The sequence below is a fragment of the Malus domestica genome, chromosome 07, assembly GCF_042453785.1.
Source record: "Malus domestica chromosome 07, GDT2T_hap1".
Classification (NCBI taxonomy): Eukaryota; Viridiplantae; Streptophyta; class Magnoliopsida; order Rosales; family Rosaceae; genus Malus; species Malus domestica.
In genome coordinates, this window is record NC_091667.1 from 36,552,977 (window position 1) to 36,826,379 (window position 273,403).

The 273,403-nt window shown below is 39.3% G+C and overlaps 39 protein-coding genes, 2 long non-coding RNA genes and 1 pseudogene across 86 annotated transcripts in view; 19 read left to right on the plus strand and 23 right to left on the minus strand.

Moving 5' to 3' along the window:
- Positions 1–5,475: 5,475 nt before the first annotated feature.
- Positions 5,476–7,360, minus strand: LOC139197896 (uncharacterized). Of its 2 annotated transcripts, none has more exons than XR_011583274.1 (4): positions 7,055–7,360; positions 6,861–6,953; positions 6,529–6,610; positions 5,476–5,691 (listed from the first exon to the last, which is right to left on the minus strand). It is a non-coding gene; the product is annotated as an uncharacterized lncRNA (long non-coding RNA). The 2 variants fall into 2 exon arrangements; XR_011583275.1 differs by having other exon boundaries at positions 6,861–6,971.
- Positions 7,361–14,317: 6,957 nt separating this feature from the next.
- On the minus strand, positions 14,318–17,126 carry LOC103420801 (uncharacterized). 4 transcript variants are annotated; one of them, XM_008358840.4, is made up of 7 exons: positions 16,744–17,126; positions 16,156–16,246; positions 15,893–16,008; positions 15,643–15,702; positions 15,499–15,564; positions 14,644–14,837; positions 14,318–14,551 (listed from the first exon to the last, which is right to left on the minus strand). In XM_008358840.4, exons 1-6 carry the CDS (start codon positions 16,798–16,800, stop codon positions 14,646–14,648), a joined length of 582 nt encoding a protein of 193 aa, XP_008357062.1. In that variant the 5' UTR covers positions 16,801–17,126; the 3' UTR covers positions 14,318–14,551; positions 14,644–14,645. The 4 variants fall into 4 exon arrangements, with proteins under 4 accessions (XP_008357062.1, XP_008357061.1, XP_017183699.1 ...); XM_008358839.4 differs by having other exon boundaries at positions 14,638–14,837; XM_017328210.3 differs by having other exon boundaries at positions 14,638–14,837; positions 16,748–17,124.
- Positions 17,127–18,596: 1,470 nt separating this feature from the next.
- On the plus strand, positions 18,597–20,729 carry LOC103420802 (anthocyanidin 3-O-glucosyltransferase 2). The gene is made up of 2 exons (XM_008358841.4): positions 18,597–19,464; positions 19,691–20,729. Exons 1-2 carry the CDS (start codon positions 18,918–18,920, stop codon positions 20,593–20,595), a joined length of 1,452 nt encoding a protein of 483 aa, XP_008357063.1. The 5' UTR covers positions 18,597–18,917; the 3' UTR covers positions 20,596–20,729.
- Positions 20,730–20,983: 254 nt separating this feature from the next.
- Positions 20,984–32,585, minus strand: LOC103420803 (protein EXPORTIN 1A). Its single transcript, XM_008358842.4, has 32 exons — positions 31,994–32,585; positions 31,160–31,276; positions 30,654–30,746; positions 30,483–30,554; positions 30,165–30,272; positions 29,988–30,070; positions 29,688–29,826; positions 29,534–29,602; positions 29,327–29,404; positions 28,638–28,700; positions 28,510–28,554; positions 28,277–28,384; positions 28,078–28,176; positions 27,696–27,899; positions 27,227–27,286; positions 26,833–26,943; positions 26,572–26,669; positions 26,331–26,439; positions 26,041–26,106; positions 25,855–25,953; positions 24,871–24,951; positions 24,695–24,784; positions 24,174–24,259; positions 23,994–24,074; positions 23,732–23,914; positions 23,471–23,537; positions 22,667–22,777; positions 22,467–22,574; positions 22,253–22,390; positions 22,031–22,168; positions 21,849–21,953; positions 20,984–21,636 (listed from the first exon to the last, which is right to left on the minus strand). The coding sequence occupies exons 1-32, from the start codon at positions 32,090–32,092 to the stop codon at positions 21,514–21,516; spliced, it is 3,231 nt and encodes a 1,076-aa protein (XP_008357064.1). The 5' UTR covers positions 32,093–32,585; the 3' UTR covers positions 20,984–21,513.
- A 1,629-nt stretch (positions 32,586–34,214) lies between these two features.
- On the plus strand, positions 34,215–36,682 carry LOC103420804 (ER lumen protein-retaining receptor-like). The gene is made up of 6 exons (XM_008358843.4): positions 34,215–34,554; positions 35,245–35,510; positions 35,616–35,731; positions 35,837–35,910; positions 36,009–36,072; positions 36,306–36,682. Exons 1-6 carry the CDS (start codon positions 34,464–34,466, stop codon positions 36,340–36,342), a joined length of 648 nt encoding a protein of 215 aa, XP_008357065.2. The 5' UTR covers positions 34,215–34,463; the 3' UTR covers positions 36,343–36,682.
- Positions 36,683–39,014: 2,332 nt separating this feature from the next.
- Positions 39,015–39,694, plus strand: LOC103420848 (wall-associated receptor kinase 17-like). The gene is made up of 2 exons (XM_008358890.3): positions 39,015–39,348; positions 39,483–39,694. The coding sequence occupies exons 1-2, from the start codon at positions 39,015–39,017 to the stop codon at positions 39,692–39,694; spliced, it is 546 nt and encodes a 181-aa protein (XP_008357112.3).
- Positions 39,695–40,040: 346 nt separating this feature from the next.
- Positions 40,041–43,096, minus strand: LOC103410343 (laccase-15-like). The gene is made up of 5 exons (XM_070825550.1): positions 42,875–43,096; positions 42,356–42,507; positions 42,018–42,262; positions 40,676–41,746; positions 40,041–40,496 (listed from the first exon to the last, which is right to left on the minus strand). Exons 1-5 carry the CDS (start codon positions 42,971–42,973, stop codon positions 40,366–40,368), a joined length of 1,698 nt encoding a protein of 565 aa, XP_070681651.1. The 5' UTR covers positions 42,974–43,096; the 3' UTR covers positions 40,041–40,365.
- Positions 43,097–44,156: 1,060 nt separating this feature from the next.
- On the minus strand, positions 44,157–66,799 carry LOC114825927 (ERAD-associated E3 ubiquitin-protein ligase HRD1A-like). Its single transcript, XM_029104982.2, has 7 exons — positions 66,594–66,799; positions 66,162–66,311; positions 66,010–66,076; positions 45,515–45,653; positions 45,065–45,200; positions 44,609–44,876; positions 44,157–44,519 (listed from the first exon to the last, which is right to left on the minus strand). The coding sequence occupies exons 1-7, from the start codon at positions 66,785–66,787 to the stop codon at positions 44,388–44,390; spliced, it is 1,086 nt and encodes a 361-aa protein (XP_028960815.2). The 5' UTR covers positions 66,788–66,799; the 3' UTR covers positions 44,157–44,387.
- On the minus strand, positions 50,768–65,760 carry LOC114826193 (uncharacterized). The gene is made up of 3 exons (XM_070825551.1): positions 65,603–65,760; positions 51,146–52,003; positions 50,768–51,035 (listed from the first exon to the last, which is right to left on the minus strand). Exons 1-3 carry the CDS (start codon positions 65,610–65,612, stop codon positions 51,004–51,006), a joined length of 900 nt encoding a protein of 299 aa, XP_070681652.1. The 5' UTR covers positions 65,613–65,760; the 3' UTR covers positions 50,768–51,003.
- LOC139197629 (uncharacterized) lies at positions 56,841–58,102 on the plus strand. Its single transcript, XR_011583195.1, has 5 exons — positions 56,841–56,979; positions 57,063–57,160; positions 57,244–57,341; positions 57,449–57,522; positions 57,698–58,102. It is a non-coding gene; the product is annotated as an uncharacterized lncRNA (long non-coding RNA).
- Positions 66,800–66,816: 17 nt separating the features above from the next.
- Positions 66,817–68,269, plus strand: LOC103410404 (ER lumen protein-retaining receptor-like; annotated as a pseudogene).
- A 4,556-nt stretch (positions 68,270–72,825) lies between these two features.
- LOC108173675 (wall-associated receptor kinase 17-like) lies at positions 72,826–75,910 on the plus strand. 2 transcript variants are annotated; one of them, XM_070825548.1, is made up of 3 exons: positions 73,654–73,779; positions 73,856–74,055; positions 74,979–75,910. In XM_070825548.1, the coding sequence occupies exons 1-3, from the start codon at positions 73,766–73,768 to the stop codon at positions 75,770–75,772; spliced, it is 1,008 nt and encodes a 335-aa protein (XP_070681649.1). In that variant the 5' UTR covers positions 73,654–73,765; the 3' UTR covers positions 75,773–75,910. The 2 variants fall into 2 exon arrangements, with proteins under 2 accessions (XP_017188687.3, XP_070681649.1); XM_017333198.3 differs by having other exon boundaries at positions 72,826–74,055.
- A 1,405-nt stretch (positions 75,911–77,315) lies between these two features.
- Positions 77,316–81,438, minus strand: LOC103420805 (laccase-15-like). The gene is made up of 5 exons (XM_070825549.1): positions 81,214–81,438; positions 79,551–79,702; positions 79,213–79,457; positions 77,860–78,930; positions 77,316–77,689 (listed from the first exon to the last, which is right to left on the minus strand). The coding sequence occupies exons 1-5, from the start codon at positions 81,310–81,312 to the stop codon at positions 77,559–77,561; spliced, it is 1,698 nt and encodes a 565-aa protein (XP_070681650.1). The 5' UTR covers positions 81,313–81,438; the 3' UTR covers positions 77,316–77,558.
- Positions 81,439–83,462: 2,024 nt separating this feature from the next.
- On the minus strand, positions 83,463–87,029 carry LOC103420806 (ERAD-associated E3 ubiquitin-protein ligase HRD1B-like). The gene is made up of 8 exons (XM_070825552.1): positions 86,888–87,029; positions 86,074–86,721; positions 85,519–85,695; positions 85,082–85,231; positions 84,790–84,995; positions 84,337–84,475; positions 83,881–84,148; positions 83,463–83,791 (listed from the first exon to the last, which is right to left on the minus strand). Exons 2-8 carry the CDS (start codon positions 86,604–86,606, stop codon positions 83,633–83,635), a joined length of 1,632 nt encoding a protein of 543 aa, XP_070681653.1. The 5' UTR covers positions 86,607–86,721; positions 86,888–87,029; the 3' UTR covers positions 83,463–83,632.
- On the plus strand, positions 86,986–89,438 carry LOC103420807 (probable NADH dehydrogenase [ubiquinone] 1 alpha subcomplex subunit 12). The gene is made up of 5 exons (XM_008358847.4): positions 86,986–87,336; positions 87,976–88,002; positions 88,269–88,357; positions 88,896–89,005; positions 89,098–89,438. Exons 1-5 carry the CDS (start codon positions 87,248–87,250, stop codon positions 89,254–89,256), a joined length of 474 nt encoding a protein of 157 aa, XP_008357069.1. The 5' UTR covers positions 86,986–87,247; the 3' UTR covers positions 89,257–89,438.
- Positions 89,439–91,763: 2,325 nt separating this feature from the next.
- LOC103440015 (D-xylose-proton symporter-like 2) lies at positions 91,764–95,795 on the plus strand. The gene is made up of 14 exons (XM_008378689.4): positions 91,764–92,139; positions 92,822–92,919; positions 93,027–93,105; positions 93,188–93,247; positions 93,380–93,446; positions 93,546–93,670; positions 93,766–93,867; positions 94,011–94,379; positions 94,455–94,502; positions 94,614–94,676; positions 94,829–94,909; positions 95,033–95,131; positions 95,225–95,362; positions 95,483–95,795. The coding sequence occupies exons 1-14, from the start codon at positions 92,095–92,097 to the stop codon at positions 95,612–95,614; spliced, it is 1,506 nt and encodes a 501-aa protein (XP_008376911.1). The 5' UTR covers positions 91,764–92,094; the 3' UTR covers positions 95,615–95,795.
- LOC103440014 (uncharacterized) lies at positions 95,485–97,508 on the plus strand. Its single transcript, XM_008378688.4, has 4 exons — positions 95,485–96,676; positions 96,835–96,907; positions 97,077–97,166; positions 97,271–97,508. Exons 1-4 carry the CDS (start codon positions 96,515–96,517, stop codon positions 97,345–97,347), a joined length of 402 nt encoding a protein of 133 aa, XP_008376910.1. The 5' UTR covers positions 95,485–96,514; the 3' UTR covers positions 97,348–97,508.
- Positions 97,509–97,580: 72 nt separating this feature from the next.
- Positions 97,581–100,320, minus strand: LOC103440013 (uncharacterized). Its single transcript, XM_008378686.4, has 8 exons — positions 99,953–100,320; positions 99,744–99,852; positions 99,492–99,607; positions 99,230–99,352; positions 99,043–99,132; positions 98,401–98,546; positions 98,052–98,319; positions 97,581–97,958 (listed from the first exon to the last, which is right to left on the minus strand). The coding sequence occupies exons 1-8, from the start codon at positions 100,178–100,180 to the stop codon at positions 97,806–97,808; spliced, it is 1,233 nt and encodes a 410-aa protein (XP_008376908.1). The 5' UTR covers positions 100,181–100,320; the 3' UTR covers positions 97,581–97,805.
- Positions 100,321–102,889: 2,569 nt separating this feature from the next.
- Positions 102,890–107,254, plus strand: LOC103440012 (transcription factor-like protein DPB). 4 transcript variants are annotated; one of them, XM_070825553.1, is made up of 10 exons: positions 102,890–102,976; positions 103,054–103,521; positions 103,978–104,057; positions 104,241–104,284; positions 105,127–105,189; positions 105,285–105,434; positions 105,547–105,615; positions 105,740–105,838; positions 106,369–106,439; positions 106,653–107,254. In XM_070825553.1, the coding sequence occupies exons 2-10, from the start codon at positions 103,304–103,306 to the stop codon at positions 106,900–106,902; spliced, it is 1,044 nt and encodes a 347-aa protein (XP_070681654.1). In that variant the 5' UTR covers positions 102,890–102,976; positions 103,054–103,303; the 3' UTR covers positions 106,903–107,254. The 4 variants fall into 4 exon arrangements, with proteins under 4 accessions (XP_070681654.1, XP_070681655.1, XP_070681656.1 ...); XM_070825554.1 differs by having other exon boundaries at positions 102,897–103,001; positions 103,273–103,521; XM_070825555.1 differs by having other exon boundaries at positions 102,902–102,976; positions 105,288–105,434.
- Positions 107,255–108,136: 882 nt separating this feature from the next.
- Positions 108,137–111,785, minus strand: LOC103440165 (probable LRR receptor-like serine/threonine-protein kinase At3g47570). The gene is made up of 2 exons (XM_008378828.4): positions 109,080–111,785; positions 108,137–108,882 (listed from the first exon to the last, which is right to left on the minus strand). Exons 1-2 carry the CDS (start codon positions 111,736–111,738, stop codon positions 108,398–108,400), a joined length of 3,144 nt encoding a protein of 1,047 aa, XP_008377050.4. The 5' UTR covers positions 111,739–111,785; the 3' UTR covers positions 108,137–108,397.
- A 2,525-nt stretch (positions 111,786–114,310) lies between these two features.
- LOC103440011 (uncharacterized) lies at positions 114,311–118,586 on the minus strand. The gene is made up of 8 exons (XM_008378683.4): positions 117,964–118,586; positions 117,516–117,611; positions 117,281–117,391; positions 116,875–117,184; positions 116,597–116,687; positions 115,819–116,149; positions 115,291–115,439; positions 114,311–115,152 (listed from the first exon to the last, which is right to left on the minus strand). Exons 1-8 carry the CDS (start codon positions 118,321–118,323, stop codon positions 114,636–114,638), a joined length of 1,965 nt encoding a protein of 654 aa, XP_008376905.1. The 5' UTR covers positions 118,324–118,586; the 3' UTR covers positions 114,311–114,635.
- Positions 118,587–119,205: 619 nt separating this feature from the next.
- On the minus strand, positions 119,206–124,702 carry LOC103440010 (4-coumarate--CoA ligase 2). The gene is made up of 6 exons (XM_070825556.1): positions 123,050–124,702; positions 120,766–120,964; positions 120,495–120,640; positions 119,849–119,916; positions 119,625–119,727; positions 119,206–119,517 (listed from the first exon to the last, which is right to left on the minus strand). The coding sequence occupies exons 1-6, from the start codon at positions 124,223–124,225 to the stop codon at positions 119,392–119,394; spliced, it is 1,818 nt and encodes a 605-aa protein (XP_070681657.1). The 5' UTR covers positions 124,226–124,702; the 3' UTR covers positions 119,206–119,391.
- Positions 124,703–127,535: 2,833 nt separating this feature from the next.
- On the plus strand, positions 127,536–133,454 carry LOC103440027 (protein TORMOZ EMBRYO DEFECTIVE). Its single transcript, XM_008378706.4, has 14 exons — positions 127,536–127,974; positions 128,095–128,277; positions 128,407–128,556; positions 129,032–129,246; positions 129,397–129,682; positions 130,223–130,357; positions 130,536–130,654; positions 130,853–131,009; positions 131,157–131,403; positions 131,489–131,565; positions 131,955–132,074; positions 132,402–132,532; positions 132,627–132,801; positions 132,915–133,454. Exons 1-14 carry the CDS (start codon positions 127,678–127,680, stop codon positions 133,236–133,238), a joined length of 2,616 nt encoding a protein of 871 aa, XP_008376928.1. The 5' UTR covers positions 127,536–127,677; the 3' UTR covers positions 133,239–133,454.
- A 393-nt stretch (positions 133,455–133,847) lies between these two features.
- On the minus strand, positions 133,848–139,215 carry LOC103440025 (cellulose synthase-like protein D3). 3 transcript variants are annotated; one of them, XM_017333196.3, is made up of 5 exons: positions 138,626–138,955; positions 138,345–138,534; positions 137,339–138,247; positions 135,971–136,778; positions 133,848–135,839 (listed from the first exon to the last, which is right to left on the minus strand). In XM_017333196.3, exons 3-5 carry the CDS (start codon positions 138,211–138,213, stop codon positions 134,097–134,099), a joined length of 3,426 nt encoding a protein of 1,141 aa, XP_017188685.3. In that variant the 5' UTR covers positions 138,214–138,247; positions 138,345–138,534; positions 138,626–138,955; the 3' UTR covers positions 133,848–134,096. The 3 variants fall into 3 exon arrangements, with proteins under 3 accessions (XP_017188685.3, XP_008376925.3, XP_008376927.3); XM_008378703.4 differs by lacking the exon at positions 138,345–138,534 and having other exon boundaries at positions 138,626–139,215; XM_008378705.4 differs by lacking the exon at positions 138,345–138,534 and having other exon boundaries at positions 137,339–138,278; positions 138,626–139,013.
- A 3,335-nt stretch (positions 139,216–142,550) lies between these two features.
- On the minus strand, positions 142,551–146,165 carry LOC103440024 (probable arabinosyltransferase ARAD1). 2 transcript variants are annotated; one of them, XM_070825057.1, is made up of 10 exons: positions 146,087–146,165; positions 145,204–145,709; positions 144,927–145,100; positions 144,532–144,689; positions 144,288–144,435; positions 143,824–143,939; positions 143,600–143,738; positions 143,357–143,467; positions 143,152–143,220; positions 142,551–143,032 (listed from the first exon to the last, which is right to left on the minus strand). In XM_070825057.1, exons 2-10 carry the CDS (start codon positions 145,675–145,677, stop codon positions 142,907–142,909), a joined length of 1,515 nt encoding a protein of 504 aa, XP_070681158.1. In that variant the 5' UTR covers positions 145,678–145,709; positions 146,087–146,165; the 3' UTR covers positions 142,551–142,906. The 2 variants fall into 2 exon arrangements, with proteins under 2 accessions (XP_070681158.1, XP_028962104.1); XM_029106271.2 differs by lacking the exon at positions 146,087–146,165 and having other exon boundaries at positions 145,204–145,741.
- A 2,222-nt stretch (positions 146,166–148,387) lies between these two features.
- On the minus strand, positions 148,388–151,813 carry LOC103440023 (TOM1-like protein 1). 6 transcript variants are annotated; one of them, XM_070825557.1, is made up of 5 exons: positions 151,622–151,771; positions 151,192–151,266; positions 150,347–150,912; positions 149,590–149,835; positions 148,388–149,044 (listed from the first exon to the last, which is right to left on the minus strand). In XM_070825557.1, exons 3-5 carry the CDS (start codon positions 150,863–150,865, stop codon positions 148,619–148,621), a joined length of 1,191 nt encoding a protein of 396 aa, XP_070681658.1. In that variant the 5' UTR covers positions 150,866–150,912; positions 151,192–151,266; positions 151,622–151,771; the 3' UTR covers positions 148,388–148,618. The 6 variants fall into 6 exon arrangements, with proteins under 6 accessions (XP_070681658.1, XP_008376921.1, XP_008376920.1 ...); XM_008378699.4 differs by having other exon boundaries at positions 148,388–149,047; positions 151,622–151,749; XM_008378698.4 differs by lacking the exon at positions 151,192–151,266 and having other exon boundaries at positions 148,388–149,047; positions 151,622–151,813.
- Positions 151,814–155,389: 3,576 nt separating this feature from the next.
- LOC103440022 (binding partner of ACD11 1) lies at positions 155,390–157,856 on the minus strand. The gene is made up of 5 exons (XM_008378697.4): positions 157,457–157,856; positions 156,729–156,832; positions 156,553–156,628; positions 156,255–156,341; positions 155,390–156,170 (listed from the first exon to the last, which is right to left on the minus strand). Exons 1-5 carry the CDS (start codon positions 157,463–157,465, stop codon positions 155,679–155,681), a joined length of 768 nt encoding a protein of 255 aa, XP_008376919.1. The 5' UTR covers positions 157,466–157,856; the 3' UTR covers positions 155,390–155,678.
- On the plus strand, positions 157,761–160,617 carry LOC103440021 (syntaxin-22). Its single transcript, XM_008378695.4, has 7 exons — positions 157,761–158,338; positions 158,533–158,626; positions 158,714–158,853; positions 159,023–159,097; positions 159,571–159,728; positions 159,843–159,943; positions 160,167–160,617. The coding sequence occupies exons 1-7, from the start codon at positions 158,091–158,093 to the stop codon at positions 160,230–160,232; spliced, it is 882 nt and encodes a 293-aa protein (XP_008376917.1). The 5' UTR covers positions 157,761–158,090; the 3' UTR covers positions 160,233–160,617.
- Positions 160,618–161,101: 484 nt separating this feature from the next.
- On the plus strand, positions 161,102–164,805 carry LOC103440020 (histone acetyltransferase MCC1). 3 transcript variants are annotated; one of them, XM_008378694.4, is made up of 7 exons: positions 161,152–161,375; positions 161,956–162,009; positions 162,612–162,832; positions 162,922–163,066; positions 163,318–163,417; positions 163,499–163,727; positions 164,307–164,805. In XM_008378694.4, the coding sequence occupies exons 3-7, from the start codon at positions 162,645–162,647 to the stop codon at positions 164,494–164,496; spliced, it is 852 nt and encodes a 283-aa protein (XP_008376916.2). In that variant the 5' UTR covers positions 161,152–161,375; positions 161,956–162,009; positions 162,612–162,644; the 3' UTR covers positions 164,497–164,805. The 3 variants fall into 3 exon arrangements, with proteins under 3 accessions (XP_008376915.2, XP_008376916.2, XP_070681660.1); XM_008378693.4 differs by lacking the exon at positions 161,956–162,009 and having other exon boundaries at positions 161,102–161,375; XM_070825559.1 differs by lacking the exons at positions 161,152–161,375; positions 161,956–162,009 and adding an exon at positions 162,264–162,482.
- A 5,081-nt stretch (positions 164,806–169,886) lies between these two features.
- Positions 169,887–170,321, plus strand: LOC139197845 (uncharacterized). The gene has a single exon (XM_070825841.1). It carries the CDS (start codon positions 169,887–169,889, stop codon positions 170,319–170,321), a length of 435 nt encoding a protein of 144 aa, XP_070681942.1.
- Positions 170,322–172,420: 2,099 nt separating this feature from the next.
- On the minus strand, positions 172,421–173,536 carry LOC103420816 (inositol-tetrakisphosphate 1-kinase 2-like). Its single transcript, XM_008358862.3, has one exon. The coding sequence runs from the start codon at positions 173,534–173,536 to the stop codon at positions 172,421–172,423; it is 1,116 nt and encodes a 371-aa protein (XP_008357084.1).
- A 1,137-nt stretch (positions 173,537–174,673) lies between these two features.
- Positions 174,674–177,856, minus strand: LOC103420815 (protein FAR1-RELATED SEQUENCE 4-like). Of its 3 annotated transcripts, none has more exons than XR_011583196.1 (3): positions 175,331–177,856; positions 175,127–175,242; positions 174,674–174,773 (listed from the first exon to the last, which is right to left on the minus strand). XR_011583196.1 is itself a non-coding variant. In XM_070825561.1 (3 exons), exons 1-3 carry the CDS (start codon positions 177,482–177,484, stop codon positions 174,729–174,731), a joined length of 2,253 nt encoding a protein of 750 aa, XP_070681662.1. In that variant the 5' UTR covers positions 177,485–177,856; the 3' UTR covers positions 174,674–174,728. The 3 variants fall into 3 exon arrangements, 2 of the variants coding, with proteins under 2 accessions (XP_070681662.1, XP_070681661.1); XM_070825561.1 differs by having other exon boundaries at positions 175,127–175,176; positions 175,327–177,856; XM_070825560.1 differs by having other exon boundaries at positions 174,725–175,001; positions 175,127–175,176; positions 175,327–177,856.
- Positions 177,857–177,936: 80 nt separating this feature from the next.
- On the plus strand, positions 177,937–181,487 carry LOC103420813 (uncharacterized). Of its 2 annotated transcripts, none has more exons than XM_070825562.1 (10): positions 177,937–178,333; positions 178,456–178,626; positions 178,692–178,810; positions 178,902–179,107; positions 179,245–179,433; positions 179,705–179,896; positions 180,187–180,340; positions 180,502–180,565; positions 180,837–180,902; positions 180,997–181,487. In XM_070825562.1, exons 1-10 carry the CDS (start codon positions 178,249–178,251, stop codon positions 181,071–181,073), a joined length of 1,323 nt encoding a protein of 440 aa, XP_070681663.1. In that variant the 5' UTR covers positions 177,937–178,248; the 3' UTR covers positions 181,074–181,487. The 2 variants fall into 2 exon arrangements, with proteins under 2 accessions (XP_070681663.1, XP_070681664.1); XM_070825563.1 differs by having other exon boundaries at positions 177,967–178,329.
- Positions 181,488–181,620: 133 nt separating this feature from the next.
- LOC103420810 (cinnamoyl-CoA reductase-like SNL6) lies at positions 181,621–184,181 on the plus strand. Of its 4 annotated transcripts, none has more exons than XM_008358851.4 (5): positions 181,621–182,170; positions 182,839–182,987; positions 183,080–183,280; positions 183,461–183,822; positions 183,935–184,181. In XM_008358851.4, the coding sequence occupies exons 1-5, from the start codon at positions 181,990–181,992 to the stop codon at positions 184,038–184,040; spliced, it is 999 nt and encodes a 332-aa protein (XP_008357073.1). In that variant the 5' UTR covers positions 181,621–181,989; the 3' UTR covers positions 184,041–184,181. The 4 variants fall into 4 exon arrangements, with proteins under 4 accessions (XP_008357073.1, XP_017183702.1, XP_017183701.1 ...); XM_017328213.3 differs by having other exon boundaries at positions 181,794–182,170; positions 182,788–182,987; positions 183,916–184,181; XM_017328212.3 differs by having other exon boundaries at positions 181,794–182,170; positions 182,788–182,987.
- Positions 184,182–184,241: 60 nt separating this feature from the next.
- Positions 184,242–187,265, minus strand: LOC103420811 (uncharacterized). The gene is made up of 6 exons (XM_008358854.4): positions 186,766–187,265; positions 186,477–186,594; positions 185,999–186,114; positions 185,423–185,611; positions 184,901–185,043; positions 184,242–184,735 (listed from the first exon to the last, which is right to left on the minus strand). The coding sequence occupies exons 1-6, from the start codon at positions 186,993–186,995 to the stop codon at positions 184,554–184,556; spliced, it is 978 nt and encodes a 325-aa protein (XP_008357076.1). The 5' UTR covers positions 186,996–187,265; the 3' UTR covers positions 184,242–184,553.
- A 1,223-nt stretch (positions 187,266–188,488) lies between these two features.
- LOC103420809 (V-type proton ATPase subunit H-like) lies at positions 188,489–192,402 on the minus strand. 2 transcript variants are annotated; one of them, XM_029106274.2, is made up of 12 exons: positions 192,192–192,402; positions 191,958–192,036; positions 191,680–191,805; positions 191,349–191,451; positions 191,195–191,267; positions 191,034–191,099; positions 190,820–190,931; positions 190,464–190,625; positions 190,253–190,378; positions 189,981–190,106; positions 189,595–189,774; positions 188,489–189,032 (listed from the first exon to the last, which is right to left on the minus strand). In XM_029106274.2, the coding sequence occupies exons 2-12, from the start codon at positions 191,985–191,987 to the stop codon at positions 188,784–188,786; spliced, it is 1,353 nt and encodes a 450-aa protein (XP_028962107.1). In that variant the 5' UTR covers positions 191,988–192,036; positions 192,192–192,402; the 3' UTR covers positions 188,489–188,783. The 2 variants fall into 2 exon arrangements, with proteins under 2 accessions (XP_028962107.1, XP_008357071.1); XM_008358849.4 differs by having other exon boundaries at positions 190,820–190,937.
- Positions 192,403–192,478: 76 nt separating this feature from the next.
- LOC103420808 (uncharacterized) lies at positions 192,479–195,689 on the plus strand. Its single transcript, XM_008358848.4, has 5 exons — positions 192,479–193,127; positions 193,660–193,922; positions 194,177–194,294; positions 194,453–194,661; positions 195,119–195,689. Exons 1-5 carry the CDS (start codon positions 192,666–192,668, stop codon positions 195,570–195,572), a joined length of 1,506 nt encoding a protein of 501 aa, XP_008357070.2. The 5' UTR covers positions 192,479–192,665; the 3' UTR covers positions 195,573–195,689.
- Positions 195,690–211,308: 15,619 nt separating this feature from the next.
- Positions 211,309–212,263, plus strand: LOC103440030 (putative gamma-glutamylcyclotransferase At3g02910). Its single transcript, XM_017333302.3, has 2 exons — positions 211,309–211,410; positions 211,517–212,263. The coding sequence occupies exon 2, from the start codon at positions 211,543–211,545 to the stop codon at positions 212,131–212,133; it is 591 nt and encodes a 196-aa protein (XP_017188791.1). The 5' UTR covers positions 211,309–211,410; positions 211,517–211,542; the 3' UTR covers positions 212,134–212,263.
- A 12,178-nt stretch (positions 212,264–224,441) lies between these two features.
- LOC103440031 (uncharacterized) lies at positions 224,442–226,976 on the minus strand. Its single transcript, XM_008378711.4, has 5 exons — positions 226,488–226,976; positions 226,214–226,355; positions 226,010–226,109; positions 224,958–225,038; positions 224,442–224,815 (listed from the first exon to the last, which is right to left on the minus strand). The coding sequence occupies exons 1-5, from the start codon at positions 226,525–226,527 to the stop codon at positions 224,678–224,680; spliced, it is 501 nt and encodes a 166-aa protein (XP_008376933.1). The 5' UTR covers positions 226,528–226,976; the 3' UTR covers positions 224,442–224,677.
- A 233-nt stretch (positions 226,977–227,209) lies between these two features.
- Positions 227,210–234,129, plus strand: LOC139197494 (protein ANTAGONIST OF LIKE HETEROCHROMATIN PROTEIN 1-like). Of its 2 annotated transcripts, XM_070825058.1 has the most exons (5): positions 227,210–227,523; positions 230,909–230,957; positions 231,181–231,692; positions 231,787–232,012; positions 232,108–232,715. In XM_070825058.1, exons 3-5 carry the CDS (start codon positions 231,183–231,185, stop codon positions 232,563–232,565), a joined length of 1,194 nt encoding a protein of 397 aa, XP_070681159.1. In that variant the 5' UTR covers positions 227,210–227,523; positions 230,909–230,957; positions 231,181–231,182; the 3' UTR covers positions 232,566–232,715. The 2 variants fall into 2 exon arrangements, with proteins under 2 accessions (XP_070681159.1, XP_070681160.1); XM_070825059.1 differs by lacking the exons at positions 231,181–231,692; positions 231,787–232,012; positions 232,108–232,715 and adding exons at positions 232,924–233,282; positions 233,380–234,129.
- Positions 234,130–235,973: 1,844 nt separating this feature from the next.
- On the minus strand, positions 235,974–244,999 carry LOC103440032 (ASI1-immunoprecipitated protein 2). 11 transcript variants are annotated; one of them, XM_070825566.1, is made up of 14 exons: positions 244,711–244,985; positions 244,259–244,444; positions 243,788–243,859; positions 242,780–243,325; positions 242,402–242,683; positions 241,632–241,717; positions 241,429–241,523; positions 241,042–241,332; positions 240,360–240,866; positions 239,458–240,187; positions 239,072–239,302; positions 238,845–238,969; positions 238,039–238,433; positions 235,974–237,326 (listed from the first exon to the last, which is right to left on the minus strand). In XM_070825566.1, the coding sequence occupies exons 4-14, from the start codon at positions 243,191–243,193 to the stop codon at positions 236,310–236,312; spliced, it is 4,173 nt and encodes a 1,390-aa protein (XP_070681667.1). In that variant the 5' UTR covers positions 243,194–243,325; positions 243,788–243,859; positions 244,259–244,444; positions 244,711–244,985; the 3' UTR covers positions 235,974–236,309. The 11 variants fall into 11 exon arrangements, with proteins under 11 accessions (XP_070681667.1, XP_017188858.2, XP_017188855.2 ...); XM_017333369.3 differs by having other exon boundaries at positions 242,780–243,328; positions 244,711–244,955; XM_017333366.3 differs by having other exon boundaries at positions 244,274–244,444; positions 244,711–244,933.
- Positions 245,000–270,459: 25,460 nt separating this feature from the next.
- The window catches only part of LOC103440033 (GPCR-type G protein 1), a 5,595-nt gene continuing 2,651 nt past the window's right edge, over positions 270,460–273,403 (minus strand). The window contains exons 7-13 of one of the 10 annotated variants that reach the window (XR_003775117.2): positions 273,254–273,280; positions 273,049–273,135; positions 272,625–272,696; positions 272,058–272,188; positions 271,099–271,254; positions 270,692–270,773; positions 270,460–270,602 (exon numbers count right to left, since the gene is read on the minus strand). Coding sequence is in view for 5 of the 10 variants with exons in the window: in XM_008378717.4 (XP_008376939.2) it covers positions 271,101–271,254; positions 272,058–272,188; positions 272,625–272,696; positions 273,049–273,135; positions 273,254–273,280 (471 nt within the window). In the remaining 5 variants the exon portion in view is untranslated. Of the gene's footprint in view, positions 270,803–271,094; positions 271,255–272,057; positions 272,189–272,624; positions 272,697–273,048; positions 273,136–273,253; positions 273,281–273,403 lie in introns of all 10 variants that reach the window. The other 9 variants (XR_003775116.2, XR_001790507.3, XR_530057.4 and 6 more) reach the window with 9 other exon arrangements.

Below are 273,403 nucleotides of genomic sequence, written 5' to 3' on the forward strand. Positions count from 1 at the left end.
AATATTCAATTTAAAATAGATTTATGGCTCAATAAAGTAAAACAGATTTCAATTGCCTTATAAAGTTACTCTTAATCAGGACATAAAATACTCATGATTTTTAATCGTTTTGCAAATTTGTAGATAAATCATCATTCAAACTATTTATTTTCACTCTCGCCTCACTGTGAAGTTTTGAAAATTAAAGTAAGACTTTCCGTTGATATTCTTGAGGGTCGAACCCTATTTGAACAATGTTTTGTGTCACATCCCGGCCCGGGCCCTCACCACATCCCGGGCTCGACTCCACCGTAGCACGATATTGTCCGCTTTGGGCCCCGACCACTCCCTCACGGTTTTGTTTATGGGAACTCACACGAGAACTTCCCAGTGGGTCACCCATCCTGGGAATGCTCTCGCGCGAACTCGCTTAACTTCGGAGTTCCGATGGAACCCGAAGCCAGTGAGCTCCCAAAAGGTTTCGTGCTAAGTAAAGATGGGAGTATACATATAAGGCTTATATGATTCATTCCCCTAGACGATGTGGGATGTTACATTTTGAGTCTCACTACTATATTTTTCACTTATTTTTTTAGTTGTCGGCTTAAATATTCTACTAAATATACATTTTTTGCTCAATAAATCATGAAACCACTTTCAAATGGCTTATAAAGTTTTCCTTAATGCTCACGGAAAATATTTTGCAAAAATAAAAAAAAATTGCATTTTTGACAAATAAACGTGGGTTAACACTCACAATTTTTAGTCGGTTTTGCAAATTTGTACATAAATTATCATTGATACTATTTATTTTCACCTTTGCCTCATCGTGAAGTTTTGAAAATTAAAGTAAGACTCTCTGTTGATATTCTTGAGGGTGGAACCCTATTTAACTATGTTTTGGACCTCACTACTATATTTTCACTTATTTTTTTTAGTTTTTGGCTTAAATATTCTACTAAATGTACATTTGTGGCTCAGTAAATCGTAAATCTGCTTCCAAATGCCTTAGAAAGTTTTCCTTAATGCTTAAGGGAAATATTTCGCGGAAATAAAAAATTTGCATTTTTCACAAAAAACGTGTGTTAACACTCACAGTTTTTAATCGGTTTTGCAAATTTGTACATGAATCGTCATTCAATCTATTTATTTTCACATTCGCTTCACCGTGAAGTTTTGAAAATGAAAGTAAGACTTCGTTGATATTCTTGAGAGTGGAACCCCATTTTACCAATGTTTTGGACCTCACTAGTATATATTTCACTTATTTTATTTAATATTCTACTAAATATACATTTGTTGCTCAATAAATCGTAAATGCGCTTCCACATGTTTTTTTAAAGTTTTCATTGATGCTTATGGAAAATATTTCGTGAAAATAAAAAATTTGCATCTTTGACCAAAAAAACGTGAGCTAACACTCACGGTTTTTAGTTGGTTTTGTAAATTCGTACATAAATCATCGTTCAATTTATTTATTTTCACATTCGTCTCACATTGAAGTTTTGAAAATTAAAGTAAGATTTTCCGTTGATATTTCTGATGGTGGAATCCCATTTTAACAAAGTTTGGAGCTCCCTAGTATATTTTTCACTTATTTTTTAGTTTTCGGCTTAAATATTCTACCAAATATATATTTGTTGCTCAATAAATCGTACATTTATTACTCAATAAACTGTAAAACCGCTTCAAATGCCTTATAAATTTTCCCCTAGTGCTCATGGAAAATATTTCGTCAAAATAAAAAAATTGAATTTTTAACCATAAAAATGGGTGTTAGGCAGGTTTAACGCGCAAGCGAGGCGAGATCCGTCACTCAAATTGAGGATGGCTCAGCACACGAAAAATGCGGCACGCAAAATAGGGTGAGCCGTCACACAAAAAACAAGGCACACAAAACAAGGCGGCCCGACACATATAAAAATAGGACATAAATCTAAATCTAAAGGTATTTGACTCCAAATAAAATTAACGTAGGAAGAAAAAAAACTTCAATGAAAAAAGGAAAAACAAGAAAATAAAAAATGATATGATTGGTACTTTTCTACCGATAGTCGGTAAGAGTTGACGCTAGTAAGATAGCGACTACTCTCTTATTTAATCGCTAGTTTTAATCGCTAGCATCGTACCAATCCCCTATTTTCAAATTTTTTTTGCTAATGTTTTTTTTTTTTTTTTTTATATATCTATACTAAAGAGGAGGGTTGCTCTATACTAAAAGGGAGGGGGATGCGCTTAGCCTCATAATAGGCTAACAATAATATGGTTCAAATTCGCCCTTGGTAAGAATTGAACCTAAGACCTCCTACTTACAAGTGTAGAGGAATATCACTAGACCGTAGTACTAAGTGGTGCTAATGTTTCTTTTATTTCTCTTATCACACCAACAAACTATCATATTCATGTTCTTCAAAATATATTTTTCCGTACAAAATTTATTATAATTCATGTTTAAACACTTGTAATAAACGATTTAAAACTTAAATTTAAGGATATTTGAATTTAATAGTGGTTACTCAAATAAAGTGACGTATGAAGAAAAAACTCAAAGGAAAAAACAAAAAAGCATAAAATAAATAAATTAGAATAAGGAAATATTGATACCACGTTACTGATCCTTGCCCAATCGTACTTAAATCATCGTTCAATCTATTTATTTTCACCTTCGCCTCACCGTGAAATTTTGAAAATTAAAGTAAGACTTTCCGTTAAGATTCTTAAGGTAGAACCCATTTGACAATGCTTTGGGCCTCACTATTATATCTTATTTTTTTAGTTTTCGTCTTAAATATTCTACTAAATATACATTTGTTCCTCAATAAATCATAAATCCGCTTCCAAATGCCTTATAAAGTTTTCCTTAATGCGCACAAAATATATTTTGAGAAAATAAAAAATTTGCATTTTTGACAAAAAAAACGTGGGTTAACACTTACGGTTTTTAGTCAATTTTGCAAATTCATACATAAATCATCATTCAATATATTTATTTTCACATTCGCCTTACAGTGAAGATTTGAAAATTAAGGTAAGACTTTTCATTAATATTCTTGAGGGTGGAACCCCATTTTAACAATGTTTTGGGCCTCACTAGTATATTGGCTTCACTTATTTTTTTAGTTTTCAGCTTAAATATTCTACTAAATATACATTTGTTGCTCAATAAATCATACAACCGCTCCCAAATGTCTTATAAAGTTTTTCTTAATGGTTAGGGAAATTATTTCACGAAAATAAAAAATTTACATTTTTCACAAAAAACATGGGTTAACACTCATGGGTTTTAGTAGGTTTTGCAAATTCGTACATAAATCATCGTTTTAATTATTTATTTTCACCTTCGTCTCACCGTGAAGTTTTGAAAATTAAAGTAAGACTTTATGTTGATATTTTTGAGGGTGTAACCCCATTTTAACAATGTTTTGGGCCTCACTACTATATTTTCAACTTATTTTCGTAGCATTCGGCTTAAATATTATACTAAATATACATTTATTCTTCAATAAATAGTAAAACTGCTTCCAAATGCCTTGTAAAGTTTTTTCTAATACTCACGGAAAATATTTTGGGAAAATAAAAAATTTGCATTTTTTCCCAAAAAACATGGGTAACTCACAGTTTTTAGTTGGTTTTTCAAATTCATACATAAATCATCGTTCAAATTATTTATTTTCACCATTGCCTCACTGTGAAGCTTTGAAAATTAAAGTAAGAGTTTCCTGTGATATTCTTTAGTGTTTAACCCCATTTTAACAATGTTTTGGGCCTCACCAGGATATTTTTCACTTATTTTTTTAGTTTTCGGATTAAATACTCTACTAAATATACATTTATTGCACAATAAAATCATACAACTGCTTCCAAATGCCTTATAAGTTTTCCTTAATGGTTAGGGAAATTATTTAGCGAAAATAAAAAATTTAGATTTTTCACAAAACATGTGGGTTAACACACTCACGGGTTTAGTAGGTTTTGCAAATTCATACATAAATCATCGTTTAAATTATATATTTTCACCTTCGCTGTAACATCCCACATCGACCAACGGAGAGGGGGTGATGTGCCTTATATGTACATGCCCACCTTCTATAGCACGAGGCCTTTTGGGAGCTCACTGGCTTCGGATTCCGTCGGAACTCCAAAATTAAGCGAGTGCGCTTGAGAGCATTCCCATGATGGGTGATCCACTGGGAAGTTCTCGTGTGAGTTCCCAGAAACAAAACCATGTGGGAGTGGTCGGGGCCCAAAGCGGACAATATCGTGCTACGGTGGAGTCGAGCCCAGGATGTGGTGGGGGCCCGGGCCGGGATGTGACATTCGCCTCATCGTGAAGTTTTGAAAATTAAAATAAAACTTTCAGTTGATATTTTTGAGGGTGTAACCCCATTTTAACAATGTTTTGGGCCTCACTACTATATTTTTCACTTATTTGCGTTGCTTTAGGCTTAAATATTATACTAAATATACATTTATTCTTCAATAAACCGTAAAACCACATCCAAATGCCTTGTAAAGTTTTTCCTAATGCTCATGAAAATTATTTCGCGAAAATAAAAAATTTGCATTTTTCTCAAAAAAAACGTGGACTTTTTAGTAGGTTTTGCAAATTCATACATAAATCATCGTTCAAATTATTTAAATTTATCTCCGCCTCACAGTGAAGTTTTAAATATTAAAGTAAGACTTTCCGTTGATATTTTTGAGGGTGTAACCCCATTTTAACAATGTTTTGGGCCTCACCAATATATTTTTCACTTACTTTTTTAGTTTTCGGCTTAAATATTCTACTAAATATACATTTGTTACTTAGTAAATCATACAACCGCTTCCAAATGCCTTATAAAGTTTTCCTTAATGGTTAGGGAAATTATTTCACGAAAATAAAAAATTTGCATTTTTCACAAAAAATGTGGGTTAACAACACTCACGGGTTTTAGTAGGTTTTGCAAATTCGTACATAAATCATCATTCAAATATTTTATTTTCACCTTCGCCTAACTGTGAAGTTTTGAAAATTATAGTAAGACTTTCCGTTGATATTTTTGATGGTGTAACCCTATTTTAACAATATTTTGGGCCTCACTTCTATAATTTTCACTTATTTTCGTAGCTTTTAGCTTTAATATTATACTAAATCTACATTTATTCTTGAATAAACCATAAAACCACTTCCAAATGCATTGTAAAGTTTTCCCTAATGCTCACGAAAATTATTTCGCAAAAATAAAAAATTTGCATTTTTCCCAAAAAATGTGGGTTAACATTCACCGTTTTTAGTTGGTTTTGCAAATTTGTACATAAATTATCGTTCAAATTATTTATTTTCACCTTCGCCTCACCGTGAAGTTTTGAAAATTTAAGTAAGAGTTTCCGTTGATATTCTTGACGGTGTATGACACACCCCGACCGAGATCGATGCATGCTGGGCGTCACTTGAGAGTGACGTAACCATGTGCACAGTGCGGAAGCGATAAGGATAAGAAATATACGAATAAATAAAAAAAATGAAAGTTATTAATGTGCACTAATAAGCAGAAAGTGCTATGAGTGAGATACAAGAGTAAATACTCCTAATCAGAGCATAGAAAGTCTATGTGCAGTCCAGTAGGACAAATACTAGTTATACAATACCAGAAGATATCCTACGAATATTTTATTCTGTCAGAACCGCCGAGATCCTCGAACGCCACCAATAGCAAGTCTACCTAAAACCTGGAGAAGCGTAAAAAAGAAAACGTGAGTGGACAAAAACAAAGCTTTTCAAAATCATTTCATTTATCAAATGCTCTAACCCCTCGCCGTAAAACATGTATACTTTTTCCCAGAAATAGAATATAAACATATATATATATATATATATATATATATATATATATATATCAATTCAAATCATGCTACACATATTCATAATCATAAGTATGCCATGCCAAGATATAAACAAGATAAGTAACTCAGGTGAAAATAACACATTAGCCGGAACCCCTGCAGAAGTCTGTACGGCTGAATTCATAGCTCATTAGTCAATCTAGCCGGAGTCACTACAAGTGACCTATACGACACTACACTGCACACGAGCCGGAACCACTGAAAGAGTCTGTACGACAAGACTGAGTGTAATATAATTATGCTCAATACAACGCTCTCATGATATATGTGCGATAAATCGCTAGTCACCCCTACGAGTCGGAACCACCTATAATGGTCGGTACGACAAGATTGTACACTTAAATTGGATCCAATGTGAGCATATGGTGCAGGAGGTGACATTATATACAGGCCTATGTCATATCTCTAGCTAATCACTAACACCGGGGTGCAGGTGTATGAGCTCTATGCTTCTCAATTAATCACAACCGTTATTCACATTCACAATTCATAAACTCAACTGGGTTTACCTGAGCGTCTACAGCACCACAATTATATATAATGCATCATATACTGAACATAAATTTATATGCATGGCATTTCAAGGCATACTTCTATTTAAACGCATTTTCTGGGAAAATATCAAGTATATAAGTATTTACTGAAAACCAAAAGCCCACTCACTGGTATATCGAAGGGTCGTAGCCCCCGAGTCGCCCTTGACTACGCTCGTCCTCGGGATAAGTCTCCCCTATATGCGAAACAACTATAAAAACGTTAATTTAAAGCACATAACCAATACTAGCTAATAACTTCTCATACATTGCTCAAATGGGATGTTTGAATATACCAACGTGATCTAAACAACCTCACGAACATCCTTATATTTTTAGAAAATTTTTCTGATGTCCCACGCGCCGGCAAGGGCACGGCAACACGTGCAGGGACCCTAACGGAATCCCCTAACCCCGTTAGGAATATTCCGTTAAAAAAGCAACATAAACCGTTAATTCTACCTGACGGCGTCAGAATATTCCGTCAACTCTGACGGAATATTCTATCTTCTTCTCCGATTAACCTCGCCGGTCGCCGTCGCCGTTCATTGGAAACTGGAAAATCACGAAAACCTTTATATCTCGTTCAATTCTCATCCAAATTCCACGAAACTTGAACCAAATTGAAGCTTAGGACAAGTAGAACAAAACCTTACCTTTCAAAAGTCCTAAAATCGACGGAACTCGCCGAAAATTCCTTCGATATTCCGGCTAAACCTGCAACTCCTTATTCCCGAGCTTCCCAACGTGCAAATCACTTCATTTTTCTTCTCTGAGCCTCGTGAAGACGATCTAAAGCTCCCTATAACTTCAAAACTCTCAGAAAACTACACATTTACGTGTGCATGAACAATACCTCAAATTGGAGGTTATGGTTTCTCGGGTTTTCGAGGGTTTCAAGTTCTAAAAATGGTACGAATGGACTCAGGAGCTTGTAGGGAACAAGAACATCACTTTTTAAACGTCGATCCGCGACTGGTTGAAGGAGTTTGAGGTTGACCATACGGTTTGTATGGAAATGGAAGGAAATCCGAGAGGGAAGGGAGAGAGAGAGAGTCAACGGAAGAGAGAGAAAAGTATGGGTGCTTGTGGGTGGTCCTAGTTGGTCACAACCAACAAAACTAAGTCCTAAGTGTTCCAAAAACTGAGGAAAATCTTTGAATTGGTCCAAATAAAACTTCACCCACATGACCACACAAAACGTCCAAGGGTAAATAAGTAATCTCACGCCGTCGAAAATAAATATTTCGGAACGGGCTGTGACAGTGTAACCCCATTTTTACAATGTTTTGGGCCTCACCAGGATATTTTCACTTACTTTTTTAGTTTTCGGCTTAAATATTCTACTAAATATACATTTGTTACTCAATAAATCATACAATCGCTTCCAAATGCCTTATAAAGTTTTTCTTAATGGTTAGGGAAATTATTTCACGAAAATAAAAAATTTGCATTTTTCACAGAAAACGTGGGTTAAGACTCACGGGTTTTAGTAGGTTTTGCAAATTCGTACATAAATCATCGTTCAAACTGTTTATTTTCACCTTCGCCTGACCATGAAGTTTTGAAAATTATAGTAAGACTTTCCGTTGATATTTTTGATGGTGTAACCCCATTTTAACAATATTTGGGTCTCACTACTATATTTTTCACTTATTTTCGTAGCTTTTATCTTTAATATTATACTAAATATACATTTATTCTTGAATAAACCATAAAACCGCTTCCAAATGCATTGTAAAGTTTTCCCTAATGCTCACGAAAATTATTTCGTAAAAATAAAAAATTTGCAGCTTTTACAAAAAATGTGGGTTAACATTAACGGTTTTTAGTTGGTTTTGCAAATTCGTACATAAATTATCGTTCATATTATTTATTTTCACCTTCGCCTCACCGTGAAGTTTTGAAAATTTAAGTAAGAGTTTCCGTTGATATTCTTGACGGTGTAACCCCATTTTAACAATGTTTTGGGCCTCACCAGGATATTTTCACTTACTTTTTTAGTTTTCGGCTTAAATATTCTACTAAATATACATTTGTTACTCAATAAATCATACAACCGCTTCCAAATGCCTTATAAGTTTTTTCTTAATGGTTAGGGAAATTATTTCACGAAAATAAAAAATTTGCATTTTTCACAGAAAACGTGGGTTAAGACTCACGGGTTTTAGTAGGTTTTGCAAATTCGTACAAAAATCATCGTTCAAATTGTTTATTTTCACCTTCGCCTGACCATGAAGTTTTGAAAATTATAGTAAGACTTTCCGTTGATATTTTTGACAGTGTAACCCCATTTTAACAATATTTTATGCCTCACTACTATATTTTTCACTTATTTTCGTAGCTTTTAGCTTTAATATTATACTAAATATACATTTATTCTTGAATAAACCGTAAAACCACTTCCAAATGCATTGTAAAGTTTTCCCTAATGCTCACGAAAATTATTTCGTAAAAATAAAAAAATTGCATTTTTCCCAAAAAATGTGGGTTAACATTCACGGTTTTTAGTTGGTTTTGCAAATTCGTACATAAATTATCGTTCAAATTATTTATTTTCACCTTCGCCTCACCGTGAAGTTTTGAAAATTTAAGTAAGAGTTTCCATTGATATTGTTGACGGTGTAACCCCATTTTTACAATGTTTTGGGCCTCACAAGGATATTTTCACTTACTTTTTTAGTTTTCGGCTTAAATATTCTACTAAATATACATTTGTTACTCAATAAATCATACAACTGCTTCCAAATGCCTTACAAAGTTTTTCTTAATGGTTAGGGAAATTATTTCACGAAAATAAAAAATTTGCATTTTTCACAGAAAACGTGGGTTAACACTCACGAGTTTTAGTAGGTTTTGCAAATTCGTACAAAAATCATCGTTCAAATTGTTTATTTTCACCTTCGCCTGACCATGAAGTTTTGAAAATTATAGTAAGACTTTCAGTTGATATTTTTGACGGTGTAACCCTATTTTAACAATATTTGGGCCTCACTACTATATTTTTCACTTATTTTCATAGCTTTTAGCTTTAATATTATACTAAATATACATTTATTCTTCAATAAACCGTAAAACCACTTCCAAATGCATTGTAAAGTTTTCCCTAATGCTCACGAAAATTATTTCTCAAAAATAAAAAATTTGCATTTTCCCAAAAAATGTGGGTTAAACTAACATTCACGGTTTTTAGATGGTTTTGCAAATTCATACATAAATTATCGTTCATATTATTTATTTTCACCTTCACCTCACCGTGAAGTTTTGAAAATTTAAGTAAGAGTTTCCGTTGATATTCTTGACGGTGTAACCCCATTTTTACAATGTTTTGGGCGTCACCATGATATTTTCACTTACTTTTTTAGTTTTCGGCTTAAATATTCTACTAAATATACATTTGTTACTCAATAAATCATACAACCACTTCCAAATGCCTTATAAATTTTTTCTTAATGGTTAGGGAAATTATTTCAAGAAAATAAAAAATTTGAATTTTTCACAGAAAATGTGGGTTAACACTCATGGGTTTTAGTAGGTTTTGCAAATTCCTACATAAATCATTCGTTCAAATTGTTTATTTTCACCTTCGCCTGACCGTGAAGTTTTGAAAATTATAATAAGACTTTCCGTTGATATTTTTGACGGTGTAACCCTATTTTAACAATATTTTGGGTCTCACTACTATATTTTTCACTTATTTTCGTAGCTTTTATCTTTAATATTATACTAAATATACATTTATACTTCAATAAACCGTAAAACCACTTCCAAATGCGTTGTAAAGTTTTCCCTAATGCTCACGAAAATGATTTCGCAAAAATAAAAAATTTGCATTTATCCCAAAAAATGTGGGTTAACATTCACAGTTTTTAGTTGGTTTTGCAAATTCGTACATAAATTATCGTTCAAATTATTTATTTTCACCTTCGCCTCACCGTGAAGTTTTGAAAATTTAAGTAAGAGTTTCTGTTGATATTCTTGATGGTGTAACCCCATTTTTACAATGTTTTGGGCCTCACCAGGATATTTTCACTTACTTTTTTAGTTTTCGGCTTAAATATTCTACTAAATATACATTTGTTACTCAATAAATCATACAACCGCTTCCAAATGCCTTATAAAGTTTTTCTTAATAGTTAGGGAAATTATTTCACGAAAATAAAAAATTTGCATTTTTCACATAAAACGTGGGTTAACACTCACGGGTTTTAGTAGGTTTTGCAAATTTGTACATAAATCATCGTTCAAATTGTTTATTTTCACCTTCGCCTAACCGTGAAGTTTTGAAAATTATAGTACGACTTTCCGTTGATATTTTTGACGGTGTAACCCCATTTTAACAATATTTTAGGCCTCACTACTATATTTTTTTACTTATTTTCGTAGCTTTTAGCTTTAATATTATACCAAATATACATTTATTCTTCAATAAACCATAAAACCGCTTCCAAATGCATTGTAAAGTTTTCCCTAATGCTCACGAAAATTATTTCCCAAAAATAAAAAATTTGCAGTTTTTACAAAAAAAACATGGGTTAACACTTACGGTTTTTTGTAGGTTTACAGAAATCATCATTCAAATTATTTATTTTCACCTTCTCCTCACTATGAAGTTTTGAAAATTAAAGTAAGACTTTCCGTTGATATTTTTTAGGGTGTAACCCCATTTTAACAATATTTTGGCCCTCACTACTATATTTTTCACTTATTTTCGTAGCTTTCGACTTAAATATTATACTAAGTATACAATTATTCTTCAATAAACTGTAAAACGGCTTCCAAATGTCTTGTAAAGTTTTCCCTACTGCTCACAAAAAATATTTTGCGAAATTAAAAAATTTGCAATTTTCACAAAAACATGGGTTAACACTCACAATTTTTAGTATGTTTTGCAAATTCGTACATAAATCATCATTCAAATTATTTAAATTCACATTCTCTTCGCTGTGAAGTTTTGAAAATTAAAGGAAGACTTTATGTTGATATTTTAGGGTGTAACCCCATTTTAACAATGTTTTGGGCCTCACAACTATATTTTTCACTTATTTTCGTAGATTTCGGCTCAAATAATATACTAAATACACATTTATTCTTCAATAAACCCTAAAACCGCTTCTAAATGCCTTGTAAAGTTTTTCCTAATGCTCACGGAAATTATTTCAAGAAAATAAAAAATTGCATTTTTTTGCAAAAAACGTGGTATACCACTTACGGTTTTTAGTCGGTTTCATCGTTCAAATTATTTATTTTCACATTCACCTCCCCATGAAGTTTTGAAAATTAAAGTAAGAGTTTTTGTTGATATTCTTGAGTGTGTAACCCCATTTTAACAATGTTTTGGGCCTCACTAGGATATTTTTCACCTATTTTTTTAGTTTTCTGCTTAAATATTCTATTAAATATACATTTGTTACTCAATAAATCATACAACTGCTTCCCAATGCCTAATAATGTTTTCCCTTATGGTAAGGAAAATTATTTCTCAAAAATAAAAAATTTGCATTTTTCACAAAAAACGTGGGTTAACAGTCACGGGTTTTAGTAGGTTTTGCAAATTCGTACATATCTCATCGTTAAAATTATTTATTTTCACTTTTGCCTCACCGTGAAGTTTTGAAAATTAAAGTAAGACTTTCCGTTGATATTTTTGAGGGTGTAAGTAACCCCATTTTAACAATGTTTTGGGCCTCACTACTATATTTTTCACTCATTTTCATAGCTTTCGGCTTAAATATTATACCAAATATACATTTATTCTTCAATAAACCATAAAACCGCTTCCAAATGCCTTGTAAAGTTTTCCCTAATGCTCACGGAAATTATTTCATGAAAATAAAAATTTTGCATTTTTCACAAAAAACGTGGGTTATCACTCATGGTTTTTAGTAGGTTTTGCAAATTCGTACATAAATAATCGTTCAAATTATTTATTTTCACCTTCGCCTGACCGTGAAGTTTTGAAAATTAAAGTAAGACTTTCCGTTGATATTTTTGAGGGTGTAACCCCATTTTAACAATGTTTTGGACCTCACTACTATATTTTTCACTTATTTTCGTAGCATTCGGCTTGAATATTATACTAAAAATACATTTATTCTTCAATAAACCATAAAACTGCTTCCAAATGCCTTGTAAAGTTTTCTCTAATGCTCACGAAAATAAAAAATTTGCAATTTTCACAAAAAATGTGGGTTAACACTCACGGTTTTTAGTAGGTTTTGCAAATTCGTACATAAATCATCATTCAAATTATTTAAATTCACCTTCACCTCACCGTGAAGTTTTGAAAATTAAATTACGACTTTTCGTTGATATTTTTTAGGGTGTAACCCCATTTTAACCATTTTGGGCCTCACTACTATATTTTTCACTTATTTTCGTAGCTTTCGGCTTAAATATTATACTAAATATACATTTATTCTTCAATAAACTGTAAAACCGCTTCCAAATGCCTTGTAAAGTTTTTCCTAATGCTCACGGAAAATATTTCACCAAAATAAAAAAATTGCATTTTTCATTAAAAAATATTTCCCTAATTCTTTATTTTCACGTTCGCCTCACCGTGAAGTTTTGAGTATTAAAGTAAGAGTTTCCATTGATATTCTTGTAGGTGTAACCCCATTTTAACATTGTTTTGGGCGTCACTACTATATTTTTTAGCTTTAAGCTTAAATATACATTTGTTGCTCACTAAGTCATAAAACCACTTCCAAATGCTTTATAAAACTTTCCTTAATGGTTAGGGAAATTATTTCGCGAAAATAAAAAAATTTGTATTTTTCACAAAAAACGTGTGTTAACACTCACGATTTTTAGTAGGTTCTGCAAATTCGTAAATAAATCATTGTTCAAATTATTTATTTTCACCTTCGTCTCACCATGAAGTTTTGAAAATTAAAGTAGGACTTTCCGTTGATATTTTTTCAGGTGTAACCCCTTTTTAACAATGTTTTTGGCCTCACTACTATATTTTTCACTTAAGCATTCGGCTTAAATATTATACTAAATATATATTTATTCTTCAATAAACCGAAAACCGCTTCCAAATGGCTTGTAAAGTTTTCCCTATTGCTCATGTAAAATTTTCGCCAAAATAAAAAAGTTGTATTTTTCTCATCACGGTTTATAGTTGGATTTGATTGTACAAAATCTATTTACTTTCACCTTCACCTCACAATGAGGTTTTGAAAAACCATGTAAGACTTACAGTTAATATTCTTGTAGATAGAGTCCCGTTTCGACAATGTTTTAGACCGCACTATAATATTTGTCTATTTATTATTTAATTTTTGATTTAAATATTCTATTAAAAATATATTTGTAGCTCAATAAACCGCTTTCAATTACCTTTTACTATTACCCTTAATCATTATGGAAAATATTTAAGAAAGAAAAATTCTGTTGAAGGAGACAAGTGACCATTGCATTACATGATTCCATAGCCGCTAAAATGATCTCTCTTCCGATTCTTTCGGACATTGACACGTGGAATTACATACTTGCTGCATATATTTTTAGAAACTTTAATAAAAAAACTCCCGATACTGTTCACTTTAACGAAAAACCACATTTGTACTCTAAAAAATCAATCCTGATACTATTCACTTATAACACCTTTTTGTCATTTTCATTAAAACTCAAAATTTTCAAACCATTTTCATTAATTTTCCTTATATTTTTCCTTTCTCAAAGTGCAGTAGTTTTCTCACTTTTTATTACCTTTAAAGAGTTGTTGAAAAATAATTTGATTTGAGCTGTTTATTTACAGGTGATGTTAGCTTTAGTAAGCATATAAATATTGTACTCACTCCATTACAAGAAGGTAGGAGAAATTATACGCATTAATCTGTTTATTTACTAGTGTAGTGTGCGTCTTGGACAGACGGACAACGCAACACGAGCAATTATACCCATTAATCTGTCAAAAAGTAGGCAACGATACTTTTGAAGGGGCAAACTCCAAATCAGACATAATAATATCAGCAAATACTCATCGATTGCACAACCTGGCGATTTTGAATATACATTGGAAATGGTTTACATGTCTGAATGCCAAAGCAAGTCCAGGAGCCCAGGAACTTTGGATGCACAGATGACCAACTCTTCAGCTCGTCGTCAATTTGAATTGACCAGCCCCAAGAATCCTAATAAACCTGCAGAAACACAAAGAATAAACATTTACTTGAGGACTTGCCTTGCCAACTAAGCGGGTAAAACATCAAAATGTACAAGTATAGACCTCAACTATTAGAATGACGAGGTGCCCACTGAAGAGTATCCAGCAGCTCTCATCTCTTTCAGCGTGCTAGCTAACCAATCCAAGCCCTCGTAAAGGCCATCGCCTCGAAGGGCACAAGTCCCTTGTATGTGCCATTTTCTGTTCTTGAGATCAAATAGGCCTAGTCCTTCACACACTTCCATTGGCGACATAGCTCCTTTCTGGATAGGAAACGACAAATAAATAAATCGCAAAAAGTTAACAAGGAACCAGCGTTTCAAAACCATGTGTATGCTGGCTGAATGGCATGAATAAAACTTGCCCACAAGAAATAAGGACATGTGCACTGACGGGATCAGTCAGTAAATTACTTTTGTTATTGTTGGTATGTAGGATGAATTACAAAAGTGAAGTGTTATTGCCTATGAGCCTTGGCTCAAATTGAACGAGTGACATGGAATGAAGGGGTAGGTCTTGGGTTCAGTTCCCCTTGTAACCAAAAGTTTGGCCATCCCTAAAAAGCAATGAAAAGGACTCGACAGTACTTAGAACGGATGTAAATACTGAAAATAGACAGCAATCAGCAGCCCAGTACCGCAACATCTGACATCTAACTATGACCGTTTAGTAAATTGTAATTTTAACACTCTGATTTGAGACCTAATTACTTGAGAGTAACATCCCATGCAGCAAATAACTGTTGAAATAGAATACTGAAAAAAGACAATAATACCCTGTGCCATCCTCTAACTTGGGGATCAGTAACTCACACACCCCTAGAGATTATGTGGGCAATCAACTTGCACATTCTTATGTTGGTTGAAATCATGAACTTTACATTATCATGCAATACACAGATCAGAAACTAATACTACGACATACCATATCCTGTTTATTAGCAAACACCAAGATGACACTGCTGAGCATAAAAGGATCACTGATGATGGCCTGAAAATAATAAAGATAGATAAGTGAGAAACAACTACGCACTTGTATTTAAACTGTATGCATTGCTGAGCATACAACCTGAAATTCCTCCTTCGCTCTTCTAATTCTCTCTCTGTCCAAGGAATCAACAACGTAAATCTGCAGATGGAAAATAAAACATGTTAAGGGTAACTAGAAGCTTCTATTTATTGACCTATTACAAAGCTGAGAAAGGTGAGCTGGGAAGTGAGACAAGTACTAGTAACCTGAAAAGAAAGGGACAACTGACTAGCAATATTCAAGAACCATCAATATCCAGAAGAAAAAGACCAGAGAAAGTTTCAATTACCAGCCCGTCCGTGTTATTAAAGTAATGCCTCCAGAGTGGCCTTAGTTTCTCTTGTCCACCGACATCCCAAACAGTGAACATCACATTCTTATACTGAATTTTCTCCACATTGAAACCTGTTAATACAAAGAAAGAAATGCCTTAACGGAACATCTAAACAACCTGTATCACAATCGTTGACATACATCACATAGACAAGAACTCCCCAACATCAAAACCCCCATGTATCAAGATGCCTGATTCTAGTGATCAGAGACACCCACCTATTGTAGGGACAGTTGACAAAACTTCACCAATGTGCAGCTTGTAAAGGATGGTTGTTTTACCAGCTGCGTCGAGGCCAAGCATTACAACCTATGCCACCGCGGAAATATGAAAAGCGGGTCAGTGTAATGTCAATCGCCAACTAAACATATCATGCTCTTGAATTAGATGGAGGCAATGGAAATCTAACCGGAAGTCGATCATTTAGCATACAACGAATGCACGCTTACAAAAGCCGTTATGCATACACTTTATAGGAATACAAACATGTACAATTAATTGGGCGAATATTATCTAAGCATGGATTATTTAGAGAAATATAAAGCCAAATAATTTCCTAAATGATTAAGTTTAACTAATTAATGACGGCATCAACCCACCGATCGAAGAATTGAACCAGTATAGGTAAAAACAACACACACACACGCACAAAAACCATTACGGTATGAACCCTAGATATCCCTGCACAGATATAATAATCAAAGTACCCAAAAAAAGAGTAGGAAAATAGAACAAAAAAGCTGCAAAATTCTCCCGAAATACAAAAGAACATAGAAAATGAAAAGAGAGAGAGAGAGAGAGAGTACTCGCATCTCAGTGTTGCCGAAGAAGGTGTCGAAGAGCTTCCGAAAAGCTTGACCCATGGCGACGAAACAATACTGGGAGAAAGAGAAAAGGGAAAGCTAGATCTCTCTCTTCGTCTTTCTCTCTCTATCTCTCTCTTCGTCTGTGTGGGTGTTTGTATGAAGTTGACCGGGAGGTCGTCGTCGACTATAGAGAGAGAGAGAAATCAGTAGGGAAGGGTTCGATCGAGATAGAGAGAAACAGCAGCCGCGTGAGTCTGCTGCCTGGGGAAGAAAATTGCTGAAATAGAAGAAAAATAAAACAGAAAACAAAACAAGGTAGCCTTGTCTTTATTTTTTGCTTTCTCATCCTGGATGCGGATGGATGCAAAGAACCAAAGAAAACTAATTGGAAATGTTTGAAAAGTTTGAGTTTTAACAAAATAAATGGTAAAGTAAATAGTATTAGGGTTGACTTTTTAGCGTAAAAATGTAGCTTTTCGTTAAAGTTCCCAAGAAAAAAAGATTGCATCCAACATTTTACATTTATTTAAAAAATCTCATTCTACACTTCTCACAAGTGTATTTTTCTTTCCTAGTATAGAAAATTTGAAGTGTAAAATGAGATTTTTAGAATGCTAATAATAATTCTCTTATTTAATTATTAATTATTAATTTTATGTTGAAACAAAAATGGAAATAAAATGATGGTAAATTAGAATATTCTTTCCATTTCTCATCCTTAGGCGGCCCATATTCCATGCTCTGAAATTGGGCTTACAGACTGAAGACTAAGTGGGCTTCATGACATGCAGTCCAATTTCTTTACCGCCAATGACCAGAATCGTCCCACTGCAAGGCGCAAGACCAAAATACAATGACTCACTCCTACTTATCAGCGCATTTCGCAATTGCCTGCGGATCTGGACAATTCTATTAATCTAACGTGTTACGTGACATGTCAAATTTTAAATTTCGACACCTACCACTAGATTAATTTCAACTAAACACTCATAAATCTGTAAAAATAAAATAAATGAAATGCTGCAAATGTAGAGACTCGACATTCTTCACACTAGGAGGTTAATATAATTTTTTAAATTAAACCAGTAAAATTAGAATATTTTTTTTTCCTTTTGTCACATTCCATACCTTTATCATATATTCATGAGATAGGACCATACGGTTCAATTCAAGACAATGGCGACAACCGCAACACTTAAATTCGACTGCTCTTCCCTCCCACTTCTAGGTTCGATTCTCTGTAATGGCAAATTTGAATCACTTTGGCTTTTTCCAACAGGTTTTTTTGCTTCATTTTCTGTTGTTCTCCAACAGACCAACACCTTTCCATCTTGGACGGTTAATTTATTCTCAAGAATGAACCTGTTTTGTTCTATCTTTCTGTTATACTCTTATATGTCATTACACATTTCAAAATAAACATAATATTTCTCCTCAAAAACTTCAATTTTCTGCCATAAAACCTATTGTCTATTGCATAAAACAAGAAATCTAAGCAGAAATGTCATGACTTATATAAACAAATTAACATAATTCATTATGATGTCATATAAATTAGGTTACTAATTTGTTTATGTATTTCTTTGTTGATGGTTTCTACTTTCGCCAATTTTCCACCTTGCCAAGTAGGTTTTTTGTGAAGACTCACTATGATCAATTTCCTTTTTACAATTTTTGTTTTATGTTAATTTCTATTAATTTATGTAATTAAAATGTCATGTCTTATTGAAAAAATTGTCAGTGTTGATGACGCGCAACATTGCGTGGGCAACACTCAAATTCATTGCAAATAAAAAAGTCTTGGTGGTCTTCCCTCCCCACCTAATAAATTGGGAGTGCCGCAGCCCGTGATCGGGTCATGTGGTGGCACGTATTGCCACCCCAGTCAAGTAATAATCCGGTGGGCCCTCTGGGGGTTATAAACTGCATTGGGTTAATACCTATAGCGACCGGTCAGTCACGGCCTATCGTGGACATAACCAATACCTTACGAAGAAGAAGAAGAGTAAGGGGAAACCAGCGATGAATGAATGGTAGGCAAGGCAAGCAGTCCTCCTAGTAAGCCTGCTTGCTAACTGCTGTTCAAGTATTGGAGGTGGCGAGTAGCGCATGCATTTCTTGTTAACGACTATATAAAGTCCAGTCCCATCCAAACGCATGCATTGTGAGTTGTAATGGCACCGCCGCCGCCCACCAAAATCGAGCCACAAACAACTAATGGTCAGCCCCATCTCGCCGACGCCTACGACCGTCACGTGGTAGCCGCAGCCTTCCCTTTTGCCACCCATGCAAGTCCCATGCTTGACATCGTTCGCCGCCTAGCTGCCGCCCTTCCAAACACTCTCTTCTCGTTCTTCAGCACTTCGAAATCCAACAGCTCTCTCTTTTCCAACAACAGCAATAATAACATGCCGCCTAACATAAGGGTGTACGATGTGGCTGACGGGGTGCCCGAGGGGTATGTTTTTGTTGGTAAGCCCCAGGAGGACATAGAGCTCTTCATGAAAGCGGCACCGGAAAACTTACGGAGGAGCTTAGACGCCTCCGTGGCGGACACCGGGAAGCATATCAGCTGCTTGATCACCGACGCCTTCCTTTGGTTTGGAGTCCACTTGGCTGACGATTTGGGAGCGCTTTGGGTCCCTTTCTGGCTCTCCGGGCTTAACTCCCTCTCTGTTCACGTGCATACCGATCTCATCCGGGACACTATCGGAACTCAAGGTGCGTACGTTTATACTTATCCTGTCTTTAAAGGTGAAACTTTAAAAATATAATTAATAAATGAGATGATTAAATGTAGTAGGGACTAAAATTAGATTTTTAATCGTACAAGGTTATAATCTAAAACTCATCTGTTTTAAGGATTAAAATGAAATTTTCTGTACTTCTATTAGAAAAAGTAAGAAATTTAATTTTATGTTCTAAGCATTAAAGTTTGGTCATGCAGGTATTACAGGCCGTGAAAACGAGCTCATCGTCGACAAAAATGTGAACATCCAAGGACTGTCCAAGGTGCGGATCAAAGACTTACAAGAAGGAGTCATTTTCGGAAACTTGGACTCGGTATTTTCCCGCATGCTACTTCAAATGGGTCGGCTCCTCCCCCGCGCCACCGCAGTTTTTATGAACTGCTTCGAAGAACTCGACCTCCCCGTAACAAACGACCTAAAGTTCAAATTCAACAAACTCCTCAACGTAGGACCTTCCAACGTAGCATCCCGGCTGCCACCGCTGCCGCCATCAGACGCTTTGATCTTGTCGTGGCTTGACAAGCAAGACGCTCCATCCTCCGTCGTGTACGTCAGTTTCGGGTCGGTGGCGACCCCGCCGGAGAAGGAGCTGCTAGCAATAGCGGAGGCCCTGGAAGCCACAGGGGCTCCCTTCTTGTGGTCGCTCAAGGACAACTTCAAGACACCGTTGCTGAACGAGTTCTTGACAAAAATATTGTCAAAGGTGAACGGGATGGTGGTGCCGTGGGCTCCTCAGCCGCATGTCCTGGCCCACGCTTCGGTCGGAGCTTTCGTGTCACATTGCGGCTGGAACTCGCTGCTGGAGACTATAGCCGGAGGGGTGCCCATGATTTGTAGGCCATTTTTTGGAGACCACAGGCTTAATGCAAGGATGGTGGAGGACGAGTTGGAGATAGGGGTAAATGTGGAGGGAGGAGTTTTTACCACGGAGGGGCTGGTAAAAAGTTTGGAAGTGGTTTTGTTGGCAGAAAGTGGGAGGAAATTCAGAGACAATATAAAGAAGGTCAAACAACTCGCAGTAGAGGCGGTTGGACCACAAGGGAGCTCCACTCGGAACTTCAAATCGTTGTTGGATGTTATATCAGGATCCAATAAAGCGTAGTGCGAGGGCAGTAAATGCAGCACCATAAATAACAACCTTATAATACCTGTATCTTGCTCAATGATTATGCACCATCTACGGGCGGACATATTTATTTATTTGGAATGATCTCTCGCGGATCAATGTTACTCTTCTCTGCGTCATTGTCATTTACTAAAACCTTGATCTTATTATTGTTCTGCTTTCTCGGTCTGAAAAGTGCATTGTTGGAATTGAATTGGAACGACAAGTAGCTTTAGATTATGGAGTTATTGCTAGAGCCGAACATGAGGGAAAGGTCATTTATACCGATACTGAGAAGGTCAATTCCTACAGTTAGTAAAGCAACCAAGCAGAAAAGAGACATCACATACATAACTGATGAACCCAACAAAGACTTGGGAGAGGATTTCTAAATGAAATAGAAACATATATTAAGCACAATCAAATTACAGAATTCACACAACTCTTGACAGGAAACAAAAAAATCTGCACCCTAAACCTCATGAAATCAACGGGACAACCACGTTCTATTGAGAACCGAAACAAAACAAATATAATATGAGGTACTTGTGCGCAACCAAGCGTGGGTAGTATATATTACACCTATGACAAATAACATAAATGTTACCCCGCCTGGCGAGTTCAAACTACACATGATTAATTTTGATCCAGCAAAACACTCCTCATTATCTCCCTCCCTAAATCAGCACCAAAAATACTCTACAGCCATCCCAATAGACTTAAAAGGCAACAGAGTGCAAACACCACTCTACGGGCGCCTTCGTGATCTAAACTAATTTTGAACTAAGAAACAAAATGGAAACTAATTAGGGGAAAAAAAATGCCGTACTTGCATTTGAAAGATTCCGAGGATTGAATCCATTTGCATCTCCATCTATTGTCCATGAAATTAGCTTCATCATTAAAATCAGCCGCCTAGGAATCAACCATTTCGTCCTGTATCTCATTGGGGGCAATAAGCCCAGGAATAGAAAGCATTCGTTGCCGGTCTCTCTCTCTCTGAGCAGCAGCCTCCTCTGCATAAAGATCTTTGTTGTCCTGCACAATCACAACATACCGTTTAACATCCATATTAGCCTCATCCCAGCAAAAGACTACGAGAATGGAAGATGCAACATTTAACATCAACATTAAAAACTAGTCAACGTAGATGAATATCTAATCTTCCTTGACTGAATGGGAAACTAATAATAAAATGCACATCTCTGTTAATTTGGGAGTCCAAACAACTGATGCTTCTGGTATCCTACCTGTGCTGAAAATTCTTTGGATTGCACTAGGAAGTCTCGGATGTGATTTTTAAAAGTGGGTATGTCAGCCGTTGATTCAAATAGTCCATTCACAAATTGAGCAACCTGTAAAAAAACCTTCAGGTAAGTGATATACCTAGAAAAAAAGAGACATAAACATAATAGTATTCATAGTTATATACCTCCGCCCCAGTCATATTCGGGAATGAAGTACTCAAAAGCTTTATTGTATATTCACGAACAAACATTCCATTATTAGGATATTGATAAGGAACAGCTGCAACATCCCATAAAGGCTCCTTCAACAGATTACTTCCCACCTGTAAACAGTAAATATGTAACTTTTAATTTATGTAAGCTTATGAATCAAGGAAAGAACTTGAAGGTATGACAAGATACATTACCAGGCTAAACAAATGTTGGAGAACCAAGACATGCAACTTGAACCCAGGCTTATGAAATGTATCAGTCAAGACAGCAAATATTTCTTGCTCAATTGTCAGAAAGTATGTACGGTAAAACTGATTGCAGAACTCTGAATTCTGTCAAATCAACCAAGACAGTGTGAGCTTAAATGGCATTACAACATGGCTAATGAAAAAATGCACGATATCACACCTGAAAGTTTCTCAGCATTTCCAACAACAGGTTCAGCCCAGTTTCAGCAATATTTCTTTCAGTGTGCCGAAACGCCCATATAATTGAATCCATGACAAGCTTCAGTTGCTGAAGTATACAAAAAATTTAATTATAACAGAAGCCAATCCTTCATAACCAGCTGACATAGACAGTAATGGCAGACAGACAAGTGCACATACCGGACTCGATAATCGAATCAATGCAGCAAAGCAGTGTGCAGCAATGGCACGAAGCAAAGAAAAGAACTTCAATCGATGCTCTGGGTAATCTTCAAAATTTTTGGTGATCATCTGCAAGGGCACAGAATAAAGATATGTAAGAAAACAACTAAGGTACAAATCGAATTTTCAAAATTTTAGCTGTCACTCCAGAGGTTCTTTGGCATCAGACCTCAGAGGATGCAACATAGACATAACACCAACACCAAGATGCTAAAATCCCTCTTCAGCAATGCATTATGGAGAAGGGGATGCCGAAAAAGGACTTGGTAAGAATACTAACATGTTTAGCCAAATCATATTTAATGAATTTAAGATTTAGCCATCACTCCAAACGCTATTTGGTATCAGAGGATATGCAAATAAACATATCACCAACAGATCTATCCTCTTCACCAATGCTTATGGAGAAAGGGATATCGAAAAAGAACTTGGATATATAGTAAAATGTTCAGCCAGAAATGTAGTGCGACTGTTATGGAAGTAGAAACCAAATTAACTGATTTATGCTACTTGATGATCACATCAACTCCAAAAAATGAACACATAATTTGATACGCTACTTCTAAAATTTTATACAGGATGGCACATGACCAGACTTTCAAATGTTTTGGCAAAAATACATACATACATTCATACAACATGTATATAGGGAGTAGACGCGTGTGGCATCTAAATGTGTGGCAGTATTATTGATATTGCTTCGAATATTAATAAAAAAATCACAATTGTTCAGGACCATTGCTGAATGGGCCACATTCTTACCTCCAATGTGCACTGGAAAACAGCTTCAAATATTCTTGGCACATCATCTATCATTGCACCCTTGTACCTAAAGGCAAGGGGTACAAATATAAGGCACTGGAAGACACTAAAGAAAACAAATAGCAAATTCTTTAGCCAGAAGAAAAATGCAGGCAGCAGCTTACTGGTCCTTTTAGTTGGCTGTGGTTTTTAGCAAGATACTATCATATCTAGTTGTAATCAAAGCAAAAAAGACAAGATAATGAAAGAAAGATAACATACTTATTTATGATAGTGGCAAAAAGTGACAAAACCTCCGACTCTCTAGCATCAGGCAAATTCCTGGCATAGTCACCTAGGACCGGATCCAACATGGGAGGCACAATTTGTTTTCCTATGTGTGGTTGGTCTTCTGCCTTGTCCAAGAATGTCTCAATCAACTTGAGAGTCTCCCTCTTCACCGACCTGTTGGAGGACTAAATCAAAACATGGTATTTGAGGTTTAATTGTTAAACTGAAAAGAAATTTGTACAAAAGGTCCCACCGAAGAAGTTTCACATAGGATGTTTTGGAAGCATAGGGACCCCCTTCTGCAATGTTACTAGATACAAGCTCACTGTACATCCTGTACAAAATAAATAGTGCCATGCATAACTATATTAGTTAAAAAGAAACCAAATTAAACATCCGAAAATCTTTCGACGCCTGAAAACATTGGTCATACCTGTACACATTAAGCATGTCCAGAAATATCATTGAGATCTGAGACAGGAAAAACGTTCCAAGGGAGCTCGCAACGCTAGTATTTGTCTGCAAATCAACAACAGAATCACACCCGGTACTCACAATCCTTTCAAAAGCAAAACAACAGACTAAAATATAATCAAAAGTGGCTACAGCCACAAGAACAATCACATTTTATATTGATATGACACAAAAGGATGAACAATCCTTGCAAAATAGAAGTAAAGGATTCACCAAGTACGTAAAGGAAAGAATAAAAGGTCGACATATATAAGGGGCCACTTTGGATGCAGTAAAGTTCACAGAAAGATGCTGCTACAAAAACAACAGCTCACCTAACAGAAACTGCACAATCTAACATAAACAAGTTCAACTGACAACAGAACAGTAAGAAAAAGAACAGAGAAAACAAGATACAATAAAGCTACATCAATAATATCTCCATGATCCATGATATGGTCGACTACAGAATACCTAAGTAACAAAATTTGAAAATCATACCTGTAATATATTAAGCACAGTCCGAATTACCTCCTGATCCTTCAGGAAATCAACACTTAGGCGTGCTTGCCCTATAATCTCGGCCCATTTCTGGTGAACAAGCTAATATAATAAGCAACAAGCTATTTTGAGCACTTGCAAGTAGTCATGCACATTGCACATATATCGAAATATACCTGATTTGGGAGACCCATCAATCTCTGTAGATATTCTTCTCTCTTCTTGGGATCAGACTCTGCTTGAATCATATGACCAACCTAAGATAACCAAAAGGCAATTGTTTATAACAAATTTTTATGTATAAGACCAACTCAAATGGTTGGGTTAAAACTCAAAATTTAGGTTTTAAACTTGCCCAAAGCTTCTCCAATCATTGGGCTAAAAAGGTTTTGGGTTGAAACTTATTTTTGGGCCAAATTGAGCCCAGAAAATGAACCAAGGTTAGTGGCTGGACTCAGCGCTGGGACCCAGATGTTGTCGGCTTGCGGAAAGACCAACTCCTATTTTTTTTTATGGGACAGCCCACGTGGTTGGACCATTGGTTCAATTTAAAAAAAATAAAAAATTCAAATCTATAAATACATTAAATCTAACTGTTGAAATCGAATATGAGCAAATCTATCGGTAAAAAGAAGATCAACCAACCCAAATTTTGGCTAAAACAATTAAAAGAAATTATTTAAATCAAAATTCATCCAAAGACTCTATAAGTATATGTATTTGTTCAAACATCGACACAAAATTCACTTTCGTCATACAGTTCTTCCTTTTTTTCTTTCTACCCACCTATGTGTTTGTGTTTAAGAATGGACTAGGTTGTGGTTTTCCATGTTCTTTCATGTGGTGCATATGTGTAAGAATGAGGTAGGTTTAGTGTTTTTTCATTATTTATCGGAATTTAAATATTTTAAGGTTAAAATGTTCAAAAAAACAAATTAGGAAAATCTACATATATTTTATTTTTAAAAAAGTTACCAAAAATAAATTAGCCTAAAATCATTCTTTAATAATTTCAGGCTAAAATTTTAAGACAAAACCACTGAAGGAGAAAAACTATTTTGGATTAGAACCTAAATTGTCTGGGCTAAATATTTAGGTTTTAACCCCAACCATTGGCATTGGTCTAACTATGTAGAAAAAGGAACATAAGAAAGACATACAGCTTCATAGAAAGTATGAATCTGGTGAGGTTGAAGATCGCCAACAGTACTCGGCAGGCTTGTCAGGAGTTCAGAAACAAATGGTTCATTTTCTCCAACCTAAAAATCACAGAAGCAGTCAATTAGAAAACAATCTCAACATCTATGACAAGGACGATTCTAATGCCAACTTATAAGAGAAAACACCTGTACAATAACAAATTTACGCTTGCACTTTTGAACAATTTTCAAGAATGTGTCGCAGGCCATGTCCTGAAACAAATGCAACAACAGTTATAGAAGACTGATATTAATAAAACATGTGCATATAACTGAACACCCAGGACCAAACCAGACCACCCCAATAAAAAAGATAGTCCCAGATTATCATAAATACTTAAATAACACTAGCAATAAAAAACTTTGCAACAGTTAACATGTACATTTTAAGTTTAAAATTTTAAAAGCAACCTTAAACATGATTATAAAAAAATCACCTGAACTCCAGGATGCGTTTCATGCATAAACTCAAACAACTTATTCACAACAGTCTTTAAGAACTTCCAATGAGCTCTTAAGAACCTTGGGTACTGTCCGACAACATACCTGAAAACCAAGCAAAGCTTCACTTTATTATACTATAAAAATACAGGTCATTGAAACCTATTGGTAACACATTTAGGCAAGTGAAACCTTTAGCTTAAGCTGAAAAAAACTGGTAGGACCACAAATACTTACATGATGTTGCTTGCAATAACTGCTTTATTATCTTTCCCCTTTATGATTTCACACAAGTTCAGCAGGTCGCGAATGACCATCACCAAAAATCTATTTTCCTGCGAAGAGCAAAGGGTAAGAAGCATCAAACCACATTTTGAGACAATAACGGTATAAAAAGCCTAAGACATAATGAAATCATCATAAAAAAAAAAATTTTAAATTTAAAAAATCCTTCAGTCAATTCTTCAAATAATAAAAATGATTAAAGACAAAGCATACCTGTTCTTCCATCATGGAACCAGATATAGACCCTATTGCCCAGCATAATGTGTTTAAGTTGTTCCATGCCCAATCCTCACCAGTCAGTTGTTTGTTTAATTTCTTTAGCATCTGTTTCCAAATGTCAGTGGAAAGAGAAATATTAGATAGAAATACAAAATAGGAAAAATTAGTCCCCACAACAGAGATTATACTAAAAGGAATATTCTCGGTGCATGATGAGTTATAGATCACATATGAAAGATGATTATTTCAAATTATATGAAAAATTATCTAGGCAAGATAACATAATGCTAAAAGCATCATCTTGCAGGGTTATGCGTCAAAGGAATCAGCAAGTAGAATGAAGCATGGTTATTGTTTAATTTTACTTCAAAGAAAAACTACCCTTTACCTGCTTCTCGGTGTCGTCGTGGTCAAGGTGTGACAAATATATCAGTGTCTCCCTCATGATCTGCAAGATCATGAACAATAACAATATCAGAACAAAATATGAAAAAACTGAAGGGAGAAAACCATAAATAATTCAATAATTTTCTATTATTCAGACAAAGAAGCATATCATAGAAACTGAGTTTGTGCCAAAATCAAATCATATCAAATACACTAAGCTAAAACGCCCACTATATCACACCGACTCAAAATGACAGGAACACCCCTACAATGTTTTGACAATGACACCTCCAATTCTTTAGAATCCCCCACCTTGTCAACAAATTTTATATTATTTCTTCATATACAGAAATGCCAAATAAACTTCATCTAGAAGAGACTAGCACCCATATTTTCATTACAAGAAAAGATTAACATGAACTTGATAGCTTAGAAAGTTATAAATATATCAGCTATACAAGATTTATCACCTTATATTGAACTAGAACATCATTGTCCTTCAAGGTCTCACGAACAATGTTCCCGTTCTCATCTTCAACAATGAGAACCTCTTCTGGCTTAGCCATACGACAGATCATGAGCAACCTCAACTTTGACATAATACCAACATATATTTGCCGCCTTTGCAAAAGTTGTGAGCCAAGGCCATCAACCATACTAGGAAGCAAATTCATCTGCATATCGATGTATGACACAGGTTATTCTTGCAATGGAATTAAAAGGAAATCTACAAAGTACAACATAAAAAATAAAAAAAAGGACAAATTTGCAAGTGAACTAGAATACACTAATGTAGGTATAAAACGGAAACTCAAAGCAACAAATAGTATACATATGGAAGTATTCGAATACCTGCAACCCCATCATATTGGCAGATACTGCAGGGTTATCCAGATTATGATTTGCCTCAAACAGTTCCAAAACCAAGGCATTCCAATAGTCTAAGCAAACCTGATTGAAACAACGAAGTCCAAGTCAAATCTTAAAATCATCTGTTCAAGGAGGGGGGAGAGAGAGAGAGAGAGAGAGAACAAGTCACAATTAATCATACCTTAAAAACTTCGGTGTCATCCACATAGGAGATGTTTACAAGATATTCAAGACCCATCAGCAATGCAGCTATAGTCTCTGGTGTGGTTTCAAGAACACGAATATGCGACTGCAAAAATATAAGTAGACAATCAGCAATGTCTTCACTCCTCAACAGATGCTTAAGGATTAATATAAAGCTCGTGAAGGCAAGGCAGTACATCAACATATTCATCTGAAAGAGAAGAAACTTGCCTTGTAAAACGAAGTGAGAAACAGTGCCAAGTTCTGAATGAATGCCTAACAAAACAACACCATAAGAAACTAGTTCAATACACAAACACGAACAATAGGGAAGCCCACAATCATTAGATAAATTGTACCTGTTCCTCGCCAGATCCATTTGCATAAGCTTCAGGGATGTTTGTGGTGGATGGGAGAATAGTCTAATTGTTTCATTAAAAAAATTCAAAAGCATTAAGGAAAGAATAAGAAAATGATGAAAGTCAAATTATATTGCAAGAGTAAACGAATCAGAAAATTTGCCCAAGGATATGTCCATTAAAATTATGCACAATTTATGTGAGTAAACATACTCCAGCAATCCTTATGCCTTTATAGTTTTCAATTATTGGTCCTTTTCTTCAAAACATTAGAAATCTAATAAAAAGGGAACTATTATTGGCACCCCAAAAATCCAATTGTGCACTCCCCATAAGAGTATTTTTCTTTCTAAACATAGAAAGTTTGGAGTCCAAAATTAGATTTTGGGAGTGCCAATAACAATTCCCTATAAAATGATTAAAAATTGAATGCTTCTTTAAGTACTTTAAACCCATAAACTAGATACTAAATTATAAATCAGCAAACCAAGTTAATAAACTTGCCACTTTCATATTTGGCTGAAACTTTAACCATTTTTTTTACAATAAACTTATCAAATTAGACGTGTGTTTCTTAAATGTATTTTTCTCATTCCATGTATTCATAACTACACATTAAACACTGAATGTGGAGCTAAAACTAGGTGTAAGAACTAAGAATACAAAAGAAAACTGATATATTTTCACACCTGTAACTGCACCATGAATATATTGTACATCTTAACATATTGTGCATTATAGAATTCACCGAAACTAAGTGCTGCAACCTGAAAACCAAAATAGCAGATATAAATACTAAATAATTGGAAGCAGCAATATCACACGATCTCCTCGTTGCTTTTTGCATACGTGCAACAAACACATAATTGCTTAATAGAAATGGAACAACAATGTACCTCCGTTAGACATTGAAGGGCAAGATTCCGATATAAAGGCATGGGAAAAAACTTCAGAAGGGTTTCAAGCTGTAAAATACAGACACAATATAGAAAGATAAGGATAAATCATTTGGAAGGGTAATCAAGAACCACACAACAGTGTTATACGCACCAAAGGGGACTCGAAAATATATCCCAGGGGAATCCATGAAAGGAAAGCATGCAGTGTGGATAATGTTGCACGTATCAGCTCGGTTCGTTGAGAGGCTGATAGTACATATAAGCACAACTCATGAATGAGTTGAAACTCACTGCAAAAATGAAAAAAGAATATCAAACACAATAGAGAGTAAATAAACACATTAAACACACCCAATAAATCGACAAGTAAAAGTATGGCATGTCAGAAACAGAATAAATTGACACCCCCACCCAATTAAGAACAAAGATACCAAATTGAGCAGCCAATTACCTGTTCAATGATTGTTTAAGCTCTTTAATCTTTAACTGTGTCATTTCCCCCCTTGAGAAATCAAAAACCTCTTCACTTAGGAGCTGAACGTAACACATTTAAGCAATTAGTACCGACCCAATGAAGCCATAATCAATTGGATTTCAATCTTTAACATTCAACATTAAAAACACTTACCTTCAATATGGCCATACAATTCTCGCAAATGGTTTCACTAGTTTTAGCTGCTGATACAAGATCTGGAATAAAGCTTCGCCATTTAGTGGGCCAATCATGCTTCAAAATCTGTAAATGGAGTAATGTCGATATATTACATCACAAACATATCCAAAGCAAGCAATTACAGATTTGAATATAACAAGTAAATTTCAGAAACTATCAAATAGAAAAAGACAACAGACAAACGGGAAAGAAAACAAAGTGCTTGATACAACAAACTAACCAAAAAAAATCAACAAATGCAATAATCCTAATGGGAGAGAAACAAGGAAATACCTGAACGAGTATAATATTGAGTTTGCTGACATAAAGTCTTTCCATTCGAAAAGAGGCCTCATTACTTGATAGCTTCACAATAGGAACCAAAGGTAAGAAAGGAAATTTACTACATGACTATCTAAACAAGCAAAACTTGCAATCCTCATATATTTACTGCCTGATTCATACCTGTACAATGACATCAGAAATATAATTTTTCATTCCGTCTCGCTGTTCAACAGGCAATGCATTCCACCTATACTTGATAACCCCTTCTAGGACCTGAATGTGGATGCAAAGAAAACCCTCATAATATCAGCACCTTAAAATACGAACAGAAAGATTTATACAGGTTGTAATGAAAACCTGTATAGAATTTTTTCCAAAGCACCAAACCATGAGAAAGCTAATGAACATGCAACAAGATTAGATGGTATAAGCATTATGTAGACTTTATCTGATGCCTTGTTTAACAAAAAAAAAACAAAATCTACACCTAAGCAGTCAACTTGATTATTATTGTTGTTGTTGTACCCACATAAAGGCATTCTATTTTTGGCTATTTTTGAAAGGCCCGTCTGAAGCCTGCTTCAGCCTTGCTGCCCTACTGCAAGGACCATCTGGGCATCTGACAGTGGCCTTGTTAGACAAAAAGTAAATGCACTGGTCATAGATTGTTATGCAACACAACTGACCTGCAGGGCAAAGAACTTGGTGTTTAGGTTCTTTGCGCTCTGTAAAATGTGCACAACTTGGAGCCACATATCGGGATTGTTTTGCAAGTCCCTCAATATCTGGTCTGCAGCTGTCCTCTGTATTGTCAACACATGGAGCAAAATTACTCTTAGAACATAAAATACTTGGAGAACTAAGGGCCACAAAATTACAAGTTAAGCATATAATTTACCAACACCTCCGTTATTCAAATACCATATGAATACTAATAATGAGGCTACAAGTGAATCCATAAAGCATTACTCATTTTATTTGTTAATCGTTTTGGTAAGGGAAGCTGAAATGTTTTCGTAAACCTAGTTCGTCTAAACAAAGAGAAATCCTGGTATTAAGTATTCAATAAACATTGCAATGCATTCATATTTTTTCGAACAGAAAATGTACTGCAGTCACAAAATAACCAGTTCACCATCATTACTCAATCACGGTATGTTTAGTTCCGGAAGTGTTGAGGATGAAAGATTGATTATTCCAAATTTTACACTGAAACCGATTACCAATGCAACCATTAAAATATCTCTCTTCCAAACCCACGGAACCAAACAACCCAAAAATAGGCAGATAGCTAATGTCCAGTAATCCATCAAACGCTCAAACGTAAAAACTCCGCCAAATGAAGGTTTTCAAGTGTTAAACCCTAGGGCTGAGAGCTTCAATTTCCCCTCAACCTCTAAGAACCCAAACAGAAAGCTTAAACCCTCGGGCACAAAAACCCCGATTGCAGTAGCAAATTGGGCACACTTGGTCGGAAAACAAACAGAAAGTAAAGAGAGAAAGAAGCAGCAATCGCTCACCTCCTCCTTAGATCCGGTGCCGTAGAAGGCGACGACGGTGGCATCGAGCAAGCCAACGTCAATCGGCTGGCTCAAGTCCCTTAGCTTCTCAGCCGCCATAGCCACTGAGTGAGCAAGAGAGAAAGATAGGAAGGACGATCGTAGAGACCCAAACCGATAAACCCTAGAGGGCGATAGCTGGTGTGGAGACGACGAAACACAGACACCTGAAACCACCCAAACCCTAGGAGAGAGAAGGAAAGAGAATAGTGCCGAGGAAGCAGCGAAAGGGTGTGTGGGTATTTATTTATAAATTAATTAGAGGAAAGAGGATATAGAGAGAGAGAGAGAGAGAGAGAGAGAGAAGGGGGAGGGAAATAAAGACAGCTTGAAAATGAAGCAGTAGAGAGAGAAGTAGAATGACGAGGAGCGTACGAGAGCGAGAGAGCGAGAGAGCGGGCGACTGATCGAGCGAGTAGCGAGTTGGATTGCGTTTGTAATTGTAGAGTAGAATAGGGTGGGGGGTTTTGAATTTTGGGTTTCTCTTCTTGTTTTTTTGGGTTTTGTTTGTGTGTGCGCGGGTGTATAAATGTTGTTGGTGCGTGCGTGACCAAAAGTAAAAGTTCGTTTGAGGGGGCCTAAGAATATGGTGAATATAACAAATTCTTGTGATTGGCTTTCGTTTCAGGTTATTCGTCCGCTCACGACTCACAAAAAACGAACCTCTGATATTTGATATTGGAATCCAACAAAATGGATTTGAATTTTTAATACAGTTGCTTTTTTTAGGATAGCTCTCAAAAAGAGAATGATAAACGTTAAGTCGTGTAGAATAAGATCAAATACAAGAGTCTTCATACTTTTTAAAAAATGTTTTACGGTTAACGTGATCAAGATTTTCTTACTTAAGTTTTTCTCATGAAAAAATGGGGATATGACACCTAAATGTATGTGTGTTAGCAGACAAGTGACGTGTCACATAAGTTTCTACCCATAACGAGAAAAAGAAGATGGAGCCAAATACAGGTATAGATTTATATATACTAAGGGTTGATTTGGTATTACTGTGCTTTGAAAAAAAACTGTTTCTGCTGTGCTGTGAGAATAAGCGGCTGTGAAATAAAGCTGTAGAATGTTTAGTAAATTTTTTTGTAAAAATGCTTTTGAAAAAAAAAACAGTATTATAGTGTTTGGTAAACTTTTATATAAAACAGATGTGAAAAAAACTGATTTTTCAAAGTTGGGTTTTGCAGCTTCTTGTTTTTTGCTTTTTTCACCCAAAATTGTGAAAAAAATTGAAGCTGAATGTTTACCAAACACAAAAAAACTCCCAACTTTTGTTTATACTATCTTTTTTCAGAATCACTTTAATACCAAACCAGGCCTAAGCGCGTCACTGTGTTTGTAACTGATAACATAACACATAATCATGTAAGAAATTATACATAACGATGTAATATTGTAATTTTTTGTTCGCTTATTTATCAAATAATATTTTTATTATAGCGGATGAATTTAAAAATACAATAAAAAGTAAAGGGTGGGGCCGGTGTGCGTGACCGTGACGCTATAGTTGAAGCTGCCCGTGTTGTCACTCTGTGATCGGCCCACTCATTTTTTAATTGGGTTTGAACTTCTTTTTACAGGGTGGAAAGAAGGAATTTTCTTTTTGTTTTTTTCTTTTTACAATTTCTGTTTGAAGGTTGGAAGGGATATCTGATCTGGGTTAAGCCTCGAGAATCTGCTCGAATATTATTAGATCCGAGTTGGCACCGATTGCCGGCACTTTAACTCGGGCTGACACTTTTGGGCTTTTGAAAGTAGTGATTTATTACTTGGGCTTCATGAGATTTTAGCCCGATTGTCAGCTACGACTTGTGTTCTTAAAATTACGGGCCTGTTTGAGATTGGAGTGAATCGCTTTCTACTTCTACCAGTGAACATGATTTTCTAGCCACGTCGAAAACTTGAAGATGCCTATGACTTGTACAAGCACTATTTATATAAGCACTTATTAACATGTTTAAACACGTTTATAATACCATCTTACAAAACCAGCGTGTTCGATTCAAACTTCAACCTCAGAACGTTGTCAAACTGAACTGTGTCTGTACTTAAAAAGAATAAACGAAATGAGAAAATATTGTGCCGAATTTGGGGCCCAAACCCAAATACGTGTGCATGTAATGCACTTCCCTACCAGCCCTTCTCACAATAAGTAGTTAAGGGAAGAATGACAGTTAAAGGGAGGAAGATCAGACGAAGTATACGGTATGTGTTTTTGTCTTTTTTGGCCATTTTCAAAGACCTGGGGGAAAAGTCAATGGCCAATCTTAGACAAACAGGGGAAAAAATTCTTACATTGTTGGTATTGAAAGTCCGATAACATTTCTGCTCTGCTGAAGGAAAACGAAACCCAACAAGGAAAGGAGCAAGAAAGAAGCAACGAAATCCGAAACGAAACGGAGAGTTTCGAGTTAGAGAAGAAGCCATGAATCTGTTTAGGTTGGCTGGAGACGTAACCCACTTGTTCAGCATATTGGTCCTGTTCCTTAAGATCCGCTCCACCAAATCTTGTGCAGGTATCAAAATGTTCAAATGTATATTTTAGCTGAGAGTTAGTGATTGGCATTTAGCATGCATTGTGTTGTGTGTCTTGTCCGCTGTGAATGAAGTAATGAAACTTGGACTAAAGATATGTACTGCTGAAACTTGTAATCCCCAATTGATCGATTCTCGTTTCTTAAACATTTGTGCTTTCAGAATTAGAAGGGTGACTCGCTACTTCGTTACTCATTTGAAATGTTCAATTCTCTTTGTGATTGTTTTAATTAGTGCTAATTTGCAAATGTTTTGATTAATTAATTTTTAACATCGTTCATTCATGATGCTTATTCAGTTGCAATGGAGGATCCGTTAGCTTGAAAGTTTGAACTTCTTCATATGCTGATGGACATATAGCTTTTCAATACTAATTTGATAGAGGAAAGAAGGTTTATCAGTTTCAAACACTCTTGGAACATTGATGTCAAAACTCAACTTTCTTAATTTTCTGAATTCCTTTGTAATCCTTTAAGTTATCACAAGCGGCCTCGGTCTTAGTTGGAGTAGGGTTAGGATATTTAAACTCTTCTTTCTTTCTCTAGGCGATGTGGGATTTCAACAGATTATAGGTCGTTTGCAGAGCTAATTATTCCCATGCCTCTATAGAAATGGAATGTTCGATCTGTTCCATGCCTCTCTTAAGTCTAATACTAGTTCACTTGCACCAGGAATTTCACTCAAAACTCAAGAACTCTATGCGTTGGTCTTTCTTACTCGATACCTTGACTTGATCGTCAAGTATTACTCAGTGTATAACACTCTGGGGAAGCTCATATTTATCGGAACTTCTTTTGCCACGGTCTGGCACATGAGGTACCATAAAGTAGTGAAGCAAACCTACAACAAGGATCAAGATACTTTCAGACATTACTATCTCATACTTTTATCCTTGGGGCTGGCTCTTCTGATTCCGCGCGCTTTTACTGCAATTGATGTACATTGCATTTATTTTGCCCTTTCTTTTGCCTTAAGTTACCAGTTTTGTACGATGATGCTCCTTTTTACACCCGTCTGATTAGAGCTTGATCTATTGTAATAGGTTCTGTGGGCATTTTCAATATATCTTGAAGCTGTGGCAATCTTACCACAGTTGGTATTACTGCAGAGGTCAAGAAACATTGACAACTTAACTGGAAATTACGTTTTCCTTCTCGGGTATGTTCCAACTCCGCCGAGTCATCAATGCATTTGCTCATTATTCTTGGATTTCTGCTCATGTGATTATCTGTGGTGTTATTTTTGTTTGGTAACATTGTGCAGTGCTTATCGTTCTTTATATCTTGTCAACTGGATTTACCGTTTCTTCACAGACCTCCACAGAGTTCGCTGGATACGTAAGTTCTCTTTGTATATAGCTTGCACTTAATAATCATTTAGTGCATTTTCAGCCACAGTGATATAACTAATTTGTTGTAAAATGCCCAACGCACAGCTTGGATTTCAGGCCTAGTTCAGACTGCTCTTTATGCTGATTTTTTCTACTACTATATCAAGAGGTAACTTTACTCAACTCTCACGTCTCCCCATAAGAGTAGTTTGTATCATACTGTGCGTCGAAACAAGAAATATGAATACGGAGCAATGGCTTTGGTCTTGTAACATATTTCCATACGCTGTGGTGTAACAAATTATGACACTAATTCGATGTTGACACAAATTATGATACCGAATCATCAACTTTGGTAGATGTTGTTGTATCCTAATAACAAGCTGGTCTGCTTTTCTTCAGCTGGAAGGAACACGAGGAGCTTAAGCTTCCCGCTTGACGTGGATCATGCTGCATGTGTAGTTTCCACCCCACCGGAAGGCAACAGAAGAGGAATGTATTATGCATACGTACTTGAGGACATACAGAGCCGAAAGTTAACCATTGCTGTCACTGTTGGGGGATTTTCTCCACATTAATGGATTAGATTCTGATAAGATCTTGTTAATTATTTACTAATTTAACGAACCACTCTCACCTTATCGTAAATAAGGTAGATTTTTATTTGGTTGTCAATTTTGGAATGTGTATTATATTTCTCAGTATATATGTATAATATAACAATGTTGAAACATATACGTCAGTTACGATATATCAGATCTCTATCAACATATTATATACCTCCATATTTCAAGCAAGAAACCAAGAGGGAACAAGTGTATTCTGGTCACTCTAAACCATTGACCTCCGAATTAAAAAACCAGCGATTCAAATTCAATGCCGCGTTAAAGGAAGGAGCGCAGAAGGAGGGCAGGTTGATTTTGTTAAACACATGAGATTGATGTTCCCTCAAAGTTGTTCTATAAACCAAAATTTTAGGTAGGAGCTGATCAGAATTGGGAATGAGCTAATCCCAAGTCAAGTTATAAGTCTTACAAATTACAACCACGTTGCTGTTGAGAATAAGTTGAGGAAGGGAAGATAATTAAGATGGAAGGGATGCGCAAACTCTGTTGGTTTACTTTAGCTTTCCCTTCATTGTTTTTGTTGGCAGCATTATCAGAAGCCGACGCCAAGCCCGTTTCCAGAAAGGAAAAGTATCATGTTCTGTGGTCGAATACTGGTCTGCGAGTTCCCAAGGATCATGTTCTTTTATCCTACCATATCCAAGACGATTCTCAGTGGGAAAAAGTGAACTTGAGGTATGTGTAAACAACGAAGTTTCTACTAATAGCTGCAACACCACTAAAACTGGAGCAGCACTATTTATGTTGCGCTTTGGTCCTGCCACCCACAACACTACCTCTGAGACCGAGTACTTGACTGCCACACCGCATGCAATCTCCGACACTGCAAACAAGTTCACAATCATACGCATGGGTTGTTGCAATTCTTCCACTCCCAAAGGGGAGGGCAATGTTAAGTCTCTGGTGCCTGAGGCAGTGAGTACTGGAAACATAACTGTTGCGGCTACTTTTATTTTCTGGTTTGTTACGGGATTGGGTGCCACAGCATCCAAGTCCAGGCTGATCTGTCCTCCGTTGACAGTAACAAACATCACCAGCACGCGACAGAACGTGTACTTCCAATACACGCTCCCGTACATGGATGCATCTGATGAGAGTATCAATGTCATGTCGGAAAAAGAAGGGATTTTGCATATACTTATAAGTAGTTGGGTTACTTCTAATATTGTCAAGTGGTTTTATGACGGAACTTCAACTTTTTTTATAGTAGCAGAGCAGGTTGTCCCGCGTTTGAAGTCCAGTGGGCACACGTGCTCTATGTCACCCAATTTAGGTTGTTTACTTGCTAAGCTTAAAAATACGTCACACATAAGAAGGCGTGTTGAGAGTATGTTGCCTGACTTGTGTTGTCCATATGTTAGCCTTCAAAAGAGTATCGGTAAGAGTAACAGTCGCTCATGGTTTGAAATCTCAACTACAACCAATACTCTGTACAAAGTCGAAGATTTAAGTGGCTTTTCATTGTCAACCAAAACCCAGGAATATATTTGCCATAGGAAAACTGGTACAGGTTACATCCCAGTTCCACACATCAGTGTCTTTCCGATAAAGCTCACTTTAGGTACGTAATCCTCTCTACTCTTTAGTGTTTATTACTTGATAATTGCTATGCTCCCTGTAAATTAAATGTAAACCTTTATGGATTGTTTGATATTTTACTTGAATAAAAACTTTTGTACTTAAAAACATTTTTTGAGTTTTGCAATTTGAACGATTATTTGGTATGACTGTTTTGAAAAATTGAATTCAAAATTAACTTAAAAATTAGCATACTTCCAAAAACATTAAAAAAAATGCTACACTTACTATATATATATCATCTCTCTAATAGAAATGAGACCCACATGTGTTGTGGGCTCTTATTCTATTATAGAGATAGTACAAATATGTGATAAGTGCAGCATTATGACTTATTTGGAAATTATTTCAAAATGACTAAAAACATTTTTAGACGAAACTTTGTTGGGTTTCATAAGCACTTGAAGTGTAATTCTTCTAGGAAGCACTTCAAGTGTTTTTCTATAATTTATTTGTATTTTTACCAAAGATTAGTTCCAAAAATATTTTCACCAAAAACGTTTTTAGTCATTTTAAAAGCATTTACAACCTCTTGTTGTTTTTAAACTTCAAACCTATTATTTTCTCTCTCCTCCTCTTCTCCCGGTCTTTCTTTGGTGGCTCTCTTTTTCTATGGTATCTTTTTATCTCCTCTCCTCATATGGTCCTCTCTCTCATTTCTTTCGATATCTCTCTTGATTTGATCATTTCTCTACTTTCTTTCTCGCCCCTCCTCTCTGAATCTCTCTCCTCTTTTTTTTTTCTCTCCTACCTTCCTCCTTCCCTCCGAATATTTCTCCTCTTTGTCTCCCATTTCTCTTTTGATCTTTATGTCTGTTCAATTGAACTTAGTAGTAATTCCTGAGCCGTGAGGAGTTGCCCCTCCTCTCTGAAGCTCTTGGGCTACTGTTTAGAGACTGAAGCACCCATGTTGGTCTATGTACTCGCCCGCAACGGGACCTTGTTCGACTACATTCATCATGTTAATGGGAAAAAAGCATTGTCTTGGCATATTCTTTTAAAGATAGCCTCAGAATCTGCAGCTGCTCTTGCTTATCTGCATTCTGCAGCAGAGACATCAAAACCAATGATCATTCATGGAAATGTCAACTCTTCCAACATATTATTAAGCGATTGTTTTGTGGCCAAGGTCTTCGGTTTCGGATCTTCAAGGTTGGTCCGGGTCCCTAGTAATGAATCCCAGATGAACACATTGGTACAGCAGACGGTTGGTTATCTAGACCCCGAATATCTCCAAACAGGCCAGTTGACAGATAGAGTGATGTCTATAGCTTTGGAGTCGTCTTGTTATAACTTTTGACGGGAGAGATGCCATTGTCCTTCAACAGACCAGAAAATCGAAGAATCATAACATCCCATTTCGTTTCTTCTGTAGAACAAAACGACATATTTCAGATCGTTGTGCCACAACTAGTAAACGAGGGTAACAGAGAGCAACTCAGAGCTGTTGCGGAGCTTGCAAAGAGTTGCCTCAAGTTGAGTAGTGCCGAAAGGCCTGCGATGGAAGAAGTGGCAAGGGAATTGAGGAGGTTGTGTGGCAGGGCAGCACACATTCTTCCTAAGCTAGTTCACGCCGACAACTATTGAAAGTATATGTTTTGGCCAACGATCTAATGGTTAAAACTTCAGAGTATAGAATGAGCTTACTACTAGAGTTGTTTTCGATAATCCATTGCGTATGGGCTGTGGCTGTCAGCTTTGTTTTTTTTTTTCATGAACCATGTATATATTTGAAAGTTGAACCAATCTTTGAAAATAAGGCTTTAGTGCTAATATAATGCGCATTATCGTCATTTCTTGGATGGAAAATTTTCATCTTGTTCTTGAGTCGTCGACGGCCACCAAGTTGGTGACAAGACAAAACCAGGTAAATTTTTATGACATTTATATCCTGGCCACGGCCACTGCCAGTCAGAGTTCCTAGTACAAAATGGTATTGAAAGGACCGACTACATGTAGTCCAATTTTATTGCCATTAACAAGTTCAACAATAGAGTACTACAAACCAACGGAAGATAAACTATGAACACTATTTTATTAAACAGAAAACAAATAATTAAGGTTGCCGAGATGGCTACAAACTGAAGCCACCTATATAAACATTAATATATATATATATATAGTGAAAACTAAAGCAAACTCAAGCCTTAACAGGTAAGAAACTATAATATCCTTAACCCACAAGAAATCATAAATAATAATAATTTTTAATAATTAAATTTCCAACAGAATCCAACTCGAAAGCTTTATAACAGTTGTTAACATGGAGGCATTCCTTGTGGCGGAGGTAACATTTGCGCTCCTGGGCCCTTTCCATTTTTCACTATGAACGTCATGTCCATACCCCATGACATATGTCGATCCAGATGACAGTGCATAAACCAAACGCCTACACACAACAAGAAGAAGAACAACAATTTACACGATCTAATTATCATTCATTAATATATAACGAATTAGGGGCTGTTAACTAAAACTGGAAACTGGAAATTGATATGGTTATTATCAAATGGCCCCTTATGATAATATATGCACTAAAGATGATGAACGTCTTCATTAATTACGTACCAGGATTGTCTGCCTTGAATCTAATGGTAGTCCAACCATTTATAGGGACAGCGACGGTGTTTTGAAGAGGAGGATCAACAAGATTATACGTCAAAGGGTCCTTGTCCTTGTCAAAATTCCCAAGCCCCCGTCCCACAACGTAGAAACTGAATCCGTGGAGATGCATCGGATGGTCATCTCCTCCCACCAAATTTGTCCCCTGAAACACAATTTCCACAGTTGAGTTGTACTCCAGTATCTTCACCTCCGTCGCTTGCTTCGGCGTCTGTAGGTACAACGGCAAGTCCTGAGCTGTAAAATTAAACAGCAAGGGCGGGGAATTTGGAAAGCGAGTTCCAAATGCCCCATTGACATGGAAATAGTAAGCTTGCAATATGTCAATGGTAGGGTCAACAAAGCTAATGTTGTTGATACTGGTGGCAAAACGTGTCCCATTAGGCCCAGTACATGAATTACTCGGGCAGGGTAGTGTGTTGATGGATAGTGTAAAAAACAAATGAGTTGTTATCTTGTGTGGCACGTCAACAGGGTGGTTTTTATCAGCCAAGCTTTTGAGTTTACTGGTAAAGTGAACTGATGCGTTGGTGTCGTTATGGGAAGGAAGATTAGGCAACGAAGTAGGGGTTGAACTAGAATTTCTGTTGTATCGGAGTAATGCGGTGGTGGTTGTGTTGTCGTAGGGAATTCCAGCCGAGGCAACATAGGCTTTAGCAGCAATGTAGTAGTTGTTGGGGCTTTGGTCGGCATTTAACAAGAGATCAATAGTTTGCCCGGGAGATATGGTTACATAATCTGTTGAAAATGGCTTGGTGTAGCTAGCATCTGAGCCTACAACCGTGACGTTGTGATTGGCAATGGCGAAAAACATCATCTCCTGCACGGCAGAGTTGATTAGTCTGAGCAGGTAGGTTTTGCCGTAATCAACTATGAGCTTGAATGTGTCTGGTTTTGAGCAAGGATAGAGATCGCCGGGTTGACCATTGATGAGGTAAGCATTTGAATTATTAGGGTCCCCTCCACTTTGAATCGTTTCATCGTAAAGTTGTCCAATATCTTCCTTCCACCACTCTCCTACAATTTTCAAATATAACGATTTGCAGAAAAATAAGGATCGTAAGTTGGAAATGTTTATATAGAAATCACTTATATTCATAAGCTCTTTTACGAGAAATTCTTTCATTAGAACACATCGAAATTTTTAATTAATAAAAATACAAGTAAAAAATTCCCAAAAAAAAACCTTTTTAACTTTAGCAACCAACGTTGTCACAAGCGTTTTTAGTTATTTAAAAGCGTTAGCTATCCTATAAGCGGTTTTGGAAGATTGAATTGATTTGCATACCCAAGATGATTGGTAATTCTGCGTGAGGCTTAGTAAAAGGGTAAGTGGCTCCCTTCTTGGGGTATATGACTATAGCACCGTGGACGGTGGCTCGATCCCACTCACTGTGAGCATGCCACCATAGGGTCCCTTCCTCTGAGGAAAATATAATGGTTTGGGTAAACCTAGCTCCTGGTTGAATAGGACATTGCGTGATGTAATCAGGACCGTCCGACCATGGGTTCCTCGGTTGCTTAACTCCATGCCTGAAATATAGATGGATCAGAACTGTACTGGTGTCATGAAAGTAACTAAAAGCCGCATGAGATTACATGCACAGTATAAAGTTGATGAATTACCAATGGAGGGTAATGTTACGATTGCCCTTGTTATAGACATCCACTATGACAGTATCTCCAGCACGAGCATACAATGTTGGTCCCGGAAACTGGCCGTTTACAGTCAAGATATTCTTTGTGCTACACAGTCGTTTGTATGAAGTTTCTTCGACCTACAATTAATTTTTGCAGACAAACAGAAGATATCATCAATTCATTAATATTTTTGAAATCAGCATCCATGATGCATGAATGCAAAATATATGTATAATTATAGCCATGCATGCATGCAATTCATAAATATGCATCAGAATTTAAAGCTGAACTGCAAACAAACACAAGATATGAGTTCATTAATATTTTTGAAATCAGCATACATGCATGAGCATCGTTTATAAAGTGTATATACATATATATCACACACACAGAGATATATATAACCATAGGCATGCATGCATGATGCATGCAATTCATACATATGCATCAAAATTTAGAACTGAACTGCATCGAAATTAAGGAAATAATGAGCTAGGTAATTACCACAAAAGTGTACCGAGGAGACAAAGCTTGGCAATGGAAGATGCCAACAGTAGACAATAGCAAGCCGACTGCAAGTTGCAAGCTAGTTAAAATATTCATGTTGATCGACGACGATATTGATGATTGCTTTCCAATCGATCGTCTTTATAGCTGTATCTGTTACAACTACTAGTGATGATCACGGATTCACAGGAGTTGTGTAACTATTATTTGGTCTCTATATTTCTGTTACTGATGCAGTTCGCAGGAGTTGAGGACGGATATATATAGAGACAGAGAGAGCTAAATAAAGCCCAGGTGGCGATTATACGTAATAAAATTAAAAATTAATTAATTAATTAACTGGTGAAGGTTAGTCAAGCTATGCTAAGTAACAATTAGTATGCTTCATGAAACACGTGCGCTTAATATCTTCACTATACAATGTTCTCTCATGTTTTTTCATTCCATGCAATCACAAATGTTTTTACTGTTTATTATGTTGATCAATTAAACTTGGATTATATTTCTAGATTAGTTCGAAGCTTATGTCAGCACGCCATATATTTCAACTTGTTGAGATTGAGAAGTCAGATCAAGGTTGATTTGGACAAGCATGATAACGAGAAATACCATTTTTCACACCGAAATTTTTTCTCCATATATAGTGTTTCATACCTAACAAATTTGTTAGGAAAACATCATCAATTTAGTTAACATTCAATGAAGAAGAAGAAGACGAATATGACTATTCAAATTAAACATGATAACGAGATTTGAGCAATTAATACAAATTGCAAATTGCAGCATGCCAAGCCAAACAGTTATTGGCCTCCACGGCATTGACTGTACTAGGTTCATTCGTCTTTTTCTTTCGAGTTAATTGTAATATGAACCTTGGGATCAATCGAAAACAAGAATAAAAAACAAGGGAAGGTCAATTGTTGCGGGCATGGGTTTGGGTTAGGTCACGAATCAGCAAAACACAATACCAACCTTCTACGCCAATGATTACTAGAGATCAAAGATCAATAAGGTCAAGGAACACTCACGACATTCTGATGTGGAGGAGAAATTCTCTTTTGCAACTATTTTATAGTTTTAGTAACATCACCTGTCTAGCTAATAAATATTTGTCACTTTTTCAAGAAGTGTACATATCAAAATTTCCAATGAAAAAACTCCCGCATGGTCAAATGGTTGAAAGAGAGACTCTGCGCGTGGAGGTGGCGATGACTGGCTATTGCATCTTATACGATTTTGATTAGTTTTTTTTCGTGGAAGATCTAGAGGGCGTTACGGATGGAGCAAGCTACTATTTTACTATTTTACGGTATTGGTAAATGTTATAAGTACAAAACGATAAGAAAATTATTTTTCAACAAGAGGAAAAGAGCGTAACTTGTACAATAATATGCTCAAACTCCAGTTATTCACTCATCCCTAACCTATTTTTCTCATCCCTTGTTATCCACATATATTGTGTCTTACAATATACCTAAAGTTATGCCATGTCTACGAATCGACCCGATCTTCATGACGTCCACAGTCCGAAACAGATGAAGAAGCTGCGATACTCTTTCCTTTGCCATGCCATTGTTGGGCCCATGTCCTCACTTTCCTTTGGTTTTGGTTTCTGTAAAACTTGGAGCTGATTCTGCAGGATCTGTACAAGAAAAGCAGTTACTAAGCAGGAGAAATTGGGGGTAACGACCGCGAGGTCACAACAAAAGTTATACATCTTCTCTTTAATACCTCAATCCGGTGCTGAAGAAGCTTTTTCTGGGCCTCCAGCGGAGAAGCTGTCAGATTTGGATCGCTGCCCAACCTCTCCCCATAGGCCAAGTTGGCTCCGGGGACAAACATGTAAGGTGGAAACTGAGAGAAGGACAAGTTTGCAGCTCCACCTTGGGCTGCAAGTTGTGGCTGTGATTGTCCAATAGAAGATTCTCCACCAGATTCAGTATTAGAGGAGTCAGCCGTATGTCTTTGAACCTGAGGAATCACCGTATATCCAGGAGACCTGCATACAAGAGGACATAGTTTGTAAGGCTCTGGCATGCAGCATTCTATGCAGTGCAACATATCCAAAGTTTATGTATCAAGCACACTCTCACAAGCAACCTAGAAATAAATTAAAATACAATGGACACATATGATCACTCCACCAATAAAAATGTAAACCTTAACTTAGGATACAGGTGTCATTACCATACTAGTCTGTTTGCAGAAGGATATACATAAGACTTCTCATATATTGATGCAGCAGCAGCAGCTCGGAGCCTGGCTTCATGTTGGCTCACATTATCACCCGCAACTCCACCACCCTGAGCCGTTGTGCCTGTCCCTGTTCCCAATTAAAATCATCAGTCAACTCGCCACAATTTTATACTGAACAAAAGATCAGAGTCTCAAATGATCAAAATATATTACATAAACAAAGAGCATGAAATCCAACTGGCATTTTATTGGTGCCTTCGTTTTTCTTTACCCTCAATAATTATCTTACATAAAGGAAAAGGAAATGTAAGTTTAAAAACTACAAAGTTCAGCAATTAAAAACTACAAAGTTCTTTTCCTTTAATAACCAAATATCGGACCTTATGGTTGTCACACAGAAACTAAAAGATACAACACAAATTGCACTGCTCAGAAGTTTACCCTGTTGATGAACATCTGACTGTGAACCCCTATGTCCAGCTGTACCTGTCCCACTGTCAGGAGGTACAACTAGGGCTCTGCAAGTAGGGCAGGTATGCTGTCGCTCTAACCATGATCGTAGGCAAGCGACATGAAAAAGGTGTGTAAGAATAACCCAAGAACTTAACAGCATGGTATTAAGATTACTGGAAAACCAATATGCAGACTAAACCTGCATATGCATACTGCATGGCGTTAAAGATATGCATGCATACTAATGTCAGATACTTACCTGTCGCCATTATGCTTCTGGTGCAGGGATGAAGCAATCTTCTACTTCCAATACCTCCTTTATGAATTCTACTAACGAAATAGGTCTGTAGTGTTGTAATTCGAACAGTATGGAAGCAGGGACTGCTTCTTGGTTTTATACCTAGGGTTTCTATCGATTCCCCCCTATTAACGGAAAGGATATCCACCCTGATATTCTCTAATCAATCAGAGTCCCATCATGACTCTTATTATTTATATTCTCTTAATAAAAGACCCCGAAACTGATTGCAAACAATCAGGACTCCAAATATATTCATTCCTTTAAGGTTTCCGAGAATAAAGATTTCATTTGACTTGATTACCAAGTCAACTACTTTCTCAAAGATTTTCGGCACAATTCATTGTCCATTCACAAATGTTTTACATTCTCCCACTTGAATGGCAATGAGAACCCCTTAACGAAATAAATATATATGGTGATCACTAGAGTCCTTTCAGGCTTGCAACCATGTCCTTTTAAAGCAACCTGTCACTCTTGAAATTAAATGCAGAACCAAGGAAATAAAAATACAAGTGAAACTGTATTTTTCCTCCATGATCACATACACACTTAACTTAAGAGCACTGTGTTACTAAAGAGATCATGATGTATAGAACTGGCAGTCAAAAGTCCAATTCCTCACAACACAAACTGAATCATTTATCAGTACAAAATTATATGTCAAAGAAACTTCAAATATTAATTCTCAATACAATAGCCAAATAACAATCCAAAATAAATCTGAAAGAAACGGTTATCAATTAATCGAGTGCTTACTCCCACTCATTAACTGAATCAAAAGTCTCTCTAACGCCCATGTTGTAGACATGCCGCTTAAAGACTCCCACTGATAAAGCCTTTGTCATAGGATCAGCTATCATCAACTCAGTGTTGATATGTTGAATGTCCACCGTCCCCTTTCTCACTTCATCTCTAACCTTTAGATACTTTATATCCATCAGTCTGCAAGCCAACGACCTTTTGTTGTTCTTTGAGAAGAACACTGAAGCCTTGTTGTCACAATATATTCTTAATGGTTTCTCAATGTTGTCAACAACCCTCAGTTCTTTCACCATATTTCTTAACCAAATAGCTTGTTTGGTTGTTGCATAACATCCAATAAACTCAGCTTCCATAGTGAAGGACGCAATAGAGCCTTGCTTCGCGCTTTTCCATGAGACAGCTCCACCCGCGAGTAAGAAAATATAACCATTGGTTGATTTTCTGTCATCCACGCATCCAGCTAAGTCCAAATCTGTGTATGCCACCAGCTGCAGGTTATCAACATAGCTATAAGTCAGCATATAATCCCTTGTCCTCTTCAAATACCTAAGAACCTTCTTGGCTGCAATCCAATGAGATGTGCCAGGATTTGATTGAAATCTTCCTAGTACACTCACTGCAAATGCTAAGTCGAGCCTAGTGCATACTTGAGCATACATTAAACTGCCAACTAAAGACGCATAGGGCTTGTCCTTCATGCTTTCCTTTTCCAACTCATTTTTGGGACTTTGTTCAGTACTCATTTTATCCCCTTTCCCAATAGGTAATTCTCCACTAGAGCACTTCTCCATGTTGTATCTTTTGATGACTCTATCAATGTATTGTTTCTGAGAAAGACCAAGAACCCTTTTGCTATGATCTCGTATTATCTCAATACCAAGCACAAACTGAGCTTCTCCCAAATCTTTCATATCAAAGCTTTCTGTTAACAGTTTCTTGGTTGCATGTAACAATGATATATCCGAGCTTGCCAATAGTATATCATCGACATATAAGACCAAGAATATGAACTTAGAATCACTGACCTTTAAATACACACATTCATCCATCTTGTTCTGTTGAAAACCTGCTGCCATTATAACTTGATCAAACTTCTTGTTCCACTGTCTTGAAGCCTGTTTTAGCCCATAAATGGACTTGTTCAATTTGCAGACCAATGATTCCTTCCCCCTTTCAACAAATCCTGGTGGTTGTGCCATGCAAAGAATTAAATATCGATATTATCGGCGAAATATCGCCGATAATATCGTTTTTTTCCAACAGCGATATTTTCAGAGTATTCCAATTGATTATCGTGATAATATCACGATATTATCGATAATATCGATAATATCGCGATATTATCAATAATATCGATAATATCGCTCTCTCTATCCGTCGTCGGAACGGCAGCCGAGCTCCGTCGTCGCAGCTGCCAAGATCTGCGCCTCTCACAGGTGGTGATGGTGCTCGCCGGAGTGTGCGCCACAGTGGAGGTCACGGTGTCATCTGCCATTATCGCAGAGGCTGGAGAGAGAAGACTGATGATGTGTGATGATGGTGGTGTCGTCCTCGAGCTGCTCGAGTCGAGCAGATGGTGCTGCTGCTGTGTGTGTGTGTGGTCACGGCAAGAGAGGGAGAGAGGTAAGAGGATTTTGAGAGAGAGAGAGAGAGACAGTGCAGAGAAGAGAGAGAGAGAGTCGAAGTGAGTGAGAGAAGGAAATGGCTTGGTCCCTGGTGTGGATTTGCACTTTGAAGTGTGTCTGTGCGTGTGTGTGTGTGTGTGTAGAAGTGTGTGTTTGTGCGTGTGTGTGTGTTATCCGAGAGAAATCCACACTTTGAAGTGTGTGTCTGTGCGTGTGTGTGTGTGGAAAGGAAAGAAATAATAGAAAATGAGGGAGTGGGGTGTGTCTGTGTGTGTGTGAGTGTGTGTGTGTGTGTGTGTGGAAAGGAAAGAAATAATAGAAAATGAGGGAGGTACTACATCCCACGTGAAGAAGGAAGAAAGGTAGTAAAGAAATGATGGGTGCGGCAGTATGTCAGAATTAGGGTAGATTTAAAAACTAAAATATGAGTTTTACTTGAAAGTTGTAGTAAATCATTATATATAAATAATTATGGTGTGTTTAATTTTTTTTTCATTAATTACTATATATTTTATTCACTCACAGTGTTTGCCAGCTCGCTGTATAATCAACTTAAATCAGTTAAATCCATCATGTAATGCATTTTCTTCCAATTTTTTGTGATAAACTAATAGATAATTGACTAAATAAATATCCTGCAAAGTTTCAATAAAAATTTCCAAGTTTTTCTTACAATTTCCGTGGTTTCCATGTAATTTTTATCGATATCGATATTATCCCGATATTTCCATCGATATTTCCGTGTTTTCGGACTACCGATATTTCCGATATTACCGATATTTTCTTCCTTGGTGCCATGTATATGTCTTCCTCCAAGTCTCCATTGAGGAAAGCAGTCTTGACATCCATCTGATGAAGCTCAAGATCAAAGTGTGCAGTGAGAGCTAAAAGAACTCGCATGGAATCCTTGGTAGATACAGGAGATAAGGTTTCATTGTAATCGAATCCTTCTCTCTGCGTAAACCTTTTAGCCACCAGTCTTGCTTTATGTTTGTCAACTTGTCCATGAGAATCCCTTTTTGTTTTGTAGACCCATTTGCAGCCTATCACTTTAGTAACTTGCTGATCATTGGGGACTAAGGTCCATACATCATTCTTGTGCATTGAATGCAGCTCTTCTTCCATAGCTGCATACCATAGTTTGGACCGAGCACTCGAAACTGCTTGATTGAAAGAGATAGGATCATCATCATCTCCTACATTATGCTCAGCCTCATTGAGGTATACAAAGTCTGAGGAAATGTTTGCCTTTCTTGTTCTTTGAGAGCGCCTTATATGTTGTGCATCTTGTTGAACCTCATTTGGTACCAGGACGGATACATCTGCTGCCTCATTGATGACAATAGAAGGCGATACCATAGTATTCTCAGTTGGTGGCATCACGTTTTCATCATTGTGATCTGGAAGCACTGTCTCAGCCTCTTGAAAATTGTGTGTGTCACTTTGGAGCAACAGTGGTTGTGGTATCTCAGTGACGTCGACAGTGTCGTTTGGCAGATCAAGTAATGAAGGACTTATGGTTTCTTCAAATTCAGATGTTGGTCGAGCTGATGTACAAATGGAACCCTCTTCAACAAATTTTGCATTATTAGTTTCCATAATGCGTGTGCTAGAATTGGGACAGTAAAATCTGAATCCTTTGGACTTATCTGGATAACCAATAAACCAACAGCTAGTTGTTCTTGGATCCAACTTCTTCTCATTTGGGTTATAGAACCTGGCCTCAGCTTTACACCCCCACACATGGAAATGATTAAAGCTAGGTTTCCTCCCTGTCCAACATTCAAAAGGTACTAACTTCACTGACTTGCTTGGAACACGGTTTAGGATATAATTAGCAGTTTTCAAAGCTTATCCCCAAAGAAAAATCGGCAATTGTGAGTGTGCAAGCATTGATCGAACCATATCCTTGAGAGTCCTGTTCTTTCTTTCTGCTACTCCATTTTGATGTGGAGTGCCAGGGGTTGTATATTGGGCAACAATGCCATTTTGTTCAAGGTAAGTTGCAAAAAGTCCCTTGTGCTGTCCAGTTTCAGTATACCTGCCAAAATACTCACCACCTCTATCGGATCTCACAATCTTAATTCGTTTTTCAAGTTGTTTTTCAACCTCCAAATGAAAATTTTTAAAACAGTCAAGTGCCAAAGACTTATCAGAAATAAAAAACACATGAAAACCTTGAAAAATCATCAATAAAAGTTATGTAATAACTGTTCCCACAAATTGTTTTATTCGGAAATGGTCCACAAATATCAGTGTGAATTATTTCTAGCAAGTTTTGACTTCTATTCGAACCCATCTTTCTGGTATTCGTGAGCTTTCCCTTAAAACAGTCAATACAATCCTTAAAATCACTGAAATCTAGCTGTGGCAACAAAAGCTGTTGTGAAAGTGCTAACATTCTTTCTTTTGAAATATGGCCCAGCCTTTTATGCCAAAGTATTGATGATTTTTCAGAAGTTATGTTGCTTTTAGAACTATTTAGTGACACATTAAAACACTCATTGTAGTAGCTACAATCCATTTGCCACATATCAGTTTTGAGAAAAGCACTTCCAAGCAAGGTGTTCATATTATTCGAATGGAAAAATTTTACACTTTCATTGTCTCCAACAAAAGTGATTCCTGACTCAACTAACTTTGATGCTGAAATTAAACTCATTCGCATTGAAGGTACAAATAAAACTGGACTCAAAGACAAAACAAAACTCGATGCTAAAACTAATTTAACACTGCCCACAGACTCCACAGCCACCTTGCTCCCATTTCCCACAAAAACGTTGTAGACCTCATTGTTTATTTCCCTTGTTTTTGAGAACCCCTGCAAATAATTGGTTATGTGGATGGAACATCCAGTGTCAAACCACCAGCTTTGAGGAGGAATGATAATTAAATTCGATTCAACACAGACAAAAACATTAATAATTTTACCTTTCCTAACCAGCCAGTTTTTGAAACCAATGCAATTCTTCCTCATGTGGCCTGTTTCTTTGCAGAAATAACACTCCTTATCTTTATCATTTTCAGTGTTTATAGGTTTAAGTTTGTGAGATCCTTTAAAAGTGTTAGTATTCTTAATTGAAGGGTAAGAGTTGACCTTCTTTTTCTTCTTGTTGGCAGTATTCATAGGACTAGTACTTGGAACTCTATTGCCTTTTTCAGTTTGAACAAAATGCACTTCTGCATTCTTATCAGTTTTCAGCCTGTCTTCTTCTTGAGCACACATTGAAATTAATTCATCAATACCCCACTTGTCTTTCGAAGTGTTATAAGACACCTTGAGTTGACCATATTTCGCAGGGAGCGAATTCAGTGCCATATGCACCAGAAACTGATCAGTCACAACCACTTCAAGATCTTTGAGCTTTAGAGCAAGGTCTGCCATTTTTAGAATGTGCTCACGCACACTCCCAACTCCATCGAACTTTATGGAAGTGAGTTGAGTGAGAAAAGTCCCAGTCTCAGCCTTCCCAGATTCTATGTATTTTTCCCCAATGGCAGCAAGAAAAGCCTTGGCATTGGTGTGCTTTGGAATTCCTCCTTTCACCGACTGAGCCATGGCCTTCTTCATGATCATTATTGATATTCTATTGGCTCTCTCCCATTTTTCAGACTTAATCCTTTGATCTGTAGTGCTTTCAGTAGTGATTACTGCAGCCTGATATTCTCTTAAGGCCAGATCCAGATCCATCAGTCCCAACACTATCTCAATATCCTCTTTCCATTTTTTAAAATTCGAACCAGTCAATGTTTCAATGTTAGTAAAATTGAGTGACGTGGTTTGAGTAGCTGCATTCAGCAAACAAACAATTTATTAACATTTCATACAAAAGTTTATAACAGATATAAAGAAGAAGCTTATGACAAGTTTCTTCATCCTCTCAATAGCATATAAACACAACAACATCTTTGGACTGAAGTTGCTTATATTAGTTTTGCATAATCCAAACATAGAACACAAGGGTAATATATATATATATATATATATATATATCCAACACTTTTGAGCAGATGGATTACACAATCTTGTCAGTTCCATGTTCCATTATACACTAACTCATTCGAATTTCAACAATAGTAATTAAACACCTTTAGGCAGATTAATAATTTTTACATATATCAAATGAGTCAGATCCAATCACTTGGACAATAATCAACCAAAGCACACTAAACACTTTTGAGCAGATTAACGTTTATGAGTCTTGAAATTATATTCATTAGTATAACTTTGATGAATAAATGTTCTTGTAGTCAGGTTATGACCCACGTACATTGTCTCTCTGTTTCCTACCTGAACCTGTCGAGGATTACGCAGCAACAATATATATATATATATATATATATATATATATATATATATATATTCAAATTTATCATTTATACATGTCAGGAATTATCAGTGCAGCGGAAGTTTATTATCACATGAATTTTATTGTCTATGGATCATATCTGTAAGTCCTTATATTGAATCCTAACCATACTGTGTGGCTCTGATACCACATGTAAGAATAACCCAAGAACTTAACAGCATGGTATTAAGATTACTGGAAAACCAATATGCAGACTAAACCTGCATATGCATACTGTATGGCGTTAAAGATATGCATGCATACTGTTGATGCACAAAATCTGCGAAGACTTTGGTACAACAGAAAGTGTCAGGTTTTGTGACCTTCGCTTGGTTGCTTGGTTGCTTCAGTCACTAGTGAGGATAAGTACGTAAATGAATAGAGACAGAGAAGCAAACACAGGATGTACGTGGTTCACCCAGATTGGCTACGTCCACGGAGTAGAGGAGTTCTTATTAGTAGTGAAGGGCTTACACAAGTACAAAGGATCAAGCTCTCAATTTAGTGAGTTCTTGTGAATGATTTAACACAAAATGGCATTAGGCAATATTGTGGGGGAATGACCCCTATTTATAGAAAAACTTGTAGCTTTGTCACATTGACATGTGTCATGTTATGATTGGTTCTTGATGTTGACACGTGCTGCGCTCTGATTGGCTTCTAATCTTGACACGTGTCGAGTAGTGATTGGCCTCCTGGTCGGAGGGGAACTCTTCTGGGTCCTTGACAGTATAGCGTTGGCCGGTGCTCGGTAGTTTCGGGATTGGTCAAGTATGGTACAAACAGTGCTCCCCTAAGTTCCCGAGTGAGGGAAACTCCTCGGTTGGGGACTTGCAAGATCCAATCCCTTGAGTAATCACGAAACTTCTAAGTACCGAAGTGTGGTCTGATCTTCATCTGCCCTTCTCTGGAAGTACCTTTCCTCCATCCGGGAATGGTGTACTTAGCTGATGTTGACGCACAAGGTAATGTATCAATTTCACTTGAAGCTTAGTTGTAGTTTCGGGCTTAGTCAAGTGTGATACAAACCCTATAGTAGGAGTCCCCCAAGTCGCCGAGCTAGGAGATCTGCCGAAAGAGGTGACAGACAAGGTAAGCAGTCAAACTTCCAAGTAAGCAACCCAGGATCAGAGGTTTGACGTCGGCTTCCGGTTGATTGTTCTCATTCTCCTTGTCTCTCATTCAACTGCCAGGATAAGGAGAAGCAAATGGATAAGAGATGATATGAGATACTTTTGCTTTTGAAGAAGTAACTTTCCACAGGCTTATTCTTGAACTGTGCTGGAGGGTTTTCTGGTGCCCTTCAGAGTATAAGGCCGACTCAAAAATTTGAGGGTCAAAACAAGTCCATCAAATCTAGAGTACGTTCGACCTTGATGATATGGGATACTTTTGCTGTTGACGGAATAATGAATGTGGTATGGAAAGGTGTCGTGCTGTAGTGATCTGTTTCAGCTCACCGTTGAACCTTCTGCTTCAATCTTTTGCATGGCAGAAGTGGTGTGCAACCTTTGCATTTAAATGGTCCTTCAGAACATTCCTTCATAGTGACTCATCCACGCTTGGCAGCTTCAGTGTAAAGAGCCAATATCTGATCAACTGTCATGAGGTATTTGCCGGTGGAATTCGTGACCTTGACAGCAGTTGAGGATGAGTACTCGAGAGCAATGCTAAGTAAGCAACCAGGCAAAGGCTCCAGGCAGTCAGTTCCAAATTGGAGGTTTGATTTCAGGTTCCGACTGACTGCTCTCTTTCTCCTTGTCCTGCAGGTGTGGACAAGGACAAAGACAAAGACAGGGAGAAAGCATGATATGGGATACTCTTGCTTTCGACCCTGATGATATGAGATACTCTTGTTCTTGGTGTGGCTTATTTGCTGAGGTATTATCGGGGGGAAATAAAGCTGAGTATTTCGAGAGGTTATGTTGAGGGTGCCTTTTCGAATGTGAGAAAGGGTTGAGCATTTTTGCAGGTTTGCCTGTCCGTTGAGGAGGGAGGTCAATGTATATAGGGATTTCCCAATAACAAGTAGTAATGCTATTCCTTTACCCTTCTTGGTCACAGCAATGTAGTGGGAGCTGCCAGCTTCACGTGTTTTAATTTTGTCAGAGCACTTTGAAAAAGTGGTATGTGGTATCTGGAAAGCTGATATTACGTGTGGAGATTACAGACAAGCTTTATCTAAGGAAATCTGGCTCTCGAAGTTCTGAGAGTTGTGCCTCTTCGGTTTTCGAACAAGCAATCCCGTCGAGGATCTGACTCTCGAGATTCGGAAAGCGGTGCTACTCCGGTTTTTGAGAAAGTAATTATGTTGGGAGTCTTTTCTCGAATGTGAGTAAAGGTTGGTCGTTATTGCCAACCTGTCTTGCCACAAAACACGGAGGTCGACACACATAGGGACTTTCCAGTTGTCAAGCAGTGGTGCTGTTCTTTTACCCTTATGGGTAATAGTAGGGTAGCTGGCACTTCGAAATTCTCGTGCCTAAACTTTGTCAGAGATCTTTGACAAAGTTATATGTGGTACCCGAGGAGTTGATGGTGCATATGGAGAGCGGTGATTGATCAGTAAGATTCACGTGCTTTCTACTTCACCAGAAATCTTCGACAGATTGCCCGTAATTTCCGCAAAGCTGATTGTGCATGTGACAGGTGCTGACGAGGCTGCAAAAGCAGGTGCTTCTTCGATTTCTGAGATCGGCCCTCGTGGTCTCTGAGCAGCCCAGCTTTTGAGAAAGCATTCGCCTCTTCGATTTCTGAGATCGGCCCTCGTGGTCTCTGAGCAGCCCAGCTTTTGAGAAAGCAAACGCCTCTTCGATTTCTGAAGCTCCGTCGAGTACAGATTTTTATAGAGGCTGACATTAAGTTCCACAGCACACTTGAATCTCTACCAGTAGAAGCTCATTTCTTGCACTTCTAAGATCTTGATTTGTCTGACCTCTTCCTTCTTCAACACATTTGAAAATGTCTGGACCCTCCGACCGTCGTTTTGACTTGAACCTTGGAGAAGAGACAGCCACGCCTTCTCCAGACAACATATGGCGCCCATCCTTCATATCCCCTACTGGTCCTCTTACCGTTGGGGATTCTGTGATGAAGAATGATATGACCGCTGCAGTGGTGGCCAGGAACCTTCTCACTCCCAAAGATAACAGACTACTTTCCAAACGGTCTGATGAGTTGGCTGTTAAGGACTCTCTGGCTCTTAGTGTTCAGTGTGCAGGTTCTGTGTCTAATATGGCCCAACGCCTATTTGCTAGAACCCGCCAAGTTGAATCATTGGCTGCTGAAGTGATGAGTCTCAAACAGGAGATTAGAGGGCTCAAGCATGAGAATAAGCAGTTGCACCGGCTCGCCCATGACTATGCTACAAACATGAAGAGGAAGCTTGACCAGATGAAGGAATCTGATGGTAAGGTTTTACTTGATCATCAGCGGTTTGTGGGTTTGTTCCAAAGGCATTTATTGCCTTCGTCCTCTGGGGCTGTACCTGGTAATGAAGCTTCAAATGATGAACCTCCAATGCCTCCTCCTTCTGGGGTTTTGTCAAGTACTGAGGCTTCGGATAACCACCCTCCGGTGCTTTCTCTTTCTGGGGCTCTACCGACTGCTGAGACTTCCCCTAAGCAACCTTTGTGAAGGCTCCCTTTTGTTTGTTTATTTTGACTCATGTATATGTACATATTTGTGGCTTATCGAAAATATTAATAAATAAGCTTTGCTTCATTTCAACATATTGTGTTAAATACACCAAAGCCTTCTTCATAAAGTTCTTTGAATTTTTGCTTTTGTTGAAACCTGTATTGTTGAAGCTTTGTGAGTGAAGCATGTAATTTGAGGTAGTGTTCCCTTAATTTCCCGAGTGAGGAAAACTTCTCGGTTGGAGACTTGAAAAATCCAAGTCACTGAGTAGTCACGAACTTTTGAGTACCAAGGCGTAGTAGCATATGGTGGGAGTCCCCCAAGTCTCTAGTCGAGGGAGTTGACGAATGAGGTGTCTTGCTAATAGTCCATGTCGTAAGTACCAAAACTTCATTCTTTTGTTTTCTAAGTGGTAGCCCCGGACTTTTTCTTCATAGATTTTGTTGATGAAGGTTGCTAGGCCCGAATAAGTGGAATTGCAGAAGGTGTAACCGTTGGTGCATTAACATCATAATGGAAGCATCACAATGATGGAAGCATCACAATGATGAAAGCATCATAATGATGAAAACACCATAATGATGAAACATCATAATGATGTTTCTTTGGTGGAATTGTTTTTCATTTCCCCTAACAACCGGAATTGTTTTTCAACATAACACCATCATCTGTAGGTTGAATCACAAAGTTGTCTTCATGAAAGTTGTTCGTTAATTCCTTAACTACAACATATCCAAATTGGAGAGCCATCGGAGCAGTACAACTCCAGAAATCCAGGTATGATGAGTGACTGTTTATCATTTGTCTGTCAACCCGTCAGATTTGTTGTGAGCTTTGAAACTCTATTTTCTCTTGCTCAGATCAGCATGCTTTCTTCATTGAAGTTGTTCCTCAGCTTGTGAACTACAACATATCCAAATTTGAGATCCCTCGGAGCTGTATAACTCAAGAAACTCAGGTATGATGAATGACTGGTTATTATTTTTCTGTCAACCCGTCAGATTTGTTGTGAGCTTCGAAACTCCATTTTCTCTTGTTCAGATCGGTATGCTTTCTTCATTGAAGTTGTTCCTCAGCTTGTGAACTACAACATATCCAAATTTGAGATCCCTCGGAGCTGTATAACTCAAGAAACTCAGGTATGATGAATGACTGGTTATTATTTTTCTGTCAACCCGTCAGATTTGTTGTGAGCTTCGAAACTCCATTTTCTCTTGTTCAGATCGGTATGCTTTCCTCATTGAAGTTGTTCCTCAGCTTGTGAACTACAACATATCCAAATTTGAGATCCCTCGGAGCTGTATAACTCAAGAAATTCAGGTATGATGAATGACTGGTTATTATTTGTCTGTCAACCCGTCAGATTTGTTGTGAGCTTCGAAACTCCATTTTCTCTTGTTCAGATCGGTATGCTTTCTTCATTGAAGTTGTTCCTCATCGACTCTTTCATAACATATCAAAAATTCAGGATGAACTAACGGTTAAATATTTCCAGATCTTCGAAACATCACAACAGCTTCGAAATCTGCAAGAAGCCGACTATCATGTTTGGAGCTTCAACACTTTAATTTCCGTCGCTCAAACAGAAATGGTTCCTTCTTGAAAGTTGTTCATATGCTCAAGAACTATAGGGTGTCCAAAATTCAGCTCCATTGGAGAAGAGCAGAGGTTGCAGAAATTTGATAGATGAAAGGAGGCGGAAGAGGGAGAGAGAGAAAAAGTCTCTTGGGTTGGATTTCTATTTTGGGGCAGATTCCAATTTTTGTAGCACCTTCATTATTGATGAATTGCTTGTACTTTTGTCCATTATGAAATTTGGGACTTTGGCTTGTTGTTGGATCTATTATAATATGTTTGGGAACATATATAAGTGAATAAATAAGAAGGAAAATTTTGGGCCCTTGTGGGTGTAAAACAAAAAATGTTTATGTTTACCCAAGTGTTTTTGTACAAGTTCAAGGGCATCTTGGGTTTTGTGAACAAAATTTGTTTATTTGGAGCAAGGTTTTGTGTTGAAGCTTTGTAGGTGAAGCTTTGGTGTTGAAGCTTTGTGGGTGAAGCTTTGGAGGTGAAGCTTTTTGGGTGAAGCTTGTTGGGTGAAGCTTTTTAGGTGAAGCTTTGTGGGTGAAGCTTTTTAGGTGAAGCTTTTCGGGTGAAGCTTTTTGGGTGAAGCTTTTTTAGGTGAAGCTTTGATGGTGAAGCTTTTTGGGTGAAGCTTTTTAGGTGAAGCTTTTTGGGTGAAGCTTTTTAGGTGAAGCTTTGATGGTGAAGCTTTTTGGGTGAAGCTTTTTAGGTGAAGCTTTTTGGGTGAAGCTTTTTTAGGTGAAGCTTTGATGGTGAAGCTTTTTGGGTGAAGCTTTTTAGGTGAAGCTTTTTGGGTGAAGCTTTTTAGGTGAAGCTTTGATGGTGAAGCTTTTTGGGTGAAGCTTTTTAGGTGAAGCTTTGTGGGTGAAGCTTTGGAGGTGAAGCTTTTCGGGTGAAGCTTTTTGGATGAAGTTTTTTTTTTTTTTTTTTTTTTTTTTTTTTTTTGGCGCTTGACACGGTCTTCATTTGCTTGTTTTGTAGTGACTGTGGAAGACAGATTGCTTTCTGATTGAGAAGGGTTCCGGCATCGCTTGCTATGAATGTAAAAGAGTGAGGGCTGAGTTGGCTAAATTACCTCTTTATTGAATTCATTGCCAAATGGCCTTCATTACATAGGATGCCGAACGGCTATAGCTCAACACTTGTACATCGTGAGTCTATTTGTAGTAGTACTTCAAGTGATCAGCGTTCCATGGATGGCCAAGGGTCTTGCCATCGGAGCTTCTAAGTGTGTAAGAGCCAGGGCGACTGATGCCAATGACTTCATACGGTCCATCCCAGTTTGGACTAAGTGTGCCTTCACTCGGGACTCTATCGCAGAGTAATCTTTTCTTTAAGACCCAGTCTCCTATTTTGAAAGAACGAGGCTTGACCCTAGAGTCATAATAGTTGGAGATGCGCTGCTTGTAGGCGACATTCCTCAAGTGAGCTTGGTTTCTGTGTTCCTCGACTAAATCCAAGTTGAGGGTGAGTTGTTTGTCATTTTCACTTTGAATGTAGTTCTGGACTCGGAATGTTGCTTGCTCGAGCTCAACAGGGACAACCGCCTCTGTGCCAAAGGCAAGTGAGAATGGAGTTTCTCCTGTTGAAGTCCGATATGAAGTGCGATATGACCAAAGAACTTGGGGTACAAATTCTGGCCAACAGCCTTTAGCTTTGTCCAAGCTGGTTTTCAAAGTGCGCTTGATTATTTTGTTGATGGCCTCAACTTGTCCATTAGACTGGGGATGAGCTGGAGAGGCAAAGCATAAGTTGATGTTGAACTTAGAGCAGAACAACCTGAACTTCTTGTTGTCAAACTGTCGCCCATTGTCAGTGACTATCGCATTGGGAATGCCGAATCTACAAAGGATGTTCTTCCACACGAAGTCTTCTATCTTTGCCTCAGTAATGGTTGCCAAGGGTTCTACTTCGGCCCACTTTGTGAAGTAGTCCACTGCAACGACTGCGTAACAGACTTTGCCCTTCCCTGCCGGCATTGGGCCGATCAAATCAAGTCCCCACTGGGCGAAGGGCCAAGGGCTGATCATAGGAGTAAGAGGCTCTGGAGGGGAATGAGGAATAGCCGCATATCGTTGACATTTGTCACATGAGCGGGATACTTTGATGGCATCCTGGTGGAGTGTTGGCCAGTAATATCCTTGGCGAAAAGTCTTGTGTGCTAGGGACCGAGATCCAGCATGATCTCCACAGACTCCCTCATGTATTTCCCGAAGGACGATTTCCGCCTCGGCAGGCGTAAGACACCTTAAGTATGGCAGGCTAAAACCTCGCTTATAGAGTTGATCATTGATGATCAGGTAGCGGGTAGACTTGTATCGAATTTGCTTAGCCTGGACTTTATCATTTGGGAGGGTGCCATGAGCAAGGAAATTATAGATCGGGGTGATCCAACTATCCCCCCGTTGTAAGTTGCATACTTCTGCGGCCATGGTGCTTGGTGTTGCCAACAGTTCGACATGAATTTTTCTTCCAATCTTGTCTTCCACAGCTGAGGCGAGGCGAGCCAGGGCGTCTGCATGACTGTTTGCCGCTCGAGGAACTTGGGTGATCTGGTAGTGGAAGTGCTTGAGCAAAAGTTGTGTTTGCGCAAGATATGCTGCCATGGAGCTGTCCTTAGCATCAAAGTTGTTGGTAACCTGGTTGACCACTAATTGGGAGTCACTGAAAATATCAATTTGTTTAACCCCGAGGTGTTTGGCCAAACGTAATCCTGCTAGAAGGGCTTCATACTCGGCCTCATTGTTTGATGCCTTGAATTTGAAACGAAGAGCATACTCCATTGCTACTTTGTCGGGCGTAGTCAAGACTAGTCCCTCTCCACAGCCCTGTTGGTTGGATGAGCCATCAACATACAGACTCCATGCTGAGGTCGTTGATTCTACTTTCTGAGCTTCCGATGGTAATGAAGCTACTGCTTCAGGTGTAGAATCAATGTCAACATGATATGTGAAGTCAGCGATGAAATCTGCTACTGCTTGGCCCTTCTCAGCTGGCTTTGGTTGGTAGGAGATGTCAAACTCACCCAACGCTATTGCCCATTTGATCATTCGCCCTGAAGTGTCAGGACTTTGGAGTATCTGTCGAAGAGGATAATTGGTAAGCACGATGATGGAGTGCGCTTGGAAGTAAGGGCGGAGTTTTCGAGCAGACATGACCAATGCCAGAGCCAATTTCTCAATGTTAGAGTACCGTGTCTCCGCATCTTGTAAGGCTTTGCTAGCGTAGTAGACAGGTCGCTCAATATTCCCATCCTTTCGAATGAGAACGGAACTTACGGCTGAAGCTGATACCGATAGGTAGATAATGAGAATGTCTCCTACCTCGGGCTTGGAGAGTAGAGGGGCTTTACTCATGTACTCCTTGAGGTTTTTGAATGCCTCGGCACATTCATCAGTCCATGTAATGTACTTCCTACTTCCCTTAAGTGCTTTAAAAAAGGGAGCACATTTGTCTGTGGCCTTAGAAATGAACCTGGTTAAGGCTGCCACCTTGCCAGTAAGGCTCTGGATGTCCTTTGAAGTTACCGGTTCCTTCATGTCGAGGATTGCTTTGATCTTCTCGGGATTAGCTTCAATGCCTCGTTGGCTAATCATGAAACCTAAGAATTTGCCAGAGCCTACGCCGAAGGCACATTTGTTGGGGTTTAACCTCATTCGATACCTCTTCAAAATAGTGAAAGTTTCATATAGGTTGGTGATGTGTTGGTCAGCATGTTTGCTCTTGACTAACATATCATCAACGTAAACTTCCATGCTCTTCCCAATCTGATCGGCGAACATTGAGTTGACTAGTCTCTGATAAGTCGCTCCTGCATTCTTTAGGCCGAAAGGCATGACTTTGTAGCAGTATAGTCCTCTGTCGGTAGTGAAGGCTGTGTGTTCTTGATCCGAAGGGTTCATGAGGATTTGGTTGTATCCTGAGTAAGCATCCATGAAGCTCAGGAGTTCACACCCGGCCGTAGAGTCTATAAGTCTGTCAATAAGAGGAAGAGGGAAGCTATCTTTCGGACACCCTTTGTTTAGGTCGGTGTAGTCAACACACATTCTCCACAAGACCTTTTGAAGCAAAAGACTTTCTTTGGTCGGATTTTTCTTAACAAGGACCACATTTGCTACCCATGTCGGGTAATTGACTTCGCGGACAAAGCCTATGCCTTTGAGTTTTTCAACTTCTGCTTTCATTGCCTCGTATCGTTCAGCATCATAAGATCTTCGCTTCTGTCTCACCGGCTTGATCTTGGGGTCAATACTCAAACGATGACAGATGACATCGGGAGAGATGCCTGGCATGTCCTCGTATGACCAGGCGAAGACTTCAGTGTTCTCTTTCAAAAAAGATATCAATGCTAACCGAAGGGGTGGTGACAATGTGGTGCCAATCTTCACCATGCGATCTGGATAATCTCTTGAGATAGGTACCTTCTCCAACTCTTCAGCAGGCTGGGCTTGCTGGGTGAAAGAGTCATCTCGAGGATCATCGGGTTGATTGTTGCTATCAGGAAGATCCAAGTTCGCTTCATCTAAGCTGGTCTTTGTGACTTGGTCATGTACAGACAGGGTTTCCTTGGGTCCGGGCAAGTGTTGTTGCTTAACTGAAGTGTTGTAACATGATCGTGCACTAAGCTGATCTCCTCTGATGTAGCCGTTGCCATGGGGGGTTGGAAATTTCATCAACAGCATATGCGTGGATACCATAGCCTTGAGATCATTGATGCCTGTGCGCCCAAAGATGACATTGTATGCCGTTGGGCAGTCAACCACTAGGAAGTTAGTGGTAATGGTAGCCGTGTAAGGGCCTGTACCAATAGTAAAGGGTAAATGTATGCTCCCTAAGGGTTGCACGATATCACCGGAGAAGCTTATCAGAGGAGAAATCGAGCGATCGAGCAAGTGTTCAGCTACACTGAGCGCCCTGAAAGCTTCGGCAAACATGATATTGACCGAAGCCCCTGTGTCTACGAGGATTCGTCGAACATCAAAGTTGGCTATGTGAGCCTCCACGATCAATGGGTCGTTATGAGGGTAGATGATGCCTCTTTCTTCCTCAGGGTAGAAACATATCGGATCCCAGTTAGGTTTTTGACACTTCCCTCCCCTGATGTCTTCCACGTGAAACACTTGGTGACCAGGCCTCAGACTTCGTTCACTGTTTTTCATGGCCCTATTGGAAGATTCAGATATGGGTGTGCCGCCGCTTATGGAATATATGACATTCACCTGGCGTTGGTTACGGTTATCCCTTTGAGGGTGAAGAAGGAATTGATCAATTTTTCCTTCTCGTGCCAAAGCTTCAATACGATCACGGAGGATGATACATTTCTCGCTATCATGGCCGTTATGCTCATGGTAGCAACAAAACGTGCCCGCGTTATTCGGGGGCGTGTAATCTGGGTGCCTCGGCTTTGGTTTTGGTATCAGGTGAGCTATGCTGGGGTAAATGGCCGCGCATGTGGCATTCAAGGGCGTGTATGTCTCATACCTTGGGGTAGGGGGTATCTTGACGCGGGTTTGACCCACTGCATTGACTGCCTGGGGGCGAGCGTTATTGTGGCGATACCCTTGGTTATCGGGATAGTGTCCCTTACTCTTTTTACTGAAAGGAGAGTGGTGAGGATGGAAATCCTTCCTCTTGCCTTGAAATTGATATGTCTGTTGATTCGGTGAAGCATTATGCAAGGCATGGGGAGGTGCCACTGCTGTTTGGGAAGTCGAGGTCTTCTCATTTAGGTGAGTCTGGCTTCCACCTCCCACTTGTTGATAAAGGATGGTTGTAGGGGGTTTCTCCTGATATGTCTTTGCCTCGGCGGAGGCATGGTTATAAGCCTGCGCCATCACCTCAGAGTAAGTCTTCCAAGTATTGGCATTGATCATGTATTTAAAGAAACAATCACGTAGGCCTGCCGTGAAGGCTTTGAGGGCAGTCTTGTCATCTGCTTCGGCACACCGGGAGTATTCATGGCTGAAGCGGCCAGCATACATACGTAATGACTCGTCTGGCTTCTGGCGGATAGTGTACAAGTCATCTGCAGAGTGCAAGCGATCGGTTTGGAAAATGTGTTGGGAAACAAATAGTTTCCTCAATTCCTCAAATGAGTCTACCGTCTCAGGTGTAAGACGACAATACCAATTTAGAGCTCCACCAGAGAGGGTGGAGGGGAAGAGAAGACATCGCTCTTCGTCGGTGTGCATCCGGTATGCCATGGTGGACTCAAAGAGGTTAAGGTGCTCAATCGGGTCCTCTTTTCCAGTATAAAGTTGCAAGCCAAGCTTTTGCTTTGTCTTTGCTTGAAGGGGGGTGTTGAGGATCCTCCTTGTAAGAGGGCCAGGCCTGGGTTGGTTCCAGTCAGGTATTTCAGCCTGACGTTCAGCCTTCAACTTGTTTACTTCCTCAAGAAGTTGTAGGACAAGGGGGTCCTGAGCGGAGTTATGTGTCACTAGAGCTTTCTTTCGTAAATCTCCATCTCCTCTTGGAATTAGGAAGGTTTGATCAAGGGCATGTGATTTTTCCCTGGACTCGCTGTACTGGCTTCCAGGGTATGTCTGTCGGAACACCTCTGAGTCCCCTGTACCCTCATGTCTCTCTGGGACTTGTTGCCCCTTCCCCAAATTGGTGGCCGGCTTGGGCCGTGGCAGGGGACCGAGTCTCTCAGAAATCCTTGGGTCATTAATCTTTGAGCTTATATGGATGGAATTCTCTCGACGTTGCTTCAGGAAATCCCGACAATCGCGAAAGACGGCTTTCGATCCTTCTGCCCCTTCAGTAAAGAGGTGTCTCCCTCCACTTCTCATGGTTCGGGTTGAAGCAACTGGGTTAAGAGAAGCCTCATGTTGATTATCAAGTCGAGGGGTAATCTGTTCCCTATCAGGGATATCTATGTCGAATACATGTGACCCTCCATGTTGGAGGGCACCCAGTTGATGGTTGACTTCCACGGGGGCAACAAGCTCGCGTGTCTGAGCTTGCCTAGCTTCGTGGAGTGTCTCGAAGAGCTTCTCATATTGCTCCTGGAGGACCTCATTCTTCATTGCTATCTTGTTGTTCTGAGCTTCCAACTCATCGACTTTAGCTTGAAGAAGAACTCGTTTTCCTTCCTTCTTTCGTTGTTTCGCACTATGTGCAAGGGGGGTGTCATTCTGTGTGTTGTGGCTTCCTTCGCTTCCCATGTTGGAGAGGGATGCCTGGTCAAAAGAAAGTGTACGAATGATAGAAACCAGCTTGACACAGCTGAAGAGAGTAGGAATAAGTGTCGTTTCCCACAGACGGCGCCAAATGTTGATGCACAAAATCTGCGAAGACTTTGGTACAACAGAAAGTGTCAGGTTTTGTGACCTTCGCTTGGTTGCTTGGTTGCTTCAGTCACTAGTGAGGATAAGTACGTAAATGAATAGAGACAGAGAAGCAAACACAGGATGTACGTGGTTCACCCAGATTGGCTACGTCCACGGAGTAGAGGAGTTCTTATTAGTAGTGAAGGGCTTACACAAGTACAAAGGATCAAGCTCTCAATTTAGTGAGTTCTTGTGAATGATTTAACACAAAATGGCATTAGGCAATATTGTGGGGGAATGACCCCTATTTATAGAAAAACTTGTAGCTTTGTCACATTGACATGTGTCATGTTATGATTGGTTCTTGATGTTGACACGTGCTGCGCTCTGATTGGCTTCTAATCTTGACACGTGTCGAGTAGTGATTGGCCTCCTGGTCGGAGGGGAACTCTTCTGGGTCCTTGACAGTATAGCGTTGGCCGGTGCTCGGTAGTTTCGGGATTGGTCAAGTATGGTACAAACACATACTAACGTCAGATACTTACCTGTCGCCATTATGCTTCTGGTGCAGGGATGAAGCAATCTTCTACTTCCAATACCTCCTTTATGAATTCTACTAACGAAATAGGTCTGTAGTGTTGTAATTCGAACGGTATGGAAGCAGGGACTGCTTCTTGGTTTTATACCTAGGGTTTCTATCGATTCCCCCTATTAACGGAAAGGATATCCACCCTGATATTCTCTAATCAATCAGAGTCCCATCATGACTCTTATTATTTATATTCTCTTAATAAAAGACCCCGAAACTGATTGCAAACAATCAGGACTCCAAATATATTCATTCCTTTAAGGTTTCCGAGAATAAAGATTTCATTTGACTTGATTACCAAGTCAACTACTTTCTCAAAGATTTTCGGCACAATTCATTGTCCATTCACAAATGTTTTACAAGGTGTCCACATAATAGTTTCTTGGCTGTTGTCATCTCTTCACGGCAAATGATACAAGTTGCATCACTTCTGCATATTGATAATCAACAACTAAGACTCCAAATGCAGAATTTGATAATTACAACACTTGAAACTAATTAGACTTTAAACTTACGCATTAAGTTCTTCAGGCGTAGCATCTGGGAATCGATCATTCATGTTTGATGTGAGCTTTCGATAACGAATATAATCAGCAATGCGAATCTTAAAGTTCCTAAATGTTTCATAGAGCTCACGTATCAAGTGCAATGGCACACCATAGTACCTGGGATGGGACAATACTCCATGTCAATCAAGATAGAATAACCTCAGCTTATGCACGTCAACAAGCAAAATTCTCCCCATGCTTAAAATTTAAATTGGTAGGATTTTGGTCCAACTACTGTATCATATTCTAACTTCATGCCCACAGCTTCTCTGCCACTACGGAGCCGTTGCATTCAACACAGATTGAGCCCAACATGTTCTCCAAATTGTGTCATATTTAGCGAAAAAAATGTGTGTGTAAGCAACTTATCTAAACCTAAAGATAAACAGAAATACTCACGTGAAAATCACGAGGAAGAAGCACAAATACAGAGACAAGTGAAGCAAGTCCCGAATAAGTTCCAAGTAGAACGTGTAGACAGGCTTCTTCTCCCATTGTCCCTCCATAAGCATGTCAGTAACATAGAAAACATATTTCACAAATGTTGACACTGTTGTTGTTGCTAGTATCATGTACCTGAGATACAAAATCATGGACACTGTTAAATGAGAAAGACGGAAGAATGCAGAAATTCATGACTTGTCCATATTATTGGTTTTCATAACTAATGTTTTCTGTATAATCCCATCACAACTATTAGTTCTCCCCTATTGCCTTTCGTACTCGACATAAATCATTCAATGCACCTTCATATCATTCGCCCTATCAACCACTTTCCATGACAACATAATAGACTTGCTCCGCTCGTTTCCAATATAATGAAGCTTAATGCAATATTAACCATCGGATTTATCGGAACTTCTTTTGCCACGGTCTGGCACATGAGGTACCATAAAGTAGTGAAGCAAACCTACAACAAGGATCAAGATACTTTCAGACATTACTATCTCATACTTTTATCCTTGGGGCTGGCTCTTCTGATTCCGCGCGCTTTTACTGTAATTGAGGTACATTGCATTTATCTTGCCCTTTCTTTTGCCTTAAGGTACCAGTTTTGTACGATGATGCTTCTTTTTACACCCGTCTGATTAGAGCTTGATCTATTGTAATAGGTTCTGTGGGCATTTTCAATATATCTTGAAGCTGTGGCAATCTTACCACAGTTGGTATTACTGCAGAGGTCAAGAAACATTGACAACTTACTGGAAATTACGTTTTCCTTCTCGGGTATGTTCCAACTCCGCCGAGGCATCAATGCATTTGCTCATTATTCTTGGATTTCTGCTCATGTGATTATCTGTGGTGTTATTTTTGTTTGGTAACATTGTGCAGTGCTTATCGTTCTTTATATCTTGTCAACTGGATTTACCGTTTCTTCACTGACCTCCACAGAGTTCGCTGGATACGTAAGTTCTCTTTGTATATAGCTTGCACTTAATAATCATTGAGTGCATTTTCAGCCACAGTGATATAACTAATTTGTTGTAAAATGCCCAACGCACAGCTTGGATTTCAGGCCTAGTTCAGACTGCTCTTTATGCTGATTTTTTCTACTACTATATCAAGAGGTAACTTTGCTCGACTCTCTCGTCTCCCCATAAGAGTAGTTTGTATCATACTGTGCGTCGAAACGAGAAATATGAATACGGAGCAATGGCTTTGGTCTTGTAACATATTTCCATACGCTGTGGTGTAACAAATTATGACACTAATTCGATGTTGACACAAATTATGATACCGAATCATCAACTTTGGTAGATGATGCTGTATCCTAATAACAAGCTTGTCTGCTTTTTCTTCAGCTGGAAGGAGCACGAGGAGCTTAAGCTTCCCGCTTGACGTGGATCATTCTGGATGTGTGGTTTCCACCCCACCGGAAGGCAACAGAAGAGGAATGCATTATGCATACATACTTGAGGACATACAGAGCCAAAAGTTAACCATTGCTGTCACTGTTGGGGGATTTTCTCCACGTTAATGGATTAGATTCTGATAAGATCTTGTTAATTATTTACTAATTTAACGAACCACTCTCACCTGATTGTAAATAAATTGGATTTTTATTTGGTTGTCAATTTTGGAATGTGTGTTATATTTCTCAGTATATATGTATAATATAAACGATGTTGAAACATATACGTCACTTACGATATATCAGATCTCTATCAACATATTATATACCTCCATATTTCAAGGAAGAAACCAAGAGGGAACAAGTGTATTCTGGTCACTCTAAACCATTGACCTCCGAATTAAAAAACTAGCGATTCAAATTCAATGCCGCGTTAAAGGAAGGAACGCAGAAGGAGGGCAGGTTGATTTTGTTAAACTCATAGACATTGATGTTCCCTCAAAGTTGTTCTGTAAACCAAAATTTTAGGTAGGAGCTGATCAGAATTGGGAATGAGCTAATCCCAAGTCAAGTTATAAGTCTTAGAATTACAACCACGTTTCTGTTGAGAATAAGTTGAGGAAGGGAAGATAATTAAGATGGAAAGGATGCGCAAACTCTGTTGGTTTACTTTAGGCTTTCATTTTGTTTGTAGCATACTTGATCAATCTCGAAACTACCGATTACCGGTCAATATTATACCGTCAATGACCCAAAAGAGTTTCCCTCCAACCAGGAGATCAATCACAGCGCAACACGTGTCGACATCAAAAGCCAATCATAGCGCAACACATGTCAACATCAGAAGTCAATCACAACACGACACGTGTCAATGTCAGAACAAAGTTAGAAACTCTCTTCTATAAAAGGAGATCATTCTCCCACAATATTGCCTAATGTCATTTGTATTAAATCATTCACTAATACTCACTAAAGAAGAGCTTGAATCTATGTACTTGTGTAAACCCTTCACAATTAATGAGAACTCATTTATTTCGTGGATGTAGTCAATCTGGGTGAACCACGTACATCTTGTGTTTGCTTCCCTGTCTCTATCCATTTACATACTTATCCACGCTAGTGACCGGAGCAATCTAGCAAATGTCACAAACTTGACACTTTCTGTTGTACCAAAATCTTCATTGATTTTGTGCATCAACATTTGACGTCGTCTATGGTAACGACACTTATTCCCACTCTATTCAACTTTGTCAAGTTGGTTTCCATCATTCGTACATTCTCTTTTGACCAGGCATCCCTCTCCAACATAGGAAGCGAAGGAAGCCACAATACATAGAATGACATCCCTCTTGCACCTAGTGCGAAGCAACGAAAGAATGAAGGAAAAATGGTTGCTCTTCAAGCTAAAGTCAATAAGCTAGAAGCTCAGAACAACAAGATAGCAATGAAGAATGAGGTCCTTCAGGAGCAATATGAGAAGCTCTTCGAGACATTCCATGAAGCTAGGCATGCTCAAACACATGAGCTCGTTGCCCCCGTAGAAGTTAACCATCAACTGGGTGTCCCCCAACACGGAGTGTCACCTGCCTTCGACATAGATATCCCTGATAGGGAGCGAGTTACCCATCGATCTGATAATCAACATGAGACTTCTTTCAACACAGTTGCTTCAACCCGAAGCAGGAGAAGTGGAGTAAGACACCTCCTTGCAGAATGAGCGGAAGGATCGAAAGCTGTTTATCACGATTGTCAAGACTTCCTGAAGCAACGTCGAGAGAACTCCATTCACATAAGCTCAAAGATTAATGACCCAAGGGTTTCTGAGATACTCGGTCATCTACCACGGCCTAGGCAGGCTGCCAATCTAGGGAAGGAACAACAGGTCCCAGAGGAACATGAAGGTACATGGGACTTGGATGTATTCCGACAGACTCACCCTAGAAGTTAGTACAACGAGTCCAAGGAAAAACCACATGTTCTTGCTCAAACTTTCCTACTTCCAAGAGGCGATGGAGACTTACGGAAGAAAATTCCAGTGGTACATAACTACACTCAAGACCCCCTTGTCCTACAACTCCTTGAGAAAGTAAACAAGTTGAAGGCCGAACGTCAGGCCGAGATACCTGACTGGAACCAACCCAGGTCTGGCCCTCTCACAAGGAGGATCATCGACACCTCCCTTCAAGCGAAGAAAAAACAAAAGATTGGTTTATAACTCTATACTCTCTATACTGAAATGGAGGACCCGATTGAACACATTAACCTCTTTGAGTCCACCATGGCATATCAGATGCACACCGACGAAGAGCGATATCTTATCTTCCATTCCACCCTTTCTGGCGGAGCTCTAAACTGGTATTGTCGTCTTCCACCCGAGACACTAGACTCATTTAAGGAATTAAGGAAACTGTTTGTCTCTCAACACATATTCCAGAACGATCGCTTACATTCTGCAGATGACTTGTACATTGTTCACCAGAAACCAGACGAGTCATTACGAGAGTATACTGGTCGCTTCAACCATGAGTATTCTCGCTACGCTGAGGCAGATGACAATACCGCCCTCAAAGCCTTCACGGCAGGCTTACGTGATTGTTTCTTCAAGTACATGATCAATGCCAACACTTGGAAGACTTACTCTGAGGTGATGGCATATGCTTACAACCACGTCTTCGCCAAAGCAAGGACATACCAAGGGAACCCCCTTATGGTTAACCCCTATCAACAAGTGGGAAGTGGAAGTCAAGTTATACCAAGTGAGGAGATCTTGGCCATTCAGACACCCATTGCATCATCTCTTGCTTCATTTAGCTACTTGCTAAGTCACCAAACGTATTTGTCTCTTGGTAAGAGGAATGCTTTTTACTCTCAGTAAGCCCATTACAGCAAAAGGGATAAAAGTTCGTATCAAGACAACCAGGGGTGAATGTACCGTCGACTATTATGACCATAAGGCCAAGCCTCACTCTTTCAAAGTGGAGGACTAAGTACTGAATGAAATGCTATTATAAGAAGGCATACACATTACAAATGTTTTGACCTTTAACCGCTTGAGATCTTTTGTCACATAAGTCATTCGGCAAATATTTAAAGAAGAGGGAATTCAAACAACTTCTTCTGAGTCTTTTGCATTCCTAGCACTGGAACACTTGGTCTACGTTGATCTACTCAGAGCTTCAACATGTGTACTTTGACACAAAGTATGTGATACTAAGTGTTACAACCAACATGATTCACATATCGAAAGCATGGATCCCTTTATGCATAGCAAAACATTCATAAACATCACTCATGTCAATCAACATAAACATTATACATTCCAACATATTCATACATAAACATCATACATTCTAATACACTCATACATAAACTTCATACATTCTAACACATTCATACATAAGCCAAATGTGCTTCGAAAGGGTTCAACATACTTTGTGTCATTCGACACTTGCTACAATGTGCCTCGACACCTTACCCTTATTCTCACCAACTAGGTGAAGAATGAACTCACATTCGTGCCACCAACCAGGTGATGAAATGTGAAAAATGAACTCATCTTCATGCCACCAACCAGGTGATGAAATGTACAACCCATACTCTCTTTCATGCCACTAACCAGGTGATGAAATGTACAACCCGTACTCTAATATTATTTGGCAACTTGCCACTCTTATCACCAACCAGGTGAAGAAGAAACTCACATTCGTGCCACCAACCAGGTGATGAAATATGAAGAAGGAACTCATATTCATGCCACCAGCCAAGTGATGAAATGTACAACCCGTACTCTCCTTCATGCCACCAACTAGGTGATGAAATGTACAACCCGTACTCTAATATTATTTGGCAACTTGTCACTCATGCCACCAACCAGGTGAAGAAGGAACTCATCTTCGTGTCACCAACCAGGTGATGAAATGTGATGAAAGGTGATGAAGGAATTCACATTCGTACCACCAACCAAGTGATAAAAGCAACTCACAATTCGTTCCACCAACTAGAAGATGAATGGTACAACTTGTACATGTGAACTCCTAGCATTCGCAAATAATAAAAAACCCTCAAGCTTTACAACTCAACTAGGGGATCATTTATGCCTAATAAGAGTTATAGTCACCAACAAAGTCTTATTGCAAGCCAACAACAGCTTCAGTTCATGGTATACGAAGATCAAACTCTTCACCCAACGCATTTATCCACTCAGTGAATATTGATAAACCCCAATGAACAGTAATATATCACATGCATCTCCACCCCTACCAAAAAATAGAATAGTCAATTTTATTAAAATATTATTATTTTTTATTATAAAATTGCAAAGCACACCATCCCAAAAAGTAGAAGTTCCCCTTCCCGATTTTGGGAAATTTTCTTTGTAATTTTGTTGCATTTCTTTCCTCCATATACGTCACTTACGATATATGTATTTACTAATTTAACGAACCACTCTCACCTGATTGTAAATAAATTGGAGTTTTATTTGGTTGTCAATTTTGGAATGTGTATTATATTTCTCAGTATATATATATATATAATATAAAGATGTTGAAACATATATGTCACTTACGATATATCAGATCTCTATCAACATATTATATGCCTCCATTTTTCAAGGAAGAAACCAAGAGGGAACAAGTGTATTCTGGTCACTCTAAACCATTGACCCCCGAATTAAAAAACTAGCGATTCAAATTCAATGCCGCGTTAAAGGAAGGAACGCAGAAGGAGGGCAGGTTGATTTTGTTAAACACATAGAGATTGATGTTCCCTCAAAGTTGTTCTATAAACCAAAATTTTAGGTAGGAGCTGATCAGAATTGGGAATGAGCTAATCCCAAGTCAAGTTATAAGTCTTACAAATTACAACCACGTTGCTGTTGAGAATAACTTGAGGAAGGGAAGATAATTAAGATGGAAAGGATGCGCAAACTCTGTTGGTTTACTTTAGCTTTCCCTTCATTGTTTTTGTTGGCAGCATTATCAGAAGCCGACGCCAAGCCCAGCTTCCAGAAAGGAAAAGTATCATGTTCTGTGGTCGAATACTGGTCTGCGAGTTCCCAAGGATCATGTTCTTTTATCCTACCAAATCCAAGACGATTCTCAGTGGGAAAAGGTGAACTTGAGGTATGCGTAAACAACGAAGTTTCTGCTAATAGCTGCAACACCACTAAAACTGGAGCAGCACTATTAATGTTGCGCTTTGGTCCTGGCACCCACAACACTACCTCTGAGACCGAGTACTTGACTGCCACACCGCATGCAATCTCCGACACTGCAAACAAGTTCACAATCATGCGCATGGGTTGTTGCAATTCTTCCACTCCCAAAGGGGAAGGCAATGTTAAGTCTCTGGTGCCTGAGGCAGTGAGTACTGGAAACATAACTGTTGCGGCTACTTTTATTTTCTGGTTTGTTACGGGATTGGGTGCCACAGCATCCAAGTCCAGGCTGATCTGTCCTCCGTTGACAGTAACAAACATCACCAGCACGCGACAGAACGTGTACTTCCAATACACGCTCCCGTACATGGATGCATCTGATGAGAGTATCAATGTCACGTCGGAAAAAAAAAGGATTTTGCATATACTTATAAGTAGTTGGGTTACTTCTAATATTGTTAAGTGGTTTTATGACGGAACTTCAACTTTTTTTATAATAGCAGAGCAGGTTGTCCCGCGTTTGAAGTCCAGTGGGCACACGTGCTCTATGTCATCGAATTTATGTTGTTCACTTGGTAAGCCTAAAAATACGTCACACATAAGAAGGCGTGTTGAGAGTATGTTGTCTGACTTGTGTTGTCCATGTGTTAGCCTTCAAAAGAGTATCGGTAGGAGTAACAGTCGCTCATGGTTTGAAATCTCAACTACAACCAATACTCTGTACAAAGTCGAAGATTTAAGTGGCTTTTCATTGTCAACCAAAACCCAGGAATATATTTGCCATAGGAAAACTGGTACAGGTTACATCCCAGTTCCACACATCAGTGTCTTTCCGATAAAGCTCACCTTAGGTACGTAATCCTCTCTACTCTCTAGTGTTTATTACTTGATAATTGCTATGCTCCCTGTAAATTAAATGTAAACATTTATGGATTGTTTGATATTTTACTTGAATAAAAAATTTTGTACTTAAATTTTTTTTTTTGAGTTTTGCATTTTGAACGATTATTTGGTATGACTGTTTTGAAAAATTGAATTCAAAATTAACTTAAAAATTAGCATACTTCCATAAACATTAAAAAAAATGATACACTTACTATATATATATCATCTCTCTAATAGAAATGAGACCCACATGTGTTGTGGGCTCTTCTTCTATTAGAGAGACAGTACAAATATGTGATAAGTGTAGCATTATGACTTATTTGGAAATTATTTCAAAATGACTAAAAACATTTTTAAACGAAACTTTGTTGGGTTTCATAAGCACTTGAAGTGTAATTCTTCTAGGAAGCACTTCAAGTGTTTTTCCATAATTTACTTGTATTTTTACCAAAGATTAGTTTCAAAAATATTTTCACCAAAAGTGTTTTTAGCCATTTTAAAAGCATTTACAACCTCTTGTTCTTTTTAAACTCCAAACCTATTATTTTCTCTCTCCTACCTTCCTCCTTCCCTCCGAATATTTCTCCTCTTTGTCTCCCATTTCTCTTCTGATCTTTATGTCTGTTCAATTGAACTTAGTAGTAATTCCTGAGCCATGTGGAGTTGCCCTAGGATATTTTTCCTTTTCTTTTAATTATTAATTAAAAAAATCCCATATTAAACAAGTTTTTAAATCTTAAAAAATTGTCTTTAAATGATGTTCTTAAGAAATCTTTTGAAAAATTATGAATTTTTTTTAACACAATACCAAACAAGTCCTTAGGGTCTCAGCTAACAAGATACTGCATATATCGTGTATATAAATATATAATTAAATGTAACCTTGCAGGTCTTGGACTTCTTTGCGCATTTCTTATGTTTGGGATCTCTGGGGTTTATCTCAGTGTGAAGAAACATAAGTTCATTAATCTCAAAGCCAAGTTCTTCCAGAAAAATGGAGGTCTATTATTAGAGCAGCACATTTCTTCACATGGAAGCCCAAAAATTTTTACGTCCGAAGAGCTAAAGGTGGCCGCTGACTATTACAACCAGATTCACACTTTTAGTCCAGTAGAGAGTGGAAAGGTTCACAAAGGACTTCTGTCAAACGGTGCGATTGTGGCCATAACGGAAACAGTAGTGGAGGAGGGCCAAATCGGGCGTTTTATAAATGAGGTTGTCACTCATACCAAAATCAACCATGAAAATGTGGTGAAGCTCTTGGGCTACTGTTTAGAGACTGAAGCACCCATGTTGGTCTATGTACTCGCCCGCAACGGGACCTTGTTCGACTACATTCATCATGTTAATGGGAAAAAAGCATTGTCTTGGCATATTCTTTTAAAGATAGCCTCAGAATCTGCAGCTGCTCTTGCTTATCTGCATTCTGCAGCAGAGACATCAAAACCAATGATCATTCATGGAAATGTCAACTCTTCCAACATATTATTAAGCGATTGTTTTGTGGCCAAGGTCTTCGGTTTCGGATCTTCAAGGTTGGTCCGGGTCCCTAGTAATGAATCCCAGATGAACACATTGGTACAGCAGACGGTTGGTTATCTAGACCCCGAATATCTCCAAACAGGCCAGTTGACAGATAGAGTGATGTCTATAGCTTTGGAGTCGTCTTGTTATAACTTTTGACGGGAGAGATGCCATTGTCCTTCAACAGACCAGAAAATCGAAGAATCATAACATCCCATTTCGTTTCTTCTGTAGAACAAAACGACATATTTCAGATCGTTGTGCCACAACTAGTAAACGAGGGTAACAGAGAGCAACTCAGAGCTGTTGCGGAGCTTGCAAAGAGTTGCCTCAAGTTGAGTAGTGCCGAAAGGCCTGCGATGGAAGAAGTGGCAAGGGAATTGAGGAGGTTGTGTGGCAGGGCAGCACACATTCTTCCTAAGCTTTTTTTTTTTTTTTTTTTTTTTTTTTTTTTTTTTTTAATTGGAGAACCTCGGCGGTACGAGGGAACTATTGAAAGTATATGTTTTGGCCAACGATCTAATGGTTAAAACTTCAGAGTATAGAATGAGCTTACTACTAGAATTGTTTTAGATAATCCATTGCGTATGGGCTGTGGCTGTCAGCTTTGTTTTTTTTTTTCATGAACCATGTATATTTGAAAGTTGAACCAATCTTTGAAAATAAGGCAAAGTAAATTTTAATTGGGACACTTTAGATGCGGTCCCTAGCTATCAATATTCTTTGATTGAAACCTTGTTAGTTTTTAGTTTTTGATTGAGGTCCCTGACATTAATGTAATAATGTAAGTTACTATATTTTTTTAATTAAAAATTAAAAATTGAAATTTGTAATTGTTTATATTAATGAGATTTTAAATAAAACCTATAATTTATGGGATTAAAAATAATAAAATATAAATTATACTCTCTATTATATTGTGTGTGTGTGTGTGCATATATGTATGGGTACATTAACCAAAATTAACAAAAAAAGTTATTGTACCAAAACATGGATACATTCTCAAATCAATGAAAAAGAATGTACCAATATAAGTTTAAACATGAATTAAAAAATTTGAATGGATTTTTTATTAAAAAAAGGGTACATTTTACATATAACAAATTGATATATTTGAGAATGGGTACATTTAAGATTAAAAAAATTGAAAAATTATATGAATGGGTACATTTAAGATTAAAAAATTGAGAATCTTTTTATATAAAAAAAAAACTAATAGGTACAAACTTAATTTAATTTAATTTTTTATTATTTTGGAAATGTTTGAATTGAAAATTCATTAGAAGTTTAATAGAGGTGTGAGTATTAAACCCTAAATTAATTACTAATTTTTATATTAAAAAATTATTATCATATTAATGCTAAGGACTTGAATCAAAATTTGAGAACTAATAAGGTCTTAGTCAATGAACCCTAAAAACTAGGGACCGGATACTAATTTTTCCATTTTAATTTTAGTGCTAATATAATGCGCATTATCGTCATTTCTTTGATGGAAAATTTTCATCTTGTTCTTGAGTCGTCGACGGCCACCAAGTTGGTGACAAGACAAAACCAGGTAAATTTTTATGACATTTATATCCTGGCCACGGCCACTGCCAGTCAGAGTTCCTAGTACAAAATGGTATTGAAAGGACTGACTACATGTAGTCCAATTTTATTGCCATTAACAAGTTCAACAATAGAGTACTACAAACCAACGGAAGATAAACTATGAACACTATTTTATTAAACAGAAAACAAATAATTAAGGTTGCCGAGATGGCTACAAACTGAAGCTGCCTATATAAACATTACCATATATATATAGTGAAAACTAAAGCAAACTCAAGCCTTAACGGGTAAGAAACTATAATATCCTTAGCCCACAAGAAATCATAAATAATAATAATTTTTAATAATTAAATTTCCAACAGAATCCAACTCGAAAGCTTTATAACAATTGTTAACATGGAGGCATTCCTTGTGGCGGAGGTAACATTTGCGCTCCTGGGCCCTTTCCATTTTTCACTATGAACGTCATGTCCATGCCCCATGACATATGTCGATCCAGATGACAGTGCATAAACCAAACGCCTACGCACAACAAGAAGAAGAACAACAATTTACACGATCTAATTATCATTCATTAATATATAGGGCTGTTAACTAAAACTGGAAACTGGAAATTGATATGGTTATTATCAAACGGCCCCTTAAGATAATATATGCACTAGAGATGATGAATGTCTTCATTAATTACGTACCAGGATTGTCTGCCTTGAATCTAATGGTAGTCCAACCATTTATAGGGACAGCGATGGTGTTTTGAAGAGGAGGATCAACAAGATTATACGTCAAAGGGTCCTTGTCCTTGTCAAAATTCCCAAGCCCCCGTCCCACAACGTAGAAACTGAATCCGTGGAGATGCATCGGATGGTCATCTCCTCCCACCAAATTTGTCCCCTGAAACACAATTTCCACAGTTGAGTTGTACTCCAGTATCTTCACCTCCGTCGCTTGCTTCGGCGTCTGTAGGTACAACGGCAAGTCCTGAGCTGTAAAATTAAACAGCAAGGGCGGGAAATTTGGAAAGCGAGTTCCAAATGCCCCATTAACATGGAAATAGTAAGCTTGCAATATGTCAATGGTAGGGTCGACAAAGCTAATGTTGTTGATACTGGTGGCAAAACGTGTCCCATTAGGCCCAGTACATGAATTGCTCGGGCAGGGTAGTGTGTTGATGGATAGTGTAAAAAACAAAGGAGTTGTTATCTTGTGTGGCACGTCAACAGGGTGGTTTTTATCAGCCAAGCTTTTGAGTTTACTGGTAAAGTGAACTGATGCGTTGGTGTCGTTATGGGAAGGAAGATTAGGCAACGAAGTAGGGGTTGAACTAGAATTTCTGTTGTATCGGAGTAATGCGGTGGTGGTTGTGTTGTCGTAGGGAATTCTAGCCCCGGCAACATAGGCTTTAGCAGCAATGTAGTAGTTGTTGGGGCTTTGGTCGGCATTTAACAAGAGATCAATAGTTTGCCCTGGAGATATGGTTACATAATCTGTTGAAAATGGCTTGGTATAGCTAGCATCTGAGCCTACAACCGTGACGTTGTGATTGGCAATGGCGAAAAACATCATCTCCTGCACGGCAGAGTTGATTAGTCTGAGCAGGTAGGTTTTGCCGTAATCAACTATGAGCTTGAATGTGTCTGGTTTTGAGCAAGGATAGAGATCGCCGGGTTGACCATTGATGAGGTAAGCATCTGAATTATTAGGGTCCCCACCACTTTGAATCGTTTCATCGTAAATTTGTCCAATATCTTCCTTCCACCATTCTCCTACAATTTTCAAATATAACGATTTGCAGAACAATAAGGATCGTAATTTGGAAATGTTTATATAGAAATCACTTATATTCATATATAAGCTCTTTTACGAGAAATCCTTTCATTAGAATAGAACACATCGAAATTTTTAATTAATAAAAATACAAGTAAAAAAATTCCAAAAAAATAAACCTTTTTAACTTTAGCAACCAACATTGTCACAAGAGTTTTTAATTATTTAAAAGCGCTAGCTATCCTATAAGCGGTTTTGGAAGATTGAATTGATTTGCATACCCAAGATGATTGGTAATTCTGCGTGAGGCTTGGTAAAAGGGTAAGTGGCTCCCTTCTTGGGGTATATGACTATAGCACCGTGGACGGTGGCTCGATCCCACTCACTGTGAGCATGCCACCATAGGGTCCCTTCCTCTGAGGAAAATATAATGGTTTGGGTAAACCTAGCTCCTGGTTGAATAGGACATTGCGTGATGTAATTAGGACCGTCTGACCATGGGTTCCTCGGTTGCTTAACTCCATGCCTGAAATATAGATGGATTAGAATTGTACTGGTGTCATGAAAGTAACTAAAAGCTGCATGAGATTACATGCACTGTATAAAGTTGATGAATTACCAATGGAGGGTAATGTTACGATTGCCCTTGTTATAGACATCCACTATGACAGTATCTCCAGCACGAGCATACAATGTTGGTCCCGGAAACTGGCCGTTTACAGTCAAGATGTTCTTTGTGCTACACAGTCGTTTGTATGAAGTTTCTTCAACCTACAATTAATTTTTGCAAACAAACAAAAGATATCATCAATTCATTAATATTTTTTAAATCAGCATACATGATGCATGCATGCATAATATATGTGTAATTATAGCCATGCATGCATGCATGCAATTCATACACATGCATCAGAATTTAAAACTGAACGACAAACACAAGATATGAGTTCATTAATATTTTTGAAATCAGCATACATGCATGAGCATCGTTTATAAAGTGTATATACATATATATCCCACACACACAGATATATATATATATATACACACACATAGTGGCGAAACCATGATTTGTCGAAGGGAGGGGCGAAATTCAAAAGAGTGCAATGTTTAATTGAAGCAGTTGCTTTCACATTGGAGAGTGCAAAGTTTTGAGTCAATATTTATAGTAGAAAATAGTCTCTTCACCAAAGCGTTTGTAAGCAAAAATATTAAAGCCAATGTAAAAAGCTTAAATTGGCTAGGATTAGATCCTAAAAAATGTTAAGCGCTAATCAAACAGTGTACTAGAACTTAGCAGCTAGGTGCCTAGGCGAGATCTAGGTAGGAGCCCATATGGATTTAAATTAGGGAGTCTTAACGAAATACTTATGATACTGTTCACTTTTAACGTTAGAGACATTTTTACTTTTAAAAGTCACTCTTAATACTATTCATTTACAACACATTTTTGTTCTTTTGGTTAAAACTCAAATTTTTTCAAATCATTTCCATTAGTTTTCATATTATTTAAAACATGAAACAAGTCCTCAAAGTGAAAATTCATTGAAAGTAGTGATGGCTAGAAGAAAAAAAAACATAAATTTGAGTATGAAATAACCTCCTCCATATTGTATTAACAACATTAAGGTAATTTTAGTATTGAAAATCTTATTTTATGTGGTATTTTGTGGGTATGGTTTATCTAAAATATTTTATTGAAGCACTTATGTTTTTAAAGTGTAATTAGGGACCAATTAGAAGATCAAACCAAAAGAAGGAGAGACCAAGCCAAACCATTTAACCAAAAGCAAAGGAACCAAGTCAAACGGAAAAAAGATAGAAGGAAAAAAAAAAGGGGAAAGGAAAAATGGAGAAAAGCAACAAAAGAATGATAGAAGAAAAAATAACAAATCGCAATGTTTCATTTAAAAGGAATGCTTAAACGACGTCGTCCGATTAAAGATATTTTTAAAACAACTTTTCTTTTCTTTTCTTCTTCCTCGTGCAGGAGTTGCCCTCCTCTGCAATAGGCAGCCCGCCGACACCATGGCTCTTTATGTGGCTTTTTGACGACCGAAGGGGTGGATTCCTTGCTCTGCATGTGAATTTCCGACGATCGGAGGGGCAGCCGCCCCTCCTTGCCCTGTTGTGGCTTCGCCACTGTATATATATATATATATATGTATGTATGTATGTATAACTATAGGCATGCATGCATGATGCATGCAATTCATACATATGCATCAGAATTTAGAACTGAACTGCACCAAGATTAAGGAAATAATGAGCTAGGTAATTACCACAAAAGTGTAACGAGGAGACAAAGCTTGGCAATGGAAGATGCCAACCGTAGACAATAGCAAGCCGACTACAAGTTGCAAGCTAATTAAAATACTCATGTTGATCGACGACGATATTGATGGCTGCTTACCGATCGATCGTCTTATAGCTGTATCTGTTATTACTACTAGTGATGATCACGGATTCACAGGAGTTGTGTAACTATTATTTGGTCTCTATATTTCTGTTTATAACTGATGCAGTTCGCAGGAGTTGAGGACGGATATATATAGAGAGAGAGCTAAATAAAAGCGCAGGTGGCGATTATATGTAATAAAAATAAAAATAAATTATTTAATTAACTGGTGAGGGTTAATCAAGCTATGCTAAGTAATAATTAGTGTGCTTCATGAAACATGTGCGCTTAATATCTTCACTATACAATGTTCTCTCATGTTTTTTCATTCCATGCAATCACAAAATTTTTACTGTTTATTAATATTATGTTGATCAATTAAACTTGGATTATAATCTTTAATTACGCAGCGCTATATTTCTAGATAAGTTTGAAGCTTATGTCAGCATGCCATATATTTCGGATTTGAATAGAATCCTCAGGGAAGAGATCTGGCGAGGATCCAAATCCATATATTTCAACTTGTTGAGATTGAGAAGTCAGATCAAGGTTGAATTGGACAAGCCCAAAGACGAAGAGCCATTATTCAATTATTAATTAATAAGGAATTTTAACGAAAAATTAGTGTTGTATCCTAATCCATCAATTATTAATCCAGAGGGCGAAGAGCCATTATTCAATTATTAATTAATAGGGAACTTCAATTATTCAATTATTAATTAACAGGGAACCGTAATTAGAGGAGGACTTGTAAAAGTTAGTGTTGTGTCCTAATCCATCATAAGAAGAGAAATACCGCTTTTTAAACTGCATGACCATTATTCAATTATTAATTAATATGAAACTTTAACGAAAAATCATATTTTTACACTAAAAGGTCAATCATGGTACAATTCATTTTACCTTTTATTTTGTCCTTATCATTAAAACTCAAAGTTTTCAAGTCATTATCATTAGTTTTCCTTAATTAATATCTATATGATGTCATAAATGGATTTGGATCCCATCCGATCCAAATGGTGGGAATCCTAGGAATTTTCACATCTTAGTCATTCATTGTACATTGTGCGGTCATAAATTATTTGAATTTTTTAATTTAAAATTAAACTCAAATAGTACGTGACGAAACTGACCGCACGATGTACGATGAACAACTATAATGTGAGGATTCCTAAGATCTCCACAAAGAGGATTCAGAGAGGATCCTCATCCATCAGAAATGATCATATATATGGAGATTTTTTTAGTGTGCTTACAATACGGCCATGTACACCAAGTGTCATAGACTCACAATACAAATGGTTGGAAGTTTTTTTTTCTTTTCCAAGGGTCGTGTTCCTAGTAATACACTGAATTTTTTTGTCCATATATAGTGTTTCATACCTAACAAATTTGTTAGGAAAACATCATCAATTTAGTTAACACTCAATGAAGAAGAAGAAGCGAATATGATTGTTCAAATTAAACATGATAACGAGATTTGAGCAATTAACGCAAATTGCAGCATGCCAAGCCAAACAGTTATTGGCGTCTAAGGCATTGACTGTACTAGGTTCATTCGTCCTTTTCTTTCGAGTTAATTGTACGATGAACCTTGGGATCAATCGAAAACAAGAATAAAAACAAGGGAAGGTCAATTGTTGCGGGCATGGGTTTGGGTTAGGTCACGAATCAGCAAAACACAATACCAACCTTCTACGTCAATGATTACTAGAGATCAAAGATTAATATGGTCAAGGAACACTCACGACATTATGATGCGGAGGAGAAATACTCTTTTGCAACTATTTTTCAGTTTTAGTAACATCACTTGTCTAGCTAATAAATGTTTGTCGCTTTTTCAAGATGTGTACATGTCGAAATTTCCAATAAAAATATTCCCGCATGGTCAGATGGTTGAAAGAGAGACTCTGCGCGTGGAGGTGGCGATGACTGGCTTTTGCATCTTATACGATTTTGATTAGTTTCATTTCGTGGAAGATCTAGAGGGCATTACGTATGGAGCAAGCTACTTTTTTACTATTTACGGTATTGGTAAATGTTATAAGTACAAAAAAAGGTCGTACCCAGTGCAAAAGGCTCCCGCTTTACGCAGGGTCTGGGAAAGGTGAATGTCGGCTAGCTTTACCCCCATTTATAAGTACAAAACGATAAGAAAATTATTTATCAACAAGAGGAAAAGAGTGTAACTTGTACAATAATATGCTCAAACTCCAGTTATTCACTCATCCCTAACCTATTTTTCTCATCCCTTGTTATCCACATATATTGCGTCTTACAATATACCTAAAGTTATGCCATGTCTACGAATCGACCCGATCTTCATGACGTCCACAGTCCGAAACAGATGAAGAAGCCGCGATACTCTTTCCTTTGCCATCCAAAGATGCCATTGTTGGGCCCATGTCCACACTTTCCTTTGGTTTTGGTTTCTGTAAAACTTGAAGCTGATTCTGCAGGATCTGTACAAGAAAAGCGGTTACTAAGCGGGAGAAATTGGGAGTAACGACCGCCACGTCACAACAAAAGTTATACATCTTCTCTTTAATACCTCAATCCGGTGCTGAAGAAGCTTTTTCTGGGCCTCCAGCGGAGAAGCTGTCAGATTTGGATCGCTGCCCAACCTCTCCCCATAGGCCAAGTTGGCTCCGGGGACAAACATGTAAGGTGGAAACTGAGAGAAGGACAAGTTTGCAGCTCCACCTTGGGCTGCAAGTTGTGGCTGTGATTGTCCAATAGAAGATTCTCCACCAGATTCAGTATTAGAGGAGTCAGCCGTATGTCTTTGAACCTGAGGAATCGCCGTATATCCAGGAGACCTGCATACAAGAGCACATAGTTTGTAAGGCTCTGGCATGCAGCATTCTATGCAGTGCAACATATCCAAAGTTTATGTATCAAGCACACTCTCACAAGCAACCTAGAAATAAATTAAAATACAATGGACACATATGATCACTCCACCAATAAATATGTAAACCTTAACTTAGGATACAGGTGTCATTACCATACTAGTCTGTTTGCAGAAGGATATACATAAGACTTCTCATATATTGATGCAGCAGCAGCAGCAGCTCGGAGCCTGGCTTCATGTTGGCTCACATTATCACCCGCAACTCCACCACCCTGAGCCGTTGTGCCTGTCCCTGTTCCCAATTAAAATCATCAGTCAACTCGCCACAATTTTATACCGAACAAAAGATCAGAGTCTCAAATGATCAAAATATATTACATAAACAAAGAGCATGAAATCCAACTGGCATTTTATTGGTGCCTTCGTTTTTCTTTACCCTCAATAATTATCTTACATAAAGGAAAAGGAAATGTAAGTTTAAAAACTACAAAGTTCAGCAATTAAAAACTACAAAGTTCTTTTCCTTTAATAACCAAATATCCGACCTTATGGTTGTCACACAGAAACTAAAAGATACACCACAAATTGCACTGCTCAGAAGTTTACCCTGTTGATGAACATCTGACTGTGAACCCCTATGTCCAGCTGTACCTGTCCCACTGTCAGGAGGTACAACTAGGGCTCTGCAAGTAGGGCAGGTATGCTGTCGCTCTAACCATGATCGTAGGCAAGCGACATGAAAAAGGTGTCCACATAATAGTTTCTTGGCTGTTGTCATCTCTTCACGGCAAATGATACAAGTTGCATCACTTCTGCATATTGATAATCAACAACTAAGACTCCAAATGCAGAATTTGATAATTACAACACTTGGAAACTAATTAGACTTTAAACTTACGCATTAAGTTCTTCAGGCGTAGCATCTGGGAATCGATCATTCATGTTTGATGTGAGCTTTCGATAACGAATATAATCAGCAATGCGAATCTTAAAGTTCCTAAATGTTTCATAGAGCTCACGTATCAAGTGCAATGGCACACCATAGTACCTGGGATGGGACAATACTCCATGTCAATCAAGATAGAATAACCTCAGCTTATGCACGTCAACAAGCAAAATTCTCCCCATGCTTAAAATTTAAATTGGTAGGATTTTGGTCCAACTACTGTATCATATTCTAACTTCATGCCCACAGCTTCTCCGCCACTACGGAGCCAAACACGTTGCATTCAACACAGATTGAGCCCAACATGTTCTCCAAATTGTGTCATATTTAGCAAAAAAAATGTGTGTGTAAGCAACTTATCTAAACCTAAAGATAAACAGAATACTCACGTGAAAATCACGAGGAAGAAGCACAAATACAGAGACAAGTGAAGCAAGTCCCGAATAAGTTCCAAGTAGAACGTGTAGACAGGCTTCTTCTCCCATTGTCCCTCCATAAGCATGTCAGTAACATAGAAAACATATTTCACAAATGTTGACACTGTTGTTGTTGCTAGTATCATGTACCTGAGATACAAAATCATGGACACTGTTAAATGAGAAAGACGGAAGAATGCAGAAATTCATGACTTGTCCATATTATTGGTTTTCATATCTAATGTTTTCTGTATAATCCCATCACAACTATTAGTTCTCCCCTATTGCCTTTCGTACTCGACATAAATCATTCAATGCACCTTCATATCATTCGCCCTATCAACCACTTTCCATGACAACATAATAGACTTGCTCCACTCGTTTCCAATATAATGAAGCTTAATGCAATATTAACTATCAGATTAAAAAATGCCTAAGTTATCTGAGTGTGATCAAATAAAATGTAGCATGTTCCCAAATGCAAACAAAAAGAATCAGAAATACAAAGCATTAAGATGGATCACTTACTCGAACGAAAAAAAGAGGGAAACCGAGGCCTTTTGTGTCCTTATCAAGTTGCTAATAGAACTGTACAAAAAGAGACTATCTAGAACAAGCAAGAAACCCAAAAAGGAGACAATCCGAACATGAGACAGCATGGGCACGGACGGAGTAGTCTCGATGTACTCAACCCTCTTCTGAGCCAACCAATGCAAAGCCTTGATTAACAACAGAGCTGTAACCATAGCAAGAAATGAGACCGAAAAGTCCTGCCTGAAAATAGTGATGGCAAAGAGGATTTCCATGACTTCCCGCCACGACTGCTCATTAAGCCTCTCAACCTCGGCTTCCCGGAGTGATCCAAGGAAGAGCTTTTTAGTCAATTGCCACATAGTACACATAATAACCAGACCCATGTTGAGAAGCAACACCAAGCTGATCTTCGACGTCGACAAATACACCATTGCCGGATAAAACTGGCCTCTACTGCTAAATGCATGATAAACAATCGCTAGGGTTGCTACCAAACTAACCCCGCCATAGGTTTGCAGCTTCATCATTTTCCTCAAAACTAATCGATAAGGTTGCTCTTACAGGCCAACTATTGACCAGTTTCCGATTCGGTTTCCAAACAGATTCAGATTAAATAATGTTACAGTGCCATCGAGGTGAGACCTAGAAATTCAAACAACACAAATGGAAATCCTAATCAAATCAAATGAGCCCTAAACCCGAAGCAAATATTAAAAATCGGAAATTGGAAAGCAATTTTGAGAAAGTAAACAATAATTTCATCTTAACAAATGAGAATTCATAGAAAAATTGAAGCAACTGAGAGTACCTGTGAGAAGCTCGCTCTGTGGAAATTTTGGGTTTTGTGCTGTTTCTTCTTCTTCCTCCCGGCTTTTATTTTCTCAGACAAACAAGAAAACAAAAGCAAAAAAATGCTGTCAGGCCAACAAAAAAAAAAAGGAAAACAAAAATGATGTAAGTTTAACCAATGATTAATTGCCACGTGTGAAGGACTCAAACGGTACCCAATCCGAGTTTATTTAATCTTTCCGACCCGACCTAAATCCGAGCCCGTCAAAGATTAGCAACGGGCTGAGATCGAGAGCCTGGCCCGGGCCTCCTATCTTGTGTGCTTGCCTCCTGCGAGAAATACAGAGCGAGCTAGAGAGCGAGAGAGAGAGAGAAAGAAATGGCGACGGTGGTGAAGAGCGTCGTGAAGGCGATCAGAGAGAGAGGTCTCCGCAGCTACTTAAAGGAGCTCAAGGAGGATGGCTTCTTGTACGTTCTCTTTATCTATAGCTTTTTGAATCGATTGATTTATTCATTTTTGTTAATGTAATGCTTTTGGGGATGTCAAAGATGTAAAATTTGCTTCTGCAACGTATGTGATTGGATGCCAAAAGCATCGTTGGTGTTTTTCTTATTGCACCTAGTGTTTCTGAATCCATTTTGTCCTCCTTGGTACCTGATAAATCAAACTGGGATGGCAAATCAGATATTGAATTTTCGATTTTGGGGTTTTCTTATTTTTGCTGCATTAAAAAAAGAAATAATTTTTGGAAGTTCGAAACTCCGAAAGGTGCTGAAGCAAACAGGTGTTGAGCTGGGTGGGTTGTGATAATTTTGTTGGTCTGTTCTCTGATGATAATCTGTTGGCTTGGTAGGAAAATGTAGGAAAGAAAACAAATTAAAAGCTAAAACATTTGTCATAAAGTTTTACTCTTTGGCTCTCAGGGACGATATCTTTTGCTATAATTGTAGTTTTGGGATTTGGAGCATTTTCTGATGTACAGTGTTCACTGAGATGTCTTTTAGTAGCTCGCTGAATGGCTCTTAAATTGCGTTTTTTGGTTTCGTATCCTATATCTTTGATTCTTTATACTGTGCTGACTGTTTGTACTTTTCCAAAACTTGCAGAAACTGTATTTTCGATGGAAACCTTACGTAAGTTACATTACTTCCCTCATACTTGATTTTCTTAACAAACGAGCATAAGTGCGTGTTTACATTATATTTAGAATTTTAGTTCATAATTCTGGAAGCTTGATACGGTTAATGGTTTCTCTTTTCTAAAGAAGACCATCTGAATTAACATTGAAATGAGGGATTACTTTTGCTTTGTTGTGGTTTTCAGGTTTTAATTGTGTTGGAATATTTTAGTCATTTTTGTTTCTCTAGTTTATCTAACAAATTTTATTTGATTGGTATAGGCAAACTAAGATCCACAATATTGGGGCAAGGCTTGTAGGTGTTGATCAAATTGGCAATAAATATTATGAGAAGCTTGACACTCAATATGGTTAGTGTTTTCTACATTTACCCCAGCCTTTCTTACTATAGCAATAAGATATTTAGTTCTTTACTGCACACTGAAGTTGTGCCGTTGGTGTCAATTAGCATTTCCAAGCACAAGCCATATTCAAATCATGATACAATTCTTGATCGTATGTATCTTTTCGAATCTTAATTCCTTATTACTAAGTTTATGAAGGTAAAGAAATCATTTTACTTTCCTAGGAACTGTGCAAATTCCTCTTCCTGGTGGTACAAATGGTCCCATATTTCTCTGTAAGAATGTAAACAAATTACTGGTGGGGAACCTGGGGGTTGGCCAAGTAATTGAACACTGCTTATTTAGATGCTTACATGCCTTGGTGCATATGATTTCACCACATCCATGTGAGTTACCGCCATGAGTTATAAAGAAGGACCGTTCTAATTTTCCTCTTTGATGCATTGGGAAGGTCCATTGTTCAAAGTTTTGCATTGCTTCAAGGTTATTGTAGTATGTATGCTCATTGCTCACAGCTTACTAATTGATTGGAGGGATTTTACAGGAAGACACAGATGGGTTGAATATGCAGAGAAGAGTCGCTACAACGCTTCTCAAGTACCACCAGAATGGCACGGTTGGCTGCACTACATAACCGATCATACGGGAGATGAGGCAAGTCCTGCATCCTTTTTAAATATTTGATCGCGTATGCTGTGAAAAAACTTGTTACATGTAGCTTACAAACAAATGAATTCCTGTTGCAGCTTTTGATGCTAAAACCAAAGAGGTACAGCATTGAACACAAAGAGAATTTCACTGGGGAGGGTGATGAGTTTATTTACCATTCCAAAGGGCACAGCCTCAATCCGGGGCAGAGAGACTGGACCAGGTACCAACCTTGGGAACCAGCCAAGAAGGAGTGAGTTGTTTCTATGGCACGTGCGTGCTCGAACTTGAAAAAATTCGGCAGTATTGTGCTGTGTATTCCTTTCGGTTAATAAATGGCATGTGAATCATGTGATAGCTGTGAATCTTTTGGATTGCTTGCTGTACGGAAATAACAGTCCTGAACTTCATAGTTTAATGAAATGCTGGTATTTTGATTTGTTGAGGGTAAATTATCTCAGTTCAAACCTGAAGGGTTGTGTTTCACAGTAAGAGTAGGAGCAATCTGCACTCGGTGGTGTTCTCGAGGCACGAAAGGGTCCGCTGTTAGAGTGAAACAGACAGATACACAAAGGGAAGTTGAGATCATGTTTGGATCTCTATATTCGGAGTTGAACAGACTTAGAAATTTGAGCCATTCAAAAGAGGGAGATACAAGTTGTTCAAGGGTTTGGTTTTGTGCAAAATGGGCCAGAGGGTTTGGTTTTGTGTAAGGAGAGCAAGTGGAATGGGCTATGGGAGAGGGGGAGGCGCATGATTTAAATGATTTAAATTGAGTGGTTTGGATTTTTCGATCCATCGGCTCCAGACACAAAGATTCAGAGAGGATCTCTATTCTATAAAGGTTTGAATGTCAAAATGGTCCCAGTGTTATAGTCACGTGGCAAATGTAGTCTGGTGTTTTTTATTTGACTAATTTAGTCCTCGTGTTTGTCTCTATTAGCCAATCAAGGATATTTCATTCAATCTCTTTTAAAAAATTCCTAAGAACAATTATATTATATATTATTACCTTTTTTCTTTACAGAAAAATGCAAATCAATTAGAAATAACACATATAAGAGATAAAACTTCCAATCTGAAAAATGATTAAGGTTTTGACATAGAAAAGAGAGGGTAATGTTAGGGATGAGTCGGAAAATTGGAAGAAGAATAATTTATCTTTTAATTTTAATTTTTATTTCATTTTAAAATATTTTAAATCAAATAAATAATTTTATAAATAAGTTTATCATAATTTATAAAACAAATTACTGAAATTAGATAGAAATGTTCTTAATTGGCTAACGAAGATAAACATAAAACCAACTTGGCCAAATTGAAAACACAAGGACTAGATTGACCTAATGACTAAAACACATATACCATTTCAACATTTAAGCCTTCTATAAATGGCATGCTTACATACAAAGAATAAGTTTAAAATGAATGAAAAAGTAAGTGGATCACAGACATTGATTCACGGTATGGTAAAATGAAGAGTGTTGCTTGTGATTTACTCAGATATCTCTCTTTTTCATTTTTTTGTACCGATTTATGGCTTCTCCGATCATTTTAAATAAGCAAACGTGGCAAAAAGATTTCTCTGAATTTAATTGAGGGGAGTGAATGGACCGGAGAATGGAGAACTCACACTCACCACGAGTTGGCCTAACAAGCTCGTGAAGGAGAAGCTTACAAGTCGGCGCACACTGACCAGAAATAGTCGCGTTTTGATTAAGTAATAACGTGGTATAATAACGAACCATGTAAAGTCCAACTTCCGCTACATTTCGCTTCTCGACATGCTTCTCTAATATTCTAGACAATAGATACATTTGCAATAAGCCATTACCAAAATGTTATGGCAATTTTTTACCTAAAAATCACATCTTACACCAAATTTAGAGTAAATTGTAGTAATGGATCTTCAATTTTAATCTAATTAAAACAAAGGAAAACTAATAAAAATGGCTTAAAAACTTTGAGTATTAATGATAAGGACAAAATAAAGTGTAAGGTGAATAGTACCAGGATTGACTTTTTAGTGTAAAAATATGGTTTTTCGTTAAAATGAACAGTACCATGTGTTTTTCGTTAAAGTTCCCTTAAAACAATGGTATTTCAAATAAAAATCAAAGAGCATAAATGTAAATAATCCGTTGACGTAAACGAGAAATTAGCCAACCAACCAACCTCTCCCTTTTCTGATTCTGGGCTGGAGTGAGTGTTTGAGTCACGAGTCATGACTCGGTGCTGCATGACATTGACCACTGCATCTGCATTTGTACGCACCTAACACACAACTTATGAACTTTATTATTACGACCCCATCTCGTCTTCCTTTCCAGTTCCAGCTTTCGATAACTTTCTCTATCACTTCTGATCACGCATCGATACAGATACAGATACAGATACGAATACGACAATATGATACGATGATACGGATAATCTTTAAAAACTAAGATACGATATGCTATAGATACGGCAAATAAAAAAGTATATAGCAGCAAAAATATACATTTTAAAACATAATTCATCATTTAAATTCAAGTACATTTGAGTTATTAGAGAATAAAAGATCGAAATCTAATCCTCTTTATACAGTAGAAGATATGTGAGAGTCATATTCATGGTTTTAATTAGAGGAAGCTCTTTGTATTTAACAACTTTCAATTATAGATGTTTCCTATTAATTTTTTTTTTCCTCATTATCTTTTTTGAAAGTGTAAATGTATCCTAAAAACTGGATACATATTCTAAACGTAGGATACACGTATTTATCATGTCAAATTCGTATCTGTCAATCAAGATACATGTCGGACGAGTAGTGGGCAAGCATCGGATACGGAATACGGGATACGGGACCAAACAGAAGTATCCGTGCATCATAGCTTCTGATTCTTTCCTACGCCCGACTACAAATATTGTAAATACCAAACAGGACAGCAACCTCCCAACTCGGCTAGTTCGGTTTGTCAATAACTTGCCCTACTTAACTACCCTTCTCCTCCGTTCAATTCAGTTTCACAGACTTGTCGTTAATCACCGTTGCGCTGCTCAGATTCATCACATAATTTCTGGGGAGCTGTTTGGTGCAGTGAACTGCAGCAGCAATGGCGTCCGATCCTGAGCAACACGCGCCCTCTTCTCTCGGAAAGGTTTCATTTTTCTACGCTCAATTTTTATTCTTTTGCACTTTCTCATTTCCTTTTTTCTTTGCGCTGATGGAACATACTACTGAACGTTCAATCTATGGAGCGCCGCGCGTATGCCTTATCCGATGCAATACTTGTCGGATACTCCGGATAAAAGTTTTCGGCTTTTAAGATACCGTTACACTTTCAGGTGAAAAATTATGAGGAAAAAATTAAACGGAAACAAAGATTTAGTCGAAAGTTGATGAATACAAAGAGCTTGCCTCTAATTGAAACAAGGAATATAACTTTGAATGAACTTGAATTTGGATGTCCTCATGTTAAAATGTTTTAAATTATATATTTTTATTGTCGTATCCATATCCTAGTTTGTTGTGACTACGAGACAGAGGGCCGAAGGGGTAAAGAAAGATTTAGGAGGACTTTTGAAAGAGACTCTAAGTCTAAGAAAAGACTTAAGTGTACTTGGGTTGGGTTTAACGGAAGATATGACCCAGATTCGAGTGCAAATTGCAATGGTGTTCTAGGACAACCCCACTTAGTGGGAAAAGGCTTTGTTGTTGTTGTTGTTGTATCCATATCCTAGTTTGTAGAGATTTTATGTATCGGCTGTCGTCACCGTATCCGTATCCATGTTTTAGAACTCTTCTCCGTTGGGAGTTGTTAATGCTTTGCCATTTTGCAGGTGGGGAAATCTTCAGGTGAAATTGGCGACGCACAGGAGCCACTTCTTGAGGGGGCTCAGAATTCAGAAAACTATTCTCTTATTGCCGCAATCCTACCGTGAGTATTCCTTTTTCAGTTTTATCTGTTTTAATCTTCTGTTTAGACTGAAATTTTTACAGATAATCACATTATTCAGGCTTTACACTGCTCCTTAATGATTTCAGATTTCTATTCCCAGCTTTTGGAGGACTACTATATGGCTATGACATTGGCGCAACATCATGCGCTACAATTTCCATAGAGGTATACATGAGCTATTACTCATATAGCGCGTTCTTCATTTTTATTTGTAACTGCTGATTCCCTTAGAACATACCCAATGCAGTCGGCCACATTAAGCGGAGTATCATGGTACAACTTGTCATCTGTGGAAATTGGTCTCATAGTAAGTTTACAACAAACTTCCTTGTTGTCACTGAAATCTCTACGAGTGTTTTTTCCTTTTAGTTCTCTTGTGCATCTTTCTTTGGCTTCAAAGCAGGTTAATCTATCTAATTGGTACCTGTTTCATTTGCAGACTAGTGGCTCATTATATGGGGCCTTGATTGGATCTTTGCTGGCCTTTAACATTGCTGACTTCTTAGGTGGGGTTTTCACTTTTTCTAATACATTCCGAGTTATACAAGTAAAACCGATGATGTCTTCCACTACTGATGAAGTTTGAATGGTTAATCTGTATAAAGGAAGAAGGAGGGAGTTGATTTTGGCTGCTTTATTGTATCTTCTCGGAGGCCTAGTAACAGCATTAGCACCCGACTTGCCTGTTATGGTGATTGGACGCCTCATATATGGTATAGGAATTGGACTGGTAATGAATAGAATGCTTTTTTTTTCAATGCAAAGCTATACTTAACTCCTTCTATGAAACTTGAGATGTATAAATTTTCAATTTGTTCTCTTTAGGCAATGCATGCTGCTCCGATGTATATTGCCGAGACAGCTCCAAGTGCGATACGAGGTCGCCTAATATCGCTCAAAGAGTTCTTCATAGTGCTTGGGATGGTTGTAAGTTCTTCTACATTCCATCTGAGAGTATGATTATTTTATTTTTATTTCGTGACATGCACTGAAGCCAACTTACTAGTTTTTTGTATATATCTTACCTACACGAAGGCCAGAAAATCATAAGCACCTTGAATTTTGTGCAGGCGGGTTATGGAATTGGTAGCCTTTTAGTTGACACAGTAGCTGGTTGGCGCTATATGTATGGAATTAGTGCCCCTTTAGCAATAATTATGGGTATTGGAATGTGGTGGCTACCCGCATCACCTAGATGGATCCTTCTGCGTGCCATACAGGGAAAAGGAAGTATGGATGAGTTAAAAGTGACTGCAATCAGTTGCTTGTGTCGGCTTAGGGGTAGTGCTATTGGTGATTCAGCTCCTGCACAAGTAGATGAGATACTGGCTGAGCTTGCTTATGTTGGTGAAGAGAAAGAAGCCACATTAGGGGAGATGTTCCATGGAAAATGCTTGAAAGCCCTTGTGATTGGTGTTGGATTAGTCTTGTTCCAACAGGTAGTTTCAAGGAATATGATATGCTGTAATCTGTTGAAATCTTGGCTTATACTAACATCGTCTATACTATGACAGATCACAGGGCAACCAAGTGTGCTGTACTATGCTGCATCGATTTTTCAGGTACCCTGCTTATTAAATCTAGGGTACTGATTGGACATTGATTGAAAAGATTATCGCTTCCAAGGGATTCGTAAGAAAATGTCTCTCATCATAACCCATATAATTTAATAGAGTGCAGGATTCTCTGAAGCATCTGATGCAACACGGGTATCAATTTTACTTGGTGTTTTCAAGGTATATTTCCAAATGATATGCCATGCTATTTATCCGGATGTAGTTTCCATACTTTTCTGCTTATTTTCCCTGCTCAGAAGTGTGTCTGCATTCCTATTGAAGAAATTTACTCTCAAAAATGATATGTCTGAATTTATCTTTTCTTATTGTAGTTAATAATGACTGGAGCAGCTGTTCTTGTTGTTGATAGACTCGGGAGGAGACCTCTACTACTTGGAGGTGTTACGGGGATGGTAAGTCCTCGTTTGGGTTGATGCTTTCGTTTTTATTTGCTTTTCATATGAATTAAGACTTGAACCAACAGTCTTCAAACGTTGAGCACCATGAGGAATTTATGTACTTTATTCACGTGACAGGTCATCTCATTATTCCTTTTGGGATCATATTACCTTTTCTTTGATGATGCACCAGTTGCAGCTGTAGTTGCACTGCTGTTGTATGTTGGATGTTATCAGGTAATCAGAAAGTTGTATACCGTGCTGAATTTTACGCCATTCTGTTCCTTTGAGATAGGTGAGTTGTTTAACCCATGGAAACTTCTTGTGCAGATATCTTTCGGTCCCATTGGTTGGCTAATGATATCAGAAGTATTCCCCTTACGGCTAAGGGGGCGAGGACTCGGTATAGCAGTGCTTGTGAATTTTGCTGCAAATGCACTGGTGACATTTGCATTTTCTCCTCTGAAGGTGCTTAAGATTACCTGCCGTGTTAATTCTTTCGGGATTTTCTTAATTAAATTGTGTTTGGGAATGTTCGTTCATGTATCGTGAGTGAGATAATTATGAAAATTGGGTTGATTGAAACAGGCATTGCTGGGAGCTGGAATATTGTTTTATGCATTTGGAGTAATAGCAGTGGCATCTCTGTTTTTCATTTTCTTCATCGTCCCAGAGACCAAGGGGCTTACCCTTGAGGAAATTGAGGCCAATTGCCTTTAGGCCATCTGGACTTCTGGACTTCTGGTGGTGTTGCAACCAAACATTAGTCACAAGAGTTGTCGATCCAATTCTTCATGTATATTCAATATCATACTTCACCTAAATATGACATGTGGTATAATTATATACTTCACCTAAATATAGCATGTGGTATAAATATATATATTCTTGTATTTTATAATTTTTTGTAGTATAAGAATTGTCCTACCTCCTCTTTAAGAGCATCTCCATCAGTTGGTGGAAGGCAAGGGCAAAGGCAACAATGTTGCCCTCCATCTCATAAAATCCTCTCCATACGGTCCAATAAAGCAAGGATAAGTGGTAGGCCAACCATTGTGCGACCAAAAGCTTGTGCTTCTCAAGTCCAAAAGCTTGTGCCATATATGTATATTTTTTTTAAGAGATGGGCAGGTTCATATTTTTTTGTTTTTTAAGATAAAATTATTTGAAACTCTTTGAAGAAGTGTTGGATGTGGTGTTAAGAAATTATTGGGTGCCCAAAAAAATAAAGCAACGGAGTATGATTCTCTCTCCTTCTATTTTTCTCTTCTTTCCTCTCCTCCTTTCACACTTTTCGTTTTGTCTTTCTCTTGTTGTAAAAAATTAATATAAGATATTGATGTAGTTTAATTGTAAGTGTTCAAATAGGAGGAGAGGAAATGATAGGGAAAAAAGAGATGAGAGATTCCAACAACCAATATTCCGAACTTGTGTGGGCCCTGGGGTCAGCCCGCAAAGTCTCTTTCTTCGTTTATTGTATTGGGCTGGGCTTACCGAGGAGACCCGATCCGTATTAGCCGTCGTAGTCGTAAAACAAGTCGAATGTGTTTTCCTTCAAGTTGAAGCAGTTGGCGGTGGCTAGGGTTTAGTGGCTGAAAGAGAGAAAGAGAGAAGAGAGAGATGGCGAAGTTTAATGAGGTGCAGAAGAGGAAGAGAGCGCAGAATGCGGAGAAGAAGAGAGCGGTTCATGGCGACCCAACCACCGGGAAGCTCCACAACAAGCCTCAACCCCTCTCCATCTCCGGCAAGCGCAAGCGCAAGCTCTTGAAAAAATGGCGCCGAGTACGTTTTCCTCTCATTATTAACTATTAATTTGTATTCCTTGACCCGTAATTAATTACTCCATCAAAGATTCAAAATCAAATTTAATTACTGTTTATACGTGTTATTATAAATTATAATTTTGTTAATTTTTGTGTAGTTTAAAATTTTGATTTCAGGACCAGAACGAGGCTGTGAAGAAGGGACTGATAACTATGCAAGATGTCGAAATGGCTGCTGCCGATGCTGATGGTAACTCCTCCTCTCAATTTCACCGTTGAATTTTTAATCTTGGTCTTAATCTCCAATTAATCTTTAATCGTTGTACACCAAATTAAACAACGCATTGCTAGTTAACTTGTTTCTGTTAAATCTGACGGAGATTGCACCAAGAAGCTGACATAAGGTCTTTTGTTTGTAGAAGGGGAAGAATCTAAAGACACCAAGACAACTTCTTCAAAGTTTCCCATGAGGAAGAAGAGTGTCAAGCTCAAACAACTACAACGCAAAGGTAAAAGTTACCATGATAATCTCGCGTCTCTTCCCTTCATACGTTCTTGAGTGCTCAAATTTTCTTGTTTTCTCAATGAATTTTTTGTTTTTCTCAATGGACAGGTAAGAATAAAGGAAAATCTTCGAAGAAGGCGGCTGCTGCCACTGCCGAAGCTTCAGGGGATGCAATGCTAGAGTAGATTAGTTGTATCTAGCTTATGAGAGAAGTTGTCAACACTGTACTCAACCCCATCCGAGTGTAATGCTTTTCTCTAATTGGAAATCGAATGCATTTAAAGACCGGAACTTGCCACCGTGGTGCACTATTCATTTCAATTGAAAAGTTATTGTTTACCAATTATATCAGGTCATTCGATACTCATATATTTCGATTTACTATTAAGTACGACAAAAAAGTACACAAACCACCAAGAAAACGAAAACAGGAGCACTAACTTATCATTGAATCTGTTAAAAAAAAACACATCAAGTTCTACTTTCAATCTCCTTCGCTAATCAAGTGCTAAACTAGACACTGAGTGTAAATGGAGATGTTAAAAATTAGGACATGCTAACCACTAACTAAATAATTGACATCGAACAAACCACATTGTCACCTTGAGAGTTAAGAAAGGCGGGCATCAGCCATTGGAGCTGTTTATCTCCTAAACATTCCACAACTTTGAAGTGTTCTGCTGTATTCTGCAATGATCGGAGAGCTCTTCACCAGTTCCCATATCTTTGCAGAATTCTTCAACCAGTCACGTTCCGTCACAGTCCTCCCAAATGGAGGAGAATTCATTGATAAAACCTGAATAAAGATGAGAGGAAATATTGTTACAACACTCAGCATTGTGTTACAGAATGGATCCAATTTTACAGGGGCAGACAGAGAGAGGTAGACCTTATCCCGCAATTTCCATAGCATAGAGGTGTAACTTTCATACTGATCTCCTGGGGAGTCATCTTTATTCTTTGTTGGGATTACAAACAAACTTGGCATCAAAGAATCCAGATCATGACTCTGAGTACCAGGAGCCACAGAATCTGGATCACGACTTATGGACGTGTTTCCGTTTTCTGCCTTCATGAGAGAAGAGGTACTGAAATATTGTGCAAGTGCCTTCCTCAATCGCGCAATATTATGCGGACTAAGATCACGATCGAGCAGTCTAATTAACAGTAAGAACACAATCTTTTATCATTACTTTGCCAATCTAATTGAAGAGGAACAGCATTTAAAGCTTACTCACTTTGTGTGCACAAAGACTGGCGTAGCCATATATTCTCCGCCTTCATGAACTTTCTCTCTATCCTTTTCAGGCCCTGTATTAGAGCTTTGGGAAGGGGCAAGGGTCAGTGAAGATGGATCAGGAATGCTATGTTTCAAGAGGTCGACCTACAGTCAGAAGACATAATGTTTAAAATTATTAAAAGACCTTTGTAAGCTGTTTCCAGAAGCAAAACCAAGATGGCTCGAAGCCTGGCCTCCTTTTGCACTCAAAACATATATTTTACGCTCTCGAAGTTTGCATAAATGCACAATGGAAGGAATTTATGAAATTCCTGATCATTTAAAGCAAGTAAGAAAAACAAAATAATGCATAGCTTTGGGGGAACATATATCCACTATCAAATCAAGAACAATATCATATTAGGTTCATCACGCAGACTACACTCGAGCAATACAAAACGGAGGATCTGAAAAATCAACCTAAACAAGTGCCTGATTAAAATGAAATGATATTTGGAGTATCAGAATGTTTGGTTTGAAAACTATGCATCGAGTGTAGAAACTAAAAAGATGGATCTAACAGAAACAACTTGCATGCAAATGAAGTTATTCAAAGACAGATTTGAAATATGACAATACCTAATGGAGATGAGAGAAATACCGTGGACATGAGGCGCCACATTTTATGATCATGAACTCCGTCTGATATAACCAGCAAAAAGTGACAGATGGAGGTCAGAAGAACACCAAGCTGCAAAGCACCCAGAAAAGAAAAAGATCAATTGATTAAACACTGCATACAGGTAACAAATGCAGTAAACATCTATCATTTGGTCTTTGTAGTTTACCTGAATACCTATAAGCTCATGAGCTAACTCAGCAGATAAAGACTCAGCTGAAGGTAGAACAGGAATGGTTGATGAGCCGTCGGGTCTCATCATCTCAGCTAAAACAGAAGGACTAAAAACAGGCTGCCAGTGAAAACAAGGAGACTTGATCATCCACCTCAGTAAGTCATTTGTTACACAAATATGATATACTAACATTACGAATCAAGATTGAATATCGATAATCAGATTAGAACAAGGTTAGGACGCGGAAGTAGCAGACCTGAGTATCGAGAAGGATAATGCGTTCAGCAGAAACCCGGGGTTCAATACCCATGCTGCAATGCCTTGCCATTGCTTTACCCTCTTCCGTCTCTATAGCAAATGGGGGTAACATTCCTGCAATTTCTCCAATTTACTTCATTTATCAAATTCAAATAGTTACAGTTTCACTTTCACACAAGAACATCCAAAAACGAAGGCAAATAAATCCCATAGAAAATACACGCAAGGAGAGTGAGGAGTGACAACTGACCAGGTGAGGTGGCATCGAAGCCGTAAAGCTCGTTCATAATCGTGGACTTGCCGACCCCCGTTGGACCGATCACCCCCACCACCGTAAACTCAGTGTTCTCAGTCAAAAACTGCACCAATTTTCCGTCGGAGATTCAACCATTCAAGGAATACCAATAACAAAAATAACGAACAAAAGATTAAAGAGTGTTTGTGAAATTGGTTGGTTACCGGAAGGAAGCGGTCGATGTGGAAATCCCAGGAATCAGAGAGGAGGTTGAGGGATCCGATAGACGAAGGGAGACGGGACCGAAGCGACGTCGTGTACTCGTCACCAGTGCCGCCACGCCCGAATTTACCCGCCACCGGAGTCCCCGGCACGAGTCCCGGCTTTGCTAGTAGGATTTTCGGAGGATTCGACGGACCGCTCCCGCCGGTCGAGGTGGCAGACCCAGCCATCGATATGACAAAGGAGTTCACACCGTCGTTTGGGTTGCCGGGGCTCAAATAAGCTCCCCTTCTTTTGTACGGAAATGAAATTTTAAAGGAAATTTGCAAATCAAATTATATTTCATTAATACGAAATAAACATTTTAATTGACACTTTATTGATAATTGAATTATTAAGAACTAGATTTTAATTTACATTATTTAATTTAAAATTTTGATCTCTCTATAATTATCCTTTTATATATCTCAAAAAAGAAAATGTAACTTTTGTTTACAGTAGTGTTATTGTTAGTTGGCAGGATGGAGTAAAACCGGTGAGGATTCGCACCAAAACGTGCATATATAATTATTTTTCAAGTTAACTGAAAAAATATAATATAAATTAAATTTGGGGTAGTTCTTTTCACTTCTTATTATGTGAGAGAGCAAATTGTAGTAATAATTCATCAATATTAACCCAATTTAAGTAATGGTTTTTCAACTAAAAATCTGTGACCATTGGTCCCTTAACTAATCAAAACGTGCAACTATGATCTTTTTTGTTAACTTCGTGAGAACTTTCACTAGAATAAGTCACGTGCCACACAATTGTAGCAATAGTCATTCCAACATGACTCATTTTGATGGAGTAGATGAAAATAGCAATCTTTGTACGTTTTGATGAATTAAGAGACCAATGGTCATGATTTTTTAGTTGAGGGACCATTGCTCCAATTAGGTAAAGTTGAGGGATTATTGCTACAATTTTTTCTCTATGTGATAGGTGAGATGATTTAGTTCTTGTTGTATCATGTATTGAGTCTCGTTCCTTAGCCCATGATTTATATAAGAGGGAAGGAAACCATTGGGATCCTTCACCCTCACTTTGAAACGATGATAAACCTTAGCCTCCCTAGAAACAAGCCTCCATATACAATGTAACTCTTATTTTACACGGTGAAAACGGATCTATACCAGTGTGGACGTAGCCACAACTTGAGGCGAACCATGATATATCTCTGTGTTCTTGTGCGTATGTGTGATTTACGGTCGAATTTAGTTGGTCCAAGATCGACCCGATTTTATGTATCAACATTTGGTGTCATATGTGGGAATCGAACCCCCGACCACGTGGTTAAAAGTTTGGACTTCAAACAAAAGACATGGATCAATTTTCTGTTTGAATTCATAAATATGAAAATCTAGAATTTCTGCACGGAAAAATATATTAGAATTTGAAACTTCTAATTTCTAAGTTTAAATTTCATTTAAATATTGTCATTCCAAATTTATATGAGCGAGAGTTTGAAAATAAAAAATACAATAAAGTTCAACCATTAGTTGCAACCACTATCACATGTCACCACCATTACCATTACCACCACCTGCCATCATAATCACCATTACCACCAACCACCGCCATAATCACCATTACCACCCACTGCCGCTGCCACATATCATTGTGGCGAGCACTGCTGCCGCCACCACCCTCCTCCATCACCACCACCCATCGCCGGCATCACCACCACTTTCTAATTACTTTCTCTCTCTTTCATTTTATTTTATTAATGACTATAGTCATATTAAGTTCTGTATTCAAATTCCATTGTTCTTTTAGGTTAACCAAACAAAAAAATTCCCAAATTTTAGATTTCCTTAATAATCTTAAATTTTCTCATCTAACACAATAAATGATGAAGCCAATATAATGTTTTTTTTTTACCTAAACACAACAAATTTTAGAAATAAAATTTCCGCAATTCGAATTTTATTCCCATATTACGAAGATAATATAATGTTTTTTTACCTAAGAGTTCACACAAAAGATGCAGTTCTTCATCCTAACATTTATGAATTAGATATTTAATTTCTTGCCGAAATTTACTGATTTTCCCAACAAAATCAAAACATCAAAATCCAATACTTTGGGAAAAAAATGAAATATCAAACTAAGTGATCTTAATAATCAAAGTATCACTTACCCAATATTTCTCGAAACTACTCATGCCAAGTGAGAGAATGAGGACCTGTTTAGGTTTTCATGGAATATGACTTTGTATTTTGACATTGTGGTACGACCGTACGAGTGAATGAGAATTGGTCAAAATTCGATTTTGGCGATAATCGAATTTAAGACCTCTTACTTATAAGCGAAAAACAATACTACTAAATCGTAATACTAAATTTTTTTGAGTTTATTTGCTTGTAAGAAATTAAAATCTATCAAATTTTGCATACCATCTAATATCTTAATGAATAATATGTGCATCCTGATTTTAAAACTCCGTCCAACCCTACTCTCCCCTTCATAATAATAAAAAAAAAAGTCCTTTAAAACAAGAAATTAAAATCTGTAATTAGAGCAACTAGAATCAGTAATGGAATTACCCAATTTTTAGAATTGGATTAACTAGTGGATAGTAGATCCAATGATCATTCTTTTCTCACATGGCTTTTTTTTATTCTTTTAGAAAAAATGATATTATCTATACTAATAAAGAATGGTGAGCTTAGTCTCACAATAAGCTAGCAATAATGTGGTTTAAATTCACTTTTGTCAAGAATTGAACCTCAGACCTCTTACTTATAAGTATGAAAAAAGAATACCACTAAACCGCGGTAATTGTGATTTCTTTTCTCACAGGTTGACTTCGGAAAATACTCTCACGAGGTAAAAATCCTAAAATACCCTAAGATAAAATGTAATGCTGTTAATATGATTTCTTTCTTTCTTTTCTTAAAGCAGGGAATAAATAATTAAGACAAAAAAAAAAAGGAAAAAGAGCAAGACTTTAGTTTGGGCATGTGGTTTGGCGAGCTTTAGGGGTCTCTCTAGGACTGCTCGCGACTGGTTGATTTCACTTTCTTCTTCTTCCTCCTCTTCTTGGTTTGGCGAGCTTTAGGGGTCTCTCTAGGACTGCTCGCGACTGGTTGATTTCACTTTCTTCTTCTTCCTCCTCTTCTTTGTTTTTGTAATCTTGAAAGAGGTTTGAAGAATCAAGATTCAACAGACACCCCTAAACTGCAAAGATCAGCTTACCTTAATTGAATTGAATTGGTTTCGTCCCGTAATTACAGAGTAATACTGATTATTAGTTAATTAATTCTCCGATTAATACCAGATTCCAGTGGTCTGCTGTGGTTGGAATTGGGATGGGGACAAGGTCCCAGCAGCAACCAGGCCGAGAGCGAACAGGGCAGGACGACGACGACATGGCCGGGGGTCAGTCCGTCTCCATGAGCGGCAGCGTGGGCTCACCCTCCAGCCGCAGCGAGCAGACCATGGCCACGCCCGTCGGCGACAACAGTTTTCTCCGATTGAACCATCCCGACGTTCACGGCGACGACGCTGGCTCCCAAGGCGCCGTTGGGTCAGTCACTTCCCTCCCTCCCTCCCTTCTCTTTCTGCTTCCGGCCTTATTAGGGCACCGAAACAAATTATTTTTATTTATTTCTGTATAATTATATATATAATATTTATGTGCTCATTTTCTTGTTTATCTAATATTATTTCTGTTGTATGTAGTTTATTTGCTTATTAATTTGATTTTGTTTTTCATTTGAGTCCCCTGAATCTGTGATTATATGCATGTCCACTGCATATATTCATAGAATATGCAGCCACATTGTTTAGTTTCAGAGTCCTGACTTCGGCTCTCTCGTCACCGATTTGATTGGGTTAACTAGCACTCTACTCTATGCTACTAAGATATGGTGACGAGAGGCCACCGAAATCAGGTCTCTGATGTGTGCACATGTTTGTAAAACTTTTGTTTGATAATTGACAGTGATTCATTTACAGCACTTGTTAAATTACTTTTGAACAGTAGCAAGAAGAAGAAGCGAGGTCAACGGGCCGTGGCAGGTGATAAGAATGGAAGAGGACTACGCCAATTCAGCATGAAAGGTGCTTCATTGATCGCCTTCGTGCCTTATCTTATTTCCTTGTTACATTCTGTTTTTCCTACCAAAAAGGTGGTTGAATTTAACTGCCTCTGTATTGCATTAAAGGGATGGACACTGTTGTTATTTTTGTCCATGGTTATACTTCGTCTACCTGATTGTCTGATTCTGAGTTGCTCGTGTCCAGTGTGCGAGAAAGTGGAGAGCAAAGGAAGAACCACTTATAATGAGGTTGGATGGTTTCTTCAAGTCAGTTTGATTGTTTTGATTGTTTGTGTTTATTGTTCTTTTTCCGTTTTGCCCTAAGAGTGCTCACTCCTGGTCCTATGTATCAAATGGATTATGCATGATATCAGGGAGCATTTCTTTCTCCTCAGTACTTGTTTGCATGTAGATACTAGTAGAGTTCATGCATATGTTGATCTAATAGGTTACTGAAGTGGGTTATTGTAGCATCCATCAAGGATTGGTAATTAACAAATTTGGATTCTTCTTTTCAAGCAACCACTTGACATGTGTGTCTGCCTGTTTGGTGCTAAATAAAGGTGATTCATAGGCTAGCATTCGCAGGCTAGTGACTCTAATGTTTCTCCTCTAACTACTGACGTGTTCCTCCTCTGATTGCTGAGGTGTTGCTTACTCCTTAGTCCTTAGACATATGTGGATGAATGACCTTGTTGCTACAGGGGGTGGTATAATCTCAGAGGTCACTTAAATTTCATCATCATCTGAAGCTATGCTGTTTAGCGGGAGTAATGTATCAAATGCTTGCTTCGGAACAATTGTGCGAAAGTTGTTGGAGCAAAGGGGACTCATTAGGCAATGGTGTTAGCATTAAGAGAGCAGTGCATTGTGATTTAAAACTGACATAACAGAAAATAGTTTTTCGCAAGATCCACATGTATATAAGTTCTGTTCCTTTGGCCCCCATTTGTTTCTCTTTTCTAGTTAGTGTATAACATATATCTTTTCTCAGTCTTACCAATTTTATTTTGAGACAATATTTGTTCTTTTTTTATTGGTAAAGAAGTTTGAGTACAATCTTAAACCTAAGAGTTTGAAGTGCATTCCAGGTTGCAGATGAACTTGTAGCGGAGTTCGCTGACCCTAGCAATGCTGTTACATCCCCTGATCAGGTTTGATAACTAAGCTGATACATCTGCAGTCTTCTGGGGAAAAAAAGGGAATGAACTTGCTAACTTTTTCCTGTCTTGGTTTCAAATTTATTTAGCAGCAACAAGATGATGAGAAGAACATCAGGCGAAGGGTATATGATGCCCTCAATGTTCTTATGGCAATGGATATTATATCTAAAGATAAAAAAGAAATACAATGGAAGGGTTTGCCTCGTACAAGCCTGAATGATATTGAAGAACTGAAGGTCTGATTGCAGTCTATTTTTTATCTCTTGTACATTAAGTGGTTTATTATCTGTTGACCATTGTAGACCAATTTTGAGATTATAAAACTAGTTATACATGTACTAAATGCAGACTGAGCGCATGGGATTGAGAAATAGGATTGAAAAGAAAGCTGCCTATCTACAAGAGCTGGAGGAACAAGTAATGAATAGCTATTGTCAACTATAATTACTATTGTTCTGCGAAAACATGTCTGAATGATACGATGCACTCAACCATGTAGATCAGTGTCTGCACACACTAACATTCTTATCTCTTTTATCAGTACGTGGGTCTTCAAAATCTGATACAACGGAATGAGCAATTATACCACTCCGGAGATGCACCCAATGGAGGCGTGGCTTTACCGTTCATTCTTGTGCAGGCAAGTTTTCTTCTCAAGGTTTCCCTTGTTTCATGACTACACATTCTGAGAAATGGTTCAGAATATAGTACTTTTTTTACATATGATGCATGAAAACAAAATGGTTTGGATTTGAAGAGTTGGTGTGATTTGGTTGGTTGGTTTTTGATATGTGACGTGTAACCTTCTGCTTGATACAAGATTTATTATATTTTATACCAACTATAACCGTCATATTTCAATCCCGTTCTAAACAAGAACAAGCATATGATTAGCTTTACTTGACTAATTTGCTGCCAGAAATCCTTTTATGCAAGTTTGTTGTTATCTGGTTCTTGATTACTTCTGTTGTCACACTAATAACTCGTGCACTGATTGTGCTCTTCTTTTCCTAGATGCTTTAGAAGGATGTATAAGTGTTTTTCTTTTAACTTTTACCTGGAGATATCAGAAGTGCCTTAGATTATGGTCTGGCGTTTGAGTTTTCCCTAGACTCTGAGTTGCTTTATCATGCCTCGTACTTATTATTTATGTATTTCTTTTATCCCTAGACTCGCCCTCATGCAACTGTTGAGGTGGAAATATCAGAAGATATGCAGCTTGTGCATTTTGACTTCAATAGGTAACTTTCATTCGTATATTGTTGTAAACAGAGCGACATGACAGATGTTACTAACTTGGTAGTAACATAGCATCTATGCACAGATTGTCCGCTGTTAATGGGCCAACTCTGTCTCTTTGTAATAGCTCAATAAGAAGTTTTTTTCAATTGTTAAAAAGTTTTGCACTCATTATTTTTCTTATCTTTTGATTTTATTTCGTCTTGTTTTTGCAGCACCCCATTTGAGCTCCATGATGACAACTATGTTTTGAAGGCAATGAAGTTTTGTAATAGGCAGCAGGGTGATGATGCGACACAAAATTTAATTGTAGATGGAGGCGAAGGTTGTAGCATGTCGGGCATGTATCAGCCACAAATCCCTCTTTCTTCAATGCTAAACACAGCAATTAGACCACCACCCATGTCACCACCCCTTCCCGGAATACTGAAAGCACGCGTCAAGCATGAGCACCATGGACAATAGTGTTAGCATCTGTATATTGTGGAGAGTAGTTTGCCGGAAGTGAATAGGTCATCACGCACCCTCATGATTATCGTTGTTAGATATTGCCATAAGTTGGATTTAGTTTAGGTTTCAAACAGGCAGATGAGTCTTGGTTGGTTTGATGCTCGGGAGGATGTTGGCCGCGGCAAATGCTTTGCTTTGCTTTGCATGTCCAATATGTGCTATTGTAATTTTTATCCCATTCTTTTTTAGTTTTACCGTTTTTAGGCCTCCGTTTCGTTGTAATAGAATTCAAAGTGGATTGTTTATGTAGTTTGAAGAGAATTGCCCACCTACGCTACAAGAATAGAATCATACGATTAATTTGACAGTTTCTTCTGTACCGGTGTCCTATATTGTTGTTCATCCTTTGTCTTTCAGCGTTTGATTGTTGGTTTCATTCATCATATGGAGTTCCATAGACTCTTAAGATTCTCACAAAGATAAAAAAAAAAACGAGTAATTTATGGAGTTCCATAGACTCGATGTGAATTTAGGCGAATTCATTTCATAACTAAGGTAATATTTCGCCTCATTACAAGGCTTATGGTTTATCAATGCTCGATACAACAATCGTCCGCTCATGTGACAATAGTACTCCAAACCACAAGAACAAGCGAACCAAAAAGATGTCGAAACTCTTACTAATGAGTCTAGCATTAGATGCTGATTTGGGGGTTGTCCATATACCCGGCGATCCACTACTTTCTCTCTCATTTATTTGGGTCCTAATCTCATCTCCTGGTGCTCCGAGAAGCAGCGCACAGTTTTCCGCTCCAGTGCTAAGCCTGAATATTGCTCCCTTGCTCATGCGCCACTGCCTATTACTTTTACCACGGAAAGAAAATTATAAACAAATTAAGTTCTTTTGGGGGAAAAAAAAAAGAGCGTAGTTATCAATGTCCTTGAAAACAAGATCTTGTGAGAAGCGTTTGCACAAGTTAGAATTAGAATATCGCATAACCAGAAAAGTTAAAGAAAAGAAAAGAAAAAGGCAAGTGCTTAACATTGTGGTGTGTGGAATGGTGGACTGCCTACGATGCTTCGGCTCAAATGTGGATAACGCTGTTAAGGATGTTGAATGAGCTAAACACGTGCGACAACGAGAACTGACAAGGCATCTAATATTATTGTTAGTGTTTGTAAATAAGCTCGAAAATAAAGGCTTCTGTCCAACAAGTTCTTCACATATGAGATGCATGAGTTCATCAGATTTTAAACAGAATTATATAAAACCAGGACGAGTCTAAAAAGCTCCGTACAAACATCAAGCCATATAAACGGAAAACTCCGTCCTTTTTAAAACAAACACAGAATCGGGGCCGGAACGTTCAAAGTGATAGCTGGAAAAAGAAAAACAGAAAACACACACATACGAACGCGCGCGCACACAAAACAACAATGACTTCTCACGTGAGGCAGAGTGACGGAGGTCGAATTGCTTTGGTGAGCATAGGGTGGAAAACATTCTTGCTCAGCAAAGTTCATTCTCCTTCGAGCAGCCTTGCTTTGCCCTCCGTAAGTCTTCTAAAACTTTGAGGTATGAGTCTCTAATTGCACTCATTTTTCCAACAGCCGCATCCATATGCATCCGCTCCCTTGGTGATATTGCACAGCAAGAGAGTCCTACCCGCATCACTGCAGAAAAGCATTCCTCTAACTTTTTTTCTTTGACCGGTCTGCCATTGACACGTATTTGTAGTGCAGTTCTTTCGTGCAGTATGTCATTGCCGTATCTGCCATCGTTAACATCACCACCTGCATCGAGGTCGAGCTGTAATGAAGGGTCAACAACGTCCATCACGTGGTCAGGCAAAGCCGTGGCTACGAATTCGTAAATGCTAAGACCCTCTTTGAACATGTCATCGGTAGGTCTCTTTCCCGTAAACATTTCTAGCAACAATATCCCATAGCTATAAACATCTCCCAGCATAGAAACTTGGCCTCCCGTGCCATACTCTGCCATGACATACATACGATAAGATGCCGTATGCAATTGGCTATTAGAATTGACATTTTAGATTTTTATGTTACTTATTTTCCAAGAAAAAATAGGCAGTAGTATGTTTTTAATAAATGGATATTTAACTAGTTGGTTTTTTTGTAATAATTTACTAAGAACATAAAAAAGAAGTTAGAATGATAGAAACTCATACCTGGGGGAATGTATCCTATAGAACCCTTTAGTTGAGCAGATATGGTTTGACTGAAGAAGGGATCATTTGATGTTTCGAAGAGGAACTTTACTAAACCAAAGTCTCCAACATGGGCTACCATATCTTCATCAAGAAGTACATTGCTCGGCTTCAGATCGCAATGAACAATGGACGTTTCACAATGGTGGTGGAGATAATCCAACGCTGATGCAATGTCAATGGCAATATTCAATCTTTGGATAAGGCTCAATCTCTTAATCTGGGATTGCTCCTCCTCTCTTGGATACAGCCATGAGTCTAGGCTTCCATTTTCCATGAACTCAAAAACTAAGCTTTTGAAGTCTTTTCCCTGATTATCAATGCTTGAGCACGCAGTTATGATCTTGAGAAGATTACGGTGCCTTGTGTTCCTTAAAGCTTTGCATTCATCAAAGAAACTCTTTGAAGCTCCTTTTTGTTGAAGGTTTATTACCTTAATAGCGACTATTGTTCCGTCATCAGGAATTACCCCTTTAAAAACAGAACCAAAACTTCCAGTACCAATTAGATTATTCAGAGAGAACCCGTTAGTATATTCAACGAGTTTTGAGTAGGAAACTCTTGTCCAATCACTATTAGAACATGAAGTTATAGGTCTATCTCTTGACTTTTTCAACACTAAACAAGAACCAAAGTAGCATGATAAAGCAATTATGAATGCAAGTGCACAAGCTAAGGGGATGACTACTTTTGGGGAAAGTAGTCTTCGAGATGAATGTTGTTTTTTGAGGGGGCATGTAGGAAGATGTAATTGTGGGATGCCACCACAAAGCCTATGATTTCCAAGAACTGAGACACCACTGACATTTACAAAAATTCTTTCTTTGGGCAACTCACCCTCAAAATCATTGTATGAAAGATTGAGATACTTAAGAGCTCTAAGCTTGCTTATGAATTCAGGAATCTGCCCAGACAAGTTATTGCTTGAAATGTCAAGAGTTTCCAAGCCTTTTAAATTTTCAAGAGATTGAGGAATTGTTCCTTCAAACTTATTACCTTGCAAATACAATCGCTCCAAACTAGTACAACTGCCGAGGGTGCTAGGGATTTCACCTGATAACTTGTTGTCTAATACATTTAGCTCCGTGAGATGCACTAGATTACCCACCTCAAAGGGCAGTTGACCAGTCAAATAATTATAAGACAGGACTAAAGAAATTGAGAGGGTTGAAAGCTCCATAAGCTTCGTAGGTATGGTGCCCGTAAGATTGTTACTATCAAGTCCAAGACTTATTAGCTTTTTGCAGTTTCCAAGACTTGGAGGTATACTACCCTCAAAGCTATTGGACCACATGTAGAGCTCTGTCAGTGAAGTCAAGTTACCAAGTGAGAATGGGATTCGCCCAGAAAATTTGTTACATTCCAAATCCAATCCCTCTAACTTCTGAAGTTTCCCAATTTCATCCGGGACACTACCACCCAAATAGTTTAGTGTCAATCCTAGATAAGTCAAGTTTAAAAGATTTCCAATGCCGTTAGGGAGACTTCCATGTAAATAATTCCACCCCAGGCGAAGATCTTGTAGTTGGGTAGAAAGATTAGCTATGGACCCCGGGATTCGTCCTCCAAACTGATTATCGGAAAGATCCAACTCCGTTAAACTAGTACAATTGGCCAAGAGACTTAGAAAATTCAATTCACCAGCTTTTCTATTTCCCAGTTGATTCTGTTCCAAGTTTAGCCAATCTAACCTTTGCAAGCTTCCGAGAGTATCACCGGGGACTGCCCCAGAAAAGCCATTTCCAGCAAGATCAAGCTTCTGAAGTCTAGAAGCATTTGACAACGATACAGGAATATTTCCTGTGAATTTGTTAAAAGCACAATAAAATATTACGAGATTAGGAAGCATTGTGCCGAGATTTGGTGGTAGCTCTCCATGCAACTCGTAATTTTCAACAACACTGAAAAACTTTATGGAAGAAATATTATAGACCGAAGAAGGAACCATACCAGATAAATTATTAGCCTCAACTGAGAATAGGTCCAAGCCTGTTAGGTGCCCGAGTTCATTGCTTATAGTTCCATGGAAATTGTTGCGGCCAAGATTAAGAATTTTCAAAGAAGAAAAGTTTCCTATCCAACCTGGGATGTTTCCACTGAGATTGTTATAAAAAAGCCATAGATGATTTAGTTTCAACAATGAACTGAGTTGGTTTGGAATGGACCCAGTAATCTGATTGGATTCAAGATTAAGAAGTCTTAGTTGTGTACAATGTGACATATTAGCTGGAATTTTCCCACGGAAGGAATTTTGAGAAAGGTTGAGATATTGCAGGCTTCGTAAACGACCCATTTCTGGGGGAATCTCACCATGAAAGTTGTTCCTCATCAGGTTTAGTGCAGAAAGAAAGGTAAGATTTCCAATGGAAGGTGGTATGGAGCCTACCAGTTGTTGAGCTTGCAGGTTCAAACTCACGACCCTTTTGGCGGAACGGTGGCACGAAACTCCAACCCAACTGCAGAAATGGATGGACTGATTCCACAAGCTCATGACATGGAAAGGATCTTCAGTGATTTTCTTCTTGAAGTCGAGCAAAGCCAAGCGATCAGATTCATTTCCACGCAGAGACTGCTTGGAAATAGGGCTGTTAAGTGCTGCAGATTCCGGACATGTGACCATCCATAAAAGAATGAAACCATGCAGGAATTTCAATGAAACAAGCTTGCCCTTGGTAGGTGAATGCCCCATATATCCTTGTTCTAAAACACAGAGCTAATCAGAAAATTACCAAGTTTAACGGTTCACAAATGCATAAAAGAGAAATCATATAACATAGAAAAAGAATGTTTGATATGATGACCCACTAGAAGGTGCATAAAAGAGAAATCATATAACATAGAAAAAGAATGTTTGATATGATGACCCACTAGAAGGTGCTGCTGCGTAGACGAGTGGGCCCCAGCACTCCACCTTGTCGAATTCGGGAATGCTCGAGTGGAAGTAGATCCATACCAAAGCGTCCTGCAGTTCTGGGTAGTTGTTGAACAAGTTGTTGTCCCCAAGAATGAAGATGACGTGAAGAGGAGAAAGAAAAAAAGAAACTGGCAGTATGCCCAAAAGACCGAAAAAAAAAATTAAAAAAAATTTGAACCCGTAGACCTGTTTCGAACCGGCCCGTTTGAAATGGGCTGGGTTAGATTTGATTCCTAAACTCAAAATTCTTCTATTTGACCCGGCCCGTCCCGTTACATTTTAAAACGGGTAGGGTTCAGTTTCTCCAAATTTGGACCCGGCCCGGCCCGTGCCCAGCCCTAGCTTGATCCTTCATCATGGTTTCAAGAAATTATTTATGCCAGGTTTCAACGGATGATAGAAAAGGATAGGTTATCCTTTTTATTTTTAATGTTTATAAGATTTGTCTGTGTCACTTGGTACTACGATTATTGGTAAGTTTTTATAAATAAAAGTGGTTTTTATAAATTTTTCACTTTATAAATTTTTTTTATGTAGCGGGGTTCAAGACTCTTCAATCTTCTAAATTAGTGTAACAATTTCAAAATTTTCCCTTCACCTTAATATTATAATTGTGAGATGAATAACGCAAAATAACTCTGCCGTAGTGGAAAAGTAGTGGTTTACTGGTTTGTGCTTAATTGTTTCGAGTTCTAACTTCTAAACATGGAGGATGCATTTTAATCGAAGTCTTGATCGAAATGGGAATGGGAGAACCAATTTCAGTTAAATTATCTTTCCCTTTTTAATTTTAGTTTTAATTTTCCCAACAAAAAATAAGAACTCTCAGCCGGCTCTCCATTCGTCCCTGGTTGGAAAAAGAATAAAAAAACATTAGTTAAATGTTGTTTCATGAATCCAAAGTCTAAATCCAAGTCTGGAAAAAAACATCAGTTAATGATTTTTTTTATTAGAGTTCAAAGTCTGAATCCAAGTATTGATTGAAATGGGAATGGGAGAACCAATTTTAGTTATAGTTTCTTCCTTTTTTTATTTTAGTTTTAATTTTCCAGATTTTTATGTTTTTTTTTGTTTTATTTTATCTTTAATATTAGTTAAAATCCATACAAACATCCATGTCATTTAATGAATAAATAAGAGCCATTGGATATCATGTAATCAAAAGGTTTCAAAAGAGTGTAAAAATATTTGAAAAAATATTTATCCTTTGATTCTATTTAATTCCATGTAACTAAACAAAAACCTAAACTAATAGGCCCACGCTGGAATAAACCTTTTAACCTAAAAAACAGCCCCACGATGAAGAATCCCGCAAACAAGCATTTCCAAATATAATTAGGAAGCCTAATCTACTAACAATTTTATATTTTTATTTTTGGCCTTCAAACCTCCAATAACAATTAGGAAATATACAAAATTATAAAAAGAATCACAACTAACATAAAACACGACGTATCCAATATTTTGCCTCATCTCCAATACGTAAATTATGCAATGGAAATGTTGAACTATTTGAGCCAAATGGTTGGTTGTTTCCCAAATGCATGGGTTGTTTATGGAATTTTGTTAACCTACCAGTTACAGTTGTATTTGCAGAAAGAATTTTTTCAAATTAAAGTTGATCAAATCTTATCTTTGATCAACCATGTCACAAGAAAGATTGAATGAGTTAGCTATTTTATCAAATGAAACAGAACTGGTTGAAAAATTAGATTATGTAAACTTAATTAGTACATTTGCATCTAAAAACGAGGGACGTGTAATATTTAAGTAATGTTTGTGTATTTTTCTTTTTTTTTTATATTAATTTTTATGATATTTGATGTAGAAATGAATTTTTTTTTCATGTGTCTAGCGAATTATTTTTTTTACATATAAATATACAAAGAGTCGGAGGTCAAAAAATTCTAGGGCCCACTTCGAAACCTCTAAATTCTCAAGATCAACTGACACACTCCAACCATGATATCCTGAAATATCAAGGTAGGCACGTGCGGGTTGTTCATACATTCGTTGAAGCCATTTCGTACACTAGGTTCAATTTGGCAAAATAAGGATTTGGCATGACGGCGTTTGTGTTTTTCTTCAGGGAAGGAAATGCACACCTATACTTATGCATTTATTGTCATCTTTATTACCTGATTTACGGTATGTTATGATTAGTTGTTTATGGTCTACGCGTAATGTTCTATCAATTTCCGCTTGCTTTCAGATGGCCTCGTATAGCACAACTGGAGTGCCGAGATGATGAACTGTATTTTCATTGTCGACGCTGGGATTAAGCTCATGGACGCTGGCTAACGTCTCAACTACATTGAAAATACTGTATGCCTATGGTATGAAGCATGAATACTTCTCAACCGCCATCAGCATCAAGATTCAAATTTATAAAAGGAAAACCTCCCCCCTCCATTGATAGGGGACAAATAATGAATAACATCATTTGTTCATGCCCAAAATTTAAAAAACCCAGCCAGGCTTCTCTATGATTCTCTCTCCAGGTAAACGTCAAGGTCCTCTACCCAGTTTACTAACCTAACCTAATAGAAACAAAACTGCCTGCCCGATAATATATGCTATGACTTAGTGGACATGCTATCACACTACACGCTACCTTCATCTCCAGCTGCAAATTTTCTTCTCTGTTGATGCTCAGCAACCTTGTAGTCTACAACTTCACGAAATAGGCTTGGATCAAGCACGCAATCCTTACTCCCATAAACTGCAGCTTGGATGCTTGCCATTAGTTTCGCTATTTCTCTCCCAGAGAACCCTTCTGTCTTTGCCGCTGCTTCTCTAACCATATCATCTGTCAACCCCTTCATCTCTATCCTCTGTGGTTGTTTCTTAAACAAATTACGGAACCAACCAGATTTGCTTGATGAACCAGCCTTAGAAATGTACTTGTCCAGATACAATTTCAGCAGCTTAAAGCGTTCCTCTTCCCCAGGCAAAGGGAATTCAAGCACTTCATCAATACGATCAGCAACAGCTGAATCGAGATCAGCGGGACGGTTTGTGGCAAGGGCAAGGACTATGTCCTTGGATTGGTCACCAGTGCGGAACAGGAGAGCGTTGAGTGCACTTCTTTGAGCTTCACTCATATAGGTTTTGTTCCGCCTGCAAGTTTTGTTAAACACATTCAACCCTCTCTGGTGAGTTATCAATCGATCAGTCAGAGAGTGCAAGTTCTCCTTTTCTACGAGACTACAACGAAATTAAAACACCATTTTCATGCCTGTTAATTGAATGACTTACTCGCACAAAAATGCATCAGCTTCATCAATGAAAAGTAGCAGACCCTGCCGTGACTTTTTGGCCCAATCAAATAACTCATGTATCTTGGTAACAGCCCTTGGTCCAAGTGGAGCAACATCCCCTCCCGTCATCAATGCATAGTCTAATCCCTAAAGACAATTTGAATCAAGCATACACAAATACGAGAAGGAAGATTATGTTAAGGATGAAGGATGAAAATAAAACAAAAGCTGGCAGATCAAAATCATATGAGTATGAATGGAGCTGTCATGGAACAAATTACTAAAACTTTCCATTCAAGATACAGACTCTGAAGCAAAAGTCAAAACATAAAAACTACGTTGAAATAATATAAAAACACATTAAAATCATAAACACAGTTCTAGAAGTTTTATTATAGTTAATGGCAAGTAACTACTTTCCTAAATAACCGCACATCCAGCAGTGCTCAATATTGTCTAGCAGAAGAAGCAACAAAACGGAAATTAAAACCGAATACTGGTTTAAAGATAGGGTCAGATATCATACAGATTTACGAGCCATCTCTCTAGCAGCCATTGTCTTCCCAGTTCCTGGAGGACCATAGAAGAGCATGTTTCTGAATGGTGCTTGATGAGATTTTGTATTCGCAGTTGCCTTAGCCAAGTGTTCAATTCTTTTCCGAAGAGAAGGGTGTAAAACAACATCACCAAAGGCCTTCCCATTTTGTATTTGACCCTTTTTTCCACCGAGAGATAGGGCGCTTATAGAACGTGAGAATAATCCTGACCAAGGGTATTTCCCTTTAGAGGACTCTCTGATCAAAGATGGTTGTCCCAATATTCTATCCACGTAGCTCCATATCACCTTTGAACCTTCTCTGCATTGGATAAATGGGACGTGCATAAGAAAACAGCAAGGTACACAAGTTATTTCACGAAGGTAGACTCTTAACCTGCTATGACTTTAACTGCAAGTCTATCTCTGTGAATCTAATATCAATCCAGAAAAGAAGAACAAAACAAAAAACAAACTAAGTTTCAGATGTTAACAATTCATGGGCATTCACTAAGGGAATAACCGATCTAGAGTTTCATGTCCAAGTTGGTCCCAGGGGAGAGAGAGAGAGAGTCAAATGCCAACACAGTTTTTTTTTTTTTTTCCTTTCTCCACATGGAAAACATACAAAAATTGCTAAGCAAATTAAGAGGATGAACCAGGAGTATAGAAAGAAAAAAATAGATCCCTAGCTTTCAAAGGAAATGCCACACATAGGTAAAAGGGAAATGCAGTATTTCAAATATTCGTTTAAAATATCAACACAGACCTTGTTGTGTAAACACCTGCAGCTAGAGCTGTAACTCCCCCAACAGCAACAACTAGTTTATTCTGATCTGTCAGAATCGCTTTCAAGCCACCTGCAAAAAAATAGCTATTTCTGCATCAACAGTTTTTTAAGAAATAACATGAACTTATCCTAGTTCAAACTTCAAACGAGTATACGATGGCAAATAGAAGAGCCGCTGAGCTGCCCTTTTTTAGTTTGAAGAAGAATCATCCTTCTTTGTATAAGATATAGGAATAGGTAATGACTATGGCAAGTACCTCCAATATGATCAAAGGTGGTATTTATGGCAGAAACCCATTTCTCTTTCTCAGCTTTTGCTTTCTCTAACAGAAGGTCCCTTTTTATTTCTGCGGTTAGCTTTGCTTCAAGGGCTCTCCCTTCTGCATCTGCCAAAGCCTTCGCCAAGAAATTTTTACGATCTAGGTCAGACTGCTCCTTTGCAGTCCGTCGACGCTCCTCTTGGATATCAGCTTCTATTTGTCGACGAGTTTGCTCCAGCCTACTTGCTGATTCTTCTTGCCATTTTACCATCTCTTGGTTCCTCTCTCTTGCCAATCTATTTTCATTCTGCATTAACATCAACGAATTAAATCTAGAATTGAATTTCGTATTCTCCAAAAGCTTCCGCGTGAAATCCCCAAAAAATGTTCCAAGTCAGCTTGCCTCCATCCTCTTCTTTGCCAATTCATCCTGATACCTAGCCATTTGGGAATTTGTTTGGGCTTGAAACTGAGCTAGCTTTTTCTGCTCCTCGTAGATGGCCTTCTTCGTATCCTGTCATGAAGTAGATGACTTCAGAAAAACTGGTGCCAGGAAAATCACATCGGGAATTTACAAACTTGTAGGAGTGTCATTAATCCAAAAAAGCCTAATGGGGGTAATAAGTAGAACATCCTACCGCTTCAGTTTGGGCTTTCATTGCAGCATACTCCGCAGCCTTTGCGTTCAACTCAGCCTGCCTTGTCTCTTCATGCTTCACCGTAGCTCCGATGACCTATGCATTGGCAAAAGAGCAACCATTAAAGAAAACATCAATTCACGGAAAACCATCAAAATAAAGGGGCTGCTTGATGAAATTTTTAGCACATCCTGTTACTTCTCTCTAAGCACAAACATGGACAAATAATAAGACGAAATAAATGGCATACTCCATAAGTGCATTCCAACTTCTGAATTTAGACATGAACTATCAAATATTAAAAGTTATATTACTATAAAGTAACTAAATAAGAAACAGAGCCCGTCAATAAAGCAGAAGATCAAAATCCAAAAATCCCAGTTAAAAAAAAAAACAAATCAAATATAATTCCTGAAAAAGATGCAAAGAAAAGGCCCTAAATTGCAACCTCTTTGGCACTAGAAGATTTGGCGATTTTGTCCAACAACTTAGCAGCGCGCTCCAGAGGCTCAGGATCGAAGCCAGCGGCAGATGTCCTGGGTTGATCATTGCGAACCTTGGGTGGGGGAGGGGGCTCGGCAGCACCTCCGGTCGGGGAGGTCGAAGGCGGCGGAACTGACGGCGCAGATTGGAGCGGAGAAGAAGGGGAGGAGGGTTGTTGGGAAGCATTGGAAGGAGAAGAAGAGAAGGGAGAGAGGTTGAAAGGGCCGTCGGCATAAGCACAGTTGGAGTTGGTCTTGGACAAGGAGGTGGAGGCGGAGGCGGCCACGGCGGTGATAAGCCCTAATGCGTATGTGGGCTTGGCCATATTTGCAATTCCTTTTGGGGGTTTTAGTGAAAAGCAAAACCCTTTGGAATTAATTGGATTTATGGAAGGGAAAAAAGTGGGAGGAGGATTTTAGAGAGGTTTAATTAATTTATGTTTATTGGGAGAAAAATGTTTGTCTTGATGACCAAGGAAATCTAATATTCTCTCTCACATCGAATGGGGATGAATGCCCTCTTCGTTTTTCTGGCAAATAATACAAGGCAGCAGATGGCGGGTTCAGACGCTTTCAGTTGAGGGTTTTTGTAGGGTTTGTGAACTTTCGCGCTTCTAAAATATTTTATGTATGTGGGAATATTATTCATTTTTTTAAAATATAAATAATAATACAAATAGATTATAAGAATTCGGCTCTCATTGGTATTTGTTTTTTGCTCACCCATTACGTTTTTCTTTTCTTTTCATTTAGCTCTTCTCCTGCCCGGTCGAGCTGTCTGAGGTCAATAGTGCATTCGGTAAGCTCTTTCAGTATTCATCTCCAGAGACCGGTCATATACTTCAATCCTCATATTCCGTCTAAGCTCTCAACATTTTTGTTATAACATAAGTTGAACATAAATTTTTTAACTCATTTTATTAAGCTACACCATTTTCTAAAAAAAGAAAAAAAAATGACAAAAATTTTGGCTGGCGATGCCCGGCTTAACAAAAAGAATTATAAAACAAATTTTCTTTTATAACAGTCATCCTTAGAACTTAAAACTTTCTTAAAACGTAGTATGTAGGTTAGTATTTTCCGGGACTTAATTAAAAAGGAAAAGTTAGGTAATTAAAATAGAATTTTAATGAGTTATAAAATAACTTCCTCAACGATCAATATATAAAAGATGAAGAGTAGTGGCTAAGCTAGAGATATTAATCATATAAAGGTACCAATATCGTGATGTTTCTTATTCATCAACAAATTTGATATGATATGATATGATGGACGCCAAAGTTGATACAGTGTTTCAAAGAATTACACGTATGATTGATCGAGCCCGGTTTTCACCTTCAAATGGGAAAAATAATAACGATACAGTACATGCTAATTAAGATGATTCATCAAAATTAGGGCAGCGGTGGGGTTGCGGTGGCAAGCTTGGCTCTCAGGTCTTTTCTCAAGATCTTTCCAGACGCAGACTTTGGAATTGCATGGACAAAGTGCACCTTGTGCAGTCTCTTGTAAAACACCACCTGCATGCAGTTTCATTCATTCATTTTCACTATTCCAGACAAATTAATTATTATCAATTCCTTTGCAAATATATATATATATATATATATGTATTTGTATGATGTACCTGTTTTGCTATAAATTCCTTTACAGCCTCTTCAGTAAGTTCAAGACCATCAGACCGAACCACAAATGCAACTGGAACCTCACCAGCAGCATCATCTTTTTGCCTGCTCGTTAATTGCAATCATTGATAACACAAATACGTTATGCTTCGATCAACGTTTTGCGAGCATTTGTTGTGATTAATTAATGGGATTAACTAGACATTGTTTGTGTAAAAATACTTACGGAACAACGGCCGCATCTGCAATTGATGGGTGGCTTATAAGGAGGGACTCCAGCTCAGCTGGTGGCACCTGTAAAACAGGATCATATATATAAGCCCTCGATACATACAGACATACATACATATGTGTTAGTTTATAAGTGTATATGCTGAAATGCAATAAGAAATCAGTTTAAATGTCAGCCTTTGGATCATAGTCCAAGTGGGCAGCTAAGATGTAATCTTAGAGTATGTGATAGTTTATGTCATGTGTCATTACCTTATAGGGTAAATGAATGAAGGGCTAGATTTAAATGATGTGATGAAGGAATATTCTATTCCTAATTGTTACATGTGCTCAGTGTGCGTGTGAATGAATAGAAATCATCTCAGTTTTGCTTCTTCTTCAAGCTCTAGCTTTCTCTCTCTAAAATTCTCACTTTCTCTCTTAAACTCTTAATGTCCAGTTTCATAGATTGTTGATTTGAAGAAACTTACATACAAGATAACAGTCTATATGCTAACAATATGTACATCGTTCATTCGCGAATGATTGTATAAAAGCTCGAATTAATTTTTTTTTATTTAATTGAAAGATTAATGCTATATATATCAAGCTTCTTAATTAACTAATCATTAACGAAAATTATATTATAATAACATGCATACTTGGAAGCCTTTGAATTTGATGAGCTCCTTGACTCTGTCAACGATGAAAACCTCATCGTCATCATCCACATAACCCACGTCACCGGTGTGAAGCCAGCCCTCCGTGTCTATGGTGGTTGCCGTAGCCGCAGCGTCATTCAAATATCCTGGTAGGGTACGCATCGTACGTAATATATGGTTAATTGTTTAGGAGAAATTAATCAGAAAGAACAGAGATCGATAAATAATTAATTAACGCAGATTAATATTTAGGATAGGTAGTTAATTACACCTTTCATAATTTGAGAGCCACGGATGCAAATCTCGCCTGGTTGGTTATAGCCGAGTGACAGACCAGTTTCAGGGTCAAGGACCCTGAGCTCTGCATTTCGGACCACCGTCCCACACGACCCTGACTTGGATGGCATCGGTTCCTTTGCGAATGCCATGCACATTGACAGCACCGGCCCTGCCTCCGTCATCCCATAACCCTACATTCATTTCATTCACAGTAATTAATTAGTTAACCATATTGTTAATACTTAATAGCTTCAACTAATTACGATTTACTTGCACATAACTCAGTTAATATAACTGGTAAGCAGATTCTAATTAGTAGTTGAAATTGTTAAACGATCAAACATTAGCTATTAAGTTTTGTTCCAATAAAATAGGGTTTACAAGAGCGGTCTTTAATTCCCTTGATCATCGCTATCCACGCGTGTGACTGCTTGCATGCATCCATCCAAGGCCCCGATCTATTAGCTAGGGTTAGGGATGGACAAAATACCCATGGGTTTAAATAATCGTGGTTACCCGCCCATTTAAATTTCACGATTATGATTAAGGGTAACCATTTAGACGAACAAATGGGTATAACTGTTTATCCGTGAAATTTAAATGGACGGTTATGAGTATTACCCGTGGTTATAACGGGTATCAATCTGTTATGAGTATTACCCCGATTAAAGTGTCTCTTCCATGCAAATCTATACAGCTCAAATGCTTCTTGGCGACTGCAAAGGACACTCGTACTCTTCCATGAATTCATGATGCTTCAGACTTAGCAGGCCATTTTGAAGCCGAACATCCTGCGCCACGCACAAAACCATGCGGAGTTGTCTGCATGGATGGAACTTCCCCGCCACTTTGCAAAGGCATCCCATACAGCAGTTAAAATTTAAAATATCCTTCGTAAATTATTATTTTAATTATTGAAATTGTATGAGGACTTAAATGATTAAAATAGAAAAATACAAGCTAAAATGTACCTATAAGTTAACGGTGTTTAATTGTCAGAAAACGAAAATTATAACAAATTTTTCTTTTGTAATTTTCAAGTTGTTAAAAAAAACATGTAGACAGGTGAAAAATGAGTAAATGGGTAAAAAAATGGATAAACGGGTGAACGAATAAATGGTTATGGTTAAATAGGTACACGGTTATTGGTATGATTAACCGTTTATGCAATTACCCAACGGGTAAACCGTTATGCGGGTATGAACATAAACGGTTATGGGTAAATAACCGCAGTTACCCGTCCGCCATAACCGTTGCCCATTCCTAACTACGGTCCCCGTCTTCAATTATTTTATTTGTTATTGCTTACTTTTGTGGCTGCTATTGTAACACGTACATCCATATCATAACTTTTTTTGGGGATACAACAATTCTATCGAAACTATAGAGAACTAAAAATATAATTTAAAAAGACAAATTCCCAAGCCATTAGCCCCATGCATTCATTTAACTAATAACATCCAATAAGGTGATCCTAATATTTCATAGAACAAATTTTGAAGGGAATTAGCTAAGTTTGAGGCTATGGAGCGGCCAATTTGGGGGTGCACGAGAGAGTATGTCCGTGTGTGCGCGCGCCATGTGGGTGAGGTTAAATTAAGAGTAATATTACGGAGATTAAAATTTTAGACAAAATTTATAAATTAAATGACATGAAAGTTGTTATTGGATTATTACTTAGATGTTGATAAACGTGCTCATTTCCTATTGTTGACACATCATTTAGTTTACAAATTTTATCTACAACTTTATCTCCCTAGTATTACTCTTAAATTAATTAATTTGAAAAAATTATTAGGAACACGTAAGTTTGCTTCTCAACATACACTCTAACAACTTAACAAAACAGTCACGTAAGTTTGTTTCTCCAGTGGCAGATTGTTTGTGTACACGTCACGTAAATTGACTGACCAGCATATCAACAACAACACATGTTCCCAACGCTCATTCTCCTCTACCCTACAACAACACTTCAACATTACACTCCACTTAAACTGCTAATTTTGAATTATTAGGTTCCCTCTGTAAATAATTGCGACTACTACGAAAGAAATGTTAGATTTACAATTCATACGGTCAACGCGGGAGCTACTGAGCTAGACAATCTGTACTACGGCTATGAATGTCATCCGATCCGATTTAGATTTGTAATAATATTCAGTGATTTTGTCTGAATCGACGGTGCTAATTCAACTAGCATGAATGAAATGAATGTAGATGATTGACTGAAGAATCCATTGAGAAACGAAACAAGTCATGTGTACACTTGTACTAACCTGACCCAACAATGCCTGAGGGACTCGGCTCTTGAGCGCCTCCTCCAGCTCCTTCCCCAGGGGCGCCGCTCCTGACAACACCACCCTAATAGAGCTCAGGTCAAACTCCGCCACCATTGGGTTCTTCGCCAGCGCTATAACCAGCGGCGGCACCACCGCTGCCACTGACACTCGGTACCGCTGAATCAGCTCCAGAAGCGTACCTATCTCAAACTTGTGCATCAGCAGAACTCCGGCCCCTGCTCGCAGCGAGCACAGCAGCACGCTGTTCAACGAAAATATGTGAAACAACGGCAGCACGCACAATACGACATCGTCCTCCTTCAAGTAGAGGTTTGGATTCTCTCCGTCCACCTGCTGGGCCACGCTGGTGACCAAGCTCTTGTGTGTTAGAATGACTCCCTTGGGGAGCCCCGTGGTCCCCGAAGAGAACGGTAGGGCCACCGGGTCCTCCGCGTCGATCACCACGTCCGGAAGCTCATTCTCGTTGGCCTCGGAGAGCACGGAGAAATGCAAGCAATTCTCCGGAGGATCGTCAATCGTGACGACCTTAAAGTCTTCGCCGAGTTTTGGGTAGTTATTTTGGTCGGCACCGTCGGCGGACGAGGGATGTTCTCGGAGCTTATCGACGTACTGGGATTGAGTGATGATGAGTTTGGCATTAGCGGCTTTGACCTGCTTGAAAATCTCGGCAGAGGTGTAGAAGGGGTTGGCGGTGGTGGTAACGGCGCCGATCAGGGAAGCGCCCATAAAAGCGAAGACGAACTCTGCGCAGTTTTGAAGGAGGATCATGATGACGTCGCCTTTTTGGATGCCTAGATTGGAGAGGCCGGCGCCGGTCTTCTGAGAAATGAGGTGGGTCTCGGAGAAAGAGTATGATTTTCCGGTGGAGCCCACGATCAAGCAAGGTCTATCGGAGAACTCGGGGAGGTTCTGGAAGCAGTAGGTGTGGAGAGGGAGGTGGTTGGGGATGGGTATGTCTGGTAGTTTTGATCTGAATACATGGTTAATGGTGGCGGTGGCGGTGGTGGAATCAATAATATTGTTGGTGCAGGCGGGGGGTTGCAATTGGGTTAGGTTTTGTTGAGAGGTAGAATTAATCAGAGGAGGCATGAGATTGGTAGATGTGTCTGCCGGCTTTTGGGTTTCAACGGAATTAGAAGCAATGGAGATCATGGTGACTGTTGCTTCTTTGTGTGTGATATATCGACCAATAAACAGATTGAAATATACAGAAAAATAAGAATTTGAGAAAGAGGAGGCTTGATATAATATAGCAGGCTAGCAGAAATGAATCAAATGATGATCAGAGAGAAGAGAGAGAGAGAGTAGCTACGTGCGCGTTGTTGTTGTTGGTCACAAAAAAGTGGAGTTTGTCAGAAGTAATAAATATAAAGAGATGGGTTAAGAAGGAGGAGGTAGGTAGAAACAAGGGTTGCTCTGTGTGTGTGAGAGAGAGAGTAGCTACATGTGCGCCGTTGTTGTTGTTGATCAGAAAAAAGTGGAGTTTGTGAGAAATAATAAATACGAGGAGGAGAGGCCAGATGGGTGGAGGAGGTAGGTGGGTGGGAACAAGGGTTGCTCTGTGTGTGTTAGAGAGAGAGAGAGAGAGAGAGAGAGAAGAGGAGGGGGGGGGGGGTGTTGAGTTTTGGCAGATGGGGTTTAAGTTGAGGGGTAAAAGGGTTAGGAGGAGAGCATGCCTTACCACACGTTCAATCATCAACCAACCAAGCCTTCATACTGTCGTATTCATATATTATACGTAATCAATTTATCATGTGTTAGTGAATAAGTGCCAAGCATTTTTCCTCTCGGTTTTGGATTCAATGGTTGCCGTCCATAGGATGGTTTTTTATAAGGAAAGTTAATGAAAATGACTTGAAAACTTTGAGTTTTAATGATAAGGACAAAATAAAGAGTAAAATGAATAGTATCATATTTGACTTTTTAATGTAAAAATGTGGTTTTTCGTTAAAGTGAACAGTACCGTGGGCTTTTCGTTAAAGCATCTTTTTTTATAAGGTAATGCTAAAGGGACTAAATTTGTAGATTAAATTTTGTAAGTTAAATGACATGAAAGTTAATAATTAGAGTATTTTAAACGTTGGTAATGATCGGCCATGCACTGATCATTTCGTTGCATCTCTGCCATGAAGAATAATCGGCCAGCTTGGCCTTGGCGAAGAGTTGTGTGACAGTACCATCAACAAAGCCGAGTTTGTTATTGGCACCCAGTGAGATCTTCATGGCATGGGGACAGGTAAAATAATTGTGCCCGTTCAGGGGTTTCGAGACTAACATCATCGATGGGTGATCTGAATGACCTGAATGGTGGATAAACAATGGATTGGAAGTGTCAGCCTTGGCATCATAATTGCTTCCGCTCAAAAGCTCGTCTTTAGACATGGCAATGGTCGACGAAAAAAAAAACGCTACTTTGAAATAACAACAAAAGGGAGTAGCTTCAAAAGAACAAGGGTTTTAACTTAACTCTGATACCATAAAAAATAGCGGACAAAGTATGTTTTGCAAAAGTGAGTTTTCTTCTATTCATAAGAAGACTTTTATACAAAGATTCAAAAGGAAAATAAATTTATACAATTCAATTACAAATTTGTCTCGTATAATAACCCAAAATATCAAGAATGATATCGTTGACTTCTCAATAGCTGTTACTTAGTCCCTTTCCTTCAACATTGACCTTTGAATATTAGACATTATTATTCCATTTTGTCCTTTAAAATTTTAATTTGCTTATATAACATGTTTTGAACTTTCAACTTATGTTATTGTCTTTTATTTTATTTTATTTTAACAAACTATATGATCTACATTAAAAGAAGGAGATGAACTAAGCCTCACAATGTGCTACAATGGGATTGTCATAATAATGTGGTTCAACTTTGCTTTTGGCGAGAATCGAACATAAGACGTTTCACTCACAAGTGAAGAGGAATACTAATAGTTCCGTAGTCCTAAGTGGCATGTCATTGTCTTTTAAACCATCGATTTTGTCAATTATTTTGTTAAGTTAGAGTTGTTTGCATAAAAAATTTGTCGTACGTTGCACATTAAATTAAAAAAAAAATGAAATAATTAACGATTGAGGAGAGGTTAGATATAATTGAAAGTAAGAGAAGACAAAGTAAAACAAAGTCCAAAGTTGACCAGGCATGGTTATAGCCTTCCCTTCTGATTAAGACATAATTAATATATCTAGTATTTTACCAAAAGAAATGAAAATTCAACAAGCTGCCTGCCTTCCCCATCTCCAACTAATTGACTATTACGTACAGCCCCTCCCTCCACCTCCACCCCCACGAACTGACCTTCTCAGCCAAATATACAATTTCAAGTACCCACTTCTTATTCCCTAGTTTTGTTGTTGAAAACCAAATAGCTACTCTTTCCTGCATATGCCAACATACGAACAAGGCATGCATTAAAACGTGAAACTATCTTAAGGTAGGTACCACATGGATGTCTAACAACATGAGGGAACTATTGCTCCATTTCACTTTCAAGATTTTTCTTTCACGTTCCATGTGAATTTTACTTTAAAAAGAAAGGGGACTGGACTATACTATGGGATGTGTCAAGTCACTGCCTAAACTCAACACAAGGATAACATGTCCTCGTCATCCATGCAAGTCGGATACGTAACCTCTTACTTACATGTCAAAAGAAAAACCATTGGGTTGTAGTACTAGATAGTGAATTTTACTTACACTATAATTAATACTTTTAATTTTTTGTTGAATAACTCAAGTGTCAAAGGATAATGGAGATTAATAGGTCGTAGTAATCCTTGACATGAGGATTCTATCATTTTTTCCGCATATATTCTAAATAAGTAAGCATGTCATTAATATTTTGATTTATGGTGCTAAACAAATGAATTAGAAATGATGCTATTTGGACCCCGCTTAGCGACCACCTTTAGGATACAAAAGGGTCACACATAAATAGACATAGTCCACCTCTATTTAGGAAACACTTCCAAATGTTGAAAAAAAAATTGAAATCTGAATAAATGTACTACATATTTTCAAAAGCAATCCTAAACGAGTCTTTATAGCCTCTATAACTAAATTATTCAATATGAGAAACAAAGGAGTACTATTGTCTAATAATATTTACAAAAAAATAAAAATAAAAACTTTTTTTTTATCATTAAGGGCACTTTTTATTATTATCAAGGACATTTTTGTTTAATCAAAACTTCATGAATGACTCCTTTTTTGTTCTTTGTCTCGAAGTAAAAAAAATGTTCTTGGTACAAAAGTTTATCCTAATGTTTTTCGATAAGAAGGGTTTTGGATTGAGAAGCTTTTTAATGGTTCTCACCAGTTTTATCATCAAAAGCCCACCAAAAATGGATTAAAATCTTAACAAGATTTTACAACTCTCCAGTCCAAGTGAAGCCCATCACCTCCTTGGCCCATATTTTGGGCTGCCCCTGCCTCCCTCCTCCGTCCTTCTTTTCTTTTTCGTTAAACCCTATTCGGTTTTTGTTGATAACATCCTTAAACCCTATCTGAGCTCCGACACATTTAGCGGTTTTAGACTCTCTCTCTCTCTCTCTCTCTCTGTGCAACCGTTGAGAGCGGAGCTCCACCTATTCTATCATGGCGTCTCTACCTCTGAAGAAGAACTACCGGTGCGTGCCATCTCTGCAGCAGTTCTACTCCGGCGGTCCCTTCGCCGTCTCATCCGACGGCTCATTCATCGCCTGCAAGTGCGGCGAATCCATTAAGATCGTGGATTCATCGAACGCCTCGATTCGGTCTACCATTGAAGGCGACTCAGATGAAGTTACCGCTTTGGCCCTCAGCCCCGACAATAGGCTGCTCTTCTCCGCCGGTCACAGTCGCCAAATTAGGATTTGGGACCTCTCCACCTTGAAGTGCGTGCGTTCTTGGAAGGTAATTTCCTAATCAATTCAATTCAAATTAAATCAAATGCTTCTCTTTGGCTGCTGATTAATTAGTTACTATTACTAAAATGAAAAATTATTGGGTATGGCATTTTCGGTTTCGGAGTAGGGTCATGAGGGGCCAGTGATGGGAATGTCTTGTCACCCGTCTGGTGGATTGCTTGCGACTGCCGGAGCTGATAGGAAGGTTCTTGTTTGGGATGTTGATGGCAGCTTTTGCACTCATTACTTTAAAGGCCACAAAGGGGTTGTTTCTAGTGTTCTCTTCCATCCTGATCCTACTAAACAACTTGTAAGCTCAATGTCCACATAGATCTTACCTGTCGTTTCCGCCTTTATGTTTCCAGATGAAGTGGGATGAAACTACTTCTTTTGTGCATTTGTAACAACTCATCATGCTGACTGGTCTCTATTTTACTAGCTTTTCTCTGCAAGCGATGATACAAATGTGCATGTTTGGGACCTATTAACCAAGAAGTGCGTTGCGACGCTTAATGCGCATAACTCAACAGTAACTTCTATGGCACTGTCTGAAGACGGATGGACTTTGCTCACAGCTGGAAGAGATAAGGTAAGGCCTGAACTTATCTTGGGTTCACTCAATACTTTAGTGCTAATTTTCTGTGACATGTGCATGCATCTGTGTGCCTCAGTTTACACTTTTATTTTTTTCATTCAGTACCACCTAGTATTCTCTTTGTTTGTTCTGAGCCTTAGTCTTTGTAATAGAGGCGGCTAAGTTTGATCTGAGTGTGCGCCAATTAAATATTGTGACTGGGGTTGTTTTGGGTCATGAATGAGTAGATCATGGATAGTGAAGGGTTTCAGTGGCCAACCTTAACTAGTTTGTCTATACTGACATAAGAATATGCTTTTGTCTAATTATTTTTTTGTTATGCAATCCTGAATTTTTTTTGTCAACATATTTTCTCAAATGGCTACTTACTCTGTCTCACTGGAAAGCTCACTGAGCATTATTTATCCTGCTGTTTACTTTCCAATGCTGTTGATATGTTAACAAGATATTGATTGCTGAATGGTTTTAGGTTGTAATCTTGTGGGACCTTCATGACTATATCTGCATGAAGACTGTAACAACATATGAGGTTCTTGAAGCTGTGTGTGCAATCCCTTCTGGAACTCCATTATCATCCTATTTGGGTTCCTGCAAGAAGCAAAGTGGGAAGAAAAGTGGATTACCTGAAATTTGTTTTATAACAGTTGGTGACCGTGGGATTGTACGGATTTGGAATTCTGAAGGGTAAATCCTAAGGGCGTTCTTATACTATTTCGTTTGACTTAATTTTGGTTATATAATTTTACTTATGTGTTAAATAATTGTGAGTTTGTTTTTTATGGAATGGTTTGTTTTTTATGAGTTTGTTTACTGGTACTCTATTTATTTTGACAGTGCAGTTTGCCTATATGAGCAAAAGTCCTCAGATGTTACTCTATCTTCAGATGTGGATCAATCAAATAGGGGTTTCACCGCAGCTGTCATGCTTCCTTCAGATAAAGGGTTGCTTTGTGTGACTGCTGACCAGGAGTTCCTTTTATATTCCCCAATTAAGTTGCCAGAGGGGACGCTGGAATTTGAATTGAGCAAAAGACTTGTAGGTTACAACGATGAGATTGTGGATATGAAGTTTGTAGGAGATGAGGAACAATTTCTTGCTGTTGCCACAAATCTTGAACAGGTAAATGTATCGGATTCATATCTATCTTAAGTTGTGCATATTGATGGCTTTCAAGTAGAATTGGTTTCTACTAAATATGTAAGTTTCTTCGTTGTTATCTTAAAACCTTTGAACTGACATTTGGGTGAAAATTGGTTTTGACATTAAAATCTTCTATAAGAGGCCCTTTTTCAATCTGTATACCATTATGTATTTCCACCATGTATGTTCACAAAGATCCTTGCTTCACTGATGAGGATTTAGAGCTGGTGCATGCAAATCTTCTTTTATGAATATTCTGATATAGATGATCACATTCTTTGTTTTTAGTGTGTTTTGTAGCTGAATATCCATCTGTTAATTTCCAGTTGTCTTTTATTTGGGAATTATTGTCGTTGACATTGTTCGCAAGTGTACATTTTTTGTTGTTTTCCTGTGACCTGGTCCTATCTATTTGAAGTTGGGCGAAGTTACCATGTGTGTGCATGCGTATATGTGTGATTAAGAAATATGTGTTATGTATTTGGTTATTGATGTATTATTTAATCTGGAAACATGCAGGTACGAGTATATGACATTGCATCCATGTCATGTTCGTATGTATTGGCAGGTCATACCGGAATTGTTCTATGCCTTGACACCTGTGTATCAAGTTGTGGAAAACCACTTATTGCGACCGGAAGCAAAGACAACACTGTAAGTTTCAGTTTCTGTTCTTCTCATAGGGCAGTCATATAGATTGCATGAACTCTATTAGAGACAACAGCTGTGTGAAAACACTTCATTCTCACCCCTCCCCTGTGAATCGCTCTCTTTCTCTATATCGCCGTGTTAATAAGTGGTTTGTTCGCATTTCTTACTCCATTATCTGTAGGTTCGGTTGTGGGATTCAGAAAGCAAATGTTGCCTTGGTCTTGGCATAGGTCATATGGGAGGTATTGGAGCTATTGCTTTCTCAAAAAAGCGGAAAGACTTCTTCGTTAGTGGTAGTAGGTGAGCACTTATGCAGCTTATCCTTTTACCAGCATTCTGTCTTACGGTTTGTTTACAATTGTAACCTAAGCTATCTTTGGAGTTACTGGTGATGCTTTAAATAGTTGAAAGATTACCCTATTGGTTGCAACCTCAAGGAGGATACTTCTATTGAGCTCTATTAGGTGCTTAAAATGACCTATATCATTTCTTTTTCAGTGATCGTACCCTCAAGGTGTGGAGTTTGGATGGTCTTTCAGACAATGCGGAAAAACCAGTGAATCTGAAAGCAAAGGCCGGTGTAGCAGCCCATGATAAGGATATTAATTCAGTAGCTGTTGCACCAAATGATAGTTTAGTTTGTAGCGGCTCCCAGGTTTGTAAGCTTTGAGGCACTGCTTCTTTGATTCTATCATTTTTATCATATTTCTATTTATAGTTGATGTTTCTTTGGAAGAAAGGAGGATCCTAAATACGCTGAATGACACTACCTTATTAAACTTTCTGGGTTTTCATTGATCAGGATCGCACTGCTTGTGTATGGAGGCTTCCGGATCTTGTACCAGTAGTTGTACTTAAGGGTCATAAAAGGGGAGTTTGGTCTGTAGAGTTCTCTCCAGTTGATCAATGTGTTATAACGGCTTCTGGTGATAAAACAATAAAGATATGGGCCATATCTGATGGTTCATGCTTGAAAACATTTGAAGGGCATACGTCAAGTGTATTAAGAGCATCATTTCTTACTCGTGGAACCCAATTTATTTCTTCAGGTAATGAGGCTTAGTTCCCGCTTTGGTTCTTTTCACATCCTTGAAACTCTGATTATATACGCATCGACTATGTTATCATTTTCAGGTGCTGATGGGTTGGTAAAACTATGGATGGTCAAAACCGATGAATGCATTGCTACGTATGATCAGCATGATGACAAGGTGCTGAAAATATGTATCTCAAGTTACTTGTCACTATAATGCATATTATAGGCTACGTCATTAGATATATTCATATATTACAAGATGTTAAAAGTTATAGCTTAGAAGTTAGGAATTTGAAATTCTCGTCATTGTCAATCATTTACACATGACCGTCATGTTGTAGTCACATCTATAGATGTTCTAATCGGTTCATTGAAAGTTCTCTACAAGATTGGATAATACACGGGAAAACATGTGATATTCATGTAGTAGTCAAGTTGTAGGTTGGACCCTTGGATTATAGCAACTAAATAGGTTGGGTGAGATATCTTGATGTTGGTCTTCTTCCTTTCTTCCCCACCAAGTAGGTTTTGCTTTCCTTGTTATTGACAGGATTTACCCTACAGGTTTATGCCTTGGCTGTCGGAAAAAAGACAGAAATGCTTGCAACTGGCAGCAGCGATGCTGTCATCAATATGTGGTATGATTGTACTGCTTCTGATAAAGAGGAAGCTTTTCGTAAGGAGGTGAGTTATCACACTGCTTTTATTTTTGGTGTATAGAGGTAATACGGTTTCATCAAATGCAAAATCTTAAAAATTGAACGGATTCATCTCTAAGCCCATTGATATTATATTTAACTGAATTTCATTAATAAGTCAGATAAGGTTATTGAAAGATTTGGTCAAAAGATTTATAGTTATATTGATAGGTGAAATCTTAAGATATTAAATGTGGATAAATATTCCTCCTAGGCAAACCCGCACGGCACCAGATTATCAATTTGTATTTTCTTTATCTAGTTATGTCAAATTCACTTGATATATATAGTGGAAATTTTCATGATTATACAGGAGGAAGGTGTTTTAAAGAATCAAGAACTAGAAAATGCTGTATTAGATGCTGACTTTTCTAAAGCAATTCAAGTTGCATTTGAGCTTCGCAGGCCTCATAAGCTTTATCAGTGCTTTTCTGAAATCTGGAGGTTTGCTTTTATCTTCTCTTTATGTTTTTTTTTTTTTCCACTTGCTGGTTGTCTCGTAAACTTTGAGAATGTAACCTATTCAAATTGTCTGCAGGAAGAGAGAAACTGAACAGCAGATGGAGAAAGCCCTTCTTGCCCTCGGCGAGGAAGAGATCAGGCTACTATTTGAATATGTTCGAGAATGGAATACAAAGCCAAAGCTCTGTCATGTTGCACACTATGTGCTTTTCAAAGTCTTCAACATCCTCAGTCCAACAAAGATTAATGAGGTAGTTGTCTTTGCTGTACATACCTTTGTGCCCGCGTCTAATTAAGATTACAAAGAAAAGCACAGCGCTCTATAGATAGCTCAAGGCTTGACAGTGATTTTTGGTTTTGTCAGATAAAAGGCATTGGGGAAATCCTTGAAGGTCTCCTCTCGTATTCTCAGAGGCATTTTAGCAGAATGGACAGGCACGAAACAAACACGTATTTGGTGAACTACACTCTGACTGGAATGTCAGTCATTGAACCAGAGACAGATACAAGAGTATTGCAGGACAAGTCTTTGATGCACTCCGCTGCGGACGATGAGAATGGGACGTTAATAAACGTACCTGAAGATGAGGAGCGAAAGACCTCTGAGTGGTTGAAAGAAACGGCAGCTACGAAAAAACGGAAGTCAAAGAAATCGAAAGATGGTTCCAGTAAGAAAGTTAAGGCATAGAAGGCATTTGCAAGTTTTGGTCCTTGTAATGTATGTTTTATACTGTAATGGCATCTTGCAACATTAACGTACTCCATTTCGGTCATTTCGACTTAGCATTATTATTTGACACTAAAATAGGTTTTATGATATTTCTCTTGTAAACATTTTCTGAACGGATCAAAAATTGCGGATAAAAAAAAAAAATCATTAATGACATGATTTTAATTGCGATTATGGCACAATTCGTTACAAGTCAATTTTTGAGCAAAATGCAACTGTTGGACACATGAATCATGTCCTACGGTGGGGGATTATTGCAAGGAAATAGATTTTATGTTGGCTTTTTGTTGAAATTTGCAAAATTCGATAAAAAATCGTAGGTTATATAGCTCAGAGTTTATGAGAAAAATGATTGCAAGAAAATAGATTTTATGTTGACGTTTTGTTGAAATTTGCAAAACCGACTAAAAATCGTAGGTTAGCTCACAATTTATGAGAAACATGCAACTGTTGGGTTAATATATATCCAAATCTGACAAAAAAAATAAAAAATAATTTCAAGTGAGAAGAATAAAAAGTGAGGAACGTATGAAATGGCCAAGGAATTAGGAATGTAGCAAGTGAAAGTGAAGGCGAAACACTGATTAAAAAGCATCCATAAAATGCCAGAAAAAGAAAACTAAGACGACAACATCATATATCCATATCCCTCCTTCCTATCTCTGTTTGGTCCCCATCATTCTTCCTTACTTTTACTGCTAGTCTGCTACACAAAATTCAAACGGAGGAACAAGCAAGATTGACTTGTTCAGGTATCAAACAAATAAAGAAATGTAACTCCACACAAGATTTAACAGTACACGAACGACCCCCTTTCTACGGGAATGTGAAGGATCCCCCAATTCCGCTGGCACCCGAAGGGGGATTGATTGCCACCCAAAGAAGAGAGATGGTAATCGCAATGAGCCCTGACCACACATAAACAATGGTGGGCGTCTTCCCTCGTCTCCCCATCAACCCCTTGGCAAACGGATACAGATGCGCTAATACCCAGAAACTGAAGAACACCCCGCCAATTAACCTGCTCCATTCTGGTATTTCGCTGTATATTGTGCGGCTGAACCCAACTGCTATGCCGATTAAGTTGACCATCATGATTGTTATCGGCGGTATCATGAGAGAGGACCATTTCACAATATAGAGGTCAGCAAACTCATCATCCTCGTCATCGCCACCCGACTTTGAAGTTAAGGTGAAAGAGATTTCAATCCCTGCAATTACTTTCAGTAGCCCCTGAAGCACAGCAGCAAGGTGCGCACTAGTCCCTCCAATCAACCAAAACTGCTCGTTTCTCCACCACTCCTCTAGCTCGATGCCAGACCATTTAATCTCAAGGATGGCAAGCATGCATAGAGTGAGAGTAATAGCCAAAAGGTAAGTCAGGAAACTAACGTTGAGGTTCTGCACAATGAACTGACCCGAGAAGAGGGATAGCGCCGGGAGGAAGCAGTAGACGATAAGAAAGATGGAGGTAAAGGGGTAGATACCCACATTAAGGTATGCTATCCTTTGCAGAAACTTCATTCTTGAGCTGGCTAGGAGCGCGTTGTTGCGGGAGAAGAAAATCTCAACTGAGCCAGTAGCCCAGCGCAGAACCTGATGCAACCTATCTGTAAGATTGATAGGAGCGCTTCCACGGAATGCATCTCGCTTGGTCACACAGTAAACTGATTTCCATCCTCTGTTATGCATCCTATATCCAGTGACCACATCTTCAGTAACTGATCCGTAAATCCACCCTACGCGCTCTCCCCACTCAGTCTTGTCTTCATACCAGCACGAAATGACACTGATTGCCTCTGCAACAGTAGAGGCATCAAGAAGCTCACGGGGAATGGTGAGAGCACCAGGTGGGCGTCCATTCTTCACAGCTGGGTGATCTGCTAGTGGACGACCTTGGAACTCTGCCACTGGAATCGAATCAATGAGGAAAGTTGAGTTCCCAAACCTCTTAGGCAGCAGGGAGAGATTCATCTCTTCATCATCAGAATCACCCATTCTTAAGGATCGGTTTTCTTCAGAGGTATTCTTTCTGCGACGAGAGAAGCAGCAACTGCAACAACCAGGGTGAGTGTCTTTTGACCGAGGTGGGTCAAAACCATAAAGGGCAACTCTACGAAAGAGACATCCAGTTCCAACATAAACTGGGCCCTGAAGTCCATCAAGAGCTCGCATATTGACATCAAAGAAAACAGTGTTGTGATTGGCATATCGGTCTGAAGGGTCGATACCCTCAAATCTCTGAGGGAACTGGACATAACAAAGGCGGTCACCACCACGATCCATCATGAAGCACATGCCCTCCCTCATTGCCTGAGAGTTGTAAATATAATGGTCACAGTCAAGGTTGAGAATGAACGGGCCATTGGACATGATGGCAGAGGCCCGAACGAGGGCATTCATGGCCCCTGCCTTCTTGTTGTGATCATAGCCTGGGCGTTTCTCACGCGACACATAAACAAGCATGGGAAGACGGATATCAACATCTGTGAGGTTGATGAGCCTAGCATCATCATCAGCTCCATGCAGCGGTTCATCACTGGGAGGTTTCAACATCACCTGCATGGCAAATAAATGTTAGCCCTCATGTTGCCCTACTTGTTATAGTGTGCACATACAAAATATGTAAGAACAATAAATCATCTGCAGTTAGAACAAAATAATATAGGTTACCAGGACTAGAGGAATACCTGTATAATACCAGCATGGTCACCCTTAGAATGCTCGGGTGAAGCAGTCAACCAAGTCCCTGGCCAGTGCGTTCCATCAGCCATCCACGTTGCTTTGGGAATCTTCACACCCTCCACTGGTTCGTCCTCCCTGTTCTCTCTTTGAAGCTTCATGGCCTTGATTTCTTCCCGAGCATGATAAGCATCTGATCGTCGGCGTATAGATTCAGGCAGTCCATTGATCCGAACCTTGAACTCATCATATTCACGTTTTACCCTTCTTCGGTCCTTGACAAAGTCAGGCAGCACTTTGTTCTTGTATGGATCCCTCTTCAAACTGAAGTAGGATTCAGGATTCCTGGGTTCAATAGCATGTTTACGGCAGAATGGTGCCCATACATTAGCAAAACTAGCAGCTTCTGCCATGGCCTCAAAAGTTAAAAGGGCACCTCCATCATCAGAAACATAGCAAGCTAGCTTTTCAACAGGGTAATCAGTAGCTAGAATAGATAAGATAGTGTTTGCAGTGACAAGTGGTGGTTCTTTGTCTGGATCTGCAGTGGACACAAAGATATCTATGCCTGGAAGATCAGATTTCCCAGAGGGGTTATTGGGACTAGGTGTTTCAAATTTCTCCTTCAAGACATTAAGATCTGTCGAGCGATTGATTGGACAGAACTTCGGCAGTTGGTCAAGAAGCCAAGAAAAAGCAAACCATATCTCACAAACAATTGACATTCCCCAGAGCCACATTGCATCAGTATTTGGGTGATCGATCCTCCATGCCAAGAACATCCCAAGGACACCCATACGAACAAAAATAAGAAGCCTGTGAACACATAAGTAACAGAGAGAAAAAAAAGGCAATTATTTGCAGGGCAATGAAAAGAATGACCTCAAAAGGAATATCACCACTCACCAGGCAGATAAACAGCGAATGAGTCTGGATATTTTGGAAATATCTATAAACAATAGCATAAGCATGCACTTTATGAATACACACTATATATACATGAAAAAATAAAGCAACTTCCATGCAAAATAACTGGTCATGGAGCTATCGATCTATCAGTAGAACTACACCAAGATGTTGCTCATTAGACAATTAAATTTTGGAGCGGTGACACATAGGTCGAAAGCATTCTCCAATCTAAAACATCAACCATTGATCACATGTGATCACTACCTTACGCTTACAGTCATGGGACTACATATGTGTACTCTAGGGATCTTCTTATCACTTAATGTAGAAATGCATCTCAACGAAAGTCAGATGTGGCATGGTGATGTGTTGAAGTTTAAAGTTTTGCATATGAGATTGCCATCATAACCTAGTATATCTTTAGCTAAGGAGGTAAAGAGTGGACAAGCATAAGGTAAGATATGTACCTATACGGGCTTATAATAGCTGCAGGTATTTTTATTTTCCGCGTGAGTGGCCTCCATGGTTTGTTAAACAACTCTGCTCTATCAACGACTTCATCTTCTTTATCATCTCCAAAACCTCCCTCCTTGGGCCATATGGCATTCCCATACCCATAAGTTCCCTTTGTTTCAAAGAGCCACCGGTTGTGATCAAAATCCCCAGTTTGACTCCTTGTTAGCACTGACTTTGTTGACTTCATCAGGGACAATCTCCTCTCATTTTTAGACAATACTTTTGGCAGAGGAAGTGGGAGCGGTGGCCGTGCATCGTTATCCGCACCCACATCATCCAAATCTGTGATTTTGTACGGTTCCTTGCATCCAGGGCAAATACCACCCCCAGTTTTCACAGCATCTGTATAGCAATCCCGGCATATTTTGTAATCACACTCACAAGGAAGAATATCCTCCCCGCGTCCATCGCTCATCACCTTTGCATCACAGCCAGGAATTGCACATGATGAACCTTTAGCACCAGCCATCTGAGGATGGTTTGTTTCAGATTCGATCACCTTGTCCATAAGATGAGCTCGCGTAACACTATTAAATCCGCCCGTAAAAAGGGAATTGGACACATATTGCTCTTCAACCTTCTGTGAGATGGATGGATCCATGGGCTGGTTATCCGGGGTTGGTGGTATGTGCACTGTATAGTTCATATACTCACCACTCCCAAGTTCACTGTCGAGATCATCCCTGGAGTAGCTGATGTAGCGACCCGAGGACGTTCTGCGGCCAAATGTCACAGTTGGAGGGACTGGAGTCTTGTTGTTGGAATCAGGCATATCAGAGTTTGATGACATATCCGAGCGGCTCGGCTTAAACGATCTGGACGCCATTTTTGAACCACTAGCCGTGGTTAATCCTTAGTTGCTGCTTTTCACAAAGAAAAAGAAATTCAAAACTGCATCAGGACAATTGAAAAAGAAAATAAAATCAACAACGGATCTTGTAAATATCAAAACTCAACAGAGAGCAACGCAAAGTCAAAATGTGATCCGTGGACATTATTTTCCTCAGCAACCAAACGCAGGAAACACCGAGTACAAGTAGGAAGTTTACACTAAAAACCCACATCACATGGAATCGAATCGAATCGAATCGAATCGGGTGAGTAAAGTAAACCCCCAAATCTTGAAAGCCAGCAACCAGCTGCTAGTCTAAGAAACCACATCACATCAGAAATCCATGGACATTATTTTCCCCAGCAACCAAACGGACCAAGAAGAAGAAAAACAAAAGCGTTTTTACCTTTTTCTTCGTTGGTTGTCTAGTGGAGAAAAAATCGGAGCATGTCCGAATCGATTCGAGAGGGGTGAAAGAAAATGGGAGAAGAAAGGAAAAGAAGGTGGAACGATTAACAAAATGCGAAGTGTTTATAAGAGGAGAGATATCTGAAACATGTGTGTGGGGGGGGTGAGGGTAAAGGTTGCAAAGAGACTCAACGAAAGCCAAGGGGTTTTGTCTCAACTCTCAAGGGGAATTGTTCAATTCAAATTTCAAAGATGGCGAGTCGGCACTCTCTCTCTCTCTCTCTTTCCACAATTGTCCGTTGCGTTATGTTATGTATCTATCTAGTCTGGAGTAGTAGGAGGACAGCAGCAGCATTTGAGAACAAAAGAAACAAGGGGAGAAAGAGAAAATATCTTGTCTTCTCGAATGGGTTCAAATGGGGGTTTGGTACTTGGGGGACTTGGTCGTGACTCGAGAGCAGGACTAAGCAAGCACGTCGATACAAACGGGTCTGTCTCTTGTATCGACTCCTTTTCTCACCTATTATTTTTAAACTTTTAAGTATTTTCTAAGAAATTAGAGAGGCAAAGCACTACTAAATACTAATCACATTCAAATGTCTCAAATTTCCATCTTACTCGCCTACTTCCACAACAAGTGAGGAGTTTTCATCATCAAATGTCTTGATGTAATTAAAAATTAAAATGTCTATTTTATATTACATTTTGTCAAATTTGATGTGAAATCTTTTTATTTTTTCAACACACTTCCTAATCTAAGCAATAAGCACAAAATATGTTGTCCGTATCACGGCTTACCGGGTCAAAACCCCCCCCCCCTCACGCAACATGAAAATTCTTATATTCACTTTTTGCATCATGGCTCCATTCACCTCTAATTTTATATTGAAAGTTTTATAAGTTTGCTTGGACATAAGATTCTCTCACTCGCTATCTCTTGAATATCTCTTGAGTATATATTGAAAAGTATAATTAGCACTTTATATAATTTATTGATTGAATTCGAATTTAGATTCATATTACAGTGGTATCGTAGAAAAAAACAAAAGATTCATGTATGCAATGGGATTTAACTAAAGAGAAGGTTCAGAGTCGGTGGGTATGACTTAGAATTGCGGTGGATGGCCGGCTCCCTCTCAGCAGATTTTCCTTCAATGGCGAATTGTGGATTTATATCGCATTTATTTATTTGATTGATTACTAATATTATTGATTTAGAAATAAAGAAAGACTCATTCATGGATGCTTAGTCTTAATGGTTATGAATTGCGTGTGACAGTCTAAGATTGGGTGTCTTTCTATTTTTATTACTATTATTATTATTGCCAATAAGAAAATGGGAAGCCTCACCATCTCAGATTTTGCAGTGTCCGTAAGTTTATGGTAAGGTTTTGACTCTCTCGTTCGTTCTATGGGTGGAAACTTGGACAGGGAATATTAAAATAAAATAACATTGTCACCCGCCTTTTAAAATAAAATAAAAGTTTGAATTTTTGAAGTAACATAGTTGTAGAATGGTTAAACAAAAACCGGTAGTTTTTCTTATTTTTATTTTATATATAAAGAAAGAGTCAATATGTAGATAACCGTGCATATAAAAGGTTGAAAGTAAAAGGCAAACGGGTAAGGGTAAATGAAGGTCAAAGGGAAGTAACTAAATACTTAAAAAGAAGGCACTCTCCTATCCTTTCCGGTTCATGTGATTATAAAAAGTATCCTTTCAAAAAATGTGATTATAAAAAGTATAATGAGATTAAGCACTTTATATCGGTTGCCCAAACACAAAAGAGAATAATACGAATGAGGATCTTCTTCAGATTCTCTTTGTGAGGATTCTGAGAGTTCTCTAATCATGTATGTTCATCGTACATCGTACGGTTAGAAATCATTATAATTTTTTTATTTTAAATTGAATTTAAACAGTACTTGACGAAAAATGACCGCACGATTTACGATGAACGAACGTGATTGGAAGATCTCGGGATCCTCACAAAGAGAATCCGGAGAGGATCCTCATTCGAATAATACAAAGAAATGTTCAGATGATCTAGTTCGGTGACACCTGCATGCCAAACACTAACCGCTCAATTACGATAATCCATTGCATTGTTTTGAGTTTCTCTATCTCATATTCTTATCTCATGAAGCAAAAAAAACAAAAAAAGGAGAAATAAAAAAGAAAAGGGTATTGAGGAGATATTTGTGAAATCAAAATCAAACTTGGTTTGAATAAGAAGAAAGAAAGCCTGTAAATTTCACATTAACTAATAATTATATACACATACACACAACTGTATTACCAATTTACCAAGACAAGAGGAAGAGACTCCACTCCACTCGGTTACCAAATGGCAATGCAATACTATGAGGAATGGAAAATGACTAAAGATGCAAGGGCAATCTCTCATCTTATAAAAAAATGATTTAGTATTGTGGCAACGCTTCCCTTCGTATTTACTTTGATATAAATACTCACTAGCCAAAGATAAATTTATCCTATTCCTATGTAGTAAATTAATAAATTTGGTTTTTGCTTGTCAGTCATGACTCATGAATATATGCACGAATTACGTACATCGGTGCGATTTGTCATGGCATATCTGTCATGATATCGGTGCCACAACACATCTTCTTTTATATCCTTCTCCGTTTATAATTTATACGTATAATTCTATTAAATAAATAGAAAACAATTATACTTACAATGCTTGCGAACCAATGAATAAGATAATGTTTGAAAACTACTACTTGAACGCAAATAATTGCTTATTAAATCACTTCATCTTTTGCAAGTGGCTTGTAACTCAATTAGTTAAAAGTCATGCGTATAAAATTTTGTGTTCAAATATCACTTGCTATAGTTTAATTTAGTGTAGACTATTCTCTTGTAGTAAAAAAATATTGCATCTTTAACGATTTTTTCATTCAGTTTCGTTATTTTGGCCACTTAATGGTCATGTAATCAAGAATGATGACTATCTTTGGCATGTGCAATTTAGTATTTTCAACTATTTTTGTAGAACCTACGAGTGCAGGGATTTGGGATGTCAAATCAGGGCTTGATTTCTTCAATCAAGAAAAATAAAGAAGAGGAGAGCAATGGAGGTAGAGTCTCTCAAGATACAACTCTAAGAATCCTTGGAAAGGGATCCGAAAACATTGGAATTGATTCACAAATCTTGAAATTCAACATTCTGTTCTTATATTTCTCTCTCAATCTGGAGAAATCATACCCTAATTTGAGTTTGACTCAAATCCCATCACCCCTGGATTCCTCTAACATGCCATAGCATATGTCACCTAACCAACATAGTTGAAAAGATTAAATCGTCCATGCCACGTCAACACAACTAACAACTCTCTTAACTTATTTGATGAAATAAGACAAAGAGAAACCTTGAGGAAGAGTACTTGTGTTAAAGTTAGACAATATTCGTAAAGTGGAGATGAAGAAATAGTACAAATAGTAAAATGAGACAGCATGTAATGTAACGGGATAAAGTCATATTTGATGAAGAGTACATGTGTCATAGCTAAAAATAAGCGAAAAAAATATATACATAAAGATTTCAAATGGGATTATGACGTGGGTTTGAGAAGATTTAGCAAGTTTATATTAATCTAATAAGATAGGATCATTAATATGAGGAGCAAAATCCGATAAGGGTCGTCTTTCTTGTTGGCCCGCCCCTCCTGCCTCGGTCCTCGGCGTATTCATGAAAGATGGTGACCGCGTGGGCCCCCCGATTCAAGCAAGCACATGCATTCCCCACCGCTTTCCCACGCTTTGCCCTTTCTTCGTTTTGAACTTTTGAGAGAGAGAGAGAGGGAAAACCAAAAACATGCTTTATTTGGTCTCTTTACCCAACCCAACCCAACCACTTACCAAACCAAGCTCGTACAGTCGTATGAATGACGAACGCTTTCACGAAAGAGAGATTCATATTATATTGAGAGATGATGCCTTTTCCAAACACGCATTTGAAATTTGAACTTGAGAATTGAGATACACATAGAGCATGTCGCTATCAACACTGCTACATTGGGCCGAGCTCGACATTCCCACACATTCATTCAACTGATGTTGCTCCGCTCCCAATGACCTAAGATATGCCAAGACCGCACCTATGACCAATCTTATCCTACACCCCCATGCTAAAAACCGTTGCCGCCTCTGAGATCCAGATTGAAGAATAACAATGACGGCGGTTCTTCCCGGTTGTTCCTTGTGATGAAAATATGATTTTGTTTTTGTTTTTTCACATAGCTTTAATTACAGTTACAAGTGACCTGCGATTGTAGAGTTGGCGCGCTTGCAATCACAAGTGCAGACACTTCTCGACTCTTTCACCACTCGTTGAGACCTCCGGGTTTGAAGCTTTATATTAACCAACTTACCAGCCATCTGTTGCACAACAAACCAACCTTAAATCAATACTTCTAAACCGGAGTTAGGCTTCTTATGTTTGTTTATGCAGCTGCGTGTAATAAACAATACAGTTTTGTCGACCAAGATAATCATACCATTCTCCAAACCAAGTCTTCCGGACCCAAGGGCTGGGCTGGACTTGAGTAGAGGAAATGTCTTGAGTACTGGGAAAGACAAAAATAGTATAAATCAGTCCCCGTGAAGATTTATGTCTACTCCAACCTTTTGACAAGATATACGAATACATATAGCAGCAACAACAAAATAATAACATTTCACTTCAAATTTTCAGTCACAGACCTTGGCAAGATTCTGACGCATTTCCTCTATTTGAGCATGGCTAATGTTTCTTAGAAATGTTACAAGCCAACCTGGTCGTACAGCATCACTAGAAGAAATAAATAAAGCTATCTGCAGGCAAGGATGAAAAAGCAACTGTTGAATACAATGGGTAGACGACCAACGATATAAGTAAACACCATGAAAGATGGATTTCGACAGACATTACCATGAGCAATAATCTGAACGTTTAGGCATACATACCTTCCTATAATCTAGTATTCCTTCAAAAGGAAGTTCCAGTTCATCACTAACTATAACAGGTATGCAACCACTAACAATGGCATCAAACAATCTAGCAGAGGATGGAGTATCGCCAGCTGGACTTAAGCAAAAGACAGACCTGACAGAGAAACCAACTCAACTAAATTAACGATGATACAATGAAATTACATCACAAAGCAGGGCAAGGATCCAAAAAATTTTACTTGCGCATTCCATTCTGAGCTGCTGACTTCCCTGCTTCTCCTGCTGTCCCTTCCTCTATAGCTACACCCTCAGAACCACTTAGTTCTGCTACAAGTTGTGAGCGTATCTTCCCTCCCTGAAATCAGAACACAATAAATTAGCTATACGTGTTGAAATACATTTTGTGCATCTGCGAATAAGAGCCAGACGTTCTTAAGCTGAGAATGGGACAAAATTTTATCCCACAATGATTCTTTAGTCCACTGACGGTGATATCCATTAACTGCGGAAAAGACCTCGCCTCTATATCCTACGCACGTTCTTTTATCATTTAAAATTGTTTTGAATGCACTCAAGCCTAACTCCTCCTTTAGTGTACGCGTTTCTTGCTTTAATTAATCCCGAAAGAAAATGTTATATCACTTCCAGCAGGTTCAGTTCAAATCAACACATTTTGTAGCCAAAAATAAGTCAAAAGGCTTACAGCATTTCTTTTAAGCCGGCCGCGAAAAAAGAGCAAGGTTGTTCTCTTGGATCGAGTCTCGGATATGCATCTCGCATCACAAAAATCAACATTCGCAACGTAAGGAAGAATTAGATCTTTCTCCAGATAGACTTGTCCAGGTTTGTACCTATAAGTAGAGCAAAATAGAGTTAAACCAGCTTGAGCGGAGTAATGATCTTTAGTGAATTTAGAGCTCAGGAAGGAAATAAAGTGGAATAATGACCAGTTGCCAGTGGAGTCCATATCAGGAAGCAACCAAATTGCATTCTTCATGAGGCGGCGAACAGACTTAAAAGACCAGGGATGGTGAACAGGAAGAATATGATCCCGTCCTTGGGATCGGTTCCAGGCAGGCTGATCGGTGACCCACTTGACAACTTCCTTCGTACACAAATAACAACAATAGTACTAGATAAGTTTAACAGTACGAAAGGGTCAAAATACAGTCGAACACGCAGAAGGGCACAAAGGTTTAAGTTAAATGCGCATTACATGATGCTAACAATGTGAGATATGTTATGAACTTATGACACACACACACACACATATATATGTATGGATGATGTGCAGCAATTAGCAAGCAATTAAGGGAAACCTTGGGAGGGGTGGCAGTCAGACCCTGTAAAGTGCTTTGCATTGCTGCTTCTCCAGTAAGAAGAAGCTGATGGTGGTGAAGAATGGGATGTAGAAGAGGTCTGCCTCCTCCTGCCTATGCACTCTCACTACGCTTTTCAACAGCCTCTCTGACTCCGGAGCTATCAAATCCGCCCACAGCCAGTAATCGATTGAATGCTGCACAAAATTAGCCCCGTCAATTCAGTTCATCCGCATCCAAATACTCCATTAAGAAAATTAAAAAGGAATTAGTAACAATAACAAGTACAAAAAGTAAAACCTGCTCAATGAGGCGGTGGACGGGGCTGCCATTAGAGGTGAGATTGAAGGTCTCCTTGTAAGAGTTTCGGAAGAGCCAGAGGAGATCGTAAGTGAACTTGCTGGGCATGTCGTACACGTAAACCCTCATGGGCAAGCTAAGCGGGTAGTATGGATCGGCGTACAACCTGTGGCTGTCGCTCTGGAAGACCAGATCGTCCAGGTGCTTGAGTTGGGATTGGGTGGGCGTTGTGAGGACGGTGTCATCGCGGGGCTTGGAAGGGCGGGATTTGTGGGCGAGGAGGAAGCGCTCGAGGGAGGCGACGAAGGAGGTTTCGGGTTTGTAAGTGGGTTGGTTAGGGTGGAGGATGGCAGAGGGGTCGGCGGTGGAGGGGCTGTGGAAGGAGAAGAGTAGGAAGATAAGGGAGAGGGCGAGGAGAGCCAGAAGCATGAGAAGCACTGGGGATTTGGATCTGGCCATCTGCTTCGCAGGCATTCTCAGTGAGCCTGTGAGAGCCTTCTCTTCTACTCAGTCCCCGTTTGGATTGAGGTGATTTAAAAAAAAGCCACTGTGAAAAAAAGTTAAGGGTCATTTTTATGTTTGGTAAACTGAAAAGAAAAGGTTTATTTTGGAAGCTGTTGTGAGAATAAGCTGAAAATCAAAGGAAAAGCTGAAGCTGCTATTTGCTGCTTTGAAAAAAAGCCAGTTTTTTCAAAGCACACGGAGCTACAGTGCTCCTTTAATGAAAAGACACACTATCATCCTGCTTTTTTTTCCAAAAACACTTTCACAAAAAAGTTTACCAAACACTCTACTGGCTTTATTTCACAGCCGCTTATTCTCACAGCACAACCGCTTATTCTCACCGCAGCTTTTTTTCAAAGCATAGCAATATCAAAACAGCCCTTAAACTCCTCATTGTTTTATTCATCTCCGATGACGGCGATGCAAATACAAATTAAAATGCCCACTTGTTTATCGACACGCTGGAGCCTGCTTGGACCCAAATATTAAATATCAAAAATATCGATAGTTTAAAAATACGGAAATTTTGAAGGAAATATCTGAATATTATCGATATCGATAAAAATTAAATAAAAAACATGGAAATTATAAGAAAAACTTAGAAATTTTTATTGAAAATTTTCAGCATGTTTATTTAGTCAATTATCTATTAGTTTATCATAAAAAATTGGAAAGAAATGCATTGTATGATACATATAACTGATTTAAGTTGATTATATAGCGAGCTGGCAAACATTGTGAGTGTAGAAAATATGTAGTAATTAATGAAAGAAGTTTAAACACACCATAATCATTTATATATAATGAATTAGTACAATATTTTACACTTTATACATTGCATGGTAAGATACATGAGTGACATAGCAAGGTCTAAAATATCGATGATATCGGAAATATCGGTAGTCCAAAAACACGAAAATTTCGATGGAAATATATAGTAATTAATGAAAGCAGTTTAAACACACCATAATCATTTATATATAATGAATTAGTACAATATTTTACACTTTATACATTGCATGGTAAGATACATGAGTGACTTAGTAAGGTCTAAAATATCGATGATATCGGAAATATCGGTAGTCCAAAAACACGAAAATTTCGATGGAAATATAGGGATATTATGAATATTTTAGACCATGACCTTTACATATTCTATATTTTAATAAATGTTAAAATTACGTGACGAGAGAGATAAAAATAACATGTCATACTAGAGCTTTGAACAGAATCATTCACTAGGAGGTCGACGAGTAATGAGTTAATGAATGGTTAAGGCCGTCAGCTAAAACTTACTTTACAAATAAGGAAAATTGGATGGATTACAAGCAAGGCCTTGATCTGGTAGCCATCAAGGAAAGAGGTTGTTGTGGATGCAAATTTCTTCCTCCTTGATTTTGGACAAAATTGCACCTACAAAATAAATAACACCTTTGGTTATGGCAACAAGCCTCTCGCGCCCACGATGAATGGGGAGGGCTTTGGCCAAAGAACCTCCGATGTCAAAGTTAGAATTTAGAGAGAAATAGTGTTTAGAGAATTTTGGGATTTTTGCTAGAGTATTGGAATCTATTTATAGGTATAGGGGTGGCCGGCCTAGCTAGGGTTTTTGTATTTGATTTAGATTTAATTAGCCAATTTATTTGGCTATTTAAACATAAAATGAATGTTTTGGTGGTTTTTGGAATTAATTGGCTAGTTAATTAGGGTAATTAAAAAGGGAAAATAGTGGAAAATGTGGAGAATAAGATGGTTTACTTTTCTTGATGGGATTGGCCGGCCACTTTAGTAGTTTTAGGTTTGGATGGGTGTTTCAATTGATAATTAAGGGATTGATTAGGTAATTAATCCCTTAATTAGTCAATTATTATGATTTTAGGAAGGAATAAGTATATTATTTAGCTAAATAATGAAATGAGAAATATATGAATAAATTAGGTTTTAAGTTTATACCTATTTTGGGTACTTTTGACTTGGTTGAGGGATAATTGTCTGCTGCTTGCGCGTAGGAATCCCGGTATGCCTCAAGGGTAGTTTTGTCTTCTTTTGTCAAAAGTCCACGTGTCGCTTAGTGAATATTTTTGGCTCCACAGTTGTGTGCCATACTTAAAAACTAGAGTAAATTGTAGATATGATCCTTAAACTTTAACTTAATTGGAGCAATGATTCCTCAACTTAAAATCCATTACTATTGGTCCCTCAACTCATCAAAACGTGCAACTATGGTCCCTCAACTAAAAATTCATTACCATCGGTCCCTCAACTTTAATTCAACTGGAGAAATGATCCCTTAACTTTAACTTCATTATAACAATGGTCCTTCCAATATAACTCTTTTTGACAAATTTTTTGATATAGTTGACGAAAATTACCATAATTACACATTTTGGAGGGACCCTAATTATATAAATGGTTATTCCAACATAACTTATTTTGACAAAGTTTTGACGAAATTGATGAAAATAACTATAACTACACATTTTGATAAGTTGAGGAATCAATGGTAATGAATTTTTAGTTGAGAGAACATTACTCCAATTTGATTAAAGTTGAGGGACATTGCAACAATTTACTCTAAAAACTAAGCACTAGCCCGTGCGGATTTCACGAGACATAAATCAAAGAGATAAACACGCGATACAACTCAACAATATCTCAGCTATGAAGGCCACTGCATAGATACTGTGCATCCAAATTTGATTACTTACCCAAAATGTGCAGAAACAATGGTCAATGTACTGAGAAGAACAGGAAGAGAGGGGGAAAAAAAAAAAGAGACCACATATATGTTCAAGGTGAAATCTTTCAAACATCAAACTTCAACATCTCCAACAATCAACACCTAACTTTGCTGGTGCTAACACCAGCAAAGTTTTCCAGTAAGTACATTGAATTATAAATTTAAACCATATCAAAAGCTGATCAGGTCATCCTTTGCTGGCGTCTGCTGCTTCTTCGGATCTTGGCTTCCTTCAGATGGACTTCCACCTTTCTTGCCAAATATCATCTCATCAAGATCATCCATCATGTCATCGTTGCTCCCTGCATGAACCAAACCTCGAGAAGCAGCTGGTTTTCTAATCAAGTAATCCTCTTTCACATGACTTGGCGATTCATCAGGCTCCACAGCAACAGGTATCATTGCAGGTTCCGGCGCAGTTGGAACTACTGAAGGCCTTATCAGTTCTTCATACTTGGATAGAGCCTTATGGATCTCATCATTCACATTCAATGCTTCAAACAGCAAGGCCTCGTTCTCTCCAGCTGTCTCTATAATTCTCTGGACAGTGGATAGAGATTGGCGGCACTGCTGTACAAGTGTGGCCGTCAAGTCATCCTGCTAATGAGACAACAACATTTAATCCATATCTCTTTCAATCTAATTCTTAGTTCCCAAATATAAATATATAACTAGTTATTCTTGAACAAACATACATAATTGAATAAGATAACATATGCCCTCATGCAGCATTATAATTGCATCAAGTTTTCATATTCCTAGTTGGGCTGACATTGTTCTATGAGTTAAATTAGCTTTGAACTGGCTGTTCCCATGGAGGATGTCGTCTTAAGGTCAACCCAGTACCACTTGGTTCTAGATTGGATGGGATATGGTCTTATGGAACAGGCCAAGTGGTATATTCACCTATTTTCAAAGGCCCATTTTAAGTTTGAGTATAGGTAGTGTCCCTAAAACTGACTTGCCTAAAAAAGAAAAAACAAGTAAAAATCATATTGATCAGTCGATAACACAAGAAAAAGTTGCGACATTGAAAGTTCCATGCATCTCACAGAATGTAGGTGACAGAAATCCCATATATTAACAGATTAGATGCAGGATTCAAAGAGGATATGCAAGTGAGAAAACAACATAAAAATCACCTGTAAAGCATCTTGTTGGGGTGAAGAGGAGAAAACAGTATTAAGAAGCTCAATACTGTTTCTTGCAACATCAAATGCTTCCTTTGTTTGTTCACCCGTAAAGCTTTGAGCAGGAATCTCAACCGGAATCTGCTGGGAAAAACTAGCATCCGACTCTGAAGCAGAAACTGAACGAGGGGGAGTGAATATTGGTGCCAAACTCTCATTGTCGCGACCAGGAAACCGAATACCCCTTGATCTTAAACTCTGAAATTGAGGTGGTCCAAGCATAAAATTATAAGCACCATGAAACCACTTCTTCAAACAATAGAAATATAGATCTAACAACTGCACCACCCAACACGATGGAGGCTCAAGAAAATCAGATTGTGGATAAGGATAATAGTAGGCATAAAAGCCACGTAAGTTATGAAGTACGGTATACTTCCAATTTAGGGTGTTACTCAGTTTCTTATTCAACATTAAGCGTTGTATTCCTTACCAATGGTAAACTGGCCAGCTAAATTCTTTTCTGATCACTCTAGTACCGAGGCTAAATTGTACATTTCCTAGTCAGCTGCAATCAGACCGCATAGGAAGAACCTCAGGACAAATTGTGATGGCTGTTTCAAAATTTTAAGTACTTCCTATCTGTCCAGCTAAACTCAGGGGTAACAGAAGTGGTATTTGTCTTTAACTATGTTCTAGTCATGAAAGAACGAGATGTAAGATAAATTTGACACAAGATATGAAACATGCACCAAAGGTTTACAGGTACCTTGTATGTTTCCTCATAAACAGGCAAATACCGGAGCTCACCGGTTGATTCCCCCCATGCTTCGATCAGCATCAAAGCTTTATTGCGATTATTAACAACAGTCTGAGGGTCGTCAATCAGCTTCACCATCTCATCAAGAACTCTCTCCGCAGCTATTTCTGAGAAAGCCTTTTCACAGTTCTTAACACATGTTTCAAGCAGCATTAGCGCAAGGTACTGGACCCTAGGATTCTTCAACGTAATCCGCTTTTTCAGCCCACGAATCAATTCAACACTGTTAACTCTTTCAGTATTGATCATGTCGCAAATTTCAAGATTCATAGCCCAGTCAGGTTCTTCGAGTGCCTCTGATGTGGCATCTTCAACGATCTTATCTGCTTGGTTTGGGCCTTGGAAGAGCTCCTTCACCTTGAAGCTCACTGAGCTAAATCCAGCACTCATTTTTCGACCGACCTCAGTGCCTTCGATCTTGAGGCGCTCGCCAAGAGCGCTCACTTTCTCCATCAAATTGTCACTCATCGTTGCAGACCTTTTAAGTCTTAAATAAAAACCTTCAAAAAGTTTTCCTGAAAATGTATGATAAATACTAATTAATTGTCATAAAAGATGGGAAAGATATAATTCTGTTGCAAAGAAGAAATATCATATAAGATTTCTAATATTCAAAGCCAAAGAAGAAGAATTTTCACCCCGCTTTATCAGGGGCCAAGCCTAAAGATTAAGCAATCTAATTACAATTAGTTTCTTTTTTTTTTTCCTCCATCTTTGAGTAACTCAAAACCCAAAGGATCCATAACTAATGGAAAGAATGAAATCGAAAGCAGAAAACTGTAATAAAAATCGACCTTAAACCCCAAAATGATTGGCAAAGCTGGAACTTTTCTTTCCCGGAATCCCTCCCTTTTATGCCCTTCAATTTTCTTGACAACCAAACGGAACAGAGAACAATTAAAGGGGGATACTTGATGGATACCTCAAATAAAAATTCTTGAAACCGTTCAAAGGCTGTAACTTTAATTTCCAAAAATCCTATATAAAGTCAACAATCCATAATTTAGTTTCTTAAGCTCTTTTTCTTTTTTGGTTTGATGACTTTTCTTATGCTTTTCTCAGCAACCAAGCAAGTATTTATGAAAAATGGGAATCGATCAGACCAGATATCGTCATGATGAATGGAAAAGAATCCGATATTTGGTTAAAACTTAAAATTGGATGGAAATCCAAAGAATACGTAATTGAAAACAGAGGGTGACAATTGTGTGCGTGCCTGCTTACCTCTTTCGTTTGTTTCTGGAAGGAAATGGGAGCTCTCTCTCTCTCTTTCTCTGCGCGTAGGAGTGGGGGCTGGGTTGGGACTCTGAAGTCTTGAGACGACTAGGCGCAACGACTAAGTAAAGTGAATAAAAGCTCTCCCCTTCCTACCTTGGAGTTTCAGCCTTTCAGCGCCCTTTTCTCTCTCTTCTACGTTTGCTAACGTAACCACATTACCTGATTTTTTTTTTCTTTTCATTCTCTTCTTTTTAATTAATTAATTAATTTGGAAAACAAAATATAATTATGGGAGGCAAATTCTAAAATAAATTTTGTGTAAAATAAATGATGTGTTTGTTGATCATCAAATTATTAATTAAGTATTAATTAACATGCTTATTTTTTATTTGTAATACATAATTTAATTTGTATATTTTGATTTAAAAACTTAATCTTTATGGCATTTTCCTATAATTATTTGGCACCATCACTGATTTAGAATTAAAGGTTACACCAACCTCAGTTTAGCGTGTTGATCAATTTGTAGGTTAATAGGGCATACACCCTGCAAAAGTAAGAAATATAAAAAAATGTAATTATTCACATTCACACTTTATTGTCATAATAAATTACAATTTGTCCTCAATAAGTAACGTAATATTTCTGATGGTACGCGTGTACATGTTTACTGATTAATTAGGAGGACAGATGGCATTTTTTCCCAACTTGTGATTAAATATGACAACAATTATTAACAAATCGGAGGATCTAGAATATATAGAAGTAAAATCATTTAATTCGTCAATTGCGATACAACGTTTATAATGTAATAGTTTTTGTCTCTTTATTATATACGTGAAATAACGTATGACATAGTCCACTGACTCCACTCTAAACTCAGAATTTTTTTATTACATGGAGCGGTTGTTGTCTTTAGACGAATTGATCATGGATTAATTCATTTAGTCTAAAAAAAGTCAAATCGGATAAATAATCCCATGATCATAAGGTATTTGGAAAATAGTCTATGTGCTAAAAAAATTAGGATTTAAATTCCTGTGGTGTATTCCGTTAGCAAATTTAGTCCAAAAGTGATTTTTCCGTTAACTATCTGTTAATACATGGTTAAAATTGTACTTTGACTTGTGCACCTCCGTTTTCCTCGTCTTTATATTGTCCAATGTATAAGAACAAGGTCTGTAATTTGTATTTTCATAACACCATGTCTGACAAGTATGGATAAGAAGAAGGTCTGTAATTTGTATTTGTACAACACCATGTCTGATTCAAATTCAATCAGCATAAACTTGCCAGCACAAATGTCATATCAATTTTTTCAAATTATCTTGTCAATCGTTGTATCGCAATCACAAACAGATTAAGAGATCTTCGATTCCAACTCCGGTATCTACCATTACAAAAGTAGAACACAAAATCAAACCAAACAAAAATCATCACAACAGCTTTCGAATAAATTTTGATTTCTTCGAAACAAATCAAAGCTTCCTCCCAGAAATGTGATTTATTTTCAATTCTCCACAACTTCATTAGAAAATTAAAGCAACAAGCACAAAGAAAATAGGCAAAACCAACATTGTATTCAATTTGAAGTGAAATTCAACAACTTTACCATGGTCAAGCGTCTTAGGAAAGTTGGTCGAGCAGTCCGACATCATCGAAATCTCAGTGAAGAAACCGAGAACCTCATCCATTATTCCCGGCACGTGACCACCGCCATCATCAATAGCTTTACCTTCTTCTACATATTTGTTCTTAAGCCACAGCGAGCCCAAAGCGAACTTGGAGATCTCAGTGACGGCTTTCTTACTGTTCGTAGAAAGCAACGAGAGGCCAATCTTGAAGCTTATTGCCGATCTCAATGACGACTTTCTCAGAACTGGTTTTGTGAAAATTCAAATTACAGAGAGAGCAGAGAGACGAGGAAGAGTTCAAATGTCAAAGTACAATTTTACCCATGTATTAACAGATAGTTAACGGAAAAATCACGTTTAGACTAAATTTGCTGACGGAGTAAACCATGTGGGTTTAAATCCGAGTTTTTTTAGCACAGAGGCTATCTTCCAAATACCTTATGACCACATAGATAATTTATTTATCCGATTTGGCCAAAAAAAACACTTTTCTATTGCGGTATATTAGGGGTGGGAAATTTTACCATAAATCGATCTATCGATAGAAACATACCGGTCGGTTCATAATAGTATGATATAGTTTTGACATTTTTTCATAATCGCTTGACATTATACCGAACCGATAATTAATGGTATGACTTTGATATTGAATTTTGTATAAGGCGGTATGTTATACCGAACAATATCTATATAAATATATTTTCTATTTATATATTTTAGGTATTTTTTACATGCTTGACTCCTCAGTTTTAGGGTTTTAGAAAATAAATGACTCCTCAGTTTTAGGGTCTAAAAAATAAAGGTTGTTCAATTTTTTTCCTAACTCTTGCACGACTTCGAGCAGCCTTGATCTCTCAGTTTTCTTCTTTTCTTCAACGCACACCTCCCTGGTTATAAGGGGATCTTATAACCAGAACCATATTTTTGAGTTTTGAGTTTTTTGTTTATGCATTAGTTGCTACAGTTGAATTTAGACAATTATATTAGTTAGATTTTTGGATTATGTTTGTTGACAATTGTTGTTAGCTTATTAAGTTTTGATTTGATTTCCATTTTAATTTTTTAAGTCATGATTATGTTAGCTTATCTTCAATTGAAAAATTGCGGCAACAACTTCTCTTCTCTCTTTTTACTGGTAGGTGCATGGTCTTGAGCTATTTGTTTATAGCTTATTTGGAAACCACCGGTTGTGCCATTTACCAACCAAACCAGCCAATTATTTTGACTGAACCGATTTTTGACAACCACAAGAAGATAATTGGCTAGCGGTAACTGATTTTCAGTAATTATGTATACGTGGCTGGTCAATAGCACAAAAAATTTGACATGATTTGCCAACCGCACCCAGGCCTAGGGTATACCTTCATCTTCAAGGCAAGAAGAAGAAGAAATTGAAATGAGAAAATAGAAAATTGGGTTAGAGCGGTTGCTTCTAAGCCGCGTGGACTATTCTCCTTGGCCGTTAGTCCTCAACGTCAAAGTTGTTGAATGACGAATGGTTTCATATTCTCATCTCGCACCGTCGGATTTCAATTCCTAACCTTTGCCCCACTAACACGCAAACTTGCATTACAAGGCCCCAGATATTCTCCCCTGCTCGTGTGCTTGATCAAATCTGAGCCTCTGTTTCTTCAGTCAAGTAATCAACGGTTCAGATTTAATTTTAACAAAGGACTTGTAAGCTCATTAGAAACTCCTGCAAACCTCCGCCTCATCCTCCCTCAACAACCAGTCAACCCTCACTTGGAAATAACAGCAGCGGGAAACGTTCAAGTCTGAATTTCACAACCTTTTCCTTTCTTTCTCTGTTAATCTATTAACTAATGTAGTTGGACAACTTTGATCAAGTCATCCGCAAGTTTACAACACGTCTATGTAAATATTGCTTAATTGTATTGTTTTTATTTGTACATCGTTTGATCAGAATGATGTGATATGTATGGTTGCTCGTATGAAACAAACGACTGGTTCATCTATAAAACAAAGGAAAACTAATGAAAATGATTTGAAAACTTTGAATTTTAACCAAAAGGACAAAAATGTGTTGTAAGTGAATAGTACAAAGAGTGACTTTTTAGAGTAAAAATGTCTTTAAAAGTTAAAAATGAACACTACCATGAATGTTTTGTTAAGACTTCCATAAGACAATTGAATTTATATAAGCGGCAACGAAAGAATGTCAAAGTTTTCATTCATGAGAAAATCACACGTATCATCAATTCCTCCTCCTCTACATCACAACTTCCATTTCCAAACAAACAGGAAAGTGCTACTGCTACTACTACCAACCGTGTCCTTGTAGAAGGAAATATGAACTTTATATAACATACTAGTAAAAAGCTCACGCAAATGAGACCATGAACCCTTGGTTCCGTGCTAGGCTGGGAAGGTTGCTTTTAGTAGCTAGCAGATGTCGGAGAATGGACTCACTACTGGACCGGATCACTTCCTTCCACTTTCCTTCCACCCTCTTCCTGAGCTGAAACTTTTTCCGTCGTCTTCTGGCCCACTTCTGTTGCCGCCCTGGCAGCCCTTCTAAAAGCATCGGTTACCCATGATGTCCCAGTCAATACGTAACGATTCTGCATGATTGCAGATCCAGCACTACTCACCGTTTGCTCAGCAGCTGAAAACGCAATCTTGGTCTTCTCAGAAACCTGAAACCTTTCATCCATTTGCTTCACCTTATCATTTACCATGGTTGTGCCAGCACTAAGTTTATCAGTGAAACCAATCTTTTGGTCCAAAGAAGAAACTGTGGCCGTCGCAGTGGAACTAAGCTGGTGTTTCTCATCAAAGGCCTTTGCCTTGTTGATCGCATCTTTTCCCAAAATGAATCCTTTGGCGAGCATGCTGCTCACGACATCCTCTGCGTTGTGAACAGCAGGTTGAGCACCAACAGGACTAAAATTTTCTGTTGCCTGTGGAGGATGAAAAACTGAACGCCGTCAGAAGCAATTATTATCGATGATAGACGAAAAGGTGCCCTTAGAAAATAATATTACAGTTGGAAGTGCTGAAGCCACAGCAGCTGGAAGCTTGTAATCTGGAGCCAGATCTATGGTAACGGACTGATCGACAATTGTTGCTCCCTGAAAGATAAGACACATAATTAAGAAAATCAGATGAGATGACAATAAAACTGATTTAGAGTAATCAGAATATCAGATTCCACCCGGTTTCCATTAGATAGGCAAGTTCACAAAAAAAAGTAAAATGTCGGGAACATAAGTTAAACAACTAAGGAAAAAAAGGACAAGAAGAGAAAAAAGAAAACTAGAGAAGCGTTCAGAAGTGAATGACCGAAAGAAGCACTGAAGTTTCTGCCCCCTTGAAATCCTTGAAGGTTACATATGCAACCTGAGACCTCTCGCTGTCACTGCAATAAAGAAGAAAAGAAATAAACTTCCTGCGTCTCAATGCATTAAGACAATTAGCAAACGGAAGAGAGAGAGAGAGAGAGAGAGAAGAAATGCAACCCTTGAATTTCAATGTATTCAATATCACCAGAGAAGGAAAAGAAGTCCTTTAAATCAAGTTCCGTTGCACCGAGGGAGACATTGCTAACTTTCACCGTCCTTATCTGTCATGTGAAATTGAGTGGATGCATGTAAGCATGAATATGGAGTAAAGAAATGACGATCGCATTGTATAAATCATAGCACGCCCATATTAACGATGATCACATCTGCACAACTGGCATTCTACTGAAAAACATCAGAAAACCTATACTATGCTCTCTTACAGTTACAGCCAAAGTTTCAAACGGATACTTACCACAAACAAAAGCACTTTCCTTTCGATAAAGAGAACAAGTGTAATTATGGAAAGGAAATGCTTTCTAGTACAAATTAAAGAAATTAAAATAAAGCCCTTTCCTTTCCAAAAAGAAAAAAAAAATGAAAAAGAAAAAAGTTAGATCGGACTAATACTGTATAAGGGGATGTGTTCCTAAATGCAAGAAGCACTAAAGACTCACAATTCAGATTCCGCAACAAATTTTCTATTTGAATTCATCACAATTTGTAAATGAAAAACAAAAAAAAACAGAGCGTAGAATCATAAAATCCAACAACATTACATAAAACGGGATCAAACATTCAAAACCAAATTTTTTAATTCGGTAAGGTAACGATATTTATTTAAGAAAGGAGATAACAAAATGAATCAAACCATATACACTTAAAAAAAATGACATTGCACTCACCTCCATCATCAAACTGAAGGCGTGTTTGCAGTTTGCTTGATTCCAGAGAAGAAATAAAAGGAGAGAGAGAGAATGAGAGAAAGAGAGATACAGAGAGGGACGAAGGGAGGGAGGAAAGCGGTTGTTAGGGAGGGTGCCAGGAGGGCTGCGTGGCAAAGTATGTTACGAGTGAGTCAGGTGATGTCAGTTGCTATAATTTGGGCCGAAACCCAATCCAACGTTATAAAATTGGGCTGGCTCTGAGGCCTGCTAAAGCCTTGAACAGCTGTTGTCGCTTGAGGGTCCCACTGGCGGACATTTAGGAGGGTGGGGTGGGGTGAGACGGTGGGGAGTCCGTCTTGCCGGAATACCAACATAGTTTGACCTTTCCTATCGAGTAGAGTTGGATTTTTATCTGAGAGAGAAGAGAAAGAAGTGATTGGATTGAATCAACTGTACTTATTGTAAAGGCATTGTAACAAAACAACCAAACCAAACCAAACCATACCAACGAAATTTCCTTGGTCAGTCTTTGTCTGCAGCCAACCACCAAACACCGCAATCCAAGGGAAGCAACTCCAAAACACAAGGAAGGGAACAGCCGCAGCAGCAGCAGCAAAGAAGCAACAAAAAAAAAAAAAAAGTGGAAGGAAGAATGAGTTTCCAAGATCTTGAGGCTGGTTCTTCTCCCCAACAGCAACAGCAGCAACAACGACGACCTTTCGTTTACTCGAATGCAATTCAGAACCAGCAGCAGCAGCAAAATCGAAATCAATATCTTTACGAGCCGTCTCAGGCCCTGTCTGCCGGGATTTTCCAGATCAACACCGCCGTATCCACTTATTACCGCCTCGTCAATTCCCTCGGCACCCCCAAAGACACCCTTCAACTCCGCGACAAGCTGTCAGTACTACTTTTCATATTCTCATTTTCTTCTTCTTCTTAATAATAATTCTTCCCGTCTTTTCAATTTCTTGTTAGGTTTGTATAATAAACATATAATTTGCTTGATTGATTGATTGTACATTGAGAGTTACCAATGTTCCGACCTAATTCACTGTTGATCTAAATTGGGAATTGGGAGTTTGCACTGGCAGGCGTAAGACAAGGGCGCATATTGGGCAGTTGGTGAAAGATACTTCAGACAAACTCAAGCAAGCTAGTGAAACTGATCACCATGCCCAAGTTACTGTAAGCATTCAATTCATTATACCTGTCTAACTATGTTCAGTAAGCTGTTATTATCGGACTTCACCCTTTTTGGGTGACAAACTGCAGGTTGTCAAGAAGATTACGGATGCTAAGCTTGCAAAGGATTTCCAGGCGGTTCTCAAAGAATTTCAGAAGGCTCAGAGGCTTGCAGCTGAAAGGGAAACAACATATGCTCCCTTTGTTCCCAAAGACGTTCTTCCATCCAGGTATTATCTTGTTACATGTTCTTACTAAAAGGAACACGCGTTTACACAAGCATTCAAGTTTCTGTAAAGTGTAACCTTGCACGTCTAAGTTGATCGATGATTTAACTTTAATTCTTCTCTTTATTATTTATATGTTCTACTCATCAATTCCTTTCATCGTATTGTGCAGTCATCCTGCCCATGAGCAGGAGATGAGTTCATCTAGGAGTTCCAAACAGCAAACTCTTCTTCTAGAATCAAAAAGGTGGGCAACTTAATATACTTCCAGAAGTTGAGAAACTTCTGTTATTTGTCTCTCTAATACCCTGAAGGAAAATTCGTCATCCTAAAACCATAGCAATCTTCGAGTTTCTAGATGAGCCACGTCCCTTAAAAGGAAAGGAATACCTTCTTAACTAGTTATTGGGATTTTTCTTTTGTGCCTGATCCTAAAGGTTCTCCATTTCACCGATAAAATTGTTACATGGATTGTGTTGACCCCTCTCATTGTTTTGTGAGCTTTGATAGGCCAGGTGAATGTATATTCTTTCCCATGGTGATGTTTTCTCCTTATTTTTTATTTTTTATTTTATATGGAAACACATCTTCTAACTGCGTAACATTCTCCAGTAATTGGGACCTGCCCTGCAAATTAGTTATTGCCCTAGATGTTGAGTGCCTTATGTGATGCAACTGGAATCCATGGTTAAGTTATAGATTTGAATATGTTGTATGCAGACAAGAGGTTGTACTTGCGGACAATGAGATTGCATTCAATGAAGCCATTATTGAAGAAAGGGAGCAAGGGATCCAAGAAATTCAACAACAGATCAGTGAGGTTAATGAGATTTTCAAAGATCTAGCTGTACTGGTCCATGATCAAGGAGCTATAATCGGTTAGTCCAGTTTCTGTTCATTGTTACTCGGAAATTGAATTTGTGTTTGTTGAGTCACTTGTACTTTGTGTGCCCTGCTTTGAACGATGCTGTCTGTATATGTGTGTTTTTCAGATGATATTGGTTCTAACATTGAGAACTCCCACGCTGCAACTGTGCAAGCTACCTCCCACCTTGTGAAAGCATCCAAGACCCAAAGATCTAATTCATCTCTGGTAATTTTCTTTTCCTTCAACACGAGTTTGTTCAACCCGATTCCTGTTTTCTCTTGTTTTGTGTATTCAACTCCAAGATAAGTTGCTATTCAAAATTTTTAACCAAAGGATGCGATATATTGGCTGGATTGATATACGTAGTTGTTTAATTTCTTTATTTCAGCTATTATATATAAAGCATTGAATTCATAGAGGTTGCTAATTATTTGTGATATTTGGGCAGACTTGTTTGCTGTTGGTGATATTTGGAGTCATCCTCATCATTGTGATTATAGTTGTGGTGGCTTGAGCAGTGATCAAAAGGAATGATATAAAGTATTGGAAGTGGTTGGTGGTGGTGTTTCCTTGCAAGAAGAGCTCCTCTCCGTGTCTCCTCTCCTCTCCTCTCCTTCAACTTTGAACTGGGTCTGATGCTAATGCCAAACGACTCAGATTCACCTCTTGGTGTTGGAGTGGTTGGCATCCTGAACAGTTACTACGTATACGTGGGGTATAGAACCTGAACCCCATCCAAGATTAGAAGCATTAAGCATAGAACAAGCAAACATATGTATTTATCATTTTTTCAGTAAACTAATGATATATTTTCTATTTTTTTCTTTTTTAAGTTTCAAACGGTAGGGATTTTTACACTCTTGTTTTTTCCTTTTATTGTCATTTCCTTGTTTCTATCACGTTTCTGTCCCTTTATTCTGTTTTGATATATAAAATTCAAAGGCTAGGAAAAGATATGGAGGAAGAGAAAAATGGAGTTGAAAAATCGCTTCCGTTTCCTCTTTTATTTATTTATTTATTTTTATTTTTTTAAAGATATGGACATATGATGAAAACCTACGAATTCCTATTTTATATAATTAAACATGCCCTTAAACTTAAAATTAAAGGAAAATGAATGAAAATGATTTGAAAACTTTGAATTTTAACGATAAAGACAAAATAAAGGATAAACTGAAGAGTATTATAATTGACTTTTTAATGTAAAAATATGAATTTTCGTTAAAGTAAATAATACCAAAAGTTTTTCGTTAAAATTCTTTTAAATTAATTGATTTACACACAAGAAAAAAGGTAAATAAAAAGGAAAGCTTAGCGGAGAAAAAAAGAATGGATGCTTTCTGTTTGTGTAAGCCCGTTTGAGAGAGAGTAAGAGTTGAGCCCAAGAAACTTCAACACAACCCATCTTGAAAAGCGAAGAATAAAGAAAAAGAGAGAATAAACTAAAACAAGGGAACAGGTTCCTTGCTGCAAAGTCTTGGTCTCTTTGGATTGGAATTTTGATGGATGGATGTTTCCTTGTTCGACAGAGCTTGAGCTTAAGCTGAGACGACAAACTTAGTGGATTCCAAATCTCTATTTTCTCACAGAAACCCATCCTTCCTTCCTTACTTCCGGCGTCGCAGCCACCCACCCCACCCCACCCCACCCCACCAAGGTAACCTGACTGAGATCTCTCACCTAAGTTTGCTTTCTGTTCCTTATTTTTTTTTTTATCAAATTATTCTTCAGGTCAGGCATTACTTGTTAATATTCTTTTCTTTCTGTGGAACAAGGATTATTAATACGCGGTTCTTGTTTCTAAGAATTCAATTGGTATTACTATTAGTATTATTACATGATTTCTTTCTCTTGTTTTTGCACTTTGTGTTATCAGTTGACTATGACAATTCATCATTCCCCCACACTTTGGTTTGATGCACTTGAAGAATTGACCTTGTTTGTCTCTCTCTCATTATAAGAAGATTGTAAGATGTTCTTCTTGCAGCTGCAGGCCTTTCCAGTTCATAGAATTCGATTCAATTGGACTATTACACAATTTCCCAACTACTCAATTGCCCTCTTTTCTTCGTATTCTTAATTCCAAATTTATCGTGTTCCTTATCTTGACTTGAATAGACACGATCCTGTCTGTATTCACTCCCATAAACCTTTCTGATAATCTTTCTTTTGGAATAAACTTCAAGACTTGATTTTTGGTAAAACAAAAACAATGACGTCCCTAGTTCACTCTGCAGATCACGTCTCGAGAGTCCTGTTCCCACTCACTGTCAAGGAAAGCGTCAGTCCAAGTAAATACTTGTTGTACCCATGATTTTATGTTTCACCTCTTTTCCTGTAATAATGCATAAGCGTGCCTGCTCTGTTATGCTTCTTTGTGCTTATTATCTTGGCAAACAATGCCCTTACATCGGTTACCTCCACGTGGTACACTACTCACCCTCTACTGTACAGGATAATGTACTCAACTTGTTATTCTCAATTTGCTTTTCAGTATGATACACAAATTTACCAATTCTTTTTTATTTTTTTTCAATTCTGGAAGCAAAGAAGTTACATTCAAGCGGCCAATAAATATGAGATCAAGAAAGGGAATTTGGAATTTGCAGAGTAGTTGATCCTGAATGTTGTTTTCGAAGAAGATTTCTTTTTTCAAATCTCATCTTGGAAATTAAATGGGACATTAGAAAATCATCTACCACCTCACTCTGCTAACTTCTATGTTATATTTTGAGGCAACCTAGTGATATTTGAAAGTTCGAAGGTGCTAATCTTCATTACCTTGTGGATTTCATAGACGCATCAGGTTTTTCAACCTGTTATTGTCATATTGCTGTTTGTATTAATGATTTGCAAATATGAAAATTATTGGAAGGTGTCATTCCTTTTGCAGTTGACGTAAACTACTGCATGGCGTCTGTGGCTGATGTGGCATAAATGGAAGGAGAAGTTGCGCAGATTCTCCAAGTATATCAAGTCTTTGCTGGGGATTGACAACACAATCCCAATGGTGAACCCAAAACTTCCCTGGCGTCCAGCCATATCCTATAGGCCTATACAACCATCTGACCTTGAGATCTTAGAGAAAATCCATGCTGATTTGTTTCCCATTAGGTACGTAATCTCATTTGCAACTTTCGCATGGGCATGTTCTTTGCTACCATGACACAGCTTTCTACAAAAGGTTTTGCCAATCTCTACAGGTATGAGGCTGAGTTTTTCCAAAATGTCGTCAATGGACATGATATTGTGTCATGGGCAGCTGTTGATCGAAGTCGTCCAAATGGTCAAAGTGATGAACTTATTGGATTTGTAACTGCACGAGTTGTTCCTGCAAGAGAAAGTGAGGTGTGTCCTCTATATTCCTGCCTCTTTCTTTCCTGTGTGAATTTATGGGGAGGAATCACCACTAACCGTAAATTATATTGGTTATTATTTGGTCTTTCTGGTTTAATTGAAGTCATTGGAAAATTGGGAGTATTTACCGAGGTTTACATTCACGATTTTGCAAGTATATGGAAGTATGGTTTGCTGCATTGTTTTGTTCAAGTTTCCTGATTTACCCTAACTCTTTTATGAAAAAACCATTGGTCTTGTAGATTGGGGATTTGCTCAGTTTTGACTCGTCAAATTCAGATCAGACGTTGGTCTACATTTTGACACTGGGAGTGGTAGAATCTTTCAGAAATCTTGGCATAGGTAAAAGTTTGTCTCCTTTTTGTTATGGAGGCTAAGACTTTCTTTCACCATTTGGTAATTTTTTTTTCCTTGGACTTGCAGCATCAGCACTTATTCGTGAGGTCATAAAATATGCCTCAAGTATTCCAACCTGCCGAGCAATTTACTTGCACGTCATTTCTTACAATAATTCTGCAATCCATTTGTACCAAAAAATGTCATTCATGTGTGTAAGAAGGTTGGAAGGCTTTTACTTGATCAATGGTCAGCATTATGATTCATATCTGTTTGTGTACTATGTAAATGGTGGCCGATCTCCTTGCTCCCCATTGTAAGTATAGCATGCTTCTTTTTTGGTTCGTTCTAATATACCATGTTGTTTTGATGAAGAAAATATTTTCCTTTTTCTTTAATAAAAGATGATTGCAGAATTTTTAGAAAATAAAACATTTTGGCTACTTGCAGTGGACATGTTTAGCTCGCTCGATTGGCCCATTGCATGGATTTGCATTCTTTAGAGGCAATGTAAATATATAAACAAGTTTAAAAGATGAGGAGAAAGACGTAACAAAAACCAAGTTTTCAATTAATTTTTGTTATTAATATGCATTTATCTGCTAGATATAGGTATCTTGAATCTCTGAAGTTGTAAGTTATTATACTTGTATGTCCAGCTATTAAAAACGTAGAGTTTACACATTTTTTGTTGAAATTCCTCAACAAAATGATGCAGGGAAAGGATTGTCTAGTAGAAGATAATAAGAAACGTGCAATAGTGGAGAGAACCATAGCTTAGATGCATGTGACATTGTGTTTTATATACTTGTAAAAAATAAAGTCTCTGTCTTGTCAAGTACTTGTAAACTGAACAGGTTATTGATTGTTATTTTGGGATTGTTTTATGTTGCAGGGAGCTGGTTACAGGAACGCTGAATTGTATGAGGAATGGTCTTAAGTCTCTGCTTGCAATGCTACGGAAGAACGAAGACAGGAAGGTGTCAAAGTGGGCGAAATGTAAAGAAACCCATAGCCATATATCAACTGCACAAAACAGGAGAAACCTGACTGCAGCAGAGTGTACAGGGTATGAGTATGTTTGATTTGTTTGTTCAAATTAGAGGTTGGATCAACGGACGGAGATGAGCAATGATGAGTGAGCAGGAGGGGAAGTTATGTTGATGCAAAGTTATAAACGTTGCTTTCTCCCCATGCATTCGGGTTTAACCTTACCAATATACATTTACATTTACCGCGGAATAACATGTCAATGTAATAAGCGTTGTAGTGTTGTACTTGGATTGGATGAAGTTAAGGGCTGGTTTGGTATTGTTGTGCTTTGAAAAAAAGTTGGTTCCGCTGTGCAGTGAGAATAAGCGGCTGTGAAATAAAGCTGTTGAGTGTTTGGTAAACTTTTTTGTAAAAATGCTTTTGAAAAAAAAACAGTATTGTAGTGTTTGGTAAACTTTTATGTAAAACAGATGTGAAAAAAAACCGGTTTTTCAAAGTTAGGTTTTACAACTTCTTGTTTTTGGCTTTTTTTTCATCCAAAGCTGTGAAAAAAAGCTGAAGCTGAATGTTTATCGAACACAAAAAAAACTCATTTTTTCAGAATCACCTCAGTACCAAACCAGGCCTAAATATAACAAACAGGGTGTCACTTGTGAGATCCTTGATTACTTGTTAATATGGTCTTTTTAATCTTTAAGTTATTCTGAACCTCAAGAATCTGGAAAAGAACCAAATAACTGCTCCTCAAGAACAAAATGTTGTTTTTACAACATCGATCATTCTACGACACATTAGTACATTTTATCTTAATGAAATGTCGACTCACATATTGTATAGAATTTAGGACAAGGTCATCTCACAGTCACTAATAAGCTCTCCACCTCCCTCCAGGCTCCAGTAAAAAAAAAACCTAAAAATTCTTGGGAGTGCACGTAACGTTAGTATATATTGCCCAAAATGTAAATGGGGAATATAAGCCTCCATTAATAGTTAGAAGGTGGGGACTTTTGACTAGGTCTTGTATCCACTCCACTGAATCGAATCGATTAATAATAATAGTTGCCCTTCCTCCGCCCCAACCCCAACTAAACATAGTCTACTCATTTTTGATTGGCAGAAACAGAAACAAAATTAGTGTGTGGTCAAGTCTAGTGGTGTGTCCGTTAATTAAGACAACGAAATATTTCGAGGGAGAGTTGCCCTTAATTTTTGGGGCGGAGGGAAACTCAGCCTCCAGCCTCACGCACGCATGCATGCATGCATACATGTGTCTTCCATTAATATATAGGGGCGAGATACAGAAGAGAGGAAACGACAGAAAAGTGGCAATTGAAAAAGAAAAAAAAAAGAAAAAAAAAGAAAAAAAAAAGAAAAAAAAGAGGCAAGGAGTAAATTTATAATGGCAGCATCATCTTCCCTCCCAGTGGTGGGTAGTCGCCTGGGGAACCGGCGGCTTGCAGCTCTCGCTCTCTGCCTTGTATTGCTCATCGATATTACTACCACTACTTTGGTATTGGCTTCCAACAAGGGAAGAGGCCGCGGTGCAAATAAAGGTGCTACAAAGAAAGGTGGTGGTGCACACAGAGGTGGTGGTGCACACAAAGGTGGTGGTGCACACAAAGGTAGCGGTGCACACAGAGGTGGCGGTGCACAAAAAGGTGGCGGTCGAAAAGGTAGTGCACCTGTAACTGCTGGCGGCAAGCCCGGTGGTGTCGTACACGCTGGTGGTTTAGCACCTACTGCCGGCGGCAGCGTCCCAGCTCCTGGAGGTGGCGGATCCATCACATACCACGGAGGGCCTCTCATGACCGGCGACATTAACCTTTCCATCCTATTTTACGGCCAGTTCACAGCCGAACAAAAGAACGTTATCCGGAGTTTCCTGAGATCCCTCGAGAACACGGAGAACGATCACGTCGCCGCCGTGCACAGGTGGTGGGACGTCATCGAGAGCTACCAATTGTTCGCTGGTCCAAACCCCGGTAAAGGTACTCCACCCAGACTCCGGATCAAGGTGGGGGCCCAGCAGAGCGACGACAAGTACTCGATCGGAAAAGTGATAACCTTTGAGTTCATCAAGAGACTGGTGAATAAGGCCGGCTCCGGAAAGCCCAACACTATTAACGTGATCTTCACAGGGAGCCAAGTGACGGTGCACAGCTTGTGCCGTGGCAAATGCTATGAGCACGGCTTGATTGAGAACAGACCCTACCTCGTCGTCGGAAACCCTGAAATCGAGTGTCCCGGGGCTTGCGGTTGGCCATTCCAGAGGCTGGACTACGGTACTCCTAATCAAGTGACGGTGAAGCCCCCCAACAGCAACATGGGCATTGACGCCATGCTCTTAAACTTCGCCTCCGGCTTGGCTGCCACCGTCACGAACCCATTCAACACTGGATTCTTCAAGCCGGGACGAAAGAGCGACCCCGTCGAGGCCGCCACCGCTTGCGAAAACATCTTCGGAAGCGGAGCTGTCCCAGGGAAGACTGGCAAGGTTGAGGTCGACCGCGCTACTGGTGGGTCTTACAATGCCGTGGGAGAGAAGGGCATGAAGTTCATGCTCCCCGCCGTCTGGAACCCACGAACTTCCTCCTGCTGGACGGCCATGTAATGTAAATTATATATCTCGATCGGTTAAATACAAGCATGCATGCAATGGGAAGAAGAACGTTACGTACAGTACTAGTCCTGAGTCCTGGGTCCTGCGCCCTGACTGATGATAGTACTCCCCCAATCCCTAACATCCCAATCCCCATGATGATCAGGTGTTACTTAATGCTTGATCCGTGTAATTTTTCCTTTTTTGTAATTTATTATTTAATTGTGTCCGTCCGCCTGACATGACTACAAATCATGCATGAATTCTGACCTAGCTCCAATATCCCAATGGGATGTGTTATCCACACACCCCTATTTACTTCTCACACATCTTTTGTTAATTTTTATCCGTTGATTTTCTTCAATTCATCCGATCCAACAGTTGAAAATTAGAAAGGTGTGTGAGAAGTAAAAAGGGGTGTGTGGATATCACACCCCTATCCCAATTTTTCATTTAAATTGGAGCTAGAGACCTGGAGGGGATCTTTGCCATAGTATTAATTAGTAACCGAACAATGGAGAAATTTTTAATTGTGACGGGAACACAAATAGTACACTACATGTTTTAATAGGAGTGGTAAAAAAATTTATTTTTTAAATTATTAACTTTTTAGCACACATATTACATTATTTTGTATAGTGACACGTGATGTACCACTTTGTGTACCGATCACAATAAAAATCTCTCCACACAATAGTGGATGCATGCATGGATGGTGGTACAGATCGAACCAGGCACCAATTGAAATTGGTAAGTGAAAAATTAGACAATTCAAGTTACAAGAGCAAGCTAATTCCTTCTTGTACAACGACAACAAGGGTACCCTATAAATATATTGTATTGACCTAGCTATAAAAGCAACTAATCATATTTACCTATATCCTAGCCATGCCAAATATGTATAGATTATTCTCACGGAAATGGATCCTAGCAGGATCCTTTCCTGAGGATCTGAGGATTTCATAATCATGTTCGTCTATCGTATATTGTGCAGTCAGAAATCATTTTAAATTTAAAATTTAAAATTAAATATAAATGATATCTAACAAAAATTGATCACACAATGTACGATGAAATGACATGATTACAGAATCTTCCGGATCCTCATGAAAAGGATCCGTACATGCCGTACGTGCCAATCAGACCATCGAGACACGTGTGTGTGTATATATTATAGGCTTAAATTAATTGACTGGGACCTTGGACTTGGATTTTTATTTATTTATTTTGGTTGAGCAATCGGGAATCGGCAAGGAAAGAGACAGTTATATCGATTTCGATACACTGGACTGAAGGGCCGAAGTTGTCAACGACAAGTAAAATAATGACGCACGTATAAATTATTCTCCCTTTTTTTTTTTTTTTTTTTCCTTGAACGATTATGATTAAATTACGTTATCATCTTGTGCTACTTTTTTTTTTTTATATAAAGAGAAAAAGATTAAGTGGAGAATGTAAGAAAAAGAGAGAGAAATAGAAAGAGAGAGAATCATAGTCCAAATTATTCAAGACGAGGATTCATCCATTTAAGTACCAACCTCGTATGCAAAGCCAGAGAGCATGGTCAACTTTAATAATCTGATTTAAATATAAACTCAGCGATTTTTTTTAAGATGATATTAACACCTCAAGCCCCGATTCAAACCCTGTAAGAATATGATCATAAATATGAATCTATGAACTTAGTTATTGGTCTTGAGATTGAATGGGAAGTCTTATTGGGAATGGATTTTGCAATCCATATTACACTGGACTACTATCTAAGGGATTAGTTTCCTATAAGGATTCTAATAGGGGAATCCTTATGGGATTTGGCAAGGATTATGTAGTGTGTATATATAGTGGCCTCTGCTTTCACAGTTGATATGCTCGATTACAGACTAAGACCTATTATTAGTTAAGAGCAAATCCGATTATTGGAGAGAGGAGAAGGTGCATTGCAACCTTACAGGGAAACTTGGACATCGCTGCTTCTTTGAGTTCATCTGTAGGTATGATCTTCTCATTACATTAGTTTAATGAACATCAATTTGTGTTTTGATCACAGTAATTCATATTACTTGCTCTTGGTTTGTGTTTCATCTAACATGTGGTATCAGAGCCTTAATCACAAGTTTATGAATTCTGTTATTAAAATCAATGGGTTATGTAGCTTAAATAAATTTGCCTTATGTTTCAACCTAGAGGAATCGAACTCGGGTTCCGGTATGTGGTTTTTATGAATAACAAAACGTGTTTTTAAAATATTACCATTAAAACTTTTCCAAAAGTTTTTCTTTTCCGTTGGACTTCCTGCAAAATCATTGGTCTTGGTTCTCTCCCCAATTTGGGATTTTTCGATTACATAAATCACAAACATGAGCCATAAATCTCTAAACTATTGTTTTCAATTTGGATGATTATATTCGCTGCGCTATTTCAAATTGAAACTCATCTGCAAGAGGTATGTTTGATGATTTATGTTGATTTATCAGTATTGGCATACCTATTTTGATGCATAGTTTGAACCGAGGTTTTCTGTTTGAGTTTTGAAATACCAATATCGAAATCAAAGAAAAATCCAAACTAATTAAAACTGCCAGTTAGGAATTCTTAAGCAATAGATGACCAATCACATATAAGGCTATAATTTTCCAATATCTTGCAAAGTCATGATCTTCTGATTCTGATGATCGTTTTATTGTGATATTACATCATTATGCATGAGACATCTATTGGTTGTCTATTGTTGCATATTTCTTCGCTGAATCTACATGAGTTCTAAATAAGTCAGTTTTTCTATATATGCTTATCAGCTATTAGTTGTTAAGTCTATATGTATGAATTATTGATGTAAGTTATGATGTGCAATCTGCAAAAGGAAATCAGGAACCTAATTGGTTCATGTTTGTGATTTCGTCTGCAATATCTGCAATATCATTGAAGACATTGAACTTAGCTAACATCCCAATCCTTACTGGAGGAAGTAATTACAAGAAATGGAGACGTGATATTGGATTGCTGTTGACTATAAATGAGTATGACATTGCCATTGATACTCCAAAACCAATAATCACAGACCAGAGTACTAGAACAGAGAAAATAGACAATGAAAGGTGGATGAGAGCCAACAAGGTGGCACTCTTCATCCTGGAAAGTGGCATGACTGATACAATTCGTGGAGGCATCAAAAGACATGAATTAGCTACTGAATATTTGAGTGCAATTGAGAAGAAATTCAAGGAGTTTCAGAAGGCTGAAATCAATCAATACATGGCCTTACTGACAACCTATAAAATTGATAGGTTCAATTCGAGATCACATACTGAAGATGACTGATGCTCCTGAGAAGTTGAACTCAATGGATGTCAATATTGGAGAAAAACAGTTGATTTTCATGATTCTCCAAGCTCTTACAATCAAATACTCTCAGCTGAAGGTGTCTTATAATACACAAGACAAGAGTTAGGATATAAATGAGCTCATCGCACAATGTGTTCAAAAGAAGACTCGGCAAAAGCAAGAAAGAGGCAAGGATTGTGAATTTTGTGCAAGGAGGAAAGGGGAAGAAATTCAACAATGTTGGAAATAATTTAGGTAAGAATTTCAAGTACTCCAAACCTTCTGATCAGACTGGTACTTCTGCTAAAATATTTGATATTTCTAAAGGGTCTAACAATCTTAAACCAAAAATTAAAAATGTTGCCAAGCTTAAGTGTTTTTTCTGCAAAACTCGAGGTCATCTAAGAAATGATCGTGAACTGTTTAAGGATTATTTGAGAGCTAATGGCAAATAGGTAGTTAATGTCTGTGAAAAGTCTTTTGATCAGTGGGAGTAGTTTGTTATTCTGTTTTACAAAGAGCAATTGTTGCATTAAGGACAGTTGCAAAATAAAGTTTGAGAAGTGCTGCTACTGTGAAGTTCGAAAAGCTGGTGTGGCAGTAATGTTCTTCTCTAAAGTTAAGTTTATGTTTAGCTAGTTTAATTATCAATTAGTATAATTGTTAGCTAGGTTTATTGCATTCAGAGATTCAATTTTTGTAATTGATTGGTTAGATATATATATATATATATGTGTGTGTGTGTGTGTGTGTGTGTGTTTTGGATTCAGTTTGATGCTTTGAGAATCTTTGTGATTTGACTTGAGTAGTTGGTTGAATTCATATATTGGTAATTCATTATATTGGAATGAATTACTAGTTGATAGTTTTACTATTTGTTAGACTGAATTGTTTCAAATTAAGTTGAGGAATAGTGGGAGTGGATATTTAGGTCCACTGATGTCAGTTTGATCATAATGTTATAAGTGCAAATTGAACATAAGTAATCTGAGGGCATCAGTTACATGTTGGTTGTGACTGTAAGCTTTTATTCTATGTTTTGAGATGTACATATAGATTGTTTATGATGTTACTCAAAAGGCTTGGTGATCACCATATGGTAGATCTTGATAGAACTAGTTTACTTGGTTCATACTTGCTCAAGTGGGAGAATGTAAGAATATGAGCATAAGTATGAATCTATGAACTTAGTTATTGGTCTTGAGATTGAATGGGAAGTCTTATTGGGAATGGATTTTGTAATCCATATTACACTGGACTACTATTTAAGGGATTAGTTTCCTATAAGGATTCTAATAGGGGAATCCTTATGGGATTTGGTAAGGATTATGTCGTGTGTATATAGTTGCTTCTGCTCTCACAGTGGATATGCTCGAATACGGACTAAGACCTATTATTAGTTAAGAGCAAAACCGATTACTGGAGAGAGGAGAAGGTGCGCTGCAACCTCGCACATTAGTTTAATGAACATCAGTTTGTGTTTTGATCACAGTAATTCATATTACTTGTTCTTGGTTTGTGTTTCATCTAACAAACCCTGCATTATTCAATTTTAACACTCTCAAGAGGATCAAAAAGGAGGTTGCACTTGTTTTCCAAATTCTCAAAATTAATTGTTTCAACCTTATTCTTCTGAGAGTGAGTGAGTGAGTGAGTGAGTGAGAGTACGAGGGAAGGAAATAGCAAAGTGAGGGAGAATTAGCATAAAACCTATCATTTCATAAACAACCAGCTGCTACATCTGCATCTGGGAAAATAAGAAGACCAAAACCATAGATACATAGACAGACATATGATTTGCAAATTTAAAGGTAGCTGCTGCAATTATTCAAATATTTATTTGTGCACATGATGATACATGTTACAAGTTACCCAGCTTACATGTAATTCGCATCTACATGTATGCTCACGATGATGACCCATATCATATCATATCATGCACTCACCACTCTCCACTACATTGACCATATGCCTGTCTCTCATCACAAGAAGAAATCAGAGGTACCTAAATTGGAAAAAACCCAACCAAATCCAATCCAAGTAACACAATTTTTATTACTCTTCAACTGTCAAATCTCCTCCTCTCCCTCGTCCTGCTACTCCTCCTCATGACCCCTGTTTTGTTTGACATCGGACTCGAAACTGGTAGCACCTTCTTCTTCCTTAAGCTGCTGCAGCTCCTTTTGTTTTTGGGGATGGCTACTAGTTGAAAGCAGATTCAGCAAAAAGTCTGTAAAGGCATGCTCATAGTTAGGCAATTTGGCGTACCCAGGAAAGTAATTGATGTCGATCACAAAATAGCTGTTGGGGTCCTTCGAATCTCTTATCATGTCAAAGTTGAAGAAGTTGAGTTTGAGGCCCACGCGTATCCCCTTCGCCGCCTCCTCAACAAACTCCAGAGGTGGCATTTCGTGAGGATCATGAGCCAGATTATGCTCGTCATTCGCCGAATTTGATATCTGCGAAAACGGAAGCACCGCTTCTTCTAATGCGGTCACCCGCTCCTTCGAAATGTCCGGCAGCGACCTCCGCTTGACGCACTGGACGTGCTCCCCAATCGCGTAACCCTTGAACACCACCCCGCCGTGGTTCACAAACTGTTGCAGCAAAATGGGACTCTTAGTATCGGCTAGAAGACTGCGCAACCCCTTGGGGCTAAAAATCAAACACATCTCGTGCGACTTGGTGCTGCCATTCGCCAGTAATGGCTTTGCAATCACCGGAAACTCCAACCCGGCCAACAACTTAGTCTCTTCTTCGCCTTCCGGGTAATGATCAACCAGCACCTGTTTGGGCACCGAGATCTTCGATTGGAACTTGTCGCCTGACTGACGCGGCTTCAATTCAAAGGCGGCCAAGACGTCGAGCATGGAGACCCGATTGTGGAGGCGCTCGATGGACTCGGGCGGGTCAAGAATGAGCGTTTGGGGATACTGGGACGAGTATTCTCTGAGGTGTTGGTTCCAGTGGGGGCCATAGATCTTGTGGATGATGCAATCGAAGGGGCCTTGCTCGATCAGGGTCTTGGCGGTGGTGGTGGAATCGGGGATTGAAATGGGGACGAAATCGATGCCGTATCGGGAGGCATGGTCGAGGAGAGAGGGCTGGATGAAGGTCTGCTCTTTTTTGGGTGCGAATGCGTACCCGATGCGGTAGCGACGGACCGGTGCTGCTTCTGATTCTGATACTAGTGACTTTGTGCTTGGCGCCATATCTTCCTCCTCCTCCTTCCTGATGGACCTGATTTGCTTTTTTGCTTGTATGGTATTTGCTATGGTAAGAATGAGTCCGCGTATATAGTCGCGCTGCCGTTACCTTTGGTGGACGCCACCCACTTTTTTGGGGGTGGGGTACAATCCCATATTTTATTCTTTTCCCTTTACCCTTTGCACCGTCCATCTTTATAATAATTGTTGATAGGAAGAATATTTTTGTAAATCATGTTGTCTGCCACTAAAGATCAGATGATATTATTCACTTTAACGAAAAATCATATTTTTACATTAAAAAATCAATCTTGATTCTATTCACTTTACCCTTTATTTTGTCCTTATCATTAAAACTCAAAGTTTTTCAGCCATTTTTCATTAGTTTTCCTTATTTTTTATTAGTAGTACAACACATGATTAATTAACGTGCTTATTTTTTAGGATAAGGATTGTTTGCCCTCCCACTTCCGTGCCTTCCTGTTTGTGTGGTCATGGTTAAGACACGTTAACATTTTATATTACTATTCATTTTTGTCTTATTATCTCTATAAAAAAATAATATAAAATATTGACATGGCTTAACCGTGACCACACAAAACAGGAGGACACGGGAGAGCACCGGAAGTGGGAGGGCAGACAATCGTTGTCCTATTTTTTATTGTTAGCACATCATATGATTTACAAATGTAGTCTAAAAAGTTGGTATACCTAATATTTCTTTAATAAATAGAAGGGTAATGTTAATGATACTAACTTTAGTGACAAAATTTGCAAACTAAATGATGTATCACTAAATTTGCAAACTAAATGATGTGTCACTAATAAGAATGAATACATTTATCAACGGTTAAGTAATACACCAATCATCAACTTTCATATCCTCTAGTTTTCAAAATTTTGTATACAAATTTAGTTTTCCTAGCATTTACCGACTAAAAAGGAATAGGAATCGGATTTTGGGATGCTCAGCCTCAGATGCTGAATTGAAAAAGAAAAAGAAAAAGAAAAAGAGTAGATGCTTTACTCTATTTTTTTTTGAAGTTATGCTTAACATCTGTAAGCACTGTTCAATATCCACCGAGATTCAAGTTCCCCATACATCATTTTTTTTGAAAAGAAGTTCCCCATACATCATACACCTAAGAAAAGGTTCCATATATTTCACATAGCGTACGTATAAGCACTGTTCAATATGTTAACAAACCATTGCATTCATACGCTTTAACTCAACGCTGTCAACCTGCAAAGGGATACAGATTCCAGTATTCTCAGGTCAGTTTATCAAACAGGTTCAGAATCCTCAACCCAAACCCTTGAACATGACAACATGGGCTTATGATCAGTAAAACTCTGCCATCCTCAATTCTAAGTTATAGTATCAGTATTAGAATCCATGATTCAATTTATTTCCCAATTAGATCATATGGCCCCTCAGCAGATCCCTGTCCAGCATTAATGCTTTTGTTTTCTGCACAGTGAAAAGTGTCTTGATTGGAAAGACCAAAATCTTCAAAAGTAGCAGTTTTCAGAGGTGGCTCATTTTTAGGAATACCTCTATTAAATTTGTGTACAATTTACTATCAGGAAACATACCATTTGGTGAAGGCCGTCTTGCGTTCCAACGGTCGTAGCTTCCAGCTGAGGTACGTGTTATGCCAATTAAGCAAACTTGAGTCCTTAGTAATGCTCTATCATTTTTCACTACTCACCTATTTCCCAAATTCAGACAAACAAATTAAAAGATATTTTCAAAATGGAAAAACAACGAAGAAAATGACCGCATAAACCATCAGGTACCTTTCCTTTCTTGCTTGTGTTATTCCCATTCCTAGCAGCCACCTCCTTCCCGGACCCGGCTCTCCTAGGAGTCTTGTTGGCACTAGATGTAGTGCTGCATTGATTCTCTTCATCAACACCGCAAACACCATGCATTGCTGAATCATGAGGTTTTGCATTGTTCTCAAGAGAGTTGTTTAAACTTGCACATTGCTTCCACGCTTCTTTTATGGCAGATAATGCTACATCATAACTTTCTTGCGAGAGTGACCCTTCTTCACCCACTATTATGGCTCTTCGACATAAATCATTGTAGCGACGGACTTTAGACTGAACCTCATCCACTCTTTCACAAATGTCATGCCTGCTCATAGCAGCATTTGTCCATCGCTGCAATATATATTTGGGAGGGATGATGAAAACACCAGACATTTGGAGAACAACAATAGCATGTCTACAGAGATAACCTTTATACTCGAACAAGTGGCAAGAACAATATACATCTGATTTTGATTCATTCCACTCTACAGTATAATTTCGATTGTCTTCAAAGTCTTTAACACTGTACGTAGTTGATGTCTCGCCTTCATTTTCTTTCTTAAGATGACAAGCAGCTGCTCCCAAGACCTCAACTTGAAAGTATTTGAAAACCTCATGCGTGTACACTAGTGACATTTGTTTCTCAAACGGCGACGGAGACCTTAACTCAGGCATTTCATGCCAAGCATCAAAATTTGCTTTCGCTTCCTCTTCATACCTATCTTCAAGAATTGCTCTGTATCTTTCCATAAACTCTCGCAGTGTAGTTTCCCCTTGAATATACTTGTTAAAGGAAGAGTTCAAACTTTCTGATCGTGAAGTTGGAGACAACCCGGCGAAGGATACATCTCTCATGAAAGTAGGGGCCCAACGAGTACGATCTTCAAACAATGACTGCATCCATTCAATGTCCCTAAGATTAAATCTATCAATAAGTTTCCACCATCTCTTTTCAAATTGTTGTTCTGACCAGGACTTGAAGATACACTTACTAAATTTTTCCATAAAACTATCATGCCACATCCTTAGAAACTCGAGCTGCCTGTGCATCTTCTCCATTATGTTCCATAAAGAAAAGCAATGGCGTGTGCCTGGAAATACTGTTGGAATAGCTGCTTTGATGGCGTCGTTCTGGTCGGTGAGTATTACTCGCGGAGCTTGTTCCCCCATTGCTATAAACCATGTTTGCATTAGCCACATAAAAGTATAAACCGTCTCATCTGCAATCAAAGCACAGCCAAGTAATGTGGGCTGAATATGATGGTTCACTCCTATAAAAAGAACCAGCGGTATTTTATACTTGTGTGTGAAGTATGTGGTGTCGAAGAAAACAACATCGTTGAAGTTAGTGTAATCTTCCATTCCTTTGGCATCAACCCAGAACGCATTTCTCAATCCATGCTCTTCATTCAGATCAACTGCATAGAAGAATTTTGGATTGTCTTCCTGCATGCGCATAAAATATTCAAGCAGAAGTTGAGCATCCCCTGCTTCTAAAGCCAAACTCCGTCCCTTGTCATGCTGATTTCGCAAGTAACTCTCCAGACAATCAACATTTCGATAGGCACTGAAGAGGCTGGACTCTGCAGCTAAACTCTTGCGTCTCCGGATTCTAACATCATTGTTAAGGGGGTCAGTGTTTCTGTGGCTGCGAAAGAAATGTGCTTGATCTGGTAAAAGCTCGTGGTTGTGGTCCTTTACGAAACTATAAACATACCAATTACCACTTGGCCTGCGCTTGACATGCATGCTCGCCTTGCAGCCAATTTTGGGAGAAGGTCGAGGATTGATGGCATCATCGGACTGCTGCTTGTTTCCGTATCGGATGCATGAAAATTTGGCATCAATGAACTCCATGGATGCTCTAGAGCGACGACTGCTCAACTTAGCAGTGCCGAAACCGACGGACTTGGCATATGCTTTGTAGAAGGTGTATGCGGCTTCATGAGATTCAAACTCCATAGCGTCATGAGGCTCTGCAATTGAAGGTGGCGCGAGCGCGAGGGCAGGACCAGAGGAATCCATGAAGGTGGTGGTAGTGGTGGTGTTGGGGAAATTCAAATCGACTCCGCATGCGGCTTCAAAAGTGCTAGGGGAGGGAAGGGGTGTAAAGGTTTTCACGGGTCCCACAAACATGGAAGGAAAGAAGCTTCTCCCATGGACATAAATTCAAAATTTGGGAGCTCAGTGTTCCCATCACCGAGGTAGCCTGCCTGATTGATTGATGAGGGTGCAATTTTTCTAACTGAATAGTGAGAGAGGGAGCGAGACAAATACAAATAGGAAGTGAAGAGACTGAATAGCCCTAATCCTAATCCTAATCCTAATCCTAATCCTAATCCTACCTGAAGAAAGCAAGTTGAAGGCAACTCACTCACTCACTCACTCACTCACTTCTCTGACTGCTGAAGAGATGAAGATGAGATCCACCTGACTTGGAGCTCCGATTTCAATTGTCAGCTTCTTCTTCTTCTACGTCAAGAAAGCTCCTCCCAACCAGCCCCTTCCTTTTGTGATTTTTTTATTTAAAAAAAAATATATATATATATAAAACTGAAACTCCCTGCTTAGGCCTTTATGAACTAGTGTAGTAGTGAGAGATAGAGTCCAGAAAGGCGCAGACTTGGTTTAGAGCCCAATAGGCCCATATAATATCATATGGGCTCGCTGCGCCTGCTGCTGCCGCCGCCGCCGCTATCGGTATCACTATCAGACGACGGCAAGAGAATAAAACTCTCTACTCTAGTCTACTCTGTGGTGGTGGTGGTGCCGTACAACGGCACAGGCAGGCAAGTAGCATAGCTTATTTTACGGCAATTATAACAAACGACCGACATCCCCAAATCAATTGATATTGATACACTGGATAGCCGACGGAGGAAGAGGAAGAGACAGAGAGGATGATGAGAATCCTCAACTTGCGGTTCATTGAAGGCTCATTCAGTTCAACATCCCTACCTTTCTTCCTCTCCTCCCAACGCGTGCGTGCGTCTCTCTCTCTCTCTCTCTTCATGTAAACGCATGTATTTGAATATGCAGAAAGTTGCAGTTTCAGCCTTGCAGCTCACTTGCTGATTCGCTGACTCATGGCTTAATCTTTATTGCAGGGGCACGGTCGGCAGGGACGGAGGCAGGGACAGGGACCGGGACAGGGAGGGTCCTCGATTTCTCGTGTGGTCTTAACATGGCTTTGGCCGGCAAAGGTGTAATTGTCGACCACCAAGCCTTTCATAATTTGACCTCCTCTCAACTTCAACACAAGGGTGCAACAATTCCAGGTTGGCAATATTATCATCATTATTTTCTTTCTTTCTTTTTGTTTAACTTTCTGTTTCCCTTTTAGAATCATTGTCAGGACTTCCACTTCTTGTTAGAGGACGTTTCCATGGAATAGGAGCAGCAGCAGGAGGAGGAGGAGCTTCCCAAATTTCCAAGCCACAGTTCACTAAGCTTTTGAAACATGCACGTTTCAATCTTCTCCTTTCTCTTTTTTCTGTTGTCTTACATTCGTTTCACCGTGTTTATTATACTACCTTTTATTTCATATTATCAGGTCACAAGTCATATATCATCCATCTCCAACATTTTTGTGCATGATGGTGCTATCGGTTCATTACCAAAATGTGATGCAAAAGTTCGTTTAATAAGTGATAGTTCGTCTGCTGTGCTCTCACTATCCCGTATTCTCTGGGGGACTTCCACCCGTGCAGTTTCTCATGATTCATGTCCTTTGACAGTTTATGTGGCTACTTCTATAAGGTAATCAACTTTCATTGTCTAACGTGTCTTGGTTGAGTATATTGTGCAACCAACTACAAGAAAACATGCTTTAAGAATTTCTCATGACATCAATGTCGATTACATGTTTATTGATATATATATATTTGATCATGCAGTTCAGGAATTGGGGATGTTATTGACCTTGGATCTAAAGGAAATAATGGATTTATAGCTGCTGATATTGAGCGTTCATCACTTGTTTTATGTGGTAAAGCCTTCTCAGATTTAAATGTAACTAAAGAAGCACTAGCGGCCTTGTCTGGACCTGTTATATTTGCACGGGGAGGCCTTCCACTATGTGCAAGGTACAGGTTCTCTATTCTTTTATTGAGCATTACAGTCTTTATTACTATAGAGGTCGCACTTGGTGCGATGGCAAGTGCCTTCGCCCATGAGCGGTAGGTCTCGGGTTCGAGACTTGGGAGCAGCCTCTCCATAAAATGGGGGTAAGGCTAGCCGACATTCACCTCTCCCAGACCCTGCGTAAAGCGGGAGCCTTGTGCACTGGGTACGACCTTTTTACAGTCTTTATTACTATACCATGGGTGATTTACACTGGGAGGTTCAAATTTTCAGGCTTCTAGTGTCTGGTGATTCTGTGGTTCTTATATTTGCACCCAAAGGTACCTTTAAGAGCTGCAGACATCTGTTGGTGCCTAAGGAGGCAGGTGTAATTCTTTCATCTGAAGGTGTTGCACCATTGTTTCAAACTGGTGGCCAAAATCTGTTCAAGTTCCCATCTGTTGTAGTCCTTGCATCTTCTGACAGGTAATAGAACCCTGTAAAGAATTGTTTTGTTCCATTTGAGCATGTTTTGAATAGGAATGAGCATCGGTCTTTGGCTGTGCTAGCCGAATTGTTATCCTACACATATCGCTACACTGTAACTGTAACTGTCATCCAAAGGTTGTTTTGTGTTCATTCTAAGTATGTTGCATATCAGTAATCTTTCAGAAAACCCCACACTTACTGCTTCCGTTCATGTTACTCCTCTTTCCTAATGTGTCCTGCGCATAGTGACCTTGCATTGCTTTTTATTCTATTTTCTGTTCAATCAGTTCTGGCGTTATCCCTTCTGTTTCAAAGCTCTCCCCTGGCCAGGCAGCTTATCACTTCTTAGCTGGTTATCAGAATGGGAAGTTCATGCCCGCATACAACAAAGGCCCTTCGTATATTCACCCAATGGAACTAGCTAAGGCATTTCTGTCCAAGGTCAAATAATATATGTTTCTTTAATAATATGCTTTGCCCATTCATATAGATTTGTTAATGCCGTGTTATGAATTTATTTGCCCATTCATATAGATTTGTTAATGCCGTGTTATGAATTTATCAATAGTGTGAACAATTTACCTTTCTGGGTGGTTCTGCAGTTGCAAGATGACAAGATATCATCTTACTTATTGAATGTCAATGGAGGAGAAAAGAATGTAAATGGTAAGAGAAAATGAGATGACTTCAGCTTTCTTTTGGATAGGTCATAGGAGCGAGCTTCTTGAATCTTGATATAGTTACTCATATCCTAGAAAATTGTCTAGCGCTTGAACTAGCTGCAGCATGAAATCCACGACTTGAAATCCTACTTTTCTACCATGTTTTCAATCTGAGTTTTAACTTATAAGTTGGTGATGATTGATTATACGTGATTTTAAGGAGTTTGTAGACTTAAATGCATTTAGTCAATATAACTCATTTGTTGATGTATCAGGCAAAGATTTGGCTAATCTGGTGCAATCAACTTTGTCCGAGAATATCCCACCATTTGAAGCTAAAAGTAACCTCATGACTCTTTTATTGCTTTCCCTTGTTGTTAAGTAAATTTTGTAGGTATAATTTTGAACTGTTAATGCTGTATTACATGTCCCCAGGTGGGGATCTTGAAGACAAGTACAAGAGCTTCCTGTTGAGCGAATTTCAAGAAGTGCCAGAAGAATTATCGTTTTGAGATAGTTGCGTCCCGTCATTGTTTAGACCCCAAGGTTTTAATGTAATCCTCTTCTCATGTGATCGCTGTAGGCAGATGTACATGTTATCGACCCATGTATTTGGATAAAAGATGTAGGGTGATGACTCGTTAGGGCCCAAGTATTATCACGAAGAAATTCCTCCGGTGCTCATCTTGTCAAAATGGAATTGAAGTTGTAGCCTGTACGGAGGCAGGCTGTTTGGAATACTGGAATATGAATGATTACTTAGTTAGGTTCGTCGTTCACCGTCCCGGTCATGTATGTATGGACAGAATGAGCTCCATGTACAATAATTTGTATGGCCGGCGGGCCTGCTCGCTCGCTTTGCTGCACAGTTGAGTTGTTTTATGCCGCCTAACTGTCAATAAACAAACAAAATTAGTTTTATGCCACCCTGCTTTCTTATCTGATTCTATACGTTGATGATTATGTATAATATATATTATACAACCATCTCTCTCCGCGTATACATATAATATATAATCTGATTCTATATATTGATGTCGTCTTCTTCTGCATTGCATTGGCGGTGTCCATACCCTTCTCCAACGGTGAACGGTCCAACCCAACGCTCACCTTCCAAACTATCTTCTGTTTACATAAATACAGAGAGAGAGACTCTTCCTCTGAGTCCTTCCTCCCCCACGCATTAAATACTACTCTTGCCTGTACCAGTTATAGGTTGTAGCTACGTGCCTATCTGCCCGCTTCAATTCCACCATTAAGTGCTTGGACTTTGCAGCTGCTACTATGTGATAGCCCCTAATTCAATTGCAATCCAAATCCCAAGGCATTCCCTAGATTATATTTCAGAAATTCAGATCCCTCCCTCATTCCCATATAGCTGCTATCCATCCCATCCCATCCCGTCCCATCTGATCCATCCATCCATCGATGGCTCTTGCAGCAGATGCTATTTGTACTTGTGATGATGATGGTGCTGATGAAATTAGTCCATGTTCAGGGACGACCACAGTCTGCGTCATGGATGCGTCCGGCCGCCTAGGCTCCACTCTCGTCCATCGCCTCTTGCACAGAGGCTATGCAGTCCATGCTGCACTCCAAACCCATCACAGTATGTATGTTAACCTATTACCCATGTATTTATCTGTAATCTATAACTATCTTGTTGAATTGTTTCTTCTTCTTCCTCCTCCTTCGAAATGCAGTCTTTATGTTATTTCTTCCAATCTGAGGGCTGGTTTGGTATTGCTGTGCTTTGAAAAAAAGCTGCTGTGAGAATAAGCGGCTGTGCTGTGAGAATAAGCGGCTGTGAAATAAATCAGCAGAGTGTTTGGTAAACTTTTTTGTAAAAGTGCTTTTGGAAAAAAAAGCAGTCTAATATTGGGTCTTTTCATTAAAGAAGCACTGTAGCTCCATGTGCTTTGAAAAAAAGCCAGTTTTCCAAAGCTACAAATAGCAGCTTCAGCTTTTTCCTTTGATTTCAGCTTATTCTCACAGCAGCTTCCAAAATAAGCTTTTTTTTTTCAGTTTACCAAACACCTAAAACCCTCACAGCTTTTTTTCATGGGTGCTTTTTTTTTTAAGCACCTCACTCCCAAACTAGGTCTAAATAGAAACCAATCAACTAGCAAGCTGGATATATTTAAGTCTTTTAGCTCATAGCAACTCGTCCTCTTTTCTTGAGAGTTTAGTCTTCCGATTTCCATTTATTTCCATTTGTTTAATTAGTTATTATATGTGCGGGTGCGGGTGCGGGTGCGGGTGTTGATGATGAAGCAGAGTGTTTTGATGACGAATTGGTAAAGAAGAAGAAAGTGAGCGTTTTCCGTTCAGACCCCTTTGACTACCACAGCATTATGGTCGCTTTGGAAGGATGCTCTGCCCTTTTCTACTCCTTCGAGCCTCCTTCAGACCACCCCACTTATGATGTACGTCTCCCTTCCATTCCAATACTCCATTAACCAACTTATTTGCCTGTACTTAATCCACATTGATTAATTATGTATAATATTTGATGCAGGAATTTATGGCAGAGGCAGAGGTCAGAGCAGCTCATAACGTACTGGAAGCTTGTGCCCAAACTGATACCATACACAAAGTAGTCTTTACATCCTCTGTAACAGCTGTGATTTGGAGGGACGACCGTACAACGTCGCCGTCCTCCTCCCATGAGATTGATGAGAGAAACTGGAGCGATGTCAATTTTTGTAAAAAATTCAAGGTATTATTTCATTTCATAAACATGAGCGGTTTTGTTATTGCGTAGATAAAAGTGAGCCGAATGCAATCCCGTATGGTTTAGCTCAATTTTAACAGCTCAGTCATTTTACATTGATTAAAATGTTCCAATCTGTCTCCACCATCAGGCTGACTGTCATGAATTAAATTTGTTTCTGATCAGCTGTGGCATGCCCTCTCGAAGACCCTAGCCGAGAAGACAGCATGGGCTCTAGCAATGGACCGAGGACTGAACATGGTGTCCGTCAATGGCGGGCTGTTGATGAGCCCCGATCTCACCATCACTAATCCGTATCTAAAAGGAACGGCTGAGATGTACCAAGATGGGCTGTTGGTGACCGTTGATCTCAAGTTCCTTGTTGACGCACACATCTCCGTCCTTGAAGAGGCGTCATCCTACGGAAGATACGTATGCTTCGACAGAGTCATCAATTGCTACAAAGATGCCGTTGGGCTCGCCCGCATGCTTTTGCCGCCTTCTCAAACTTCATTTCTCCAAACGCAAACCCAACCCCAAACCCCAAGGTTTGATTTGCTCTCACTCCCTTGTCATTTCAATTCATGCTTTTGCTTCTCTCTCGTCTGAAGTGAAATGATTTAAACAATTTGTGTTGAAAGTTAAAAAGTACGATTGCAGTTTCGAGGAGACGGAGACAATGGTGGTGTACCAACAGAAGATAAGCAACGAGAAACTAAACAAACTCATGGTCGACTTTGACACCACCCTTCAACTCAGCCATTAATTTTACTACAGTTGATACCAAAACGTCGAATGCTTGTGAATTAAGTGTGCGTTAGATATAAACGCTTTGATAAGAATTTGTAGATTTTTTTTTGCTTTATCTATATATAGTATTATTAACAGGAATTTCACTTTCAACCAATCCAATCTTCGCTTTTCCTACTCTTAACTTGTAACGCATGCACATGCAACACGCAGCATCTCATGTTTGGATCCTTCTAGTTTATACCATATCATTGATTCTTCAACACAAGTTTCACAATGGCCTAAAATGAGAAATAGTTGGGTGCGACATTGCCACATGATGTTACAGTTCACACATACAGTCGCACCCGAGTATTTTTCCTCCAAATCAATTTATTGCATAACTCAAATTCCTATTAGCATTTCCATATGCCCCACACATTCAAAAGAAATCAACAACGGTACAAGAGTCAAGACAATTACACAGATAATTCAAGGCTACTTTTTCCTACCTGCAGATCTGTAGATGTATACTCAGCAGGAGGAATCTTTAAGCACTCAGTGACATAGAGACGATCGAAGAAAGCTTAAACTTGCGTACTCTAGAAGAATTTTCTGGCTGGAAGAGGACTTCTGTACTAGACCTTACAGTTACCTCCATCCACTCAGAAGCTGAAGCTCCTTCGCTCCGATAATCACGAGGAGAGTACAGAACTTGAAGCCTAGAAGGGGCTGCCACAAACAAAGGGGCCAATGGTTAAGCATATGGCTAAATGCAATGTCTATTCCAAAGCTTGAAAAATTCCAATCAGGATGTATGCCTTTGCATCCTTGATCGTTTAATATACTTCAGCATAAATAATACTCAACAGAGAGAAGAAGAAATTGGGGAATTACCAAATCCAAGCATGCTCGTCTTTTGGACTACAAGGCGGCCAATTTTTGATCTTTTGATACATTTCAAATCCTGAACATCTTCCTGCTTACCCTTGAATTCTAGAAATTCTCCAAGAACATACTTACTACCTTTGAGCTCCAACCTGCAGGCCAATAAAAAAAACACTAAACAGCATCCACATAAATGAATTCATTGTGTATCAAACAGCCTATTTCTTTGTAATTCCAACTTGCATAGAAAGAAATGACTCAATGATTAGACTCGGGACAGTTAAGAAAGGCCTAAATCCCCACTGACTTTGCCTCAAGTGTTAAGGAATTCTACCCTTAAGTTCCTCGTAGTTGGTTCATTAACATTTTAAATATTTGCTTCCACATATATTTATTCCTGTGGTTGGAGTTTCATAATTGTGAATTATATGGGGTTGGCTCTGAGCCGGCTTCACCATGGCTTATAAGATAATACCTAATCCCAATTCCCAGGAAAATTGAACAGAAAACTTTAAGTAAAGGGCAACAAACCTATCCCACATTGGAGCTGTACTAAGAATGGAATCAAGCTTCTGATGCATAGATTCTTGCATCTCTTTCTTTCCACCACGGAAGGCACCTTTGAACCAACCAGAAAACATGTTTTTTGGTTCTGGTTTCAGCTGCACCCACTGGTCATAGGTTACGACTTCTGATGGAAAATTGCTGGACTGAATGGTACTACAGAAAAAGAAATATGTATAAGACAGTAAGACTTCGATACACAGAAAAAGTAAGAAATGTTAATAGCATGAAAAGTAATTAGATTCAAAAGGCAATTGCACCATCCTAAAATTCCTTCTTAAAAACAATTTGCAATGCATGGCTTTAAACGTCAATACCTCTCAACCACATATATCTTCTACACCTACATGTCAAAACCTCTTAAAAGCCCCCCCTTTATAGTTCAAGAAATGTTCAGAAATCAGTCTTGGTTCACTAGTAATGTTGACAGCAAGAAACATGAGAAAGCAGAGCACTAGCAATTTGGAGAGAAATCGTACTCAGAGAAGACCAAGGAATAATAAATTAGAGCAATTGAAAACATGAGAGGACTCCAGGATGTACCAAACTTTTGGATTGGAAAGGATTACTTTGCAAGACAAATATCCTTTTGGTAAAGCAACTCCTCTTTGTTCTAAATATGATTCAAGAATTGAAGCTTGTTTTTTGGTCTCCAACACCTGAAAAGTAGAAAAAATGAGGATAGAAAAGTAAAGACCAAATTCCCAAATTCCTTATTTCCGTGATAGATACTAGATAGGGCTGTAGATGTAATACTAAATGATCACGAATGAATATCCATGCCGCCATTGTCTACGAAAATAGAATGCATACAGAAAAAGGTATAGAGAATACAAACCGTGCAATGGTAAGTCATGAAATAAACCTTTGAATCAAAGTATTACACGGTTACAAATGATTCGCGATTGCATTGAACAGGCCACACAAACACATTGGCAGGCAGCAATGAAGATGCTTGCTAGGACTTATGAGGAGAAGAAAAAAATGCTAAATTAAGGGGAGGGAAGAAGAAGGGTCTTACAGGGTCGGGTAGGTGCTGCGCCTTGTGATTACTACTGTAGCCCTCACAAACCCAGCTGCCATCCACATTCACTGAAACTAATCCTGATAAATTCTTTACACTCACGACCGCTGCCTCCCTTTTTTTATTTTTATTATTTTGAATTTGATTTTTTGTAAAGAAAAAACACAAGCAAACGAAGACGAACAACAGATAGATTCATCCATCAGCATAATAGATAGAAAAAAGAAAAACAATTGAAAATAATAATAATAAAAATAGAGTCAGGAGGGTTTAGTTTAGGGGTTACCCTTCGGAGACGAGGACCAAATCGATAGTCTGAGGGGAAGCGGTATCAGCATCGGGAATGCGAAGGCCAACGTAGACCTTACCGCCGTAAAGCTTGGCAAGCCTGTCACCGACGGAGAAGAGAGCCTTGGAATCAGAAGTCTCCAGGTCCAAGACGTCGTCGTCATCGGAGGAGACGAACCACCTGTACAGCTGGTATATTATCAGCCCGCAGATGATCTCTAACCACATCCTCTCGATTCGATTCGATACACTCTCTCAATTCTCGCTTTCAATTCTGAATTCTAAATTTCTAACTCGTGAGATTTTTAAAAAGTTTCTAATTTCTTCGCCGCGTTCGTCTGATTTTGGTGAAAGTAGTAGTTAAGACTTTGGAAAGGGGAAAGGACTCATCAGTAATTTCAAGCGTCGGAGGACGACCGACGGTAGATTGGAGATAATTACTGCTTTCTTCCTTTGCTTAACGCGCTCTTTTTATTTTTCTCTGGGTTTTATTTATTTTTGTGTCTTTTTCTATCGGTTCATATTTATTGACGTGCGTTTTTTAATTTGATTTGAGTCCTTAAGAAAGGGCCTTGGGTCTGCTGTCCATAAGGTCATCTTTAATCGAATTGGTCAAAGAGCTCATTTTAACTTTATTATAAAAAATCGTCTCCAATCGAAGGCTAAAAGATCATAAGGCTAAACAAATTAAACGTAATATAATTAAATATTTAAAATAAATTGAGAAAGGAACATGCTTATGAAAGGAACTACAACTACACCCATTATAATTGTCCCACGTCTACCGTGGAAGATGAATGAGCAAGGAAACATGCTTATAAAATGAACACCCCAACTTTGACAAAATCACCTTTCTTGGCCCAAAAAATCTAAACCCATAATTAAATATTTTTTATAAAATTTTGGCCAAAAAAAAATATGATGTCATCATGTGGCCTGGCTCGGGTTGGCTGGCTGGCCCTTTGGTCTTTTTTTGTCCAATGGAGCTCATGAGCCATTTGGTCTGGTTCTCGGTTGGAGATGATTTTTAAGCAATTTTCAGCCCTCTTGCCCTCTAGATCTTTCGGTTGGAGATTGCATAAGTATTAATATGGCATGGTGGCTTGATCCAGATAAATGCTAATATTCAACTATCACGAATTTCGAACTTTTTCATGCGCTTATTACCATAGAAACAGATGAAAAAAAAGAAGTAAGCGTTACATTCTCAGATATTTTCTTTTCAAAAGATACGATGGGTGATCTACATTCTACATATTTCTAATAAAACATGTTCTAGCTTTCCTCAGCCTTGCCATTGATGACAACATTATTATTCTGTTCCCGTGAGTTTTCCTTCTTGGGTTCCTCACATGGACTCGGTGCAAGCTCCATTCTCGGTTTCTCTTCTCCTCCATGCCCATTCTCTTCATAGAATTCAACTGCCTTTGGAAGCAAATCATAGTCTATCTCACTATCTGTTATCATCCAATGTGTTGAATCCGAACCTTATCTAAAAATTGCTGGCAGTCCATACGTTTTGTTTCATTGGCATTTGACATCATGTGATTTTGTACCGTGCCATGTGAGTTGTTCTCGAATAAATAATTCAACCAAGTGAAACAACGTCTGGTTGGCCAACTGGTCATGCGTCCCTGCCATGGTTAATAATTGTCAGTCCAATGGACGGACCCATTTACGTAAAAGTATCAAGGAACGAAAATCTCCACAACAAACATGACTGCTGAATACAGAGAGTATTTTTTATTCCCCCAGCAGGATTACAGATGGAATTTATTTTAGTCTACAGGTCAGTACCAAGTACCAACCGAGAAAGCTAAAAAAACACAGCAACAAATGAATTTTCAAATAACCAAACAGCCCTATAAAATGTAGTACTCAAACACATAAATATGTAAACCACTACTACTACTGTGACAGAGCCACCCCTGCCCTTCATAAACATCTCTTTTGGAGGACAATACTATTTAGACTAAAACGCTGCCTCATTGCTCCGCCATTCAAAGGAATGCATCTCTAAGCCTGCAAAAAGCTCGCATACTTGGCACCTAGGAAAAGCCTTTGGATACATAGCAGGGCATTTTTGGTGACCTCGGCACTCTCATGATCCATCAGTTTCATCACGCGTTCCTTGGCCTTGAGGTCCGTCACTACGACTCTTCCAGCCGGATGCTGCTGGACAAACTGTGAGATATCAAAGCAGGCTACGGCCAAAGCCCTAGGATCACTGGATGTGTCCAAGATAGTAATCAGGACTCTAAGAATCTGCAAGACAAGGTCATCCATCATTAGTTCTACGAGAGCCACGTGTTTCTTCAAAAGATTACTCAAGAGTCAAGAGCATTGGAATCTGCAATTACTTTCAGCATATAATTTAATACTGCCTTTAGAACCAAGTAATGGACTCAATTCACTACCACTTTTCCATGGAATGTAATCCAACAGTGTCTCGGAAAACAGAGCTATCAAGGAAAAACTAACAAAACACAAGAAACACCTTGAGTAGTCCAGTAACCATAATCCCATATGCATTGGCATGTGTCTGTGCGTGCACGCTCAAAGTAGCTACTACCAAGTTTTAGCTATAAACCTAGGACTCATGACAGATACCCTATTGTGATTAATAACAACACAACATCGGAGACACATCTTATGGGACAAATAATTTCAAGGATTAGTTCAGCCCCACTGAATAACTAAGCCCAATAGAACCCAGAAATAAAGTATACAACACCAGACATTAAGCAAATACTATAATTTCTTCCATAAAAGGAGAAAAATTAGCAAATTAGAAGAGAGAAATCTTGGGCAAGAAACAAAATAGTACCTGAAAGTCGTTCTCTTCAAAATTGGTAATATTCTCTCGCCAGAATATTGGATCCTTGTGCATGGGTGACCAGTCAAGATGGCCAAGGAGGACTTCTTGCTTATACTTGTCAAAAGAACTTAATTTCTTGATGTTATCCTTCAGACCTTCTTCCAGTTGATTTAATCCCTCCAGGAGATCCTACAAGAAACTTCATTTCATTAGGGAAACTGCACCAATGATTTATAATTTAAAAGAATGCATGTACAAGAACAACAACAGCTCCACGAGCTAGTTGGTTCCTTTCATTTAACTTGTTATACCAAGTTAGTCTGAATGCGATCCTTTTGGTCCGACACATAAAATGCAGACTATCAAAAGAAGCATACAGTCTCTCGGTTTTTCACCTCATCACTCCATGCTTGTGCTTTCAAACTCTGAACGATTTGTGGCAGTCCAAGGTCCACCATTTGAGCACCAAACGTCCCTTTTGAGAGCAAGTTCCTCAGGGTCAAAACAACAACTCTGACAACCTACCACAAATAACCAAACCCATATTACAAATAAAAGATGCAATTACACGTACACCTCTGATATAAGTACAAGTTTAACACGGACAAGTATACACAAATTAATCTTGAATGAAACAATATAGCATCCCAAAAGGCAAGATCATCACCTTCTCCTTTGTGGAACTCTTGACAACTTCTATGAGTCGTGGTAGAGCTCTAGAAGTAGCCAAGTACTCAATTGCAGGTTCATAATAAGATAAGAGCCAGACGCATAGACATGTTTCATAAAGAAGCTGTTTGAAACAAAATATATTGTAAGAAAAAAGAAAATCACAAAGTCAAGAAACTAATATGGAAGCTGTCTACAATAAGAGTTACCTGAATAGATTGTTGGGTGGAAGCTGGAGAAATTAAGGGGACAAGCAACTTCACCCCATCTAACTGAACAAAGGAAGATCTAACTACAGGTTCCTTTAGTAAGGTTGCAAGGCAATTGATGGCAGTTGGGATACCACGACTGGGATGGGAAGGCTTCTTCAACTGCAAATTACATATACCATAAGAAGCATGTTTAGACAACCAATATCATCCAAAATGATAACCACTAAGCGATACCTGCTATATCAACAGAATAATTGATTAAATTTGGGGAAATGTGGACATCACTGGTCCGACAACTTTTAAAGTACTCTATTGCATTTCGTAGAACGTGTAACCTGAAGCTGAAAGCATACCTGTGCACACAGCCATTCCACCAATCCTTTCAACACATCATCAATAGTAGTTATTTTTCTCTTTGAATTTGAGGCTTCTCCATTTGCAGAAGAGCCATCTTGGAGTTTTGGCCTGGCACTATATTAAAAGAGAAATATTAATGAAAATAAAGCGCACTCTATTGATTCTTTACATATTTGCGTTTCACTTTAGATGTGTGTCATGTTTGAGTACCTCACTATTAAAGCAAGTATCTTACAGCTCTTCTCTTGTATGAACCAATTACTCTTCCAGAGCAACCTGAAAAGAAACGCAGTAATGCAGTGGTTTTTTTTTTCTTTGCACAGACAAAACTATTACTTAGGGTGTCACAGAATTGGTAAATATGTGCTTACCTCAAGAAAGGCTCATAGATATCTTTATCAACAAGACTACTATCATGGAACAATCTTGCTCTTTTTGGGTTAGCTACAAAAAAAGAAGAGAAAAGCTTATGGATTTACGAACAGGCGTGCAATCTTTAATCCACAAGATGTTCCAGTTTGTTACCTGTAAGCACTTCATCAATTAAAGCAAGGACATATTCCACCGTTTCTTCCTTGAAAATATCACGTAAAATGCCTACAAACACTTGAACATAAGCAGGGCCATCCTGCCACATTTGAACAGCTTGCGAACATCATTGTGAGATACAAACCAGAAGACAAAGAAAAATCAATCTTTTGTCAGCCAATCCAGAAGATATCTCCACTAAGATTAAGGAAAAGCAAAGCATGGAATGAAGCCAGGCAGCATCGAGCAACATGTAGTGTGGGATGAATGTACAAATGAAGATAAGCAAAAGTAAAACAGACATGGAAGGAGCAGGGGGCGGAATTACATCGTCGAGAAGCTGTGATCTGTAGCTCTCGGATCTTTTATCGTAGCGCCTCAAGAGCTGAAGGCAGGTTCCAGTGATGAGTTTAGTGGTCATGTAAGTCTCCCATGGGATGTCCCTATTCAAAACCTTGACAAGGAAAAAATGGGAAATCAAACAGCTTCTTCGACAAAACAAAACAAAACAAAGCAAAACAGACAGATCCAATGATGAGATTTGCGAATTGTAATTCCCAATTCCCATGGAAAGTATGGCAACAAGTGATCGGAAGGAGGACGAACCTGTTCGGTGGTGAGCTCAGCATGGTCCATTGCTCTAATTACACAAAATCAAGTTTCAGAATTTCAACAATTCGAGCACCTAGAGATGGAGAAATAAACAGCCAGATCGATGCATCAGACAGATTTACTCCACAATTTCAGTTATTGATTACAGCAAGATGAATTGAAACAATGCGAAAGTATAAAATTTAAGTGGTAATTGACACTAAAATTCTGGATCGGCCGGGGGCTCACCTCTCTGTGTCTCTGTCTATCTGTGGCTTCGTATCGTATGGACTCGCGAGAGGGCGAAACGCGAGAAGGCCAACCGCAATTACGTTTATTTTGTGTACGTGGCCCTATGGGACCGCGAAACGTAGTAAGTACTTTTGTCTTTACCATATCATGGAGATGGACTAATGGGTTGGGCCGAAGCTAAAAATGCCAGGGGATGAGTGAACTGGATAGTAGCCGAACCCAACCCAACCCAAATACAAATAATAATCAAATTATGAAACAAAAAATGAAAAGAACCATAAAATAAAATAAATGGAAAAAGATGCAAGGAAAGTTGAAAAGATTAGAAGATTTGACGGTTGAACGGAATGAAAACAAGTTGAAGAAGTTGGGGTTGAAGAGGTCTTCCGAATAGGAGGCACGAGTGCTTGAAAATTTCGATAGAAGTAAATAGATAGATAGATAGATAGATAGAGAGAGGAGCGAGCGAGGATGTCTGTATCGGTTGTTGTTTCTCCTCCGCACATAATCGGCGCCACGAGTGCGGCCCTGGCCCTGGGCTGCTCTCCACCACTCTATTCTCCGCATTCCCCTCGCATTTCTGTCTTTTTATACCCCCCTTCCACTCTCCCCGCGCCTTATCCACCGCGTCCTTCTTCAAAAAATAGAGTTACTTCCTCCTCCTCCAGCTCCTCTGCCGCCTTTGCTTTTCTCCATCACACCCCCGCAACCGCAACCATGACCAGAGGGCCACGTGGGTTTCTCAGCGCCTCCTCCTCCTCCTGCTGCTGCTGTAGCTTTAGAGCTCGCTCACCTGATCACTTTGAGAGCGCTGATGACGATGATGAAGATGAAAGTCCTTCTGCTGATACTGATGAGGAGGAAGAAGAATATGCCGACGGGGATTTTGGGTCGCCTGATAGATGGGACGTTTTGGGCCTGGGACAAGCCATGGTAATTTTACTCTTCTCTTTCAATGCTTGCTTGCTTGCTTAATTCTGTGTTCCGGTTACGAATTACAAATTAGAATGCTGCTGCTTTGCTTCAGTTTTAGGAAAACAATCGAAATCAGGAAACAACCACCCGCCCTTTGTTTGATATTTGATTTATGACAGCATTCATATAACCAAACAGAAACAACAAGGATTGTAATTTCAGTCTTCTGTTTTCAAATCACACACGCCACATACGTGTTCACAAAAAAAACTGATTACTATTATTTCAAAACTCTTTGCCTTTATTTGCAAATCGCTTTCATCTCATGTGGTTAAGAGTTGCGTTTACCTGCACCCCAGGCCCTGTTGTAGCCAAGCGAATTAACGGGTGGGCATGAAAATTGTATTTTGAATCTTATAGCTTATGCTGTTCAAGTTTCTAATGGAATTAGAGTGGTACTTCGTACTAAGCTGACCTAAGTGTGCAAAGATGTTAATTTGGTATGGAATGATATAAACTAATTCTTGCATTTGTTATGATGTCCTCCTAGGTCGACTTTTCTGGGACTGTTGATGACGAGTTCCTGGAGAAATTGGGATTGGAAAAGGGAACAAGGAAGCTTGTGAATCATGAAGAGAGAGGTAGAGTTTTGAGAGCTATGGATGGTTGTAGCTATAAGGCTGCTGCTGGTGGGTCTCTTTCCAACACTTTAGTGGCCTTGGCAAGGCTTGGTAGTGGCTCCATTGCAGGCTCTACCTTGAATGTAGCTATGGCAGGGAGTGTCGGGAGTGATCCATTGGGTGATTTTTACAGGTCAGGCTCTTGCAACCATAATTCTGTAGGGTTTTTGCTTTTCGATTATCACTACAATATAGGGATCAATCCTATCTTCTTCTTTTGAAATCACCTGTAATATAGCAATTATCACATAACTGAAGGTTGCCATATCAGTCATTGGCACTCAGCTTGTATTTAAATTTCAACTATTTGGTTACTGTTCTATAGGTTATTTAATATTTTGTTGAGTGATCTGACAAAATTTAAAATCTTTCACAACGTATGTATAGGACCAAGTTACGTCGTGCGAATTTGCATTTTCTTTCTGAACCTATCAAGGATGGGACAACAGGGACAGTGATAGTTCTCACAACTTCAGATGCCCAGCGTACAATGCTTGCATATCAGGTCAAATATGTTTTGATGACTAAAAGCTTTACGATATTACTGACACTTATGTTCTTTTCTTGCTGTTAATTCTTTCGTCAGTATTTATGATTTATTCATGTATCTCTTTTATGAGGTGAATCAATGAGACCCTAATATGCCTGTTTTAATGGTCCCAGGGTACATCTTCAACTGTTAATTATGATCCATGCTTGGCTAGCACAGTTTGCAATACAAAAATATTTGTAGTCGAGGGTTATTTATTTGAACTTCCTGATACAATCAAAACAATTACAAAAGCATGTGAAGTAGCACGCAAGAGCGGTGCCCTGGTTGCAGTTACAGCATCAGATGTCTCCTGCATTGAGAGACACTATGATGATTTCTGGTATTGTTAATTTGTTTACGGCATGATCCTTGTACATTTTATATATGACATTGAAACTTTACTCAATAAGCCATATATTGTGGTGGCTCTCATGCTTTAACACAAAACACAACTGAATGTAATGTTATGATTTCTGTTATATTGCATATAGGGAATAAAGTTTTAAAATAATTTAGGCATTAGAAACTCGATGATAAGTTACCATCATTGTTCTTGTGGGTCCCTGTGTGTAAGGTATTGGAAAGAATTCATGTCCTCATCTGAGACTGGTGTATGAATTCCTTAGCAGTATAATTGATAAATAGTGTTGTAATATTGGACGTTTGGTTTTGTCAATACTACACCATTTGTGACATGTAGCATGCATGGATGGTGGTTAAGATATTTGGGACTTGGGAGTGTTCTGGTATACATTCGTGGAGTGAACAGTGATTTACGTGATTTTAACTTTATTCAGGGAAATTGTTGGAAACTATGCGGACATTGTTTTTGCAAACAGTGACGAAGCAAGAGCATTCTGCCATTTTTCCTCAAAGGAGAGCCCCGTTTCAGCTACAAGGTATCTGAGCCATTTTGTTCCCCTGTCATCAGTTACTGATGGACCAAGAGGGTCTTACATTGGTGTAAAAGGAGAAGCTGTATATATTCCTCCTTCTCCATGTGTACCAGCGGACACTTGTGGTGCTGGAGATGCATATGCGTCGGGAATTTTGTATGGTATTCTACGAGGAGTGTCAGATTTGAAAGGAATAGGTACTCTAGCGGCAAGGGTTGCAGCCACAGTGGTGGGGCAGCAGGGCACACGACTTAGGGTTCAAGATGCAGTAGAGTTGGCAGAATCATTTGCATGCCATGTTGATAGTTCCCGCATTAGATCAGACATTGGATCAGATCATTTATCCAGCTTCTAATTTAATTAGGACCCTTTGTTGATTTCGCAAAATTCTTTTGTGAGATGTATTCGTTCATATTTGTACATTTTATTGTATAACATTATGGTGCAATGCAAAGCTCTCTTGGAAGCAAAACTTTTAATTTATAGCTCCAGGCACTTTTGACAGAAACCCTAATCACTTAACCTAAGCTTACCTTTGTAATTGTATGAGTTTTTGTGGCCGCCGCCTAACTAATCTTCCATCTTGCTCTTAGTGACTTATGGTACCATGCATTGCATATATCACACGTCCAATAATGTATATATCACACGTTTAAAATATTTCTGTCTTATTATATGTCGTCTCCAATGTCTTTCAGTACTTCGCCACTCGTGGACTTCGCTGGCCTATTTAACTGACTTTTTTCTATTCCGTCGGTTCGCTGCCGAGTTCCAGCTGAATAACCAACCTGACCGAACTGTGCCCACCTCTACTAGGAACAATCGGTATCTTGTATTCTAGGGTAGGATCCGTTCCATAGCATTGGTGTCGGTGTTATCCCCTCTCAAATTCTAAATGTCAATGGTTTCACTTAGGACTGGAAAAAATTCCCAAAAATCTCGAACCAAACAAAAAAAATCTAGATTCCAAACCAAAAAAGTCCCAAAATGCCTGAAAATATCGGGATGAAATATTGAACCAATCCCAAAATTTTGGCTCATAATTAGGTATTGTCTACTCAATTTTTCGGTAATCCTATACCGAACCTATATATATATATAAAAGCAGCCTGCAACATAAAATAAAATAGCAAAAGGTTAGCTTCTTTATGCTTGCAACTTGTACTGAAGTGCAAATTCCGGGTTAGAAGAAAAAGGGACATGGCCACTTAAATAAAAGGGCTGCAATTAGAAACATATCAAAATTTCGTTCAAGCAATGCAGCTGGACTCCATGTTATGCCTAGGGTAAGATCCAATAAATAAAAACTACGCTTTATGGTTTCATATTTTAATTTATAACTTGTGTTGTAGTTAGTTTTGAAAATTATTTTGTATCTTTTTGTGTTATGATTAATAAATTTTCTTGTGCCGTTGAGGTTTCATCAAAAACTATAAGAACAAGCCTACTAATCAGTGGCTTATGCATGCAAGCGTTTTGAATTCCATTGTAGCACTTTTCTATAATGTACATTCAAACACACTGAGACACGACCTAGGAAAAGGGGTTATCATGTTGTTTGAATTTGTGATGCCTTTTATCTTACATCTATACATTCAAAACATACATATATATATTATTATACATTTAAACTGTTGCTAAATACTAGTAGCAATATAATTGGTGTGGTCTACAGGTGTAACTAGAGTCCTTTATTGCCACATCTGGCGGTACAAATCTCCCACAAATGTGTATATTTCTTCAACACAAAATAAAAAAAAATTGTATTGTTAGTTTTCGAACATATTAGGTTTGTAACTTATTTTTTTGCTTTTGGGTTTGTTACTTATGTTATTTTGGTTGCATGCTAATTTAACTTGGTATGAATGATTGCTATTTCAATTTGTATGAAATTTGAGAATATCGAATCATCTTGAAATACCAAATATATATCGGGAATCCCGAAAATTGGGAATACCAAAATTTTAGTTTGGGATTGTGTTTGGGCCCAAAATAACAGTTTGGGCCGAGTGTAGGGTCATTCTCGGCCCGGAAGGCCTTGCGGCAAGAATACCATGGATTGTTCAGTACGTGGGCCTCCAAACCTAGGTCGGCTAGGTCATAACGCAAGAGGTCGAATCCTAGTGCAATAAGGAGTCTCGGCAGGACCCGGAAGTGAATCCGGCTCAGTTAGGGACTAGGTTCATAGTCCTAGTGAAGGTAGGACTGGTCGAGTTGATGCTGATCAAGGGAAGAAAACCTAGTCCGAGTAGGTTTTTAACTCGACCTTGGGGGGAGCCATTGCTATAAATAGAAGAGGTTGCACATCCTTCAAACCCCCTACAAATCAACACACAATTGCCCTGCGCAAACTCTCTCAACAACTTGAGATTTTTATTTTCCTTGTTCGCTGACACATCTTCCGTTGGCATCAACAACACTGTGGAAGCAACCGGTGATATCTTAAGTCGGCATAGATAGCTCTGTCACCGTAGAATCGATCGGTCTTGCAGTATCTTCCGTTGGCATCAACAGCACTGCGGCGAGAACGGTTGATTACCTATCCAAGTCTCGGTCGAAAAGGGTTTCTGAACCCTTATTGGTCGAGGTCATCTCATCAGCCTTCTCGGCGAAGTGAGGTGTTACAGTTATTACATTCGGCACATTGAAAGCCGAATTTGATATTGAACTTCGTAAGAATAGTAACCTTGTCTTCAGGTTCGAGAGCCCAAGAGGCCGAGACGTGTTCCTTTCTCGGCCGCAATCGCAAGACGCAGAAGTCAGTAGCGCGACCCAACGCAACATCAACAAATTTACTCATCGGCCGAGCTCGGCCGACGAGTTGGCACGCCCCGCATTTAACGAAGGACGTAGTTAGCTCATTAATTACTCGGCCTGCGCGCCACTTAGGCTTTGTAGTTTTTAGGGTCAACATTTTGGCACGCCCAGTGGGACCTAGTGCTAAACTACGAAGTTCATGCCAATAGAAACACGATCGGTAAAAAAGAAAACAACTATGGGAAAGTCGACAACCGATTTGCCGAATCAAAGCCTGGGACAAAGTGTGCCGCAGGCGCAGAATCCCCTTAGCGCTGTGACACCTGAGTCCACGAGCGCGACTCGCCGAGATAGAGAAGTTAATCTCGGCGGTCAACTCCGTGGTTTAGAAATCCCTAACAGAAACACATGCGTTCTCAATGAAGGGATAGTAAAGGAGTGTGATGAGGATGGTGGTGAAGGATCTGACCCACCAATGAGGTCGTTTCTCCGAAAGCGACTAGACGAGCAGTCTCGGTCAGTCGAGCAGACATTCAGTCGAGGCATTGACAAGCTGCATGACGCGATACTCAATTCCAATGATCGACAAACCAGGCTGCTCGAAATGCTGGTTAGTAAAGTTGGTGGCAGCAGGCCTTTCGAGCTTCTCCAACATTGTCCACCAGGAAATAACCCGGTATCGATTGTACCGGCCGAGCCTATTCCTGCTCCGCTCAAACCAATTAACCTGGAAAAAGGAGGATGGTCGAATAGTAGGTCAGACAGAACCGACCAGAGGATCGAAGCAACACCTGCTGATATGACCGAAGTTCAGCGGATGATTGACTCGGCCATGAAGAAAGGGCCGAAGTTTCCCAAGTTTATTCATCCATACCCAGCTTACGTGGAAACGTTTGGATACCCGAAGGGTTTCAAGATCCCAGATTTTAGTCTTTTCGCCGATGAATCGTCCCTGTCTTCGTTGGAACACGTGGCTCGTTTCACCGCGCAATGCGGAGATGTTAATAATGATTTCCATAAGTTACGGCTGTTCAACTTTTCATTGACCGGCTCGGCATTTGCCTGGTACATCAATCTTCCTCCTAATTCCGTCCAAAACTGGGAGGAGTTGGTCGAGAAATTCCACGAGCAGTTTTATCGGCCGGGGATGGAGATGTCAGTCTCTTCATTAGCACGGATGGCTCAAGCATCTGATGAGTCACCAATGGATTATCTTACCAGGTTCAAATCAGCTAGGAATTGGTGCCGAGTGCCTTTACCCGATGTCGAATTTGTTAGGCTTGCTTTGAACGGCCTCGACGTTGAATACAAAAAGAAATTCTTGGGGGCAAATTTTCGGGATATGTACGAATTAGCCCAACATGTTGAGCAATATGATTATTTGCTCCGCGAGGAAAAGACTTCGAAGACTCCAACTCGGGGAACGATTTACAAGAACCCTACTGTCAATTATGCATCAACCGAGGATGAATGCGTTAGTGTAGATGCGGCTGAGATAGTGATAGATAAGCCATACGTTTGCAAGGCATTGACTCAGGTTGATTCTAGAGAAGCCAAAAGTCGTTCGGCCACTGAAGGAGCATTGAAACCGTCAAAGGTTTATACTTTTGATATTACCAAGGCTGACGCAATTTTTGACCAACTGTTATCAGCAAGAATCATTAAGCTTCGGCCTGGTCATAACATTCCTAAGGCCAAAGAGCTTAAAGGAAAGGTGTATTGCAAATACCACAATTCGAGCAAACATACGACAAACAATTACGTCGTATTTCGCGATAACGTCCAAAGCTGGATTGATAATGGCAAACTGAAGTTTCCCGAGAAGAGGATGAGTGTTGATACTGATCCGTTCCCCACGGCAACAGTAAATATGGTCGACGCGTACCTACCCAAGGACAAAGGGAAAGGCAAGGCCGAAGTGGTCGAGACGCAATGCCCGCGGAATCAGAATGTTCGGCCACGGTTCATGGCCGATTTTCGTTCAAACAAACCACCTACGGTTTTAACGGGGCCCGCTATTGTCAAACCTATGATGGATTATAGCACTGATGAAGACAGTGGGACGGCGGTTTTGTGCAGGAAATGTAGAGCGAAGGTCGACAGTGAACCAGAGGAGAAGCCCTCTTCGCAACCTGTGGCCGCAACTCGGCAAAAGGTGACCAATGAAGGCCAACATCACGGGGTTTTTGAGAGGCTCGGTCCTAAAGTACGGATGGAAGAGACACCCCCGGTCAGGCGGCGCCTCGATTTTGATGCTTCATTATATGACGATGATTACTATAAGCGTAATTCTAGCAGTTCAGAATCATCGCGGAGCCAAAAGACCTTCAAGCCTCCCGAGCCTAGAGATCAACGTTGGTATACATACCATTCTTCGAAGGGTGTCTACATTGCGTTGTCCAAATCTCAGAAACGCCGACATCAACGGATAGATTGCATGGCTCGCCGACGAGCAGCCCAAGAAACTTCGGCCCCTAAGTGGCGGCCGAAGGACACAGCTGCCACTGATGATGAGCGACCACCTCCAGCAATTATGACAGAGTTGGCTCAGGGGAAACGGCTGGTCGATCAAGATGTCGAGACCATGTTTGAAGAAGCTGATAAACGGATCAAACTTCTCATTCGACCAGGGGAGATGAAGGCACGCCTTGAACATTTCAGGCAAGAGGCCAAAAGCAAATTATCCCCGCCGGCTATACAAGAACCTTTAGTCAAAATTCGACGGAATTTGCATCCCCCGTTCCTTGGGGAGTCTTTGGAGTATATGCGAGAATTTCATAAGAAACATTCGGCCAACAATCTGTATGGTTTGCCGAAGGCATGCCAGGACACCATTGATCTGGTCTTGACTTGTCCGGATGCTGAGCGGATCATCCAGAAGACCTCAAATCCAGGATTGAAAGCAAGGTTCCAGCACATACGAGAAGCTCGTGTCCTTGGATTTGAAGTCGACCCGTACACCGATATCCATGCAGCCGACCTTCCTTTCTCGCTGAATGACCTTCAGTATTTACGATATCACTTTGAAGTATTTTCGGCGGTTTCTCTCTTCGGCCTTACGACCGATGAAATCGCACGTATTGCTCGTCTGGATGCTTATCTCGACACTAGGGATGCTCGGCTACACTACCAGGAGCAGGTTCAGGTTCTGACCCCAAGTACATTGTCAATCTCAACCTTACCTGAGGCGAGCATGCAGAACCAACAAGTCGCCGAAGCAGCTCCGCCGAGTGACGTCATTGAAGAAGGGACAGAAGAGTCTCGTTGTCCGACTCTGACGACAACTGAGTCCGTAGTCGCCGACCAACCGAACGAGGAGGGTCTTGACCAGATGGGCCCGTCAGTCCTGGATAATATGGAAATCAGTATGGTCCATGTGTTACCTGCCGATTTTCAATCAAGCACGACTCAACCAAATTTCCTCGATGGAGATGTGGTTGCCGAGGAACCCGGCCATGTTGATTTTGTATCGATTGCTGAAGGCGAGTCAACAACAAAAGATGATAGTCTAAAGGCCGCTTTGGCCGAATTGTTCCCTCGTTCATCATCGGCCAAGCTTCACCATTTAAAGCCATTATATGTGACGGCTCACATCGAGGGATATCCAGTTTCTAAAGTTTTTGTCGATTGTGGAGCTACCGTCAATATCATGCCTCTGAACATCATGAAGGCCTTACGCCGTTCAAATGACGAACTTATTCCGTCAGGAATCACAATGAGTAGTTTTGTCGGTGACAAATCCCACACCAAAGGTGTACTTCCGTTAACTGTGAATATTGCCGGTTGCACCCACATGACCGCCTTTTTCGTGGTTGATTCCAAAACCGAGTATAATGCATTGCTCGGCCGAGATTGGATTCATCAAACCAGCTGTATTCCTTCCTCATTGTACCAAGTGCTCGTCTTTTGGGACGGCAAATCGGTCACTGTTCATCCGGCCGATAGCCAGCCCTTCGAAGCTAACATGATCCAAGCACGGTATTATGACGATCACGTTGGTTACATTACTTTGCAAGGCTTCAATAAAGAGGGACGGCCGACTCGGATTTCCGTTCAGAAAGCTATCGAGGTTGGCGCCGAGACTGTCCAGTAGGATTCGACGAGACTCAGATTAGCCAACTTCCTCCCCGAAGCTGATGTTTGACACCGATCGGGAAACACGCCGGGCCGCGGTTTCATCTACTATGGAACGACTGCTGGCCCATTGGTATACGATATCTAAACAACCAAATTCGGGCGTCAACCTCGTCAAGTTCCTTGCTGAGGGAGATAATGGGCCTGTATTACCTTTTGATAAAATTCGAGCCGCCCCGGCTGAGCTCGAAGATCATCGGCCCCTAGTTAAGGACCCTTTAGAAGAGATTAATGTTGGGACGGCCGATGACCCACGACTTTTGTTTATTAGTGCTTTACTTCCCCAACGAATGAAAGACGAGTTTCGTGCCTTGCTTACGGAATTCAAAGATTGTTTTGCTTGGAGTTATCATGAAATGCCCGGCCTATATCCTACTCTGGTCGAGCATGAATTACGTATTAAGCCTGGATTTAAACCTTTCCGTCAGCCACCTCGTCGATTCTCGATCGAAGTACAACTCAGTATCAAGGACGAATTAGTTCGGCTTTTGAAAGCCGGATTCGTTCGGACAGCTCGATATGTCGAATGGTTGGCGAATATCGTTCCTGTATTAAAGAAAAATGGTGCACTGCGCATCTGCACTGATTTTCGAAATCTGAATCTGGCAACTCCCAAAGATGAGTATACAATGCCGATTTCAGATCTGTTAATCGATGCCGCGGCAAATCACGCGATCTTATCCTTTATGGATGGACATGCCGGGTACAACCAAATATTTATTGCCGAAGCCGATGTGCACAAAACTGCTTTCCGTTGCCCGGGGGCACTTGGCACTTATGAATGGGTTGTCATGCCATTCGGCCTCAAGAATGCCGGCGCCACGTACCAATGGGCGATGAACACCATCTTCCATGATTTAATTGGCACCATCGTCGAAGTTTACATCGACGATGTTGTCGTCAAATCTAAACGCCGACGGACACATCTGGACGATCTCCGACAGGCTTTCCTCCGCATGCGTTAGCACAACCTCAAGATGAACCCTGCCAAGTGTGCCTTCGGTGTATCGGCCGGGAATTTTCTTGGTTTCCTCGTACATCATCGTGGGATTGAAGTCGATGAGAATAAGGCACGTGCAATCATCAGTGCTCCACCACCGACTACGAAGAAACAGCTGCAGTCCTTACTCGGCAAGATAAATTTTCTCTGCCGATTTATAGCTAACTCGGCAGGAAAAATGAAAGCGTTTTCCACGTTTTTGAAACTTAAGGACTCGGATACATTTGCGTGGACTACCGAGCATCAGGCGGCATTCACACAAATCAAAGTCTCCCTCACAACGCCGCCTGTTCTTGTTCCACCTCGGCGCGGTAAACCCCTCAAACTATATATTTCGGCGGCTGAAGAGTCCATCGGCTGCCTCCTTGCCCAAGACAATGATGCCGGGCGAGAGCAGGCTATTTTTTACCTCAGTCGAAATCTTAATCCACCGGAGATCAATTATTCCGCCGTGGAGAAGCTCTGTCTTGCCGTGTTCTTCGCCGCCTCCAAACTCCGGCATTACATGCTTCCGTCGGTCACATAAGTCATTGCCCAGACCGACGTCATCCGGTTCATGCTTACCCGGCCGATCGTAAAAGGGAGAATTGGGAAGTGGACGATGGCGTTGTCCGAGTTTAGCCTACAATACGTGCCTCAGAAAGCTGTCAAAGGCCAAGCATTGGCCGATTTCCTGGCTCACCATCCTTCCCCCTATGGTTTTGGGGACACCGAGGTCGAAATCGGCCTGGTTGAAGCACGCGACAACTATTGGACGATGTATTTTGACGGGTCCAGTACTTCATCCTCGGCCGGCGTTGGAGTTGTCATTCAATCTCCTAATCATGATCGTTGGTATTTTTCGCTTAAGTTGGATTTTGACTGCACCAATAATCAGGCCGAATATGAAGCCTTAATCATCGGCCTTGGCCTCCTTCATGACTTGCGGGCCACCCGTGCCCTCGTCCTCGGTGACTCTGAACTTGTGATCAACCAACTTAATGGATCTTTTCGCTGCATGAGTTGTACCCTGGCACCCTACCACATGGTTGCCAGCTATTTGGCCGAGTCCTTTGACGGTATTACGTTCGAGCATGTTTCCCAGATCCATAATACCGACGCAGATGAGTTGGCTCAAATTGCCTCTGGCGCACAACTCCTGGGGGGCAAGCTAGGCCGAGAAATACCGGTGCTACGACAATTATACCCGGCCTTGGTCAACCAGCAAATCCTCCGGCGCGACGATGTAATACGCACTCGAGTCATGTCTTTACCTTCGTTGTTAGACCGACAAGATACTATAGAGGTTTGCACCGTCGAGGCAATACCAGATGATTGGAGAAAACCCATTATGCAGTACCTTGACAATCCCAATGGAAAACATAGTCGCAAGACACGAGTTCACGCCACGAACTATGTCACGTACCAGAACGAGTTATATCGAAAAGGGGAGGATGGATTACTACTGCTATGCCTCGGCCCCCAAGAGGGTGCTCGGGCGATCTCGGAAGTTCATGAAGGGGTTTGCGGAGCTCATCAATCCGGACGGAAAATGCGATGGTTACTTCGACGACACGGCTATTTTTGGCCAATGATACTAAAGGATTGTATCGAGTTTGCACGAGGATGCGTACAGTGCCAAATCCACGGGCTAATACAAAGGGTCCCGGCCGAATCGTTACATTCGATCATTAAACCGTGGCCGTTTAGAGGATGGGCCATGGACGTAATCGGCAAAATCACGCCGACTTCTGGAGCTGCTAAGCATGCATGGATAATAGTCGCAACTGATTACTTTACTAAGTGGGTCGAAGCAAAATCATACGCTGAGTTAACATCTAAGGAGGTTTGCGACTTCGTGGAGGAACACATTGTGACCCGGTTCGGTGTACCGGAAACGATCATAACCGACAATGGAACAATCTTCACAGCCGAAAGGTTTAAAGAATACACGGCAAATTTGAAAATTCGGTTGGAACAGTCCACACCGTATTATCCACAGGCGAATGGGCAGGCCGAGGTAAGTAATAAAGTGTTGATCGGCATCCTCGAAAAAATAATAAAAGAAAGGCCTGGCATGTGGCATTTGAAGTTGAATGAAGCATTATGGGCATACCGAACGTCGCCCCGGTCGGCGACGTCGACAACCCCGTACGCATTAACCTACGGACACGATGCAGTGCTACCAGTCGAGTTGAGCATAAACTCGTTGCGATTAATTGAACAAAGTAGTTTGTTTAGCGCCGAATATAATCAGTCCATGAGACAGGAAATAGAAGATTTGGAAGAAGCGCGACTTGATGCTTATAACTTATTGGTGGCACAAAAACAGATTGCCGAGCGAGCTTATAATCAAAAGGTGCGACAGAAAACATTCGGCGAGGGTGAATTAGTGTGGCAAACGGTGTTGCCCGTAGGACTAAAAGATCCTAGGTTCGGCAAGTGGTCGCCGAATTGGGAAGGGCCGTTCATTGTGCATAAAGTATACGGAAAATGGGCGTATCATCTTAAAGACCGAACCGGTGTAGTTCACAGATTACCGATCAATGGGAAGTTTTTAAAGAAATACTATCCGGTCACATGGGAAATGCGAGAATAGAAAACCAGTCCATTACGATTGATAAGCATTTACAAATAAGTGGGTCGATTGGTTTACATTCAAAGTCATTCAAGGAGAGGAGGGTAGAAGAGTGCTGAGCAGGGCCTTCAATTCCAACCACCGCACGTCGGCCATGATAACTTCGGCCTGCCGATTCTTTTTGTCCAGCTTCAGCTGCTCGACCCGTTTTCTGGTTGCCGCATACTCAGTTAGGCGATCCTTGCCGCCTGACTCGAAGTCTTTAGCGAGCTCGGAAGCAATGGTCGACCGACGTTTTGCTAGTTCGGCCATCTGACGGTCGAGCTCGGCTAACGCTTCTCCTTTTGCCCGTAGATTGTCGATCTTCGGACGGAGGGTGTCTTGAATGGCCATGGCGGCTTGTAGGTCCTGTTCGGCCTTTAGAACGGTCTGGAAGATACTAAATGTCTCCCGAACACGCTCCAAGGCAGACGATGCCCGAACTATGGCATCTCCGCTTAGGCGACCGTCGGCTCCAAGGTCGTTCAGGCATACACCGAGCAGATCAAGATCGTTGCGCTCAAGTACTTGCGATGTTGAAAGCGACAAGACTTCTCGCAACTGGGTAAGGGCGCTTGGATCGGCAGTTTCAGTTGTAGCAGCCGAAGGACCGGACTCTGCAGTTGTGCTGGAGAGTAGGGCTTTGAATTCGACCTCCCATGAAGCCTGCACATACAAATCAGGTTAAGTTTAAAAGAAGTCGTGACAAGAATAGCAAGAAGGTTTCGTGTTTTTTTTTTACCTGCCGAGAGGAGACCTCGGCCATGTCTCTAGGATCGTTGCTCGAACCTAAAGAACTTAATGGCCGAGCCCAGTGTTTCAGATTGCTTCTCAGTTTACGCGGCCGATGGAGATTATCTACGTTTGATGGCCACTGAGGCGGCCAAGAAATGTAGATAACGCCCTTCGACGCGAAGAATTGTTGGTGAAAAGAATGTACAGGCACCTGACATTTAGTATTTTCCTCGTTTAGAATTCTAGAAAAAAAAACAATCAAGGAAATATGGTCGAAGGTACTTACGAAGGCCGAGGTAACTTCTTGTGGAGGAATATGGAAGCCCTGGTCTTGGGGATGAACGGGCGATTCCGCCGTTGCCTCGGGTTCCTCGAGCGGGCGTTTGCCACGGTCTGCTGCAGATGGGCCGACCAGGGCAGCCGTTTCGGAGGAGGCAGGGACATCCTGGTCCTGAGAAGGAGCGAGGGGTTCGGCCATCGCCGTCGGTTCCTCGACCGGGTGCTTGCCATGATCAGCCGTGGAGGGGCCGGTTTGAACCACCATCTCAGACCTTGGGAGAGGTTGCCGACGAGAGTGAGGACGATCTGCCAGCGGGACCTCGTCGCTCCCCTCACTCTCTTCCAGAATGAAGACCGAGGGTTTTGGATTTCCAAGGGTGGTTCCCTCGGTCGCAGAAACCATTTTTTTTGGAGCAGGTGTTTCCTCGACGGAGGGAGGCACAACTGGTGTACTAGTCCCAGAGATGGGCTGCGTTTGAACTGTCGCAGCGGCCGGGGCGGGCTGTTTCTCGACCGAGGGTTGAACAACGGCAGGAGAAGGGGAAACACTGGGAGTCGTCGCCCCTGTAGTTTGGCTGGAGATGACGTGGATCTCCCGTGCGCCCTTCTTGGCCAGCTATTTTACCCGCTTGGCAGGCGGCAGAGGTTCGACGACCGGCTCGGCCTCTTGGCGAGGGCGTTTGGTCAGCACGGCCCGACCAGCAGCCTTATCCCTTTTAACCACGGCCGATTTTTTCTCGACCGTGGCCGCGGCGAGAGCCTCTGTCTTTCTCGAAGGCCGACTACCTGAGAAGATAAAAGCAAGTCAGCAAGGTAGATCAGTAGTTCAAAATTGAAAGAAAAAGGTAGAAATAAACCATTACCTTGGGTTTGGGGGGCAGAAGACTTTTTAGGTCGACCACCAAAAAGTGTGTCCACAATGGTATTGACCGAGACCCAAAAAAACCGTTGGGTATAACTGTCCCACCAATCACCGAAGGTGTCGGTGCAAAGGGTTTCTGGAATGGCCGGTCGAAGGCGAAATTTCTGGCACCGTTCCTGGAACTCCTTCTTGGCGTCGGCGCACTCCTTTTCTGAGGAGCCAGGTTCGCGTCCGCGACTTAGGACGGACCGAGAGGAGAGAAGGGGGACTGGGCAACCTTGGAGGTAGCCAAGCTACCGAGCAAGGAAGTTGGGATGATACACTTCCCAGCCCGCTCGTTTTCCATCGCAGCCGAGGGGGAGGTCGCGAGCAAGCACGAATGACCCCCAGGACTGACGAAGGTCGGCGTCTTCATCTGCGCTCCACGCCGATATAGGTAGCCTGACCGAGGAAGGATATTCCCGACGACGACATATCAGGAACTCATCATTGGAGAGATCGTCGAGGGCGAAAAAGAATTTAAATATTTCTTCGGCTCGGTGAGGGGGTATTGGTCGAGAGGCCAGCTGAGGTCCAAGCGCCTCTGTGGGTGAGAAATCGACGATGGCGGGCCGAAGGGAGGCGAAATACACTTGGAGCCAGAGTTGGAAGACCCAGAGAGGACCATTCTGGTATGGGTCAATTTTGTGCAGGGTCGTCTCAGCCAGGCAACGGAAGAGATGGGCCAAGATGTTGGGGCCAAGTGCCAGGACGTGACCGCTAGCCAGGGCCTCGGCCACTGGCATATTCTCGACCAGGCATTTGTTCGATTTGGTACAACAAATGTACTTGTTGTACCAGTAGAAAAGGAAAGCTTCATGTTCCCCTTCCCGCAGGGCCTCTTCTCCTCGGCCAGCGAAATGGAGATAGAGGGTGTTGTAGTTGAAGAAGTTCTTGTGGAGTTTCTGAACGTCTTCTTTTGAGGGGATATGACCCTTACGGCTCAACGTCTCAAAAGCCCGTCGGTTGAAGAGCTTCTTCAGGTCGAGATTCGACCGATATCCGGAGAGGGCAGCATCGATGGGGATTCCAGTTGCTGAAGTCCCCAAGATAGCAGTAACATCAAGAATGGTGGGGCCGATAGGAACAAGAGGGAGAACCATGGTGTTGGTGGCCGAACACCAGAAGCATAGGGCGGCTAGGAGAAGCTCCTTGTCGAGAACGATGTCCATAGACGAAAGAAGAATGGCGTCGTAAATGCCGAGGACTTTCCATTGCTCGCCGAAAAGCTTCTCCATTCGAACGACCCAGGCTGCCCAGGTTGTAGTGGTCGAAGGCCAGGAGCCTTGGGGTTTCGGTGCCTCCCATCTTGACCATTCAAACCCTTGGAACAAGGGTGACAAGCAGTGTTCCTGGAGAAGCTCGGTGATAGTTGATGGTACGGTTGCTTTGAAGAGAGGGCCCAGGATTTGGTGAATGGTGCTCATGTCACTTTCAAACCGTATAGTTTTGATTGAGCTTCGGTCAATAATTTTTTGGCACTGGTCGCATTCCTTGGAGAATTTGGAAATAAAGGAAGCCATTGTAGGAAGATTGAAAAGCACGACGCGAATGGAGTTTTTCTGGGTTCGGAAATCTGAAAACAAAGATTTGAAGACGAAGACTTGAAAAAGAAATGTGTTGGAGAATAAGAGCGAGAGTTTTTTCAGAAAGTTTTAGGAGCGTAAAGTGCGAATGAGAGATTTTCAGTATTTATAGGCTTTTGGCAGGAAGGGTAATCGTTTGAAATTCAAAACAAAGGGGCAAAATCGACCGAAAGAATCGTTGATCATGATGAACATTTGGGAAATGCAGTTGAGAAGACCGAAGGTTTCAGATGTTGGGGGCGCACGATTGCGTGTGACGGCGAAATTAATGGCGGAAGACGTTTCGACGCCTGCACGATGACAAGTGGGCTCACGAATTGAGGAAGTGGCTCGCGGTTTGAGGTAGTGGTCATAATGTCGACGGTTCAGGCAGCCGCACGCCTTGGACGTCATCATTGGAGTTGGCCGTATTAAAGGACGCCACGTGGCGAGTTTGGTTAGCAGGATCAAGATCGTGCAATCATGTTCAATAAATGCGCCTTGGAACTCGGGCATTAGGGTTCTGGGTGGTATATTCGCTTCTTCAAGGCCGAAACTCGGCCAAAGAATTCAGGCCGAGGACCTCAGAAGCGAGGGGGCAATGTTTGGGCCCAAAATAACAGTTTGGGCTGAGTGTAGGGTCATTCTCGGCTCGGAAGGCCTTGCGGCAAGAATACCATGGATCGTTCAGTACGTGGGCCTCCAAACCTAGGTCGGCTAGGTCATAACGCAAGAGGTCGAATCCTAGTGCAATAAGGAGTCTCGGCAGGACCCGGAAGTGAATCCGGCTCAGTTAGGGACTAGGTTCACAGTCCTAGTGAAGGTAGGACTGGTCGAGTTGATGCTGATCAGGGGAAGAAAACCTAGTCCGAGTAGGTTTTTAACTCGACCTTGGGGGGAGCCATTGCTATAAATAGAAGAGGTTGCACATCCTTCAAACCCCCTACAAATCAACACACAATTGCCCTGCGCAAACTTTCTCAACAACTTGAGATTTTTATTTTCCTTGTTCGCTGACACATCTTCCGTTGGCATCAACAGCACTGTGGAAGCAACCGGTGATATCTTAAGTCGGCATAGATAGCTCTGTCACCGTAGAATCGATCGGTCTTGCAGTATCTTCCGTTGGCATCAACAGCACTGCGGCGAGAACGGTTGATTACCTATCCAAGTCTTGGTCGAAAAGGGTTTCTGAACCCTTATTGGTCGAGGTCATCTCATCAGCATTCTCGGCGAAGTGAGGTGTTACAGTTATTACATTCGGCACATTGAAAGCCGAATTTGATATTGAACTTCGTAAGAATAGTAACCTTGTCTTCAGGTTCGAGAGCCCAAGAGGCCGAGACGTGTTCCTTTCTCGGCCGCAATCGCAAGACGCAGAAGTCAGTAGCGCGACCCAACGCAACATCAACAAATTTACTCCTCGGCCGAGCTCGGCCGACGAGTTGGCACGCCCCGCATTCACCGAAGGACGTAGTTAGCTCATTAATTACTCGGCCTGCGCGCCACGTAGGCTTTGTAGTTTTTAGGGTCAACATATTGGTCTTCAAATTCTCATCCCGAAAATTTTCAGTTTGGGATTTGGGATCCCACTTTCAATTTGAGATCCCATACCGAACCACCCCTAGTTTCACTTGAGGCATTTGATCCTAATTTGTGGAAGGGGAGCCTCTCTGGATCCACTTTGTCATAGTCGTTCATAGTGTATCGTACGGTCAGTTTTTATCAGATATTATTTATGTTTAATTATAAATAAAAAAATCAAATAATTTATAACCGTACGATGCACGATGAATGTCTAAGATGTGAGGATCCATAAGATCCCCACAATTTGGATCCGGATAAGATCCAATCCCTAATTTGTTGAGTACAAGACCAATAATAAATAAATAAATAGGATAATCCCAAAAAAAGAAAACAAATGATGGGATAAAGGTAAATGTGATTATAAATATAAAGGTAAGGAAAAAGAGACTAAATTTGAAATTAAATCTTATAAATTATTACTGTTAATTAATGTATTTAATTTTTATTAGACATATAACATTTAATTTAATTTGTAAATTTAATCTACAAATTTATTCCACCTAATATTATAAATACCAAAACAAAGTCATTCCTCATTTATAAATTCTAACTTCTACGATTGGCCGATTGGCCTTTAGCTTTCCAATTCGAAGTTCCATCCGCCCACCTCCCTCCCTCTGCTATCGATTAGCTCTTAAAGTTTTATATAAATTTATTTATTTATCTACATATCACTGTCGTCTTTGCATTCTCTCTTATTTCTCTTACAAGTTTAGTTTGATTTGATTTGATTTAATTTTGAAAGAAGGAGAAGAGGACAAGAGGAAGAAGATGGTTGCTGCCGCCGGTGAGGGAGCCGCAGGTACAGTTATAACAACGCGGCCGAGGAGGAGCGTGGTTTTCACGTACGGCACCCTAAAGCGGGGGTTTGGGAACCACGCCTTAATGGAGGAGCTGACGAGAAGCGGAGATGCCGTATTCTTGGGCAGCTACCGAACCCAAGAAAAGTATCCGCTGGTGTGCGGGCCCTACCGGGTGCCATTTCTCCTCAACCTTCCAGGATCGGGTGAGCGGGTAACGGGGGAGTTGTACGGCGTGTCGAGTGGCGGGCTGGCTCGCATGGATGAGTTGGAGGGCACGAGTCGCGGTCACTACGAGAGGCTGCCCATAAAGCTGGTGGTCCTGGACGAGGGGGAGACGGAGGAAGCGGAGGCGTATTTTGCGCACAGCAGCTACGCAAGGGAGCTGTGGATGAAGAACGGGAGGAGGGGTTTGTGCGCGTATTCGGAGAAAGAAGCGCGCGGGTACGTGAAGCGCAATGAAAGGCCGCAGCATCTCACCTTTCTCGACCACATTCATCTGTTTGTGTCCTCCGCCTCCGACGAACCATCAGATTCATCAGATCCATTGACTTTCAATTAATGAGACGCATTGAATTTGAATCGAAGGGATTGTATTCAATTGAGATCAATGAATTCAGAGTATCTAATTAGGATTTTAAGTGATTCTCTGAAATCCAATATGTATTAAATCAGGATTTCAAGATAGTTTAGTCGACAGCCGGCACTCCATGATCACGTCGAATCCTTATGAAAATGAATCCAGAACAAAATCGCGCTAAAGCTAGGGCGTCACCCATAAGTGGCGCGCTGTGTGGCCCGAGCACAGTGATAAGTGAGCAAGGGTCGCTGTATCTCCATCGGCACCCGGATGCAGTGTTAAATGAGCAAGGGGGCCATAGAAACTTCTTTTCGAACGACTCCACTCAAAGTTGTTTGGGAGCATATGCTCCTATCAACTTTACCCGGGACACACAAAAGAAGTACTTTGATCCTATTAGACGAGGGAGGGTGAAGAAGCTAGGACAGAAGGGTAGAGTTCAAGAGAGCAAAATGCGTTTAGGAACGTGGAATATAGGAACCTTAACGGGAAAATCTATGGAAGTAGTGGAAGTTATGGTGAGGAGAAGGATAAATATTATGTGCCTACAAGAAACTAAGTGGGTTGGTAGTAAGGCAAAGGATCTAGAAAACTTAGGGTTTAAACTTTGGTATTCGGGCACAAATAGAACGAGAAACGGTGTTGGCATCATCGTGGACAAGACCTTGGTACAAGATGTTGTAGATGTCAAGAGGGTAGGAGATAGAATCATGGCAATCAAGATTGTAATAGGACAAGAACTTATTAATGTGATTAGTGCGTACGCACCTCAAGTAGGGTTGGATACGAGTTTGAAGGAGAAATTTTGGGAAGATCTTGGAGACTTGGTGCAAGGAATTGCTCAGACGGAGAAGTTATTTATAGGAGGAGATTTAAATGGACACGTGGGCAGGGAGACAGGCAACTATGGAGGTTTTCATGGTGGCCATGGTTTTGGGGAGAGAAACGAGGATGGGGAAGCTATCTTGGATTTTGCAATGGCATATGATCTCTTCTTAGCCAACACCTTCTTTAAGAAGAGAGAAGAACATGTGATCACCTACAAGAGTGGGTCGTCAAAAACACAAATAGATTTTCTTCTAATGAGGAAAGGGGATCGTATAACTTGTAAGGATTGCAAAGTTATACCAGGAGAGAGCGTGGCTAATCAACATCGCTTGTTGGTGATGGATGTACATATCAAAAGAGTAAGACAAAAGAACAAGACTTGGAAGTGCCCAAGGACTAGATGGTGGAATCTAAAAGAAGAAAAACAAGCCATTTTCAAAGAGAAGGTAATCACCCAATGTGTGTGGGATAGAGAGGGGGAAGCTAGCCAAATGTGGGATTCCATGGCTAGTTGTATCCGAAAAGTAGCAAAAGAGGTATTAGGAGAGTCCAAGGGCTTTGCCCCACACCAAAAGGAATCTTGGTGGTGGAATGAGGAGGTACAAACGAAGGTGAAGGCTAAGAAGGAATGTTGTAAAGCCTTATACAAGGAGAGGACCGATGAAAATGGTGAAAGGTATAGAAAAGCGAAGCAAGAGGCGAAGAAAGCTGTCAGAGAAGCTAAGTTAGCGGCTTACGACGATATGTATAAACGACTAGATACCAAAGAAGGAGAGTTGGATATCTATAAACTATCTAGAGCAAGGGAAAAGAAGACAAGGGACCTAAACCAAGTGAGGTGCATCAAGGATGAGGATGGAAAGGTTCTTGCTACAGAGAACGCGGTTAAAGACAGATGGAGAGGTTATTTTCATAATATTTTCAATGAAGGACATGAAATGAGTGCTTCTTTAGGGGAGTTGAGTAACTCAGAAGAGTGTAGAAACTACTCTTTTTATCGTCGAATCCGGAAGGAAGAAGTGGTTGTAGCTTTGAAGAAGATGAAGCATAAAAAAGCAATAGGCCCAGACGATATACCAATCGAAGTGTGGAAACTTTTGGGAGAGACAGGTATAACGTGGCTCACTGACCTTTTCAATAGGATTTTGAAAACGAAGAAGATGCCAAATGAGTGGCGAACGAGCACTTTGGTGCCTATCTACAAGAATAAGGGCGACGTACAAAATTGCATGAACTATAGGGGTATTAAGCTAATGAGTCATACAATGAAGCTCTGGGAGAGAGTCATTGAGCATAGATTGAGGCAAGAGACACGGGTTTCGGACAACCAATTCGGGTTCATGCCAGGGCGCTCAACCATGGAGGCAATCTATCTCTTACGAAGATTGATGGAAAGATATAGAGATGGGAAAAAGGATTTACACATGGTCTTTATAGATTTGGAAAAATCGTATGATAGGGTCCCAAGAGACATTCTTTGGAGGATTTTAGAGAAGAAAGGAGTACGAGTAGCATATATCCAAGCTATAAAGGATATGTATGAAGGAGCAAAGACTGCCGTAAGAACTCATGAAGGACAAACCGAAAGCTTTCCCATAACTGTAGGATTACATCAAGGCTCATCCTTAAGTCCTTACCTTTTTGCGTTGGTAATGGATGAGTTAACAAGACATATTCAAGATGATATTCCTTGGTGTATGCTTTTCGCAGACGATATAGTGTTGATAGATGAAACTCAGGAAGGGGTAAATGCAAAGCTTAACCTTTGGAGAGAAGTGTTGGAATCTAAAGGTCTTCGCCTAAGCCGATCAAAGACAGAATATATGGAGTGCAAGTTCAGTGCAAATGGAGGCCAAAACGAGTTAGGGGTGAGGATCGGAGATCAAGAAATACCAAAGAGCGACCGTTTTCGTTACCTAGGATCTATCTTGCAAAAGAACGGAGAATTAGATGGAGATCTCAACCATAGAATACAAGCTGGATGGATGAAGTGGAAGAGTGCATCCGGCGTGTTGTGTGACCGCCGTATGCCACTGAAGCTCAAGGGAAAATTTTATAGGACAGCAATAAGGCCGGCGATGCTGTATGGCACAGAATGTTGGGCGGTGAAACATCAACACGTACACAAAATGGGTGTAGCGGAGATGAGGATGCTTCGTTGGATGTGTGGGCACACGAGAAAGGATAAGATTAGGAATGAGGATATCCGGGGTAAAGTAGGAGTAGCCGAAATTGAAGGAAAGATGAGAGAAAATCGGTTACGGTGGTTTGGACATGTGCAAAGAAGGCCTACTGACGCTCCGATTAGAAGATGCGACTATGGTACAGAGGTTCAGGGCCGAAGGGGTAGAGGAAGACCTAGGAAAACTTTGGAAGAGACTCTAAGAAAAGACTTAGAGTACTTGGATCTAACGAAGGACATGACACAGGATCGAGCACAATGGCTTTCTAAGATTCATATAGCCGATCCCACTCAGTGACTTGGATTCTCCAAGTCTCCAACCGAGAAGTTTTCCTCACTCGGGAAGTTAAGGGAACACTACCCCAACCTACATGCTCCACTCAGAAAGCTTCAACATACAAGCTTCAACAAAAGAAAATTCAAAGAACTTAGCGAAGAAGACTTTGGTGTATTTAACACAATACGTTGAAATGAAGGAAAGCTTATTTATTGATATCCCCGATAAGCTACAAATATGTACATATACATGAGTCAAAATAAACAAACAAGAGGGAGCCTTCACAAAGGTTGCTTAGGAGAAGTCTCAGCAGTCGGTAGAGCCCCAGAAAGAGAAGGCACCGGAGGGGGATCATTTGGAGCCTCAGTACTGGACAGAACCCTAGAAGGAGGAGGCATCAGAGGTTGATCATTTGGAGCTTCATTACGCGGTACAGCCCCAGAAGACGAAGGCAATAAATGCCTTTGGAACAAACCCACAAATCTCTGATGATCAAGTAAAACCTGACCATCAGTTTCCTTCATCTGGTCAAGCTTCCTCTTCATGTTTGTAGCATAGTCATGTGTGAGCCGGTGCAACTGTTTATTCTCATGCTTGAGCCCTCTAATCTCCTGTTTGAGACTCATCACTTCAGTCGCCAATGATTCAACTTGGCGGGTTCGAGCAAATAGGCGTTGGGCCATATTAGACACAGAACCTGCACACTGAACACTGAGAGCCAGCGAATCCTTAACAGCTAACTCATCAGACCGTTTGGAAAGTAGTCTGTTGTCTTTGGGAGTGAGAAGGTTCCTGGCCACCACCGCAGCGGTCATATCATTCTTCATCACGGAATCCCTAACGGTAAGAGGACCAGTAGGGGAGACGAAGGATGGGCGCCATATGTTGTCTGGAGAAGGCGGGGCTGCCTCTTCAACAAGGTTCAAGTCAAAACGACGGTCGGAGGGGCCAGACATTTTCAAAGGTGTTGAAGAGAGAAGAGGTCGGACAAATCAAGATCTTAGAAGTGCAAGAATGAAGCTTCTACTGGTGGAGATTCAAGTGTGCTTTGGAACTTAATGCCAGCCCCTATAAAAATCTGCACTCGACGGAGCTTCAGAAATCGAAGAGGCACCTGCTCAGAAATCGAAGAGGCGTTTGCTTTCTCAAAAGCTGGGCTGCTTAGAGATCACGAGGGTTGATCTCAGAAATCGAAGAGCCGTTTGCTTTCTCAAAAGTTGGGCTGCTCAAAGACCACGAAGGCCGATCTCAGAAATCGAAGAAGCGCTCGCTTTCTCAAAAGCTGGGCTCCCCAGAGACCACGAGGGCCGATCTCAGAAATCGAAGAGGCACCTACTTTTCCAGCCTTGTCAGCACCTGTCACACGCACACTCAGCTTTGCGGAAATTATGGGCATTCTGTCGAAGACTTCTGGGGAAGTAGAAAACACATGAATCTTACTGTTCAATCACCCACTTCCCACACGCAACAATAGCTCATGGGTACCACAGATAACTTTGCCAAAGTTCTCTGCCAAAGTTAAGCATGTGAAGCTTGCAGCTCCTACTACATTGTTCTGACCAAGAAGGGTAAAAGAATAGCAAAGAAACAGCACTAACAAAGTTTAGACCCATAAATTTTGAAGGTCTAGCTACCATATTATTACCCACAAGGGTAAAGGAACAGTACCACTGCTGGATAATTGGAAAGTCCCTGTGTGTCAACCTCTGTGCTTCGTGGCAAGGTAGACTAGCAAACATGCCCAACCTTACTCACATTCGAGAAAACACTCCCAATAAGATTGCTTGCTCCAAAATCGAAGAGGCACCGTCCTCCGAATCTCGAGAGCCAGACTCCCAACATGACTACTTTATTAAAAATCGAAGAGAGGGTAAAGGAACAGTACCATTGCTGGATAATTGGAAAGTCCCTGTGTGTCAACCTCTGTGCTTCGTGGCAAGGTAGACTAGCAAACATGCCCAACCTTTACTCACATTCGAGAAAACACTCCCAACAAGATTGCTTGCTCCAAAATCCAAGAGGCACCGCCCTCCGAATCTCGAGAGCCAGACTCCCAACATGATTACTTTCTCAAAAATCGAAGAGACACTGCTCCCCGAATCTTCGAGAGCCAGACCCCCAGCATGATTGCTTTCTCAAAAATCGATGAGGCATCGTTCTCCGAATCAATCGAAGAGGCGCTCGCTTTCTCAAAAGCTGGGCTGCTCCGAGACCACGAGGGCCGATCTCAGAAATCGAAGAGGCACCTACTTTTCTAGCCTTGTCAGCAACTGTCACACGCACACTCAGCTTTGCAGAAATTATGGGCATTCTGTCGAAGACTTCTGGTGAAGTAGAAAGCACATGAATCTTACTGCTCAATTACCCACTTCCCACACGCAACAATAGCTCATGGGTACCACAGATAACTTTGCCAAAGTTCTCTGCCAAAGTTGAGTACGTGAAGCTTGCAGCTCCCACTACATCGCTCTGACCAAGAAAGGTAAAAGAATAGCAAAGAAACAGCACTAACAAAGTTTAGACACATAAATTTTGAAGGTCTAGCTACCATATTATTACCCACAAGGGTAAAGGAACAGTACCACTACTGGATAATTGGAAAGTCCCTGTGTGTCAACCTCTGTGCTTCGTGGCAAGGTAGACTAGCAGACATGCCCAACCTTTACTCACATTCGAGAAAACACTCCCAATAAGATTGCTTGCTCCAAAATCGAAGAGGCACCGTCCTCCGAATCTCGAGAGCCAGACTCCCAACATGACTACTTTCTCAAAATCGAAGAGAGGGTAAAGGAACAGTACCATTGCTGGATAATTGGAAAGTCCCTGTGTGTCAACCTTTGTGCTTCGTGGCAAGGTAGACTAGCAAACATGCCCAACCTTTACTCACATTCGAGACAACACTCCCAACAAGATTGCTTGCTCCAAAATCGAAGAGGCACCGCCCTCCGAATCTCGAGAGCCAGACTCCCAACATGATTACTTCCTCAAAAATCGAAGAGACACTGCTCTCCGAATCTCGAGAGCCAGACCCCCAGCATGATTGCTTTCTCAAAAATCGAAGAGGCATCGTTCTCCGAATCTCGAGAGCTAGATACCACAGACCACTTTTTCAAAGTGCTCTGACAGAGTTAAAACATGTGAAACTGACAGCTCCCACTACCGTGCTATGACCAAGCAGGGTAAAGGAATAGCATTACTACTTGTTGTTAGGGAGACTCCTATATATGTCGACCTCCATCCCCAACGGACAGGTAGACCTGCAAAAATGCTCAACCCTTCATCATATCTGAGAGGGCACTCCCAACGAAGCCTTTCGAAATATTCAGCTTTCTTTCCCCCCGATAATACCTCTGCAAACAAGCTATACTAGAGCAAGAATATCTCATATCATCAGGGTTAAAAGCAAGAGTATCCCATATCATGCTTTTTCCCTGTCTTTTCCTTTGGCCTTGTTTTTACCTGCAAGACAAGGAGAAAGAGAGCAATCAGTCAGCACTTGGAATCAAGCTTCCAGCCAGGAACTGACTGCCTGGAACCCCTTACCTGATTACTTACCTGGCATTGCTCTCGAGTACTCATCTTCAACATCTTATGTTTCCAGGGAAGATTCCGCATCTGCTTGAGGAACAGATAGGGCAAGTGCGAAGGATACAAGGAAGCATGTGGAGACAAGCGTAACAGCACACGTGCCGATACATCCATTACTCTGTCAAAAGCAAAAGTATCCCATATCAGCAGGGTGGAACGTACTCTAGATTTGATGGACTTGTTTTGACCCTCAAATTCTTCAGTCGGCCTTATACTCTGGAGGAAACCAGAAAACCCTCCAGCTCAGTTCAAGAATAAGCCTGTGGAAAGTTACTTCTTCAAAAGCAAAAGTATCTCATATCATCTCTTCTCATTTTTCTTCTCTTTATCCTTCATGCTGTTGCAAGATGGGGAGAAGGTGAACAATCAGTCGGAGCTCTGATTGCTTACCTTGTCTGTCACCTCTTTCAGAAGACCCCCTAGCTCGGCGACTTGGGGGACTCCTACTACATGGTTTGTATCGCGCTTGACCAAGCCTGAAACTACAAGTAAGCTTCAAGTGAAATTGATACATTACCTTGTGCATCTCCACCAGTTAAAGATACCACCCCTGGATGGAGGAAAAGTACTTCCAGAGAAGATGCCACATCTACCTATGAGACAGATAAGGCAAGTCAAGACGACACCACACTCCGATATTTCAAAGTTTCGTGATTACGAGATCATTCTCCCACAATATTTCCTAATGTCATTTGTACTAAATCATTCACTTGTACTCACTAAAGGAGAGCTTGAACCTATGTACTTGTGTAAACCCTTCACAATTAATGAGAACTCTTCTATTCCGTGGACGTAGCCAATCTGGGTGAACCACGTACATCTTGTGTTTGCTTTCCTATCTCTATCCATTTATATACTTATCCACACTAATGACCGGAGCAATCTAGCGAATATCACAAAAAGCGACCGTTTTCGCTACCTAGGATCTATCTTGCAAGAGAACGGAGAATTAGATGGAGATCTCAACCATAGAATACGAGCTGGATGGATGAAGTGTAAGAGTGCATCCGGCGTGTTGTGTGACCGTCGTAGGCCACTGAAGCTCAAGGGAAAATTTTATAAGACGGCAATAAGGCCAGCGATGTTGTATGGCACAGAATGTTGGGCGGTGAAGCATCAACACGTACACAAAATGGGTGTAGCGGAGATGAGGATGCTTCGTGGGATGTGTGGGCACACGAGAAAGGATAAGATTGGGAATGAGGATATCCGAGGTAAAGTAGGAGTAGCCGAAATTGTAGGAAAGATGAGAGAAAATCGGCTCCGGTGATTTGGACATGTGCAAAGAAGGCCGACTGACGCTCCGGTTCGAAGATGTGACTACGGGACAGAGGTTCAGGGCCGAAGGGGTAGAGGAAGACCTAGGAAAACTTTGGAAGAGACTCTAAGAAAAGACTTAGAGTACTTGGACCTAACGGAGGACATGACACAAAACCGAGCGCAATGGCGTTCTAGGATTCATATAGCCGACCCCACTTAGTGGGAAAAGGCTTTGTTGTTGTTGTTGTTGTTGTTGTAGAAAAATTGAGGAATTAAAGAGAATTAGAGACATTTTGTAGTGTATTTTAAGCATTCACAAATCTTACTTCTCCTCATGAGATTTCAAAATAATTAAATCAAAATTTTACATGAAATCTCTACTCCATAAAAATTCATAAATTTATAAATATATTAAAATATCTCAAATTCTCAATTAAATACACGCCGAATTGTAATGATTGAATTTTCCTTTCCTTTTTTCAGTCGTAGTAGTAACTGGTGCACTTAAGGTTAAGACATGGCATTGTTGCTTGAAAGGGTCAACAATATTCTCTCAATTGAATGAATGTGCATTGGCCGGCAAGCAGTGGAGTATATATCTTTTGATTCATGTGATTGTATTGTTTCTGTTTCTTCTGCTGTCGATTTCTGGTATTAGGACGACGAGTCCTAGTCGCCTCCTCGCTGGCTTCCTCTCGTGTGGATTTTCTACTGGATGGGGCTCCTTGGAAGGAAGCTCAGATCGTCTCCAACCGAACAAGGACCAGAGAGTCATATGACTCGTTTTAGCCCTGTTACAAAAAATCGTCTTCAACCGAAGGCCAAACATAATTTATTATTTAAATTTAAAAATTACAACAAATTAAATTTAAAACTACAACAACTTATGTTTAAAAACTACAACTTATGTTTAAAAACTACAAATTAAATTTAAAAACTACAACAAATTAAATTTATAGGGAAAAAATGAGAATTTTTTAATATTTTCTTACAAATTTTGGCCGAAAAAAAATTCAAATTCAAATCCAATGGCTAGTTGATGTCAGCATGACGTCAGCTAGCCGTTGGATTTGAATTTTTTTTTTCTATAAATAGGATGAATATTTGGGCTATAATTCATACACCTTTGAATTCAATCTTTTTCAATTCATGTTTACAATGAATTCCAACTTTGGATCCTCTTTGAATTCCAAGTGGGGGTCCTCATCTAATTCCGAATTGGAAGAAAAATGGGCGTAGATGAGACGAAAAGACGAGGAGTCTGATAAAGAAGATGAAGCATGGCACAACACACAATATGTGGCAGCCATGGTGTGTAAGCCAACTGAGGAACAACCTCAATGAGGTGGCTCTGTTGTTTGTCACTCTTACAAACCACGAAACACAGCGATGGCGCATGCCAATCTGATGAACAATTACTTCAACCCCAACTTGGTGTACACAGAAGATGATTTCAGACGTTGCTTCCGGATGATGCGTTATGTCTTCGAGCGTTTACTTCATGATATCCATCAGGTCAATCCATACTTTCAACAGAAGATGGACAGAGCAGGCCGCCCTGATTTCTCACCTCATTAGAAGGTTTCTGTTGCACTACGAATGATGGCCTATGCTTCCCTAACTAATTCGATGGATGAAACTCATGGTATATCTGAGTCTACATGCCTTGATACTCTTGCTGAATTCTGTAACACAATTGTTCAGCTTTACAAAAAGGAGTACCTCCGCGAGCCAAATCAAGAAAATCTGGATCGGCTCCTTTGAAAAGCTGAAGACTGTGGGTTTCCGAGCATGATAGGGTCATTAGACTGCATGCATTGGAATTGGAAGAACTGTCTCATCGGATGGCAATGAGGCTTTAGCGGAAGGTCAAGAAAGCCAACTATTATGTTAGAGGCGGTTGCCTCATATGACACATGGATCTGACATGCTTTCCTTGGAGTCCCGGAATCCCAAAATGACATAACAGTTCTTGGAAGTTCACCCCTCTTTAATAACCTGACGGAATGTAAATCACCTCAACTTGACTACTACATCAACGGCCATCAGTATAATATGGGGTATTACTTGGCAGATGACATATACCCACAGTGGGCAACACTTGTCCAAGCAATTCCAAACCCTAAAAATAACGCTGAAAAGTGTTTTACCTTACACCAAGAGGCGTACCGGAAAGATGTTGAGAGAGCTTTTGATGTTCTACAAGCACGTTGGAAGATCATCAAGGAATCGACAAGAGGGTGGAGTCGAGAAAATTTGGACTCCATCATGATGTCTTGCATCATATTACACAATATGATTGTGGAGGATGAGATAGAGAGGTATATTGATGGAGAGTCCGATGACGACCAAGAGGATCCAAATAGGTCAAGAATGGCTCATGCAAAAATATATCATGGGCCTAATTTGCCTTTCAATCCAAGAGCTGGTAGTATTTCTATAAATGAGTATATGAGGAGCTATAGAATGATACATTCTCATGCCACAAATAAGTACCTATAATAGGATCTTGTTGCACATCTTTGGGCAAAAAAAAACAAACATGGAGTATGCGTTTAAAGTTTTATGTTGTTAAATGTTTTTAAAAATGTTGTTTAAGTTTTATGTTGTTAAAAGTTTTTTTTTATGTTGTTAGTGTTATTTCATATTGTTTCATATTGTTTCATGTTACTTAATTTAATGTTGTCTAATGACTTAGGAAGTTATAGGAAAATAAATAGAATTAAAAAAAAAATTTGTAAAAAAAAATAAAAAATAAAAAATAACGGCTAGCTGACGTCAGCATCTAGCCGTTGGTTTTTTGAATGCCGGCCGGTTGACCCTTTGGCCCTTTTTTGTCCAGTGAGGTTCACGAGTCTTTTGGCCTAGCAATCAGTTGGAGATGATTTTTGGACCATTTTTGACCCTCTGGCCCTCTGAACCCCCTTCAGTTGGAGATGGTCTAAGCTTGAAAAGGGATCCAACTGTCGCTGTCAGTTGGTCTTGTTGCTGTTGGATTAGGGGTGAGTACCTGTACCAGTACTATTGTAATCATCCAGTAAAAAATGTAAACAACTAATTAATTAAACGACCGGCCTACAGCCGTTGAGGGAGCTAGAGCTCAAGGTGCAGCTAGGAGCCTAGGATCATTGGCATCGACAAAAATGAGAGGAAAAGAGGAAACGGAGAAGCATCCGGAATGACCGACTTTATAAAACCCGATGACGACTGTGATCGTAAATCGGTTTCTGAGTTGATCAAACATTCAACAGCTGGAACGGATGTTGACTATTGCTCTGAGTGCACTGCTTTGCCCCCTTCATCAATGAAGCCCTTGAAGCCACAAAATTGGCATATACTTTACTTTTTTTTCATACAAGTACAAAACCTCGACTACAACAAGCTTTCAAATTAGTTGCCTTTCTCTATTGTGCGGGCGGACGAACCTTGAAAGGCTCCACGTTTGGATGGCACAAATCGAAGACCGACCTTCCCGTTATAATTGACAAATGGATGAACAAGATGAACTACTAGCTCCTAAATTATTATGGACACAAGGAATAAATGAACAAATGAACATTGGTTTGTTTTGGGATCTCTAGCATCTGAATAAGTAGTGAAATATGCATCATCTAATGTTCACTCGCATCACAATATCCGAATAAAGAGTGTCATACAACATAGATAAGCACAACCAGCACCAGAAACTTCGAAAAGTAAGCCCCAACTCAGCCTAGCTTAGAATCAAGTCACAGCCCTAAGGTTCCTAAAATAATGCAGCTCTCTAATCTAGCAAAAAATAACAGAGAAGGATAAATCCTAATCCTACTTTGCAAATAAAGAATACATAAAGAAGACCACACATGGCCAGCTGAAAGAAAACTAGTCAGATGTTATACTTATACGACGCTGGGGTGTACAACTCCCAACACTAATAAGGCGATCGAGCAGAGGACTATTTTCTAATCTTGACAAAAGCCTTATAGTAAAAAAATACATGCATGCACAGCACAGGACTATATTAATTGAAGCCAAATAGCCTATCAGCTACATCTTCTGCACTCCAAAAGATCAATCATGTTCATGTGAAACACAATATACTAAATTGTTACTTGGTTCAGCTGAATCAGAAGACATCTGAACCAGGACTTTATCCATTACCAACAAATCTCAAAAGGCTGAAAATCCATTTTATTCATCCTCCAAACTTGTAATCAAAATTATGATTGAAATGACAGCTTTTGCAAAGTCTGACTACTATAACCAAAGTACTGAAATAAACAACATCCACCAAAAGATTTATGGTGGCAAGACCACATAGTTACACATCCAGTTTTAAACATATATTGATCTCAAAAGATTTAAACCCCATCAATTAGCACCATTGGTAGCTCAAGAGACTGAGACGAATCTCACATGGTAGCTTCCATTTCAGGATCATTTTTTATTGGCACCGTGGGCGCATTGTTCCCACCTCTCAAACGAGAAGACACATTATCAATGGCTGAATTGAGCTGGCTTATTTTTGCATTCAAGGTCTGCCTAGTCTTCTGCTTTCCAGGAAAATGAAAAGTAACCATGAGATTTTTTTTTTTAATTTAATTTAATTTTTTTGTGAGAGAAAAAAAGAGGGAAAAAAAACAAGAATAGATTGCATATCCAACAAGTGGGAAAGGCTGGATGTCCAGTTACCTCCAAACCTTCATCGTAATATATAGGTCTTCTTGCCTTCCGGAATCCATATTCATCTTCATTAAGGAGAGATCTTCTAATCTGCATAAGATAAAAGTGAAATCCAGAATCAAAACCCAGATGAAAAAAACATATTCGGAATAGTCATCCTATAACTTTAAGGCATGGTTGGATGAGGGTTTTGTAACTATCAAGGGATTTAGTCTACAGTAGTAAGAAATGCACTACAAAACATTTGATGGATCAACTGAAAATGCAATACAGGAGAATTACAAAACCACTCAACAAATAATTTTCAAAGGACTCCTTTCTAGTAGTCATTTACAAATCCCTCTATCTAATGTTTTGCAGTGCATTTCAAACCCCTTGGTACTAAGAGATCGCTAATCTAAGCACAAGATTAAGGGTCCTTGTGAGAAGGTATGTGGTCAACAGGAATCAAGACTACATAAAGAGCACTACATGTAGACAGATAATAGTAATTTGCGGATAAGGAGCACAAGTTGCCAATCTTTTCATTCATATAGAGCAGTTTGCATCCGGAAATCAATGGAAGCATGGGAATCTAAAATCTAAACTTAAATTACCAATAATAATAATAATAGTAAGACTGGGCATGTCATCAGACAAAGTTGAACCAACAAATTTCTGCACTAGAGCATCATTACAGTGATCTCTTTGCTTGCATCAGCAGTATAGTAAATCACATAAAACTACACGGCAAGGATATAAAAGTAACATCCTAAAACAGTCAAATAATGGATTTACTCTACGAAACAGTATTTCTTTCTTCTTTGTTTAGAGTACTACAAAATTAATATTACCAAAAAAAAAAAAAAGGTGTAATCTTAGCAATGATTTATTCTAAGGAAGCATGGTAATTAGGAGAATATTAGTCAGTTTTCTTTTGGTAAGCATACAGATTGGACTTCATTAAAATAGATAGACTGACATCCATGGGTGAGAAAGCGTATATTTAGGTAAATAAATATGATGAACACAAGTAGAACATGATGAATGCTGAAGCTCAGAAGAGTTAGATATGGAAGCACCTGTGGAGCAAAAACGTAAGCCAAAGTCCCAAAGACAGCACCTCCTAACACAAAACCAGCGACGAAATCAGCACCGCCGCCGCCACCTCTACTATCGTCACTGCAGTGCATGTACAATGGAATCGAATAAAACAGAGAGCGATTGAGAAGTTGGAAAGTGGTTATGATGAATTGGATGAATTTGGTATGGAAATGGAATTTTACCTGTACTCCGCACGAACAGTGAAATTGCGACCGGTTCGCAGGTGAATATGTTTCCTTTGGGTTTGGACCTTGGCCTTGACGCTGCCGTTGCCGTTGGCGGAGGACCACAAAACCTCACGCGCCTTCAGCTGGCATCCGCTGCCTGCACCCATTAAAATAAACATCACTACACCATCAGACTAAACAATACACACACGATATTGTTGTTTGTTTGTTGTATAAATTAATTAAGATTAAGAATCTGCTATTCGAGATTTCCGATTCAGTCACATACCTGAGAATGAGGTGGATAGAGGAGCAATGCAGATCGCCATTAGAATATAGAGACACACTCAGAAATTACAGAGAGAGAAGCTGAGGAGGAGGAGGAGGAGAAGGAAAAGGCGATCTAAACCATTTCACTAACCCTGGAAGAAATGGTTGTTATATATTGTAGACTGCCTTTTAATTTGGATAATACACACTCGAATCACTTAATTTCCCTAATTGCCCCCGGTGCTTCGACACAGAATTCAACAAGGAGGGCAATACCGGAAGTAAGTTTAAAGTTACACGGCAAAGCTAATCCCTAAACTTTGTTGCTTTGGTTCTTCCGCCCCCTTTCGGTCTACCGTCCACGACCTTGGACTATCTCCTCCAACCCCGATTCGGCTTAACTGGATTTTCATTTTCTTTCTTGTAATTGAAATGATAGAAGTGTGTCCAACTTGAGTCTTTCACTTACAAAACTTATAAATTAAAAAGAATATTAATAGATTGTAATATTAGTTAGCTACTAATGCAATGTTTATTGCTCGCTTTTTTATAATGCCCTTGTCGTATGTATAGTACTAGACGTTGGGAACGAATTTTAATTTTTTTTTCTGGAAGGAAATACTAGAAAATAGTAACAAGACAATAACTTTTCATTTTTTTTATTAAATAAAGAATATATTAACAAAGGCAAACTCCAAAGAGAACAACAAAATAAAACAACGGACTAAGAGAAAACTTAGGGCACGTTTGTTTGACAGGATTCGCTGGGACTGGACTGGACTAGACTATAGTCCAGTGTTTGGTGGGTACCGGGATTAGCTTTAATGAGCTTAGGTGGGATTCGCTAGGACTAAGGGGGGGCTTAGCCGTTCTTCACGAGGGATCCCAAATTCGGGCGGACTCGTAAGCCAGAGAAACCGCGTCTTCCCACATCTCACATCCCACATCGTCCTCATCTCTGCGTCTGCCCTCGTCGTCGTCCTTGCCGTGCTCCCACATCGTCCTCACGCTCATCGTCGTCCTTGCATCTGGTCGCTGTCATCTGCCTCTAGTCGGTAAGCTTCGAATCTTGGATTTTTTTTCGTCGATTTGTGTGGATTTGTTTGTGATATTAACTGAGGTTTATTTGATTTTGTTGTTTTGGGTTTGAGAAATTCATAATATACAAGTGGATTTGCAATTGAACAAATTAGGGTTTTGTTATTTAGGTGAAATTGAGATTAGAATTTGGGGTTTTCATAAGATGAAATTGAGATTAGTCTCAGGTGTGTGCTCTCTGTGTGTGTGTTTGTGTGTACCGAAAAAAATTTGTCTGTGTGTTTGTGTGTGTGTGAGTGTGTTTGTGTGTGTGTGTGTGTATGTAATCTGTGTAACCTGTGTAATATCTGTGTGTGTGTGAGTTGTGTGTGTAAAATGTGTGTGTAATCTATCCGTGTGTGTGTGTGTGTAACCTGTGTTATTTGCAGTGTGTGTGTGTGAGTTGTGTGTGTAAAATGTGTGTGTAATATGTCCGTGTGTGTGTGTAATCTGTTTTTGTGTGTATGTGTGTGAGTTGTGTGTGTAAAATGTGTGTGTGAGTGTGAGTGTGAGTGTAAGTGTTTGTGTGTGTGTGTGTGTTTGTGTGTGAGTGTGAGTGTAAGTGTGAGTGTGAGTGTAAGTGTGAGTGTGAGTGTGTGTGAGTGTGAGTGTGTGTGCAGTGTGTGTGTGTATGCAGTGTGTGTGTGTGTGTGCAGTGTGTGTGTGTGTGTGCAGTGTGTGTGTGAGTGTGTATGCAGTGTGTGTGTGTCTATGCAGTGTGTGCAGTGTGTGTGTGTCTATGCAATGTGTGCAGTGTGTGTGTGTGGGCGCAGTGTGTGTGTGTGTGTGTATGTATGCAGTATGTATGCAGTGTGTGTGTGTGTGCAGTGTGTGTGTGTGTGTGCAGTGTGTGTGTATGCAAGTATGTATGCAGTGTGTGTGTGTGAGTATAAAAACAGAGTGTGTGTGTGAGGGTAAGAGTGTGTTGCACTCTGTCCCCGTGTGTGTGTGTGTCACTGTGTTCAGTGTGTGAGTGTGAGTGTGTGTGAGTGTGAGTGTGTGTGCAGTGTGTGTGTGTATGTAGTGTGTGTGTGTGTGCAGTTTGTGTGTGTGTGCAGTTTGTGTGTGTATGCAGTGTGTGTGTGTGCAGTTTGTGTGTGTGTGCAATTTGTGTGTGTATGCAGTGTGTGTGTGCAGTTTGTGTGTGTGTGTATGTGTGTGTCCAGTGTGTGTGTGTGTGTGACTGTGTTCAGTGTGTGAGTGTGAGTGTGTGTGCAGTGTGTGTGTGTGTATGCAGTGTGTGTGTGTGCAGTTTGTGTGTGTGTGTGTATGTATGTAGTATGTATGCAGTGTGTGTGTGTATGTATGCAGTATGTATGCAGTGTGTGTGTAAGTGTGAGTGTGAGTGTGAGTGTGAGTGTGAGTGTAAGTGTAAGTGTGCAGTGTGTGTGTGTGTGTTTGTGTGTGAGTGTGAGTGTGTGTGTGTTTGTGTGTGAGTGTGAGTGTGAGTGTGAGTGTGTGTGAGTGTGTGTGCAGTGTGTGTGTGTATGCAGTGTGTGTGTGTGTGTGTGTGCAGTGTGTGTGTGAGTGTGTATGCAGTTTGTGTGTGTGTGTGCAGTGTGTGTGTGAGTGTGTATGCAGTGTGTGTGTGTCTATGCAGTGTGTGCAATGTGTGTGTGTCTATGCAGTGTGTGCAGTGTGTGTGTGTGTGCGCAGTGTGTGTGTGTGTGTGTATGTATGCAGTATGTATGCAGTGTGTGTGTGTGTGCAGTGTGTGTGTGTGTGCAGTGTGTGTGTGAGTGTGTATGCAGTTTGTGTGTGTGTGTGCAGTGTGTGTGTGAGTGTGTATGCAGTGTGTGTGTGTCTATGCAGTGTGTGCAGTGTGTGTGTGTCTATGCAGTGTGTGCAGTGTGTGTGTGTGCGCAGTGTGTGTGTGTGTATGTATGCAGTATGTATGCAGTGTGTGTGTGTTTGTGTGTGAGTGTGAGTGTGAGTGTGAGTGTGTGTGAGTGTGTGTGCAGTGTGTGTGTGTATGCAGTGTGTGTGTGTGTGTGTGTGCAGTGTGTGTGTGAGTGTGTATGCAGTTTGTGTGTGTGTGTGCAGTGTGTGTGTGAGTGTGTATGCAGTGTGTGTGTGTCTATGCAGTGTGTGCAATGTGTGTGTGTCTATGCAGTGTGTGCAGTGTGTGTGTGTGTGCGCAGTGTGTGTGTGTGTGTGTATGTATGCAGTATGTATGCAGTGTGTGTGTGTGTGCAGTGTGTGTGTGTGCAGTGTGTGTGTGTGTGTGCAGTGTGTGTGTATGCAAGTATGTATGCAGTGTGTGTGTGTGAGTATAAAAACAGAGTGTGTGTGTGAGGGTAAGAGTGTGTTGCACTCTGTCCCCGTGTGTGTGTGTGTGTCACTGTGTTCAGTGTGTGAGTGTGAGTGTGTGTGAGTGTGAGTGTGTGTGAGTGTGAGTGTGTGTGCAGTGTGTGTGTGTATGTAGTGTGTGTGTGTGCAGTTTGTGTGTGTGTGCAGTTTGTGTGTGTATGCAGTGTGTGTGTGTGCAGTTTGTGTGTGTGTGCAATTTGTGTGTGTATGCAGTGTGTGTGTGCAGTTTGTGTGTGTGTGTATATATGCAGTGTGTGTATGTGTGTGTCCAGTGTGTGTGTGTGTGTGACTGTGTTCAGTGTGTGAGTGTGTGTGCAGTGTGTGTGTGTGTATGCAGTGTGTGCGTGTGTGTGTGCAGTGTGTGTGTGAGTGTGTATGCAGTTTGTGTGTGTGTGTGCAGTGTGTATGCAGGGTGTGTGTGTAGTGTATGCAGTGTGTGTGTAAGTGTAGTGTATGTAGTGTGTGTGTGTGTGTGCAGTGTGTGAGTGTGAGTGTGTGTGTGTGCAGTGTGTATGCAGGGTGTGTGTGTAGTGTATGCAGTGTGTGTGTAAGTGTAGTGTATGTAGTGTGTGTGTGTGTGCAGTGTGTGAGTGTGAGTGTGTGTGTGTGCAGTGTGTATGCAGGGTGTGTGTGTAGTGTATGCAGTGTGTGTGTAAGTGTAGTGTATGTAGTGTGTGTGTGTTTGTGTACTGTGTGTGCAATGTGTATACAGTGTGTGTGTTTGTGTACTGTGTATGCAGTGTGTGTGTATGCAGGGTGTATGCAGTGTGTGTATGTATGTATGCACTGTGTGTGTACTTGCAGGGTGTGTGTGTAGTGTATGCAGTGTGTGTGTGTAGTGTATGTAGTGTGTGTAGTGTATGCAGTGTATGTAGTGTGTGTATGTATGTACTGTGTTTGCAGTGTGTATGTATGCAGTGTGTGTGTAGTGTATGCAGTGTATGTATGTACTGTGTTTGCAGTGTGTATGTATGTACTGTGTATACAATGTGAATGTTTTGTATTGTGTGGGGTTGATGCTGAATTGCAATTTGTTGTGGTTGTTGGTTGCAGAGAAGAGGAGCATAAACGGAAGGCTAAGGCTAAGGCTACTGCATTACAGGTGTCCTTTAATTTCCCTTTTCACATGCAATGCCTAGCAATGATAGCAATCCTCATACTAGTGTTCTTAGACACATGTTTATAGATGTATAAGAGTAGAACATTTTGAATATGATGCCTCGGGTTAATGAAAACTTTTTTTTTTCAACGCCATATGTATATTTGTTGCCTCGGGTTAATGATTTAGTTAATTTGTTTTTTGTTTTTTGTTTTTGTTTGGATAGATATGGATCGAAGGAAGCTTTTATTGATCTTATTGTTAGAGATGTCTTATTTGGAAACAATTTGTATTTGTACGATTCTTGTGGTGATGATGCTACGTGGCAAACAGAGACATGTTGAACGACCCACATTGACTAACCGTTCACTTATTAGACGAGAGATTAGTTTGTGTTATCTGAATGGTATAATAGGGAATACTGATACTGAATGTGTTAACGAATTGAGAATGGATAGAAGGACTTTTGGCATATTATGCGACTTACTTCGTCAAGATGGGAGGGTAAAAACTGATGGTTTGGTGTCTGTAGAGGAACAGGTGTGTATGACTTTACAAATATTAGCACATCATACTAAGAATCGTAGTGTTGGCGGTAGATTTTATAGGTCGGGAGAGACTATAAGTAGGTATTTCAATAGCGTATTGCAAGGAATTTTGCGATTACAAGGTTTCCTACTAAAAGTCCCACAGCCTGTGCCTATTGATTCTACAGATGCTAGGTGGCGATGTTTTAAGGTATGATGAGAAATATTTTTCATTTTCCTTAAGCTTTAACTCTTCATTCCCTTTGTATAAATTAACAAAAAGTTTTTTATTTTTTATTTTTAAGAATTGCTTGGGAGCATTGGATGGAACACACATTGATGTGCATGTACCTGAAATTGACAAACCAAGATACCGAACAAGAAAGGGTCGAGTCGCAACTAATGTGTTAGGTGTGTGTTCAGGAGATATGCAGTTCATATATGTGTTTCCGGGGTGGGAGGGTTCCGCATCAGACTCTAGAGTGCTACATGATGCAATTAGTAGGCCTAATGGTTTTAAGGTACCAGCGGGTAAGACTATTACTTAGTCTCAACTTTCTAAGTTAGGTTTAGTTCTGTTTGTCAACTACAAAACACTAATAAGGTCTGTTTTTTTTTTTCATTAGGTTGTTATTACCTTGTAGATGGTGGTTATACAAATGGTGAAGGATTCCTTGCACCCTATAGAGGAATACCTTATCATTTATCTGAATGGGAGGGACGAACACCTTCTAATAAGGAAGAATATTTTAACATGAAGCATTCTAAGGCAAGGAATGTAATTGAACGCTGTTTTGGCTTGCTAAAAGGAAGGTGGTCGATACTAAGGAGTCCATCTTTCTATCCGATAAGGACACAAGGTCGAATAATTACCGCTTGTTGCCTACTACACAATCTTATTAGGCAAGAGATGTCAGTAGATCCAATGGAGAATTTGCCAATAATAGAAGATGGACAAAATACAGAAGAAGGTGAATATGTTGGTAGTGTTCAATCATCGGACCAGTGGACTGCAATGAGGAATGATATGGCTGAGGAAATGTATAATGAGTGGAGAGCAATTAGGAACCAGCAACCGAACTAGCTATATGTTTTAATGATAACATTTTATTTTAGTATTCCTTTTTATCATGCATTTGTTAGATATTAGCACAATGATTGGATGGTATGCAAATTAATTGGATATTATGCAAGTTGATTGGATATTATGCAAGTTGATTGGATATTATGCAAATTGATTATTTGTATGGTATTTTCCTTCATTAAAATATTTTAGTATTCCTTTTTATCATGCATTTGTTAGATATTAGCACAATGATTGGATGGTATGCAAATTAATTGGATATTATGCAAGTTGATTGGATATTATGCAAGTTGATTGGATATTATGCAAATTGATTATTTGTATGGTATTTTCCTTCATTAAAATATTTTTTGTTTAGGTATGGATAACGAAAATATTTTGAATGCTACTCAAGAGCCAAAAGGAAGAAGGCGTAAATGGGAAGCATTTGAGGAAGAAGTATTACTAGGAGTTCTTGAGGATTTTGTTGCTCGGAAGCAACGGTGTGACACCGGTGCTTTCAAACAAGGTACTTTGGTTGAAATAGCAAAAGCTGTCAATGTTTTATGTCCTCATTCAAATATAAAGGCAAATCCACATATTGAGTCCAAGTTGAAGAAATGGAAAAAAACATATAGTATGGTCGTTGACATGATAAACACAAGTGGATTTGCATGGAATGATGTCAAAAAGTGCGTTGAAGTTGACAGTGATGACGCATGGCAAACTTATGTGCAGGTTCATATCCTATTTTATTTATGCATTAGTTATATTCTTGCTCCTATATTTGTTACGCATGCTAAATTTTAGTTTTGCTATGTTGATATAATCTTAGAGAAATAAAGAAGCCGATGGATGGAGAAGCAAACCTTTTCCACTGTTTGATAGATTTGCATATATATTTGGAAAAGATCGGGCTACGGGTAATGTAGCCGAAACCCCTGCTCAAATGGTGGAGGAACAAAGTCATGATCATGTTGGTGAAAGTGATATTGGAGGTGATAATTTTGTTTCTTCAATGAACCAACAAAGCCAACAAAGCACCCCATCTGAAAATAGCCAAAGAAAGAGGAAAAGAGCTGTGGGAAGTTCAAGTGATGGAACCGAGGCAATTATCAGTGGACTGAAAGATTTTTATGTTGAAAGTGGGAAGAGGATGCAAATGGTAACTGAAGCTTTAGTTCAAGGTACTGCAGATCATACTGACATAGCTAATGAACTTGAAGCAATGGGTCTCTCTCCTATGGATCAAATTGATGCATTGTCTCTTATTTTGGATAAACCAAAAAATGTGGGAGTGTTCAGGGCAATCAAACCGGAACTCAAGAAAGTGTTCGTCCAAAGACTTTTAAGAGACAACGCAAGCGGATGAGGATTTTGGCTAATGTTAACATGGATGTATTTTATTAACGTTAACATGGATGTATTTTATTAATCATACAGTCTTATGTTATGACTTATAACTTAGCTTTGCACTAGTATTTTGGCTTATGTTAACTAGCCATTTTGTAAATTATGGAGATCTATTTTGGCTAATGTTAACTAATGTTAACTAGGATTTTCTAAATTATGGAGATCTTATGTACTTGTATTTGTTGAAGTTGCATGTATTGGCCACTATTATTTTTCTTCTGTTGGGTGATAGAGTTTAAATCAAGCTACATTTGCAAATTAAACCCAATTCTATTAGCAGGTAATAGAAACAAAACAATTGTCAATTTTTTTTAAGATTCATAATATACATGGCAAAAATATGCTCCAATTAACCCATATCATGAGATTTGTAGCATTACTCTATTACACAATGACAAAAATTTGTAGTCCTAGTCTAAGCAAACACAAATCTGGTGAACAGTACTGTTTTTCTTATCCTGCTTCTTAGTCCGAGACTGCACCAAACGCTTCACTAAGTTAGTCCAGCTTAGTCCAGTCTAAGCCAGTCCAGCTTAGTCCCGGCAGCTAGTCCAGTCCGAGACAGTCCGGCGCAACAAACGCACCCTTAAAGCACTAGCAAACGGACTAAGAGGAAAACTCAAAGCACTAGCAAACAAAAGAGAAAACCTGAAAACCAAAGCCCAAGCCACGCACGGGAAGGTAACAAACATCTTAGAGCCTAAGGAGTAGCAACATTCCAATTATGGAAGACCCCCATGTTAAGGTGGAAGGTTTAGCTTTTAAAATACACAATCGACACCGAATCATATTGGCGATCAACTGAAGGATTGAAGTAGGAATTTTTTTGCAATTATTAAAGATGCGGTTATTCCGCTCACACCATATACATTATAGTGACTGCTATACAGAGTTTTCTAACCACCATAAGAAGAAATTTCCCCCGCCATTAGGCCACCACATACTCCACAAAAGAAGGCCAAGGATGGGTGAACCAGGGAACTCCACAGTCCACATTCCACACCTCATCAACACATGCCGTCAGAGAGCTTCACTATAACAGCGGTCGAAGAAAAGGTAAGAGTGTTTGAAATAATTTTTTTTTAAAAGAAGAAAAAAAATGTGAGAGTGTGATTCCAACGTAGAGTCATACAACACACTTAAGATTGGCAGGAGGAGCAAACTGAGCAATGCGATCATGCGTGGTGAGCTTATTCTCCATGGCTAACCACAACACAAAACTCACACGTGGAATAAACGCACTATGCCACGCCAGTATCCCAAGAAAGTTTAGGAGCACATGCCGGATGCAATTCCACATAGAAGTTGAAGAGAAAATACAATCGTTGCTAGGAGCTCAAAAGGAAGAATCCAAAATCTAAGAAGGCACAATGTCGTAATAATCTGATTGAATGAAATGGAAAGTTTGGTTGGTAGTAAACGGCCAACACCACAATGTCGTTGTAATCTGATTGAATGAAAAGGAAAATCGAGTTGGTAGTAAGTCGGGTCGGTAGTTTATACAAAGACCAGAGGCCAACACCACCTCATTGCCCTAAATGTCTAAGAGAGGGCCATAAGGGTGCCAGTTATCATACCACAGAAAGATAGACGACCCATCTCCCACTGAAACGAGGCTTAATAAGTTCCTGAAGCTTTAAAATTTTCCTCCAATTCCAAGAGCTAGTAGACGGCACTGTTAGGCTCCGAAAAAACTTGTCTTGAAGGAAATAGGCTTTGATCCATTTAGACCACACATTACCTCCCCTATCCACGACAATTTATCAAAATAATTCCCCGATACCTAACCGGACCAAAGAAAGCGGCGAAAAAACTGCTCCAGGAAATAACTTTAGTTTGTGTATTAAAAAGGAGTTTAAATTTGTTCAACGTTCCAAAATAAAATTATTAACTGCTTAAATTTGTCTTCCATTGGATTGGACTGGATCGGATCGGATCGACAAATACATCGCAGTACGCAGCGAATCAAAGGACAAAAGACGAAGAAGAAAAATGACGCATATGCAAGGGCATACAGAGCAGCAACATCTGGGATCTGGCCACTTTGTTGTCACATCAGCAACACATTGGCTTGCAAATTCCTAATGACTTCTTAAAATTATGGTGGCTTATTTCTCTTTATATACAAACAGCCGTAATAGTAATAGTAATAGTAATAGTAATAGTAATAGTAATACTAACGCACTCAAATACCAAACATCTAAAAACAGTACAGAAACACTAAGAAAAAGTATCGGTAAATCCTATATTTGAGAAAGAGCGACGACGCATCCAGGAAAGATCATCAGCCACGACTGCCACATGCATTTCAAACGCAACATAATTTACATAACGCAGCAATTCATCTTCACTTCATTTGTCTGGCAAGCGCCCAAAGAGAAGCAGTGATGTATTCACATGGTGTCTTTCAGGCAGAAGCTGCTCCGGTTTTGAAACAGGTTTCCCAGGTTGTTCCTTGTCTGGGAATGGGAATGAAAGGGAAAGGGAAAGTGACGCAGACACATCATCATCTTTCTCATCCACTACCGCTGCTTCTAAAGGCTCATCTTGGTCTTTCTTGTCTGCTAACCCAACAAAGAAGGGCAGCATTCCCTTATTTTGTGGTTTTGTTTCTCCCCCTAGAGCTAGCTCGAGACTTGGGATCCCTTCGCGAGACTTATCCTCATACCCTGAAGAGAAATCTTTCCATGGCACCGAGTGGCCAACTGGCCCAAAATGCTGAACATGCCGTGAATCCAAAGGAAAGAAGTACCTTTCAGTATTTCCCAAGTCCTCTGGAATAACTTTCTCCTCACAGGCTTCAAAGTATCTCTTCTCCTCAACCACAGTGTTTGTACCTCTAGAAGTGCTACAGCTATCAAATCCACTTGAACCAATTTTTGGCTTCTTACTACCAATCTTGCCATCCATCTGTGTAATATTCACCTCATTCCATGGCATTTCTTGACTTGCTGCAGAAGTTGTTCTCTCTGAGATAGGTATGTCTGGGTGTTTTCTGTCACTAGGCTGACAAGAGTTGACTCTGGCTGCTTCTGGTTCCTTATATCCATGATCTCTCCCCAATTCCCTCTCTTGTTTAAAATCAGCTTTATCCATGTTCACTCTGTCCAGAATCACCTCCTCAACCCCTCCGGTGATACCAACCCTTTTCTTTCTATCTGGAAATCTCTCCTGACCCACACTCCCAGCAACGGCTACCTCATGACTGGAAACAGGACGAATCTCCACAGAATCAGTGTCATCCCTTTCAACAGAAGTGACCCAATGCACTTGCCTCTTCTCACCTTTGTTATAGCTATTTGACCCAGTTGTTGGAATAAAAGATTTAATTTCTGTGCCAACTCTGCTCTCTCGAATACAGCTTTCCTGCTGCAGAATGCGAGACAATAACCCTTTAGTAAATATACGCAAATCTCAATGTCAAAACAAAACTGACCCAAAATATATCAACATCACAGTACCAACTTTTAAGAAATAAATTTTGACTAGGTAAGTAAGTTGAACCATGAGATGAGGGCCAAGCTTAAAATCCCAAACCTTCCTTACAAATTGTCCCACTATAACACGGTTAATTAGTGGTGTACAGTACATCACAGGACATATCACTCAGCGTGTCAACACATAGCACGGGCATCAACAAACATTCTTAGTCCAATGGATGATCATTGTGGAGTCATGTTCTGTGACATCAGTAATGCCATCTGTACTTCTACACCAAAGTACAGGTGCTAAGCAAATACGGATCTTTTGACTAAGAAATAATGTCATTAAGTCTTTTGACCACTGGTGAAAATATATGCATAACATCATAATCCAAAAACATCTAAAACAGTATAGCAACACTGGTCAAAATTGTTCAGCTTCACATTTTTAAGACTGAAAAGAAGGAGAACAAGGCCTGCAATGATATGATTGATAGCATCAATGACGTCTAGTTCAGATGTTAGAAAGATACAAGAAAACTGCAAAGCAAAATGCTGAAAGAAATTAATCTCTCAGCATGACACACACAGATGATATACACCATTATGCACATTATCAAGCCATATACATTCTGGAAAAGAATTAAAAAGAAAGTTACCAGGCAAGGAGTGATGCATTCAACTCCTTCAGACAAGCCAGTATTGTTTGTTGTGTTGGAATCAAGTCTACAATCCTGTAACACCAAGTTCACTTTTGAACCTGAACGCACCTCTTCAGGATAAGTATCTTTGTTCTCATGGTCCTTACTAACTGTGGGGCCCATATGCAGAGGCGCCTTGGAAGCAGAGGGAACATCACAAGATCTGTCAGAAGGAGAAGATTCATCCATATGCTTAGGTATACATATGTTCTCACTCTCAGACAAAGTCATGCCATCAGTAGGAGCTTTATTGAATGAGTTTCTCAAGCTGGGAACACATTTCTCGGTAAAATCCAAACAATGCACCCTCATTGTCCTGAACACACCCCAAAGGAAAAATAGCATATTCCAACCTGCCAATGACAGAGAACAGATTTCAGCAGACAGTATTGACTCTAGCCTCTAGGTCAGCAAGAACAATGCTATTGCCACAAACAGTTGGCAATAAAGAGCAACTACACCAATAACCAAAAACGAGGTCAAGCTGAAAGCACTCGAGGAAAGGATCAAAAAGGCAAAAACATCAGCAAGACGAGAAGCAGCCAATTATTTAAAAGAAGACACCATCATACAGATTACAGAACATGAACATTATCCCTATTTCTATATATGCTCCATAATTACAGGTTTGCAATATCAGCATCAGAACTTATTTATGCATTAAGCAGTTTAAGCCACAACTTGCACACAGCAGAACCGCATCAAACATATTGTCACTGGGTAGAACACCTAACCCAATATAATGAAACTTCAGAATTCCTTACGTTGTGATTTCTCAGGAAGCTGATTGGATGGGAATATCAGAAGTTCAACGCCATCAAAATTCCCTTTGAGGGCTAGATCATTCTTGACCATAGCATCCAACAGGCTCTTGTAGTGTCTTTCGTAACTGCATCGAAAATTGAAACAATTCATAATAGGCAAGAAAAAAATGATTTGTGGAAATAAAGAATTTGAAAATATTAAATGAAAAGAGTATATTTATCACTACCTATCAAGATCTTTGGCAAAGAAATAAAGTGCAATATTATCTTCTTTAGCACCACTTTGATGAAACTGTGATGGCCATACACTCAGGCGAGGAACTTCATTCAGAGGAATTTTGTGCGGAAATTTGTTTACCACTTCAAGGACCTTTGGCGATGCACAAGTTGACAAGTGAGCTTGAACTCCACCACATAAATCCAGAAAATTTCCACCTCTCTGCACTTCAAAACTCCCCCTGCATGAAAATAAGATAAACCTATCTTATAAGACATTTTCAACAAACATACGAAAAGGAAAAAAGAAAAAATAACACCAGAAAGAAAAGGAAAGAAAATGCAGAGTATGAAGCAGACAACATTTGACAACTAATAGAAACCAAGAGAACCATACTGCCAGACGTATTCATATTCTGGAATGGCTGTTGTCTTCACAAGAACAGACATTGCCCCTGAAGCATGATTATGCAAATCTTTCACTGTAGGCTTGCCCGGAGAATGAACAACAGAAAAAGAGTCTGCCACTTTGGAAGGGAACCCAGAATCAATGGGCTGTCCTGCAAGCTGCTTTAAATTATTGACAGTTGTATTCTTGTAAGAGTCAGAAGGAGAAGTCCCAAGGATTGCATGTCCATCAGGTGACTGCTCTTGAGTAGCTACTTCATAACTTAAGTCCATGTTCGACATGGACAACTCGTCAGATTGATCAAGCACTCTTTTCTTTCTGTATATTTCAGGCTTTCGAAGCAAAGCTGCATGAATAGCATTTTTCAACCTATTACCTCTCTGCATCTCCTCCCTAGAACTTCTAGGAGCACAAGCATCAGTACCAGAAGCCTGTGAAATCCCAGCTCTGCCAAATTCCGCGTTATTACCTCTCTCTTTAAATTTTGGACTAGCCACAACAGCAGGCCTACAGCGAACAGAGCTCTCCCTGGCCTTATCATCCTGATCTGCCATTTCCCCTGATTGTGGTAACACATCTTCTAATGTTCCATCTACATTACAGTGTGATGTCTCAACGGTCCCAGAATAGCTGGATAAGGATTCATCCTTAGAGCAAACCTGGTTTGACCTTTGTTCAGAAGCAGAACTAGACATTCCATTCATAGATGAACCTCCACCTGCAATGGAAAACACATGGTGATACCTTAGATTATTAACACCACCTTGTCCAAGATACATAAACATCAAACAAACCATACAAAGAAACATAAAAGTAAGACACAACCATGAGCTTGAAGAACACAAGTACAGAACTAGCCCAATTTCACCATCAAGAAGGAATAGATTTACCTGAAGCAACTCGAGTGTCAACACCTTTACGAGTAAGACTAGATTTTGATGAAGTACTTAACTTTCCATCAGGCAGTGCAACCTTTGGCTCTCGATTGCTCACAGATGAAAGCAAACTAGTCTCACCACGAGATGCAAGGTCACTCTTAGGAGTTGAGAAAATAGGACTAGCTGTTATCAAATTAGCCTTGGGGCGGTCTAGTTTGGACAAATTTTTTCTTTCAACTGTGCTCCACTCTTTTGCTTGTTTCAATCCTTTAAGATCTGGAACATGGCTAAATTTTGACGAGAGCATTTTAACTTTTGATTCAGACACATTTGAACGCCCTGAGCTAGCAGATTTGAAAGACACAGATCTGCCCATCATTCTGGACACCACCCTCTCCTTCATATCAAGGGAAGCATGTTCTTTAGACCCCTTTTGCTTTTGAGGAACAACTTCATCTACAAGTTTGACTTTTGGTTTAGAAATTAAGGTGTTGAACGAATTTGACTTTGAAAATGTACCTGCAGACAGAAATACGATGAACTGTTGTTCTTTCTTAATATAGAACTCTAAAAAATGTTAAAAATGAGAAACAAGAACCCCACGAGACATCAGAAAGCAAAAGAGTTGCTATACAATAAAAAGAGGGGTAGAGATGGAGCGTGAAACATGTGACCTGCATCAACAACTACTCACCCTTGGCCCGTAAACCATTTGAAGGAGAACGTGCAGTTTCTGATAGATCATTAGTAGACTGAGAAATCGGATAAGCTGACCTCAACCTATCCTTATCTAAGCTTTTGAATGAAGATTCGCGTGATAAAGCACCCATTCTCTTAGGGCTAGATGCTTTTGGTGATCCCACACGCATTTCAAGAGCCTGCCTTTTCGCAGAAGGAGCGACTTCTACGTTTTCTGCCAGTCTCTTGTTAGAGATTTGTGTACTCGTAATCGCTTTATCCATTCTTTTCACCTCCATATCTGAACCTTCAGAATTCAAATACAGAAACAAAATTAGTGCATTTCACAACTAAATAACAGCACATTAGCATGTGTTAATTAATATAATTCAATCTGCTTTACCTTGCTTCTGGTTATCAGTTTCCTCGGCAAACTTGCATTCCTCACACAGCCATGGACCTTTAGGAACTCTCCGAAGCATCTTTCGCATACAATAGCTGTTTTCAGCAATAATAATGTTAAGAAATTTTTTATCAAAAGCATGAGACAACATAAAATATCACAAGAAAAATCCTGACAGCAAAAATAAGATGAAAGACTATTACATGTGTTCTGCACCATCGCTGCACCTACTACACATGGCAAGCATATCTTCGCGGCCTGCATCCCCACAAATATCACATACTTTAACCTGTTTATGACCCCAAAAGAAAAGGCAACAGTTTTTAGTTTTTCAGCTCATAAATGAAGAAGCCAATACAGGAAAGGAGAAGCTATAAAGCATGTCACTTACAAATAAAAATAACAAAAGATAAAACAAAAACGTTCATAAAGCCTCCACAAGGAGCCAATAACAAAAAATGGATAGACAACCCTTCCTTACCTTTAACATGATGCAACCATCCAAAGTCTACTATCTCTAACATAAAGCATAAGATAATTAGGCCACAATATAGTAGAATACATCACGCATACCCCTCCTAACAAGCACTGATCCACTGGGGTAACATCCTTCAAATTAAAATGTGAAGTACTATCGCAAAAATAGAAAACATTTAACAATCTCTTAACGAATATCAGGGGAAGTTTTCTTAATGACACTGAAAAAAGCTGCAAATACTTGTTATCTCTATATTATCTCTGAAATCTGCTAATCAACATTAGGCTTAATCATAAAATTAAGTGACAATGACAACATAAATCAAGAAGCTTATATTTACAGACCTTCAGAGCTAACTACTAGCAAGAAAATATCATTTTATATGAAACCATATAGGGAGACACATGAAGCCAGAAAAAAATTGAGGGGGGAAAAACACAAAGAACAAAGAGCAAACAAATCATACATTCAAATTTTATGGGGGATGGAACTCACATCATGCTCTACAATGTCCGATTCATCACTGTCATCCCCAGATGCAGATTGCGAGGGCTGCATGTCATCTACTTCAACCAACTCACTAGACTTAACATCTTTCTCACCATGATCCAAACTCTTTGAAGCTTCATCTTTTGGGTCTTGTCCATTACTCTCTACTTCTGTCTTTGGACTAAATTTTGTAGGGACCCCTAAACTAACAAATTTCTGGCCAACAATAATATCCGACTCATTCTTAAATGATGAATCCACATGTCCAAAAAATTCTGGCAGTTTTCCCTGCATATGAGAAGATGTATCCTTTCCTAAATCAGTTAAAAATTGCATTAAAGGAAAGAGATGTACCAATTCGTGAGTAAAAGCAAGAGGTTGCACCTTTTCTGTGCTATCACCAGAATCTCCAGCTTTTACCGTGTCCGACATGAAAGACTTATGTGCCTTTCCAGAAGCTAAACTACAAGACAAATTCTTCCGTTCTACATTCCTGTTATGGTTATTGACTGCTTGATTTGCATCATTGGCTCTACTTATACATGAAATGTTATCATCATGGACTTCAACAGATGTATCAGAAGACCTCATGGTTGCTTTGCTTTCAGCATTTTCAGACAAAGAATCATGACTTGAATTAACACTAAGCAGGTTACTAGTCTCACTGGTGGTATGTTGTAGACTGTCACATGCTTTTCTCTTAAAAGAAGATGAAGCATCTCCCACATTTATAGAATATTGACTAGCAGCATTAACACGATAGGTTTCATCAGAAAATTCATCAGCCTTTGACCCCATAAATGATCTATTAAGATGCAGACAAGATGAACAGGGAGCAGAGCACACGTTACAAGCACCACACTCGCCACTAATATGAACTTTCCCACCTATGGAATGCTTACCAAACGCTTTTACAGATTGAGATGACACCTACTAAATACAAAGAACCAAGTTAGTAGTGGCAGCAATACATAAATTAACAATGGAGGATTAAAAAGATAAAAGGAAAATCCTGACTTCGCAGCATTGAACGTATGAGAGCATGGGAAACATAAACATCAATTAAAATCCCACACCCAATGTCACTCTCAGCTTAAGGGAGTAAGGGAAAAAAAAAACATATGCAGGAAGCTGCACGTGAGAATCTCTTCAACTGGCCTGTTATATTCCCATGAATGAAAATTACTAAACTTGGAATTTGGAACAAGGAGAGAACTTTCAAATTGACATACAACAATTCCCTTGTTTGAATTTATAATAAACAAAGACATATACAATTTGAAGTTCATAATTTCCACCCAAATAGCTGTAATTTCTGAAATTCCAAAAGAGTGAGTATTTTAAGAAAAAAAAAACCAACTATGTACGCCACCACAACACCACCTCCACTACCTGGTCATCACCACCATCAGTGCCACACTGAACACATCTACCAAACACCACCCCACATTTACAGATTGGTGCCTATAAAAGAACAAACATAAAATTCCGTCTTTAAATCCCATTACACTTTAGGTTAGCTAAACAAGACTTGACAAATTCTAGAACGGTCAATTCCATCATTTTAAGTTGTATCATTTTGGAATTCCTCGGTCTCTTCAATTTCCTCATTTAAACGTATGGTTAGATTAATGTATAAGGGAAATTCCTCCAATGTTCCTAAAATCTGAATTTAATCATCCATTACAACGCACTACAAATCAGCGAGAAATGGCTAGAGTGAAATTATTATGACCTGAATGATCGCCAGATGGTCAACAAAAAACCCGAAGTTTAATAGCCTATTTTCTTTGAAATAAGGGCTACTGCATGATATAGGAAAAGAAAACTGAAAATAAACAAAGAAGAAAGAAGGCAGATTACCGAGAGTCATCTCACCATAGTCCTCTGAATATCATGATCAACACTTCAACAGGCCGGCCCTTGCATGCGATCACTACCACTCCAGATTCCAGACTCCAAATTTCAGATTCCAGACTGGTGCGATATAACCAGAATTACATTAAGCCCAATCTCCGGTACCCAATAATACAGTACGGACTCCAATTACTGCATGAAAAGTAAATCAATTTAGAGAGAGAGGCTAATGCAGCAGTGAAGATGCAAACCAAACGCAAATTAAATAATTAAAGAGGAGTTTTTATCAGGACCCATAAACCCAAACAATGAAATCCTAAATTCCCAATACAAAGCCATCGCCCATTGCCGATCAATCCAATTATCAATTCGGCGAATAATTCGATCGTACAAAACAAAATCAAGTAATCAAATCAAAAGACAAGAGAAGAGAAGCAAGTCGGTTAGCAATTACGCGCCTCTGATTTCATAACTCCCCCTTCCTCCCTTTCTTCCTTCCTTCCTTCGCCGAGGCAATCGTCCGTCCAAGTCCCAACCCCTAGTGTAATCTAATCGAAACCCCAAACAAACACTCGGTATTGCAATGTCCTTTGCGATGCTGCCGCACGATTCAATTAAAGCCCTAACTGTCCCAGCAAATGACATTCAAATCAACTCTCAGACAAGAATCACATAACCATCTACTCTAACCACACACAATCTCATTTATACATATAAAAATGTTTTTGTAAATACAATAATACATGCATATATATATATATATATATATATATATATATATATATATATATATATATATATATGATCTAGCAGAGAGGGGAGGGATCCCCATTTTTTGAAAAAAATGGGGATTAGGTGTGGGCCCACTTCACATCTAATTTCAACGATCCGAACCGTCTATTTTGTTAGTCTCAATTCATAGATCATCCTTGCAAAAATTCAATTCAATCCGAAACCATTTGCCTATTTAATTATCAATATCAAATTTCATATTTTCTTATACAACAAACTATTCGTTCATTTCCTTGAACCCAATTAGATGTCTTAAACATTTCCAATTTAGCTAATATTTTGCAAGGATGATCTATGAATCAAGACTAACAAAATAAACAGTTCGGATTGTTGAAATTAGATGTGAAGTGGGCCCCACACCTAATCCCCATTTTTTCAAAAAATGGGGATCCCTCCCCTTAAGCTCTCTGTATGATCTAGATAGACACAAATCAAAAAATTTAAAACATCTTATCATAAATAAGTTGATGAATATTACTAACATTTGGGTGGTGACCAAAAATACACCCCATATATATAGGAGGCGGTGGATCAAGTGGCAAAGATTTTGACAAAAGGTAGTGTTATTCATAGGAGTAGAACTTGGGTTGGGCCAATCCGAACCCGTTAAATCCGAACAAGCGGGTTTTTTTTAGTTATAACCCGTCCTAACCCAACCCAATTTCAACCCGTTCATTGATTGGGTTGAGTTGGGTTGACCATTTGCTCGTCCATCCCTAACCCAACCCAACTCGACTAACCAAATCCAATCTAACCAGATTGTAATCCATATCAATTATAAAATTTTAAAGTGTGATTTTACGAAAGTGCCCTTAGAGGCAAGGGTTTTGATTTTCGTTGACCAGCGTATAATGAGGCATATGAAATTTTGCTTTAGTATATCCCTGAAGTATTCGACAACACGGGCTCATAGGCGCAAACAGAAGAGGATTTGGAGTTACGGTTAAAGTTCTACAGAACTCTAAACCGAGAAGTAATTTTAGTTTGGTTACTATTTATATTTTTATATGTATATAATTATGAGTATTATTAATTGTTTGGTTGTAAAAAAATAATGGGAAAAAGAAAGAGGAAGGTCGGGGGGAGAGGAAGGAAAAACAGAGAATAGAAAGGGATTGGGCAAAGCTGCCCAATCGGAAAAGAGGAATGAGAGACCGAATAAGGAGAGGAGAGAGGTAGGTGAGTGACCAACCAGAAGAAGGAAAGAAGGGAAATGAGGGAGGAGGAAAAGGAGAGGAACAGGCCGGGTTTTCCCTTGACCCGTGCGGTGACCCGATTTCCCTAGGGGTTTCTGACGGTTTTCCCATCCAAATTCCGACTTTCTTCGACCTCTCATCACCCCTGAACATCACCATAGTATCCCAGCATCCAATTATAGCCTTAATCGATGAAGTTTCATCACGGGTTCCACGAAGAACCACCCACGGGTCCGACGACCCTTCGTTGAAAATTCACTCATTCCTGAAACACTTACCCTTGATCACCACCACCAAAACACTTCCCTATAACCCAGAAACAAAGCCCAAGCATTGGTGGAGGCGTTAGAATAAGTTTGGGGGTCGAATCGAATCACACCCAATTCTAGGGTTCCGACGAGTTTGAGCAAAATTAGAGCTTTTCCCGGTCAAATTGGTTTTGGCCTCAGGTATAAAGTTTTCTCTACTCCTTGAGATCTTCATTCTGTAATTTTTGAGAATTTTTAGAAATAGTTGAATTTTCCGACGAGCCGGGGTGGCTAGTGCGGCGGCACGTGGCTAGGGGGCCGTCGATGCTATTTTTAGGCTATATTTGATGCCTTGAATTCAATTTTGAGAATTGAATAACGTAGATTGATCGTTATAACCAAAATTCTCTAAGATACTTTAATAGGCCATTATATGAATTGACGATCTGACCGTTGGATCGTCATCGAACTTTAATAGGTTATTATTCATATTATTTGAAGAATATAGGAACTTACAGATTGGCAATCCGACTTACGGATCTTCTCGAATTGGATATGTAATTTTGTAAAATAAAATGTTAACCGCCACTTGGTTTTGGCAATTGGTGGAAATCCGACCGTTGGATCGTTCCGAAACTTTAGTATGTTATTCTAGAAGCATAATGTGGATCCTTGGAAGTTACGGAATAGAGATCTGATTTGCAAATCTTCTGGACCGAATGACGTAGACTTATGTGCGACGTAAGTTATGTATTGTATCAATGAGAATTCTGAGATATGGTTTGATAATTGGTCACAGGTGCCGATCATTTGTGATGCCTCGATGTTTATGCTAGGAAGTTGTAGCGTGGACTCCAGGTGAGTGGATCCTTCCTTGCTTATCATATTTTCATGATTTATAATTCTATAAATGCTTTTAAATAAAACTGAGAAATTTATGCCATGACATATATATATATATTTATATGTTATAAAATACTATGAGATGGTTGAGTTGTATTTCATTGTGATATATCCATATGCGTATTACTATAAATGATTAATGCGAACTACAAATGGCTTGATCCCTGCTTAGTGTATGTAGGCAGTCTACCGAGACGTTAGATGCAGCCATATAAGAAATGAGATTAAATAATCGAGACCATAGCCTTGTTTAAGGAACTGAACAATGTGTGTGGGCTCTTGATTTTAAGTGTATATATATATATATACACACTTGATGTTTCCTAGAAAATGCTATGCCTAACAATTCAACTCATCGCTTAAGCATTATTCAATAGGCATAGCATTTTCTAGGAAACATCAAGCGTGTATATATATATATATATATATAATTGTGGTGCTGTGAACGCTCTAAAGTGCAAAGGTGAAGGCAGGACACTCAGGTAAGTTTAGGTAAACTCAAGTAAGTATACTGTATTAGTTTGATTGATGAGATATGTGATGAGATATGAATATGCCGTATAGGTCACTAGAGGTGACTCCGACTATTATATGCTAGCCATAACTGATGAGATATGTGATGAGATATGAATATGTCGTATAGGTCACTAGAGGTGACTCTGATTATATACTAGCCATAACTAATGACATATGTGATGAGATACGAATATGTCGTATAGGTCACTAGAGGTGACTCCGACTATTATATGCTAGACATAACTGATGACATATGTGACCTGGACTATTATATGCTAGCCATAACCGATGAGATATGTGATGAAATATGAATATGTTGTATAGATCACTAGAGGTGACTCCGACTATTATATGCTAGCCATAACCGATGAGATATGTGAAGATATATGAATATGTTGTATAGGTCACTAGATGTGACTCCGACTATTATATGCTAGTAATAACTGATGAGATATGAATATGTCGTATAGGTCCCTAGAGGTGACTTCGACTTACATGCTAGTATATATAATGAATATATGTGATGAGCTAACATATGTGGTGAATACGTGATGAGTTAGTAGACGTGATGAATATGCAATAAGTTAACATATGATTATAAATATGTGAAGCATGACTTGAATCAATATATGTATATAAAGATGTATATTTTTATATTCTAAGTCTGGAAATTATATAGGTGTTGTAGCGATGGGTTATAGCAATTTATATGATTTATATTAAAATTTTATCTATTGGGCCACTCATTTTTGTCTTGTCTTCACCCTCCAGGTCTTCTTAGCTGAGTTTCCTTATCGTCGAGGAATCGTGGCGACTCTTAATATTGAAGATTAATTCGAGGGTACGATTCTTAATTCACTCTTATGTACTTGCTTATGCTCTAATGTCACGTGTGAAGTGGGTTCATTCCCGCTCACCAGTGCACTTTGGTATTTTGGCACTCTTAGGTTTAAATTTATTCACAATATTTCCACATCATCACACTTTATGGCTTCGTCACCTTCCAAGTGTCGGCCAGCACAACTCGATTCGGAATCCTAGTGGACCTTCCGGGTCGGGGTGTGTCACTACACCCAAGTGAGCCAGTCCAAAAACCAACGCCCTTTCTAATATTTTTTTAATAAATTACCGTTTATAATTACTTAAGCTTTTAGGGAATAAGAGACTTTGATTAGTCAGTCCATATTTGTAGTCTCTAAATCATAAAGCTGTATAGTAGATTGATTTATGAAATTTAAGTTAGTTAGCTTTGATGCTACTTGGCTTAATTTTTTCAGGAATTCTTGGAAACTAAGTTATTACAAGATTAAACTTGAAAAAGTTGGGCAACCTGAACCCAACCTAAGTAAACCCTAACCCAATTAAACCCGAGCTCAAATGAACCCGAATGAAACCCAACCCGCACCCGACCCCAAATTGTAAAAGTTGGGTTAGGATTAGGTTGACCTTCCAACCCGCCCAACCGGCTCAACCCGCCCAAGTTGCACCCCTAGTTATTCAACATCCATTTTTACCTCTCTACACAATCTTGTTAATTTTTCTTTTGATTTTCTTCAATTCATTTGATCTGACGGTTGAAATTTAAGAGAATGTGTGAGAGGTAAGAATAAGCATGTGAATAGCACTATCCCTTAACAAATATTTTTACTCTCCTTTATAGGCATTAGATCTTACAATGTTTAACGATCTTCATTAATTTAAAAGTGATGTGAAGACTTTTAAATATTATGGATTATAACTAATAAGAAAAACACTAATTTAAATTAAAAAAATAACTAATATAATTAAATTCAAATATCTAATTTAAATTGGTGTTCTTCTTAGGAGAAATTACATATGAAGTATACTTTTAATATTTAATCTTATATTGAGAAAACACTTTTTAAATATTTCATAGAGGACAAAAGTTAATATATTGTAAAACATGACATTATTAGTCCTTTTTTTTCTCTAGAGTGTAAGCTACAAAAATACCCTTTATAGTGGTAAAGTCTTTTCAGACTTTCATCTCTTCATCTGTTACTCCTCTGTCTCTTTCTTTCTTCAAGAAATATTAGGTCGAACAGAGTGGAGCTTGAAATATTGTCAATTGGCAATAAGCCTTTATGATCTAGTTCAAATTCGTTCTGATTTCTCTTTTTACAAATTCCTAAATTTTTGTATTTTACTTTCTTTCTCACTTTATAGGCAGCCAAACAGAGGACAAACAAAAACTAGAAAGGAAAAGCAAAAGGCCCATAAGGATGAGCAATAAAAAAGCCATTAAAGGAGTCCCAAGGAAATGGGCAAACGCCGAATTGAAGCATGGCAAATTTCTCGGTCGAGTCTTTGACCTTGAAGTAATAGACGTCGACAATGTTGAACTGATTCTGCAAAAATAATCGAGGATGAGTTGAGCTGATTCTGCAAAAATGGTTGAAGACGGCTTGAGCTGATTCTTGAAAAATGGTCGATGATGGGTTGAATTGATTCTGCAAAAATGGTCTAGGACATGTTAAACAAATTCTGCAAAAATGGTCGAAGACATGTTAAATATGGTTGAACTTATTATACAAAAATGGTGGATGACTAATTGAACTGATTATGCAAAAATGGTCGAGGATGATTTGAACTGATTCTACAAAAATGGTCGATGATAGGTTGAACTATTCTGCAAAAATAGTCGATGACTGATTGAATCGATCTGCAAAAATGGTCAAGGACGGATTGAACTAATTTTAATAGTAGAGGATACAAACTGATCCTACATATAGTTTCAAAACCGATTCTATAAAAATAGTTGAGGATGAGTTGAGCTTATGGTACATATTAATTTTGTTGGAGTTGTGAGGGTTCGGTTCTATTAACAACTCTGATATTTGAAAACATTGTTTCTATGTTTTGGGGCTAAGCTTAGTTGATCCTACATATATTTAGAAACTAGTGAAGTTCCTTGACATAATATAAAAGCACTATTTTGGTTCCTACTAAACACCAAACTACTTCTTTACTACTGACAGAAGCTCTACTAAACAAAAGCACTTTATAAAGAAATACTTTTTTTCAAGAAATACTTTCAAGTGCTTTTTCTTTTAATTTTTTTTAAAATAATAATTCCAACATATGTATACTTAAAGTACTTCTAGAGCAATCTTAAACGGCCATATTTCTCATGAACATGAAGGTTGATCCCAAAACACTATTTGTTGATTCCAATTCAAGCATCAGAAAACTTGACCAACTATAAAAAAAAGTTTAATTAGATTTTGGAGGCTTCATTTTTTCTTTAAAAGAATTCCTACTTTAAGTGAAGGGGAACTAGGCTTAAACCAAACGATGCGCCAACTACAACTAAGAAATTAAGAATCAAATATGTTTGTACCAAACTTGACCAATCTCGAAACTGCTGAATATCGGTCAACGTTATACCGTCAAAGACCCAGAAGAGTTTCTCTCCAACCAGGAGGCCAATCACAGCGTGACACGTGTCGACATCAGAAGCCAATCATAGCACGACATGTGTCAACATCAGAAGCCAATCACAACACGACACGTGCCAATGTCAGAATGAAACTAGAAACTCTCTTCTATAAATAGAAATCATTCTCTCACAATATTTCCTAATGTCATTTGTACTAAATCATTCACTAGTACTCACTAAAGGAAAGCTTGAACCTATGTACTTGTATAAACCCTTCACAATTAATGAGAACTTCTCTACTCCGTGGACGTAGCCAATCTGGGTGAACCACGTACATCTTGTGTTTGCTTCCCTGTCCCTATCCATTTACATACTTATTCACACTAGTGACCAGAGCAATCTAGCGAAAGTCACAAACTTAACATTTTCTGTTGTACCAAAGTCTTCACTGATTTTGTGCATCAACATTTAGCGCCGTCTGTGGGAAACGACACTTATTCCCAACTCTTTAGCTTTATCAAGCTGGTTTCCACCATTCGAACACTCTCTTTTGACCAAGTATACCTCTCCAACATGGGGAGCGAAGGAAGCCACAACACACAAAATGACACCCCTCTTGCACCTAGTGCGAAGCAACGAAAGAAGGAAGGAAAGAGGGTTGCTCTTCAAGCTAAAGTCGATGAGCTAGAAGCTCAAAACAACAAGATAGCAATGAAGAATGAGGTCCTCCATGAGCAGTATGAGAAGCTCTTTGAGACACTCCATGAAACTATGCGTACTCAAACACGCGATCTTGTTGCCCCTATGGACATTAACCATCATCTGGGTGCCCCCCAACACAGAGGGTCACTTTCATTCGACATGGATATCCCTGATAAGGAGCGAGCTAATCATCAAAATATTGATCAACATGAGACTTCTCTCAACCTAGCTGCTTCGACCCGAAGTAGGAGAAGTGGAGGAAAACACCTCCTTGCAGAAGGGTTGGAATGATCGAAAGCCGTTTATCGTGACTGCCGAGACTTCCTAAAGCAACGTCGAGAGAATCCCATCCACATATGCTTGAAGATCAATGACCCAAGGGTTAATGAAAGACTTGGTCCCCTCCCACGACCCAGGCCAGCTGCCAATCTAGGGAAGGAACGACATGTCCTAAAGGAACATGAAGGTACAGGGGACTCTGAGGTATTCTGACAAACTCGCCTTAGAAGTCAGTACGGCGAGTCCAAGGAAAAATCACACGCCCTTGCAAAAACTTTCCTACTTCCAAGAACCGATGAAGACTTACAAAAGAAAATCCCAGTGGTACATGACTCAACTCAAGACCTCATTGTCCTACAGCTTATTGAGGAAGTAAACAAGTTGAAGGCCAAACGTCAGGCCGAAATACCTAACTGGAACCAACCCAGGCCTGGCCCTCTCACAAGGAGGATCCTTGACACCCCCTTCAAGTGAAGACAAAACAAAAGCTTGGTTTACAACTCTATACTGGAATGGAGGACCCAATTGAACACCTTAACCTCTTTGAGTCCACCATGGCATATCGGATGCACACCGACGAAGAGCGATGTCTTCTTTTCCCCTCCACCCTCTCTGGCAGAGCTCTAAACTGGCATTACCTTCTTCCACCTAAGACAGTAGACTCATTTGAGGAACTGAGGAAACTGTTTGTCTCTCAACACATCTTCCAGACCGATCGCTTGCATTCTGCAGATGACTTGTACACTATTTACCAGAAGCCGAACGAGTCACTACGAGAGTATGCTGGTCGTTTCAGCCATGAGTATTCTCGCTGTGCTGAGGTAGATGACAAGACCGCCCTCAAGGCCTTCACGGCAGGCCTACGTGATTGTTTATTTAAGTACATGATCAATGCCAACACTTGGAAGACTTACTCTGAGGTGATGGCACATGCTTACAACCATGCCTCAACCGAGGCAAGGACATATCAAGGGAAACCCCCCACAACCACCCCTTATCAGCAAGTAGGGAGTGGAAGCTAGATCCAACCAAATGAGAAGACCTCGACCTTCCAAACAGCAGCGGTGCCTCCCCCTGCCTTATTTAATACTTTGCCAAGTCAACATACATATCAATCTCAAGGCAAAAGGAAAGATTTCCATCTTCACCAGTCTCATTTTAGTAAAAGGAGTAAGGGACACTACCGCGATAACTAAGGGTATCGCCACGATAATCCCCGACCCCAGACAGTCAACACAGTGGGTCAAGCACGTGTTAAGACAGCACCTACCCTGAGGTATGAGGCATACACACCTTTGAACGCCACATGCATGGCCATTTACCCCAGTATAGCACACTTGATACCGAAGCCAAAGCCGAGGCACCCGAATTACAAGCCCACGAAGAACACGGGCACGTTTTGCTGCTGCCACGAGCATAACGGTCATGACGGTGAAAAATGTATCACCATTCGTGATCATATTGAAGCTTTGGCACGTGAAGGAAAAATTGATCAATTCCTCATTCACCCTCCAAGGGGTAACCGTAACCAACGCCAGGTAAATGTGATATATTCCATAAGTGGTGGCACACCCATATCTAAATCTTTCAACAAGGCCATGAAAAATAGTGAACGAGCTTTAAGGTCTGGCTACCAAGTGTTTCACGTGGAACATATCAGGGGAGGTAAGTATCAAAAGCCTAACTGGGATCTAATATGTTTCTACCCTGAGGAAGAAAGAGGTATCATCTACCCTCACAATGACCCACTAATCGTGGAAGCTCACATAGCTAACTTTGAAGTACGATGAATCCTGGTAGACACGGGGGCTTCGGTCAATATCATGTTTGCTGAAGCTTTCAGGGCACTTAATGTAGCTAAACACTTGCTCGATCGCTCAATTTCCTCTCTGATAAGCTTCTTCAGTGATATCGTGCAACCTTTGGGGAGCATACACTTACCTTTCACCATTGGTACAGGCCCTTACATAGTTACCATTACCACTAACTTCCTGGTGGTTGATTGCCCAACGGCATACAATGTCATCTTCGGACGCACAAGCATCAATGATCTCAAGGCCATGGTATCCACACATATGTTGATGAAATTTCCAACCCCCTATGACAATGGTTACATCAGAGGAGATCGACTTAGTGCACGATCATGTTACAACACTTCGGTCAAGTAACAACACCTGTCTGTGCCCAAGGAAACCCTTTCTATACATGACCAAGTCATAAATACCAGCTTAGACGAAGCCAACTTGGATATTCACAATGGCAATAGTCAACCCGACAATCCTCGAGATGACTCTTTCACCCAGCAAGCACAACCCGCTGAAGAGTTGGAGAAAGTCTCTATCTCAAAAGATTATCCTGATCGCATGGTGAAGATTGGCACCACCTTGTCCCCACCCATTCGGTTGACATTGATCTCGTTTTTACAAGAGAACACTGAGGTCTTTACCTGGTCATACAAGGACATGACAGGCATCTCTCCCGATATCATCTGTCATCGCTTAAGTATTACCCCAAGACCAAGCCAGTGAGACAGAAGCGAAGATCTTATGATGCTGAACGGTAAGAGGCAATGAAGGCAGAAGTTGAAAAACTCAAAGGCATAGGCTTCGTCCGTGAAGTCAATTATCCAACGTGGGTAGCAAATGTTGTCCTTGTTAAGAAGAATCCGACCAAGGAAAGTCTCCTGCTCCAAAAGGTCTTGTGGAGAATATGTGTCGATTACACCGACCTAAACAAAGGATGCCCAAATGATAGCTTTCCTCTTCCTCTCATAGACAGACTTATAGACTCTACAGCAGGGTGTGAACTCCTGAGCTTCATGGATGCATACTCAGGATACAACCAAATCCTCATGAACCCTCCGGACCAAGAACACACAGCCTTCACTACTGACAGGGGACTATATTGCTATAAAGTCATGCCCTTCGGCCTAAAGAATGCAGAAACGACTTATCAGAGACTGGTCAATTCAATGTTCGCCAAACAAATTGGGAAGAGCATGGAAGTTTACGTTGATGATATGCTAGTCAAGAGCAAACATGCTGACCAACCTATTTGAAACTTTCACCATTCTGGAAAGGTATCGAATGAGGTTGAACCCCAACAAATGTGCCTTCGGCGTAGGCTCTGGCAAATTCTTAGGCTTCATGATAAGCCAACGAGGCATTGAGGTTAATCCCGAGAAGACCAAAGCAATCCTCGACATGAAGGAACCAATAACTTCAAAAGACATCCAGAGCCTTACTGGCAAGGTGACAGCCTTAACTAGGTTCATCACTAAGGTCACCGACAGATGTGCTCATTTCTTCAAAGCACTTAAGGGAAGTAAGAAGTACATTACATGGATTGATGAATGTGCTGAGGCATTCAAGAACCTCAAAGACTACATGAGTAAAACCTCTTTGCTCTCCAAAGCTGATGTGAAAATTAACTAGCACTCAAATTAACCCTCTTTTTATCAATTGTAGTAAGTATGTAAGTAGGGACCGTTCTAGGCCGGGGATTAGGAGGGATTGCAAAATCACTTGAAAACTGACTCAAATACGTAAAAACAAGTTTAAAACACTAAACTAGACTCAAAGAATGCAAAACTAAACTTTAAAATATCAAAACAAACCAAAAGACTCAAAACAGACTAAAAACCACTTTCTGGGCAGTTTTGGACACTAATCACCAAATTGGACGAATTTGGGTTTTAACTTGAATCAAAACACTTAAAAACACAAAGTAAAACACTTACTAACTAATTTGACACTTTAAAACAAAGGGGGAATTGGTTTGGACGAATTTAAAACAAGACATAAACTTTGTAAAACAAAACAGTTTTGAAAACGAATTTGGTTTAAATGAATGGATGGAAGGCTAGCTAAGGGGTTCATCTCCACACATGTTATACTTGCATTCAAAACGATTTCCAATTGCTTTTCAATAAACCATGAATTCTCAACGCCCCAAGTTAATTAGGTCCACTTAAATTAACCTTCAGATTTTCCTAACGTTATTGAATTGGATGATTGCATACGACAACCCAAAACATTCCCCACAAGTCCCCTACATGATTGCATAATAGAGATACAAGCAAGAATCATTAAGTTCTATGAAAACCATAAGCATTGACGAAGCACTTGTTACTATGATTGCATGAAACTTATGCCAAGAATTTACTTAACGCGATTGAGATCATCAACCTTTACTACTTGTGAATATAAGTCCATAACGATTAGGTGAAATCTCCTTATATCCTAGCATTCAATTTATGCATGATAATTAAGCGTGCACTCTCAACCAACACACACAAATCAATGTAATTCACATAGATAAGTAAATTGAATTCACAACTTATGAAACGCAATTAGAAGTAATCAAATCATAACGCAATCATAAACATGTATTTCGAATCCCCCCCCAGCAAATGGGGGTTTAGTTCCTCATACGCACAAAACAAAGAGAATTGAATTTAAACATTGAAATCAAAGGAAAAGAAACACCTAGAAATTCCAGCGACGCGAACTTGAATTGCATGAACTTCCGAGCTTCCTTCTCCTCCTCCTTGGTGCGGCAAGGACTTTGGACAGGTTCTTTGGGGTTGTGGATGGTGTAGAATGGATGGAGGATGTGTGATGGTGTTTAGGGTTGATGGGTGGTGCGGCTAGGGTTGTTTTTGGGCAGAAATTATGGCATATGGTGGTGGAAGGGTGCGGCAAAGAGCAAGGAATGATTTCTGGCGTGAATTGTGAATTGTGGTGAGTGGTGATCTGATTTAGGGGTTAATAGGAGTATATATAGGCACTTAAAACCCTAGGGTAATCAGATATGGACTTGGATAACCCAAATCCACAAGGAAATAGGTCTAAACAATCAGATTTTGCAAGGGAAAAGAGGTCCTAGGTGCGGCAGGGATAAGATAAGGTGATAAGGTTTCTAGAATGCCTTGCAAGGCAAGGAACTAGGCATCTAGAAGCTAGGGTGCGGCACCAATGTAGGGATTTAAGGATAGGGCTTCTAGAAAGCCCCAAAACTGATAGGAATTGCATGAAACCCACGGCAAGAATGTAAACTTTCTAGAAACTTCTCATTTGTGTCCTACAACACTTAGGAGTCCTTCTAGCATTAGGAAAACATGTCTCAATCCTCCCTTGACTTGGAATTCTTCTCCTTCTTCATCTTGGATTCATTTTCCTTCTTGGACTTGGAAAACTTCTTTGTTGCTGAAACTTGATGCCATTTGGATTTAACTTTCCTACTTCAAGTAGGAAACCTTGTTTGAGTAGGAATCTTTATCTTCAAGGAATCCTAATTCAACTAGGAAACCCATTTTGACTAGGAATCCTAATTCAACTAGGATTCCATCTTCACTTAGGCACTTTCCTACTTCGACTAGGAAACCTTGTTCAAGTAGGAAACATCATCTTCAAATCTTCAATTTCGTCCATCCTCTTGGCTCCAAGCATATGACATCCATTCCAAGCTCAACTTTGCTCCAAAAGGCTCCAAAATGCATCCTTTTTCATATTTTGCCCTTAGAACCTGAAAACACATAAAACTAGCTTAAAAGACTACTTTACTAAGCAAAAACACTATAAATGCACAAGAACAAGCTAAACTAAGGCGCATAAATATGCTCCTATCAAAAGCTGAGGTTGGTGACACTCTCATTATCTATCTATCGGTATCGGCTTCAGCAGTAAGTTCCGTTCTCATTCGAAAGGATGATAATGTCGAACGGTCTGTCTACTACGCTAGCAAGGCTTTACAAGATGCGGAGACACGATACTCCAACATTGAGAAATTGGCTCTAGCATTGCTTGAAAACTTCGCCCTTACTTCCAAGCATACTCCATCATCGTGCTTACCAATCATCATCTTCGACAGATACTCCAAAGTCTTGACACTTCCGGGCAAATGATCAAATGGGCGATAGCATTGGATGAGTTTGACATCTCCTACCAACCAAAGCGAGCTGAGAATGGCCAAGCAGTGGCAGACTTCATCGCAGACTTCACATATCCTGTTGACATTGTTTCTACGCCTAAAGAAGTGGTTTCATTACCCTCGGAAACTCAGAAAATAGAACCAATAGCCCCAGCATGGAGTCTATATGTTGATGGCTCGTCCAACCAACAGGGTTGTGGAGCAGGACTAGTCCTTACGACCCCTGACAAAGTGGCAATGGAGTATGCTCTTCGTTTCAAATTCAAGGCGTCGAACAATGAGGCCGAATATGAAGCCCTTCTAGCAAGCTTACGTTTGGCCAAACACTTTGGGGTTAAACGAATTGATATCTTCAGTGACTTCCAATTGGTGGTTAACCAGGTCACCAATAACTTTGACGCTAAGGATAGCTTCATGGCAGCATATCTGGCACAAACACAATTGTTGCTCAAGCACTTCCACTACCAGATCACCCAAATTCCTCAAGCGGAAAACAGTCATGTAGATGCTTTGGCTCGCCTCGCTTCAGCGGTGGAAGACAAGATTGGGAGAAAAATTCAGGTCGAATTGTTGGCAGCACCAAGCACTATGGCTGAGGAAGTATGCAACTTACAACAAGGAGATAGTTGGATTACCCCGATTTATAGATTCCTTGCTCATGGCACCCTTTCAAATGACAAAGTCCAAGCTAAGCAGATTCGATACAAGGCTACCCGTTACTTGATCATTAATGACTAACTCCACAAATGGGGTTTTAACCTACCATACCTAAGATGCCTTACGCCTGCAGAGGCGGAAACTGTCATTCGGGAAATACATGAAGGAGTCTGCGGAGATCATGCTGGATCTCGATCCCTAGCACACAAGGCTTTTTGCCAATGATATTACTGGCCAACACTCCACCAAGATGCCATTAGAATATCCCGCTCATGTGATAAGTGTCAATGTTACGCAACTATTCCTCACACCCCTATCGAGCCGCTCACTCCTATGATCAGCCCTTGGCTCTTCGCCCAATGGAGACTTGATTTGATCGGCCCAATGCCTACAAGGAAGGGTAAGGTTCGCTATACAATCGTTGCAGTTGACTACTTCACAAAGTGGGCCGAAGTAGAACCCTTGGCAACCATTACTGAGGCAAAAATAAAAGACTTCGTATGGAAAAACATCCTTTGCAGATTTGGCATTCCCAATGCGATAGTCACTGACAACGGGCGGCAGTTCGACAACAATAAGTTCAGAATGTTCTGCTCTAAATTCAACATCAACTTATGTTTTGCCTTCCCAGCTCATCCCCAGTCTAATGGACAAGTTGAAGCCATCAACAAAATAATCAAGCGAACTTTGAAAACTAGCTTGGACAAGGCTAAAGGTTGTTGGCCAGAATTTGTACCCCAAGTTCTTTGGTCATACCGCACTTCGTATCAAACATCAACAGGAGAAACCCCATTCTCACTTGCCTTTGGTACAGAGGCAGTTGTCCCAGTTGAGCTTGAGCAAGCAACGTTCTGAGTCCAGAACTACGTGCAAAGCGAAAATGACATACAACTTACCCTCAACTTAGATCTAGTCGAGGAACACAGAAACCAGGCTCACTTGAGGAATGTCGCCTACAAGCAACGCATCTCCAACTGCTATGACTCAAGGGTCAAACCTCGTTCTTTCAAAGTGGGGGACTGGGTATTGAAGAAAAGATTACTCTGCGACAAAGTCCCAAGTGAAGGAACACTTAGTCCAAACTGGGATGGACCGTTTGAAGTTGTTGGCATCAGTCGCCCTGGCTCCTACAAGCTTAAAAGCTCCAATGGCAAGACCCTTGGCCATCCAAGAAACGCTGATCACTTGAAGTACTATTACATGTAAACTCACATTGTACAAGTGTTAAGCTTCAGCTGTTCGGCATCCTATGTAACGAAAACTATTTGGCATGAATTCAATAAAGAGGTGATTTAGACAACTTGATCCTAATCCTCTTACATTCCTAGCAATGAAACACTCGGGTTCAAAGCTTCAACATGAAACAAAGTCTAAGTGTATGTCAACAAGACTATACAAATAGTCTAAGTGTATGTCAACAAGACTATACAAATAAACGAACAGCTTCATAGTATATTCGTTCAATCATACATTCCAACACATTCATACATAAGCCAACTGTGCTTTGAAAGGGTTCAACTTATTTTGTGTCATTCGACACTTGCTACAATGTGCCTAGACACCTTGCCCTTATTCTTACCAACCAGGTGATGAAATGTGAAGAATGAACTCATCTTCATGCCACCAACCAGGTGATGAAATGTACAACCCGTACTCTAATATCATTTGGCAACTTGCCATTCATGCCACCAACCAGGTGATGAAATGTACAACTCGTACTCTAATATCATTTGGCAACTTGCCACTCATGTCACCAACTAGGTGAAGAAGGAACTCATCTTCATGCCACCAACCAGGTGATGAAATGTACAACCTGTACTCTCCTTCATGCCACCAACCAGGTGATGAAATGTACAACCCGTACTTTAATATCATTTGGCAACTTGTCATTCATGCCACCAACCAAGGGAAGAAGGAACTCACCTTCGTACCACCAGACAAGTGATGAAAGCAACTCACCATTCATTCCACCTACCAGAAGATGAGTAGTACAACTTGTACATGTGAACTCCTAGCATTCACAAATAATCAAAAACCCTCCAGCTTGACAACTCAACTAGGGGAGCACTTATGCCAAACAAGAGTTATAGTTACCAACAAAGTCTTATTGCAAGCCAACAGTAACTTCAGTGCATGACATACGAAGATCAAGCTATTCAGCTCTCTTGCATCTGCTTCAAACATTTCCCCTCTGTAACAATGCAAACACTACAACTCGTAGAAAGCTTCACACACTCTTGATCAAGACAGTGTGAAGCAAAACCAATTTATGGTGCTAACAAGAGCTTCATCAATAGAGGGCAACCACAATTCTCAAAAGCTTCACACTCTTGATCAAGACAGTGTGAAGCAAAACCATATTATGGTGCCAACAAGAACTTCATCAATGGAAGGCAACCACAATTCTCAAAAGCTTCACACACTCTTGATCAAGACAGTATGAAGCTAAACCAATTTATGGTGCCAACAAGAGCTTCATCAAATGAGTTCAACCACAATTCTCAAAAGATTCACAAACTCTTGATCAAGACAGTGTGAAGCAAAACCAATTTATGGTGCCAACAAGAGCTTCATCAATGGAGGGCAACCACAATTCTCAAAAGCTTCACACACTATTGATCAAGACAGTGTGAAGCAAAACCAATTTATGGTGCCAACAAGAGCTTCACCAATAGAGGGCAACCACAATTCTCAAAAGCTTCACACTCTTGATCAAGACAGTGTGAAGCAAAACCATATTATGGTGCCAACAAGAACTTCATCAATGGAGGGCAATCACAATTCTCAAAAGCTTCACACACTCTTGATCAAGCTAGTGTGAAGCAAAACCAATTTATGATGCCAACAAGAGCTTCATCAAAGGAGTTCAACCACAATTCTCAAAAGCTTCACACACTCTTGATCAAGACAGTGTGAAGCAAAACCAATTTATGGTGCCAACAAGAGCTTCACCAATAGAGGGCAACCACAATTCTCAAAAGCTTCACACACTCTTGATCAAGACAGTGTGAAGCAAAACCAATTTATGGTGCCAACAAAAGCTTCATCAAATGAGAGCAACCACAATTCTCAAAAGCTTCACACACACTTGATCAAGACAGTGTGAAGCAAAACCAATTTATGGTGCCAACAAAAGCTTCATCAAAGGAGTTCAACCACAATTCTCAAAAGCTTCACACACTCTTGATCAAGACAGTGTGAAGCAAAACCAATTTATGGTGCCAACAAAAGCTTCATCAATGGAGGGTAACTACAATTCTCAGACCTTCGAAGCAAATTCAATTTATATGGTTCATCCAAACCTTCGACTACTACAAGGTGTGGCTTGCATCACAATATTTTGCTCAACAGTGTGGAAGCAAAATTTGTATATGTTGTCTCTCCCACATTTTCAAATTTCTAGTTTCCAATAAAAAAAAAAAAGGAAATTCAACAAAGCTTCATCAATGAAGGACAACTACAAATTCTCAAAAGCTTCACACTATCTTGATCAAGATAGTGTGAAGCAAAATCAATTCATGGTACCCAACAAAAGCTTTATCAACAAAAGCTTCAACTTCAAAGCTTCACCTACAAAGCTTCAACTCCAAAGCTTCACCAACAAAAGCTTCATCAATGAAGGACAACTACAAATTCTCAAAAGCTTCACACTATCTTGATCAAGATAGTGTGAAGCAAAATCAATTCATGGTACCCAACAAAAGCTTCATCAATGGAGGACAACTACAAATTCTCAAAAGCTTCACATTATCTTGATCAAGATAGTGTGAAGCAAAATCAATTCATGGTACCAAAAAAAAAGCTTCAACTCCAAAGCTTCTCCTACAAAAGCTTCAACACAAAAGCTTCACCCACAAAAGCTTGACTCACAAAAGCTTCACCTAGAAAAGCTTGACCCACAAAAGCTTGACCCACAAAAGCTTGACCTACAAAAGCTTCACCCACAAAAGCTTCACCCACAAAAGCTTTACCAACAAAAGCTTCAACTCCAAAGCTTCACCTACAAAGCTTCAACTCCAAAGCTTCACCAACAAAAGCTTCATCAATGGAGGACAACAACAAATTCTCAAAAGCTTTACACTATCTTGATCAAGATAGTGTGAAGCAAAATCAATTCATGGTACCCAATAAAAGTTTAACCTACAAAAGCTTGACCCACAAAAGCTTCACCTACAAAAGCTTGACCCATAAAAGCTTCACCTACAAAAGCTTCACCTACAAAAGCTTCACACTATCTTGATCAAGATAATGTGCAGCAAAATCAATTCATGGTGCCCAACAAAGCTTGACCTATAAAAGCTTCACCTACAAAAGCTTGACCCATAAAAGCTTCACCTACAAAAGCTTCACACTATCTTGATCAAGATAGTGTGAAGCAAAATCAATTCATGGTGCCCAACAAAGCTTGACCTACAAAAGCTTCACCCACAAAAGCTTGACCCATAAAAGCTTGACCCACAAAAGCTTCACTTACAAAAGCTTGACCCACAAAAGCTTGACCTACAAAAGCTTGACCCACAAAAGCTTGACCCACAAAAGCTTGACCCACAAAAGCTTGACCTACAAAAGCTTGACCCACAAAAGCTTCACCCACAAAAGCTTCACCTACAAAAACTTCACACTATCTTGATCAAGATAGTATGAAACAAAATCAATTCATGGTGCCCAACAAAGCTTCAACCTTAAAGCGTCACCTACAAAGTTTCAACACTAAAGCTTCACCTACAAAGCTTCAACACCAAAGCTTCACCTGTAAAGCTTTAAAAAAAAAAAAATATATATATATATATATATATATTTTTTTGGAAATTCGAAAATTCAAAAATTCGGAAATTCAAAAATTCGAAAATTAAAAAAAAAATTCGAAAAAAAATAAAATTGCCTAGGCCTCCTCTTCTTTGGGCCTAACAACTAGGCTTGGCATTTTGGACCCAACCCGTTATCCCGACCCGATCCAACCTGTTAATATTTGTATTTGGGTGGAAGCTTAATGGGTTGGGTCGCTAACGGGTGAACCCATTAACAACCCGTTAATTAACGGGTCACTTTGGGTCATTCCGTTAGACCCGTTAACACCCGTTAGTTGAGGATATTTTAGTAATTTTAGTAAAGTCTTAATAATAAAAAATAAACTTTATGCAAAAAAAAAATAATAATAATTGTTAACGGGTGATAACGGGTCGGGTTGAACCCGACCCAAACCCAATAAACCCGACCCGTTTACAGGTCTACTAACAACTTTCATAACAAATATGAAGAAGAAGTTTTGGGCTACCACTTAGAAAGGAAATGCCTCATTCGTCAACTCCATCGACCGGAGACTTGGAGGACTCCTACCATATGCTACTACACCTTGATACTCGGAAGTCTCACGACCACTCAATGACTTGGATTTTTCAAGTCTCCAAACGAGAAGTTTTCCTCACTCGGGAAAGTAAGGGAGCACTACCTCAACCTACATGCTTCACTCACAAAGCTTCAACATACAAGCTTCAACAAAAGGAAAAATTCAAAGAACTTAGTGAAGAAGGCCTTGGTGTATTTAACACAATACGTTGAAATGAAGCAAAGCTTGTTTATTGATATCTCCGATAAGTTACAAATATGTACATATACATGAATCAAAATAAACAAACAAGAGGGAGCCTTCACAAAGGTTGCTCAGGAGAAGTCTCAGCAGTCGGCAGAGCCCCAGACCGAGTAGGCACCAGAGGGTGATTATTCAGAGCCTCAGTACTAGGCAGAACCCCAGAAGGAGGAGGCACCGAAGGTTAATCATTTGGAACTTCATTACGCGGTACAGCCCCAGAAGACGAAGGCAATAAATGCTTTTGGAACAAACCCACAAACCTCTGATGATCAAGTAAAATCTGACCATCAGATTCCTGCAGCTGGTCAAGCTTCATCTTCATGTTTGTAGCATAGTCATGTGCAAGCCCGTGCAACTGTTTATTCTCATACGTGAGCCCTCTGATCTCTTGTTTGAGACTTATCACTTCAGCCGCCAATGATTCAACTTGGCGGGTTCGAGCAAATAGGCGTTGGGCCATATTAGACACAGAACTTGCACGCTGAACACTGAGAGCCAGAGAATCCTTAACAGCCAACTCATCATATCGTTTGGAAAGTAATCTGTTATTTTTGGGAGTGAGAAGGTTCTTGGCCACCACCACAGCGGTCATATCATTCTTCATCACAGAGTCCCCAACGGTAAGAGGACCAGTAGGGGATAAGAAGGATGGGCGTCATATGTTGTCTTGAGAAGGCATGGCTGCCTCTTCACCAAAGTTCAAGTCAAAACGACAGTCGGATGGGCCAGACATTCTCAGAAATGATGAAGGAGAAATGAGGTGCAATAAATCTCTGAAGTAAGGGGAAAATTCCTACAAGCAATAACTCTCTAAATGTACTCATTGCACACAATTGGTGCCCTTATAAAAGAAAGGGCAACAGGGCCGTTGATTCAAAAATCGAAATGGCACCACTCTCCGGATTTCGAAGAGGCACCACTCTCCACATGCAACATCAGCTCATCGGGTACCACAGATAACTTTGCCAAAGATCTCTGACAAAGTTTAAACACATAAATTTTAAAGGTCCAGCTACCCTACTATTACCCACAAGGGTAAAGGAATAGCACCACTACTTGATAACTAAAAACTCCCAATGTGTGTTAACCTCTGTGCTCTATGGCAAGGCAGACTGGCAAAAATGCCCAACATTTACTCACATTCGAGAAAACACTCCCAACAGGATTGCTTTCTCAAAAATCGAAAAGGCACCGTTCTCTGAATCTCGAGAACCAGATCCTCGACAGGATTGCTTGTTCGAAAACCGAAGAGGCACCGCTCTCCGAACTTCGAGAGCCAGATTTCCTTGGATAAAGCTTATCTGCAATCTTCACATGCAACATCAACTTTCCAGATACCACATACCATTTTTTCAAAGTGCTCTGACAAAGTTAAAACACGTGAAGCTTGCAGCTCCCACTACATTGCTACGACTAAGAAGGGTAAAGGAATAGCATTACTACTTGTTGTTAGGGAGACTTCTATATATGTCGACCTCCATCCTCCACGGACAGGCAGACTTGCAAAAATGTTCAACCCTTCCTCATATCTGAGAGGGCACTCCCAACGAAGCCTCTCGAAATACTCAGCTTTCTTCCCCCCCCAATAATACCTATGCAAACCAGCCACACCAGAACAAGAGTATCTCATATCATCAGGGTTAAAAGCAAGAGTATCCCATATCATGCTTTTTCCCTGTCCTTTCCTTTGGCCTTGTTCTTACCTGTAAGACAAGGAGAAAGAGAGCAATCAGTCAGCACTTGGAATCAAGCTTCCAGTCAGGAACTGACTGCCTGGAACCCCTTACCCGATTACTTACCTAGCATTGCTCTCGAGTACTCATCTTCAACATCTTATGCTTCCAGAAACGATACCACATCTGCCTGAGGAACATATAGAGCAAGTGAGAAGGATACAAGGAAGCATGTGGAGATAAGCGTAACAGAACACGTGCCGATACATCCACTACTTTGTCAAAAGCAAAAGTATCTCATATCATCAGGGTCGAACGTACTTTAGATTTGATGGACTTGTTTTGACCCTCAAATTCTTGAGTCGGCCTTATACTCTGGAGGAAACCAGAAAACCCTCTAACCCAGTTCAAGAATAAGCCTGTGGAAAGTTACTTCTTCAAAAGCAAAAGTATCTCATATCATCTCTTCTCCATTTGCTTCTTCTTATCCTTGTTGCTATTTACGACACAAGGAGAAGGAGAACAATCAATCGGAAGCCGAAGTCGAACCTCCAATCCAGGTTGCTTGGTTGGAAGTCTGATTGTTTACCTTGTCTGTTACCTCTTTTGGCAAATCTCCTAGCTCAACGACTTGGGAGACTCCTACTATAAGGTTTTGTATCACACTGGACCAAGCCCGAAACTATAAGTAAGCTTCAAGTAAAATTGATACATTACCTTGTGCATCTTCATCGGTTAAAGATACCACCCCTAGATGGAGGAAAAGTACTTCTAGAGAAGATGCCACATCTACGTATGAGACAGATAAGGCAAATAAAAATGATACCACACTTTGGTACTTCGAAGTTTCGTGATTACTCAATGGCTTGGATCTTGCAAGTCCCTAACCGAGGAGCTTCTCTCACTCGGAAACTTAGAGGAGCACTGTTTGTACCATACTTGACCAATCCCGAAACTACTGAACACCGATCAACGTTATACCGTCAAAGACCCATAAGAGTTTCCCTCCAACCAGGAGGCCAATCACAGCGCGACACGTGTCGACATCAGAAGCCAATCATAGCGCGACACGTGTCAACATCAGGAACCAATCACAACACGACATATGTCAATGTCAGAATGAAACTAGAAACTCTCTTCTATAAATAGAGATCATTCTCTCACAATATTTCCTAATGTCATTTGTACTAAATCATTCACTAGTACTCACTAAAGGAAAGCTTGAACCTATGTACTTGTGTAAAACCCTTCACAATTAATGAGAACTCCTCTACTCTGTGGACGTAGCCAATCTGGGTGAACCACGTACATCTTGTGTTTGCTTCCCTGTCCCTATCCATTTACATACTTATTCACACTAGTGACCAAATCAAATGAAGAGCCTAAGAGCATATTTAATGGCCTAGGCAAATTGATCATCTTGACTCAAAATTGAATTAACAACTTTTAGCCCAACAAACTTTGCCTAGTCAAATTGAGCTTAGGCACCTTGAGACACCAAACCAGTCCCAGCCCAAGCCTTGGGCAACATGGAACTCACTTAGGTCATCTCCAACTAAAGGAGGGCCAGATGACTCGTTTTAGCCCTATAGGCGTCCAAGAAATTAATATTGTAATGAACAGTGTGATGCCATATTTCTTACCATCCCAACTAAGGGGCTAAATGACCATAGGCCAAACATAGTCCTATGATAAAAAACCATCTCCAACCGAGGGGGCCAAAAGGCCATAGGCCAAACATAATTTATTATTTTAATTGAATTAATATGGTTACTTAAATTAAACTACCTCAATAATTTTTCGAGATGTAATCTCAATAATTTTTTAGATAAAATTTCGAGTGACATGTGTCGATAGGGTCATTAGATTGCATGCATTGGCAGTAGAAGTGGAAGTGGAAGTGGAAGAACTGTCCCACTGGATGGCAATGTGGCTTTAGCGGAAGGTTGAGAAAGACAACTATTGTGTTAGAGACGGTTGCCTTGTTTGACACATGAATCTGACATGTTTTCTTTGGAGTCCTTGGATTCCAAAATCACATTACAGTTCTTGGGTGTTCACCCCTCTTCAATAACCTGCCAGAGGGTAAATCACCTCAACTTGACTACTATATCAACAATCATCAATATAATATGGGGTATGACTTGACATATGACATTTACCCAAAGTGGGCGACACTTGTTCAAGCAATTCCAAACCCTGTGGATGACGCCTAAAAGTGGTTTACCTTACACCAAGAGGCATACCGGAAATATTTTGAGAGAGCTTTCGGTATTCTATAAGCACGGTGGAAGATCATCAAGGAACTGGCAAGAGGGTGGAGTCAAGGTAAATTGAACTCCATCATAGTGTCGTGCATCATATTACACAACATGATTGTGGAGGATGAGCGCGATGGCTATATTGATGGAGAATCTAATGACGACCAAGATGATCCAAATAGGTCAAAGAGGGCTCGTGCAAAAATATACGATGAGCCTGATTTACCTTTAGATCCAAGAATTGGTAATATCTCGTTAAACGAGTACATGAGGCGTGTTCGCATGCCACAAACAAGTACCTACAATAGGATCTTGTTGCACATCTTCGGGCCCAAAAAAGCATGGAGTAGAAATTTAAGTTTTATATTGTTAAATGTTTTTTTAATGTTGTTTAATGGCTAAGGTAGTTATAGGAATAAAAAATAGATTTTTTATTTTAAAAAAATTTGTAAAAAAAATTTGAATCCAACGGCTAGCTGGCATTAGCTAGTAGCTGTTGGGCTTCAAATTTTTGGACCGGCCTAGGCTGGCTGGTTTGGGCCAGCCGGTTGGCCAAATTCTGGAATTGTGGCCCGGTGGGGCTTACGAGCCTTTTGGCCTAACTTTTGGTTGGAGACGATTTTCGTGTCATCTCGGGCTATTTTTAGTCTTATAGCTCTCTGGACGAATCGGTTGGAGATGACCTTAGAATCCTAGTCTTTAGATCTTCACCACTAAAACAAAAAATATATATTAATAGGTTAGATTATCATATTGAAAGGCTAGATTTTACCTCTAGCCTTCGACCCTTTCCTGCACATTAAATATGCTCTAAGTAACATATGTGGGTGCAGAGGGAGGGATTACCCACGTTAAGCTTACTTTTGAATCAAAATCTTGTACGCGAAAGGATGCATCTTTTCTTTCTAAGGTAATTGTAGAAATGATCTCTCAATTTTAACCCAATCGGAGTAATGGTCTCTCAATTGAAAATTCATGATCAATTAGTCTCTTAACTCATCAAAACATGCATCTATGATTCTTTTTGTAACTCCGTTATAACTTCTATCAAAATGAGTCACATGCCACGCACCTGAGGATGAATCAATGGGCAAATATGAAAAACCCAAATGAGAAAAATTGTAACAACGGTCCCTTAACTTTAACTCAATTGGAGAAAATGATCCCTCAACTTTAATGCAATTGGAGCAATGGTCCCTCAACTTTAACTCAAGTGTAGTAATGGTCCTTCAAACTTGACTCATTTTATGAAATTGATAAAAAAAAAAAAAAAAAAAAAAAGACTACAGCTGCACGTTTTGATGAGTTTAGGATCAATGGTCATAAAATTTAGTTCAGGGACCATTGCTCCAATTGAGTTAAAGTTGAGAGACCATTATTACTATTTTTCTCTTCTTTTTTAATAGTCATATTTTACCTTCTTTTTTTTTTAAGTCATATTTATATCAATTAAAATTTATTTTTATTCAGTTGGTTTTTTTTTTAAATTTTGTAGTCAATTACTTTAATGTCAGATAATTTAGAGCTCATATGATATTCTTCAAAACAATTTTTAAGGAAAATTGTTTGGTATGGAAGTTTATTAAATTCTTCAAAACAATTTTTAAGGAAAATTGAAATTAGATAGAAACAAAGCTGATCTGTTATAAGAAAACTGAAATTAGATAACAACCAATACGTCTGAATCTAGTGATTTGTGCATCACCAACATCAATTTGAATTAAACAGGGTTATTTTGGTGGCCGATGAGAGAAAAGCGAAAGGGAGGAGAGAGAGAGGACAGAGAGATGGTGAAGAGAGCGGAGATCAGTGAGGATGCAGCGATCCCTGCGAAGCCTTGTTTCCGGCGTTGGCCACACCAACCTTTCCCAGTTGGTGACCTTTGCCTCTTCACTCTTCTTCGACCGCTTGGACTCGACGCCAATTTCAAATCGCAAAGTCACAGCGAAGAAGAGATCGGGAATCAGGACTAAGGAAAACAAAACAAAACAACGAAAACGAAATAAATATGGGACTAAATTCAACGCGTGGGAAGAATTCGAGCTTTGAGAGGAAAAAATAGAGAATCTGCTCATGGCAATGATGGCATTATGGCAAAAAATATGACAAACAAACAATATGGAGGAGAACCTCGTTCATTTCCTTCCTCCTTCCCAGTCTCAGCATACAATACAACGCAGCGCTGCAGCCCTTCAGCCCGTTCTGTGTAAAACCATCCCCGCCATCAACATGACAAGATCATCAATCAGTACACGTGCAAGAAAAAAAAATATTCTAAAAATTTGGCCGACCGTTGTTGGATGTAATACATTCGGATTCCTCATCTTTGGTTGATCATGTAAGAAGCGTTAGCTCCAACATACCATTTAGCACCTGCTGTAATGCAAATAATACAAGAAAACCTATCATATCATTAGAAAACTTTAATAAATTAAATATAAAATTATACTTGTCCACCTAGGTTACAAATTACTTCATAGAAAAATTAGACTGAGTGCATATCAGATAACTAGATGAATTATTTTTGAAATAACTATTATGCAATCGGTCATTTAAAACCCATAGTTTTCTTCTTTTTCTTCTTATTAAAATCTTGGCATATAAGATAGCAAAAATCTAAACAAACAATTTAATCTTTCAATTTGATCCAATTCTTATTCTTTTTGGAATTCAAAAGGTAAATTTGTTACATACTTGCCATTAATCAATCGGGTGTTTGTCAGCTTGGCGAGAAGTATAATGTGCAGAAAGCAAAAGCAAAGAAAGGAAAGCACTGGCCACAAAGATTGCATCAAACCACCGGTGATAGAAGTCAAACTGAATATCTCCACCCAATACATCTGTTATGATCATCCTGCCAAGAGATAATAGCTGTCTTTAAAACTAATCCAACAGCTCAGAAGCTACCTAAATGACGGACTAAATGCAATCAAGCTTATATGACAGAAGACCTAAAAGCTTCTGACGGCCATCTGCACTTCTAGACAGGACATGGCTAAAGCCGCAATCATTTCCTTTACAAGCTTCACGTTTTCATTTAAATACAAATATGGTAATATACTTTTACAAGGAATAGGATAGTAAACCTTTTTTCAAGTAATATGATTGTTATTAAACTTTTGAACAATTTCATTTAGTCATCCAGTCATAATATCTTTTGTATAGTATGGTACTATAAATTGTGAGTTCCATATTTCAATTTATTACATAAAAAGATATTAATTCCAAACATATTGTGCATGTAGTTTACATTTACAAAAGGAAATATTCTTCACGCTAATACTATTGTCATTATATGGGTTCATCTTACAAGCCAAAGTATTTTGGCCGGTTACTCTTTGTCATTAATCCCTTGCATACTTCTATATGTAGTATAGATAGAAGAAAATGTTTTTGTTTTGAAATTGAGAACATAAGCAACTTATAATTTCATGTAAATGTATATAAAGTTCATTTCAAAGTTTTAAAGCATGTTTCTAGCCTAAAAAACACAATATTTAAGGAATTCCAGGTGCACTGTGTACACTGGAGTAAATTAATCTTGCAATTAAGCTCAATACAACTGACCGAAATTCATAAACATAACCACGCCATTGAACACCAAGGGAAGACAGAAGAACAAAAACAAAAGTTGACAAACATAAAATATCAGCACACCTGTACTCAGTTGCCAAGCTTTTCCTTATCAATAGAATAGAGGACACAAAGTACATTCCCATAATTTCAGACAGAAACAATACAACATTGCTAGAAGATCCACTTCCAACTCTGGAAACTGCAAAAAAGAACTGTGCACAGCAAAGCCAGAAAGTCAAGCCGTAAAGATGATCTGTTTTATGCTTCCATCAGTTGCTCTTCAACAACCAAAGACCAATGTGGACTAGGGCCTATTCCCAGAAGGTGATTAAAACGGGACTAAGGCCTGGGTCAGCTGAATTCATTTATTTTCTTGATATAATTGCAGCACTAGCATGTAAAACCTAAGACCAATGTGGGAGCATCTGGTTCTTATCTCCAGATCCAGAAAAAAACTGTCTTTCAAGTTTCAACTTGCAGTATGCAACTCAGTCAAGAAAAAAAAACAAGCATTCAGAAATCATTTCTTTTTCCTCAAGAAACTGCAGACCGCATTTTAAAAGTCAGTCTGAAGAAATCCAATTGGTGGATTGAGGTTCTCCAACTTAAATTAGAAATAAATAACAAGGCAGGCATAAGAAGGATTACCTTCATTAAATTAGTCAAGAATCCACGAACTGATATAACAATCAACATTCCAATGAACAAGAGTGAAATATACTGTCAATAATGAAAACAAATTAAGTGTCAACCATGTGTTCAATAGTCTGACCAATCATCCATAATAAAAATATTTGCAATCCATAGTAGTAAAAATGGAAAATGAAAACTAGCACATATGAAAATAAGGCCAAATCAGGAGTCCAATTGTATGAAACTGTGATTGGCATATAGTCTGTACCACTAAAATTGGAGTCTATATTATTAAAAAAAAAAGTAATATAATATGTAACTGCAAATTTTTCCTTTGAGAGGGAAAACACCAAAATATACTATTCAACCGCAAGCTTGCAGGTTTAGATAGAAAACCAAAAGGTCTGCCAATGAAGGTGTAAATGTTAAGCTAACTAACCTGTGATAGCAATGCTGCATTGATACCAATGTCAAAGAACTGCAAGAATATGCTAATTGTCATCGTCACAGGATCCACAGAGCCAGCCTGTCAGAGAACATATTACTATTTACCAAAAACAAAAATTGACACTAATAGGGTAGAAATCACAAGCAGACATGTAAGCAAGTGATTATAGGCAATACATGAGACATGAAAGAAATACCTCTTTGAAAACAACACTTTGCAAAGACTGCACAGAGAAATTAATAGTCAGGCACTTTTCCAAAAATCAAAAGTAGTAACTTCAAGAAACACTTGGACCAGTTTGAAATTTTCCCTCTCCATTAACATGAAGAAAATAAAATTAACATCA

Coding starts and splice junctions, on each gene's coding strand:
- LOC103420804 (XM_008358843.4), top strand. CDS start 34,464: ATGAATCTGTTTAGGTTGGCTGGAGACGTAACCCACTTGTTCAGCATA. Junction 35,511..35,615: donor GCGCTTTTACTGCAATTGAT/GTACATTGCATT, acceptor CTATTGTAATAG/GTTCTGTGGGCATTTTCAAT. Junction 36,073..36,305: donor TTCTACTACTATATCAAGAG/GTAACTTTACTC, acceptor GCTTTTCTTCAG/CTGGAAGGAACACGAGGAGC.
- LOC103420815 (XM_070825560.1), bottom strand. CDS start 177,484: ATGTTTGTGGGACCCGTGAAAACCTTTACACCCCTTCCCTCCCCTAGC. Junction 175,177..175,326: donor AAGCAAGAAAGGAAAGGTAC/CTGATGGTTTAT, acceptor CATAACACGTAC/CTCAGCTGGAAGCTACGACC. Junction 175,002..175,126: donor AAGACGGCCTTCACCAAATG/GTATGTTTCCTG, acceptor TTCACTGTGCAG/AAAACAAAAGCATTAATGCT.
- LOC103420802 (XM_008358841.4), top strand. CDS start 18,918: ATGGCACCGCCGCCGCCCACCAAAATCGAGCCACAAACAACTAATGGT. Junction 19,465..19,690: donor GGACACTATCGGAACTCAAG/GTGCGTACGTTT, acceptor TTGGTCATGCAG/GTATTACAGGCCGTGAAAAC.
- LOC103440027 (XM_008378706.4), top strand. CDS start 127,678: ATGGCGTCTCTACCTCTGAAGAAGAACTACCGGTGCGTGCCATCTCTG. Junction 129,247..129,396: donor CGGATTTGGAATTCTGAAGG/GTAAATCCTAAG, acceptor TTATTTTGACAG/TGCAGTTTGCCTATATGAGC. Junction 129,683..130,222: donor TTGCCACAAATCTTGAACAG/GTAAATGTATCG, acceptor GGAAACATGCAG/GTACGAGTATATGACATTGC.
- LOC103420813 (XM_070825562.1), top strand. CDS start 178,249: ATGATGAGAATCCTCAACTTGCGGTTCATTGAAGGCTCATTCAGTTCA. Junction 179,108..179,244: donor TATGTGGCTACTTCTATAAG/GTAATCAACTTT, acceptor TTGATCATGCAG/TTCAGGAATTGGGGATGTTA. Junction 180,341..180,501: donor CTAAGGCATTTCTGTCCAAG/GTCAAATAATAT, acceptor GTGGTTCTGCAG/TTGCAAGATGACAAGATATC.
- LOC103420803 (XM_008358842.4), bottom strand. CDS start 32,092: ATGGCGGCTGAGAAGCTAAGGGACTTGAGCCAGCCGATTGACGTTGGC. Junction 24,785..24,870: donor TGATGGGTCTCCCAAATCAG/GTATATTTCGAT, acceptor CTTGTTCACCAG/AAATGGGCCGAGATTATAGG. Junction 22,169..22,252: donor TCCAACATTTGTTTAGCCTG/GTAATGTATCTT, acceptor TACTGTTTACAG/GTGGGAAGTAATCTGTTGAA.
- LOC103420808 (XM_008358848.4), top strand. CDS start 192,666: ATGTCTGTATCGGTTGTTGTTTCTCCTCCGCACATAATCGGCGCCACG. Junction 193,923..194,176: donor CCATTGGGTGATTTTTACAG/GTCAGGCTCTTG, acceptor ACGTATGTATAG/GACCAAGTTACGTCGTGCGA. Junction 194,662..195,118: donor AGACACTATGATGATTTCTG/GTATTGTTAATT, acceptor AACTTTATTCAG/GGAAATTGTTGGAAACTATG.
- LOC103440031 (XM_008378711.4), bottom strand. CDS start 226,527: ATGGCGATCTGCATTGCTCCTCTATCCACCTCATTCTCAG. Junction 226,110..226,213: donor ACTGTTCGTGCGGAGTACAG/GTAAAATTCCAT, acceptor CATGCACTGCAG/TGACGATAGTAGAGGTGGCG. Junction 225,039..226,009: donor CTTACGTTTTTGCTCCACAG/GTGCTTCCATAT, acceptor TATCTTATGCAG/ATTAGAAGATCTCTCCTTAA.
- LOC103420811 (XM_008358854.4), bottom strand. CDS start 186,995: ATGTGGTTAGAGATCATCTGCGGGCTGATAATATACCAGCTGTACAGG. Junction 186,595..186,765: donor TTGGTCCTCGTCTCCGAAGG/GTAACCCCTAAA, acceptor AAATAAAAAAAG/GGAGGCAGCGGTCGTGAGTG. Junction 186,115..186,476: donor CGCAGCACCTACCCGACCCT/GTAAGACCCTTC, acceptor TCTACTTTTCAG/GTGTTGGAGACCAAAAAACA.
- LOC103420809 (XM_008358849.4), bottom strand. CDS start 191,987: ATGGACCATGCTGAGCTCACCACCGAACAG. Junction 190,938..191,033: donor ATACTTGCTTTAATAGTGAG/GTACTCAAACAT, acceptor CTTTTAATATAG/TGCCAGGCCAAAACTCCAAG. Junction 189,775..189,980: donor CACAAGCATGGAGTGATGAG/GTGAAAAACCGA, acceptor AGTTTCTTGTAG/GATCTCCTGGAGGGATTAAA.
- LOC139197845 (XM_070825841.1), top strand. CDS start 169,887: ATGTTTGTGATTTCGTCTGCAATATCTGCAATATCATTGAAGACATTG.
- LOC108173675 (XM_017333198.3), top strand. CDS start 72,957: ATGGAAAGGATGCGCAAACTCTGTTGGTTTACTTTAGCTTTCCCTTCA. Junction 74,056..74,978: donor TCCGATAAAGCTCACCTTAG/GTACGTAATCCT, acceptor GTAACCTTGCAG/GTCTTGGACTTCTTTGCGCA.
- LOC103440030 (XM_017333302.3), top strand. CDS start 211,543: ATGGTTGCTGCCGCCGGTGAGGGAGCCGCAGGTACAGTTATAACAACG.
- LOC114825927 (XM_029104982.2), bottom strand. CDS start 66,787: ATGATTTTGTATCTCAGGTACATGATACTAGCAACAACAACAGTGTCA. Junction 45,654..66,009: donor AGAAACTATTATGTGGACAC/CTTGTAAAACAT, acceptor ATTCTTACACAC/CTTTTTCATGTCGCTTGCCT. Junction 44,520..44,608: donor TTCTTCAGCACCGGATTGAG/GTATTAAAGAGA, acceptor TTTCTTGTACAG/ATCCTGCAGAATCAGCTCCA.
- LOC103420848 (XM_008358890.3), top strand. CDS start 39,015: ATGTTGGTCTATGTACTCGCCCGCAACGGGACCTTGTTCGACTACATT. Junction 39,349..39,482: donor CCCCGAATATCTCCAAACAG/GCCAGTTGACAG, acceptor TTTCTTCTGTAG/AACAAAACGACATATTTCAG.
- LOC103420816 (XM_008358862.3), bottom strand. CDS start 173,536: ATGGCGCCAAGCACAAAGTCACTAGTATCAGAATCAGAAGCAGCACCG.
- LOC103440014 (XM_008378688.4), top strand. CDS start 96,515: ATGGCGAAGTTTAATGAGGTGCAGAAGAGGAAGAGAGCGCAGAATGCG. Junction 96,677..96,834: donor TCTTGAAAAAATGGCGCCGA/GTACGTTTTCCT, acceptor TTTTGATTTCAG/GACCAGAACGAGGCTGTGAA. Junction 96,908..97,076: donor GGCTGCTGCCGATGCTGATG/GTAACTCCTCCT, acceptor TTTTGTTTGTAG/AAGGGGAAGAATCTAAAGAC.
- LOC103420807 (XM_008358847.4), top strand. CDS start 87,248: ATGGCGACGGTGGTGAAGAGCGTCGTGAAGGCGATCAGAGAGAGAGGT. Junction 87,337..87,975: donor CTCAAGGAGGATGGCTTCTT/GTACGTTCTCTT, acceptor CAAAACTTGCAG/AAACTGTATTTTCGATGGAA. Junction 89,006..89,097: donor CCGATCATACGGGAGATGAG/GCAAGTCCTGCA, acceptor TTCCTGTTGCAG/CTTTTGATGCTAAAACCAAA.
- LOC103420805 (XM_070825549.1), bottom strand. CDS start 81,312: ATGAGTATTTTAATTAGCTTGCAACTTGTAGTCGGCTTGCTATTGTCT. Junction 79,458..79,550: donor CGTAACATTACCCTCCATTG/GTAATTCATCAA, acceptor TCTATATTTCAG/GCATGGAGTTAAGCAACCGA. Junction 77,690..77,859: donor ATTCAAGGCAGACAATCCTG/GTACGTAATTAA, acceptor TGTTGTGCGTAG/GCGTTTGGTTTATGCACTGT.
- LOC103410343 (XM_070825550.1), bottom strand. CDS start 42,973: ATGAATATTTTAACTAGCTTGCAACTTGCAGTCGGCTTGCTATTGTCT. Junction 42,263..42,355: donor CGTAACATTACCCTCCATTG/GTAATTCATCAA, acceptor TCTATATTTCAG/GCATGGAGTTAAGCAACCGA. Junction 40,497..40,675: donor ATTCAAGGCAGACAATCCTG/GTACGTAATTAA, acceptor TGTTGTGTGTAG/GCGTTTGGTTTATGCACTGT.
- LOC103440012 (XM_070825553.1), top strand. CDS start 103,304: ATGGGGACAAGGTCCCAGCAGCAACCAGGCCGAGAGCGAACAGGGCAG. Junction 103,522..103,977: donor GGCTCCCAAGGCGCCGTTGG/GTCAGTCACTTC, acceptor ACTTTTGAACAG/TAGCAAGAAGAAGAAGCGAG. Junction 105,616..105,739: donor TACAAGAGCTGGAGGAACAA/GTAATGAATAGC, acceptor CTCTTTTATCAG/TACGTGGGTCTTCAAAATCT.
- LOC103440022 (XM_008378697.4), bottom strand. Junction 156,342..156,552: donor AAACTTCAGTGCTTCTTTCG/GTCATTCACTTC, acceptor CTTATCTTTCAG/GGAGCAACAATTGTCGATCA. Junction 156,171..156,254: donor TGGCTTCAGCACTTCCAACT/GTAATATTATTT, acceptor CATCCTCCACAG/GCAACAGAAAATTTTAGTCC.
- LOC103420806 (XM_070825552.1), bottom strand. CDS start 86,606: ATGATGAAGCTGCAAACCTATGGCGGGGTTAGTTTGGTAGCAACCCTA. Junction 85,232..85,518: donor TTCTTCCTCGTGATTTTCAC/GTGAGTATTCTG, acceptor GTCCCATCCCAG/GTACTATGGTGTGCCATTGC. Junction 83,792..83,880: donor TTCTTCAGCACCGGATTGAG/GTATTAAAGAGA, acceptor TTTCTTGTACAG/ATCCTGCAGAATCAGCTTCA.
- LOC103440021 (XM_008378695.4), top strand. CDS start 158,091: ATGAGTTTCCAAGATCTTGAGGCTGGTTCTTCTCCCCAACAGCAACAG. Junction 158,627..158,713: donor ATCACCATGCCCAAGTTACT/GTAAGCATTCAA, acceptor GACAAACTGCAG/GTTGTCAAGAAGATTACGGA. Junction 159,729..159,842: donor TGATCAAGGAGCTATAATCG/GTTAGTCCAGTT, acceptor TGTGTTTTTCAG/ATGATATTGGTTCTAACATT.
- LOC139197494 (XM_070825058.1), top strand. CDS start 231,183: ATGGATCGAAGGAAGCTTTTATTGATCTTATTGTTAGAGATGTCTTAT. Junction 231,693..231,786: donor CTAGGTGGCGATGTTTTAAG/GTATGATGAGAA, acceptor TTTATTTTTAAG/AATTGCTTGGGAGCATTGGA. Junction 232,013..232,107: donor TGGTTTTAAGGTACCAGCGG/GTAAGACTATTA, acceptor TTTTTTCATTAG/GTTGTTATTACCTTGTAGAT.
- LOC103420801 (XM_008358840.4), bottom strand. CDS start 16,800: ATGGGTCAAGCTTTTCGGAAGCTCTTCGACACCTTCTTCGGCAACACT. Junction 16,247..16,743: donor TCGGCAACACTGAGATGCGA/GTACTCTCTCTC, acceptor GCGGTGGCATAG/GTTGTAATGCTTGGCCTCGA. Junction 15,565..15,642: donor GAGCGAAGGAGGAATTTCAG/GTTGTATGCTCA, acceptor TATTATTTTCAG/GCCATCATCAGTGATCCTTT.
- LOC103440024 (XM_070825057.1), bottom strand. CDS start 145,677: ATGCCTGCGAAGCAGATGGCCAGATCCAAATCCCCAGTGCTTCTCATG. Junction 145,101..145,203: donor TCCACCGCCTCATTGAGCAG/GTTTTACTTTTT, acceptor AATTTTGTGCAG/CATTCAATCGATTACTGGCT. Junction 143,033..143,151: donor AAGACTTGGTTTGGAGAATG/GTATGATTATCT, acceptor GTTGTGCAACAG/ATGGCTGGTAAGTTGGTTAA.
- LOC103440165 (XM_008378828.4), bottom strand. CDS start 111,738: ATGGTCACATGTCCGGAATCTGCAGCACTTAACAGCCCTATTTCCAAG. Junction 108,883..109,079: donor TATAGGATACATTCCCCCAG/GTATGAGTTTCT, acceptor ATGTCATGGCAG/AGTATGGCACGGGAGGCCAA.
- LOC103440011 (XM_008378683.4), bottom strand. CDS start 118,323: ATGGCCAAGCCCACATACGCATTAGGGCTTATCACCGCCGTGGCCGCC. Junction 117,612..117,963: donor AATCTTCTAGTGCCAAAGAG/GTTGCAATTTAG, acceptor GCCAATGCATAG/GTCATCGGAGCTACGGTGAA. Junction 116,150..116,596: donor GCAGGTGTTTACACAACAAG/GTCTGTGTTGAT, acceptor TATCCAATGCAG/AGAAGGTTCAAAGGTGATAT.
- LOC103440013 (XM_008378686.4), bottom strand. CDS start 100,180: ATGGCTGGGTCTGCCACCTCGACCGGCGGGAGCGGTCCGTCGAATCCT. Junction 99,853..99,952: donor ACATCGACCGCTTCCTTCCG/GTAACCAACCAA, acceptor AAATTGGTGCAG/TTTTTGACTGAGAACACTGA. Junction 99,133..99,229: donor ATGAGCTTATAGGTATTCAG/GTAAACTACAAA, acceptor GGTGCTTTGCAG/CTTGGTGTTCTTCTGACCTC.
- LOC103440023 (XM_008378698.4), bottom strand. CDS start 150,865: ATGAGTGACAATTTGATGGAGAAAGTGAGCGCTCTTGGCGAGCGCCTC. Junction 149,836..150,346: donor TTTATGAGGAAACATACAAG/GTACCTGTAAAC, acceptor CCTCAATTTCAG/AGTTTAAGATCAAGGGGTAT. Junction 149,048..149,589: donor CCCAACAAGATGCTTTACAG/GTGATTTTTATG, acceptor TTGTCTCATTAG/CAGGATGACTTGACGGCCAC.
- LOC103440010 (XM_070825556.1), bottom strand. CDS start 124,225: ATGATCTCCATTGCTTCTAATTCCGTTGAAACCCAAAAGCCGGCAGAC. Junction 120,965..123,049: donor CTCAGGCATTGTTGGGTCAG/GTTAGTACAAGT, acceptor AAATGAATGTAG/GGTTATGGGATGACGGAGGC. Junction 119,917..120,494: donor TCAAATTCAAAGGCTTCCAA/GTATGCATGTTA, acceptor CCTGTTTTACAG/GTGCCACCAGCTGAGCTGGA.
- LOC103440032 (XM_017333366.3), bottom strand. Junction 241,718..242,401: donor CGGACATTGTAGAGCATGAT/GTGAGTTCCATC, acceptor GGTCATAAACAG/GTTAAAGTATGTGATATTTG. Junction 240,867..241,041: donor AAATGGTTTACGGGCCAAGG/GTGAGTAGTTGT, acceptor TTCTGTCTGCAG/GTACATTTTCAAAGTCAAAT.
- LOC114826193 (XM_070825551.1), bottom strand. Junction 51,036..51,145: donor AAACTGGCTGGTTAGGAAAG/GTAAAATTATTA, acceptor AATTATTTGCAG/GGGTTCTCAAAAACAAGGGA.
- LOC103440020 (XM_008378693.4), top strand. CDS start 162,645: ATGTGGCATAAATGGAAGGAGAAGTTGCGCAGATTCTCCAAGTATATC. Junction 163,418..163,498: donor TTTCAGAAATCTTGGCATAG/GTAAAAGTTTGT, acceptor TTGGACTTGCAG/CATCAGCACTTATTCGTGAG. Junction 163,728..164,306: donor CGATCTCCTTGCTCCCCATT/GTAAGTATAGCA, acceptor TTTATGTTGCAG/GGAGCTGGTTACAGGAACGC.
- LOC103440025 (XM_008378703.4), bottom strand. CDS start 138,213: ATGGCGTCCAGATCGTTTAAGCCGAGCCGCTCGGATATGTCATCAAAC. Junction 136,779..137,338: donor GCTATTATAAGCCCGTATAG/GTACATATCTTA, acceptor ATGTGTTCACAG/GCTTCTTATTTTTGTTCGTA. Junction 135,840..135,970: donor ACCATGCTGGTATTATACAG/GTATTCCTCTAG, acceptor TTTGCCATGCAG/GTGATGTTGAAACCTCCCAG.
- LOC103440015 (XM_008378689.4), top strand. CDS start 92,095: ATGGCGTCCGATCCTGAGCAACACGCGCCCTCTTCTCTCGGAAAG. Junction 93,447..93,545: donor TAACATTGCTGACTTCTTAG/GTGGGGTTTTCA, acceptor ATCTGTATAAAG/GAAGAAGGAGGGAGTTGATT. Junction 94,910..95,032: donor TTGGAGGTGTTACGGGGATG/GTAAGTCCTCGT, acceptor TTCACGTGACAG/GTCATCTCATTATTCCTTTT.
- LOC103420810 (XM_017328212.3), top strand. CDS start 181,990: ATGGCTCTTGCAGCAGATGCTATTTGTACTTGTGATGATGATGGTGCT. Junction 182,988..183,079: donor CAGACCACCCCACTTATGAT/GTACGTCTCCCT, acceptor TATTTGATGCAG/GAATTTATGGCAGAGGCAGA. Junction 183,281..183,460: donor ATTTTTGTAAAAAATTCAAG/GTATTATTTCAT, acceptor GTTTCTGATCAG/CTGTGGCATGCCCTCTCGAA.